Source organism: Acanthochromis polyacanthus, chromosome 7 (genome assembly GCF_021347895.1).
Source record: "Acanthochromis polyacanthus isolate Apoly-LR-REF ecotype Palm Island chromosome 7, KAUST_Apoly_ChrSc, whole genome shotgun sequence".
NCBI classification, from domain to species: Eukaryota; Metazoa; Chordata; class Actinopteri; family Pomacentridae; genus Acanthochromis; species Acanthochromis polyacanthus.
Window position 1 is genome coordinate 4936058 of NC_067119.1, and position 235299 is coordinate 5171356.

Consider the following 235299-nt stretch of genomic DNA (forward strand, 5'->3'; position numbering starts at 1 on the left):
ATCCTAAAGTTTTTGTGTATTAATGCAACAAGTTGTGCTTTCAACAACTGGCACACCATAAAATGTTGCTCAAACAAGACAGCAAAAGTCCTGAATCAACCCAGTCAGACTATACTTTTCCTAGAGAAATCTACTTGAAACAGGAAATAAACACACAAAAGACCTTCAGGTCACCTAACAGTTGATTTATTTCTTCTTCTTGGTCGATTGTTTGAAAATGTGAGCTCCCTTCTGCAGCTTCGCGACAGTATAACAAACCCAACCTGCCTGAAGCCCAAAGAGACGTGATGTGAACCTGAAGCCGAAAGACGTTGAAAAGTGGCATTTTAAAACGTAAACTCACTGATGAAAGAGTGTTTTCTTCTGGTTGGAAATCAGGAGTTAATCAAGATAAAAGCAAAACGAAGAGGCCGCATGAGGACATGTGTTAATCTTGGACTGTCAGGCCTTTGTTTAGTGTGTGAGCGCTGCTGCACCACGCCGAGGGTTCAAGTGTGCGATCGGACCCAGTGAAAGGTCCAAATGAAGACGTATGGCGGCCCGGGGGCGGCCCAGATGCAAGAGGTGGATAATGGATTAGAGAAGATCAGTGCGACTGCTTCCTGTGAGGAAAAACAGAGCAGATTTATCTGGTGTCCTCCGTCCAGCGGCCACCCAGGGACCACTTAAAGGTAAAAGATCTACGTCTGATGTGTAAATATCTTCAGGAGGGATTTTCTCACTGGGAGAAAATGGATGTTCCATCACGAGCAGAACAAAGAGAAGAGGCTTTGTAAACCTTCGACCGGACGATCCGTTTCTGTTGTTTCAGGAGAGGTGAACGAAGATCAAACGACCACAGAAGTTCGTCAAGAAAGTCACTTTTTCATCTGTAAATCTTTGTAGAACTCCTGTTGGACTTGGCTCCATTTTGGAAAAGTGATTCCTCTCAAAATAAATCTTCAAGTTCTGGAAATTGCAGTCCAACTTCAACAAGAGTTAATATGGGAATCTACTGTTGAACCAAAGTCTTGCAAACTTTTACTGCTACTAATCAAAAATAAACAAATGAATGAGTGGATTTACACTGCATTGCCTCCAGGAAGTAGCCACATCCTTACACTTTGACATCCAACAAAGATTTAGCCTTCTTTTTATACAACTAATCTAATTTCTAGACCTAAAAATAGAAGCATAGACAACCTTAAATTGTGTTTTTGTGTTACTTTAAGTAGTAAAACTTCATGTAATCTGCAGCTTTTTGGAAGATAATGAAGTCTAGAGTTTCAATTTCATTTGGAGGTTTCGAAATTGGAGTGGTATGAGTTTAGGTTGTAGGACAGATGTGTTGCTTCCAAAATATGAACTTAAAACAATGTCCTAACAGAGTGTCTGGGTTGGTAATGATCTCCCAACTAACCCTCCCAAAAAAGTTTCAATCAGATCTTTCAAAAACAGTCTGTACAAACATGAGCAAAGACAGTGCAATCTTAACCCATAAGCACCCACGGTGGCACTTTTTTTTTTAAGTTGCACTAAAAAACAGTATATTAAACCTTCATTAACAGACAATTATACTGCTTTTCATTTGAGATTTCAGCACAGTTAAAAAAGAAACATTTTTTCAAAAAATTGCAGTAAAGTTTGGAGAGTAAAATCAGCAGTAATTCTGTAATTTATGACCAGTTTGCCTTTAAATATGACAGTATAAATTGGCTAAATAACTAGCTGACTAGTCACTCTTGGTTAGCTATATCAGTCTGCAAAATTGATGTCAATTACCTACTTTAACAAAAATTGTAGTCAGTGTATGAATACATGTTTAACTTCTATCCTTAAACAATGGAAAAGTGCTTAAAATCGAAGAATGTTGAGTTATTTTTGTGTTTTCTGTGGCAGTTATGTTGGGAAACATCATGTCAGTAACATCCATGTTTGCGTCTTTGGCCGATACTGAATTTCTACAACACTGTGGGCACATTTTCTACTCATTAGACTCAACAGACTATAAGTCTATTCAGATGGGCTGCCACAAAAAAACAAAAAGACACACTTGATGCTAATTTCCGCCTGACACAGATCTTGACTGGTCATATTCGTCCAAAAAGAGTGTCTTTTTAGTGCAAAGAAATCATTAGTTAGCTTTCTGCGGATTGATTTCAAGATATAACCTCAGTTAAAATGCAGAAAATCATTAAATCTAAAGCTAAATGCGACTAAAAATAGAATAAAAGTCGCCTATTCAAAGTTGCAGGTTATTCTAAGATGCCTTAAACTTCTAGGTTTCTCCACTGCTGCACAAAAAAGGTCAAAAAAAGCAATCAGCTGCTCAAAAAGACAAGTTGAGGCACCTTCAGTTCTTCTACTGTCACAAAGCAAGCCTCCACCCAAACCACACAAACACTCCACAGACACAGACTTCAGCTTCATTCCTGTCCGCTGGATGAGTTTCAGCTCAAAGACTGCCATCAGCTGCTCTCAAGTTTTCCACCAGGAGCTGAAAGCGTTCACTAAAATCTCAGCAGGGAACATTTCAGCATCCGGAGTCAAACAGGAAGTGGACTGGAGTTAGCCTAGCCACGCTAGACAACCCACGGCAACGAATTTAATTCTCTGCCAGGGTGGGTCTAGTTACCCTCCGTAAGGCTCGAGGTTGGATGCTCCCAAAACTGGCCGGACCAATCACCATGAAGTGTAGAGTCAGAAGGCGGGTGTAACGAAGTGATGACAGAGGCGCGACGATTCTGACAGAAACAACCGGCGCACAATAAACAGTTATCTTTTGGCTCGGCTTTGGCCACAGCCCTTAAAGATTTGAAGCTAAAATTCAACTTGAAAGATAAACAAAGGACGGCACTGAAGTGTTTCATTGAGAAGAAAGACGTATTTGGACTTATGCCGACGGGATATGGCAAATCCTTAATATACCAGTTGGCTCCACTGGTTGGGAAGCAAATGGGACTTAGCCACAATCCGCCGGCGCTCTAGGAACTACGTCAGCCTATTCGTTGCACTGATTGGTTGTATACCTAGCCAATTGCTGCAGAGTGATTTGAAAGACAACCTTTTAGCCCGCCTCCCTCCCTGTCAAGCGGTCCTAGACCTTGTGCCTTCAGAACATGGGTCTAGCGCGGCTAGGCGAGACTGGAGCTCTACAGGAAGCTAAACCTGGTCGTAGATGGTTTAACTGCTGATGTTTAACTCTTGCAGCTGAACTTTTACTTGTGTTAGTGTACAGGTGGGTGGTACATATGTGGACGAATTGACAGGTTTTTTTTTTTCATCTGTAAGTTTTCCTGTTATATCTCAACCTTTTAACGATTAAACACTTTAACTTGTGGGCATGTTTTGGTACAAACTGCTGTATTTGACACCTCTAGATGCGCTAAAGTAGAATTCCGGTGTATTAAACCTGTATTTTCTAACAATATGGCTATTGTGGCATGTTATCTTCACCAGTATTGTAGAGATTCATGGAATAGAGGAGTCCCTCAAAGCAGTCTGTGAGCGACGATTAGCAAGGAAGTTAGCATTAGCATCCCAAATAAAGATATTTGCACAAATCATTTTACATTTTTTGGTCTGATCAACAGCAAACACCAAGTTCATTTCCAGAAATGATCAGTTTTTGTCTTTATTTACTTTATGGACAAACCCCTATCACCGTCAAATATGTTCCTATACAACTAAAGTGTGTTCCCAACCCCATTTGGATCGAAAAGTAATTTTGTGTTGCAATTAACAAGTTTTCCTACTTGTGGCATCAAAGGAAGACAACCAGTTAGGAGACACTAAGTTTGAGGTAGAAGGGGAAGATGAAGACTTTAGACTAAAACCAGGAACAAGGACACATTAGTCTCAGGCTTAAGTTTAATCTTTTAAGGCTGTTTACTTGTTTGGAAACAAAGTGGTCTAACCTGTCAGTTTTTGAGAAAAATGGGTTCAAAGTTTTGTGTTTTTAACAATGTTCTAACATTCGAAGCGCCACTGTAACGTTATATTGGGTTGTGGGTTAGATCACTCTGCTTCTTACCTACTTGTGAAAGAAGTAAGGCTGAGCTAAACCAGTATGTTAACCAGTCTGGTGCAAACAATTAGGTTTTCCCTTTTCCAAAGGATTACGTTCAAGGACTACACAAACTTTAAGCGAAAACAACAATTCACCAACTGTACCTTGCAAGACAAAATGCTTCTTCATGTCTTTTTAAACCCACGAGGTCATTTAAACTCCAAGTAAATCTGACTTTCCTAATTCTTGAAACTTAAAACCTGTTTGTGTTTTCTCCTGACAGAAGCAGCTCCTTCTACAGATTTCTTTTTATTGTTACCCTTCATGTGATCTCCCGGTAAAGGCTCGTATCCTCTCTAAATAAACTCAGCCACTCAGGGTCGTCCTCCTGCTGACAGGTGGTCTGTCTGTAACAAGCCAACAGGTGTTGCTTTGTGGTTTCACCAGGAGACAAACAAGCAGCAGCAGCGTTTCTGTCCTGCTAATTACCGTCGGAGCGCTTTGTTCATCGTCTTAGTGTGAAGTTCAGAGCTCAGGCTTCAAATGCACTTTTAATCTCCCCCTGCGACTCTCGTTTCTCCTAAACTTTACCTCCTTAGAGCTGCATTTTTGAGCCTTGAACTTCCAAAAAGGGAAGGTTCAGGGAAAGTAACTCAAAAAGGTCATTGGTGGCGAATGTTGGTCACGTCGTCAAGGTTTCCTGGAGACTACCCTGATTGTGGGAAGCGCCAACGGGGCCGAACCGCTGCATGTTTGTGGATTCAGTGGCACTTTTGACGTAGCGCTGCTACGAGTCAATACAATCAGCTGGCAGTGATTTATTTGCACGTCTTCGTTCTTGTGCAAGGCATTCGTATAAACACCGTAAATCATATCTGAACTGGGCTGACGAGTATGAGAGGAACTTGGCCGACCTCTCCAGCAGCACCAGAAGCCGCCGCTGGAAAAAGTCCCGATGAACCGTCTTAAAATATTAAGTGGCTAAAGATTATGTACACACAAACTGAGCGTGCTCAAGGAATTCGAGCACCAAAATAATATACAAGGATCTGAGGCACAGCTCATTAATTCTGACCCGAACGTGCAGGACAAGCAGATGCTGGAACCGGTTGGGTTTGTACATGAATATGAAACTGGGAAAACCTGCATAACTTCACAGAAGACCTTTACAGAGTGAAGGTTTTCTTAAGATGTTGCATGTAGGATTGAAGTAAGAAGGGATGTTGTTCTGCTGCCTGTTTGATGAACTTAAAATTGAAGATTTTAATAAAAAAAAAAGCTCTGAACTCGAGTATTTTAACCAGTTTGTTGTTGGTAGAAGATCCTGAAACATGAAAACCTCAAAAAATGCTGTAAGCTGTGAAGAAAACGTGTATAAGAGCCACTAGATGAAAATATTTAAAAAATAGGTTTATTTATATAGATAGCATGGTTTAAAGTAACCAGAATTGACCAAAGTGCTGCAAATAGTCTAAAATAAAGCAGTGCAGTCATAATTAATACACTTCTGACTCACAGAAACGTCTCTTTAATCTAGAACATGTTTTCCAAAAGTCCAAATACTTGGACTCTTGGGTGTAGGTTTTCTCAAGATGTTGCATTTCAGGCTGATGTTGCTAAGCCTTCTTGTTCTCTACACTTAAAATTGCTGTTTTTCGGCTAAAAAAATGTTCTAAACTCAGTTATTTGTATCAGAATTTTGCTCTTAGAAGATCCTGAAACAAGACAATTCCGAAAAAACGCTGTAATCTCTGTAAAAAATGCCTAGGGGAGCTACAAGAAAAACCTAAAACCATGACAAAATTAGGTTTATTTACATTGGATGTGTTAAAATAATTGGAAATAACCAAATTCCTGCCAATAATCTCGGATAAGCTTAAGCAAAAGCAATGCAACCATCTCTAATACACTTTTAGTTCACTGAAATGTCTCTTTAATTTAGAACGTATTCTGAAAAAGCTAAAAAACAAAATGAAAAGCTTTCCCAATACTTGGATTCTTGGGTGCATTAAGAAGGGATGTTGTTCTGTTGTCTTATTCTGATGACTTAAATCTGCTGATTTTTGTCTCAAAAATGCAACAAACTCAGTTATTTCCACCAGTATGTTGCTCTTTGAAGATTCTGAAACACAACAACCCAGAAAAATGCTGTAATCTGTGTAAAAAAAATACTTTGAAGAGCTACAAGAAACCCTAAAAATCATGACAAAATGTATTTATATTGCACAATTTAAATACCTGGAATTGACCAATTTCCTACAAAGAATCTGGGATAAACCTTCACAAAAGCATGGCAGTCATCATTAATACACTTAACTCTCTTTGATCCAAAACATATTGTCCAAAAGCTAAAAGGAAAAGCTGAAAAGTCCAAACACTTGGACTAAAAAATAGGTTTATTTATATAGATAGCATGGTTTGGGTGCAATTTTTCTCAAAATATTGCATATATGAAAGGAATAAGATGGTGTGTTGTTCATCCGCCTTGTTCTGTACATTTCAATTTGCTAGTTTTTGTCTCAAAAATGTTCTAAACTCAGTTATTTCCACCAGTAAGTTGCTCTTAAAAGATCCTGAAACTCAACAACCCAGAAAAAATGCTGTAATCTGTGTAAAAATACTTCAAAGAGCTACAAGAAAAACCTAAAACCATGAGAAAGTCAAGTTCATTCATACTTTTTTTTTAACACTAAAATTGAATAAGTGCTGTTGATGTTCCATTGAAGATGTGCACAAAAACAATGCAACTCATTGAAACTTCTCTTTAACACATAACATATACTATATAAGACTTGTACTTTTGGGTGCAGCTTTTCTCAGGATGTTGCATTTAGGATTGCAGTTAGAAGTGATGGTGTTCAGCTGCATTCCTTCTGTATTTATTTTGACATTCTATGCACATCAATTTGATGCCTTTTATCTCAAAAATGCTTTTTAAATCCTTTTTTATATGAGAACATGACAACGGACAAAAAATATTGTAAACTATGAAAATAATCTGCATACCTGAGATCTGACTATCAAAGCTTCACAGTTCCACTGCAACCACTTCACTTCATCTGCACTTTGCTCTGTATGCTACTTTCCTAACAGTGTAGCTGTTCCTTAGTTATAATTTATTAGTGTAAAAAGGCAGAATCAACCGGAACCATCATTTTATTATATAGACACTGCTTTGTAATCCGTAGGGTCCCAAAACCACCATTCTGGATTTGAAGTTATTTCGATAACTTCAGGTTTAACTTCAGGTTTGCAGGACTACCTTAAACTATATGGTCTTAACAAAAGATCAACACATGTTGTGAGTAACCTACACGACTGTTCAAAAGTTTGGGGTCACCCAGACTATTTCATGTTTTCCATGAAAACTCACACTTTTATTCATGAGCTAACATAACTGCACAAGGGTTTTCTAATCATCAATGAGCCTTTCAACACCATTAGCTAACACACTGTAGCATTAGAACACAGGAGTGATGGTTGCTGGAAATGTTCCTCTGTACCCCTATGGAGATATTCCATTAGAAATCAGACTTTTCCAGCTAGACTATTCATTTACCACATTACCAACGTCTAGACTGGATTTCTGAATCATTTAATGTTATCTTCACTGAAAAAAAACGGACATTTATAAGTGGCCCCAAACTTTGGAACGATAATATACGTGTCAAAGAAAGGTAGTGTCTACGGATACGGGTCCGTATCCGGCACTTTCCATTTGCCAGACAGATACGGACCCGTACGCGAGTCTCGCAAGTCAAGAAGCTGCTAACCACTGCAAACTGTTGAAAGGTAAGCAAAGGTTAAGGTTAGGGTTAGTGTTAGGGTCAGGCTTAGGGTCCGTACCTGTAGTACTGATGCTACAGGTCCGTACCACTAGCGTCTACCGGGAGTCACGTCACCAGATCTCGCGTATCTGATTGGCAAATGGCAAGGGCCGTATCCGTAGTCCACAGGCTACGGGTACGGGTCCGTACCTCTAGCAACAACCTCAAAGAAAAGTCAGCCGATACGAGGAACAACCAAAACGCTGCTTGAGAACATCCACCCATGGACGGGACTTGACCTTTTTTCTCTTAACTCATCTGCGGGCGATTGAACTTTGTGGAGACAAATATCTCATGTTGATCTGTAACAAGCGGAGAAAGCGGCAAGCAGATGGTGATTTCAGGACAGTGGTTCCTATCACCACGGTAACTCATGCTGAACATCCAACTTGCTCTGGAGCAAGTTAGGCTCAAGACAACAGATCAACACTTAATAAAACATCGCCTATTGAGCAATCCGTTCTCACATTCCTGGACGGTCCTGCAGACAAAAGTGCATCCAAAGTTCTGAGACAAGCATGAATAAAAGTAATGGAAGCATCATTACTACACTTGAAGTTTATGTAAAGCTAATTTTACTCTTGAACTTTCAAGAACAACACCTCGTATAAACGTACAACCTCTACAATGATGTCTGCCACAGTGTTTGAGCATCTCTGGACTTCAGAGGAGCGTAGCCATGTATGACCTGGACCTCGGTCAGTTCAGATGCTCCCAAATGTTGTCCTCGACCCTCAGATTGATCACCGTCTCTGGGCTCAGACGGTCCAGGGCCGCGGCAGAACTTGCTGTCTGCCGTTTGCTTAGACTAAAAAGCTGCTAAAAGCTGGGATCAATCGGGCGGGCGAATCAATCAGGATCATCCGTGTTTACACGACGGCGGAGGATTACCTCACTGTTACTGCGGCGGCCTCACAGGAAAGCTGCCCATTAGAACGGAGCGACTAAACACCGGCCTGCTGTTTACATAGAAGGTACCGCCGGCTCGGCCTCGCAGACAATTAGGCCCCTATGAAGGCTGTAATCCGGAGCTAATCAAACGCAGACACAGAAAACAATGAGGGATGGAATTACAGCGGATGCATGTGGAGATAGAAAATTAATAAGCTTAGCTGCGGACATGTGCTGCAGAGAGTCCGAGGATACAGCCTCACGTAGATGTTTTAAAGATGAAGTTTAGTGCTTTAGTTTGGCCCAGAAGCTAAAGTGTGAAATGGAAGGCTAAAGGTGTTAATTACTTCAGTATGTGTGACTTTTTTTTGGAAAGAATCACCAGAATCTTATGAAATTCTAGTGGCAAATGTCACCAAAAACGAGGAAAAGAAAGTCACACCGCTACCAATCTGACGAAGTTAAGAAGCTATGTAAAGTCTCTTGTCTTGCAGAGAAATAACCAAAACGTGTACTAAAGCACGGGCGTATTTTTCAAGATTGTCTCCAAACAGTCCTAGCATTCATCCTGCACATAAACAGATCTACTGTGGCTCTACTGTAATGGACTTTCTAAAGGAAAAGTGTTTATACCTGTTGTAAAAGTGGGCTTACAGGTGACAAATGATAAACTATACAAAAAGGGGGAAAACGACTTGTTTTTGTACAGTCTTTGCTAAAAAAAAAACTCAATGGTGATACGCTCCGATATATACAGGAAAAGTGACAGAGACTGGTTAATGAAGACTGACAGACACAGTTTCCATTTTGTTTCCCCTCATTCTTGATTTCTGACATTGTATTTTAGGGAAAAGCGACAATCCAACAAGTAATTCGCTTGAACCACATTAAGTCAGCTGCAGCGTAGCAAGAAAACCGTCTGGAGGAACTCAAACTGAGAATTTCACACCAGAAAAAGCTGCCATTGGTAGATGGCTTTTGCATTTTTGTGATTTTATTTCTTGTAACCCAGAATTCTGATTCCTCACCGGCTGAACTTAAAGGCATTCTGTGGATTCCGTTCCTCAACTCTCACTTTCTTGTGCTAAACAAGACGAATGAAGACCGCGTACACATGGAAATGTCTTGTATTCTACTATATTATGGTGTAGTGTTAAAGAAAACAGAACTTGTCTTTTAAAGAGTTAAAAGGCATCCAGAAAATAGAAAGAACTCTGATGCTAAGGCATTGCAGACAACTTTATATGTGGCTTTCAACAGCCGGAAAGTACGAGGTGACGCAAACCTTTACAGGAAAGGCACCATGATTGCCATGGAGGTTTACTATGTTAGCCTATATGGGGAATTTCAGAATCAGCTTCATTGCCAAGTAGGTTTTTACATACAAAAAAATCTGACTTGGTGTCTTGGGGCATCGGACCAACATCGTGGCTCGGTCGCAAACTTTCTCTTTTATTACGAAGACAATTCCGAAAACTATTTCTGAAAACATCTGAGGTAAGAAATAAGCTGCAGAATCAGTACATATTTCAGTTCAACAATGGCAAGTTTGGAGGTTTTCCCAAAGTTTTGAGGCGACTAGACCTCCACTCGATGTACCTCATTAGCATAAAGTAGCCGTAACTTTAAACAAGACGTAATGCTACCAGAATGCAATGTGAGGCCTTTCACATAGACAACGAATGGAAAGGCTTAAACTGATGGATCCTGTGGACTCACACCATTACTGTTACCGTTACTAGGACTTTCAGTGTTGATGGCGATGTTGTTTGAGTTGACTTACTTAACTTTTGTCCCCAAAAACTGCCCCTAAAAGAGGTTATTCAGAGATGGTTCTTGCAATAAGAACTTATATAAAGGTTGAAGACACGAAAACACAAATTCTACGTTCCTGCAGTGTAAAACTGTCTTTTATTGGACTAGAACTGAAGAATGATGTGTCTTAACACACAACTGTTGGTAACTTGACAAAAAAACACGATAAAACTTCCAAAAAGTGGAAATAACTTTTTCCATGATAGTGGTTTGCCTCAGTTTTCATGATATTTTGAATCACAACCAAAAAAAGGGCACAAAAATGCAGTTCAAAGCACTAAAGGTGGGTTTGAACTCTATTACGTCTGTTTGAGTGATCACAATACGATCAGTTTTCACACATTTCAACTCGTCATTGGTTTCCACTGCGATATTCTTTTAGATGACTTCATTTTCACAGACAGTTTGACTGGACGTCGGTATGAAAAGCACAGCTGCTGATAACAACATTAGCAGTGCACAAAACCTCGACCCTGAACCTGAAGCATGAATCATTTTATTATTTACACCTGTGCTTTTCCTTCTGCATTGACACGTCAAGGTTTGAATGGCGGGACTCCGTTTGTTCTGTCGCATTAATTACAGGAATGACAGGAACTACGGGAAGCATGACTGGACATAACTTATGTTTAATCAGTGTTAAAGAAGGCACATCGGAACTGAACTGGTGACCTTTTATAACTGTGTTGCTCCTGAAATAACTCACTGTACCAGGAAAGTTTGAAAGAAAACACTTCATTATAACAGGTTGAAGTAATGCATTTTTTAGATTGTTGCTAAATTTGTGTTTGTTTGACATCATAATGGAACAAAAACTGATAATTCACAGCCAAGATATCACCCGATTACTTCAAACATTTAGCTGTTGCACGACATAAATCAGTGGAAATGATTAAACTGATCTGAATACAGTAACTTCAAATGGCTGCTGAGGCTTTTCTGTGTTGCTGGGACAGCCACTGCAAATTGTGCCATTTTTAAATAGTTGTATGGTTTTAAAATGGATTCAACTCATGGGAAAGCAGGAGGTGAAGTTGTAAACAAAGGTTTCATGGCAGTCTTGAGTTCCCAATGACTGAATTTTGTCTCCGAATGCGTCTTTGTCACCAAAAACAATCATGCATTTTCGTTTCTTCCATGAATTTATTCACGTTTTCAGGAAATATGACAAAAGTGGAACATGCAGAATGTAAAACCTGATAAAATGATAAGAAAATTATGTTTTATTAGCATGCTGTTCATTAAAGAACTTTCATAAATTCTGTTTTTCTTTATTATTCCAGAAGAGTCCCTAAATGAGGACAGATTTTATTTATATTTTAGATGCAAAATGTGTCAGTAAATTAACTGTTTTTGAGGACTTTTGCTGTATTTGTGTTTGTTTGGCATCATAAACGAGCCAAAGTAAAAAGCGTTTTTGCTTGTTTGGGATCGTAATTGAACGATTGATTGAAAGATATAGCTTGATAATGCTGATTATGAAGCTGTTGAATGATTGGACTAATCTGAACACAGTAACTTTAAACTGCAGTTTTCAGTTTAGTTGCTGGGACAATAATTGCACAATCTGAGTTTTGAAAACAGTTTGGAAGGCTATAACTGCTGAGATTGCATGAGGTGCAGCTGCAAATAAAGGTTTCATGGCAGTCTTTACTTTCCCATGACTGAATTTCGTCTCTGAATGCATCTTTGTCTCCAAAAACACTCATGCATTTTGGTTTCCTCCATTACTTCATTAAAGGTTTTCTGGTCATATAACATAAAAGGATCATAAGGAGTGCAAAAACTGCTAAAATGACTCAGAAAAAAGGAAAAACTGTGTGTTTATTTGTGCTTTTTGCGGTTTATTTCTGCAGTAACCCACAGTGTGATAGTGTCTCCTGCTGACAGACGCTGTCCTGGCAGCGTGGGCACGTATCAGATGATAAGGTGGACTAAAGCCTATAAATACGGCCGCAGAGTCTCCGGTGAGCTCAACTCTGCTGCTGCACCACCTGAGGATCTCCGTCCGCCTCAGACCTCCTGCCTCTCTTTATTTCACTCATGCGGGAAGAAGCGCCGCCAAACGACACATTTTTCTTGCTCTCAGGCATGAATTAATCCTCGATCTGTTAGGAGGGGGAAAAAATGTCGCTTCCCTGCGCGTAAAATGCCGCGCTTTGTGCGTCCTGGCGCGGACGACTCCTTGGAAAATGTGCGGTGTCAGTCGCGTTTGCTTCACGCCCCGCTGCTGTGGGTCGGTGCTGAGCAGGAGTGGCATCTCGGCGACAAAATCTGGATGAAAGAGCGTCCTTTAGAGCTCAGGCATGCATCGAGTAGTGAGATCATTAGCGTTATAAATATCCCCGTGCCAGCAGAACCGCTCCAGCTCCTGCAGCCGGGGTAATGCCCAGGAGCGCTGCGCACCGGGACCTCGGGAGCGACACGAAAATGCTCCAAGTGGCCTAGCGGGTGGAAAGAGTGTCCCTTTTTGGAAGAATGAATGTTCCTCTCTGCGTTCTGACCTTCGCTCACTTGATCCTCGCCGCCGCCGGACCAGCAGCAGCAGCACAGCGCGTCTCCTTGGAGCGCCAACTTCTGGAGGAGGGGATCCGCTCCGGACGCAGGACTTGCAGGCTCTACTGTCGGGTTGGCATCGGCTTCCACCTCCAGATCCATCCCGACGGCAGAGTGAACGGCAGCCATGAGCCCAACCAGCTGAGTAAGTGCCTCCTCCGGTGTGCAGCCGAGAACTGTTAAATTATACACGTCTGATGCGCGGATAGATGGATGGATGGATGGATGGATGAACAGTCCCGCTGAGAATGCGCTCTCGCGGGTTTGTATTCCTATATTTGCGCCTAATTTGAGCAGAATGGAGCTTTTCAATGTGCTCCTAAACTTAGGCTGCTGCGGCTCGACCCTCTGAGCAGCTCCACAGCCTTGTTTGCGTCTCTGGTGGATGTCGGCAGGTAGACTATTTGTGGAAGTAACAGGTGCAGTTCCAGGATGTGTTGGATTACAAAACCAGCACCACTGACATCACAACAACAACAAGAAGAGCTCCTGCACACACAGCACTAAATATCCACGTTAAAGCCTGCAGACAGCAGCCTCTGTTCACGGAGCATTAGACGGTTTACTTCCAAAACTTTTACCTGCAAATCCAGACCGGAAACAAAGAAGGAAAGAGCAGTAATAGTCTGATAAGAATGCAGAATGGTGATGCATGTTAATATATTTTCATTTAAGAGAAAAATGACTACACAAATATGAAAAGTTGCTGGACGTCTGGTGTTATTATTTGTTTGCAAAAACCTAAAAGAGACGTCCAGCTGCTTTTCACCGAAGTTTCAAGGACTAATTAAGACTAATATTAATGTCACTAGTTTAAACTAGACGTCCTGTCATAATTAAAAAGAATGACTGCAACTTTTATTTTATTACCAATTTAAGCATTAGCTTTGATCAAAAAAGCAAACATCACTTCAGGCTCTTTAGTGATCAGTTGGTCAAAAGAGTCAATTTCGAGTCTTTTACTGGAGCAGACTATGATTAAAGAAAGAAACACCAATTTGATATAGGAGTGCAGAACTGTGCTGCATGTGAATATATTTTCATTTAAGAGAAAATTGTTTCCACAAAAATGACAAATGGCTTCAGTTAGATGCACGTAAATCACTGAAAAATGAGAAGAGCTGCAAGTTGATTTTCAGTCAAGTCAACATTAAGTCTCCACTTTTTCCAACTAAAGTCTTAGATTTGACCAAATGCTAAAAGCCAAACGTGACTTATGACTACTATATGAGTGCAGAATTGTGCTGTATGTTAACATACTTTCACTTAAGAGAAATCGTTGGTCTGGAGATTCAGTGAAAAGCACTTTGTCTTCAAGAAACTAACAGAAGTCTAGTTTCTCTTCCTTGAAGCTCCAAGGACTAATTAATTAACTAAGGATTAATATAAACGCCCCTGGTTTCACTTAGATATACTTAAATCACTGAAAATTGAGCAGAGATGCAACTTCATTTTCAGTTAAATCAACGTTAAATTTCCAATTTTTCCAACTTAAGCATCAGCTTTGACCAAACGCTAAAAGTCGAACAAGACTTAAGGGTCATTCCTTATTGTTCAACAGGCTACGAAGAAAGAAAGAAAGAGCTATACCAATTTAATATATGAGAGCAGAATTGTGCTATATGCTAATATATTTTCAGCTCATTTAAGAGAAATAAAAAGGAGAACAACTGAATCAACTTAAATTAATAATTTATGAATAAATTCAACATTTAGATGAACCCAAATTAACTTAAGTCATTTCATAACATTGCTATGCCAACTTCTCCTTTACTTTCTAATATGTTAAACATGATTTTGCTCTCAGACTTCCACTCGAAGAAAACAGTGGTTGAGAAGTTGCAGAAGACGAAAATCTTGAAGAAACATGGACACACTATTCTAAAAAAAGAGCAGTAAAACCTAATTTTCACACTTAGAATATCAGTTTAAAGTGGACTAATAAAGAGTAATTTCCAATTGGCAGAATCCCATAACTGACATCAACAAACCAGAAAACCAAATAAGATTCATTAAAACATACTGAACTACAGCTTAGATTCAGTTTTACAGTGTAAAATCTCTGCTGAGTGACTCTAAAGTGCAGATGTTTGATGTAAGAAGCATCAACCTGCATCAGTTTGACGTGAATTATTGATAAAAAGAAGTTTAAGTAAGTAAATATAATCAAATATAAGCTAAACAAGCATTTTTGTAAGAGTCTAGATACAGGAAAAGGTCAGAATATGAATGTTGGCTGTTTATTTAGCCGTCTGTGTGAGTTTCTGTGGAAAACAAACCTCCCTCAGGACTTCGGAACCTCAAATTTGACTTGCTAATAAGAAAGAAAGATTGTTTTGTCTTTTATGTAATCCAAATTCAGCACTATTGGAATTTTTCTTTCAAGCAAAAAAAAAAAAAAATCACTAAAATCAAGATTTCACATGAAGTTTAAACTGAAAATGATGTTTGGACTCCAAAAAACCCAAATGAACATGAAGAAAGTTGTTTGCATCAGGCTTTTTAAGTTACCACAACTTCTTATGAAATTATGTTCAACCAACAAACTATAATGAGTTCAAGGAATTAGCTTGTCCTCTACAATCAAACTTATTTTTAATTAATAGTCTGAAAATTTCTAAATGTGTTAAACTAAAGAAGAATTGAAATCCTGAACTCAAGGTTGAAGAAAAATGCAGTTTTCAAACTAATTTTATTAAGTTATGTAGAAATTTAGCCCAATATTAGGTTGATGCAACATTGTTTTGTCAACCTAACCATTAAAATAACAAGCAACAGCAACTAAATCTGTAAATTTGATTATTTATCCTGCAGCCTTGCACTTTGCATATGATTTGGCTGGAAACAACTGAAAGAAAAACTTAAAAAACAAAGTGAAACGCAGCAGTATTTAAAAAATAAACCGACCTATATGTGAACGCGCCATGGAGGCCATAAATCAGACTTTGGGTTTTTACTGCCCCATCAGATCCCTCGTCTCTCATCGGCTGACGAAACGCTCCGAGTTCGCCGTGAAAGTGCACTTGTGCCTCCATTTCATGCTCGCTTTCAGAAGAGTTGTCAGGTTACATGGACCTCAAGGCGACAGCCATGTGGTTCTGAATCCTGCAGGACGAGGCGGCAGGAGGCTGGACGTCTTAGATTTGTAATACGAAGATTCTTTTACCGTCTGATAGAAGTCACTGTCTGACTGTGACGACAGGAGTAATCTGGGAAGAGTCTGGAGTTTAAGTTACATTTTTATTGTCATCGTATGGGAGGTTACTACTGTAGAGCAGTTTTAGAGATCATTTTCTGTAATAGCAGCTCTTTCTAGGAAAATGTCGGTCAACAAGATTTCTAGATGGAGTTTTACTTCCCATGTAGTACTTTTCTTGAGTTATAGGTCAGTTATGCTGTTACTATGATTTAATTGCGCGTTTATTGCTGCAAGGTTTGTAGAACCATCTCTTTAGACCAGTATGCTGCTCTCCTGCATGAAAAACAGCTTTAAATGATCCAGTTTTAGGTCTCATGATCCGGAAAATGTCCAAAAAAAACAAGCACCTGGACTCAAAATTTGATTAAAATTTGGTGATGTTTAACGTTCACTCCAACCTAAAGGTTCTTAAGCATCTTAGAAATATATGATTTAGGACAAATTTCAGTCCCTTGAGGATTTTGCGAGCGTTTCTCGAGATCGTGGCCTAAAATACCTGAATTTGTGGCAGCTTTTCTAAAAAAATTTGCGATGTAAGACACGATATTTTAAGCGTATCTGTTGCGATGAAATTGTGGGAGACAGTGACAGTTGCTAAAAAGTTTTTTTTCAGCTTTTAGAACATGTTTCAACATCTTAATTGACAATATTTATTCCGAAACTAATTCTTTAACACGCTCCAACTGTTTTGCACGGTCTTTAGCAGTAGCTTTTGTTGGGAAATGCGAGACATTAGTATCGGACATGTCTGTGAATTCGGTGACATACGTGTGTTACATGTGCACTGGGGACTGCTATGATTTGTGGAACTCATGGGAGGCTGGCCAAAATTGCAGAAAAGTTGCAGTGATTGGACAAAATTGCACGGTCGCGCAGAATTCACGGAGATCGCTTGAATTTGCACGAATTGTTTCGATCACAACATTGCGAAGGCAAGGAGGTACTGAAAGTTATCAGAAACCTATTGAGTAAACATCTGTACTGAATGAATCCCCAAAATATGCACCGTTGATGGTTTTCAGTGGTGTTCTCCTCGAGTATCTGATAGAAAATAATCTGGTGAAGAAAGTGGGTTGAGACTGTTGAAGGTAGTAGAAAATAAAACAATATTTTAGACAGAATACAAACAAGAAACTTTGCATGTCTCCTCAAGCAAACAAACTTTTCTCTTTAATATATTGATTTCTTGCATTTGTAGCAAATGTTAGAGTAAAATAAACATAGCCAATGTGGATTATTTGCAAATGTCTAGTAGAATTTGACAAGTTCTGTCCAGTCTGATGCTACTTCTGGCCAAAAAGAAAGGCCACGCTGCAAGAGGAAGTTGATTTTGTCTTCTTCATACCAATATGCCAGACTGTGGTTGAAATCTGGGGCCACAACTGACAAATATTTCCACTGTTGATCGATCTGTTGATTATTTTCTCAAATTAGAATGTCACAAAATGGTAGAAAATGTCAACTGGTGCTTCCCAAAGCCAAAGATGACGTCCTCAAAGGTCTTGTTTTGTCCACAAACCAAATATACTTGGTTTCCCCTTATAAAGGAGGAAAGAAACCAGAGAAAAATGACATTTTAGAAGCTGGAATGAGAAGTTTTTGACCTTTAGAGATTATCAAAACAGTTGCCGCTGAATTTAACAGTTGTAGCTCTAACACAGTTGGCATGTCTTCCAAAGATCCCATAGAAGCATTAGTCTAACAGAAGATACTGAGAGATAAGGATGAGTTACTTGTAGCTGAACTTTCCAACAGAGCCGACATGACAGCAGACTCAATCGTGTCAAGTCTGTTATCAGACTGTGGACGGGCTGCGAGGTTCAGAAAATGACAAGAGGAGTAGAAATACATCAAGCCAGCCGTCAGTCACCAGAACATGTCGTCTGTCCCTTCAGGTGTCCTGGAGCTCTTTGCGGTTTCTCAGGGGGTCATCGGCATCAAAGGGGTCTACAGCAACAGATTCCTGGCCATGAATAAAAGAGGACGGCTCCACGCCACCGTACGTATCCACAAACACTGCCTCAGCTCATACATACTGCTGACTGAAGGGTTGCGCTTTTATTTCGAAGAGACGGAAAACGTGTTGATTGGACGATTCTCAAGTGGCTCCTAACTTGATTAATTAGCTGTAATTGGTTTGGATTTTTGTTCTAAGCTTCCCAAGCTCCCCCAAAATCTATCTGAAGGTTATACACTGGGATATAGTTCAGTCTCCACAACTTTTGTTTTGAAATGATACAAAACAAGACCAATCAAATGACTCGTAACTTGATTAATTAGCAATAATTGCTTTGGAATTTTACTCTAAGCTTCCTAAATTAGTCACACACCTCTGATATATTACCTCTCTAGAAAGTTGTTATTGCTAATAAATTAGCAACCAGCTAACCTTTAAGTTTGATATTTGCTCTCCAGATTTTCTGAAAACTGCTATTTTCCGGTGCTCAAAAATGAGTTGAAATTGAATTGAAGCAGGAAAGTTGTCAGAAGTTACCTGAACTTAATTTTAGTTTTAAGCAAGTCAACAAAGAAATTTGAGTCTAAACTATGCAATATATGAGGTTGATGCAACTACTGATGTTATGTCAACCCAGCCCATTAGTATAACTTAAATAATAGCAACTAAATCAGATTTTTGGTGCAACTATGCATTTATTTAAGTGGTGGAAACAGATTATTTGACTTAAACTGAATTGAAGCAGCAAAGTAGTCATAAAAAGGCACAAGTATTTCCATATTGTTTAGTTTGAACAAAAAATTGTGTTCTGAGACTTCCAAGAAGCCTGTAAATCTTGCCCCAGAAGCTGAATTTGATGCTCCTCTCTGCTGCACCCCAACATTATCTGGACTCCTTAAACGGACATCAAAACCTCGACTCATGCAGCTACATTCGTTTCATTTATTAGCCGGTGCAGCTTTGCATCTGTGCTGTGCAACAAAATCCACAAATCTGACATCGGCGTGTCGTGGCACACAGCTGTAATCTTTAGCCACAGTTTTCTGAGACTTTTCAAATCCCCCCCAAACACACAGCAAAGCCCAAATCTGCCCACAGCAGCTTCAGGGGACCGACCGGCCAGCCGGCAGATCATCTGTGGGAACTTTGGCAGGCGTGTAGATAGAAGCAGCTCCCTATTAGCATGTGCTAATGGGCAGAGCAGATTAAGTCCTGCCTGGGACGTCTGATAATATACAGAGGAGGGAAATCAAGACGTTGAGCAAACAATCAGCTACAATCAGAGTCCGTGAGCTTTATGCGGTTTATGTCCCCTCAGCTCCTGGTTTTATTTCATGAAACCACGTCAGCAGGGAGCGATGAGGCTCGTTAGAAATGTGACTGTCCAGCAGCAGATATTTGCTCGTCATTCCAGCTTATGCAGACGCACGGGACAGTTAGAAACTTTGTCGAGGTCAAAGCACATCCCAAACGAGATTTAAATACGACTCAACGCTGCTCAGGCATTGATGATAAACAGAACAACGTGACGAAGCAAAACTGAGGACGTGATCGCATTTGTTCTGCTGGAAGTTTGTCGTGGATTTTCTTTCTCATCCGCCTCCATCTCCTGTTTCTGACTGCCACAAGGTCACACATCAAAGTCCAGTTTTCCACTTCTGCACCAACTCTAAGGTCGGTCTGTTTGGGTGTTGACTGAAGATGACCTGAGATGTTCATGGTTTACAGCAACAACAGGACAGAAGAAATCCAGGCAGCGTCGTGGACGTAAACCCGATGAACCCGCTGTCTTTAAAATATGTTATAAAGTTAAGAAAACTCATCATAGATCCTCCTTATCACAGAGCAAAGTTGTATCATTTCCGACGGCTGAAATATTGAAAAATTTCGTGGCAGAAATCACAGCAACGTAGAATGTGTCCGTTTAATATAGATGTACCCACAAACAAAACGACCTTGCACTGAACACAAGCATGTGTTATTATGTGTACCGTATGTACGGATTCCTTATCATGTGACCTAAATCAGGTCAATTGACCTGTAACATAACAGGAGGGTTAGAAGTGTCGTCATTGACCTCGAGGACAATCTGCACCCCTTATTCTCAACACTTTTCCTCTCCAGATGCAACTGAATGCAGTATATTTTGATTGTTTTATAGGTTCCACTGAGATGTTCTACAACTAAAACATGTAATTTTGTACTAATTATGCAGAAAATGGAGGCAGTTGCTTGAGTTTCTTTTTTTTTCCAGGAAGAAAGAAAGAAAAGCTCCATTTCAACCCAAACAACTTATTTGCTGCACGTCAGTTAAATGCGATTTGATAGGATGCTAGAAGGTTTTTATGTTTAACCCTCTAGCTTCTAGTAAGGTACGTTTAAAAATGACTTATTTGAAACATAAATTGCATAAAAATCTCTTGTATATTTATCAGAAGAGTTCATTCTTTATGCTGGCTGGCATCTATTCCAAAAAATGCATCTATAAAATTTTGGAAGTCGATTTGCTCACTGGATTTTTGTAGACTGTTCAGCCACATTTTTTTTTTATTCTTGCACATTTTTCAGCCTTTAAAAGCTGATATCAGACATTTAATCTTATCATTTCTACCACCTAGAATGCAGTTGAATTATACGGCACATTTAACAGCGGTATAGTTCTCCTTTGTGCTGGTTTTACCTTCGCTCTGACAGACTTGTCCTCTCCTGGAGCTTATTTCTGCCTCCGGAGCAGCTCTGCCTCTGAGAAATATTTGTACAACTAAAACTCCAATCTGTGGCTGCAGCTGCACTCCGCTATTTAACCGCCGCCATGATTCGGGCTGGATGTAAACGTCGGGGGCCTGGGGCCGGGCTCGGGCCTCGCTGCTGGGTGTCGGGTGACGTCCTGAAGCTTACCCGGCTGCATCGTCTTTCACATTTACTATTCAGACGTTTTCACAGTGGCAGCTTATTTGGCGATAATGGACGAGAGGACAGATGCACATTGCTCTGCATGACGCGCCCAGCCAGCTATTGCAAACATAAACTACTGAAAGGTGAAAGGGTCACCTGCTTTTGTAGAACAAACAGCCAGCGAGGGGCGGTGGGGACAGAAATGCATGATGACATGAACCATGTAGCTGCAGAAAGGATGATTTTATAGGTCGTGCTTTTAATCGCCAGGAAATTTTAGCATCAAATGTTTCATTTGCTGCATCCTGGTGGATTTTTATGCATGAGTTTCTTCCTTTTCTGCATTAGTTTGGTGGAAATGTATTTATTTATGTAAAGAAAACACAAAAAAACTCACAAGAGGTTCGTCTCCCCTGCATCCCCACTGAAATCTACTGCTGGACGCATTTACACTGAGGAGATACAACTATTGGATGAATTGGATTAAAATTTGGCCCGCATATTCATACCTCCCATAGGATGATTTGCAGTAACTTTGGAAACATCCTCACATTTCATCGTGCCACCACCTGTACGAATGTAGGCTATTCATTTTTAGCAATTTGCTGCATTCAAGTGGATTTTTATGCCCGAGTTTCTTCCTTTTCTGCATCAATTTATAGTGAAACTTCTTAATTTATGTAAAGAAAACACACACAAAAAACATAGCATATCCCCTCCATCCCCGCTGAAATCTGTGGATCTACAGTTACAGCTTCTTCTGCAAGGATGTACTCCACAACTTCTGAATAAATTACATTGAAATTTGGCACAGATGCTCATTTAACTCTCTTGTGAAATTGCAAAAACTCTGGTGATCTCCTCATATTTAACAGTGACGCCTCCTGTACGAATGTAGGCTTTTGAATTTTGGCAATTTGCTTCATTCTGGTGAACTTTTCTGCACCAGTATGTTCTTTTTCTGCACCAGTGTATTTCATTTATGCAAAGAAAACAAAAAAAACACAATGGTGCATCCCCCTCATAAAATACAGCTTTGCAGTTGTAGTTTCTTTTGCATCTTTGCTGCATTTATACCAAGAAATTGCAATAAAATTTGCCATAAATGCTCATTTCGCTCTCTGGAAGAACTGCAGAAATTTTAATGCACAAATTTCATTTTTTTGTGCATCAATTTGTTGGAAATTAATTTATTTATGTGAAGAAAACACAAAAATAGTATATCCCGTCCATCCCCACTGAAATCTAAGCATCTACAGTTGCAGTTTATTTGCATCTTTGCTGCATTTATACCAAGGATACGCCCCACAACTATTAAATTAATCGCATTAAAATTTGGCACAAAATTAATTTCCCCTCACTGGGAATTGCAATAACTTTGGTGATTTCCTGGCGTTTAATAGTACCACCTCCTGCACGACTCTTGGTTTTGCTTTTTTCTTGTGTACTTTTGCTTGCTTTGCAAGAGAAGAAGCACAATTTGAATGTTGTTGAACGCGCCTTTCCGTATTTTTTAGTGTTCTTGCTTTGTGCATAACAAGTTAATCCACAGGCTTTAATCACTGCAGGTTTAAGAAGAAAAGTTGGGTGCTGTACATCTCACAAGGTTTAAGGATCAGGCTAATTCCTGAGTAGGTTTTCTGTGCTGCAGACACGGAAGAATCTGGCAATGAAGTCACAATATGAGGGAAAACCTCCTTAAACAGTTTCATTTTAGACAGTTTGGTCAATACTTCTGTCACTGAAACAGGAAGTGCTCTTTTAAGATTTTTACCTTGAATTTCTAGCACAAAATTACTCTTGCAATGTTGAATCCTTGAAATATTTCCTTACAAAGTTTTATTTTCAGTTCTGTTTGAGCTGAAATGTCTGAAGCTGTAAGTGTTTTTCCCGCTACTCGTCTGTACAGCTTCTGTGAATCAGAATAGAGTTTTGTGGAGCTAGAATCAAAAAAAGTACTTCATCTGTCTGTGTGTAGCTGCAGTTGGAATAAAAAGAGAAATCTCTGTGAAGAAATATCACTGCCAAGCTGGAGGATCATGGGAAAGGTCCCTTTAAAAGAGTGTGACCAATCCAGCAGGGCAAGCGCCAGGTTAAACAGCTGTACAAGCATTATGATTTTGACAATAAGATCTTTGGAATCTGGCTGCAGCTATTAAATCCTATGAAGCACAGCGGGGGCCAAGGCTTCTTCCTGGTATGCAAGCTTGTGTGTGCATATATGCATGTGTGTGTGAGTGCATTCTACATGCTTCAGTGGGTTTGTTTCCAAACCCTGACTGGTACCGGAGCTGGTATGTTGCTCAGAAGTAGCGTTCTGTTAAATCATTTCAACCCACCCATAGCAGCGGCTCTGCACCGACTTTTTCCCCTAATCATCTTTAAAAACAACAGCCGAAAGGAACAGTGGGTCACTCTGAATAACTTAAAGCTCGGTACTGTTGTGCGGCGGCCGCAGAGCGCTCTCCTGTGACTGGCATGTTTACCGAACGCTGTAATGGCATCATTTTCTGCTATGCTGCACTCAAAGCGGAACAGTTTGTTTTATTTCAGAATGGCAGGAGGTTATGCAAGGAAGCCGTACTGCGGCGAGAAAGCAGGCATCCCTGGGTACACGTCAAAGTTTCCCACCCGAGGTATTTTTAGGCACGAAACGGGAACATTCGATGAATATCTGCATTTCTCAGATGCGGTGTCGCAGAATCCCAGTGTTCGTTTTTGTATTTTATTTTAACATTTTGATACCATTTTCTGAGGTAATCCGCATTTCAAATACGCTGAAATCAAGCAAATGCCCGATGTACATGCCTGATTACTGATACTTAGCTTGTTAGCAAATGGGCACCATGACAAAGACGTCTGTGCTGCTTAATGACCTCCGGCCAGAGGTGAAGTGCTTGGAAGTGGATCAATCAGGACGGCATCTTTATATCCCACCGGTACAGGAGAAAAAAAAACACCTTTCTATTAGGGATAATTAATTACAGAAAATATAAAAAAAAAAACAGATTTAATTGCATCTTTCTGGAACACTGGTAACACTGATGCACACTCCAGCCCAGTAGGTGGCAGTATTGCACCTAAAGTCTGTTTTCCGGCAGTGAAGAAGATCCACAGGACGCACTGAGTGATGTCAGCAGACAAGAAAGTTTGGTGAAGAGTGAAGGAAGCAGAGACCGCATTGAGCTTGTTGGGCGGACACTTATTCTGTCAGATTACGTTGGTTTGTGACGTACAGATGTCAAATCAACCTGCTTGGTCTGTCACTCCTTTATAGCCAAATCGTTTAGTAGATGGAATGAGATTCATCAAGTTGGTAACCCAGAAGATAGAGGAGAAATATCAAACATGTTGTGTATCTAATGGCAGAAGCTTTAATGAAAAACCAGCCGAACTGAGGTCTCTCTCATCTAAGAGGTTCCTTCAGCGCTAAAAAGAAGATTCTTGGCTGAGAGGTGAAATGTCTTGAGGAATCTAAAAGAAAAGTTCCATTTGCTTTTCTACTTCAAGCTCTTACGATCACTATGACCTCAATGACTGAGAATCCACACCGACCAGACCACCAAACAAACGCTTTTCAACTAAACTGCATTATCAGTTTGAGGAAAAATGTGTTTTCTGCTGTTTGTAATATATCACAAATATGTTTCAGCTGGGACTTCAGCATGTTTATTTTGATTAATTAATTACAGAAAAAAATAACACGTTTGAAAAAAAACCTAGAAAATGTAGAAACTAGGGCTGGGACTTGACCACATTCAATCGAACCTTTCTCAGTTTCCTAATTTCTGGTTACACCGGTAACACGGATGAACACTCCAGCCCAGTAGGTGGCGGTAATGAGCCTAAAGTCTGTTTGCCAGCCATGAAGAAAATACACAGGAATGATGTCAAGAAAGTTTGATGAATCGTACATTAAGACAAGACGGCATTGAGCTTGTTAGGCGTAAAGTTTTCTTTTTAAAATCGTCCCGATGGCAGCTTGGATAATAGTGTGGTTGTGTGCAAGCTGTGCAACAAAGAGTTTTCTGATCACTTTAACGCTAAACATGTTGCTGTTAGCACCAGAGCTAATGTTAGCTACAACAGTCCTGGTACTGGCAAACGGTGTAGCCATCCCATAATAGCCCACTTTTCAGGACACTGAAAGTGCTTGAGTTCACAAATAGCTTTAAAATGTTGAATATAATCGCTATATTTGCGCTTTGAGTTTGCAGTAGTCTATGAATGTAATAGACTAATGAAAAATGCAGATAAATAGAAATGAAAAACATTTTTGTAGTTTAAGTTGACGTATAAGTCGATTAATCGATTCAGTCCTCAACCAACATTTATTTGAACTGACAAAATTAGCTTATTGTGCAACATATTGCTATTTGACAACAATTTGATCAATCTAGATTAATTACAAAGCCTCTAATTTATTAGACTGGGAACACTTTCTAGCCTGAATCACGTGTCTGCTGATTAAAACAAGAAAATCTGTACAGGACCAAGGTCTATTTTGACTAATTTGTGTCACCAATTATTCGATTTCTGATCAAAAGTGCTGCCGATTTCTGATTAAGAAAACCATCTTTGTATCCCTAACATCCTGCAACTAACAGTGTTTTCCCTTTACAGCGCCTGTATAACAGCAGACATAAACAAAGGATCAGAATGAAGTTCAAAATGATATCTGCGCGGCGGCGGAGACAGCCTGAATAGTTGGATCCGTTCGTCTGGTCTCCCGGGTCCACATTTTGCCCTCGTTTAGTCTTTAGTTAAACTGAAGAATTCCCAAACACAGGTCTTCAGCATCTTGTCTTGTGTTTATGCAACGAAGTGAAGGATGACGTCAGAGTCGGCAGCCACCCGGCCATTCGGGTGGTGTTTACAAACACGAATGGAGGAGCCGAAATGAGCCGAACACGGCGGGATAAGTCGAGATGAGCCGAAGGTGCAGGGAAGAGACGAGCTCCGAATATTTTCGTCTGGGGGGAGGAGGGGGTGATCAAATAGACATATGTGTATATGTTATAGACATATGTGTATATGTTTATGTGATCACAGGACGAGATGAGCCGAGGTGGGCCGAAGGCGGCGGGAAGACAGTAACGCGGCATATTCTTTCCGCCCGGTGATGGGGCGCGAATATTCGGATACCAAAATTAATATCCGGATAGTGCCGTAGCGAACGAATATTCGGATATTCGGGATATTCGGGTCCAGCCCTACTTTACTGTAAAAAATGTTACTGTTGTAGTTAGCTAGCTGCGGTGGATCTCATTTGAAATTATTCTGTATAGTACTGCAATGAATGGTTATTTTAATTATGGATTGATTATAAAGATAAATACAACTATTTTTTAAATTATTTGTTTGTTTGGTTTGTAAAAAATAAAAAATAAAAAAAGAGTGAAAAATGCCAGAAAAGTGCTTTAAATGATTGCCAAAAAAATTAATGACTGATTGCGTCCACTGTAAAAACTGTTGGGTAGTTAATGTAAAATAAAAATGAATTCTCTCCTATTTTAACAAACAACATGATGTGAGAAACACCCGTCGGTGTGTCTACACTGAGAAGTTGTCCTCGGATTGATTTAACAAATGGGCTGTAATGAGTTTTTGACCGGTACAAAGGAAACTCTGCTGCTGTCAGTCAAAGCATCTCTGAGATAGGGAAAGTGGTGTAGCTGACTTTGAAACCTGGCACCAATACAAGCGTTTGATGTTTTCCTACTCTTAAATCTGCAGTGATGATTGCGTTACAAAAACGATCCAGCTCTGTCTGATTAGTTTTGTAGCCCTCGTTGATCTGCCATTGTGAGTCAATCGAACTTTCCCTGTTATGTGTCTTTTTAAAAACATTTTACACAATGAAATAAAGGTAAGATATGTGCAGATGAAGCACACTCTCCTGCACTAAGACAGCTTATTTAGAAACTCACACTAATGTTTCTCACAGTAGCTGTCTATCTGTACCAGTATGTTTGTTCGCTCGTGTCAAATCAGCGTTAACAAGGAAATAAAGTTGCATCACTGGATAGTAGGTGGCAGAGGTCAGCTGCCAGATGAAGAATCTGAGCCGTTACTTTTTCTTTCCCCGACTTAAACACAATTATCTCAGCAGCAGCTAACGAGACACCGGCTTCGGTTACATGGTAGAAGTTCCCACAGGTTCAGCCTCTGAGCTTGTTTGTATTTGGACGGATCAAGTGTCATGTAGTCAGAAATGAATGTGCAACAGATTTAAAGGTTTGTCAGTCTGATCTAGATGTAGTTTGCAGGCTTAGCAAATTTAATTTAACTCCTTGGATTTGCCTTGTTTTGCAGGAATGGTTCACAGAAGACTGCAAGTTCAGGGAACGTTTCCAGGAGAACAGCTACAACACTTACGCCTCAGTAATCCACATGAACCACAGGACTGGTCGCGAGTGGTTCGTGGCCCTCAACAAACGAGGAAAAGCCAAAATGGGCTCCAGCCCGCGGGTCAAATCCCAGCACGTCTCCACGCACTTCCTGCCCAGAGTCGGCCTCCACGACAAGAGCGAGCGAGGCTTCACCATCACGGACAAAAGCAAAGAGAGGAGGAAAACCCCACCGCCACCGCCACCAGCAGCCGCCAAATCTGCCCCGGTGAAGGCAAACGTCCACGCAGGAACAGTGCCGAGACGGACGCAAGTCAAGTACTGGCCCAAGTACAGGTTTGGCTAGGCATAGAAGTAAAGGACAACATACTGACAGTGGTCGTTTATCACGTTCAAGTCATTCCAGGTATCTATGAAGAGAGTAAAAAAACCTCAAAGGGCTGCCAGGTACAACTATCGGACTTTTCTTTCCTGAAGCTGTGATGGTAGTTGGGAGTTTCCAGTTGAGTTGTTGAGGCTCCGTTCTGTTTTATGTTTTCACTTGTGCACATGGTTTGTTAAAGCTGAAATCCATAACCACCTGCAGGTTTCTGACAGTAAAGCTGCTACCAATAATGTCCTGATCTGATCTCTTAAAAAACAAACAAAAAATCTGAATAATGATCAACTGACGCTACAGATTGAGTATCAAATTGAGTTTAGTCGATGGACACATGATTAAGACTGTAAAAGATATTCTATTCGATTCTGGCTTGTCTGAAATACATTAGCTCTGGTTGGAGATCATTAAGCATCTCATAAGTGTATATCATGGTACCCATCGCTAGCAAACCCCCCAAAATGGTCACTGTCTTGCTCCCTAGACATAAGATAAGGGGCTAAATTATTATTATTGTCCATTATTATGGACAAGATAAATAAAAAGGGGTTTGTTTTTTGTTCACTTTTTTTGCAAAAAAATATGTTTTTCTTCAGGTTTCTAACAGTAAAGCTCCTCTCTGGTTGCTGATTTAACAAGTAACGCCCTGATACTTAAAATAAGTTGGCTAATGATAATTGTATTAGATAAATCTTACTTTTTTTCACCTTCCAGATGTAAATTTCATTTCTGCTACTCTTTTTCATATTTTTTGAAGCACCAAATTGAAATGAGTTAAGCAATAATGTTTTTCGCACATAAAAGTGCTTTTTGCCATAAACTGATAAAAGCAATCATGCCTTTGTGTCCTAGTTTCCTCAACATAACACAGCCATAGCGAACACTGAACTATGTGTCAGTTCTGAGAAACGCAGAGAGATTTTTTAATAGTTGATGTGGAAGTTCAACGACGTCAGGAGAGGATGACGAGGCAGAGAGATGCACTGGAGACTCAAATGACTTAAGTTGCGAGTAAGCTTGATTGATATCAGGAGAAATGACACAGACAGAGCAGCAGTACTTTGTCACTTCAGAATAAACGATATCTAACTTGGACCAGAGCAGAGAATCCTAGCATATCTTCCTCCGACAACATCTGGCTGTCGGAAGATAATCAAGGATGATGATCGAAACTGAACATTATTTTCTGCAAGGAATGCTTCAGATTACGATGGATGCCAGTCATAAATGACCCTTATTTTGTAAATTGGAAGTTAATTTAAAGTAAAGCCGTGTGCTTATTTAAAGACTTTTTGATGAATTTAATTTCACTGTAGCACGCGTTTTGGAATGGGGCAATTAAACAGTTGATTAATGTTTTAGTTCTCGCCTAAAATTCAGCGGGAGGTACTAATTATAACTGCAAAACTCCATTTTTATTGTCATCCAGAAAGGCATTTCAGATGCAGATTACAAAAACACGATATTAAAGCAAAAAACAGGTTATGGGTTTCAGCTTTAAACACTGAAAAATCATCATTTTTTCACCAATATGTATGCTGCCCCTGTTGGTTAAATCACAACCAGGGTGATAAATTTGACTGTGAGGAACGATTTTTTTAGCCTCGTTCGAGACATGAAAACCTCTCTCCGTCTTGGAAAGTGAATCAAACATGCCTCCTGCCTAAACACACACACCGACCAACTGTCCCTCTCCTAACACCAGATTTGTGATAATCAACAAGAAAACGAGGGCAGCTTCCCCGGAGACTGCCTCCTCCCCCTCCTCCCGGACAGCTGTGAGGGATCAAGGAGAAAACTGTCCGTCAAAACTATCATTTTAGCGACCGGCTGTCCCGAGTCACGACCTCGCGGCATTCCGGCCAGGAGGAGCGCTCACCGCCGTCACCAAGGGGATAAAGATGCCGAGAAAGAGGCTGTAGGTGTATCAGATGGCAAACAGCCGTGGAGTGGAGGCGCAAAGGGACGTCTCAGGGGGAAGAAGAAGACGACGGGGGTTTGGATGTAAAGAACCCAGAATGAGCAGTCTGAGAACCTGGATTATTATTTAAATGCCGTTTTTAATTTAACTGTTTGACCTACTTGAGCTCTGGTGTACATTTTGCAGAAGCATTTCAAAGGAAATCTACGTCCTGACTTTACTTTGGCCACAATCCACTGTCAAAACCTGGATATTAACCTGCTAAAAATGATTCAAGCACACATTTTAAACACATATTTACATCGCAATGGTAAAAAGTGTGACTTACAAGGGTTTTTAGGGTTGCGAATATTGCAGAATTTTCTCACGTATTTTCAAAAATATTGCAGCATATTTTAAAATACAATCTATTTCAGACAAAAATGCATCCAAATTACTAGGATTGGCCCGAATAGTGGTTTCTGGCTTCCGAATATTCGGGCCCTATTCAAGACGAATATCCGAATATTCGTTCTGCCCTGTAACTTCCGGCTTGGGGGGGTGAGGGGGAGTGGAGGAGACGGCCCGAATATTCGGATCCGATCGTCTGGTCTCCCGAGTCCAAATATTTGGGCGGGCGAATATTCGGATACCAAAATTATTATCCGGATACGTAACAAACGAATATTCGGATATTTAGGTCCAGCCCTACAAATTACTTTACAAATGTGTTTCGTTTGGTGCAAGATGATAAAAACAGGCATTATGAAGGAGTTCTATCATCCAAATTACTTCCTTTTCTATTAGAATATTTCCCTTTTTCTACATGTCACTGTGCAAATAATCTGTTTTCACATATTACAAGCAGAATAGCCAATGAGATCCGGAAGCTGCAGCCTAGCTAAGATTTTAATAAAATAATCCCCCCAAAAAAGTTTTTGGTGTCAAATTTGGCAGTACCAGTCAATGTTGGTCAGGTTATGCATTAAAAACAAATTCAGATTTTGGTTTTAAGGGCTGTGCAAACCTTGATTTGAGGCTCATCGATCCATTATAGCTTCAGAATAATCAAAATGAGCTACAGTTATAACAGAAAATAACAGTCTGGTTGTCTGTGCTACAAGCAGAACAGCCATTGAGATCAAGAAAGCCAAGCCAGCTAAGAGTCAGCAATGCATAAAATAATCTTAAAAAAATATAGTTTTTGGTGTCAAGATTGGCCGTACCACTCACTTTTGATCAGGTTATGCCTTAAAAACAAGTCAGATCTTAGTTTTAAGCCTGTTCTGACCTTGATTTGGTGAACATTCATCCATTAAAGCTGCAGAATAATCAAAATGATCCGCAGTTGTAATAGAAAATATTCTGTTTGACTGTGCTAATAACCAATAAACCAGTGAGAACAGTTAGATACAGGCTAGTCAAGAGTCAGTAACGCACAACATCATGTAGGAAGTAGAGCTTGAGGCAATACTACTTATTATTGGTCAGGTTTTGTCCTAATAAAAATGTGTCCAGATCTCAGTTTTTAGCTTAACTTGGTGCACACACACCCTTTAGACCTGCAGAGAATCTAAATTTGCTGTAGTTATAATGAAAAATTGTTAGAAAATCTACTTCTTGAACCACTTTTAACTGCAATTTATCAAATAAACAGGCTGAAAACAAAGGCTTGTTGGTGAGAATTAGAAGATAAAAATCATATTGAAAACATTTGAATTACATGTAAGGTTAATACACAGGTTTAGACAGTGGAAAACCCAGTGTTTCTGCCTTTTTTCAGAAAGAGCATGTAGCAAACTAATGAAATATCCTTCACACTGTATTTTCATTTTGCAGTTGACGCCTCTATAAACTGTAGATTTCTTGATGCCGTTTTACGGTCTTCCGTGTCGCCATCTGTGGTCCTCATACACATCCCAAAGAAAGATTTTTTGTACCAGATTTTGTTTTCTTTTATAGAAGGTATGTATGACAAAAGAGTTTTTATGTAATAAGAATATTACAAAATAAATATATCAGTGGGTATTCTTGTGTTTTACGTTGCAGGTGACACAACAAAGGTAGAGATACATTAAATTAATATTTTAATGGCCTTTTTTTTCCACTCCAAAAGATATAAATACAAATTATAAGCTCAAAAAACCACCAAATCTTACATGGAAAACGGAATTTATATTGCATTTTATTTTGAAATGTCACCTCCTGCCTGGATTTTGTGTTTTCATTAACAGAAATGAAGACATTTTTACCATTAATTGAGGCAGGAAATGCACAAAATTGAGTTTTTGATGCTCAAAATTTCCAGATCTCCTGCTTAAATATGTCACCGTCAAATATCCAAATGAAAAATGCATTCCTGGCAAGAGGAAGCTAAATGTGAGACGCTGTTCTAGTGCAACATGTACAAAGTTAGATGAGTTTTCATCTCATCCCTTTTTTCGGCAAATGTTTAATTGCATTGCAGGACGGTTAAATTAGACGTCTGTGCTGAAATATGTGTGCACGGTACAGTAATTCTCCCTGAAATCCCAAAGACTTCACAGGTCTGCTGCAGACGGAGTCCAGGATCTGAGCTGGACTAATGGAAGACAGGTGTTTGTGTGCTGACAGGCTGATGTTCTCCAAATCCTCTGAGGTCATGACAGCTCTGACTTTAGTCTAAAACAGACCTGAGCGCCGATTACTCACCGAAATTCCCCCTTTTCTTTCAGATACAGTCATGATTGGAATTCCTCCCCTCCCGACACTAATGATTATACATTTGACCTCATTAACATTTAACATTTTTTCCCCTTTTATCTTGCTGGGTCATTCCATTAAAAATCCATCAGTGACTCCCACCTAACCCCCTCAGATTGAGTTTATTTTATTTAAAAATAACTTTAGTACATCTAAAGAAGCAATGCAGAATTTCACCTTCATACTGTGAATAGTTTCAGAGTTACAGACCGTTGAAGTACATAGCAGTGAGATGAAATATCGCACTTTTCGTACGTTATAAGTCGTATAGTTTCCTACGTACAGGGGAAAGACACGTTAAGTTTTAAGGGCTGATTTAGAGAAAAAATAAATTTTACATACATTAACCATCTAAAGAAGTTATTTTGATGAGAGCATTTTTGAGCATAAAAAACACTGATTCTGAGGGGATCTACTGGGAATTCTTTTCCAATCTGGTTGGTTTTGTCTGGATTAACTCCACACTTTTCACAGCATCTTATGTCGATGCTTATCAGTAAATTTAATGCCATTATAGAGCAGAAAAAAGGCGGAATAAAGTGCAATCTGTAACGTTGAATAAAAAGGCACTTAAAGTTTAAATTTAAATTTATGAGGGGGGTAAAAATCCAAAAGTCCAACCATATTTACACGTCCTACAACACTATGTAGATGACAAACAACTTTATATTGAAGCAAAAATTGGTTACAGAGTTCAACTTTAGACAAAAAAAATATTCTAAAATGACATTCTGCCATTTCACAAGTTTGTACATGGTCCCTGTTGGTTAAATCATAAGCGGGGTGATAAATTTGACTTCTCTGAGGTTGGATTTTGAAAATGGTAGCAAGCAGACAGTGAGATCAGGGAAAGAGAAGCTAGCCAAGAGTCAGTAAAAAGTGAAGATTCAGATGTCAAAACTGGCAGTACTGGTCATTACTGGTTAGATTGCGTCTTAAAAACATGTCCAACCTGAGTTCTTACCCTCTGCAAACTGCCATTTCATGCACATCCATCCGTCACAGCTCCAAGATCATCAAAATGTGTTACAATAGAAATACACACGTGGACAAAATTGTTGGTACCCCTCAGTTAAAGAAGGAAAAACCCACAATTCTCACTGAAATCACTTGAAACTCACAAAAGTAACAATAAATAAAAATTTATTGAAAATTAAATAATCAAAAACAGCCATTACTTTTGAATTGTTGATTAACATAATTATTTAAAAAAACAAACTAATGAAACAGGCCTGGACAAAAATGATGGTACCTCTATAAAAGATTGAAAACTATTTGACCAGAGTGACATGATTAACTCAGGTGTGTCATTTAATTGACATCACAGGTGTTTCCAAACTCATAATCAGTCAGTCTGCCTATTTAAAGGGAGACAAGTAGTCACCCTGCTGTTTGGTGAAAAGGTGTGTACCACACTGAACATGGACAACAGAAAGCGAAGGAGAGAATTGTCCCAGGACATCCGAAAAAAAATGATAGACAAACATCTTAAAGGTAAAGGCTATAAGACCATCTCTAAACAGCTTGAAGTTCCTGTGACAACAGTGGCTCATATTATTCAGAAGTTCAAGACCCACGGGACAGTAGCCAACCTCCCTGGACGTGGCCGCAAGAGGAAAATTGATGACAAATTGTATCCAAAGAGCCCAGAGCAACCTCCAAAGAAATTAAAGGTGAACTCCAAGGCCAAGGTACATCAGTGTCAGATCGCACCATTCGTCGTTGTTTGAGCCAAAGTGGACTTCATGGGAGACGACCAAGGAGGACACCACTGCTGAAAAAAACTCATAAAAAAGCCAGACTGGAATTTGCAAAAATGCATGTTGACAAGCCACAAAGCTTCTGGGAGAATGTCCTTTGGACAGATGAGACCAAACTGGAGCTTTTTGGTAAGGCACATCAACTCTATGTTCATAGACTCAAAAACCAAGCATACGAAGAAAAGAACACTGTCCCTACGGTGAAACATGGAGGAGGCTCAGTAATGTTTTGGGGCTGCTTTGCTGCATCTGGCACAGGGTGTCTTGAAAGTGTGCAAGGTACGATGAAATCTGAAGACTATCAAGGCATTCTGGAGAGAAATGTGCTGCCTAGTGTCAGAAAGCTTGGTCTCAGTCGCAGGTCATGGGTCTTCCAACAGGACAACGATCCAAAACACACAGCCAAAAACACCCAAGAATGGCTGAGAGAAAAGCGTTGGACTATTCTAAAGTGGCCTTCTATGAGCCCAGATCTGAATCCCATTGAACATATGTGGAAGGAGCTGAAACATGCCATTTGGAGAAGACACCCATCAAACCTGAGACAACTGGAGCTGTTTGCTCATGAGGAGTGGGCCAAAATACCTGTTGACAGCTGCAGAACGCTCATTGACAAATACAGAAATCGTTTAATTGCAGTGATTGCCTCAAAAGGTTGTGCAACAAAATATTAAGTTATGGGTACCATCATTTTTGTCCAGCCCTATTTCATTAGTTTGTTTTTTTAAATAATTATGTTAATCAACAATTCAAAAGTGATGGCTGATTTTGATTATTTAATTTTCAATAAATTTTTATTTATTGTTACTTTTGTGAGTTTCAAGTGATTTCAGTGAGAATTGTGGGTTTTTCCTTCTTTAACTGAGGGGTACCAACAATTTTGTCCACGTGTGTATCTCTGTGTCTGATTGTGCAAATAATCTGCTTTCATGTTACAAACAGAATAGAATAGCCAGTGAGATCGATCTGTTAAATTCATTTCCAAAAACAAAAAAGGTTGGCAGGCTATGATAACTAAGATTCTTCAGATCTGTCCTGAGCAGAAAAGAACGTCAGAATTCACGTCCAACCTCGAAGACGATCGACTACAACGGCAGATGAACGAGAACAGAAATCTGAGGCTCAGAATTTGTCGTCAGCGTGAATCCATGCACCCGACAGTCTTTTTATCAGGAGTCCAGGCTGCTGCCCTTGCTGAGGAATGAGTTCTTGGCTCACTCTGGACTGTTCAACACTAATCAGACGGGGTTTCAGCATCACTGCTTAACATTTGCATCCCTTTATGTCCTCAATTTACCATCTTCTAATGTCTACTTTACTCATCATGAAGTAAAAGTCCTTCCAGACTGAGTTCAGCAGCCTCCCCAGGTCAATACATCTGAGTCCACCTTTGGGATGTGGTAGAACACAACATGTGAAGCTGACAAATCTACAGAAATGATAAAACATGGAGAAGTTTGTGGGACCCATGACACCAAGAACTTAACCTTCCCCTAGAAAGCACTAGTGTTTGGGGTCACATAGAAATGTCCTCATTTTTGAAAGAAAATAAGTTTTTTTTTCAGTGAAGATGGCATTAAATGAATCAGAAATCCAGTCCACACATTGCTAATGTGGTAAATGACTAATCTAGCTGCAAACAGCTGATTTTTAATGGAATACCTCCATAGGGGTACAGAGGAACATTTCCAGCAACCATCACTCCTGTGTTCTAATGCTACATTGTGTTAGCTAATGCTGTTGAAAGGCTCATTGATGATTAGAAAACCCTTGTGCAGTTATGTTAGCACATGGATAAAAGTGTGAGCTTTCATGGAAAACATGAAATTGTCTGGATGACGTCAAACTTTTGAACGGTCGTGTATATATTTTTGTTTATCAAGCTCAAAAGCTACCAAATCAAATACTGTGTGAACAGAAAAAAGACGAATCACTGTAAAGAAGATTGTTCAACACAGACTTAGAACAACAGAAGTTTCACATCTATTATTCACAGCGGCATTTAATAATTAAATGGGGTTTTATTTCTAGGTAAGAAAACATGGGTGACCTCAGAAATGAGACGAAGCTTGCGTGACAGTTTTTATGTAAAGTTGATCTTGAAGGAGCAGTGGGTTCCCTCGTCACATGTCTACCTCTCTGCCATCTGCCCCCCCTTCTCTTTGTCTGATTCCTGCATATTTGCCATAAGTTACCTCACTTTCCACACACGTCACTGCAGAGCTATTAAAAGTCACACTGGGTGATAAAATTAAACAAAATCATAATAAGAATCGATAATGAGAGCCAAGAGGTACAGTATTTCTGCAAACAGAGTCGAGAATATTCCCACAGAACATCGTATTCTGTCTTTAAAGGTAGTGACGGTTCAAAAATAGAGCAAATGACACATTATTCCAGGTGTGCAGAGTAAACGGAGCTCAGAGAGGTCGTTCAGGTGCAGACGTACAGTATTCCAGGGGACATGTTGTCCTTTTTCCGTCTGTGATTTAGAGATTAAATAATTCAAACGAGTTGAATTCAATGATTTACCGTGTTTGCTTTCTGTAATCCCAGATCAAATTTAAAATGACGGTGCACAGACACAAGATTAAAAACAGACCAATGCTCTGAAATAAACCGGTGAAAATCTGATTTAACCCTCGTTCTGTGGGTCAAAGTGACCCATTTTAAAGTTTGAAAATGTGAAATTAAAAATTTCACAGTGAAATTTCTGATGTCAACATTTTTGGGGAATTTTTAAACATTTTTGGTGGAAAAAAAACAAATGTTAAAAAAAAGGGTTTCTCTAAGAACATTCATAAAACAACAACCAAAATCCAGTGAAATTCGCTGGATTCTGGTTGATTTTTTTGTGAATGTTCTTAAAGAAAATACTGGAAGTTTTACAGATATGTGTGTAATCACTTTAGATATTTTTTAGGACTTTTTGGAAGATTTGTACTCATATTTTGAAAATATTTACAAGAATGTTCATGCCAAATTTGCAGGATTTTGTTTTTTTTGATAAGATTTATAAAGGTAACTTTCAAGGAATTATTGGAATTTTCTTCCTGAAGGTTTTGCAAATTTTCAGCTATTTGGGGAATTTTTTAGCTGAATTTTTGGATTTTTTCAGACAAGGAAACAATATTTTTTGGTGCCCGTAAATGAGGACAACAGGAGGGTTAAACATGACATTCAAAACTAATTTCCTTTAAAAGGGACCCAAATACAATACGACTAAAACAGATACAATAGAAAACAGCTCAACATGCAGCCACAGCTGACTTTCACTGTTATTGCACTCTACAGTTCACACCTCCAGTCTCAACAACATTTTCTCCTGCAGTGGGTGTTAGATTTCCAACCAAGACCTGAGAAACGGAATGAGACTTTTCCCAAACTGGTATAGATTTAGACAAGGAGCCAAAAGAACATGTGAGGAAACTTAGAGTTCTTGTGCAACAACAGTTTTTGCACTAGAGCTCAATTCAGCGAAATTTAGAAAGATGTTGCCTTCTTGGTCCATCAGCTGCACTTCAAGCACAACTATCACAATTAAACCGTCTGATTCATTCATACATCAGCACGTAAATAAATACACACAGGCTTTTACAAACATGCTGTTCTTGCAATATAACATCTTCTAGAAAAAGTGAAGGTCATAACTGCTTTTAGGTCCCTTCTTAAACTTTTACTGGAGATATTTCCTGGATTTTACTTGAGTTTCAATAGGTTTTAAAAGGTCTTTTGAAAATGCTTCAGCTTTTCAAGCATCGTATTGTTTTTTTTTTAGCCACAATTTTTGTTTTTCTATTCAAAATCTGATCACTTGTCTGATTTATGTTGCCGCCTTGTGGGTTTTTGGAAAGTCTTCTATAAATAAAAATTACTATTATTAGCCACAATCGCCCTGTGGTCTGCAGGTAATTTCGTCAGACTGATATACACCTTGAAGGTGGGATTTCATTGTAAATTACACTTTCATTGCAGTTCCTGACAAATTTCACCTTCATTAAGACATTCATGGAGCCCTACAAGATGCAATGGTAGGTAACATGTACATAGAAAGACATTAAACAAATAAAATACTATCATTAACAATGACACTGGATGCCAGTTAAATTAAAAGATCAAATGCAGTTCCATCTTTCTTATGAATACACTTAAAAATGAGACATTTCTTACAGGAATTAGATATTACTCACTTCCATCCAGTCCCAAAAGCAGATCACGTTGCTGCCCCATTTTCCTCAGGCAAATGCATTTTGGCACATAATTAAAGGTCCCTGGAGAGGTCAAACAAATAAATAAATAAAAGGCCAGTTGACATTGCACCACCATAACTGTCCCACTTCTGTCTTCAAAAAAATCAAAAACTCTGAACCCATCAACTTTTAGCTTACCATCTCTGCCAATGGCAACAACTCTGTACAGAAAAAAAGCTAGCAAACATAAGCCAGCTTGGTCTGAAGTAGCTAAGTGTATTGACAATAAATTCACAATTTCATTAATCAATAAAAAAAAAGACAGTAAATACATTTTAACGTTGAAAGTTGAGTGGAAAAGTACTTACGTTTGTAGGCCAGGTAGTCACTTTCCTTGCTCTTCCTTCCACCATTTTTTTTCTGTCTCCCTCTCCTTCTTGTTTTACGGCGGTTGGCATCCAGCTTATTTTTTTTCTGTCGCGCAATGCATGATGGTATATACATCCTAGTTTGCAACGGTCGGCTGTACATTACTTATCAGGGCGGATTAATTTTGTAGTTTTTTGTTGTTACTATTTTCTATTCTATATTACACAGTTTATAATGAGGATTTTACATAATTGTATTTTTTTGCTCTTTTTTTTAAATCGCGTTTACCTCTACTTCCTGTCACGGGTTACCAACCTTTACAAAGCACAGGTAGGCCGGTTGCCATGGCAGAGCTTCACTACACAGACAGCGGGTAGATGGAGAACAGCGGCGCAGTCGGTCGTTTCCACGATTCTCTGTCAAAGTTTAAAGTCTACGAGGATTATCTGGATTCCAAAGTCACTTCAATGGACCTATTTTACCTAAAAGTGAGTCACTTTATTACAAACTATTCACTTTAAGCTGTGTTTACCCGCGTAACCGCGTTCTGTTATACACCAAGTCAGAACCACATTGACTCAGCTGCAACTTTAAGGTTATCTTTCTGTAAATACAGTATTTAACTTGAGCAAAACACAGTTTTTGACGTTTTACAATCACCAACACCTCTTCTTAATTTCAGCTTGTATTAAACCACCCAACACGATCTCATTACCAGTAAAGCATCATTTTTTTCCAGGCCTGTTGCTGGGAAGATGGCAGTAGCAGCTAGCTAACATCTCTCACGGATTTTCTCCGCTTTTTATACAATTGTTCGCCGTATACGAAACTAAATGTGTGCCGAATTAACAATTATGTCAATAGCAATACCAAAATAACTTAATTTGTGTTTTACGAGTCTTGTCTCTCATGGCAGAGAACAAGTAAACACACTTCGCAATATATTGAATGGAGATTGGCCTACGGTCCTCTACTTTTTTATCAACTATTTTACCCAAATATAGTTATTTTAATCACATAAGTGACTTGAATTGTACTTTTTCCTGTTTAATGTTTTTATTAGCATGCATAAACTTATTTTCATTAAAGCACATTTTAGGTTTTGCCAAGTGTAATAAGTTTTGTTGGTGTAGTGTCTTTATCTGGACGCTAGATGGTAGTCACACACAGGTTTGACAAAATGAGGTTTAAACAAAGCAGATGCCACCATCTAATCACTTTATTTAAGACGATAAAGAGCCTAAATACATATTTATAGCGATTACACACAGTTATAAGGTTTAAGAGCACTAAGGACAACGAAAATGTTGTTTATTCTCATCATGGGTCAAAATCAAGTTTGTCTAAAGACCAAAACACATCAAGACTGTGTTGGTATAAGTGATTCTCTTGATGATCAAAGTCTAGTCCTGGTCAATTACCTACAGTTAAGACCAAAATTACTCTTACACGTGTCAAATTTTGACTTAAAGTAAACTTTTATTTGACAAACAACTGACAAAAACGGTAAGATGCTGTGTTTGAGAACAGTAAATTCCAAACATTTTGATTTATTTTATTTCTAACAAGACAATGTTATGAAACATAGAAGCTGAAATGGTTAATGGAAACCAATATAAGCATTTTGGAGTTCAAACCTAAATCCTGTCAACAATCTGTGGATGAACTAAAGACAAGAGTGATGGTAAAGGAAGCTTTTAACCTTTAAGACCTGGAGATTGATGCAAAGGAGGAACAAAATCCCAGTGGAGACCTGCAGAAAGACTGTTAACAGTTATTAGAACTGTTTTATTGATGTGGTTGCAAAAAAGACTTTGACACTCATGACTGAAAAGGGGTATAAATTTGTTTTTGTTGTCTTGTTTTTGGTAAAAATGTTCCAGAAACATGAAAAACTTAAATGGCTTTTGTGACTTTATGTCATTTTTAGCCCAAAAATGACCTATTGGTCATGTAAAAATAAAAATAAAAACTTGAATAATTTTGGGGCTGCACAGTGGACAGTGGTTAGCACTTTCGCCTTGCAGCAACAAGATCCCTGGTTCAAATCCCGGAGTGGGCCTAAGATCTTTCTGCATGGAGTTTGCATGTTCTCCCTGTGCATGCGTGGGTTTTCTCCAGGTACTCCGGCTTCCTCCCACAGTCCAAAATATGCTGAGGTTAACTGGTTACTCTAAATTGTTCATAGGTGTGATTGTTTGTCTGTATATGTAGCCCTGTGACAGACTGGTGACCTGTCCAGGGTGTCCCCTGCCTTCACCGAGTCAGCTGGGATAGACTCCAGCACCCCCCATGACCCTAGTGAGGATAAAGCGGTGTATAGAGAATGATGGATGGGTGAATAATTTTGAGCTTAAATGTATCTATATCCGTCTGAAAGAAAGGCAGCTGTCTGGAGGAAACATTAGGCTATTAGTTTGAAATAAATTATGCATTTTTATGTCAACAAAAGAACTATCTGAGTTACTTTTATACCGAGTTTGAAGACTTTCTTCAGGTCTTTGACTTTCAAGTAATTCATGAACAAATTTACAATCCCACTTGGGTCCTGCAGATGGCACACTTGCTAATGATATATGAAACTGCTGTAGTGGCCACTTTGTTTGCACACCTGTGTCCACACAGAGGAGAACAAGTCATATCTGAGCTGATAATCAGCTGCAGTCAATCACAATCAGACCCAGTCCTCCTCATGTTGTGACACAACGCAATCAATCCAGGTCCTCTAACCTGCGGAGTCGAGCTGATAAAGCCTAGAGCTCCGATAAATCAGCTAATTATAAACTTATTTCTCACAGATTTTGTTATTTAGCTCTTGTCACAACTATCAGAGGAAAAGTGAAGCAGTTAAGGGTCACCGGGAGCTTGGCGTGACTGCAGTATTAGTCCAGGAAGAGGCAGCACATTCAAATAGACTCATTCAATGAGCCTTGAAAAAGAAGACAATGATTTTCAGGCCAATTTTAGGACCGGCAAATGTCTGAGACTCATTTCTGGTGAGCCACATCAAAGTTGAAGGAAAATATAACTTTCCCTCTCGGGTGCGGACGCAGGACCGGCTGCTGGGATTTTGGGTAAGTGGACATGTGGCAGGAACTTTGATCTAACAAGCCGCAGGATTTGACAGCAAGATTTGGTTTTTAGATGAAGACTTTATGGCTTGGCTTTAATGGCGGCCGGCCTGCAAACAGTGATTGGAATAACGTAGCTAACAATCCCTGCAGACACACTAAGCACATGAATGGATCTGCGAACAGGCATGAAATCACACTGAAGCCATAAAACCGAAGCAGAGCAGGTCATCACTTCCGCACTCTTTGGGCAGGGCAGTGAAATAACGTCTTTAATCTACACAACCAGAGTAAGTCCTAAATCATTACTGGCTGACAAGATTTCAAATTTCCCCCGTCGCTGCTCTGCGGTGATCATCAGCCGAGTGGTGACAGCTTATCACGCCAGAGCTCAACATCTGAGGATCTCCAGCTTCTCCCTTCTCCTCGGCTGACTCCTCTCCTTTCCTTGTCTGTTGCAGAGCAGGGAGTTGGCCCGTAAGCTGGTGGAGCACGGCCACAAGGGCACGGTCCTGAGCAGGGAGGAATTTGTGGAGAGGAAAGCAGCTGCACAGGCTGCAGAGGCTGCAAAGACCAACGCTTTCCACAACAAGGGCCGGCCAGCGTGAGTTAACTCCTCACCAAACCCACCACACTGCTGCATGACTAACCAGGGAGGCAAACTGCTCACCAACTGCCACTGAAACACTAGAATACATCAAGAGTTTCTGATGTGTTCTGAAAATTAATTTAATGAGAAAGTTTTAAGGTCCAAAGTTCTCTCAATCCCCTTTTTTTTTTTTTTTTTTTTTGCTGGAAGCTCCATGTTTATCAGTTTCTGCACTTGTTAGGGATAGAACGATTATCAACCTTGTTGATTATCGTGTCAGATATTTGCCATTTTTCCAATTATCGGTGTTTTTATTGACAATTACTGATGCATTAAACACTTCAGGTCTGATGAACAAGAAACACAAACCAGGAAATTAGCTTCTCTCACAATGGCTAATGCTATGCTAACAGCTAGCGACTAAATTTAAAGGCAGCCACAGATTAACCTGAAACAGAATCTGGAAAACAATAATTAATCTGAGATATGGACCTCACTGGGCAATAAGTGACAGAACATTGGCATTTGTCCAATTATCAGTATTTGTGTTGGCCGATTATTGATAAATTAAATGTACTACTTCAGCTTTGCTCACAATGGCTAATGCTATGCTGACAGCTAGCGTCTAAATTAGACCGCAATTACCGATTAACTTGAAACAGAGTCTGGAAAGCAATCATTAATTTAACACCTGGAAAATCCTGATATTTGTATTTTAACTGACCGATTTATTGATGAATTAACCACTTCAGGTCTGATGCTAACAACTAGCAGCAAAGTTAGATGGCAGCCCCAGAGTAACCTGAAAGAGTCTGAAAAACAATAACAAATAAAGCTTTAATGTTTGGACCTTACTTGACAATAAAAGTAGTAGTACAGTGAAATACTAAGAAAATAGAGAACAGCAGAAGACAAACTGATCGATCTCACATAAACAGAGGAGATAACTGAATCACTATCATTTCTATTTTACATATTCAGTTATAGTCAGCCTTATTAATGAAGAAGTCTAGTTAAGAATGACACCACTTTTGATGTATTTTTGTTTCAAATATCTTGATTAAGAACAGAAACTTGTTGGTCAATCGCTAGTATTTGTACGGTTGCTGTGTTTTTGTCAAAGTACCAAACCTTTCCTGTTGCGAGGGTGCATAATGAGAAAGAAAACCCAGTCTCCATCTGCTGGACTTTGATCCCTGGTTGGATTGTTGAGCAAAGACACCGGCCGGCAGCTTCCGTTCTGCTGCTGCAGCTGATCCCAAACCTCGTCTGTCCAAGGCCCTGCCCCGTGAAGTCTGATTACAATTGCTGGTTAATAAAAGGCTGCGGTTAATAGTGCTCACACTGGGCAGTAACAGGCCAAAAATAGTTCTGAGCATGTTTTTCAAAGCGGTGGAGCTGGTGTGCCGATAAACGGGGCCGATTTTAGCCTGCTGTAATCTGGTGGGCTGGTAGAAATAATAGGTGGGCTACGTGGGCGGTAGGTGGTCGGTGGCTAGAGATTAGTGACCACACGGTGCCTTTCTGAGGTCAGATACTGGAATATACTCCTTATAAAGTGGTGTTTTTGTATGAATCTGCAACTGTAATTAGAAATAATGCAATTGGTTTTATTTCATTTGAACACATCGAAAGTTTCAGGTGTTATGATTGCTTATTGTTCAATGTATACAGTGAGGTTTAAGCATCTATGTTGTGGTTGGACTGACTCGAGCCCAGCATTGATATTTATTGGCCACACCTCCTTGCATTTTGCAGCACATCTGACCCAGTGTTTAAACTGCTGTGTTCGTGATTTTACAAATTCATGCCATCTTCCTTGTCTGACAATTTCGATTGTGTCTCATGCGGTAATGCGCCATCAAAAGGATGAAATCTGCAGGGATATTGAACTGAAAAAGTTATATTATGACTCAAAATCACAATATAAATCAAAAGGTACAATTTAAAATACAGATTTGTTCCAGTTCAGACATTCTAGAGCAGAGTATCAGTTTGTGTTTTTTCACAAGCTGTGGGGCCATGTTTGTGCTTTTATTTGGTTTTAATACATAGTGACCTTTGGAAATGAACTTCTGATGCAATCAAAGGTTAGAAATGGCAGCATACTGGTGTTTCTCCATTTACTTACCCCCCCCAAAAAAACCCAATAAAATCAAAATTTTTGATTGGTTGGGTACAATACATGTTCAGGTAGGCTTGTAGATGGTACAAAAACGATAGATGTAGCAACCAGCTCTGAAAAGTGAATGTGTAAGGGCTTTAAAGTGCAATACTACTGAGCACCACTCGGCGCTGGCTCCAAAAAATTCAGGCTCCAATAGACTCCCATTCAAAAATCATCATGAAAACCGAGGTCAATATTTTTTTTTTTCTCCTCAAGTTATGACTTTTTTTTAAAAATTCCCTCCCCTTAATCAGAATTATGGCAGTCCATCTGAAAAATGGTTCTATGCTTGAAAAGAAAAAAAAAAAACCCTCAAAGTGCATGATGTTTGGGGGCAACCTGGAAATAACAAAGTTGAGGCTTCAAAATAACAGTTTACAGAGCAAGGGATGACGTCCTGGTAGCTAAATCCTTCTTTTATATAAAGTTTGTACTACATTAAGCCTACATCTACCCATAGCTCCCCTTTAGTTTAACCGGTAAAGCTATCACTGTCTCAAAAAACAGACTCGGTCTTTTTATGCTTCGTACAATCCTGACGACTTGCAGGATGGAACCTTTAGTTTCATTCTTCCTCTTCAGATTTCCAGTTTGAGCATGTCTGGCTGAATTACGACAATATTACAACTTTTTAGGGTGCAGTGTTGACTAACTTTAGTGTTTGAGCAGAGTTGTAGGTGAGCTGGTGTGCTCAAGCTGCAACAAACATGCACATGAGGACAGAGACTGGAACCACTTGGCTTTGCACACTGTAGAAGAGGTTTTTAGGCCATTTTCAATCAGGAAGGGATCCTTTTCATGGCTTAAATGTCTAAAAATGTAACTTTGATATACAAAGGTGTGTTTTAGCGGGTTAATCAATGATCGGCTAGGGACTAAATGTGAGAATGGACACTTGTTTTAGTCTCAGTATCTCATGGCCGACCATCAGGACTCTTGTAACTTCACAACGCAATGAACTTGTTCAGTGAGAACTGGTAAATCAAATTGTCAGCTAATATTTTTATTATATAGATAAAGCGGTGTATAGAGGATGGATGGATCTTTTCCTTTCTTCCTGTGATCTCCAGACAGGCTTTCTGGCTTCCAGATAGAGCGATCTTGTGGAAAATGTGAAATGCATTTTTGGCTGAAGTCCAGCACTGTTAATCAAAGCGTGACAGGTCATAAAATTAGGATTTTTTTTTTTTTTTACTGTTGTATCCGGTGCAGTGGTGGTTTGAGCAGCTTATATTACTTTTTATGATTTTTTTTACAAAGACGTGATAGATGGGAGCAGTTCATCAACTCCGTATCCAGCGTGAACAAGACTCTTTATCTGAACAAGCCTGCACATCTGTCTAAATTCAGATAAAGAAAATGTTAACATAAACAAGCCGAATGACAAAGCTGCAAACTGCCCCTCCTCAGGAAAATGATCACACAGATATTGTTCTCGTCCCTGATAAAGCCATGGGGTTTGTGGTGTCTTCTTTTGATGACAAGCCAGAGCAGACAAATAAGACCATTCACCACACACACATGGTTTTGCAGTATCCAAACATTTACCTGCTAGGTGTTGAATTTGATTGAACCCTCAGATGCTTATCCAAACGTGCAGATGTCTCACTGTTGTCCCCCCCCCTCCTCCTCCTCCAAGCGTCTGTGAACATCAGTGACACTGGTGAAATGGGAGCCTCCACACCTGCGGTTACAGTGATATTAGGCCACAAAGCCTTTCATCTTGTCCCAACAGGATCCAGGGAAATGTTGTACGGGAACATTGGGATGTTATATACACAGTAGTCTGTTCCGTTTCCAAGATCTACATCAATGTGGCCCGTTTCAAAGGCTGCGATCCTGTTTGTCGGGTCCAAAACAGTGTTTGGAGTACAGAATTCGATACTTCAGGCTGGTTTTAAAGTCTTTTAGGACTCCAGCTGTAGTTCACGACACTTAGAATGGAGTCACAAAAGCAAATAAACACCATCGTAGTGTCCTTAAAATCTTCCCAAATCATCCATGCACCATTATCAGTGTCTCAGCTACTGATTTATGTTGAGTGTTTTTTTTTTTTTTTTTTTTTTTTAAACAATTCACTCTTCTCCAAAAATTTAGCAAAATTTTCTTTGTTCAATAGAGCTCTGAAGGAAGTAGTACATCAGACTGTGGTGTGCAGAAACTATTTCGAAGATATGTCACCTTTTATTGTATTTATTTTTTGTCAGAGAAATGTGGACGTAGCACTGAAATGCTAGCAGCTGGCCTTACATGTCTGGTTGGATGTGTGACATAGTTTATTTTGTCAGTTTGTACTAGTAAAAAAGTATTTTATCTGATAGTATTGTTGCATAATGCTAATATATATGTAAAAGAAAAGAAAAAATGCATGAATTTACACGCTAACTCTTAATAAAACAAGCCAAAATGGCAAAATAACAGAAAAAGGCATGAGTTTAGATATTATTGGTAAAAAAAAAAAAACAGGCCAACACATAGATTTAGAAATGATCCTTTATTAAAAGCAGACTAAACTGTAAAATAACGGAAAAAAGCATGAATTTAGATGTTAACCCTTAAACACAGGCCAAAACTGTAAAATAACAGAAAAAAAACATGAATAAAAAAGCCTAGATTTAAACGTTATCCTCTATTTTTTTTTAAACACTGTTTTGTTGAGGAATACTACTTATTTTAATGTTTTACATTAGACAAATTATTCATGTCTAGGTATTTTTTCTTGCAAACAAGAATTTGGCAGTTTTAGGAACTGCCAAAGAAGTTTTAGCTAGATGACGTTTTTGTCCTGTCCAAATAATTTATTATTTAATGTAAGTTCCAGTCCGATTCTGAGATCATCCTAGGAGCTTTAGTAAAAAGCGCTGGACTTCTTTTAGGTTATTGAACACGTTTTACCTCTTATTTAAGCTGCTCTTTCATTCAGTCCAGGTAAAGTTCTTTATTAAACGGGCACCATGACAAAGTCTTCTGTGATGCTTAATGACCTCTGGCTAGAGCTTAAGTTTTCAATAGAATCAGAATCAAAGCAAACTGTATTTTTACATCCTAGTGACTATATTTGTCACATGAATCATGTATTTTTGGCCTAAAATAGCAATATCAACTCAAAACAAATATCCAATGTACTCTGTTTTCAATACAAATGAATCAGCTACTAACATACAATACTACTTATATGAAGACAGGACTGAGCTTAGGTTTATAGTGATACCAATACGTTTTAGCAAGCGCCAAAGGAAAACCAACAACAAATCAGCAGGTTTTGATAACTGTGGTTTCCTGTAATCAAGCACAATATATATTTTGGTTTTTCAAGTTATTAGGTGACATTAGAGCATAGATGGGTAAAAAAATCATATTTACTGACGTGTGTAGTCACCAAATACCCATTCTGAGCAAAGAAAAACCTTAAAACCAGAAGTTATTTTGCTCAATAGCAAGACATGAAAGCTGTGCTCTGGGATCTACTTTCCAGTGAACATTTATCTTCTGTAGATATGTTTTCAGTGGATTATTCCTTCAGCATCTAAACCGAACGTTGTCTTAACCAGACGCATGTGCTTAATGAGTGTTAGCACCGCAAGTGTGCAGAGTTGTTTCCCTTTTATAGCCTCTTTTGTATTGAATCTGACAGGATCCGTGTCGAGAAACAATCAGAAGAGCTGTTAGGTGCCAGATTTAAAACTCTACCGGTTTCCCATCTGCCGGAGCCATTTGAATGTTTTTTGTTTTTGCAGTACTCGAAATATTAGTCCCAAAATATCCACTCCTGGCTCTAATTTTATGTGCTTGTTGCCAGTATCAATTACCTTGCTTTTCATCAGCGCTGTCCATCGGACAGATAAAACAAAAGCTCCGTTAATAATTGGCCGTTTCTGGGAAAGAATCACCCATAAATTTTCCAGTCTATTTTGAGCTAGTCGAGCTGCGGCAAGTGTGTGTTTTTTTTTTTTTTTTTTAAATCCCCTCCAAGGTAATTAACAACGTCGTATTTTTGCAAAAAGAAAAAAACTTTACATTGGATGCGATCCCGCTCTAAGTAAGTGATAGCTTCCAGCAAATTAATGTTCATTCTTTAGATTAAACTTAATCCTCAAGTAATCATCGGATACATCTGCCATCTTTGAGGTTTTCTCACACTTTGGTCTGTAATTATGTGACCTGAGAGTGAAGTGTGGGTGAAGTATTTTGGTACATTTCACCTGCTGTTTGGATTATTGCTCCGCTGCCAACAAACCTCTAGGCGACTATACGCCAACATATTCTCTTTTTTTCTTCATGTATGCCTTTTGAAATAATTAACAGCTTTCACTGCTTTCCCACACTTGGATATTTGACATCTTGCAAAAGACCTTGACAAGGCAGGAAAAAAACACCCAGCGCAGAATTTACAGACTTTTTCCATCAGAAGCGGCAGGTTTTGAGCGCTGTTGAAATGCAGATTGCTCTTTCCTCTGTGGTTTTCTGATTGGACTTTCACCGCACTGACCTCCTGTCATGGTCGCATTGTGAAAACACGGGCCTCAGGATGCAAAGTACCACCTGCAACGTGGTCGAGCACAATCAATATGACGTCTGAAAAATGAGCCGGGCTGCAAAAACTGGCGGCGGTAGCGCGGTAAACAAACAAAATGTGGCTGTTTTTCGGCTCACGAAGAAGAAAAATCCATCTGCTAAAAGAGGAATAATCCGTGTATGGTTTCAGTTTCAAAATAAAATCTAAAAAAAACAAACCGTGATATTTTTTTTTTCAGTTTTTCAAAATTAAATGTGGAAGTGAAAAATGAAAATTTAACTAGTGAAAAATACACTGTTGGATTTTTGCTCGAGCTTTTTAAATCCGAAATACAAAATACGGCTGTTTTAATTTGTTGCAACACTGGAAGTTGCCGAGGAAGAACAGTTTTGAGCTGGTCTGAACCACGAGCACATATCAAGAATGGCTGGAATAGAGCCCTTATCCAATTTTATTCTTCTTGAGAATCACAAACCCTCGCAGAAATCAGCGACACTTTGCGTCACCATAAAGCTCCACATTGCTCTATAATGAGCATCAGGAGGTTCTGCATGGAGAATAATTTAATTTGAAAAATGTAATTTCTGGTTCCGCTTCCAAATGGTCTGCCGAAGGGAAAACGTTTTTTTTTTTGTTTTGTTTAAACCTTAAAATTGGTAAAAACGCAGTTTTTCTTTCTCTTCCCTTTTAAAACGCCCCCCCAAATTTTTTTTTTTTTCTCATTTCATTTTGAAATGGAAAAACCAAAGAGCTAACCATACACGAATTCAGAGGGGAAGTTTGGTTTAGATTTGCATTTATTTGTGCCTCTTGTTTCCAACATGTGTTCTCCGGTAAAGACTTCTGCACCTGCATGCTAATCCTCCCGTGGCACCGGGTAGCCATGCTGTTTTGGGAATGCCTTTTGCCTTCTCCTGGGCCTTAACCTACGTCTCCCAAGGCATGTCTTTTTTCAGAGCTCTGTCACTGCTCTGTGTTTTCTCCCCCCCTTCCTCCTTCCTTTCTCTTCTTTTCAACCTCCCCGTGCTCTCTTGGAGACCTTTAGTGCCTGCAGGTGTATAAATAGAGCTGTTTTCAATTAAGGAGCTAACCTCGCCTATAGCGTGCATCTGATCAATGAATGCCCCTGCACCTGTGGTAATAAAATACCAAGGGAGTGGAGATGGTGCGGTGAATGCTAATCAGATGTTGCCCCGTCTCGTTTTTTTTTTTTTTTTTAAAAGGACAGCATGCTCCTCCTGACAGCTTGGCCGTGAAAGGCAGCAAGGTGGAGGAGGATCACAAAAAGACCAAACAAAAGACCCGCTGCTCTCATCAGATGCAAGTGAAACTCAATACGTGATTGAAAAAGGAAGCTTGGATGAATGGGATGCTTAGTCACTTGTGCGGTTGTTTGGTTAGCGGGGGAGCTGACGGCCGGTCAGAGTCAACAAATGGTTTCACGAGTGCTGGGTTCTGATAGCTGCTTCCAATTCTGGATCCGGTTTCCACCTGGATTTGTTAAACTGACTCCCGTCCAAGTACTTGATTTCAGCAGAACACCTCTTGTTCTTTGAATGAATCCTCCCACCTTCCCGACCTCCTGCCAGATGTTGAAAGTCAGTCCGGTGCAAACGGAACACATCCATACTGGAGATCTCGGTTGTTTTGCGTGGAGAAACATTTGATATCAAGTGAGAGACAAACAAGAGGGGCAGGGGAGCACTGCTGAGCAGACGTGAGGCCTCCGTTTCCTCTCAGCTCTGGATCCAGCCCAGAAGTCCATGTCAGCATATGTCCTGACCTCGCGTGCTCATGGCAGCCCGGTGAGGTTTCCATCAGGCTCCCCGCGATCTCCCCGCAGTCCAAACCACAGCCACGCTCATTGTCCATTGTGCTGCTACGTTTTTACAGTCCGCCTCAAGAATTCTCCGCTACCTAACGCTCTACTCTATATTAAAAGTGAGCCATCACCGGCGGTGCCAAGCAAAACCAGCGCAACGAACACGCACAGCGAATACATTTTCACTGCGGATCCAGCCTCCAGAATCTTAGCAAAAATAAGATTGTGGATGTGACTGACACGAGAAGCCTCACAAAGCTGATCCCAGGCTCATTTTTAGCGAACCAAACCCCCGCCACTCTCCGCCACTGCTACTCTGGCGAGGGCCCTTGGGCGACGAGGTTTTGCAGTCTCTATTACATGTGCTGTCAAACCAATTGCCTTCCTTGCACTTTGTGATTTTGGACGGGTGTGTAAATTTGGAGCTCTCCCCCTTGCCTGTGCTGTCCAGAGCCACACATCCTGCCAGGCTTCAGCTCACCACGACAGCCCACCGTGCAGCACTCGAATGGAAATATACGACGGTTTGTAACCAGCTGGTGCAACCGATAATAAATAAGAAGCCGTCGTTTGACCTGGATGTTGTAGGAGACCTTGCATATTTCACATTAATAAAACATCTGTCCTTACAACATTTAGCACACCAGCGTACTTTGGCGAAATTATGCTAACTTAGGGTCTCTTGTTAGCATTTATCTGCAGCTTTTAACCACATTACAATCACAATAAGGTTTTGTTTAGTTGTGGTCTGGTGTTTTTCCAATTCAAATAAACTTTGGTTGACAACTGAATCAATGAATAGACATATGTGAACTTAAACCAAAATGTTTCATTTCTATTTATCGGCATTTTTCATCCGTCTACTACATTCACAGATTACTGCAAACTGAACATGCAATCATAGTGATTATATTCAACATTTTAAGACTTTTTGCAAACTCAAGCACTTTCAATGTCTTAAAGTGGTTTGAGGGATGGCTACACCGTTTGCCTGGACCAGGACTGTCGTAGCTAACATTAGCTCTGGTGCTAACAGCAACATGTTTACTATTGAGGTGATCAGAAAACTCTTTGTTGCACAATTTGCACACAACCATGCTTTTATCCAAGCTAACATCAGGAAGATTTTTAGAAGAAAACTTTCTGCCCAACAAGCTCAATGCGTCTCATCTTTCTTCACTGTTCACCAAACTTCCTTGACATCACTTTGCATCTTCTTCGCGGCTGCAAACAGACTTTTAGGTTCATTAGCGCCACCTACTGGGCTGAATGTGCATCAGTGTTACCAGTGTGCCAGAAATTAGGGATCTGAGAAAGGTGCGATTAAATGCATTGTTTTCTTCTGTAGTTAATTAATGACATTAAAGTCCCAGCCCTATTTTAAAGTGATATTAATGTTCTTTTTTTCAGGATAAATTGGTTTACAGGTATAGAAAACAAAGAAAGCAAACATCAGTGAAATAGTGGCATTAAAGCATATGGTCATAATTTTTTCTGAGCTCTGTTTGTTGCTTTAAAACTGACAACTTCTGCAAGCATTACTGGAGTTTTCAACATCTTAGTTGATCCTCTCATTGAGATGAATGAAATTTTAAAAACTCATAACACAGCAGGAACTCCTATTTATTTTAACGCCCTGATCCAGTTTTTGTTTATCCATGGTCTGACTTCCTTATTTTCTAGTTTTTGCCTATACTGAATCTAAACGGATACGTAGATCCTTGTTTCACAGACCGGAGGTTCTTTTCTTGTAAATGATCTTTTGACTCGCAGACACCATTTCGACCACGAAACAGACGAGTTTTATTTTGGCTTGCCGTTACTCATGGAGTTGCCATTTATTAGCCACAGCTGATTTGAGCTGCGGGTATTTGTCATTTCAACCGCTGACGGTCACGGCTAGCCACAGCTAAAATTAAAAACTGATCTTGGCTAACGAGAAATGAAATGTTAGTAAAATGTTTGCACTGTAGTCAAGTAGATGCAGAAGATACAGAAACAGTTTGTGCTAGGAAACAGTGATATTTGTTCATATTTTATAAAAATTATGACAGCTATAATATTTCCAAGTAAAAAGGATCTTCAGGAGGTCCACTATTCCACTTCTTTTATTTTGTGCAGACAACGCTAAAAGAGGCTCAAACAACACTCAGAAATACTCTTACCATATATATATATGAAATGGTGATTCTGACCATGATGCCGTCTTTAGATCCAAATGGTCCTGCTGTAATTTCCTCCTCTTTACATCCAAGGGACTCTCATTTATAATGACCCTCCGCAGCAATGACTTTGAGTTTTTTTTTGTTGTTTTTTTCCTCTCACATCCTGCACCCTCAGACTGGGTCCCTCTGATGTTTGATCATACTCTATCTGATAGAAACCTTCTGTTTTTACCCACACCCAGCGCGCTATAGCTCGGTGCCCCTGATGATGGGGAGGAAGTGGTTTCCACATCATATAGCTCTTCCCATCAGGCTTCCAGGCTTTAAAGCACCACTGTCATCTTCATCTTTGTACTTCTGCTTCGTGCTGCAGGCGGAGGATCATTACGACTGATTGAGCGTCGCGTAAAGCGTTTCCTGAGGCGAGATCTGTAGGACGAGGTCTCCAGTCTGTGGTTTAATTGTTTTATTTTGTTTTGTCCAAAGTTGCGGAGAAGCTTCCAACTCCCGAGTAGCTGCACTGGGATATAAGCAGAATAAGAAATAGGCCTTTAAGAATGCTGTTGCTAAGGAAATTCTTGGCTAATTAGCAGTTGAAATGGGCTGAAAAATACTTTTAAATGATTTCATATGTGTTGCTTTGGATTACAATGTAAGCTAATGAACTGATGAGGAAGAAACCACACTGCTGACATGTGCGAAACAGTCGTTCAGGGATTAGAGCTGCTTCTCACATTGGAGTAGTTTCTCTTTTTACATTACAACTGCCCTTTCTCTCCCTGGACCACGATATCTGTCAACAGCGTACATCTAATTTTAGCTTAATAGAATCTCTGTATGAAAAAGATGACAAAACTCGCACCAACACACAACGTGCAGCCTCCACAACCCCCGAAAGCCAAGGTGACCACAGTACACAAAGAAAACTCAGGTAGAATATCATGTGCAGCACATGTGTAACTGATACATTCGGCTCATTGTAATCAGAGGTGACAGAGGATTTTATAAAAAGCCCAAAATAAAGTAAATTGTCATGCTGTGTGGAATTTCCCTTGACGTCCGCCGGCCCAAAATAATATTTTCCATAAGATTCATTTTCCCAAGCAGTCCGAGGAAAAATATTCTGGTCCAGTATGTGTTGTTTCTTAAGGAATCATTGTATTATTGAAAGTTCCCATCTGCTGCACTGTCGAGAGCTGCAGACTCATGAAAGCTTCAATCTGGTGATCCCTCCCACGAATAAAACAAGAAATCATCTCGAAGTGCAACATCTGTTACCGTCACGAAATTAAAATCTCTCGGAAAAACACCAGTTGCCGGTTATTTATCTGCAAAACGAACGCTACAAATTCTTCAGAGAACTTTTTAATGACATTCCATTAATTAAGCTGGGAGCTATTTGCAAGTTTTCACACACGTGAAAGAGGACACAACTCGGCGCAGATCAAATTTGTTTGCAAAGTGAGATGAAATTGCAGTGAAGCTGGAGCTCGGGGCCATATGCTACTGTGTATTGAATTTCTTTACCGTTCCTCGTCCTCTCAGCTGTCCAAACAGATAACGAAAGTTTTGCAAACAGATGAGTAATTGCTCATGTTCTAGCTCTGTGGCGCTGTCATGTGAATATACTGAATATAAGTACACGAACAACAGCCACTTATGAGCGGGTGAAAAGCAAACAAGACGTAACACGAACGGCAAGTTTTACACATCACGTCTTTGTCAAAATTTCGCATAGTGAAAGCAAACTGTGGTATTTTAATATTGCATTCCTTCACCACAAAAACATCTCGACTGCTGACAAAAAACATGAGGTGGTATCATATGAAAAGCTCAGGTAACAACCACAGATATGTAGAAGAAACAGATGTAGCTTCCAGGTCTGATATGCCAAAGTGCCTTAGAAATGCATTCTTTCTAATGACCAGCAGGGGGCGACTCCTCTGCTTACATGAAGAAGTCTGATTGCATAGAAGTCTATGGGAAAGTGACCCTACTTCTTCCTTGATTTGCTAGATCATTGAGCATTTTTCAGCTGATTTATGGTCTCAAATGCTAATTTCAAGCCTCCTTCAGTACAAAGTGATGTTGACTTTGTAAATTATTGGCTCATATATTGTAAAGTACACAATAATCCTTTGGATTGGGAAGTCACTACCATATAGAAATGCACAATGTCCTTGGTTTCTTGCTCTTCAAAAACCCAAGATTGTGACGACCAAAATGTTAGTAAGAACGGTAGTCCATTGACCAAGGGTTGGCGTCTCTGTGGCTACCTATTTCAAATGATATCCGCCCATTACATAACCAACATTTGACCGGTAGGGATTTCCTCCATAATCTAACAGGTTCTCAACCATGTTATCACCCCATTTAATCATCACATATGCAGAGGGGGAAAAGTGTGGAGTCCAAGATTTTTGAGTTTTCGTCTCAATTTTGACCATTCTTACTGTAACACTTTTTGATTTAAGTCTTGTTTTGATTGTTGCTTTCACTCTGTTTTTCTTTCAGTTTATTTGCACATTTAGTCAGGGTTTGGTTAGGTTTAGGCACCAAAAGTTGACAAATATGTCGTCACACGGCACTATAAGATGGCTTTGTTTACGTTCTCTGGTTGTAGTCACCTTGGATTGTGCTACGTTCACCAACTTTCTGCCCTTCATTAAGGCTCCCAAGCGTAAGTCTGACTCTTCTTACGGCAGTGCTTTGAAGAAAAGGAAATCCATCTCCATGCAAGTGAAATTAGATACAATAAAACGCTGGAAACATGACTTTTCCGAAGAACTGACTAATATCCTGATGCATGTAGTGGTTTTGTTTACATTTTCACCGGAGTTCCGACTTACGGTGAGAATCGCCTTTTGTCGATCTGTAAGAACAGAATTGCGAAATAAGTCGAAGACCCCCTGTATTACAAAACCTAATATATGTACATTTCTAGGATGACGAGATTTTACGTGCACTTTTTCTCTCAACATTATTGAGGTTATTTTCTACTTATCAGTGATTTTAAAAGGTGAAAATGGACGACAAAGCAGCATCCTAAAGAACTGGATGAGAAACTTATTTTGCGTATCGATTCCTGAAGGCAAACTTTGCATCTGCCACTTTATATTTTATGACCATCTTTCCATTTTCAAAAACAATTTTTCACCTGTTGTGTAGTTTTTAAATTTTTATTTTTAGTGTTGAAGAATCAAAAAGCTACATCTTGCAATGGTACTTTTCAGGAAATTTGCTGTAAATTCAAAAGCTTAGTTATTTAGGATGTAGCAATAATGGAGTGAGAATCAAGATATGGCCACTAATCAAGAATTACACGAAGGGGATTTCTTTATGTAAGTGGATCACTGCACAAACCAGGTCTCCTGCAACTATACGGAAGGATGACACTTGTGGGTTTCTTTTCTTTGCACTATTTTGTATCACTTTCATTCAAATCAAATGCTTAATGGGAAAGACATGACACTGCGACCTAGTGACAACTTCATTTAGCAAAAATAAAAGGACATTTGATGGAAAAAATGTTTATACCACTTCATGCATCAAAATGAAGGAACTGTTTAGAACATCTTTTAACTGTTTTAATCCACTTCTTAGTAAGTCATCATACATATGAAGAGTTCATTTTCAGAAACAGATAACTGTTTTGATAAATTTTCAGAAAACTTTTGTTTACTTGAGATAATATCAAACTGAAATTGAGTGGATTTGACTCAGTAGAAAAATACATGACAAAACAGAAAAAAAAAATTATCTCAAGTAAACGATAAAAATGAGTTTTCTGAAAACGGAGTTACCCGTTTTTTCAAATGAACTCTTCATATATAAAATGTCCACGAGTCAGAGAATAAAAAGTTTTCTGAGCACATTGTGACAGGTAATGACTCTGTAAAGTCTCAGTTTCTAGTGCAGCAGAGGCTCAAGAAACAATTTACTCTTTACTACATTATTTTGTTCATTAGAAACCAAGAACTGTCAGATATTTATTTCTATGCATCTAAATATACACAAAACAATAATCTCCTCAAAAAGGTATTAGGAATATGTAAACAGAAAGCCCAGAACATGCCCTATGGTTTGATATTGGTGAGAGTAAATGGTTAAAAACATGAGTTTTGGAGGTTTGTGGTGCAGGAAGAAGGCCTCTGGGTTTTGGTATGTGCTGTAGTGGAGTGTTTATACATGTGTAAACACACTCAAAAGATAGTCGATATGCAGTAACAGCTGTTCACCCCCAACAGAGGTGCACAAAGCATTACGTAAGTCTGTAACTCAGTGACATCCAAGAGGTACATCGAGTCATTTCTGCTTCAGTTTCTGGTCTTTTTTTTTTTTATGTCGTCGTTTTATAATCTGTGACTGGAACCACGGCTGAGGTGAAGGCAGGTGTTTCTGAATGCAACATCTGGAGGGTGTGGTTGTTATGAGATCCTTTTAGTGGCTAGTGTTACAAGGTACTGGCTCTGGGAATGTTTTTCTTACTGCTCCTGCTTTATGCTATGGGGATGCTAGCTGTGTTAACACTTCAGAAATATTTGTCTTACAATTACGTAAGGATTCTTCGCTGCACACCGTTTTATTCTCTCACAATTAATTAGATTTTATACACAAAGAAACAGACGGTTTGAGTTTCATCCAAAATGAAACCATGTGAATTCCCAAACTGGCTCCTCCTGATGGGGAAGTTTCATTTATTTTAAGAGACGATCATGGTTGCATTTAGGAGGAAACCAACATCGTTAATTAGAGACTCGACACAAATTGCAGTTTTTGAAGGCGCACAATTTATATGCCTAATCAAGGGGTGGAACGGCACACAAACTTCACTTTTCAGCTTGACCTTAGGTTTTGGAGTCAGTTTGGTGAATCTTTGGTTTAACGGCAGACAACAAATTTGTTTTTGTAATTTATTCTCAAAAAATAAATGTTTCTTCCAGTTAAGGTATAATAAAATAATCTGAGCTGTGTAGTAGAAACGATGTAAAACAAATCACGACTTTTACTGCTGCATATACACTGTCAACTTTAAATTTCAGCTTGAGAAATTGCACCAAGTCTATCTTTTTGTTCACACTGCAGACGGACAGACAAAAGCGACAATCAACCGATTGTCTGCAGCATCATCTAAGTTTCTACACTATCTCAATTAAATACAAGCAAGCGTACATTATGGTAGCTCACTTTTGCCGTTGTCCTGATGAGATATAAACCACTTTTAGCTGTTTACTGTGCATCTGATAGGACTTTAAGCCTTCGCCTGGACTTCCTGGATCACATTTTATTGTCTCACCGGCACCTTAACCTTCATCACCACCACTGCACCTCCATAGCTTCTTATCATTCTGTATCCCTGTTTTTTGCAACAGTCATCCTACTTTAGCCTTTTCAACTTTTCCATTTACTCGATAGAAAAAAGGCATTCTTGCATCAAAGTGAGATAGTTTAAGGAAGCTTTGCACAAATAACCTCTGGTGTTGTCTTTCTAGTGAGGAAAGTCTTAATCTTGGGTTAGGAAAGCTATCTGAGGGTCCAAAAAGCAGATCTTCTAATGCTGACGAAGCTCCTGAAGTCAGATTTATCATGTTTTGTTGAGTTCCTCCCGTTTTACTGCCACAACAGCTCGTCTGCTTTGTAACAGTAATTTCATATCTGCAGGACAGATGCTCTCAGACAGATGTACTTTCTCAACGAGCCAGATGACGACTGCTCGCCTCCTCCCCCCCCCCCCCCTGCTTTTCTAGTAATTCCACGGCCCACCTGCACGACCACAATCCAAAAACAAAACACTTAAAACACAGGCCTGAATCCCAGTTAGCTTAATACCCGGTCATTAGCCGCTAATAACCATCATTTAATAGTGAAATTCTTGTTATCCCTCCTAAATGAGGCTTGATAAGATATTTGTTAATTGACGGGAAACTCAAACTTGCAGCGGTGCACATGTTTCGCTGAAGTATTATTCACTCTCCGTGACTGTGTGTGTGTTGCTTCAGCTACTGGATGGGGTAACCCCAGTCACTTGCCTCCTCAACACCTGTGTTTACTTTGGGGCCTCGGCCCCCATGACCCAGCAGCAATCCTTCACTCACTCAGAAGATGAAGTGAGCTCCTAGCCTCCAAATATGTGCTGTCCCTGCACTTTTACCACCGTGTGATTCCTCTAAGACTTTCATTATGGGGCACGGGCCAAACGACTAGTATAAATTACCAACCCTTTCCAAATTCTAGTGAATTTAAACATTCAGATCCTGTTCTCTTTTCAGTGTGACGCCAAGCGAGGCTAAGAGCAGAAATTGGCTGTTTGTCCGTGCTTGTTGTGGCCGTTGAGGCTTTTTAAAGTGCTTCTGGGATGGAAAGTGGATTTGAGCAGCCATTAATGTGAAATATAACTGAACCTGTCTGTTCTTTGGACAGTGAAGCAGACAGAACTGGAGTCGACATGAAAGAAGCTGATTTACAACGAGGGGGTTGCTGGTGCAAACTCGCAGGTGTTTGCAGGGAAGTTTGGGATTATTGCTTCCTCTCGCAACGTCTGCAAAGATCTGGGTTTTGAACCTCGCTCCAGCTTTTGCAACAGAGCAAATGTGTCGGCAGCAGTAAATAAAGTTGGGCAAAAAAAAAGCTGATTTATAATCTATCATCATTTCTTTTATACGCTTTTATTTCCTGATTCAAATCATGACTTGTCAGGGTTTTTGTACTGAATTCTGTCTGGTTTAGTTTGATTAAAAATGTCAGTTTTTGTACATGATTATTTTCCTGAATATAAGATGGCAAACTATTAATCTGGTATTTATACTGAGATATAGCTATTGTTTTATTAGATTTGCATGTATTCATGTTCATTAACGCCCATCTCAAGTATATAAGCCAGTTGGTACCACAATCCCCAGACAACTAGTGGTTATGTCATTAATTTATCAGTCTATAATCATTTCAATTAATCCATTAGTTGTTGTGTTTATATAATGTCAGAAAATTGTTAAAAATATTGATCAGTGCTTCTCAAAACCTGGCATGGCGACCTCAAATGACTTGTTTTGTCCACAATTTAAAGATGTTTGGTTTACTGTCAGAGGAGTTCAACTATGGAGTCACAGGAGTGCCACATCAAAATATAAATAAATAAATGTGGAAATAAAAAGAGAAATGAATAAATAAATGTGGAAATATAAAGAGAAATAAATAAAAGTTAAAACAGAAAAGGTAAAGGCAAAGACATTTATTATTTTTATATTTCCATATTTATTTATTTATTTCTCTTTATATTTCCTCATTTATATTTTGATGTGGCACTCCTGTGACTCCATATTTATCCCCCCACCCAAAATTATTGCAATTCTAGATGCAGGAATGAGAGATATTTCACTTTTTTTCTTGTTAAAACTGATTATTAGGGATGTCCAGTGATATTGGCCCACCAGTATCGGCAAAAAATATCTGTCAATATCATTCTAAGCTTTTATTTCTGTCGTGAAAACCAAAAAAAAATAATGCTTCAGAAAGCCTTGTTGCATGTGTCAATGTTTATTAATGCCCATCTCAAGCATATAAGCCAGCTGGTACCACACTACCCAGAGAACTAGTGGTTATTTCATTGTTAATTTTTCTGCCTGTAGTTCTCTGTGAATCCATTGGTTGTTTTGTTTAAATAATGTCAGAAAATTGTGAAAAATGTTAATCAGTGTTTCTCAAAATGTTTTGTCCACAACTTAAAGATATTTGGTTTACTGTCACAGTTTAAACCCCCCCCCCAGAAAATATTATAAATCTAGAGGCAGGAATCGGAGACATTTAATTATTATTTTTTTTATAAAATAGCTAAAACTGATTATTAAGGAAGTCTGACAAAATCTGCCCACCAATTTTAGCATAAAAAAGTAATATTGGTCAATATCGTTATTGTTGTTTTTTTTTTTTTTTTTTTTTTTTGCTTATCATGAAAAACGATAAAATAATGCTTTGGAAAGCCTCGTTGCATTTGAAAATGCATCCAAAGGGGCATTAAACTAAAATTAGGCATGATGTGTTCATTCCATGACAGGAGAAATGTAACGTTACCTAAAATTAAATAGCCCAAATGTATCGGTATCGGTTGATATCGAAATCGGAAATTGACAGTTGGACAATATCGGCATATCAGTTACTGGCAAAAAAGCAGATATCGGACATCCCTATTGATTAGAAATGATCAAAATAGTTGCTGATTAATCTAGTAGCTGTCAGCTGATTAAATAATTGATTAAACATCGCAGATGTAGCCGGTAGGAACAGGGCTTCCATGATGTTGCTTTATTAGATTAAAAAGTGCACAAAGATGAAACTAAATGACTATAAAGTTGAATTTTGTTGAACGTACAATGAAGTTTTTGACATGATTCTGATTTAAATGCTTAGAAATAAGGAAAAACTGCACGTGAATGTTAATTTAAATCGATATCAACCCATGCAGATTATCAGTTCAAGGAGCTGCAGTCAGTAGAAGCACTGCAGCTCTGTTTCACTCCACCGTACTGTAGCTTTAATATAATTGATGGCCTTTCTTCATATTTTTTTCTTTTTCACAGTCTCTTTTCTTCTGCATTCTTAACCACAACTGAGAGGTCACCAATGACCTGTTTACTGCCTCTGCGATGTTAACTCGCCGTGGATCCGATGAATGTTTTACACAGTCCATCCTGGACGTTTGCCAGAGTTCTGTTGCCTGTGTGCCTCAGTGTTAACTGTTCAAATATTAGTGCCAATGTTTTTTCAGGTGCGGATACGTCGGTGTGCGCCAAAAAAAAAGTTTCCATAGCAACGGGCCGGCCTAAGTGTAAAAAGCTGCCCCAGTATCGAATAAAGTCCTTTAACTCTGAGTAACATCACTTTGCATACTGGGGTTAAAAAAAAAAAGGCAGCTATGACATTCTAATTGTACTTTTTAGATGTAAAACACAGATTTATTAACATTTGTATGATATTTGGAGTGTTTTGGTGGCTCGAGTTACCTTTAAAACTGCATTTTTTTTAATTTTTTTGGCATAGGGACAAGGGAATTAAATGTTGTTGTTTTTTTCTGCAGATTATGAAAAACAGCACATTTTTAGTTCAATCTATATATATGTCAGTGATGTTTAGCCCTTTGCTCAGTCGCCTGTAGCTACAGTATGTTAAAGGGTGAAAAGCTTCCATAAAGAACCTTTAAGGCTTCATGTGACTTTTTTTCCCCTCGGGTTAAGAGAAACATTTCAAACCGTTTGAGTGTTGTCTTTTCCAGGACACTGGCAAGTGCAGGAAAAGAACTCAAAGATAACTTCCTGAAAGCCCTGGCAGAGCGAGAGGAGGCCAACCGCAGTGGGAAAATGACTGTGAGTACATTATTACAGCACTCCAATTGCTACGTAATGGGATTCCCCTCAAATATTTCTGCAATTCCATTAGGATGGGAACAAAATCCATACTGTGTCAAGTTGAGTGGAAATGCCCCCCAACCCCAGCCCCGGTCCCTCCCCAAACACCATGAGAGCCAGCTGCCCAGCCCTCTCCCATCCATAAAACCCCGTTTACTAAGACCACCTCGGCCTAGGTGAGCCTTTTTTAAAGATCTTTTTTTTTAAACGGGCCTCACCTGAGGAGCTTGAAGGGGTTTTGCCAAACCTGAGGAACACGTATGACTCATACTTCCTCTGTATAGTTTATTTAACCTTTGCACGACAACACACTCAATTTTCACAACATTGTTATTGCCGTTTAAGTCGGTGAACGCATGAACCGTGCACCTACTTTGGATGTTATCAGCCCATTAAATGGCCGTTATCATCGCTGATCATTCCAATACATGTGAGCAAGTAGGCGCGTTATCGGCACCGTTATCACCTCATTTTGCACTTGCGAAGAGGTAAACAAGCTCACGTTTGAAGGCTGGATGAGGCTTGAGTTTGAGTGTTTGTTTTTTTTCTGCTTTATGCCATGTCCACATGTATCCGGATATTTTTAAAACCGAATATCCGCCCCCCTCCGTTTACGAAAAAAATCTGCGGCCACACGTCTGTTTTCTACAAAAATCTCCGTCTACACGTATCCGGAGCGGCGACGGCGTCTCTCGCGTCGAACATGCCGAGGACGTGGAATGGTTGTCAGGCGCAAAATAGCAGAAGTCACAGCAGTCCTCCTTCTCCGATGCTCTTCGAGGTGAAGCAGTAAATGAGCTTGTAAGATCAACCAAGCAAAAAGCGCCCGTAGTATTGTTGAAACCAGTACACTTTTGAGCGTGTCCATTCTGCTCCGATTGTCCACAAAGGTCGCATGTCTGACGTCTCAGCAGTTTTGTCGCAGGCAGTGATGTCTGCGCTCCTAAAACTCTGGTTATGTCTGTCCACATGCAAACGCATACCCGGGGTTTTTCCCAAATCTCCACTTTGGCCAGAGTTTTCAAAACCTCCGTTTTCAGAACCAAAAACCTCCGGTTACGTGTGGATGACAGGCCGAATCGGAGAAAAATATATGCATTTTCAGAATTATCCCTATACGTGTGGACAGGGTCTCAGTCTTGTTTTTCACTTGTTTACTTGCAATTTCAATTGGTGTTTGGTTAAGCTTTCCCACCAAGAGTACTTAATACTAGCTAATTAACGATGCGTTTCTCAGTGTGAGATTTTCATGTACTTATTTACGTGACGGCAGCATGTTTTCCATTTCTAAAGCGCACAAAGACCCCAATATAAGATCCTTACTAGCCCGTAAGTACATTAAAAAACACGTTTCGACTCAACAAAACATCAATCTTTTTGATTTATGACAACTTCTTATGAGATTATGTTCAACAAACAAACTGCACTGGCTTAAGGGAATTGGCTTTTCCACTACGATTAAAAATATTTTTGATTGCCTGTCTGAAATTGTGAAGAACGTTTAATTCCGTTAAGTCACCTCAACTTTAATCCATTTTAAATCCGCTAGCACAGGAAATTTAGTTTAATTTCCACACAATATTTAGTTGACATCAACATTATTATATCAACCCAATGTATCAGAATAATGGTTTATCTAAATGAAAAATATTTATCTTGTAACTATGCATTTAGTTAAGTGGTGAAATAGGTATCCTGAATTACTTTTAAGAGTGTTTGGAAAATCATTAGCGTCGATAACGGCCATTTAAAGGGCTGATAACGTCCAGAGCCAACAGATCAGCCTTTCCACATGCTGAATATGTTATAAATGGAGCCACTTTAAGACCACATCGTAGCCTTTATACTTGTAGACTGCAGAAGTTGTTGTAGCGGCACTATCAGTTGAGTGTGACAGTGGGATACTTGGCAAATTAGCAGATTTAATAACACTTTATAGGATATTTTAAAAACAGATTTTTCTAAGTCCTTTAGAGACTGGAAAAGACCGAAAAAGAGGATATTTGCCATTAAACATAGGAAGAACCATCAGGCTCAACGGACCACAAAATGAAGAAATGGAATTAAACACGGTGAAATATTTGCAAAATAAATCGATACACCAAAGGTCACAAATGAAAAGGAAAAAAATGACTAAAATGTCATAATCACATTAAAGAAAAAAGTAGATTAGATCAGAAGGAGGATATAAGGCTGCAAACTGGATCATATGAGGCCAACATTTGTTATGAGAGCAATAAAATGTCAAAACTAGTGGTGGAATATGATTTAAAAACAATCTGATTAATTAGAGGCTTTGTAATGAATTATTTGCAATGACACAATAAGCAAGTTAAGTTTTCAATTCGACTGACTCAATAGACGTGTACGTGAAGTTAAACAGCAAAAATGCTAATTTTTTTATTTCTATTCATCTGCATTTTTCATGTCTACTACATTCACAGATTACTGCAAAGTGCAATTATAGTGCTTATATTCAACATCTTGGGACTTTTTGTTAGCTCAAGCACTTTCAATGTCTTAAAGTGGCCTATTATGGGATGGCTGGCTACACCGTTTGCTGGTACCAGGACTGTCGTTAGCTCTGGTGCTAACAGCAACATGTTTAGCATTGAGACGAGAAGAGAAAACTGTTGCGCAGTTATTTGCACACAACCTCGCTTTTATCCAAGCCGCCATCTGGAATTTTTATGAAAGAAAACATTCCGCCCAACAAGCTCGATTCGGTCTCGTCTTCCCGGTTCACCAGACTTTCTTGACATCACTCAGTGCGTCCTGTTCCTCGTCTTCACAGCTGTCAAACAGACTTTAGGTTCATTACCTCCACCTACTGGGCTGGAGTGTTCATCAATGTTACTGAGAAAATTAATGCGTAGAAGTTCCATCCTTGTTAAAATCAGTTCTAAAGATGAACAGGTAGCCGGCAGAGAGAAGCCAGGATCGGAGTGATGCGATGTCGTTTGTGAGAACCAGGAAGGACCAGAACTGCGTCCACGCTCTCTCTCTCTCTCTCTCCTTAAACCGGTGGAACTCCGGCCTCGTCACAGACTCTGTTTGTGATTTCCGTGGACAGAATCTCCAGGTGCAGCTGATGAGCGGAGAGCGTCTGTTTGGCTTCAGCAGACGGTGACCTCCGGCTCACACTGCGGCAGCTTGCTGTTGGAATGAAAGCCCACACTTCCACGTTCAGAAAATACCTCTCTTCTGAAGCTGCAGGCCAAGTTCGATAATTAAATTATCACGAGGATTGGTTTAACAGTGAGAGTAAGATGAAATGTGAGAAGAACAGGCTCATTATTGGTGGTGGAAATGTTGTATTATCTGCCATTTCTGTGCTTTAACCCTCAACCATCGCAGTTAATGAAGCAGACTTAGCTTTGCAACTGTCCTTGAGCAAATCAGTTATGTGACATCTAATTCCAGCAAAGAAATGAGCAAAAATCTAAGCTTAAAATTGTGATATTTCATCTGTTCCTGCTGTGCAAGTTCAGCGAAGTCGAGAGAGGATGAGGAGGCAGACATAGACACTAAGGTTTACTGATATCAGAAGTGACACAGACAGAGCAGCAGTTCAAGCCTGCATCAGGATTCTTTGACCTTTGGGTTTGTATTGTAGTTGGAAGAAGGTCAGATTTAGATTACAGACCAGTCTTATCTTATGTTTCCATATGTCCATCCTTCACGTCAACTGAGAAGTACCAATTCAACTCTTTCTTCTTTCATCAAAGCCATATTTATTCAGTGGAAGCAAAAAAAATATAGTTAAGATTTCCTATGTGTCCAGAAATTACGGACACCTTGTCCAGGAGAAGAGGTGCAGCTGAGGAGAAAGTTCAGCCATGAAGTCCCACAACACAACAAACCAAAAACAATAACTAATCACATCGTAAAATGTGGAGAAATTTTCAGTGTTACAGCGTTAAAGAATCAAATAATAAAATGAATGAGCGTCACTGAAGTATAAACGTAGAGAAGAAGTACTTAATATAGTAATACAGGAAGGTAGTGGTTGCACATGTAGGAAATACCGACAATGCAAAGTTCTATATAACTGGATCAGTCTAATGATGGTTATCTATATACACTGACTGATAATAAAACATAGAGGTGTTTTTTCCTACCTGTAATCATATTTTCTTAATGATCAGAGAGGTATTTTTCTGTAAGTGGTTATGGAAAGCATCTATAAACAAGATGTGATGACACTTTCCTCCATTCTTGTGTTGAGTCATGGTGAAATTCTGTTTTTCTTATTTAAATCTACAAAAAACAAAACCCTAAAATAATTTCGGATGAAGTTTAATTTATTGGCTCCCACATAGCTGTACATCTCCTCTCTTACCGTTTCCTGTTTGCATCAAACCTTCTACTTTTCCACCTCTTTAGAAACCCCAGAGCACATTTACTCTTCCACATTGTTCTGTTTTTCAAACAATCTTTTTTTAGCTGTAGTCATTTTGAGATCGTCATCCAGACTAATCCATCAGTTTACCCCACAAACTGATGAGTATCTGCTCCTCTTGGTGGTACGAGCAAATGGTAATCTTAATTCATAGGAGTTTCTGCTCAAATGTTTGATACAGAAAGGGCCATAATTCATTTTTAGCGAGATGAACTGAGAGGAGCTCATAAATCTGGTGGGACCTTTGCAGTAGAACTGATGCTTCTTTATGCGAGTTGGTTTTGGATTCAGGTTTTTGTTTTTAAACCATCGGCAAAACCTGCATGCCTAATAAAACCTGGACGCACCGGGGAAAGGCTTCTACGTCCGACCGTGAAGCTGACTATTTTCACTGCAAACATGACTTTTAGCACGATCCCGCGTCTTTCCTTGTAGCTGATGACGAATGGAGCGTGCATTGTTCTGCAGGGAGCGTTGGTGTTGATGGACTTCAACTGATTCACTTCCAAGATGCCGGACCACAAAAAAAAGGAGTTTTTGTTTGACCTCCATTCACCTGCCCCTGTGGGCGTTGCAATTATGAGATCACATGAAGGGCACGGAGGGGAGTCAGGAGCAGTAACGGCGAAAAAGTTTTCCCACTGGATGTCCGCTGAGTAAACAAAGTCTTCATTTCAGCCCTTCATACCTTAAGCCACTTGAGAACCGCAGATTTTTTTCTTTAAACGAAACCTTCAGTGAGAAATTAACAAATATCTTTCATAACCGACGGTCAAAAGTTTTAGAACGCCCCAATTTTTTATTGAAATTCAAGTAGATGAAGTCCAATCAATAGCTTGATATGGTACAAGAGTAAGTGGTGAGATGCTAGAGGTTTAAAAAAAGTAAGATTTTTGAGTAATTTCTGTCTTGTAGTGTCACTCTGACATCTTTTAGTGTCATTTGTTCATCTTTTTAGTGTCATTTTTGGATCATTTAGTGTCATTTGTTCATTTTCTACTGTTATTTTTCCATCTTTTAGTTTCATTTTTTTGCATCTTTTAGTGTCATTTGGCAATCTTTTTGTTTAATTTCTGTCTTTCGGCGCCACTTTTTAACGTTTGTCCATCTTTTAGTGTCATTTTTGGATCATTTGGGATAATTTCTGGATCTTTTAGTGTCATTTGTGCATCTTTTTGTGTCGTTTTTGCATCTTTTTGCATAATTTCTGTCTTTTGGTGTCACTTTTGCATCTTTTGGTGGTGTTTGTCCCTCTTTTTGTGTCATCTTTGAACCTTTTACTGTCCATCTTTTAGTGTTGTTTGTAAACCTTTGTGTATTTTCTGTCTTGGTGTCACTTTTGCATGTTTTGTCATTTTTGGATCTTTTGAGATACTTTTTGGATCTTTCAATGTCATTTGAGCATCTTTTTGTAATTTCTGTCTTTTTGTGTAACTTTTGCATCTTTTAAAGTTTTTTGTCCATCTTTTAGTGTCATTTTTGGATCTTTTGGGGTAATTTACATTTTTTACAGTTATTTTTCTATCTTGGTGTCATTTTTGGATCTTTTAGTGTGATTTTTTTTTTTTGATGTTTTATTGTCATTTATGCATCTTTTAATGTGCGACATCAACTGTCAGACATGGAGGAGGAAGTATGATGGTCTGGGGCTGTTTTGCTGGATCCAGGGCCGGTTCCTGTGCAGAGTGAGAAGAACCCTGAACCAAAACATCTACCACAGCATTCTGCAGCTCCATGCAGAACCCTCTGGTGTGTTCCTAGATGGTCAGAGGTTCATCCTGCATAATGACCCAAAACATCAGTCCAAGCTCTGCCAGAACTACCTTAAGAAAGAAGATGGTGAGCTTGAAAACATGAAGTGGCAGCACGGTCTCTAGAGTTAAACCTTGTGAAGATAGTTTGGATGAACTGGACAGAAGAGTGAAAGCAAAGCAACCTACAAGAACCACACATTTATGGGAACTTCTGCAACAGAGATGGAAGAACTTTCTGAAGAATATTTGATTTCCATTGTGGAAAGAATGCAGAGAGTGTGTTGGTACTTTGATGGTGGTACTTTGAGTCAAACCTTTCGAAAAATTTCTTTTTTTAACTTAATTTCTTTATTTGTCCTATGGTTTCATTTCAGAGTACAATGAGACATTAACATGGATAATCTCCAATTCAAAAAGTGGAAAAATTGGTGTGTTCTAAAACTTTTGACCAATTCTTTCTGTATAAAGACAAGAGGGCCACATTTAAAACAAGCCAAACTTCACGTAGTACATCCCTGCCCTCGTTTCGCTGACTTGATATTTTCTCCACCTCGTCTTATTTTTCATCTAAGAGCTCGCTTTGCTGAAAAACTGGATCGGGAGGATGTTTATTTTCCTTTGAGCCCCGTTCTGTTTAAAATTGAACCCACATTTGTGCGCTTAATACTTCTCCTCTTTGAAACAGTTTACGTAACAGGTAATCTTAATACAGTTTGACGAGGCTTGACCTCATCGGCGTATTTACATTACGCAGATGTATTCCAGACAACATTTGCACATGTGCGGACGTACTCTGAAGCATGTGCTGCTCCTTTTGCTCCACGCGTCCTCTCCGTTCATTTTACGTGCAGTTTTTAATATTTTAATTGTAATTTCCTGGCATATGCAGACCCTGGTGGTGCTTTTAGGCTGTTAAATGTGTATTTTTGCACCAACATCTGCAGAATCTAGCAGGAATCAGTCGGCTTTCTTCCCTCTGCTCTCTTACACCTGAAATCCTCCTCATGAAAGTGTCAGATTGCCGTGTTTGTCTTCGATAAGGTTCGACAGTGAGACCACCCGGCGTCGTAAAGTATCTCTCACACCGTTTAACACGAGCTTTCTGAAGGCCTATTGAGTACATGACTTGAGCTCTTCGCTGCCACGCTCCTCAGACCCGAGGATCAGTCCCGCTAACGCATTCCAGCTCCTCGTCCTCGCCATGTTTTTCTCTTTTCTTTTACTGCTCTCTAATGCAAAGCAGCCCTCGTCCCACACTTTTTCCATCATTTTTTTATGTTTGCACATTATTGTTATTTTAGGCATTTCCTTCATAACACCGTGCACGCTTTGACCCCATGAATCCCAGAACCTGCCCGCAGATTTGAAAGGCATGTTACCTTAAAAGAGATCTAGAAACAGTAAAAACAAAGATGTACAACTTTCCGACCGTCCCTGAACGAGTCGGGCATGTGACACTAAGTTCCAATGTGAAGTTTAACCAAATCTAAGCTTAAAATCATTATTTTTGATCACAAATGTTTTATTCTACAAGCACTAGGGTTGATGCAGCATGGCTCAGAAACAGTGAACAGAGGAGCAGGTTGTTGGAGATACATTCAGCATGGAGAAACAGCTTTCTACTGATGATGAACAGAGGCTCAAAATTGGACTCAATATGGACCAAAATGACAAAAAAAATGGCCTCTTCAACAAAATTATCACAAATTTAAATTATTTTAGGACAGTTTTCAAGTTATTTTATGAAATTCTTGGGTCAGTTTGGACGTTTTTTTTGTTACTCTGAAGAAATTTCAAGTGACTTTTTGAGGAATTTTGGTCAACTTTAGACTGAAAGGACAAAGAATTATGTACTGGAGCACTAAAATAAATGCAGCACGGCTCAAACGGTGAACAGAGGAGCAGGTTGTTGGAGATACATTCAGCATGGAGAAACATCTTTCTACTGATGAGCAGAGAGATGCACAGGATTTGTCCAGGTTCTGAAAATATAAGCATAGCAAAAATGTGAAATATGTACAGTAGATTTAGCATTTTATACTGGTATGGTAACATCTGAGGGCAACTGGAAGGCCTTGTTAACTTTTATAAAAGGAAAAATCAGTGTTTTTCTTTTTTTTTTTTGGATAATTTGCGGCATTAGATTTGTGTCATACTGCATAAAATCCATTTTAAATTTCCTTTTACTTACTCGGTGAGATGCAGGACTCTATTGCAATAAAAAAAAATGCTCAAACTGTTTGCAACAACTAGTCTCGAGATTTGTTTTTGTCAGGAAATACAGGTTGGCTGATTGTTTGATTTGAAAGTTTCACCATAATTTGTCGTAAACTGAGCCAGCGTTTTCTGACGGTCAAGTTTCAGCTACTTAATTCATCATAAAGAGTTTAATCTCTGTTGTAAGGGCAGAAAATCATTCGTTTCAGGCTCACAATGGCCGAGGAACAGATAATACTTAAAGCTGACTTCTTGCCTCTCCTTCTAAACGGACGGCATGCTCATTGTCATCTCATTCATCAGAGGAGTCGCTGCTTTGTCCTCCTTTCGTGTCTCGCTCGGTCTTTCAAGTCAGGTTGAAATTAAACCTGTCAGTTAAAGCTCTCGTCACGTTGCTGTTGGAAGGGATAGATGGCAGACGTGGCTCTAGATCAGGAGTGTCGAACTCATTCTGGTTTAGGTTCCACATTCAGCCCAATTTGATCTCCAGTAACCAGTAAAATCACAGCAGAATGACCTATAAATAACAGTTCCAAATTTTTCCCTTTTAATGCAAAAATGTACACATTAAAGGAATTATCTTTTTAAAAAAAATCATGAACAACCTGCAATTAAAGAAAAATAAGTTCAATTTCAACAATATTATTCCTCAGTTTATCATTTCCACATTACAACTTAGAGATCAGAGTGTCTACAAAAGAACAAAACATTTAGTCACAGCTATCTGGAGCTGAATATTTTACTTTATGATCAAATGACAAAAGTCAGACAAAAAGGCAAGACAAAATATCATGAAAATGAGACACAAAATGAGACAAGTTACACCAGGTAAAACAAAAATTGGACAAAAAAATACAAAGTGGCAAAAAAATGAGACAAGACACAAAACGATGCACAAAACGGCGAATAAAGCAAAACACAAAATGACGAAAATAAGAAAACACGTGAGACAAAAATGAAAATATGCCAAAAACAAGACTCATAACGACAAAAACGAGACACAAAACGGCAAAAGCGAGAAACAAAAAATGAGATGACATGGGAAAAAAGACAAAAAAATTTGACGATTACAAATCGACAAAACTGAGAAAAATGACAAACAAGACCAAAAAATGGCAGACAAGACAAAATATTACAAAATAAGACACCAAGTGACAGAAACGAGACGCAATATGGTAATGGCAAGACAAAATGACAAAAGTGAGAAACAAAATGACAAAAAATGAGACGAACGACACGAAACAAAACAAAAAAGATAAAAAAAGACAGTTACAAAGTGACGAAAAAGAGACAAGCAACAAAAACGAGACAAAAAATTACAAATTGAGAAACAAAACAATAAAAAATAGACAACGCTATGCTCATTTCAGATTTGTGAATTATTACAATGAAAAACTAGATACTTTCATTCTATAACTGTCATTTATGTCGCAAATTTAATAAGTAAAGTTGAGGGAAAAAAATGGACAACACAAGCATTTTACAGATTTACAATATGCAGTCAATATCTTCTCTGTATTTTTTACACTTTACAAAATCATCCCCCGGGCCGGATTGGACCCTCTTGAGGGCCGGTTTTGGGCCACGGGCCTCATGTTTGACACCCCTGCTGTAGATGAACTGAACCCATCTTCCTTTTGTGTGCAGCCCCCTCTTCTCTTTAGGACACAAGCACAGCCTATTTTGCATTTTAAATGTTGACTTTGATGCGTTTTTTTTTCCCCCTCTGTGTCCCTCCACTGTCTGGGCCTTCAGACCAGCTTGCAGAGCTTGCACTGCCCTGCCTTCTTATTGTGCTTTTGCTTCCCAGGGCCTGTTGCGAAAGCTGCCTCCCCTGCCAAAAGTCACACACAAACAAAAGCTGCACCTGGGCAGCTTTGGCTTTATTTGCACTGGGTAAGAAGTTAAGTTTTTTATCAAATCCAGGTCACACCTGCGCAGGATGCCTGAGGGTGTCCATTGTTGGGAGGTTCGCGTCTGAAACCGAAGGTGTGCTGCCACCACCCACCCTGTTTGTTTTCAGTCGGGGCTCGGGTGGCGTCGGTGTGAAATTGCAACACATCAAACTGATGTTAGCTAATGAAAGGGTGCAGTTAAAGTCGCTTTTGCATGAAGCAGTGAGGCTGATTTAATGGGCTCCTGCTGGGGTTTATCAGACAGAACGCATTCAGAGATTGTGTTCTAAACTAATAGAGACACAACATAATTAAAAATGACAAGAAAAAAGTGTGAATCCCTTATCCAGAGAATGCAGTCTTCTTTAGGACAGGAAGACAAGTCTACAGTAAACACAATACATTTGATTATTAGAGTGGAAATTGAAGCAAACTGAAGTTGAGCCTCGTCTCCTTTGCATTTTTCTTTTTAAATTCTTTATAAAAACATGCAGTGAGACACGTTTTATATCATCTGCTGTGGCAACTAAAAAAACAAGACGCAAAACAGCAAAAGCAACAAACAAAACACCAAAAAACGAGACTAACGACACTAAACAAAAAAATTAGACAGTTACAAAAATGAGACAAACGACAAAAATGAGACGATGTCAAAAGTGAAAAACAAAACGACAAAAAATAGACAAGACAAAAAGGAAACTTAAAACAAAAACGAGGAGAAACAAACCGACAAAAGTCAGACAAAAAGACAAAGCCAACAAAAACAAGACAAAATGACAAAAATGAGACACAAAATGGCAAAAGCAACAAACAAAACACCAAAAAACGAAACTAACGACACAAAACAAAAAAATTAGACAGTTACAAAAAATGAGACAAACGACAAAAATGAGACGATGTCAAAAGTGAAAAACAAAACGACAAAAAATAGACAAGACAAAAAGGAAACTCAAAACAAACGAGGAGAAACAAACCGACAAAAGTCAGACAAAAAAAGACAAAGCCAACAAAAACAAGACAAAATGACAAAAATGAGACACAAAATGGCAAAAGCAACAAAAAAACACCAAAAAATGAGACTAACGACACAAAACAAAAAATTAGACAGTTACAAAAAATGAGATGTCAAAAGTGAAAAACAAAACGACAAAAAATAGACAACACAAGCAAGATAAAACGCAAAACAACACAAATGAGGAGAAACAAACCGACAGAAATGTGAGACAAACGACAAAAGTCAGACAAAAGGCAAAGCCAACAAAAACAAGACAAAATGACAAAAATGAGACACAAAATGACAAAAGCGAGAAACAAAATAACAAAAAAATTAGATGAGCACGAAACAAAACAAAAAGAGGAAAAAATTACACAAAAACGAGAAACAAGAAACACTGAGTGCAGTACTCTGCCAAAGCTGCAACGTCTGACAGATAAAATCTTTCATAAAAACATGTCCTTGTGCTGAACATTTGCGTGTCGTTCATGTGTACATTTTGTACTCATAGCTTTATACTTCATCCTTGTTGTACAAACCCTTTGCTCTTTCTACACCAGAAAACCATGATCCTTGAGTATTTCCTTCTAACCATATCAGACAAAATCATTTTGCCGTTAACGACTTCATTTTACAAAAAAAGGGGTTAAAACTCGTTACAGGTTTAAATTTGGCTGAAATAAGTCATTTTAATGTCATTCTAGACAACAGGCATCATGTAATAAAACCCCAGAATAAGAACAGATTTTCTTTTCTGTTGTCAAATAAACCTCATTAATTTAACACCTGTCAGGTTTGATTTTGATCTCAAACAGTACGGTGATAACTCATTTAAAAATATTTTAATGACAGTAATGATTCAACGCGCTGCCTGATATTTAGAGTTGCATAATTCTCCTTTATCTGGCATCGCTGAATCACGTTTAATTTGTTGCAAATGATTTCTCGAGTGGCTACATAACATATCGTACCCTGAAAGTAAACATTGCCAGCCCTCGAGAAGACAAATGAATGTTTCTTATATTATCGGTAAAGTCATCATTCACTGGGTAACAACGGGCAGCTCCATTAAAACAAAGCGCCTCATTGTTGAGGCTTAAAGTGTGTTTGTTCTCAGCTCCTTTCCAAGCAGCGGGACAAGTCAGCTTCTTATGTCGGTGGCAGTGAAGAGCAAACGGAGGCCTTTTTACCTGTCAAGTCCAGCGAGCACCAAAAAAAAAAAAAAAACGAGTTTGGTTCTTCAGTTATCCTTTCAAAAAATTAGAAAACTGGAGCGCTAAGCAGGTCACATTCAACTGTTTTAAGCCGCCAACATGTCTGTGGCACCAATAATCATACCAGAGATGTACATTTTCCTCATTTTGGTGTTTAATTTGAACTTCAGCTGCAGCTTTTGAAGGTTTTAATGCTGCCACATGATTCCCTGATTGAATAATTGCACAAATAAGCAGGCGTTGCTGATAAAATACTGAGTGTAAATCTTTAAATGTTCCTTCAGATTAATGGTTCAGCATCAGATAGTGAAATATATCACACATTCTAGGTGAAAAATGCTTTTTTTTTGCAATTTACAGCCTTTGCCAAAGAGAAATTGTTATAAAATTTATTCTTTTTGCTGTAAATTACAAAGATGTGACAGACATGTAATGATTTGCCACATTTCAGTTATTTTAGATTCTTTTTTTGCATAATTTTACCTAATTTTCTCTCCAAATATCCAATATCATCCAATTCAGATTTTATTTGTTGGGCTTTCTTGACATGCTCGTTGTGTTTAAACAGGATTTTGCACGTTTGGTAGTTTCGATTTTCCCAAAATTTAATCATTCGTATTCTTTACAAATTGTAGAACAGTTTTGTGCAACAGAGCTGCATCAATTTTGAATTCGTCAGCAACAGTTTCAATGAAAAATGCTCAAAATTCTCTTATTCCAGCTTCGTAAATGTGAATATTTTCTTGTTTCTTGACGGCAAGCGAAGCATCTTTGCGTCTTGGATATCCTCTTGGGTTTTGGAGAGCAGTAATTGACATTTTTAAAGCAAATCTGACATTTTTAGATAGAAAAACTCATCAATTACACAAGAAAATAATCAACACAGAGTATTTGTTAGCTGTTGCCTTTTGTACAATGCACTGTTCCATATAAATGCGCTATGAAGAAACTAAAGGCCAATTTTTCATCTGTATCTTTTAAATTCTTTCTCTTTTGTTGGACTAATTTGGCTGTTTTTATTTTCGGTCTCCCAGCCTTTTCACTTGTGGAATTCGGCTGGTTGGCCTGTGCAGCGTGTCTCATGCCCAGAGGGGACATCCCGCATAAAGGAAGTGTTTGTCTTTGGTCTGTGGACCCAGCCAGTTCTGTATTGATAAGCTCCTGTCGCTATAGATAATAAGGTGGTCAGTCATGCAGCCCACAGATCAAGTATAGCATTGAAATTAAAGAGGAATTCCCAGCCCTATTGCGTTTCAAGCCGTGTGTGTGTCCCCGCTGCCCGCTCCCTTTGTCCTTGTCATGGGCAGTAAAAACAACAATGGCAAGTTTGATTTCAAAGCAGCAGGACCAAGGTGGACGGCCTTTAGAGAGGAAAGAGTCCTGCAGGGCTATCGGGTGACCTTGACTTGAATGGTGTCACAGAGTTGTGGGGAGAAGGCCTCGGCAGTTTGCAACCATCTATCAAGTGGACAAAAAAGGACTTTTTGTCCGCCGCAGCACCCATTGTGATATCTGAGAATCACCCAATCTGTTTTATTTTTTCTTTTTTAAACCTTTGTGTCGTCCTGCGGGTCAAAATTGACCCGTTTTAAAGTTTGAAAATGTGGAAAGAAAATATATTTTCACAGTGAAACTTCTGATGTTCACATTTTCAGCCTTCATGAGGGAATCTTTGAGCTTTTTTTGGTGGGAAAGAAAATGTTAAAAATGTTTCTTAACCCTCCTGTTGTCCTCATTTACAGGGACCAAAAATATTGTTTCCTTGTCTGGAAAAAAAAAATCCAAAAATTCCCCAAATCTCTGAAAATTTAAAAAACCTTCAAGAAGAAAATTCCAGTAATTCCTTAAAAATTTCCCTTAAAGTTTTGTTTTAAAAAATCCCTCAAATTTGGCAAGAAAACTCTTGGAAATATTTTCATAATATGAGTAAAAATCTTCCATAAAAAATCCTAAAAGTATCTAAAGCGATTACATATGTATCTGTAAAACTTCTCTCTTTAAGAACATTCACATAAAAAATCAGCCAAAATTTAGCGAAATTTGCTGGATTTTGGCTGATTTTTATTTATTTTTTTGTGAATGTTCTTAACCCTCATGTCATCCTGCGGGTCAAATTGACCTGTTTTACAGTTTGAAAATGTCGAGAGAAAAAAAATTTCACAGTGAAACTTCTGATGTCCACATTTTCATCATTTTTGAGACATCTTTGAACATTTTTTTGGTGGAAAAAAAGAAACAATGTTTCTGAAGAACATTCACCAAAAAAAATCCAGCGAATTTCGCTGGATTGACTGATTTATTTTTTTTATGTGAATGCTGTTAAAGAAAATATTAGAAGTTTTACTGATATATATATATATATGAAGTCACTTTAGATATTTTTGTGATTTTTTTTTTTTTTTTTTTGGAAAATTTTTATTAATTTTTTGAAAATATTTACAAGAATTTTCTTGCCAAATTGAGGTATTTAAAAAAAAAAAAACTTAAGGGAAACTTTGAAGGAATTATTGGAATTTTCTTCCTGGAGGTTTTGCAAATTTTCTGAAATTTTTGAATTTTTTTTCAGAGAAGGAAACAATATTTTTTTTGGCGCCCGTAAATGAAGACAACAGGAGGGTTAAATTCCGTGACTCGACTTCACCTGGCCGTCTCTTTGAAAGCCGCCTGTTGTTCCAGCTGTTTGTTTGTTTTGGCTCTTGATTGAGGCTGCGCTTTCTCACAGTCGCAGGTCTGGAGGAAAAACCACAACATTGGACTGTGAAATATTACTCTTGGCTGATTACAAGACATGGATTTCACGGCTAGTGTCTTTGTCTATAAAAAGAAAACGGATAGCCAAAGCATTGAGTGTTATGTTTGTGTGCAAAGCCAACATGGCAGCTGTGCCCCGTCTCAGTGCGTTGTATCTGCCACTGGAGGATATGGGAATGAACGGGGGAAAAAGAAATTAAACCAGGGGTGTCAAACATGCGACCTGCGGACCAAAACCGGCCCTCCAGAGGGTCCAATCCGGCCCACATGACGACTTTGTAAAGTGTAAAAATTACAGAGAAGACATTAACTGCAGATTGTAAATTTATAAAACTATGAATTTAAAATAATTTGTAGACCGTGACAAGTTGTTTTGATCATAAAGTACAATACTGGATTGGTCTCTTGTTATTTTGTCTCATTTTTGTAATATTTTGTCTTGTATTTGTTGTTCTCTTTTCTAAAGTCTGACTTTGTTTCCTTTTTGTCTCATTTTTATCATGTCTTTTGCGTTGTTCATTGTTTTGTCGTTTTTGTCATTTTGTTTCATGCTTTTGTCATTTTTTTGTCTGTCATTTGTCCATTTTTTTGTTGCTTTATAACTTTTTTGTCAAATTTTTTGTCTCTTTTTGTTTCATATCATTTGTCATTTTGTTTCTCGCTTTTGTCATGTCTCTCATTTTTGTAATATTTTGTCTTTTTTGTCTTTGTCTGGCTTTTGTCATTTGTCTCACGTTTTTGTTTGTTTCCCTTTTGTCTTTTTTGTTTCCTATCCTTAGTCATTTTTGTCACTTTGCCTCATTTTTTCATTGTCTTTTTTTAAGTGACTTCGTGTTTCCCTTTGTCTCATTTTTATCATCTTGTCTTTTGCTTTGTTCATTGTTTTGTGTATCATTTTTGTCATTTTGTTTCATGCTTTTGTCATTTTTTGTCTCATTAGTGTCATTTGTCCATTTTTTTTATCGCTTTATAACTTTTTTGTCTTTTGTTTTGTTTCATGTCATTTTTATTTTTTGTCATTTGTTTCTCGCTTTTGTCGTCTCATTTTTGTAATATTTTGTCTTGTTTTTGTTAGGTTTTTTGTTTTTTTTAAAGTTAAATACTATGTCGTTCAGTTCCAGATACCTGTGACTAAATGTTTAGTGTCCTTATAGACGTTCTGCGATCTGTAACTTGTAATGTGTAAATGATAAACTGAGGCATAATGTTGTTGAAATTCAATTTATTTTTCTTAACACATTTCAGTTTGTTCATATTGCTTTGTAAAGAGATAATTCCTTAAATTTTCACAATATACTTGCACTTTTTTTTTTGCGCTAAAACAAAGGAAAAAGTTTTAGTTATTTATAGGTTTTTAGGCTCTGATTTCACTGGTCCGGCCCACTTGAGATCAAATTGGGCTGAATGTGGCCCCTGAACTAAAATGACTTTGACACCCTTGGATTAAACCCTCGTGTTAATCCACTTTTTAAAACAAATAGCAGTCAAACGATAATAGCCTGAATCGTATATGAGGTAACCATTTCCTCCTAGAGATGCAGCTGCCATCAACAGCACAGCTTTGACATGCCATATTTTCTTGAATGAAAGGATAATTGGTTAAGTTACAAAAGCCAAATCCAGTGAGAACATGCCGTGGGCCATTTGGAAGCCGTCTCGGGGCGAATGAATTTGTTTACCCACGAAATCAGGCATCACATAATACATCGGATCCGTCCAAGACAGAAAGTGGCACCGCCGGGCGAGCCCCGCTGTAATGATTTCTTTCTGGGGCCCCTCCCTCCTGTGAACAGCTGCTATTGTCCAGAGACTGTTGCCCCAAAAATGTGGCCCCTGGACCATTTTCAGAGCAAATGAAAATGGATACACTTAATCTAATCTCTCAGGGTGGTTTTTTTTTTTTTATTTTGTCCTTCTAACTCGGTGGATTTTTCAAATACATCGGGAACACATTCGGGGCTGGTTGTCATTAAAACATCCATCAGCTTGATTTGCCACTGGGAAGACGGGGAATCATCTTAAGCTGCCTACTTGGTATCAAAGGAAGTCTTGCATTAAGCAAGAGGCCATCTGGGAACGTGAAGAAATTGCTTTTTGTCGCCAGTTGGAGACGGTGAAAGATTTATTGGAAGGCTGATTATTGAAGGGATTACCTTGTTTTCTTGTGGCTTTATGGTGCTTTTCTGTTTTATCTTGCATTAATATCCAGTAAATCAAAGCAGCAAAGAGAGTAAATATCACAGAACTCTTTGTCTTGGTAGCATTATCAATCAATAGTTGATATATTGATAACACAATGCTGACATTGCTGTTTCAGTTTCAGTCATGAAGGTGGCGCTGATACAAGAGAGTACACCGATCTAGTTGATTCTAACTTGTTTCAAACACATGACCGCTTTCCGGACACCATTAAGCACCTCAGAAGTCTTTGTCATGGTGCCCACTGCTACTTAAACAAAGGCCATCTAGGGGTCTGAAGAAATTGCTTGTTAAAGATTTATTGGGAGGCTGATTATTGAAGGGATTACCTTGTTGTGACTTCAAGGTGCTTTTGTGTTTTGTCTTGCATTAATATCTAGTAAATCAATGCAGAAATAAGAGTAAATACACACACTCACATCCTTGTAATCTGAAGTGTTGTAAAGAGTTGCCGTTCTTTTCCAATCAGGAACTTTCCATAACCTGCATTTTGTAGAACCTTGATTTTTTTTTTTTTTTCCTGTGTACTTCACAAGCACAGAATCCCTGACTTCTGCTAGGTATGTGATTAAAGTTTGTCAAGTGCTGCTGATAGGGACGTCCTGATTCGATCTCAAGCATCTGGATTGGGGCCAATCAAGGCATTTTTTTTTTTAACTAATCGGTATCAGCACAAACCGAAACCCAATCCTTTGTTTACATCTAGTTTCACACAAGTGTTGTAGAGGGAGTGCACTTTGTTTTTTTTCTTAACAGGTAATTAACTGATAACACAACGCTGATATTGCTGTTTTAGTTTCAGTCGTGAAGGTGACACAGATCTAGTCGATCCTACCTTGTCTTAAACTTGTGAATGTTTTCTGGCAACATTAAGCGTCATAGTCTTTGTCTTGGTAGCTCTGTCAGTAAATAATCCATTAGCTGATAACATAACTCTGATATTGCTGTTTTAGTTTCAGTTGTGAAGGTAGCACTGATACAAGAATCGAGTCGACCCAATCTTTTCTTGAACACATTAGCGCTTTCCAGACACCATTAAGCCTCTCAAGTCTTTTTCATGGTGCCTGTTGCTAGCTAAACCCCCACAGTAGTACTTGACATCAAGATTCATGACCACCTATGACATTACGGTGCAGCTTGGATGCAGAAATGCAATTTTTCACTAATGCAGTGCAGAGTTATTCAGTTAAAGCATATACACTGGATGATTTTATTACCTTTAATATTTTTTGAGTGTGTATTATTTGCGACAGGACGCTAGGTATGCAAATTTTAAATGGTTTTCTTAAGAATCTGCAGCATTATCAACCAGTCATTGATTAGATAATGATAAAAATCAAGCAAAGTGAACATTTGTCTTGGGGTTTGGATACCTTTCTTAGCTATTGGACTCATAACTCTGGACTCTTTGAAAACAAAGACCAATTCCTGGACTACCAGTTAATTCAGATTTATCAAATAACAATAAAGGCTAAAGACCTAGCTTATCTTGTTTATACCAGCAGTAGTTAATTCTTACTTTATTTTTTGCTTTTGCTGTCCTTTCTCTACAATATTTGCTAAAACTAGTCAAGACAAAATGTTTGTCTGGATGGAGAACCCTTTTGTTTTAATGCGCCATTCTAATATGAAACCATATTTGTGAAAGTAGTCTAAGGCTGTCATGGTTTTTCCCTTTGTCATCGGTTATGGTTCTTGTGACGCAGAATTTAGGTTGAGAAGTGTCATGATGAGCAATTTTAGAGACAAATTCAGTTGAGCTGAAGTGACCTTTCTTAAAGTAGGCCTTATAATACAGGGTAGTCACTTTAAAAACTTTGATGTAGCACTAAACCTCTAATATGCAGTCCTTTTGTCAAAACATCTTCTTGAGAGTTAAGTCTGGCCACACTGCTGCCTGACTATTTTCCTTTGACTTATCAAGGTCACCAGCTCCTCCCTGCTGTCCACATTTGTTCTAATCTTGCACTTTGTGGTTAAAATCATTGCTGTAATCAATCAGTATTTACAGCCTTATTATCTTTTTCACTCCTTTAATTTGCACGTTAAACGGCTCATGATGAACCATGGCATGTTTTTACTCCAACTCCCATCCATGTATTGGGACGTCTCAGGGTGTTAGGGAGGGTAGAACATCTGTGTTAAATACTACCTAAAGGTTTCTGCCTCGTCCCCAGAGGAATGTGCACCTGCCGTGTTCAGGCAGTGTTTCTTCCACTCCTATAGGCTCAAAATCAACACTTTGTGTTGCACGTCCTGTAATAAACCTGCTCCACTCTGATATATAGTCACTAAAATACCCGTAAATCAACGGTAGCGATAAAGTGCACAGAAACATCCTGCATAAGAAATATTCCCTGAAGTTCATTTACAACCTATAATAATGCAATACGGGGTTTACTGAAGCAGTGATGCGCCATGTGTTGCTGCATTTGTTTACATTTCTTCTGCATCCAGTGTTTCTTACGTAATGCGTTTGGATGTTCCAGCAAAACGGTGATTAGCCCGTTCCAGTTTGTGTCTGGACACATCTTGGTCCTGGCCTCCTGTCGGGGAGCCAAGCCAAGATTTTCTCAGCTTGTGCGACTCATCTGGTTTGTGCAACCACAGGTGCAGTGTGTTTGCCGTTTTCTTCAAATAATTTGTTATTCCTGTGTCCACTTTAGAGAGGAGAATGCATACAGTCAGCTGTTTTAAAAGAGGGACGAGCGGAATTTATCAACTGACCTGTTGTCCTCAGTTGGGTAAATTTGAGTCCAAGTTGTTCAAGTCTCTTTTAGCACAGCGGTTTATGTTGTGAATAAAGTGGAAGTTTATGACTGCTGTCATTTCCCTTGACAGGCGCGTTGGCCGCTGTTCTGCATACAGCCGCATTAAGAGCACATTTCCTCAGCCACATCAAAGCTATCCATCTTTCTGCTTCAAGTCGAAGACATTTCAGTCTGGCTAGCATCACCACATGATTGACACTACTACTAATAAATTCAGTTTCTATTGTGCCTTTCAAACTGAAGCTACAAGCTGCTTTACATAAAGCAACAACAATATAGCAACAAATAAGGCAATAAAACATTAAAAAAGTACATTAAAAAATTACACAATGCCAATCAAACTAACAATGAGGAAAATAAAGCATGGTCCCCCTTGATTAAAAGCCTGGACGATGTTGTGAATTTAAGGATTAATTTCAGTTCAATCACATATTTCTACAGCATTAATATACATGTCATTTCAAGACCGAAAAACCCAACAAATCTGAGGATTCCTTTGAATTCCCCTTTACTAAGCAGCTGGCAGCAGTGGGAGGAAAATAAAAGAAAAACAAACTCTTACCCAGACTGGAGTGATGTGTCTTGCTGTTGTGATTTGAATCAAATATTTAAAAAAAAAACTGTAATTATAGCATCGTTAGACAGGTGAATAATGAGTTGCAGTGATCCAGGTGGGGGAAAATTGCTGTTCTACCGTATTTCTGGAAAGAATCAGTTTGACTTTGGCAATATGTCCGATTTGGAAATTGGAGTCTTAAAGTGCAGATTGAAGTTGACATATTAATCCAAAACAAGTCTTAAGTTTCCAGCTCATTCCTTCATATTGTTGGTGATGGTTCAAGATGGAGAGAGATTCTTGGTGATATGGTCAGAACCGATTACCAGGATTTGACTCTGATCTGTTGCAGGAAATTAGACGCCATCAACCCTTAACAGCAGAAACCCAGATAATCCCGACTGTCATGATTTCCAGGGCAAAGCAAGACATACAGTTGGGAGTCACGGGGGTGAAATGGTGAATACTGTGATCAAAAATCAACAGACCACTCAAAAGTTTGGGGTCACCCAGGCAATGCCACGTTTTCCATGAAAACTACCACTTTTATTCATGTGCTAACATAACTGAACAAAGGTTTTCTAATCATCAATGAGCCTTTCAGCACCATTAGCTAACACAATGTAACATTAGAACACAGGAGTGACGGTTACTGGAAATGTTCCTCTGTACCCCTATGGAGATGTTCCATTAAAAATCTGCTGTTTCCAGCTAGAATAGTCATTCAGCACATAAACAATTTCTCGACTGGAATATCATTTATTCAATGTTAGTTTCAATGGAAAAAAAAGTTTTTCTTTCAAAAATAAGGACATTTCTAAGTGACCCCAAACTTTTCAACAATAGCATATAAACTGAACCAAAGAGGACCAATGACTCAGCCCTGTGGGACACCACATGGCAATAAAGCAGTAACTTTTTCTAAAGCTGTCAGTAAATAAGATTCAAACCAGTTCACAGCAGGTCCACTATGCTATCGGAATTTCTGACCATGTTGAAGACAAATGCACGATTGATTTACTATTCAACTAAACTGCATTCTCTTCCTTTTGAAGGAAACTTAACGTTGTTTTAAAGTAAACTTACTTTTTTGCCTGGTATGTGGTGGGAAAGCAGCCACCAGCCAGTCCACCGTAAGAGACAGGAAGTGGTGGTAAATGCTATTATGTGAATGTATTTATTTATTTATTTATTTTTTGCCAAAAAACACCAGAGTTTGTGTACTGTGACGGACACAGAACCATCTGTATAAAGATTAGATTTTCTTTTCAGTTTATTTTTGGTTTCTACTCGGGCTGGACCCGAATATTCGAATATTTGGTCATGGCGGTGGTTTTCGAATATTTGTTTTGAGATACAAATATTTGGAAAATACATTTAATTCAGAATGCAGTTTAGTTGTGTAAGAAAGAGACTGGGTTGCAGGCCGACATGGAAACCAATTTTTCATGCATTTTCTCAAGAGGACTTTAGAAGAAAACCCTTGGATTAGAAAAAACTCCATTCTGCCAAGAGCACCTTCAATACTATTAACCATCAAGTCATTTCTCTTCACTTCTGAAATAAAGAGAATAGAGACATGAATATTTTAAAGCTGATGACTCCACAAGGTGACGTTCAGTGCAGCCAAGTGTCTGCTGCTGCTGGAAGTAACGTGAGCTTCCAGCCTATAGGAATGTATGAAAGCATCATGAAGCGTATTCTGCAGCTCCACTTATCTGCCTACAGTTTCCCCTTCTCATCCAGTGAGCAGAAGCTGTGTTGTATTCAAACACTGGCAGGGTCATCTAGGTAATCATTTTGACTAATAAGGTAGCCCTGTGAGTGCTGGAGGAATCCATTTATGGTCAAAACATTGATACCCAATCTGGGAATTAAGCTAATGCTCCTCCGCTCTTAGCAACATATGGAGCACATTCTTCAGAATCTTTGTTTTATCACTACACACTGCACTGCTCTGGCTGTGTATTATTCCACCTGAGTAAATACTGGACGGCATCTCTCCTACTTAGCGGCGGCGCACATGTCTTCCAGAGGCGTCCGGTGCAGGGTTCAGCCTCTGGACCTTCTGGCCCGGTCTTTGACCCGGTTACAGCCTCCACCCCTTCCTGCCATCTAAAGAGCAAGTCCAGGAGTTCAGTGTTTTTGACTCATATCCTGAGAGACCAGCTGCTGTTAACAGACGCGTTCTCATCAGGTCAACGTCGGCGCGGCTCGCTCTTTTCCCCGCATACAGTCCCACTGAAATGCCAGAGATTTGAGCTCATGGTTTAACTTTTCAAGCTTCTAAAAATTGAGATGGGCCAAATTCTCTGCATATTTTCGTGTCATTGTAATGCATATTAACACATGTATGAGCTTCTTGCCAGAGGGAAATACAGATGGTTAGAATCTATTAACAAAAACTGAGCTACCTGCTGTTAAACAATGGACTTCTGATGTTAGATCTGGTTAATGTATTTATCTGAGCACAGTATAAGATGTATCTTATTAAAACATCTAAGAAAAACCTGTCAATATACACTACCATTCAAAAGTTTGGGGTCTCTCAGACAATTTCATGTTTTCCATGAAAAGTCTCACTTTTATTCATGTGCTAACATAACTGCACAAGGACTGTATTTCTGATTCATTTAATGTTATCTTCATTGAAAAAAAATAGCTTTTCTCTCAAAAATAAGCAGATTTCTAAGTAAACCCAAACTTTTTTACGGAAGTGTACATGAATTAAAGTTGCTCTAAATGAGTTAAAGTTGCTCTATAGCATTTAAAGTTGCTCCATTTTAGCTATAGCTGCTGTACATTAAAGTTGCTCCATATGAACTAAAGCTGCTCTACATTAAAGTTGCTCTAAATGAGTTAAAGTTGCTCTATAGTATTTAAAGTTGCTCCATATTAGCTAAAGCTGCTCTACATTAAAGTTGCTTCATATTAGCTAAAGCTGCTCTACATTAAAGTTGCTCCATATTAGCTAAATGTCTGTGTAGGTTCTCATTCATCCAGGTCATGGTTATCCAAAGTAGTTTAAATCAATCCACTGGACTTCAAGAAAGAAAATTTCTTAAAGTCCAGTGGATTGATTTAAACTACTTTGGATAACATATTAGCTAAAGCTGCTCTACATTAAAGTTGCTCCATTTTAGCTAAAGCTGCTCTACATTAAAGTTGCTCCATTTTAGCTAAAGCTGCTCTACATTAAAGTTGCTTCATATTCGCTAAAGCTGCTGTACATTAAAGTTGCTCCATATTAGCTAAAGCTGCTCTACATTAAAGTTGCTCCATATTCGCTAAAGCTGCTCTACATTAAAGTTGCTCCATATTCGCTAAAGCTGCTCTACATTAAAGTTGCTCCATATTAGCTAAAGCTGCTCTGCATTAAAGTTGCTCCATATTAGCTAAAGCTGCTCTGCATTAAAGTTGCTCCATATTAGCTAAAGCTGCTCTACATTAAAGTTGCTCCATATTAGCTAAAGCTGCTCTACATTAAAGTTGCTCCATATTAGCTAAAGCTGCTCTACATTAAAGTTGCTCCATATTAGCTAAAGCTGCTCTACATTAAAGTTGCTCCATATTAGCTAAAGCTGCTCTACATTAAAGTTGCTCCATATTAGCTAAAGCTGCTCTACATTAAAGTTGCTTCATATTTGCTAAAGCTGCTCTACATTAAAGTTGCTCCATATTAGCTAAAGCTGCTCTACATTAAAGTTGCTCCATATTAGCTAAAGCTGCTCTACATTAAAGTTGCTCCATATTAGCTAAAGCTGCTCTACATTAAAGTTGCTCCATATTAGCTAAAGCTGCTCTACATTAAAGTTGCTCCATATTAGCTAAAGCTGCTCTACATTAAAGTTGCTCCATATTAGCTAAAGCTGCTCTACATTAAAGTTGCTCCATATTAGCTAAAGCTGCTCTACATTAAAGTTGCTTCATATTTGCTAAAGCTGCTCTACATTAAAGTTGCTCCATATTAGCTAAAGCTGCTCTACATTAAAGTTGCTCCATATTAGCTAAAGCTGCTCTACATTAAAGTTGCTCCATATTTATTTAAGTTGCTCTTAATAAGTACAGTTGCACTCCATTAGCTAAAGTGGATGTTTTGGTGAAAGTTGCTCTTAGTTAAAGTTGCTCTACGTTAGTTAAAGTTGCTCTATATTAAAGTTGCTTCATGTTAGCTGAAGTTGCTCTGTATTAACTAAAGTTGATGTTATTGGTCAAAGTTGCTCTATAAAAGTTTAAGTTACTCTAAAGAAGTTAAACTTGACGTGAGTTAAAGTTGCAATAGTTTATTAAAAGTACCTGTATATTTAAGACTGTATTTCTGATTAACTTAATATTTTCATTTAAAAAAAACTGCTTTTCTTTCAATAAGGACAATTCTAAGTGACCCTAAACTTTTGAAAGGTAGTGTGTGTGTAATACAAAAAACAGAAGAAAGAAAAGGATGCCAGTGGCAGTTTAGTTCTAATAATGTGACGTGTGAATTACCCAGGTCAAAACAAGCAAAAACAAACACTAACCGGCTCATTAAAAATGAATCAAAACCTGTCTGTCACGTTGATAATTTATCTGACACTAAAGGCTGCCATATTTCATATATAGGTGTTGAAACTGATTAAAGTATTTGCTTTAATGAGCTTTGTTGGAAGGCAAACACGAGTGAAAATGCGTACGCCCATATTTGTCCCAAAAGCAATATGTAACCTATTTATCTTACACCAGATAGCGAGCTCCAAGGAATTGTTTGCGACGTGTTTTGACCGCTTCAGGATGGCTGCATGCAACATAATGATCTGTTAGTTTTGTTTTGAGGCAGTTTTTTTTTCTACATGCATTATGGACCTGCTACTTTTCATTTTACCCAGAGTCTAAATCTTCAAATTTGAGATCATGCAACATTTCTGAGGAACAACACTAAATAGTGCATTTTCTGAGCGTTTCATTCAGAGAATGGTTCCTAATTCCCAAACCAATGTCGTTATTCTCTACATTTCCAGTTCTATTGTTTCATGAAGTTGTCAACATGTGGCCAGATGCTTTTACGTTGTTCTAAACACTGTTGGAAAAGTTTTTCTTGGGAGGAATCTGCAAACAACAAATGCTGCGTCTTCTGGCTACAGTTACATTTATCTGGTTGGAATAAACATAAGAACATCTGCATAAAGACACTCACTCACACAAAGCAACAAATTCTGCACTCTTTAATCCAATCCGAGAATCATTAGTGACTTAGCTGTGACCTACTCTCATGTGAAGAAAAAAAATCTGACTTTTTGGCTGAACTGCAGGCAGTGTAGGAAACAATTTAGGGAATTTGAAAGCAAAATATAGCATTTGAGATGTAAAATAAATGTAGCATGGCTCAAAAATGGTATATAAAGAAACGGGTTGTTGGAAGATACATTCAGCATGGTGAAACATGAGTATAGACAGTCCTTAAACTAATCATCTCTCAGAAATCTAAGAAAAATGGACTAAAGCGAAGATTTGTGAAAATTCATCAAATTCTCTTTAACCCTTACCAGGCCATGTTTCTGAAGAAGTACATATGCTAAAACCACCTAATCCATAAAAATATCGACCAAGTCTTGCGAGGTTGTCGTAGACGTTCGCCATGTTGAATTTCAGCTGGTACGGGTGTGTTATTACGGTACACGGCCCCGATAAGAGCTTCGTAATTGCGGCTTCGTTATAACTGCTCATACGGCTTTATCGTTTGAAATAAGCTAATTTGGGGCCAATGTTTATATCTTACCAAACATACGGGTGTGTGCATATTTTATGTTAATTAGCAATTATAAACAAGTCACACGTGTTGAGCCGAGAATGTTCGGTTTCGGCTGTGTGTACGAGTAAGCGTGAACAGAGTATACTCGGTCCCGGCTCTTTAAAGCTCGTGTCTGGAGTTTCCGTTTGTTTTCAATTTATGTATCATTGTTTAACAAAGCTTAAATGTGTTAGTCTAGTTCGATACTATAATGTTAGTATGACGCGATATTAAAATTTATTCCTGAGCTCCGCCTTCCTCTCATAGACCTCCATGTTATTCCAAAAAGCGCCGGTTGCTGCCGACCAATCAAGTTCGAGCTTCAGCTTTGTCATGCTGTCAATCAACGGTTACGCGCACAGCAAGCAAGCCCATGCAGAGGTGGGCGAGCTACGCACTACGCAACCGCGCGCACATTTGTTTTGCTTGTGGAGGAGAGAGCATCAGGGATCAGCAACTTCCAGAAAAGTCACCAATCCCACGGCTTGTCAGGCCAAGAGACTGCAGGATGTTTTTTGGCTCGGGGTGCTCACGTCGCTCCCCGACCACGGCCTCCATAGCCCGCCTGACGGCTTCGTTTAGATGCCCGACCTCTGGAGGAAGATGTTGGGGCGTCTGGGACATACTCTTCGTCAGAGGAGTCATGCAATTCTGAACTCCAGATAGAAATAAATAAACAATGTAACACATATACACGCGTAAATGCACTAAGTTTGATAAACAACGTCATCGAGAGGGATACACGAGTGTAATCACATATTGAAACTTTACTCGTTCGTCCTAGCAGATTCATGTTATTTTGGTATTAGGACAAGTTAGACTCAATACAGCACTCTAACGTAATTCCTTTATTATTTATTAAATGTACTAAATGTAGAAGAGGGGAAAACAGCAAAACAGGCGAGATGCTGCTGCACTCATGTACTGCGCGCGTGCACAAATAAAGGGGTGAAATCAGAGGGTGGGACCAACAGTGTTTTGGGAAACGCTGCGATTCAAACTCCGGACACGAGCTTTAAGGGTTACACACGTGGACAAAATTGTTGGTACCCCTCAGTTAAAGAAGGAAAAACCCACAATTCTCACTGAAATCACTTGAAACTCACAAAAGTAACAATAAATAAAAATTTATTGAAAATTAAATAATCAAAAACAGCCATTACTTTTGAATTGTTGATTAACATAATTATTTAAAAAAACAAACTAATGAAGCAGGCCTGGACAAAAATGATGGTACCTCTATAAAAGATTGAAAACTATTTGACCAGAGTGACATGATTAACTCAGGTGTGTCATTTAATTGACATCACAGGTGTTTCCAAACTCATAATCAGTCAGTCTGCCTATTTAAAGGGAGACAAGTAGTCACCCTGCTGTTTGGTGAAAAGGTGTGTACCACACTGAACATGGACAACAGAAAGCGAAGGAGAGAATTGTCCCAGGACATCCGAAAAAAAATGATAGACAAACATCTTAAAGGTAAAGGCTATAAGACCATCTCTAAACAGCTTGAAGTTCCTGTGACAACAGTGGCTCATATTATTCAGAAGTTCAAGACCCACGGGACAGTAGCCAACCTCCCTGGACGTGGCCGCAAGAGGAAAATTGATGACAAATTGAAGAGACGGATCGTTTGAATTGTATCCAAAGAGCCCAGAGCAACCTCCAAAGAAATTAAAGGTGAACTTCAAGGCCAAGGTACATCGGTGTCAGATCGCACCATTCGTCGTTGTTTGAGCCAAAGTGGACTTCATGGGAGACGACCAAGGAGGACACCACTGCTGAAAAAACTCATAAAAAAGCCAGACTGGAATTTGCAAAAATGCATGTTGACAAGCCACAAAGCTTCTGGGAGACTGTCCTTTGGACAGATGAGACCAAAATGGAGCTTTTTGGTAAGGCACATCAACTCTATGTTCATAGACTCAAAACCAAGCATACGAAGAAAAGAACACTGTCCCTACGGTGAAACATGGAGGAGGCTCAGTAATGTTTTGGGGCTGCTTTGCTGCATCTGGCACAGGGTGTCTTGAAAGTGTGCAAGGTACGATGAAATCTGAAGACTATCGAGGCATTCTGGAGAGAAATGTGCTGCCTAGTGTCAGAAAGCTTGGTCTCAGTCGTAGGTCATGGGTCTTCCAACAGGACAACGATCCAAAACACACAGCCAAAAACACCCAAGAATGGCTGAGAGAAAAGCATTGGACTATTCTAAAGTGGCCTTCTATGAGCCCAGATCTGAATCCCATTGAACATATGTGGAAGGAGCTGAAACATGCCATTTGGAGAAGACACCCATCAAACCTGAGACAACTGGAGCTGTTTGCTCATGAGGAGTGGGCCAAAATACCTGTTGACAGCTGCAGAACGCTCATTGACAAATACAGAAATCGTTTAATTGCAGTGATTGCCTCAAAAGGTTGTGCAACAAAATATTAAGTTATGGGTACCATCATTTTTGTCCAGCCCTATTTCATTAGTTTGTTTTTTTTAATAATTATATTAATCAACAATTCAAAAGTGACGGCTGATTTTGATTATTTAATTTTCAATAAATTTTTATTGTTACTTTTGTGAGTTTCAAGTGATTTCAGTGAGAATTGTGGGTTTTTCCTTTAACTGAGGGGTACCAACAATTTTGTCCACGTGTGTATTTGCCAAAAATACAGTTGTGCACTAACCATTAGTGACTCAGCTGTGACCAACTGTCATGATAAAAATTCTGACTTTTGGCTGAACTGCAGGCAGTGTAGGAAACAAATTAAGGAATTTAAGTGCAAAATAAAACATTTCGGTTGGAAAATACCCGCTGCATGGCTCAAAAATGACAAACAGCGGAAGGAGTTGTTGGAAGATTCATTCAGCATGGTGAAATGTCAGCACAGATCAGGTCCTTTAAACTAATCATTTCACCGAAATCTCAGGAAAAACGGACTAAATCACATATTTAATAAATTAAACTACTGTTCCCTTTTGATTTCTGAGTCCAACACAGAAACCACTATTCTGAGAAATCGCTAAATAATCCTATTTATTACCAGAGCTGACTGCAGCACTTTTTCTGTCTCCACTCCACACTGCACACACAAATCCAAACTATCACTCGACCGCAGTTTCCACAGTGGCTGGAACAGAACTCACCTGCTGCTTTAACTATTTTCTTTAGTCGCCTACCGAAGTGCCCGGTACGGTAGACAAACCTCCAAACCACAGCCAGCTTTTCTCACCGTTTAGCTGAAGGCTGCGACTCACTTCCCGGCCTTTCTCACCGTGTGCCCTCCAGCTCCACTTTATTTATCAGCCACGCATTTCCAGCCTCCATCTGGCCGGGCTGATACCGCGGCCGTGGCCTGCTTCTAATATGGATATCCCCCTCGTTTATCTTATCCCCCATGACAAAAAACAAAACAAAATCTGCTCATCTTGTCGTAGCAGAAAATAGTCCGATATCAGCCGGCGGAGAGCAGGAAAAAGGCGAATAAAGATAAACATGTTTGCGCTGCCAGACGTGTAGCGTTTGCTCTTATTGCTTCGGACAATGTTAGTGTTGTCTTAAGCCACAAGCCTCCCTTTTTTTTTTTTAAGTTATTTCGGAGCCATGGAAAGCGGAGATCAAACGAAATCACGGCCTCTATTATTCTTTTGCTCTTGCGGAGTCGAAGTGCATTTCATGCTTTGAGAAACACAGTAAAAACACTGTGAATTCCTTGTGCTGCGATGTGACAGCCGTCCGATCGCAGGAGTCTCACGGCGAGCCCGAACTGCAGGCCAACTAAAACAGAATCATGTTTGAACACCTATTTCCACTGGGATGGTGGAGGGGGGAGGGGAGGGCCTCCGAGCTTTAATCAGGATCTTAAAACAGGCGAGCCTTTGATAAAGACTTTGCTCCGTACATTTATCTTCTTCCTCTGAAGCCTCTGCTGGCTTATGTCATCCACTTTCATCCTACTTTTGCTGGAGCGCTGTATCGGACATATCTCTGCTGCTGATAACACGCTGGTCAAGAAGAAGCTGTGATGTAGAGAAGAAAAAAAAGAAGAGCCCATAAACCCCGACCCCACTTTCCCTCCTCGCATCCAAAGTGTGTGTGTGGTATGTCGTACCTCCCACGTTTTTTTTTTTTTTTTTTTTTTCCTCTTTATGGAAACGGTGCCATTAATTTTCTGAGCGCTGTCATAAACATCGCCTCCCGGTTAAAGAGGAGCTGTGACAGGGTTGCTGCCCCACAATGTGCGAGGGCAACAATATTTGACTTGGACGCGTTCCTGGTGATGAGGCCAAACCCTGCAGCAGGCCTCTTGGCAGATGTCATGCCTGAGCGCTTTGAAATAATGCTGATAGGAGCTGGGCTGGAGTGTATACCCATGACAAACTCCGCTTTAGCCCTCCTGTTGTCCTCATTCACGGGCACCACAAAATATTGTTTCCTTGTCTGAAAAAAACCCACAAAAATTCAGCAAAAAAATTCCCCAAATGTCCAAGAATGTCCAAAACCTTCGGAAAATTTCCAGTAATTCCTTAAAAGCATGAGCATGACTCCAAAATGGTAAACAGAGGAACATGTTAGAAGATACATGAAGCATGGTGAAATATTAGTACACATGGTCCTTACATTAATCACGTCTCAGAAATCTCAGGAAAAAATGAGTAAAACTAAGCATAAGTTTGTGAAAATTCATCAGAATTGTTTTTTGTTGTTGTTTGCTAAAAATTACCGTTGCGCACTAAACAGATTCTGTAAAAAAGCAAAAAATCCTGCACTCTTTAACGCAACAAGAGAACCATTTGTGATTCAGTTGTGACCAACAGTCGTGTGACAAAATTTCTGTGACTTTTTTTCCTGAGCTGCAGGCAGTGTAGGAAACAAATTAGGGAATTTGAGAGCAAAATAAAGCATTTGAGCTGTACAATAAATGCAGCATGGCTCAAAAATGGTATAGAGGAAGGAGTTGTTGGTTACATTCAGCATGGTGAAATATCAGTACAGACAGCCCTTAAACTGATTATCTCTAACATTCTGGCTGAAAAATTGGCTAAATCTGAGCCTAAACGTGTGACAAATCACTTTTTTTAATTGCTGAGAATTCCCATTGTGCGCCAACTAGATTCTGCAAAAAGAAAAAATTCTGCCCTCTGCGACGCAACCAATGAGCATCAGGTTCCTAACTGTGACCAATAGTCTTGTGACAAAAATTCTGTGACTTTTTGGCTGAACTGCAGGCAGTGTAGGAAACAAATTAGGGGATTTAAGCACAAAATAAAACATTTGAGCTGTAAAATAAATGCAGCATGGCTCAAAAATGATATAAAGAGGAAGGAGTTGTTGGTTACATTCAGTGTTTTTTATTAACAGTTATGTGATAAAAATTTAGACAGTGAACTGTGTTTACACCGAGCATATATGTGAATAGTTAAAACCATTGGTAGGGTCACATTATTTTTCCTCTATTGGTAATAGCTCTTAGCATTTGGAAAAGTATTGTGCACGTTTATTCTAAGTTTGTTCCATCTTTGGATAATAAATAATGAAAGAAATACAACTTTTTTGTTTGTTTTGGTGATTTATTGCATTATGACTTTGAAGACATTTTTTGCATTCTCTCTGCATTCAGTCCTGATTGTTCTGTTTGCATAGAAGTGCAGGATTATATGCAGGAGTGAAAAATGAGCCTACAGTGACTAAAAATGTGTGGCTGAAAACGCTGCTTGGGATTCAGAGGGAAAATGCTGTTAGCACTATGTTTGCAAGATGATCGATCTATAACTAGTCCAATGTTTGAAGTGATCGAGCTCCACAGACAGATTTAAGGATGTAAATCGCCCCAGTTTGTCGTTCTTGAAAAGATTTAAAGCCAAACAATGCGGCCGATGACTTGGAGGAAGTGCAGCCAGGAAGACAGTGGGAATATTGAGAATTCCTCTGCGTCATTAGGGAAGACCAGGATTAGCAGACACTTCCTGTTTGCGACTAGCTCGGGGGGCCAGGCCGGCCTGTGATGTTGGAATTAAAGCGAGACGGTAACCTTTGAAAGGATACCTTAAACAGGCCAGCCGCGGGGGGCATGTTTTCTTTCCCATGACACATCGAGCTGCCACTTAGCCCTCATGGACCAAGTTCAGCTCGCCTGCTTTTTCCTGCAAACCCCCATCCACCCCCTCCTCTTGCCAACCGATGGATCATAAACTGATACTAAAGGCCGAGCTCACAAAGAGAAATTTACGATAATGGTTTGCAAAATAACTTTCAAATTACAAGCAGTGGAGGGGCTCTGTTTTGCGTCAGCGTGTTGTATGTTTTAGGGCCCACAGGTGCGAGCTGTTGGGTGCAGCCCGGTGCCACTTGACCCCATTATCACCGAGCATTAGCCGTGCCGAGCTCAACACGCTTTGTTTATTTACGGCTGCTGCTCGCTGCAATTTGTCCCTCAAATATGGGGGCATTTCATCTGGAATTGCTTGTTAATGTCGTTGCAAGTGCTGTTGGAATATTTATTTAATGATTCAGATTTTCTCAGCAGCCTTAGATAGCTGTGTGAGTCAGAGTCACGGTGTTCTATAGCATTTCAGTGATTCACTAATGATATTTACTAGAAGAATGTGTGCTCTTGTTCCTAGTGCCGTGTTTGTCTAAACAATGTTTGAGAGTTTAATACTGTCATATATTTAGTCATCTGATTTTTGTTTAATGTTTCATTCATTTCTGTTTTATTTATAAAGTGATTTCAGGGAACTTCACATACAAAGGTTGAGACTATAGATGACCCGAGCCGATGTCAAAGGTCGATCATTTTTAAACTCATGCTATCAACGCAAACATGATCCTTTGTTTGTCGGCTGTCACTCAGATGCTGTAAAGGGAGGACACAATGTTTAGCAGGATGTAATTAATACAAAGTTTCTTAGGAATCTGCAGCATAATCAAGCAGTAACTGATTAAATTATGACACAAATGGAGCACAGTGAGCATACACTCCTGATCAAAAATTTGGGGTCACTTAGAATTGTCCTAATTTTTAAAAGAAAAGCATTTTTTTCAGTGATAACATTAAATGAATGATAAATCCAGTCTAGACATTAATGTGGTAAATGAGTATTCTTGCTGTAAACGGAGGATTTTTACTGGAATATCTCCATAGGGGTACAGAGGAACATTTCCAGCAACCATCACTCCTGTGTTCTAATGCTACATTGTGTTAGCTAATGGTGCTGAAAGGCTCATTGATGATTAGAAAACCCTTGTGCAGTTATGTTTGCACATGGACTCATTTGACCACAGAATCCTCTTCCAATTCCTGGCTGTCCAGTTCTTGTGTGCTTGGGCCCAGCGACACCGGGCTAACCTCTGTTTCTCATTGATCAGAGGCTTCTTGACAGCCTTGTAGGACCTTAAGCCGTGATCTAAAAGTCGGCCACGTACGGTGCAGGTGGAACGCTGGACACCAGTTTGGTTTGACCACTGCTGCTGAAGATCTGTGATGTCATTTGGCAGTTTTACCTGTACAGGAGGATCAGGATGTGATCATTCTTGCAGAACAAACCCTTGGACGCGCAGGTCTTTGTCTTCCAAGCTGTTGGTTGGTCTGCATTTCTGCAGAGTGTATCCAACTGCTGAATCTGTATCTTCAGGTGTGTTTCCTCCGTTAGGTTCCTTGTTTTAGCCATTTTTATCTCCGAAGAACTTTCAAGTGGGCTGGCTTTATGTAGACATGAAGCACGGCAACAAAAACGGTATCTTTTAATAAAAACCTTCATTACTGGATCACTGGTACCAAAATGACCCAATACTCAAAATTTCTTATGTATTTTAATGGAACCAATCAATTTTAAGTTTTTAATAGCTATTTTTTTTTAGGATTTGTATAGTAGTATGGCTGTGACTGTACTTAAAGAAGTCACACTAACACCTAACAGTAATTCTTAATGCAATATTTCACAAATGCATGAGGTGTCCAAAAACTTTTTTTTATCTATTGAGATATAAGATCACTGACTGACTGGTCTCAGCTTGTCTCTAATATAAGAGCTGTAGCCGGAGGTCATCAAGCATCACAGAAGACTTTGTCCTGGTGACCTGTTGTTGGCTAAACCCTGCAGTGCTTTCTGGTTGCTACAGTATTGAACAATACATTTGGTCTCGCTAGCGGGCGCTAAAGTTCATCTAGATTACTTGATGTTTGTATTATCTAGGAAAATATTAGCAGCAGGTACTAAATATTGACTGACTCAAATCAAATTGGGGGCACAAATCCTAGATCACTCAAGAGCTAATATTATTTTTATGAAAAGTAACCCAATAAATGCACTTTGGAGGCAGCAGGAAGAAAAAAAACTTCCTTTAAACGGAAAGATATCTCCAGCAGAACCAGGCTTAGGCCCCGTCCACACGAAGACAAACCGAGGTCTAAACGCATAAGTTTCTTGCCGAATCTGCGTATCATCCACACGAAGACGGCGTTTTGGGGGTCTGTAAACGATCATTTTTGAAACCAGGTTCCAGAGTGGAAAGATTTTGAAACACTGTATACGCAGCTCCGTGTTTACTGGCTCTCCGTTACTTTTCAGATAAGCTTGCGTCATAGTTTCGTATCTTCATTGACACGCATGTGCAGTTTCATAACTTCATTGACACGCATGCGGCAACGACAACAATGGCGGCGTACAGTGTAGCAAATGTGCTGATGAAGCTAGTGACCCTACTATCACCGTTGCAGCAAAATCTCCTCCTTCTCAATCACCACCGAGTTAAACAATTATCGAGGACACGTGACGGCACTTTATGAATACACCCTGGAAAAGGACCCACTGTTTTCTTCTTCCGTTTGCGCGTGTTTCCGTCATATCGTTACAGCGCCCCCAGAGGTCTGGCATGTTTTACAGCGTTTCCATGCGTATCGAGTGCATTCATGTAGACGCACACATTTTCTGAGACGCCTTCGTCTTTATGGCGATCGTTTTTGAAACTGTTAAGCGTTTTGTCTTCGTGTGGATGGGGCCTTAGGAAGAGCAGCTGTCCACCTCGACCGGTTGGGGTCGTCCAAATGTCGCTATTAAAGCACTGCTTATCACTTTCTTTTTACAGCATTAGCTATATGTGAAGTCAGTTACTCGTAGGGATGAGTCTGCAGTGAATCATGTCCATGCAGCATCTTCAAGCTGTACAAAAGAAAACACCACATGCATTACCAAACGCCTGTAAAAATTATCGACTGGCTGCTGAACATGGTGCAAAACTTAATGCTGAAATGGCACATACTGTTTTATTCCTTTGCAATGTTGGCAGAGACCAAAACTGAGCTGAAATGAGAGTGAATATTGGACTTAAAATTCCCAGGCAACGGTTTCTATATTTACCGTAACAGCTTTATAAAATCACGTCAGTATTTGTAGCTTGTTTCGCTAAAACCCATTTCTCGCTGCTTTTCAGATTTGTGACTAAGCGTTTGGCATTTCAATGCCACAGTTACTTTTTTGGTTGGCATATAGTCCGGTATGATAAATATGTGCCAAATAAGAAGTTAAAAAGTAGTCATGGAAGGCTGTAGGACATCCAGAGATGCGCTTATATACAATTTCCCCAACATGCGTCAAAGAACGGACCCTTAAAATGAGCTTTTGGTGTTGGTTACAGTGGATGAAGCTGTTTGTTGTAGGAACAAATGTGACCGGTTTGTTTCTGTCTCTGCGTTGTGTTATGAAAGACTCAGGCGTGCATCTCTTTGGAGGCAGTCTCCATTTATTTTGCGGCTCCTGACATGTAAATATTAACAGAAAATCCTCCTGTCAGTGATCGCGACAACACATGCCCCTCTCCCACAGAGATTCATGACAAAAGGGCTAACGTTAAGTTTTTCAAACAGAAAATAACATACCTGACATGTAAATATTAACAGAAAATCCTCCTGTCAGTGATCGCGACAACACATGCCCCTAAACAGATCAGATGATAACAAAGTAAGCATCTTGTGACAAGTTTTAGCTTGCTAGAACAGGAATTTCACCGGACAGCAAAACCGCTTACCTCTCCCACAGAGATTCATGACAAAAGGGGAGAAAATCGGCGTGAAAACGCCACTTATAGAGGGCAGTGTTACATAGAATGTGGCTGTAGTAATACAAACCGAACCAAAGTTCCGCTTACTCACAAGGAGGCTCAACTAGTCAGGCATTAACTGAAACAAAAACAAATCCACAGACACAGAGTTTGTGTAATTATCACAATAACTAAAGTACAATATACTGTATTCCATATACACACACATATATTAATGTATAATCGACCCTGTTACACAAACATCCAAAAGGAACACAGCTACACATTTGTTCCTTCAAATATAGGATTGTATACAACCTTGGATCTATGTATTCTAAAATAATCCCCCTTACAACTACATAAAACTCGACATTAATCTCAAAATAAAAATCTACTTTTGTACCTTTCTTATTTATACCTTTACAGTGAAGATAAATGGTGATTGTGCTTTGAAGCGATTTAAATTAAAACGTATTTCTGAACATTTTGAACCCCGTTTTGAAGCTTCAGCTGTTCGGCATCACACGCCCCCAGTGTTTAGATCCGCGGCCTTCACGTCGCTGTTTACCGCTCACAGGATAAACAGGCCGTACGAATTTCTAAACAGCGACTGGTTTGGGTTCCGACATCTCGACAATGTTGCGGAAATGCGTTTAAGCCCGTGCTAAGAGCGAGTTCATCCATGCGTCTAACGTTTTAACCTGCGCCCAGAGTAAACGCGACTAATAAGAGCTTCTCTGAATAAGCAGATTCCTTGAACACACGAAAAAAGAAGGTGCAGAAGTACTCACCGCTGACCAGAAGATGAGCAGTTTGAAACGCTGTGAAAGGCTGGAAAAGACCCACGATGGGGTTAGCGAATGAGAAATGCCCAAGGGCGCTTTTTAATTAGCATCAAGGTGCTTAACCCAAAGTGCTCCAGAAGAAGAGTGGGAAGCTGTCAGTGTTGGAATGAGTGTAAGTTGGCAGAAAGGATGTAATAATGTGAAGGTTTGTTGTGTGTAACCATCTTTAAAAGCACTCAGAGCACTGGTGTGTTATATTGGTGGCTTCCACATGCACAGAATTTACTTTCGTCTTGGTTACCTTCATGCATTTAAGAGGATTTCCCCACAAATCTTGATTTTTCTAAAGCAAAAGCAGCCATAATTAGTAGAACATAGCAACTGCAGAGGTTTACTGTATTATTGCATCTTATTTTGACTTTGAAAGTGAGAAATAATGAAAAAATGAGGGATAGAAGGTTGAAAATGTGTTTGTGGTTGATTTGGTGGCCATATTAGAAACTCGAAGTCTAGTGCTTTTGTCAAAAAAAAATCAAATATACGTGTAAGAATAGCAAAACAAGTCTGATTTTATGTCTTTCTGTTGCAGTTATTAGAGCAGGTAGAAGTTTCCCAAAAATCTTGATTTATAAAGCAAAAACAGCCATAATTTATAGTAGAACATAACTGCAAAAGCTTCTTGTATCATTACATCTTATTTTGACTTTGAACATAAGAAAAAATGCAAAAATGAAGGTTACAAGGTTAAAAAATAGGTTTTTGTTGATTTGTTGGTAAAATTCTTTGCACTAGAAAATTCAAAATCGTGTGATATAGTCCAAAAAAAATGGCAAATATACATGTAAAAATGGCAAAAACAAGTCTGATTTTCTGTTAAGTCTTGGCAGCAGGTAGAAGGGTTTTCCAAAAAATTGAGTTTATAAAGCGAAAATATCACAGAATGTTTCTCACTACATTTAAGGTTAGAACTTGCATCAACATCGATGGACTTATAATAGTTGGTGAGGCAAAGTATTGCTTTTTTAAAATTTAAAAGTAAAAAATATTACAGACATGGGGGACAAAAGGTCAAAAATAAGGATTGGGCTGATTTGGTTGGTCAAAGTCTTTGCATTAGAAACATATTTCCCCAAAAAATTCAAGTATAAGTTTAAAAATAACAATTTCTGATTTTATGTCTTTGTAATGCAGTTATGCCAGCAGATAGGAGTTCCCCAAAAAATGAATTTAAAAAAGTCATAATTCTTAGTAGAACATGACTGTTTCTCCCTACATCCAAGGTTAGAACTTGCCTTAACATCGTTTAATACTTGGTTAATCATATGCTGCTTTTTCACTTTGAAATGAATAAAAGTGTAGAAACTCAAAATCTAGTGCACACATGTCCACAAATATTACTGTAAAAATAGCAAAAACCATTCAGATTTTACATGTATTTCTGTTGCACACTCTGCCAGTGTGCTTGGCTGATTGTAACTCTATAAAGCGCGAGTTAAGACTCATTGCCTCTGATTGTTCCCCACAGTCCCGTGAACGCTTCACTCATCTCGACCACCAAACAGGAGGCCGCTGCCTCATTGAGATGGTTGGCATTCTTGGTACTTTCTCTGACATGTTTGGTCTGTAACGAACAGGCTTTGAAAGCTTCTGTCAACGGCAGAAATGCCTAATAACGTGGAAAGAGTTTGTCCCGGGTCAAAAGAATTAACCTCCAGTTGTGTGCGCGGCTAAACTTGGATAAGAGTCAGACAAGGAGCATGATAGTCAGGTCTTTCAAGATTTATTTTGGGTCCCTCCCACTCTTAAAAACACACTTCAGTTAATTTTGCGCAGCCTGCTTGGTATGTGTAAGGTTTCCTCCTCTTCCCACCACACTCCCTCATTGTTCCAAACATAAGGACACTCAGCATACTTGCAGATTAGCTGAAACCGAGGCTTTGGGATATTGTCTTCACCGCATGGACACATGTTTGCCTTGTTAGTCTGTTGGTGGCTTAACGTTGCTATTTTAAAGGGCTAGTAAAACACACGTGGGTCATTTTGGAAGCAATAAGTCATGTTTCAGGATGCAATCTGTATCATGTGTGCTTTACTTTTTGTGATTGTTTCAGTTTGGGTTATTGTTCGGAGAAATGCAGCGCTAAAAAGAGTAGTCTTGGAATAATACACAACAAAAATATAAACGCAACACTTTTGTTTTTGCTCCCATTTTTTATGAGATGAACTCAAAGATCTAAAACTTTTTCCACATACACAATATCACCATTTCTCTCAAATATTGTTCACAAATCTGTGATAGTGAGCACTTCTCCTTTGCTGAGATAATCCATCCCACCTCACAGGTGTGCCATATCAGGATGCTGATTAGACACCATGATTAGTGCACAGGTGTGCCTTAGACTGCCCAGAATAAAAGGACACTCTGAAAGGTGCAGTTTTATCACACAGCACAATGCCAGATGTGGCAAGATTTGAGGGAGTGTGCAGTTGGCATGCTGACAGCAGGAATGTCAACCAGAGCTGTTGCTCGTGTTTTGAATGTTCATTTCTCTACCATAAGCCGTCTCCAAAGACGTTTCAGAGAATTGATATGGCACACCTGTGAGGTGGGACGGATTATCTCAGCAAAGGAGAAGTGCTCACTATCTCAGATTTAGACAGATTTGTGAACAATATTTGAGAGAAATGGTGATATTGTGTACGTGGAAAAAGTTTTAGATCTTTGAGTTCATCTCATGAAAAATGGGAGCAAAAACAAAAGTGTTGCGTTTATATTTTTGAGTGTATTTTACCTTAAGTTTCTACACTTAAACAAGAAAACATGTTGCAAGTGAATTCCAGAATGACTAATCCAAAAATGACACATGACTGTTTTGTGATCCGCCACCTGCGCAGTTAAAGTTTAGGCGACTAAAAACCGCTTTGTTAAGTTTAGGAAAAGACTGTGGTTGCGGTTAAAACAACACTGACTGCTGGTTGGGAGACGGGACACAAAATGTGGTCTTCAGAGCAGAAGTCGCACATGTTGGCATTCCCAGCCGAGCACCCCGACTTTCTTTCTGAGCCGGCATGCAAGACATCTGTGGCTGAAGCGACCACAAACCGGGGTGTTCAGCCATCACAGGATCTCTCCTTGAAGTTCAAAAACGGCACATTCTTCGCTAGCTGCGTTGCTGCGACACCAAATAAAAACTCGGACAAGTCTTCTTTTTTTAAAGTTCTTTTTAAGGTCAGTTTATGATGACCGATTCTTGACAACCAGTTTGCATTTCACATGTAATTGTCAGACTTCCACTTCTGCCACCAAAAGAAGTCATTTGTCAAATAAGTTAACACAAATGCAATTTTTAATTGCATAAATGACAAAATAGCACTAAAAACGTTTTCAGGTTCAAAAATAATAGCATTACTTTACATATATCTAACGATGAACTGCATTAAGTATGACTATTGTCTGTCAGGAGCAAAGGAGAAAGTGTGTTATAGCGATAGAACCACAAAACCTTTTAGGGAGGAGCTCGGGGTGGATAGATGGGCCACAGGCGTGAGTTTGACGTAGAAAACTAACCACTGTTTGCATTCCGTCTAATACCAATGTTGGGTCTTTTGACCACGTGAGGGTTTTTCCTCTTTTCTTAATCAAGAAGTTTTTCTTGAAGCCATGACCAACACTGATCCCCAACCAACCAAACCAATCCTTAACCATGACCAAGCATGCGCCTAAAACCAGAACCAGATCCTAGTCATGCAAGCAGCAGTTCAGGAAGGGTTCAGGGAAATGATTTTTTATTTATTTATTTTTTTGGAATATTCATTGGATTTTATCCTAAATGTGGCTAAAACAATGATGATAAATATTACTATTTAGGAGATTTTTGGGATACAGTTGGTGATGTATGATCTGATAATCCTTAAACCCCTAGAGTAGCTCAGGCTCTTATGTTATGGAGGTCAAAGTTATACAACACTCTACCCTGTCCTCTTTAAGGCATATCTCTTCTATTACCACATGCAGATTTCTAAACATAGTTCCCTCTATCCTGCAGCCTATCTCCATCTTCAAAGGCCTAATCATAACCTTCCCTCGCTGTGTTTATTTCTGTCCGCTCAACCTTTAATTACCAAACTGGAAATCAATCTTTTGCAGGTCTTTCATTTGTTAGTGTTTGACCACCCAAATTATTATCTGCATTTAGCCACCAATAAAATCTCACCACATTTTTTTCTTTTTTTTCTTTCTTTTTTCTTTTTTTTTTAAAGGAAAGATGGATGGAGTCTTCTGGACACAGAAAGCGTATTAATATCTGTGGTGTTTTTAGGTCAAACTGTCACCTCATTTAGCGTCTTTAAGTAGACTTAATGACAGGGCACGGCTGCAAATCTGCCCCATTTGAAGTTTGCAAACGCTGCAGCATGTGAAGAAAACTGACCCTCGAGTGTCGCTACACACATAGTTACTTTAATTTTATTTATTTGCCTTCATTTACCCAGGACGTCCCACTGAGATTAGAAAGCTCTTTTAAAAGGGAAACCTGGACACAAAATACACAAACAGTAAAATAATAACAGATTGACAGTGACCTCAAGAAAAACATTGACATTCCTCCTTCACTCTATTCTTTGATACTTTTAAGCTCATTAATGGATATGAATGTTTCTAGTTTAACAGTTTTTTGTTTTTTTTATAAGATTATTCCATTACCGTGGTGCATAATATGAGAACGCAGTTTTGCCATAGTCTGCTAGTCTGGGAAACATTCAAAAGCAACCACTTGGAGGTGTGCAGATGGTAACTAGTGGAACTGAAAGTAGGAAATGTGTTGAAGTATTGTAGGAGTTTTCCCAGCAAAGCTTTTATAAATGAGCATATACTGCACTGTAAAAAATGTTATACATTTTACGGTGAAAAACTGTCCAATAGTGATGGTAAACATCTGTAAACTCTAAAACAGTTTGATGCAGTTTATAGAACACCGAATCACTGTAAATAGATTAATCAGGAGAAAAGCGTGCTTTTTTTAGTTTTTATTTCTTAGAAAATCACTTTCCCAACTCCTGCAGTTTTTAATGAAAAAAAATGCCATCATCTGTATAACAATACCGCTGTTTTTGCATTTAACTCTAGAAAAGCATACAGTTCTTCCCAGTTACATGTACATATTGTTGTGCTGATAATGTACGACAGTCCTGGTACCGGCTAGCGATGTAGCCATCCCATAATAGATCACTTCAGAATACATTGAAAGTGCTTGAGTTTACAAAAAGTTTAAAAATGTTAAATATAATCGCTGTAATTGCACATTGAGTTTGCAGTAATCTGTGAATGTAGGAGACAGATGAAAAATGCAGATAAATAGAAATGAAACAAACATTTTAGTAGTTTAGGTTGTTACTCCGCCAGTAGCTAAAACCACAAAAATGTCTGTCTTTGAACAACTTAATTATAAACTTTTAATTTATGCAAAAACATTGTTTAGAAATAAAAATGTATTCATATAGAATTATCAAAATTACACCGTTTATCAAACTATGAAAACAGAATCTATGGATTTTCAACTTTCTGAAGGTCCTTGAACTACTTATGCTGATGTTATGTCATGCAATTGAAAAACTAACTAGATCCAGGCTTTAAATCATCAGTCACTTTTTTCTATATGTCCCATTTTAAAATTGTATTAATATTATAGATTTTAAATTATAAACAAGTATATGACTATTCATTGATTCAACTATCAACCAAAATTTATTTGAATTGAAAAACTTTATTTCTTGTATCAAATGTTATTTGACAAAAATGTGATTAATTACAAAGTCTGTAATTAATTAGAATTTTTCTTTTTTTGGAATCGCTTCTCACCACTAATAAAATATAAAATAAGACGGGAGCCAAAACGGAGCCTTGGGGCACACCTTTAGTTAACTCAGGAAAGTCTGATTGGACACACTGAGTTCTACCTGTTAAGTAATTTTTAAACCATTTGAGAGCACAACGCTCCGCAGGAATCTGCCTTTAACAAACACTTTTAATACTGATCCGGCGAACAATGCTAATTGAATTTAGCGCAAACATTTCCCCTAAGCTCTGCCCAACCTGCGCCCCAGCAGTCATTTGTCTGCCTTAAGAGCTGATTGTGCTATGTACACTTTCCCTTTTCAAAGCCTTACACCTGCGGCTTTGTCCGCCTGGGAATGTGTCCACAAATATGCGACTCTGATAATGCTGCACCTGTTTTATAAGTTATTTTAAGCAGGGTAAACAGCAATCAGGGAACAACTCATCATTATGCCACGAGCAGGGCTATTAGAGGGGTTATATGTGTGTCAGTTTCAGTAGTTCAGAGCCTCTCGATTCTTTATACAGCTGCAAAAGCTTCACAAAAAAAAGTTTTTATGTAAAGTTGGCAGGTTTTATTATATTAATGAGCGTGGCGGTGAAAAGCCGTCCTGTGGCTTTCAAAACAGACAAAAAATGATTGTGATCCTAAATAAAGAGGGGCAGAGAGCACAGTTCAGACGCTTCGGTCTCAATCAGCCCTCCTTTGGTACATTTTCATGTTAAAATCCACCTGTGTAATCATCTTAAATCATCACAGAGCTCTGACTGTTCGCTTCACAGAGATACAATAGGTTTTCCCTCTGTTTACATCTGCTCTTGAACATATACACTTTGCCCCGTGTGAAAGTAATAAACTGAAATTTACGAGGAGAATAAACAGATCTCAAACATGAACATGAGAGTTCCATCCAGAGAAAGCAAGAGCTAACAATGCGCTATATTTTATTTTTCCTGGCTCTTTAGCATCTGTTGATATAATTATTGCAGATTATTCTGGTTGCTAAGTGTGAGTGCAGCTGTGTGCAGAAGCTCCAAGTACTAAATTCATGTAATTTTTATTCCCAAGCCTGATTCATTCCTGTTCAAACCAGATTTTGGTCAGTTGGTTTCAACCTGTAACTGCCCCACTGACTGATTCCTTTTGAAAAGAGCCCAACCACTCAATTACCTCCAACGTTTAGGATTATTCACCTTAATTCTGTTGTTACCATAGCCTCAAAACTGTCTTGTACATACAGAAATGCACATAGACTTTGGTTTACTGCCGTTTCAATGTAGCTCATCTGTCATGAAACTTTAGACGTCTACTCAAACCAGTGTCCATGTTCTAGAAACTACTGAGCAAACATTACCTGGAGGAATGATTCTGGTACTTAGTATGAATTAGAATAAATCTGCCATTTATATTTTGAGCAATAAAGCTTTTTTTCGCCGGCTTGGCAAAAGAGAATCGAGCCGTAAAGACAACGCTGTCATCCTCAAATCAGCCACAACATTGAAACCACCAGCCCAAGACGTTAGTGGTGGAAGTGGATCTGTTGGATTCTTGTTGGCTAGTTCCAGCACATTACATAAACACTCCATCTGATTGGAAATTTAGAATGCTGAGTCAACACCTTGGGCTCTTGGTCGTGTTCCTCAAGCCACTTCTGATCAGTTTTTGTGGCGTAGCAGCACGCTAGGTCTGCAACAATGTTTAGCTGGGTTATAAGTAACATCTACAGGAATGCCAGGAACCAGTGAGTCCTAGTAAAACATTGCATTGTTTTTTATTTCATCTAATGTTTTGGCTGGTTGTTGTATTTTCACCTTTTAAGTTAACATTGATCCTTGTTGCCTCTCCAACAGATTCAAAACAACATTTAGATGTTTCCGTGTAGGTTCTCATTCATTCAGGTCATGGTTATCCAAAGTAGTTTAAATCAATCCACTGGACTTTAAGAAGGTTCCTTGAAGACGTTTCACCTCTCGTCCAAGAGGCCTCTTCAGTTCTGGTGGTGGTTGGTGTTGCCTCAGCTTTTAATCCTCTGTGAGGTGTGTCCAGGACTATTATTCCAACGACCAATACCAAAACTCGTCTGTCTACTCAATGATGGTCGTATCCGTGAGAGTCGTTGAAATGCACAGATGTCACTGAGCCCTCGTGTGCTAATGGTGGTCATTAGCATGAGTCTGCTGAGTAGTTCTTTTGGGGAGTTTTGAAAAGACCTGATTGTAAATTGGCGAAAGATGATGTCGCAGACCACCACCCCTGTTCAGAGATGGCTTCTCTACTTTGACATGGATGGCTTCTTTCACTCGTCTCTCAAACCATCTGTCCTCCCTGTCCAAAATCTGAACATTGGTGTCCTGAAACGAGTGTCCTTCTTCCTTAAGGTGAAGGAAGACTGCCGAATCCTGTCCTGAGGAACTGGCTCTCCTGTGTTGAGCCATGCGCTTGTTAAGTGGCTGTTTGGTTTCCCCTGTGTAGAGATCTGATGTTTCTGTCCACTCAATAATCAATAAGTTATTCCTCGTTTTGGTATATTTTCCTCTCCACATTCCAGCATGTTTAATAAATACTTAAATTTTCTGCAAATCTTTCCTGGGCAATGTGGATGTTGAGCTATTTCACAGAAAATCTGCTCTGTCTGAAAAACAATTCTGATGAAATCACTAGTCCAGTTTCCGTAGCTTTGTTTCTACACATTTTTAGGTATCTCAACAAAAAAAAGGGTAATGGAAATTCTTTCAAAAAGCATCATTTTTGCAAAAAGAGGGTTTTTTATGCTTTTTCTAGAAAAAGTTAATGTGCTTCATTAGAGATAGAAACAATTTTTTAAAAATTCCATATGAGCTTAAAACTCATGACTGAGCTGATTTTACACTTTTTCCGTTGTCTTCACCTCCAAACATCATAAAATATGTCCGATACCAGCTGACATAAAAGAATAATTACAACTCTTACAATTGAAATATTTCCTGAAGATTTCTCTGCGGTTTTCTGCCATAGATGACCAAAGTTAGTCTGTTTTCTCCTTGGCTTTTTTGACAAACAACTGGCTGTGTTTCCAGATTTTCTACTCCGTTCATTATAGCTATAACTAATGTAGCTAATATAATAGCAATAACCTTTTGGTAACACAAGCCTCCAGTGCAGTTCATAGAAACAAGACTAATTCTGATTATATTTTTAAAAACATTTCTGGAATATTTCAAAAGTTTACTTTGAATTCACCAGACCAGAATTTAAAGGAATCGGTGAAGTTGCAGGATGAAATACCAAAACCACGAGCTGATGCTCGATCCACAGCGCTGAAGGAATCTGCAGATTTGGGGTATAATCCTCTGTAGATTCTTCACTACCAGTGACCCCTTTTACATCGTCATGCAATCCATTACAACCATTACATTACTGAATATAGCAGCTTTGATGTCAAGTCATAAAATTTATAGTTTCAGCCTAAAGCCTGGCTTGACCAAGCAGAATGCACGCAGTAATGTGTTGCAGACAGAGTACAGATAGAACAGAAAATCTAACTCCACTCTCTATTAATTTCACATGACATGAAGAGCAGAATTGTAAAGCTACATAAAGCCTGACGCCAAATCCTGAAGCGGATCATTTGCACATTTGGCGTTCAGCTGACGTTGAGAGGCTGTTCCTGTGAATAAAAGGTTTTGGCCTCAGTTTAATTTGATGGACATATGGGCCACTGCAGGCATCACGCCTGTGACCTTCTAGTTACAAGGTGGTTGCTGTAACCACAAGGCCACCCTGCCGCCTTTAGCTCACTGGTGGTTCCTGGCCTGACTCAGTTATATTCCTAAATGTTAACAGACTTAATACAGTGGAACTCCATCATGTCACATGCAGTGAGTGGTTAGGAAAGCTGCTTCTCATTAGCTCGTGGACTGGAATCAATATCGTGTGTGTGTACACAGTACGTGAATGTGTGCGTTTGTACTCGCGCTGGCATACACAGTGTGCATTCCTGGCTGCATGTGTGCTTGCATGCACATGCATGGGCACATCGCGCTGTGTGTGTGTGTCGGTGTGTATTTGTGGTTGACGTGAGATCAACAGGCAGGGACTTCCCCTCTGTTTGGAGCTAATCCTCGGCTGCACTGCCCAGATTAATGTGCAGTGGGAGCTGGAGCTGACAATTAGAAAAGTGCTTGTTCACTTCAAACCCTCAAAGGGAAGCCTGCTGTGACAGACACACACCACAAATGTTAACATTTCAAATCGGGATCCAGGAGACGTAAAATGTTGAAATGTCTCAGAAGACGACTCCTAATAACGCATGGCATACTTGCTTTGAACAGGAAGGTAATTGTTTCGTGTCTGTAAATCATGTTTTGGTAGACTTGCTAAGATCAGACTAATCTCTAAACATTTTAGGAGGAAATTGTGCCCCACCCAGCGACTTTGAAGTCTGTTTTTTGTCAAAGGTTTGACAGTTTAGTTGGAACACGAAGTAAGCAAAGAATGTGTGTGCTGGAGCAGAGCTGCCTTCATTGCTGGAAAGTCACAGTATTTTGTTGGATCCGTGTGCTCAGTTACTGAAACTATTGCACCTTTGTGTTACTGGTAATGATTGTTTATCCTTTTGGTGATCTGAGAGTCAAACTTAAGTGAAATCTAACATGTAAACTGCTCTGTATTTGCCTGATCTCTTTTCTTGCGCATGAAAGAAATTTAGGAAAGCATCTTCTGTTCTGTTTATAAATAAAATGCTATTGTATGGTTCATTTTAGGGTTTTAGTTTAAACCTTTTACTGTAAAGAGCTGCATCAGTGCAGAGATGTCTCGCATTGAAAAGCTCTTTATTATACTTTACCCAAGTCTGCAAACTTGGATTTTTTTTTTTTTTGACATTATTACATCACTATTTGCATAATGCTGGCCTAGCAGCTAGTTCGAGTTTCATAGAAAGAAAAATTTATTGACAGGTTGTGGTTGGGACTGTTTTTTTTTTTTATTTTTTTTTTATCTTTTATCAGGGAATCTTTAAAGAAATAGAGAGTGGGAAGAGGAGCTGCAGCAATGTCCAAAATGAGGAAAATGGTGTGTTTGAATGACACACATCACATACCTACAAGTGCAATATTTTTGTCAGTGCAATTCATATTATGTGCAATGATCATGTGTAGAGCAAGTCTCTAGCCACAAACCATTTCCATACTGTATATTTGCTCTTATGTTGTATATATTTTTTTAGGATGTGTTATATATTTCATTTTTAATGCTGCTATTTGGAGTACTAAACTGATTTTCATTGTTTTCTGTAACAGTGATAATACAGATCTGTTCTTTTTGATCATTGAAGAAGGTATTTAGTAGACCCGACCAAAAATCAATACATTTAGGAAAGAAGAATCAAACTTGTGAGGATGGTAATGATTAATTGATTGATTTGAGTAATAATTGAACTAAAAATATTAGTATTAACCAATCAGTCAGAAGACAAAAGACATGCATGTCAGAAAAAGTATTGTACATTAGCTGTAGTACCTGGTTGTGCCACAAGGTGGAGTCTCTTACAGTTTAATGAGATGCAAGTACATCAGGTCCTCAGTTTACGACGTCCTCGACCTATGCCGTTTCATGGTTACGTCGCCATCTCCCATAGATTTGTTAAAGTCTTGAACCATCATTCCGGCATACAGTGAATGAATACGTCTGTCGTTACCCGGCACTAAACAAGGAAGACGGGTTTGTTTACGTTCACCGGTTGTACACCACTTACGTCACAGTATGCGAGTTCTGACTTGCAACAATAATCGTGTTGCATCACACTGTAGAACAGAATTCCGACAAAAGTCAGGCACCCCCGTATGCAGTTTGTTTGCTGTGTTTAATTCTGTAGCATGACGAAAAGGTGGTCATTTGGACAATAGTTTATTCATGTCTGCAAGCAGGGAGCATTGTGAGAGTTGAGCTAGCAACAGGCACCATGACAGAGACTGATGTGGTGGTTAATGACTTGTGGTTAGAGCTTACGTATTCAAAATGAAGTTATTTTTTTTATCAGGACAGTGTTCCATGTTCATGGTTTGAGATGGCATATAAAATGTCTACAGTACTACTTTCATTTAAACCATTAACCAATTATTGATGGATAACACTGTCAAGTTTCAGTCAGTTTTCTAGAATGTTCATCCCCAGTTCTTTAATTATTAAAAGTTTAACTGAGCAGGATTGTTCTTATTCAAGAGTTTTTGATGTTCCACTAACAATATGTGGTGTACAAGCGCTATTGAAATGCTCATACATAAATTACAGTCGCATAGCATTCTCCGACTCCTCAAAATCTGCTCCCCAGTGCCCTTTAACATGTGAATATTTAGTTATTTTTCAGTTTTCCCTTTCTTTCCCAGTGTAAAAAAACAACCTCCTCTTCTGTACCACAGTCCTTGTTGTTGGTGCTGCTGGTTCCCATGCGATGTATGTGTGTTTTTTGTTTGAGATGAAAACAAAACTGCAGCCTGACATGTGAACCTGGATTAAAGCTGGGTGTTTGGATTGCGGTAAACAGTATCAAGATGAGCCTTTCTAAGCATTTACTGTGTGGCTTCCTGTATCAGAGGATGCAAGATGTTGAGGAAATGACTTGGAGATTTAGTAATTTTTACAGCTTTTTGTGGTTGGTCATGGTTTGGGGTTATGTGGCCTTTGGAAATCCTGCACCGGCAGCGTTTGGACAAAAGGGCATAAAGTCGGACCGAAAATAACACTGAGCATTGTGTTGATCGTGAAGACGTACCTGTAGTAATGCTTTGTATTTTGTCTTTACTAGAGCCTGACCATTATACCAGCCAGCCTATTTTCTTAGTTTTATACATTGATATGAAAACTCTATTTGAATTTCTAAAGAGCACAATTTGTTGGTCGTATCCTCGCATCCTTGTTGGTCAGTGAATCCATGCATGTCACCAGGTGGCGCTGCGACTGAGTGCATTTCTGTCTATTGCCTTTTTGATGGTGACCTATCAAAACTGTCCACCAGGTGACGCTATCACTGTGAATGTATATCAGTCTTGATATGTCATCAGGGCCAGAGTGTGATCACACATATAAAATCTGAGACAGATTGGAGCACGTACAGGCTAGTTAGACAGCACTTCCTGTTTCATGATGACCCATCCACAAGGTGGCACTCTCTCTGTGACTGTATTTTGGTCTATAGAATTCGCCCTGGCCGGACATTGATCACACTTGTAAAGTTTGAGGCTGATTGGAGCATGTACAGGCTAGTTAGACAGCACTTCCTGTTTCATGAAGACTCAACCACCAGGTGCCACTCTCTCTGTGACTGTATTTCGGTCTATAGAATTCATCAGGGCCGGACTCTGATCACACATGTAAAGTTTGAGGCTGATTGGAGCATGTACAGGTCAGTTAGACAGCACTTCCTGTTTCATGGTGAATTGTTGAAATTCCGCCAGCTGCCATTTCTATGCCTGAAGAACATTTTTAATGACTTTCAATCACACCTGCCTGGTGTACATCCTGGCCAAATTTCACCTCTGTTTTGTTTACACTATTTGAATTTATAGCTTTTGAAAATGTGCAAAAATTGGTCCAAAATGGTTCAAAATATGACGCGTAATTCAAAATGGCCAACTTCCTGTTGTTTTAGGTGTGGTTGTCAATTCCATTTTTGTGCACCGCAACGAGTTGCTTATAATTTCATAGCTGTAGGTGACACGCCCTGATCGTAGAGCCTGTTTGAAATTTTCCAGATGGCGCTATGCACCTATGCAAGTTCCATAAAATATCTAATTTTTCACCAGTCCTGATGTGTGTTCAAAGTTTCACACGTCTGAGTATTTCTAGGCCTTAAAAACTGCAAAACAACAAAAACGGGAGATAATACAAAAAGAAGAAACACATGGGTTTCTTACACATTCTTGGTGCTCGGACCCTAATAAAATGCAAGTTTGTACTTACTGTGGCAGCTGTGGTGGTGTTGTAATCAAGTTTAGTCTTTGTACCTACCGGAAGCAGTGAAGTAGCTGATATATATTGAAGAATGTCTAGCTCAGTGTTGTGTTAGCGTTGTGCTTGAATCGGTACTTCTGCAGCCAAACCCATGTACTTGGATCACAACAGAGTAGGGTAAAAAACGTGGGAATTAAAGACACTAAGCCCCTTAGTCTCATTTCATCTGACACAAGCACAACCGATCTTCATCCAAGACAAAGACGGAAGGAAAATAATTGCGTCTCAGGGGCTTTCTGGCGAGTGTGTTTTCACAGAGGTAATTCAGAGGACAACTCCCTCTAAACATCCTTAGCTTTTCTTGTCTCTTTGCTCTACTGCTTTTTGATTTCCACACCTGAGCCGGAGTGAAAATGTACACATGTGCCGGCCTCCGAGGACATCAAAGTGAAACCTAAGTAGAGATATTTAATGTTTTTCATGTAAAAAGCTCTTTAGCAACCTTGTTTTTCACACCATAATGACGTTTGTGGTGACAGTAAGTGGACGTTACCTCCTGTACTGACGGGATCAGACGAACCTGCTCGGTTTCACTGCAGCACATCAAAGCAACATGCATGTTTGCCTTACATTAGTGAGGTCTTTGCTTTTAATTCCTGAAGCCTGAGTGGACCAAGCAACACTGGACATGTGCAACACTTGCATGGTTCTCAGAAGTGGCACCAAAGTGTGTTTCAACTTGAGTGGATCAATGAAAGTCTTAACTTTGCGGTGAGATGCTGTTGAGTATTTATTTTCTCAACAGCCTTTTGCTCGCATTCAATTCCTCCTCTTATGTTAGACAATTTCAATTTGGATTGTGAAAAATGTAGTGGATGTAAAACTGATTTGGTGGCATTTTTTAAAAGTTTGAGTGTTTTGTTCGACTGTCTTGTTTACATATGACACCCACACAATATTCTACTTTCATACTACAAATATTTTTTAGTTCCACCAAAGTACAAAAGGGTGTGCTGAAAGTTTGATTTTTGATCTCTCATAACATCAAACTCATCTTAGTTCAGGGGCCACATTGAGCCCAGTTTGATCTCCAGTGGGCTGGACCAGTGAAATCACAGTATAATAACCTATAAATGACCACAACTCCAAATTTTTCCTTTGCTTTAGTGCGAAAAATGTTCACATTAAATGAATTATCTTTTTTGCAAAACATTGTGAACAAGCTGAAATTTTTTATGAAAAATAAGTAAAATTTCAGTTTATCATTTACACATTACAACTTACAGATCAAAGAGTGTCTACAAAGGAACAAAACATTTAGTCATGGGTGTCTGGAACTGAACAGTGTAGTATTGTGATGGATCAAAACGAAAAAAGTCAGGCAAAAAAACAATACAAAATATTACAAAAACGAGACGCAAAACGACAAAATTTACGTACAGAATGACAAAAAAATCAGACAAACGAAACAGACAAAAAATTACACAATGTTACCAAGTGATAAATGGACAAATGACAAAAACGAGACAAAAAATTACACAAACATGAGACAAAAATGACAAAAGCGAGAAACAAGACCACAAATTACACAAACGACGCAAGCGAGACAAAAACAAAAAATGATAAAAACGATGCTCAAAACAACAAATGAAGTGAAACACAAAATGACAAAAACAAGACAAAAAAACACATGTAAGACAAAAGGGAAATGCAAAAAGACGAAAGTGAGAAACACTTCCTGTTTCATCATGATGTCTAAGCGAGAAAAGTCAGACCAAAAAAAAGACCAAAAGCAAGAAAAACAAGACAAAATGAGACCAAAATGACAAAAGAACAATCTAGTATTATACTTTATGATCAAAACAACTTGTCATGATCTAGAAATTATTTTTAAATTACAGTTTTACAAATTTCCAATTTGCAGTTAATGTCTTCTGTGTAATTTTTGTACTTTCCAAAGTCGTCCTGCGGGCCGGATTGGACCCTCTGGAGGGCCGGTTTTGGTCCGCAGGCCGCATGTTTGACACCACTGCTGTCAGACGTAAATCCTGAGATGCCAGCCGTCCTCATAGAAAGTCCTGGTTAGTCTTTAAATCGTAGCAAAGTGTCGGAGTGGAGGCTCGGTATGTGTTTACTGCTGCAGCATCGTCGTCATGTGGTCGCTGCTTAAAGTAGTAAGTTTGTGAGCCAGAGCTCTGCCGTATCTGCTGCTGACCAACCTAACATGCATTCGCCTCCGCTCCAAAATCTGTTAAAACATCCGTCTCAAATAACAGGAAGGGAGTGTACTCAAAAATAAAGTTGTTTGTGGCAGCCTTGTTCGTGCCCACTTTAGAACTCGGGGCACTGTGTAATTTCTGCATAGCTGCAGCGGTGGTAACTCTGGACGATAACTGGAGCCGCTTCATAATGATTTGTCTCCAAGGTGACAACGACGAGTGTTCAGACCCACCAAGATGAACGTCCACTGACTTGCAGGATGTTTGGAGTTTAGGATTAGAAGCGTTGAGTCAGTTGTGGACATGCAGCCAAATAGAGATGAGAAATAACTGATTTCATATGCAGCGAATCTTAGCCTGATTTTGAGTATGTTGTATTTATACTGGATTTACTCAGGTTTACATGCTTAAAATATCCACTTGATTCTTGAAGTATGAGCTATTGATGGATATTACTGCCCCTCAGAGCACCGTGGAAAGAAAATGTGAATCTAATCACAGCTGCAAAGATTTAAAATGAGCTGGGATCTTCAAATAATAATAGTATTTATTACTCTGCCAAGGAGGCGGAGTCTCAGCGGAGATATGCGACGATCGATGTTGGTTTGTCTGTCTGACATTACTGAAAAAGAGACTAACGGATTTGGATTCAATTTTCAGTGATGGTCAGAAATGACACAAGGACCCGTTGATTAGATTTTGGCAGTGATGCAGCTTATAGTCTGGATCCACGGATTTGTTAAAGATTTCCGTATCATGGTGAGATAGCGGCATGGCGTTACTGTAACCATGACAACAAGTGAACGCTATGCCAGCTGCCTGCTGACGATCACATGATTGTGATCCTACAAGGCTGCTCAGTCGTATGACTTCCGAAGGCTGAAACATTGAAAAAAACGTTGTGGCAAAAATCACAGCAACATAGAATGTGGCCATTTATTATAGATGTACCCACAAAGCAGAGCACAGTTACACATGTGTAGGCTATGTACGGATCATAGACTGTATATAAAGATGGACGTAGCATCTGGTTCCAAAAATGAGCCCACCTGGAATTGTCAAAACTTGCAACATCACACCGTCCGCTAGGGTTGGCTCCAAAAAGCTTTTTCTCCATAGACCCCAATTCATTTTTGGAGAAACATCAAATTTGATAGACTGATTTTCTACAGCTCAGGATTTTTTTCCCGTTAGTTTTCATGGTCAAAATGAGAGATCCGGTGGCCGATCTTAAAATAAATCAATACTGAATTTTAAATAAATTGTTAGATTTGGCAGAGCCAGGGGGCGTGGCTATACTTGATTGACAGTCTTGTCTGGAATGATTGACAGATTCTTTAGGCTGCTCGCCGGTCCAGTCTGTTTGATGACGCTTTTTACGTCACTGGCTCCAAAAAATCCAAAATGGCGACCAGGAAGTAGCAAAATCCGGGCTTCATTTTCTCGGCGTTGAAACTAACGGGTGACGTCATGGTTAGTTCACACCTGGTACGGATACAGAATCACATGACCTAAATATGTAGCAGGCGGCGGGAATTGATGGGACTCAAACACCCCCACAATTTAATCAACTATTCCTTGTGTCATTTCCAACGGATTAGCCCTGATAATTTCACAGCAGTGGATTTGCAGTAGGATCAAAACCATGTGATCATCACTTGTCATATTTACAGTGATGTGTGCTGCTATCTTGATATACAAAAATCTTTAACAAATCCATGGACTCAGACTATGAGCTGCATCACAGCCAGAATCTAATCACTTGGTCCTTGTGTCATTTCTGACCTTCAAAGAAAATTTCTTCCAAATCTGTTGAGTAATGTTGCTAACAGACAGACGGACAGACAAACTAACGCCGATCATTGCATAACTCTGCCGTTCCTTGGCGAAATAACAGTAGTAGCTAAAATAGGACTAGAATCAAAAAGTAAGAAGTAACACTGGCAGTGATGCTGAGGATTAAGCTGACTAATAACAGCATCCCTTTCAGGATTTCATAATAAAGGGGTTTTGACAGTGAAAACATGATGAAATTGGCTAATTTTAAGATGAAGAAAAGATGGCAAGTATAGTGGAACAATTATAAAGCCATTATTAAAACAAAATACAATATATGAAGGATAAATACGTAAAGGACTCACATTAAAGTCTAATCCTCAGGTCAACCTTGGTTTTTGCAAAATGACATAAATCAGTGTTTGGGGATTATTATTCTTGGCAATCCGGTTTAGTGATCAATGATAGCCTTAACTCTGTTGTGTTAAATCTGTAGCTTATCAGTTCCAACAAAAACAACCTTTTTCCCGCTCAGCGTCGAAGCATCAGTTGTCACACATGATGGGGCTGCAGCCGACCACAGATGGCGGCGTTGTTTGCGTTTGGTGTATGAGAAATGAAATCCCCGGCGCGGCTTCGGTTACCTGGAGGCCTCGCCTTTTGTTCCCCCAAGAAAACACAGCAGCTTATATTCTGAGCAGCTCCCCACTGAAAAACAAAGAGCAGAAAAACCTCAAGACTTTTATGTCGGACAAATTCTCATGGACTCGGATCTCGATAAATGCTTGCTTTACAAATCTCACTGCGAGCTTCACGCACCTGCACAAGCAGACCTCTGGGAGCGAGCTCCCTGGTGTTTACATGTGTTCTTTTGCACTTTTAAAGTCCAGGAAAATGCGTTTTTCATGTACTCCCCATGCAGCTCGACTTGTTCTATCAAGAGAAGCAAAGATGGTGGATTGTAGTAGAGATGTTCTTGGTTTTCTTTGTCATTAGCTAAAGAGTTGTATTGATTTTGTTAAAATCACATAATCATAAGTGTTATTTGAATTGATTTGCTCAGTTTACACTGCCATTGTTGTTGTGTTCTTATTTTTGAAAGAAAAGCAGAAAAAAACATACAAAACTTTGCAAAAAATGTTTTGAAACACCTGAAAATCACCAGAATAGATGCTGACACACTAATGCCAAATAAAGTAGAATAATTGATATAAAATTCAATTTTCACTGCATATTTGAACTTTTATTTGATATTTTAGTCTATAAGTTAGAAACTTTGGCTAATATAGAGCAACATTATCTGATATTACTAATACAGAACAACTTTATATAATGTAGGGCAACTTTAACTCATTGAGAGCAACTTTATCTAATTTTTGAGCAACTTTAATGTGAAGCAACTTTAACCAATAATATCAACTTTTGCTCATATAGAGCAACTTTGAACAGTAATATCAAATTTTGCTAATATAGAGCAATTTTAACTAATGTAGAGCAACTTTAATTAATATAGACCAACTTTCACACATTTAGAGCAACTTTAATATAGAGAAACTTTGACCAATAATATCAACTTTAGCTAACACAGAGCAACTTTAACTAATATAGAGCAGCTTTAACTCAGAGCGACTTTAAACCCTTGTGCAATTATGTTAACAGATGAATCAAAGTGAGTTTTCATGGAAAACAACATTGTGGTGACCCCAAACTTTTGAACCGTTATGTATCTTTAATAAATCATGAAGACAACCTTCAACAGCAGTGAACAGCTTCTTGCAATAGAAACTTGTGTACCAGCCCTTCATATTATTTCTAGAAAACCAACTCTATCTTGCCTCTTCCAGACACAGATTGTGCTGCTGTCGTGCATGACTTCTTAAATCACACCCTCTCTATCTGGAGTGTGTTTGATGTGAACCTCCTGAGTGTTGTGTTAGTTGTGGTGCACCACACTTTGTGCCCTGCAGCCTTTTGTAAAGGTGATAAAAAGTTGTGTTTTATTAAGGGAGGGTTCTCTAAATAAGTCTGTTTTCCCAAAGAAACCCACGGAACAGAAAAGACCTCGGTTTGCAAAATTGGCTTTTGGGTTGTACGGTAGTGGAGGATGTTCTGCACCTGAGAGGGTCTGTGGTAGAAGAGTCAAAGCCGCAGGAGTCCTTCATTGAACCTAAATGGAAAGTACAGCACTCCAACTGCTAACTTAAAACAAGACGGCAACACTAAACAATAACAAAAACAAGGTCAAAATAGTAAAAAAAGATTTTTTTTTTTTCAAGATTTCATCCGTCCGAAATCCTACAACTGAGCAGCCTTGGTTTAGTACTGCGCTCTCTGAGTGCTTATCTTGTTTTGGTTTGTGTTCAATTGGAGCTTTTAAAACCAATGTCAGAAGCTGGACCATGTGGTGAAGAGTTTACCTTCAAACATGCTAACCATCCTAAAATTTCACAGATACAATTTTAAACATCCAGAGTTTATGATTTAAAAAAAAAAACATTTCAAGAAAATCAGGGATTAGTGAGCAGAAGGTCTAGTGACTGGGAAGAACATAGTGTGTCATCAAACCAATTTGTTAGAGAATTCTGCGATGTCAGGTGAGGAAACCGGGAGGCGAACTCAGGAACACTCAGGAGACACAGATGGCTGATGCTGAGATGAATAAGGTTTTACTGAATTCAGAAGAATTGATACAAGTGCATTGCCAGTATCAAACCTGAGGAGTCTCTGTCCTTGGTGCTTGTACAGTCTGAGAGAAAGAGGCAGGATCTAACCTTGTTATTGTTGCAATATCAGCAAAATAGCAAATAGTTGTCTGTCTGAGCATTCTAAGGTCAGTAGCATCAGCTGGTGTGCTTCTGTGCGTCTTCAGAACAACATCAACAAATGGAAATGCAATTGGGTCAAAGGATGACCTTCTGTATGCTGTTTCGGGGTGAAGTGGTACCTACAATTTTTCCTTCACAATTTGGTGACCCTTCATCCCAGAAAAGACCACTCCCATCATCAGTAGTCACTCAGACAAATTTTGTGTTGATTTGCAGTGACCTTTCCCCCTTAAGGGATGAATGAACGCAAATAATGCCAATAAAATACCCCCAGATACCCTCACTGTAGGGGCCTATATGGTACTCTTGGCATTATACACTCATGCACTTGCACACTTGTGAGAATATGGTGCAAGATGACTCATCTCTGTGGTTCTTGCACCACTAAATCCTCAAATGTGCATCCATCTTTGTAATGAAAGGTTTATATACTGAAACCCTACTGTAGCATACATCCTTATGTAACTGCTGACACTGTTCATGCTGATAGTCTCATCTCATCCTGCACCGACATTCACAAGAGTTGCTTTATTTTCGAAGATATCAAACTAATGAGCTGTCTACCGCAGTTTCCGACCCCATTTACTGAGGTCTTCACCACAGATTTAAATGTAGACATCACTTAAGACACTGAAACATGAGTCAGCTCAGCAGCTTTTCTGACTGAAGCTCCTGCCATCTGTGCCACAATAGTGAACCCTCTCTCAAAATCACACGTTATCTGGATTTTTCAGCACTTTTACTTATGAAGCAGAGCATGATTGGATGTACATTTCTTTCTTGTATCATGCAGTGCATCTGTATTAGTTTGTCCACTATTTTTTCAAAGGTTTTCTTTAAATTTGCCACCGGTGCGTACATTATGAGGTGGGAATTCTTCAAAAGAGTAGCCCCTTCCTGTCTTTTATCCTGTAATTTTTTTTCTTTACTAGAAAGTCTACAAGTGGCCAGCTGCTCCAGTGTACCAAGTTTAGCCCTCAGACATCTGCCCCTTAAACAGGGCAGGAAATGCAACAAAAAGGATTAAAGTCACCACAGAGTTGGTGACACCATAATCCTGGTTGAACTTTTCTTTTTTTTTTTCAGATGAGCTTTCGCAAACTGAACTAGTGGACGAACGACTTTGCTGCGCTGCTCTCACATGTATTTTGGGCTAAACTTGTATTCTTCTTCCCACTGGCAATTTGAAAACCAAGCGGAATGTGGAAAATGATTGTAGGAGTGGAGGGGAGGGAGAAGATATGCCTCGCTTGGTCACTTTGGTGTCTGAAATCCGTAGCTGAGATGGCGTTTGACTGATTTGTGTTGTGACCGCATGTGCCAGACCCGCCTGCTATTCTCAACCCGTAATTCCTCCCTGAATTCAGGCATGCGACTAATTTACTGTAGGGGCAGGATTTTTTCTCCTCTTCCAGGGAGCAGAAACTTTACCCCGTTTCTGCTACAGAGCGCCGTAAGTGATGCCACCTGTCAGCCTGACAGCTTATTCTCCATATGGGGACGGCCTTTATCAGCTGCAGAAAATATCTGCCACCTGCCAAGGATTTCAAAATGTTAACTCTTTAACGGGCTGCAGAGTAATTCCAATAGTTTACTGCTGTCTAGTAATTCAGCAGTGACTTTAGCATGCTATGAGATGCTTGTTGCCGGAGTAAAAACAAGAAAAAGTTGCTTCCTGGTGCTTTGCAGATGCAAAAATGGGTCTGCATTTATTGCTTTTATATTTTTTTTCTTCGTCTTTTCTGTCTTCAAGGTTGGAACTGAGGGTTATTTTTTTTTTGCCTTGGCTGAATAAAAAGAGAATTCATTGTGATGAAAATCAACAGTTATTTGAAAACTGGTCCAAATCATGTTTTCTTGTTACAATCTTTAACCTTACGCTGCAGCAGGTTGTCGTTTTGGCATCCCTCGCTTCTCCAACATGTCCACAACTTCCTGATCAGAAAGAATGAGTCAGCTTGTGAGTTTAGCACACTATAAGATGTTTGTTCTGGGAGTAAAAAGCAAGAAAAAGTTGCTTCCTGGTGCATTGCATTGCACTACGGATGCAACAAACTGGTCTGCATTCAATGCTCATGTATTGTTCTTCGTCTTTTCTGTCTTCAAGGTTGGAACTGAGGGTTATATTTTACTTTAGCTGAATAAAAAAAATAGCTAATGGAATTTAGTGGCAAAAATATGCATCTACTTGAAGTGTTGGTTTTCGAAAACTGGTCCAGATCAAGTTTATGCTGCAGCAGCTAGTTGTTTTGGCATTTCTTGCTTCAACGTCTCCACAACTTCCAGATCAGAAAGCATGCCACTGTTTTTTCCCGTGCAACTACAACATTTTCCTGCAGCCGCGTTTTTATTGTCTGGATTCCTTATATGCATTGAATTGTATTGCAGATGCAAGTGCTGCAAAAGAACCCCACTGGTTCTGTCGTCACAGGTCAGCTCGTGAGTTTAGCGGGCTATAAGATGTTTCTTGTGAGAGTAAAAAGCAAGAAAAAGTTGCTTCCTGGTGCATTGAATTGTTCTGCAGATACAAAAACAAGTCTGCATTTAAGACTAGTACATTTTTTTTCTTTGTCTTTTCTGTCTTCAAGGTTGGAACTGTGGTTTATACTTTGCCTTAGCTGAATGAAAAAGAGAACTCCTTGTGGTGAAAATCAGCAGCTGCTTGCTTGTTTTAGAAAACTGTTTCAAATCGTGTTTTCTTGTTCCCATCTTAAATTCACGCTGCAGCTGGTAGTCGCTTTGGTATTTCTCGCTCCTCCAACATTTCCACAGCTTCCTGACCAGAAACAATACTGGCACTTCTTCCTGTGCAAGTACAACATCTTCCTACAGCCATATTTTAGTTTTGTCGTTCCAATGTGTCGTTTTGTGAGGGACAATGCAAATCAGCCAACGTGAACCTATGCATTCGGAGCTGCACCGTGGGCCAAACTAAGGAGGTTTTAATAGAATTTCTAAAACATCAATTGCGAAAAGCAGGATAGCATTTTCTGATTTCGAGTGCCCTGTAATTTGAAGCGTGTGGGCTCAAGCCACTTATTTTGTGGTGACGGCTTTACTGGCGGCTTCTCCAAAAAGACGGAGGCCAACGCAGCCAAAGGGTTGAGCTAGCTGCCTTCGCCTTCCCTGCACTGATTGACTGAGCCGCTTCCCCTTTGGTGTTTGGCCGCAGTTGTTCTGCCCTCATGGCTAACCTCACTGGGCGTAGCTGTCCACCATTGGGTGTTTAGAAAGCTCGACAGGAGGACACCTGCTCCTGGATTTGTTTGCGCAAACACCCGTGCAGACTGTTTGTGGATGCGTTTGGAGAACACATGAGGTAAACACATGCACAAGTCTACCTTTTGGCAGGAATGGAACGACAAAACAAGCAGCCGCCCCCTGCATTCTTGCATCCTTATTCATCTCTTAGAAATCCAGCGATTTAGCCAAACATACTGTACGCTATATATTGCGTTATTACCTCATCCGGGCTCAAACCGCTCCCTGGCATTCCGTCCTATATAGTTGGAGAATTCCCGAAATTTGGGAAATTCCTGAGGGCTTGCAACAACACAACCTTTATTCAATACGTGCAGAACAACACACAAGTGTCTAGGAAGAAGAGAAACATTAAGCGATAGAAAACTCTCATTGTAGTGCATTTGCTAGAGTAAAAACAGGTTTTCTTTGCACCTTTTTTTCATGGCCCGGCCACGCTTTTGTGCCCGGCTGTAAGAGAATACAGATATAACATTAAACCGCAGCGTAGAGCAACAAGTCCTTTTGAACAGTTGTGCATTTTTGTGTCCGGTGCCAAGACATCTGTCTGCTGACACACCCTGTAATTATAAGCGAGAGGAAAAGAAATGTCTTTTGATTATTTCCATCCTTATTGCAGGCGCGCACAATCGGGCCTGTTTTGACAATCGCACCGAGAAGCTGCAGAGAAATCTTTTTCTTCAGACGCACAGATAAACAACAAAAAAAATACCCCACATGGATTGTAAATGCAAATACGTGTCACTATATCTGTCCAGCTTATTTATTCTCGTAGATGCAGGACCGTGATTTTGGAGTTTGAAGCTCTGATGCTTGCCAGGAGAGCGTTCAGGGGAGTCGGGGAGGGAATGCTGCAGCCCATCAGCGGCCCATGTGGAGGCCTGTGATGAGAGGCTAGATTATGGTGACTCACTGCGCTGTACAAACAGCTCACCAAGACTCCTCTGGTGTATGAGAGGCTTCACAAAGAGCTGCAGCGGACATTAGGTGTGTTAGTGCGAAGGGATTTTTATACAGTCTGTTACTTAATGACTGAGACGCTCTGGATGCAGTTCAGAGAAGGAAGTAGGAAGTAGGAGACGTCTGACAACCCAGAGTACATGGAGGATGATGAAAACATCGATTCTGAGGATGATGATGATTCCAAGGATTATCACTACTATTCCGAGGATGACAACAATGATTCTGTCCAAGGGTGATGACGATGGTTCCGAGGATGACGATGATGATTCAGAGGATGATGACAAATCTGAAGATGACGTTGCCGAGGACAATTCCTAGGACGATGATGACGATTCTGAGAAGGATGACGATGAGTCCAAGAATGACGACGATTCCAAGGATGAGGATGGCGATTCCGAGGATGATGATGATTCCAAGGATGATGATGATGGCGATCCCAAGGATGACAACGAAAATTCTGACTACCATGAGAATTCCACAACAGCCAGCATGATTGAAGCAGAGACCATCGCCACAGCGGTAGATGCCCTCGTACCGTCGATGGCACTGAACACCTTGATACCCGTAGAACCCAGACTGGGGAGAAGGATAGATGACATGGTGACGTCTGATCTAGAATACATAGAAAGCATCTCCAGCTGGTTAACCCTCCTGTTTGGTTTGTTTCTCAGGAACAGCAACGACATTCCTGGGGATGTTTAATGATCCAAAAATGGCAGAAACCAAAATATCCCAATAAATATTGTTTATATCTCATTATTACGAACCACTTGGATCAATATTTAGTACAGTGATGTTCTTTACCTCTCACAGATTATGGTTCATTGAGGATAATTCACTCATTTTTCATTAAAAATGCACATTGAAACTTTTTTTTAATGTACATTGAAAAGATATCCATATAGAATACAATGGTTTTACTTTTTTTTATTTTACATTTTTATGTATGTATGATAAGTTAACACGTCTTCTGTTCAGGTCAGGTTTATTCATTTCAGATGTTGATGCATAGAAAACAAGTTTCATATCAAAAAAATTCAAGAACTTCGTCATACACACAGCAGAAACACAGTAAGTAATGAAACTTAATTAAACCAAAAGGAACAGTCTGAATCTAGTCTGCTCAGTGGTCCAGCTTTAGCATTTAGTTTTTAATCAGATTTCTAAGAATATGCTAAGTTCTCAGTGTGATGTTCACATTGAAACAATAATGCTAACCATTAGCGGTGGCTAATGTGGGTTAGTGACAGTGATGACCCCCCTAAGTGAGCCTCGGCTCTGATCACATGTCCTGCAGGATGTGTAACTCGGGTCGATCCCCACGAATGCAGCACATATGGTTTCTACCGTTGCATCCATTGCACAAGCCGGCCATGTGAAGTCACTTCCAAGTCAAACAAGCAGCGACCCCTCCTCATCCCGCTCCCCTCTGGAAAACACTCACGCTCCTCAAGGAAAATCCAGAGAGGAGGATGAGGGGTAAAGCCTCGCAGAAAGAAGGGCTCCCACCTAAAAACATTCCTGTAGTACGGGGCCATGTTTTCCTTACCCCAACAAATTTACACAGTTGTTGGTGATGGCCCGGGATTCCTCCTGAAGCACGGCCCACCAATAATAAACAGCATGGCAGCTGACACCACAAGACACCTGCACGGCTCCCTGACACTGCAGGATTGTTCCCAGGGCCTGGGGGGGCCTGAGGTGGGCTGGAGGACGGGGGGAAGAGGAGGCCACGGGGGCGGGCAGACAGGTTTGTAAGGAGGGCAGTTAGAGTCCAAGCATTTATCTGCTGCCTGTTGTTGTGCTGCATCAGAATCAGCTCATAAAAATAAATGAAGCAGTTTAAAAGTTCACCGTTAACCAGAGAATGAGGTCAGCTGTAAGGAATGAAATCAGCAAATCTCAGCTCAGGCTTCTCACGTCGGTGCATGTTGTGTGGGTTTTTAAAAAAAAAAAATCCATTTATGGGTCATTCTAGAAATGGAGGACGCTTAGGCTTCAAATTTTTTTGAAAAATAAGCCTTCACTTTTACAATTTTCTGCTCCATATTCATCAGTAATGGGTAACAAACTAATAACAGGGCATTAATGGGCATAAAAAGGAGGGAAAAGGTGTAAACGGAAGGGAAAATGTGGAAATGAGCTGTGCAAACTGGACTTTAATGGGCAACTTGGATGTAGAGCAACTTTAGCTAATACCGAGCAACTCTAATATAGAGCAACTTTAACTCATCTCAGAGCAATTTTAACTAATGTAGAGCATTTTTTTTACTCCTTTTTGAGCAACTTTAATTCAATTAGAGCAACTTTAAATAACAGAGAAACTTCCACTAACATGGAGCAATTTTAACTAATGTACAGCAATTTTAACTTACATTTTTGAGCAACTTTGACTCAGTAAAAGCAACTTTAGCTAATATAGAGCAACTTTAACTCCTTTAGAGCAAATTTAACACAGTTAGAGCAACTTTAGCTAATTTCTGAGCAACTTTAGCTCAGTTAGAGCAACTTTAACACAGAGCAACTTTATCTAATGTAGAGCAATTTTAACTCATTTTGAGCAACTTTAGCACAATTAGAGCAACTTTATCCATTACAGAGCAACTTTAACTTCTTTAGAGCAACTTTAATATAGAACAGTTTTAACTCATTAAGAGCAACTTTCACTAATGTGGCGTTTTCATGAAAAACATGAAATTGTCTGGGTGACCGTGAAGTTAGCGTATATGTGGTATTAAACTTCTCAGCCGCTACCCACACACTTCTGTGGCTCAGTAACTGGTCCTGGTTGGTTTTCTGGATCCTCCATCGTCTTTCTGCAGGTCGTCAGGAGCCGCTGCAGCTTTTGTGTCTCCACCTGTAGGCTGTTGTCAAAGCACAAAGGAGGGCCGCAGCCTGCTGTCAGCTCCTGTTTGACTCGAATTTGTAAATCCTCTCTTTGAGCCGCGGGTCTGTGAAAGATTAGCCAGAGGTTCAGTAATTCACGTGTGTGGAGAGTTTTCACAGACTTCAATGATTACAGCTGTCAACAGTGTTCCAGGTTCACTGTTTGTTTCTGTAAAGATCAGATCGAGTTGTTTGTTTTTTTTTTCTTTTTTAAGGGCAGCCGCAGAGATTTAACCTGCTTTGTTGTATTTATTAACTTCCTGGATCACGGATTAGTTTATACAACCTTCATCTGAAGCTGGCATGTAAGAAAAAATCAGATTTTCAAAGAGGAGCTGACTAAACATGGTCAGATCTGTTACCTGGGACCGCTGCAGCGCTCAGCCTCTCATGTTTGCCATAAAGCGGGGCCTCCCTGTCAGGTCACAGCACCTGTTCTTGGTAAACGCTGCCAGCAGGTGACGTCAGGCTTGTTTTCCATGCCGTAAGATGGAGCCTGGAAACTCCTGTCGCCTGTTCGCAGCAAATAAGAGTCTGACTCGTTTGTTCTGCTCCCTGCGAGCAAAATGAACCCTGGCTCACCGGTCAGAGGCAACTTACTGGGAAAAAGGGTCTTTGTGTTAAAACTGCATTAGGGGTTTAAATCTTTCAGCAATTTCTCCAAAGACATAAAACGGCATTTTCAAAAGACCAGATAAGACCAGAAAACACTGTTCTTTTGGCTCATAACAGTTTGGAAAACTCTTCAGAAAATGAAATAATGAAGGCAAATCTTTCTCCTTCAGGCCACAATTAAAAGAAAGTTTGAGTTTTCCATATTTTCGATCAATTTGGCTGTTTTTACTCAAAGCTTTCTAATAACATGAAATAAATTATTTTTATACATTTATTTAGGCATTTGGCTGTTATTTCTCAGAAAACTATTTCATAATGTAAATTAATGAAGGCAAGTCTTTCCCCTTCAGTACAAAATTAAAAATAGTTTGAGTTTTCCACATTTTCTGTATATTTGACTGTTGTTTTTACTACAAGAAAGCACTCTCATAAAGTAAAAAAAAATGAACTGACGGCAAGTCTTTTCCCATAAGGCCAAAATTAAAAGTAAAAAGTAGTTTAAGTTTTCCACATTTTCTGTCCGGGGGGGGCGCAATATTCGGGTCCAGCCCTATTTTCTACACATTTGGCTGTTGGTTTTATGTGGAAAATTCAATTAATTAATCAATTAAAAAGAAGGCAAATTGACAGAAATGAAACAAAAAGCATTAAAAAAAAATCACAAGACAACCTAAAATGGACATAAAATGGCAAAAACAACACAGAACGCCTTAAAATAAGACAAAGCAACACAAATGTGGTACCAACCGAGAAAAAAACAAGACAAAATGACACAATGGGGACCAACACAGGCTGTGCACATTTTTAAATGGGAAACGGGAAGAAGAAATGTGCAGAAAATAACCCAAAAACTTCTCAAAATCACAAAACGATACCTGAAATCACTGAAATTCCAAGTTGCAATAGACTCCTATGATCTCAGGGCCTCTGGGTTTGATGAAATTTGAAATATGTGCAGTGGAATTTTTGCTTTAGCACATGATTAACTCCACAGATGCACCTCTGCAGGTATTACAAATGACTAGAGGTGTCCAGGTAATAGTCTGATGCGATGGATTCATTTATTACCCAACTGTCTGTTACTAACATCACTTTCCAGATCAACTATCAACTATTTTTACTCTAGTTATGGTTGCAAGTGATCTTCTTTTTGTAGTTTTACCTCCAAATAAAGCGGTTGTAAGAATCTAATGTATGTTTTAGCTCATTTAGCTGACTGACTACACTCATTTACACCCCTGAAGATGAATTTAAGTGATGTTTTTATCGTGGTGCTTCCCTTTTCTGGCCTTTCTGGGTCCAGCTGATGATGTGTTTTCAAGGCTGGCCTGCGAGAGGACAGAAGCCAGCAGATAGGGTATATGGCTCAGGCCTGCAGCCAGCTGTGAACCTGATAGCATCTGTTTTAAACGTTTGAGGGACGTAGAGAAAGGAGCCCTCTTTTCTTCCGAGCTCTGGAGTGCTAGTTATCTCATGCCTTTTTAGTAAAGGGATCCACAGATGGCCCGTGTCCTGACAGTTATACAAATGCGATATCGCTCGCCGAGGTATTCCACAAGGATCCTCTTACTGCGTTACTGTAGGCCGACAAGTGGGACTCATTCATGCCCGGAGTAAACAAGACACAAAAAGACTCCTCTTTTCTCAGAAAGGAAGGAAAGAGAAGCTGCTTTTTTTTATCTTTGTGACGGCAGACAAAACAGCCTCTTCACACCTGAGAGCGTCCTCATTGTCGTGTTATCTCAACCATCGAATCGACATGAAAAGATCATTTCATGTTCCGCCGTCGCCCGAGGGGGTTTGGACGACTTTGCTTTGTCTGAATCGGATGACAAAATCATTTGTCATCCGTTTTTTTTCGCAGGTTTTTGCAGGTTTGAACTCACTTCAAAGACCTGATCACTGATGAACTGTCTTTAGAGTTCTGTTTTCTTTGCTTGCAGCCTTTTTTAGTTCTTACTCATTGTGTTTTAATCAGAAATCTTTGGACTATAGACACCCTCACATCCTACAACCACGTCCAAACTACAAACTCAACTATTCTTCAGAGAAACCTCTCTGCTGCCTGATTACATTTGTTCATAAGCTGTTAAAAATAAGTGCAATGCAACATATGTTCACATTTTTAGCTTAGATGTAGCGGAACTTGCCACCTTGGTAACTTAGAAAATGTAAAAGAAGCTTCAAATTTGTTGGAGAAGATCAAATTTGAACCCAAATTGTGCTATTTTTCTAAATCTAGCTATGCAATTTTGATGCAAAAACATGTCTAAGCTCAGTATTGGTTATGGATAGCCGTTATCTACCCATGACATTTTGGAGCCTCAGCCTAAGCAAATAGTGAGTAAAAACTGAAATCAAATGAGCTAAAATGAAACTTAAGTCAAAGAAAAACGTTCTTGTTGCTGACTTATGCCACCAGCCTCCTTAAGTGGACTTTGTTGCTCTCCACACTAGAAGCCTTTCCAACTAAATTAGAGTTTTTATGTCGGGGAGAACATACATTTCTTCCAAACTGAAAGTAGTTTTGTTTTATAGAAAAGTAATTATGGTTGAGGTTATGATCTTGGGCCATGAGTTTGGATAATTTCTTTCGTATTTAAAGCTAAACAGCTACCTACTTTTGTATTTTGCAAATTAAAACTCTATCTTGGCATCCAGCTAGTGGCCAATATCACTGGTTTACTTACTAAGAGCTCAGACTTGACTCAGAAACCCAGTAAGGCCTTCTTATGCTGCCAAAACCAGTTAGACCAGTCAGCTGTATGGATATTGCTCCTTTTGGGGATGTCTCAGACACTGGGATGGGCCAACGCCTTGAGCTCTTTGTCGTGTTCCTTGAGCAGGTTTTGCAGTTTAGCAGTGCGTATTGTAACGTCGTGGCTGATTGGTGAAAGCTACATTAGATCTTGGGGTTACATATCTCATCCTTGAGTGGTTTAAAGAGGAATCTTAATACTCATAGTCATTATTTTATTTCCGAGGAAAGACACTGAGCAGCTGGTTGTTAACCCGTTGCGCTTCAGTGTCCCGCCCACGGTACACTTTGAGATCTGCATAAGCAATTTGCTAAATGTCTGAAACTGCAAACGCAATTATACAAACACTATACGCCAATGGAAAGCTTAGATTCTCATGAATCCGCCGGTATAAACCACTTTCAGATGTGATTACCACAGCGGGTAATATAAACACATTTGTCCGACAAAACGAATATCCATCCATCCGTTCTCTATACACGGCTTCAACGTACACAGCGTGACTCTCATTTGCGGGTTCATTATTACACACAGAAAAAAATATTCCACAAAAAACGGCCATAATCCAACCTTGGACATCCAGACGAAACAAGCCAGTAAACTATTTTGTCCAAAACATGTCTTGAAGTCGGTATATAATCCACGAATAGGTCGTTTTCAAGGAAATGCACCTCGCGATGCGTGTCCAATATTCCCTGTATTTCTCGTCATATTTTTATTTACAAATAGAATATTATCGATTTATTTTTGTACTGAAAATAGCTGGAATTGACTGCAGCTTAAAGGGCTACTTTGTGGTCAAAGACTGGATGTAAAACTTGGATGTAGCCAACATGGAGGTGCCTCACACCTACATTGTTTCTAATGGCCAGCAGGGGGCGACTGCTCTAGTCATATTGTATAGAACTCCATAGGGAAATTATTCTCCTAACTTGATTAACTGACTAAACATTTTCCTGATAGGTTTATGGTCTCAAATGCTAGTCGCAAGCCTTTTTTTGATAAATAACGATGTATATTTGGTAAATTATGGTGCCATTTTGAGGAAAATGGGTAATAAAGCACTATTGTAAATTATTTTAGGATTCAAAAGACCAAGATGGCAAAACTTGAGCAGTCTACAAATGACAACATGGTGGCTACATCCATCTTTTATATAGTCTATATTCATTGTACATCTTGTAGGGTCTTTGAGCCCCTTTTTTGCTTGGATCTCTCAAATTAGTTTCTCTGGTTGACTTCAGATGTAGTCCAAAAACTTTAAACATCAAAAAATCAGTCCGTCATTTTAGCTTAAGTCACTATTTTGCTATCAAGGGTTGAAAATCTGTGCTATATATGACACCCTCTGTTCTTAAACCACAACATGGATGAGGAGAAAGTGGGGAAAAGAAAAACCTTTAGTTGAAGACAAAGGAAAGAAACTTCCCTGTACACGTGCACACATTAAATTTAGCTATCGAACCCTTATAACTTCACATTTCCCCCCTTAGTTTTTGACAAAAAAGACCCTTAACTATTCACACAAGTCTCAGTATTAAGTTTTAACTTAAGACTCCACATTTCATGTCATTTCAAGCTACATTCTTGCCCCGACTGTAGGTGTGTTGGAACGGAACTGAGACTTCAGTTACTGTAAGTCGAAGGATTCAGTCCCACGCACTTATCTGAGCAGGATATTCTGTAGACGGCCCACCTCGGCGAGCTCGGGCCACTGTGGTGCGACACAACTTGGCCCGGTTTCCCATTTGAACCCGACTCAATGTATAACACGAGCCTTTGTGTTTGAAAGTGGGAGGATTTGTAACGGATCCCCGTCTATCTGTCCACTTTCCACAAGTGACACCGGCCCTCGCTGGCTTTTACTCAGGAGAGGCTCGATGGCCGTGATTATTTACACAGAGGGTTTCCTTCTCTTTCTCTCTTTTCTTACAGTCGGTCATTTTCATAAGGGATCATAATACCCTTGGACAGGAAGTATCTGGCTATATAGACTACACCCACAGACTCAAGACCCAAGACTTTGAACCATATTTCAGTGGAAAGAAGAGGCTGATGCCAGGACGCTCGGATTTATGGTGAGTCTCCTTCCACTGTAGCATGTCCACGTTGGTCGGGGAGGCCTCGACTCGAGTGGGATCTGACAAGATGTGAAGAGTAAGGAAATCTTATTATCCGGGATTAGAGATTCAGATTGTCGTGAGACACCAATATAGGCTTGGAAGGGCCAGAGTAGCAGATATGTACAGAAGCAGCTGTTGTGACCTCAGCGTGGATGTGGAATAAACAAACACTATTAAAGTAAAGCCACAGCGCCGAACCTGTTTGGACAAGACGTATGTTACTGAACTCATGATTTAAGCTGGAGACTTCTTTGAACGTTTCAGTAAATATGTTATCACAGCTGGATGTAATGACCTCAAGATTAGAGCCATTGATAGATACGTAGATCTGCTAATTGACTGATTTACTTTTGGAAACACATCAGCATTTCATGTCTCATGTCGTCACACTGTTGTTTGCCAATCGTAGATCCATACTGGTGCGAATTTATTGCATATGTGTGCATTTGTTGCGGGTTTCTGGGTTCTTTAGGGGATTTTCCAAGTATAAAGTTGAAATACGGCTAATGGAAAATTAAAGTCCCTCACCAGTCATTCATTAAACCCAAAAAATTCATGTCTGTGGAATAAAGTTACACATTTACGAGCGTTTTTTGACCTTTAAAATGGCTTTGTTGTAACTGTACACCATTGCATCATTGAGAATTTACAGATCGAGCACACCAGCTCACCTACAATGCTGCTCAGATATTGTGAAACTCCCTTATTCTACACAATTATGCAATTCAGCCGTAAGTATTTGGACCAGAAACCGATTCTGAAGAAGAAAATTGACAGGAAGTCCCACTCTGCAAGCTGGTAGGACTGTTTCTTTGGGTGTACAAAATCCTGGAAGTTTTAAGGTGATGCTGACAGAGTATTTCACTCATTATGTCCACCATATGGACACGTCAACAAGGTAAAGTATGATCAAATTCAAGACCAAATTCTTAAGTGATTTCAGATTTTGGTTGAACAAAACATACAGATTAGAGATGTCCTGAAGGATCCAGATGACCTGTATTGAGGCCAATCCAGGCATTTTTATTGGACTGATTTAAGCAAATCCAAATGAAACTGTTAAACTGCTCTCCTTTATGTCACATCTGTGGTGTGAGCATTCCCATGCAAGTAAAAATTAGTGTTTTTGTGGTTTCTTGCAAATTTTAGCTTGCACTGTGACTTAAAAACGAGACAATAAGCTTGTCTGTTGTTGGATTTGTTTGTGTGTTCAACTAAATTGGAAAATCATCATGGTTTTAAGATTCTTGACCAATTAGACATTGCATTATTGTTTTAGAGGGCGAAGGTTAGCATTTTCTTTAACCCCATAAACTTACCAATGAAGCCCGCAGTCCCTTTTATTTATTCTTTTTTTACTAATTATCTTAGTAAACAGGAACAAATTTAGTATCACAGGGTTCAGAAAGTTGCAGTTTTTGCAAAAATAACATTGTTTTTCCGTTATTTCATGTGTATTTTGCACTAGACCAGCTTAAACACAGACTAAAGTCATGGCGATCACTCTAAGTCTGTCAGAATTTTGATAGCAAAAGTTGTAGAAGTACAAATGATAAAGACCTTTTTCATACTGGAAAATGTTAATTCTACCTTTTTTTTAATGAAGGCTTCTTTTATAATTAACCGAATAAGAAAGTAGAAAAGGTTAGCACACAAGAAAAACCTTAAATGGCAATAAAATATGAATAAAAAGTTTGTTAAATAATAAAAAACCTTTATTTAGAGCATTTAGGTTTTAAAAACAAATGAATTAAGTAAAACAAGAGCAGCTTTAATTAAAATAGGAGGAAATTAACAACCTGAGTTGCCCGATAAAGATAAAAATTAATCAAAATTTTGACCATTTTTGGATGTTATTGAGTAAAAAAGTGAGAAAAACTGGATTTTTCAAGTAACAAAACTTAGCCTCTGCAGAGCAATGCAATAATGAGAATGTGTTTGGTAAAATAAGTAGTGCAAAAACAGTCAGAAAACAGAATAGAAATGCATATATAACTCGGTGTCAATCACAATATACAGAGAGAAATCACCATCCAACCTGACAGTGATTATATTCTAATTGTAATGAGGCAAAAATCATCAACTTCAAATGCCCACTGTTCTGTTTCTGATGCTTTAACAAGAAGCATTTCTTCTTTTTTTCTCTCTCTGGTGAGGTCAAATTCATTCATATAGTAGAAGTTCAGAAGCTGCAGTAATTTTAGTTCAATCACGACATTTTAGCCATTTTTTTTTGCTCTAAAATAAAAGAAGTTAAAGCTTCAGTTTATCTGCACTATCACTAAATGTGAAGCTTTTGCTGAACAGCCACTAAATATCTGACGTTATAGAGAAACATTTGCTGTAAATCCGGCCTGTTTAGCCAGGATACACGGCGTTCTGCACGTTTTGCAGCAGCGGGTCGAGTGCCGGTCGCACAGTTTGTGTCCAAACCGCGGCTGAACTGCTGACCTTACAGGTGTCCGCTAACATCTCGCTGGTGTCGCTTGGTGGGGCAGGACACATCTTTATAACTCCATCAGGCCAATCGGGGGAGCTGTGTACATGGAGAGCTGTCAGCAAATTACCAGAGCCAAAACCATCCCCACATTCCACACGCTGCTGCTTACTAACATGTTACCAGCATTTCAGATACGTGTTAGAAATCCCATGAGGACAAACACCAGCGGACAGGGCTGAGAATGAGAGCGAGTTACAGGGTTTTGTTCAGAGTTCAGCCAAACGGCACGCAGCCTGTATGACCTCGGTGACGGAGGGAAGAGCACGGCCTCCGATATGTACAGATTTTAGGGGAAAATATAGCTTTTTTTCTGCTCATTTCTGCAGTTTCATTTCAGTTATTAGGTTTAACTTTTGCTTACCAGCATTGTGTGAAATCTGACATCATGTTACAACATCAGGAACATTAAATACAGTATCTATCTATTACAGATGTATTAAACAAGCGCTCAAATGTATGATTGGAAATGAGAAATCATACATTCACTGCAGGGGAAAAACCCTTGTGGACATTTGCAGATATATAGACACAGAAAAGTTTAAAGATTCCTGAAGAAATCAAGTTTTTGCCGAACATTTTTCTAACTTTAAACTTTATTTTCACTCTCAAACAGATGGTTTAGGCGTCTTAGCTATACTGCTTATTTGTGTGAAGTGTCACTGGAACAAACAAGAAAATATATAAAGCAAAAACAAAAGGAAACATGTAAAATTTATTGATTGGCTAACCGTGATTCATTCACAAAATGACAAACGAAAAACAAAATGACAAGAGCGAGAAACAAAATGAAAAAGAGGCAAACGACACGAAACAAAACAAAAAAGATGAAAAAGTTACAAAAAAATAGACAACAAAAATGAGACAAATTACATAAATGATAAAAACGAAACAAAAAAAGACACAAGCGAGAAACAAAATGCCAAAAATGGCCAAAAAACACAAAATGACAAAAACAATACAGAAAACGAATAAAGCAAAACACAAAATGAGGAAAAAAATAAGACAAAAAACAACAAAAACAAGACACAAAACAGCAAAAATGAGAAGCAAAATGACAAAGTGAGGAACAACATGACAAAACAAAAAAACAGACAAAGTTACAAAGCGACAAAAAAATTGACAAATGACACAAAATGACAAAAGTGAGGAACAAAACTGCAAAAACATGGACAAATGACACAAGCGAGACAAAATAAGACACAAGATGACAAAAATGAGACATAAAACACAAGCGAGACATAATGGAAACAAAAAAAAACGACAAAAACATGAGACAAACGACAAAAGTCAGATAAAAAAGACAAAATATTACCAAAAAAATGAGACACAAAATGACAAAAGAAAAATCAACTTTTTTATTTTCTGATCAAAACAACTTGTCATGGTCTGGAAATTATTTTAAATTTAAAGTTTTACTAATTTACAATTTGCAGTGAATGTCTTCTCTGTGATTTTTACTCTTTACAAAGTCGTCCTGCTGGCCGGATTGGACCCTCTGGAGGCCCGGTTTTGGCCCGCGGGCCTCACGTTTGACACCCCTGGATTAGCGGATAAAGTGAATTCATTAAGTGTTCAAACCTGCTGGTTAAGACTCTGAGATGCAGTTGAAGAAGCACGACGTTCACGTTAAAATCCAACATGGCGGTTAACAGACAAGAACGACAGTCGGCGTAGTTTTATTTTCGGAGGCGGTTTTTTTCCTCTTCCGTTGAAACCAAAGTGTCAGACATGCCGGGCTTTGTTGTTTTATTTATCCATTTCTCACCATGTGCTCCGACACACAACCCGGCTCGTGGCCTTGAACTCGTCCTCCTCTCGGTCGAAGCCCTAACAAGCTGGAGCTGTGAGTCACTGGGCGAGCACGCCTGGAGGTGCAGCTGACTCCCTAATGATGCTTTTATGAGGCTTCCCCCCTCCACCTCCTCCACCTCCACGGGTCTCCCTGACTTCACACTCCCCTTCATGGCTCGCTTTTCCCCCTAAAACTCCATCAGATTTACACATCTTCCCAGTCTTTGTTTCCGTGTGCTTTGCTACCTCTCTCCCCCCCGCTTCTTCTTTTTTCATTTTTTTTCTTCATCTCTGTCGGGAACAATAACACCCAGTGTGGTTGCCGCTAAGAGGGAGCAGATGCTGGAGCTGCTGCCCACTCAGTGCACTAAACCTCCCACCGCAGGACTCTGAATCCTGTCCCTCCTCCTCCTCCACGGCCACAAAGAACACAGAGCAGGGACACCAGCGCCAGCTCCGGCCTCCACCTCCAGCAACGGAGGGTGGATAGGTTCTCAGTCTGGAGGGCAAAAAAGCAGCAGCGGAGTGTCTTCCTGGAGCAGATATCAATTGTGTGAAACGTAAAAGCATGTTTTTAGCCTCCGAGTTTGTGCAGAAGGTGCCGTTGCCCTTTCCAGAAGCATCAAACTTCACTTTCACTTTAAAGTTTCAGTTTATTCCTTTGTAAAGCTCCAAGTTCTTCACCAGCACAGGATTTTGCATGACTTTAAAGGCCTTCCAACTATTATTTCTCACCTCAACTTTCAATTCCAACCTAAATATACGCGAAGAGTTGCAAAAATCTGAACCACAGCTTGCATTTTCTGGTGTTAATTTGATCTTTGTCTCATTAATTTGCCCTCGCAAACTCCAAAAATTGCACTTTTAAAGCTACATTTTGAATTTTTCTTCCTTCCTTTTCCAGCATATTCTATAGGAGCAGCACGAAGCAAAAAAAAAGTAAAATCAGCTAGTCTTGATTTATTTTAGCAGGCACACCGAGTGGGTGGGACATATAAACATAATTTGTAAAGGCATATGCTGTAAGCCTCTGACCTCCACGGGAAACCTGCTTAAAGTAAATCAAGAGCAGAAAATATGACATCCAGGATGCAGAAAGAGTAGCAGCTACAGCACAAATTGCAGAATAAGGTGCTTTTTGACGACCTCCTGCACAAACCGATGATGCGAAATGAATGTGGAGCTGCTTTAGAACTAAAACCTGACGTTCAAACTGCAGATGTACGGTGAAAATGTGAGTTTTTCCAGCTCTGCAGCCCTGCCCGTCGTCTAATTAAGCCGCAGATCTGCAGCTCTGAGCGCCCAGCTTCCTGCCACTCCAGATGTGCCTACAGCATCTCTGATGTCTATTTAATGTTCACCAGCAAAGTGACCATCTGTTTATGCGCTCCGGCTGCTCCCCTCCAAACTCTTTATCTCTGCCTCTCCTCAGCGCCTGTGTTTGGTCGAAGACTTTCAGGAAAACCAGGCAGCATCTCACGATACGGGAGTCTTAATTGATTCTCTGTTTTTACTTCTACTTTCCTTGAAATTATGGCTAAAGATAAATCCAGAAGTGGTGTTGATTTTCATGTTCAGCGTCTAAATCTCAACCATTTGAACTGCAGATACACAGTGAAAACGAGTGCTTTAAGGGTAAATTTATACCTGATAAACCCTTGAGGATGCTTGCAGTGTGAAGATTCCTTAAGAAATCAAGTTTTTACAGAATTCTTTCTAACTTTAAACTTTATTACTTCCAAATACAAGAGGTGCTCGGTTAATGACATCATCAACCTATGGTGTTTCGTCATTACGTCAGAACTGATTACATGGAACTAGCTGGTGAATGGACAAATACGTCGTCACGTGGCACTATAAGACAGCTTTGTTTACATTTTCCAGTTGTACGCCACCTTGGATTGTGCTACATTTACTCACTTTTTGACTTCATTATGGCTCCTAAGTCAGACTCTTCTGATGCTTCGAATTAAAGGAAAGTCATCTCAATGAAAGTGAAATTACATATAATAAAACGCTCAAGTTGTAAAAACAGTGCAACATATTCTGTTATCTTCTTGTAAAATGACTGGAGAATTGATCGATATCGTGATGCACATAACGACTTTATTTGCATTTTCCCTGGAGTTCGGACTTGGGGCAAAAATCGACTTACGTCAACATAAGTCAAGGACCCCCTGTATGTGTTTTAGATAACTTAAACTGTCTCTTTGTGTAAAGTCTCACTGGAACAAACTACAAAATACATAAAGCAAAAACAGAAGAAAACTGAAGATCTAGAGCGTATCGATTGTCTAGCCTTTAGTGGCTTTAACGTCAGGTTTAACTCTGGATTACACCTTTAGAACTTGACATTTAAGCTGCAGATTTATAGTGAAAATGTGTGTTGTAAGGGTAACTTTATGTCAGCTAAACCCTTGAGGACTCTTGCAACTTGAAGATTCCTTAAAAAATCAACTTTTGCCCAATTCTTTCGAACTCTAAAGTTTCTTGTCAGGCAGCATCTCATGATACAGGAGTCCTAATCAAATCTCCGTCTTTATTCCTACTTTGCTTGAATTACGGCTAAAACTAAACCCAGAAGTGATTCTCATATTCAGCGTCTAAATCTGATTCGGATAACTCTGTGAATCGCTGAATAATGTAAATATCCCCCTCGCTGTGGGCCTACTGTGTGCATTTGGCGACAGGCTGAAACATTGGATTTGAAGGATCAGCTCGGTTTATAGCGCATGCCTCTGGCCGAGCCAAACCCACGCTGCCTCCACGCTCAGCCTCTGCGGTGCACCTGTGTGTCTGGCTTCATTTTCTGCTGTGAAAATATTTGCTCTGCTGTCCCGTTTTATTAACTTCTAATACAAAAGAGAATCTGTTCCAGCTCCGGTGGGCGCTCCGGCCGCCCCGGTCCTGCAGCATTGTGTCCGGGGCTCCCAGCAGCGGGTCGGCGGGACGTTCTTATCCCGGCGGAGTTTGCCAGCTTGATAAATATTTGCTGGTAAGCAGGAACATTCCTCATCATCTCCGCTGCTCACACATGGCGAGCACATATTGGCTGCATCCTCAGGGTTTAATCCAATCAGACTGTTTTGTTTTCTCCGTGCTGATAATGTTTGGAGCGTTTCATCATCGTCATCACAAACCTTTTTCCATTTTATTTTCATGTCTTTGCGAGTAAAGCCCCTCTGGTTCCTGATTAAACCCGTAAAAATTCATCTCTGTGCATCAAAACTATAATTAGAGGCTTTTTTCCCTTTGAAATAAGCGTGTAACGGACTCTACAGTGTTGCATTCTTCCTGTATTTCCACCAACCTCTACACTAGTTGCTGCAGCTCGAGCACACCAGCTCTCCAAACTCCACTTAAACACTGTAAAACAACGGTGTTAAACATGCAGGCATGGGCCAAAAGCAGCCTCCCACAGGTTCCGAGACATTAACTGTAAATTGTAAAATTTAAAGTCATTTCTAGACCATGACACGTTGTTTTGATCATGAAGTAAAATACCAGATTGTTCTTTTCTCATTTCGTGCCTTGTTTTTGTAATATTTTGTCTTGTTTTTGCTGTTGTCTGACTTTTGTTTATCCCATGTTTTATCGTTGTTTCTCAATTGTCGTTTTTGTCTTTTCTTTTTGTCTTGCTTGTGTTTTCTGTCTTATTTTAGTCATTTTGTGTTTCGCGTTATTTGTAGTTTTTTCTCGTTTTTGTCATTTTGCGTCTTTTTCTCGCTTGTCATTTGTCCATTTTTTTTACACTTTGTGTTTTTGTCATTTTGGTAATATTTTGTCATCTTTTTGTTGCATTGTGTATTTTGTGTTCTACATGCATGACACACAGGCGTGTGTTATGCATGTGCACGTTATGTACGGATACCAAATCATGTGATCTAAATATGTCGCGGGCGGCGGGAATTGATGGGACTCAGAAACACCCCCACAATTTAATCAATTGTTCCTTGTATCATTTCTGATGGATAAGTCCTCAGTGGTGGATTTGTAGTAGGATCACAATCATGTGATCATCAGCTGGCAGTTGATGTAGTGTTCACTTGTTGTCATGGTTACAGTGACGCCGTGCTGCTATCTCTCAATGATACAGAAATCTTTAACAAATCAGAGGATCCAGACTATAAGCTGCATCACTGCCAAAATCTAGTCACTTGGTCCTTGTGTCATTTCTGACCTTCCCTGAAAATTTCATCCAAATCTGTTGGTCTGTTTTTGAGTAGTGTTGCTAACAGACAAACAGTTGTCACATAACTCCGCCTTGTTCCTTGGTAGAGTAATTAGATAAAAACCGGAGGATCTTTTAAGACTTAGCATGTGCATTATTATTGAACTGTAAAGAGAAACAAATACTTTGAATATCTCAAAGTCTGTCTCTTTGACAAAAATCTCAAATTTGCAACCATTTTTTAAATGTTGATTGAAGTTTTTGGTCTTGTCGCCTGTATTTTTTTGGTGTTTGACCTCTAAACTCTTTTGGTCAACACTCTCTTAGCCTCTGCAGCTCCAGTCCAGTGGACTATGTTCTAACACCCAGCTGTGTCGCTGCGTTATGTAATGTGTCTGGACACTGTGAGAGTGTGAATGTGCAGCACTTTAAAGGACATGAGGTCAAACTATAAAAACATCATGCATGAGAAGGTGTCACCTCACCTGTGAGTCATGCTGTAATGGGCTCCAAATTAGCAGCTCACAAAAAAGAAATGAAAAACCTGATGTAATGGTCAAGATGCAGCCTAATTTTGGAGTTAAAGGGTTATTCTGTATAATAAGAAATGTCCATAATCTGCTTTCAAAACAGCTTTTTACTTGGGTGTTTATTTCCCAATGTATGTAAAAGTTTATTTGCTATAAGAAAGCAATTATTTTTAGGAATGCAGCCAACAAATAATCTGTCTGCAGCCACTTAAATGCAGGATTTTGCTGCCTTTTCTAAAGAATTGCAAACCAAATACAGTACCAGTGAATTTTTGACTACTGCTCTCTTTTCTGTTGATTTCTAGCAATCAAAACGCATTAAAGCACCTGATTCTGAACCAAAAAGGTACCGATTAGTGCAATTATTAACAGATTTCCAGGTGAATCCAAAACTGTTTGTTTTTTGACTGTTGACTGGACAAACAAAGACACGTTTTGGACTTACCATAGAACAACTTTAGCAAATATTTAGAGCAACTTTAATGAATTTAGAGGAATTTTAACTATTCTAGAGCAACTTTTACTTATGTAGAGCAACTGTAACTCACTTTTGAGCAACTTTAAATAATATAGAGCAACCTGAATATAGGAAAACTGTAACCAAGATTAGCTTGAGCTAATATAGAACAATTTTAACTCCTTTAGAGCAACTTTAACTCCTTTAGAGCAACTTTAATGTAGAGCAACTGTAATTAATATCAATTTTAGCTCATATAGAGCAACTTTAACTAATTTGGAACAACTTCGACTAATGCAGAGTAACTTTAACTAATATAGAGGAACTTTACTATAGAACAACTTTAATATCAACTTAATATAGAGCAACTTTAACTCATTTAGAGCAACTATAACTAATATAGAGGAACTTTAACTAATTTAGACTTTGACATTTCTTTTAGTTTATTACTTTGTGAATCTTGAGTTTCTTCTCTGACTCTTATTTGAGCCAAACAACAACTGATATTTACCTCCCATTACGTCTGTTGTGTTTTATTGTTTAATAGAAACATTACCAGATTCCCAGCTGAGACCCAGAGTGATGATGAAAAGCTCTGAGGAGTGTGTAGGTGGGCGGTTAGATATGGCTTGTTAATGGGCCTGTCATGGCCTCTCTGTGATTTGTCGCTGAATTAGACCCTCAACGCCCCCCCCCCCAAAAGGCTTAACGGTAATTTCAACTCATTGCTTCGAGCCTCTCAACACTGAAGAGGCCTTTGTGATTTACACTGGAAACATTAACTTCAGAAACAGTTGCTGGACTATGTATTCTGTAGCCTTTAAAACAGAAGAAAAAAAAAGAAGCAGCTGAGCGAATACACATGCTAGGTATTTGCTCTTTTGTGATATATATCATCCAGCGCTCGGACTCCAGCTCCTCTGAGCCCTATAATGAGACTGTTGACATTACCCTGGAAAATGACCGCCTGGAGATAACAATAGAGCTAAGCACGGTAACTATGGAAAGTGAAAGGACACAGTGCACGTGTCAAACGGCCGCGGTAAACGCACAGGGGGAACCAGGAACCGGCGCTGGGAGCACCGTCATTGTTTCCACCAAATCCAGGTTCTCACACTTTTACTGGTCCATGTGTCTGGGTGTGGTGCCATCCAGCTGCTGGAGCTCGCTTTGTGACCCAATGTGCGCCGACCGTGCAGTCGAGTTACCGTGGTGACAGTTCATATGGGACGAGCGGAGGGAGGTGGGCCCAATAAACGCGTCCAGGCAGCGTACGAACAAAAAAAACACTACACTTTTCCGTCAGTCTTTTTCATGTGCGGTGCTAAAATATCTCACATCTGTCCCGTTCCTCCGGCAGAGCTGAGCGGTTCGCCATGGAATAAAAGTGGCTGACCAGAAAAATGTTAATTGTTGTATGGCATTTCGGTATAAATAGTCGCTCAAACACTGTCAGATCTAATTTACAAAGAAGAAGGATGCATGTGTCTGAGAAGCACAAGTCTCGCACAATATAATTTTCTTCTGCGTTTTAAAAGGGAAAAACCTCAATTTGTATTTCATAATTGGGACATTGCAGCAATCTATTCTGAACCTGCTTCACTCGGCTCTGCTGGCAGCTTGGATCCAGACTCCTCGTCCTATCATACCTTATAATTTTATGCATCAGTGTATTTCCCCACACAGTTTGGACTTTTTCGGAGGCGTCCGGAGTATGTGTGTCTAAGGCGAGGAAGATTACTGTGATAGCTGGCGGGAGATGGTTGACAGATAACCGAAACATCAGACAGTGTCCGGTGACACATTTTCTGAAAGCCGTTGTAGAACAGCAGCATGAAAATATAGTAAGACGAAAGATAAGTGGACGATAAAGATAAAACCTTATTTTGTGTGCTTCTGTACCACACTAACATCAGATATGGGCAATTCTAAGGTCTTGCCATTTTAGGAAGTCAAGGTTCAAGTCCAAGTCTTTGGTCAAAGCCAATTAAAACAATATTAAGTCAAGTGATAAATCGGTTTAATCAGTTGAGTCCAACACAAGCTCAGAACTTTTTAAGTCAGTTGAGATGAGTTCAAGTCCAGCATCTGCCAAAGCAAGTAGGAAGTGTCTCAAGTCAGGTGAATCAATCAAGTTTTTTTTTAAATTTTAAAGTACTTAAAGTCAGATATTTGAGAAAGTCATGTCCGCATCCTTCAAGACAGGTCCAAATCAAGCATTTCGTCAAACTTAGTCGAGATGACTCTAAATCCAGCATCAGCCAAAGTAAGGAAGTGTCTTGAGTGCTTGGTGAGTCTAAGTCTTGAATGAGGTGAATCAATCAAGTCCTCCTTAAGATTAAAGTACTTTGAGTTGTCTTAAGTCAGATATTTGAGAAAAAAAGTCCATGTCAAATATCCTTTAAGACAGGTCCAAATCATGTCTTTAGTTAAAGTCAGTCAAGATGAGTCCGAGTCCTAAGTCTGTCAGAGCAAGTATGAAGTGTCTCGAGTCCTTGGTGAATCCAAGTCTCAAGTCAGGTGAATCAATCAAGTTTGATGTATCCTAAGTCAGATATCTGAGAAAAAAGTCCATGTCAACATTCTTTAAGTCAAGTTCAAATCAAGCCTTGAGTCAAACTTAATGGATGAGTCCAAGTCTTAAGACTGTCAAAGCAAGTCTGAAGTCTCTTAAGGTTCAAGTGTTTGACGGCAAGTCCTGGACAAGTCACAAGTCTTTACTGGCAAATTACCAGAGACTGAGCACATCTTTCAAGTCTGACATTACAACTGTCTTTTCATCTCATATTTTTTCCTGTCACGTTTGCTTAACTATCTCATTCTATCTACATTTTTAATCTTCAGCCCTTAGTCAACATTTATTGTCTTTAAATGTGGTCAGCAATTTCTGGGTCTCTGTGTCACAATGTTGAGTCTATAGTGGAGATCACATCTCTCCTCTTAGTCTGAAAAGTGTCTTTGGGAATATGACAAGCAACCAGTCCAGGAAAATATGTTGTCAGGATACCAGCAGTAAAGTCAGGGTTGCTCTCACGTTATTGGCTGGAATACCTGACTCTTTTCATAGCTATCTTAAAACCCACCATTCTGCAGAAATATGTATTTACATTTCCCTAAATTGCATAGCGGGGGTCTGTGGGTTCTGGAAAAGGCCACATGGGTGAGTTTCTATACTGCTTTTGCTATATGTTTGCTTGTAATTTGTAGCAAGCACGCTTAATATGTTGCAGGCAGAAAATATTTTTACAGCTCGAATGCAAATGGGTATTTATGAACAGGTTTTATTTGCCACCAGAGATTACCTGCGAAACACTCTGCAGAAAACATCCTGACAGTTTGCCAAACAGCTGAGATATTTCAAAGATCGCAGGGGTGCAACAACGTAAATGAAAACATTTTGAGATGTATTCTACATAATGTGGGTCATTAATAGTTTATATCGGCTGTTAATCATCGATTCGCTCCAGCGAAGCATCGCGGCAAGTGAAATACAACCTGTAGGACGCTGGCTGCACTCCATCATGTTACGGTTCCATATTTACAGCTTCAGCCCCTTTAAGTCCCCAACACAATGCACCTCTTCTCAGATTTACGCCAAGCCTCCTCCCTGAGGTCCCACTTTGTTGTTGGACCACAAAATGCTGCTGGGGAGCAGCCAAGGCCCGCTACAGCAACCCTCATAAGACATGTGGAGTTGTGTTCATGGACAGCTAATGATGAGAATCTCTGAAAATCATCACCGTCGCCTGGAGAATACACTCCGACAAGACACAAGCGTTATTTACTGCTTATCACTGGCTGCAATAACACTCAAACCTGTTTGCTTTGCACGTTAAAATAAACCTTTTTGTCTAAGAACTTTTATTAAATTTAAATTATAAAGGTTTCAAACATGACAGGCTGTAAAAACACTATCTTGTGTAACCCTTTCCAGAACAAGGTATCGTGGTGCTTTACAGTAAAATATCACATTTCAGAACAGCAGGATAACAAAAACACTGGAGGAAAACGTGTTTTGCGACATCAATATGTCCCGAATTGAAAACGGTCTTGTAGCTCAATCTGGCCTCGTTTCATGTCGCGTTCGACAACAAATTTAAGCCAATTTGGTGTCTTTTCATGTCCATGTTTGGCTCTTCTCAGCCGACGGTCTGGGGAACAATGCAGTATTCAATGTAATGAGATGTTTTCGACTCCCAACCGGCCTCGTGTTTCACGTCAACAAAGACAGACGATCTGCCAATTTTACAGCTCAAGAATGTCAAGCTGATACGTTTCTTTTCATCTTTTTTTTTTCAGCAAATACGTTACCTTAAGCGAACTGTTTGAGGCTCCACTTGATCAGTAATCTGGATCTTGAACCTTGAAGTCCAACATTTTTGTCCCCCTGACTGTCACTGAGTTGCACACTGCCAAACAGAAAACCCTGAAAGGAAAGCGGGATCCAGTCGGATGCTGTAAATTAATCAGCCGTTTATTTTGGAATTCAAACCAATCTTTGGTTTCACTTGCTTATTAGTCACAGCTTTACTTACTTGCCTGCCTTGGTGAGCTCCAAAGCAGCGCCCTGAAGATTAAATTGGAACCAGACTTTTAACTTCTCCCTCTCGTTAAAAAAAACACACCACTCTGCAGGTTGCTCCACTTTCCTTTCATAACCAGAATATTGATCCGATAACGATGGCCGTTTAATGGTCTGTGAAGTTTTCTCTCCTGCGTGAAACATGCTAAGCCGTGACCTCGATGTGTTGCTTTAGAGCCTCTTGCACGCTGAGTGAGTCTCTGAAGGAAAATGGTCCAAAAAAGCAGAAAGCCAAAGGGTCGAATAGCACTTCAGTATTTTCTTCCTTATGAAAGTCACGCGAAATCTACAATATGTACTGGAAGGCAATTTTTTTTCTTCACCTTTCCACCAATACACCTGCAATGATTGCTCGGTTAATCGTCAAAGTCAAAGCTATTTCTTTGTCTTGAAATGTGGCTGGGATTGAGAAGGGTACTGCTGCACAAACATTCAGAGCATAAGACCATAAAGACAAGCGCAGAATAAAAGTATACAGACAATATAAACCCACTAAGACAGTAAAAACAAAGTAAAACACCTTCAATGTGCAATAACTCAATGTGCAAAGAGAATTATTAGCTTATAAAAAAAGTCATAAAGTGCAAAGAAGCGACTGCCACCAATCTTTCATGTCAACTGTTAAATTAATCAACTATTTTGTTTAATTGGTCAAGTCATAATTCTTTGATTTCAGCTTCTTAAATATGAATATTTCTGGTTTCTTTACCTCGTTTATGACGGTAAACTGAATATATTTGGGCTGTAAATGGAACAAGCCAGTTACAGGTGTTATTCTGGGCTTTGGAAAACACTAAAAAACAGGTTTCACCGTTTTTGGACATTTTACAGACCAAATAATTTGACAGACTAATGGACAATAAAACTAATCATCCCAATGTACCAATGGTGAGTATGTCTAAAACGGTAACAAAATGCTCGTCTAGTTCGAAAACGTGTTAACATGAATGTGCTATTCATTCATTCATTCAACGTAAAATTGCTGCCAGCACCTGAAAACTACAATCGTGTGCCATTTGTTGATTATTTCGATTTTAAATGAACCCACCAGCTCAGTCTTGAAATAACCCACAGATCATTTGATGCCTTTTGGAAGTCGAGTTAAAATCAGCGACTGTTGAGAGCTTTGGACACGACAGAAGAGGAAAAGCAGAAGGCAACACAAGTGGCCATAAAGCTTTGTTTTCCTGGTTCGCACAGCACTTCATCTAGAGCTGATCCGTTTTCGGCTATTTTTGTTTTACAACAGAAATATCTCCCCGTGTCACGGCACTCCCCCACGCTGCCTGAACGCTACGGGCTGCATCCTTTCATTGAAATACAATGCGTCTCTCTGAAGCAATAAGTGAGTGAGTGTGTGTGTGGGCCCAGAAAAGCAAAAACAACCCAAAACACAAGGCAGCACAGTCGGTGCAACACAAAACTGCCACTCATGCAGTTACCTCGCCATGTTGGGAAACTTTGAAAACAGCAAAAGCGTCGTCTCTCCAAAAAATGTCTCCCCAAACAGCTTCGCTCCCATAAATTGTTATTATCACAAAAGGTTCTTTGAGACGGTGAGCCGCTGCTGCCAGAACCTCCAGAGTTTCCCTTTTAAACGCGATGGCAGCTGTGCCATCGGGGTTTGTGGAGAAAGTAGAGATATCCAGCGAAAAGATGGCGAAATCGGCAATAATTCCACCCTGAAACCCCATCTATCGCCTATTTCTGCACTTTTTCTTGCAGCTATTACAACTGGAAGACACAGGTGTCCACGTCCAACTCGAGCCCCAACTTCGAGGTGATTTACGACGACCCCAACGGCCTTCTCTTCAAGAACAAGAGGGACAAGAAGATTCTGAATGTGGACCCTCTGGTGGGTTTTTCTCTTGTTGTTGCTGTTGTTTTGTTTTTAAGCCCAAATGGTGCCACTAATGAGGTCCAGTCACCTGTTCCATGGCAGTAAAATGGTCTTAGACAAGCAAAAAGACTCTCTTCTGCACGTTTTTTTACAACTAAGCTGCATTCTCAATTATATTTGAGAAACATGTTTTATAGTTATTCCTGCTTCTTAGCATGGATTTTACTGCTTTATTGTTGCTCCTTTTCAGACAACCAATCGTATACTAGATGGGGAGTCACCCTGGTAACCCAGAAAATGGAGGAGAAGCTTCAGACATGTAGCGATAGGTTGGAGATATTTCCTCACACTTGGCAGTAATTCTGGTGTGTTAAAGTGTCTAACAGAAGTCTAAAACTCTAACAAAGTGTGATACTTTCCTCAATCTAAGTACGTAATTTTGATGTCAAAACTTAAACGGAAAGCAAGTGAAAACCAAAATTAAAAACATCACAAAGAAACTTAATCCTGACGCTGAGTTCAAAGGACACAAACTCTGGTTTCCTAAATCAGACCACCTTTTCTGCCACAACGTAGGCCACAAATTATTTCCAAACTAAACTGTTTCTTCAAAAACATTTCTGAGAATGTTGCCTGGAAAATTCCAGACTGACTTTATTTCTGTATTAATATAAATACAAATAAAGGCAGTCTGGCATTGTGATGACAGGAGACGATTTCAAAAAGGAGGGGCTAACGAATGCAGCTTGAACGAGAAAGAACCAATCAGCGTAACACGGATGTGACACACAAACAAATCGACCTTGAAGTCCGTGTAGTCCAAACAACAATGGCATGCAGCCGAGAAAGCGTCGCGGTGAATGATTACTGCCGTTTTTGTCACAGAAATCTGCGAATACATGGGGTACTCGCAAGTACAACACTTATTTTTGAAAAGGCTACGCAACAAAAGACTCCTTCCGAACGATTAGCGGTGTTAGGAATAACTTTAATGTTTTTACGGGCGGTGCGCAGGTGTTTTATGGGTAATCCAGGCGCTGAAGATGACGCAGCATTAACTCCTGCCTCCCGTGCTATGATTGGTCGTACCAAACTTTCCCGGGAGGGAAACGCGATTCAATTCGCCCAATGCCAAACTGATTCTCCTATATCTCCTAACATGGAGATAGATTACATGGAGATTCAGTTTGGATTTTCCAAGCTACTGAGAATGCAGTTTATTTGTATTAAACTGTAGTTTTGTTAGGACAGAGTTGGACCAGGTTAGTCTTGAAGAACTGATTTTGTTGTCCTTGTAACTATGGTGACTTTATTTTCTCCCACTGTCACCAGATTTAACTGCAAAATGGTTGAAACTCTTCTTTTTCACGTCTATGCCAGCCTTCCTAGCTGACATATTATTTTGCAAGAAGTCTTTACATTAAGAGAAGTAGTTTAACTGATAAAGTAATCGATAGAGGTGGAAAAAGCTGAATAAAACGGCCACAGAAAAAGGAACTTAATCCTTAAACTGATGGTTTCTTGTACATCAAGGAACATAAACTTTTATCTTCTACCTCAGACTTTGTAGCTCTTTCAAACTCTCCACCACTGATCTTCTAACTCAAACTTTGTCCCATTTCAAACTGGCCTTTTCTGCCAAGTCACAGTAAAATAAAAATATAAACAAAAGTACAATAAAATTATTGCTTTCTAGTATAATATTGAGGAACAGTAACAGGGTTTCTTAAGCTGCATGTTAGGTCTGAAGCAAACAGGAATCAGTAGGTAACAAGTTCATCTTTATCCTTTTTTTCAGATGTTTAAAGTTTTGGAGGTTTTTGATAATTCAGTTTTCAAAAATTAAAAAGTGAACATCAACATATTTCCAGAAAACTCCTCTGGTTTCTCTAGATAATGCACAAATGACTTTTTATTCAAACTAATATTCTCCAAAGAAAGACATAAGATTGACTTTTAAAGGTGTTTTTTGTGTGGATGAAACAGAATATTTTTCTAAAGGATCCTTTTAGAACTAGAAATCAAATCTCATTGCGTCAAGACACCTTTTTGCCACAATATGCCGTTCGTTTCATGTGGCTAATATCCTTTAAATTTCAAGTCTTTACTTTCTCTCACTGTCACCAAATTTAACTGCAAAATGGTTGAAAGTCTTCTTTTTCACATCTATAACAACTTTACTAGCTGACAAGTTATTTCAGGAGAAGCCTTTACTGTAAAATAAGTAATTTAAGAGATAAAGAAATCAGTGAAAGGTGGAAAAACCTAAATTAAACAGTCACAGAAAACAAAACTTAATCCTTAAACTGATGGTTTCTCCTTCATTACGCAACAAACTCTGGTCTTCTAATTCAGGCTTTATCCCTTTATTTTTTTTGCAAGTTATTGTATTATTCGCTCCCTTAAAAACATATTTTGAGACTGTAGTTGTCAGCTTTAGGAGTATCTTTAAAAAACTGATTCTGTTGTTCTTGTAGCTCCTTTAATAACATGCTGTTCATTTCATGCCTTTGTTTTCCCCCAGTGTCTCCAGATTTTACTGCAAAAATGTCAGAACTGTTCCTTTTCATGTCAACCTTACTAGCTGACATTTAGAACAAGAAGTCTTTCCTACAAGTCTAAGAGGAGTAGTTTAAGAGATAAAGGAAGCAGTGGGAGGTGGGAAGATATTTGTTTTCCACCTGCACAGAGATCAGAGGATCAAGGGGTCGAGACAGGTGCTTCCTCCAGACGGGGGCCCTGAAGAATAAAGACTGACAGCCATGGGTTTTTTTTTCCTCTCCAGTTTCCCTTCTTTGCTGGGGGGTAGGGAAGTAGCTGGTGGGGCTGGAACTATTTTGAAATTGCAGACAGAGCTGTGGGGACTGCGTTTTTGAGGCCAAGCGCTAAAATGGCAGCGCAGCGTTGGAGCTGTGGTCGAGCACCGCCCCGACCAGGCCGTCTATTAAAAACACAAGCCAAGGCAGAGGAAGCCAGACACAGCAAACCGCCCGAGTGCCCAGAAGAACCCAGATTGGCTCGGCACGGAGCGGCACAGGACCCATCCGGCCTTTAACCCACCATGAGCTCACTTTGCTGCTCGGGGCGGCCGCAGATCCGCAGGGGGAATCTTCCAGAGTCAGAGCTCGGATCGACTCGTTTTGGGCAGTTTGTTTGCTTTTCTGCCTTTGTCGTGACTATTTTTTTCAGTTAGCGCCAAAAAGGAGGGTCGAGGTTGTCATATTTCAGTTATGACAATGGCTTGATTGGCTTTAAAAAGTAAAAACAGGAAGTTAGATGATACACTACCAGTCAAAAGTTTCAGAACATCCCAATGTTTCATTTTTTTAAAATTGAAATTCAAGTAATTCAAGTCCAATAAAGAGCTTGAAATGGTGCAAAGGTAAGTGGTGAACAGCCAGAGGTTTAAAAAAGGTAAAGTTACTCAAAACTACAAAAAAATGTACATTTCAGAATTGTATAGAATTGCATTACTTATAGCTTTACATTGTTAACCCATTTCTTAATCCCTTTTTCAGGGAACAAGAAATGGGTGAACAACTTAAAGCTGTTCTGCAGCAATGGAGGTTGATCGAGCCTTGAAAGTTGGTGCTACCAAATCCTACAGTTGTTCCAACGTTTCTTGATTACTTGCATCCTCTTCTGTCTGCATAAAAGTAGTGTTGGAACACACCATGGTACCAAACCCTCCAGAGCATTATTAAAACAGTGTTGTACTGCAGAAAGTGGTACTTTCGCTCTGGATGTGAGAGACGCCTGGTGCTTCCAGCCCAGCACGGCTCGATATCTCTAGCCAGACTCTTCTCCTCTGTTGTTCCCAAATGGTGGAACAAACTACCAAACTCTGTGTGTTCTGCTGAGTCCCTTTCTACTTTTAAGAGATAATTGAAGACTCAATTGTTCAGAGAACACCTAGGCACTTAATCTGACTCCACCTTAGGGGTAGAATAAGTCAGGTGGTCTAAAACCCAGCACTTATTTAGCACTGACAAATTTAAAAAAAAAAGGGGGGGGGGGGGGGTGGCAATTCTTCTGTAACTTGATGGCAACACCTTTGACCAATCACACTTGAAGCACTTTTTGCACTTTCTACAGGTTTTTCCTTATGTCTGAATTCTTGCTTGTGTTGTGCGTCGCTTTGGACAAAAGCATCTGCTAAATGAAATTGTAGATTGTAGTGTGTTGGTATAAAAATGACAAGGAAAGGACAATTATCAGTAGAAGAGAGGCAGACCATGATAACACTTAAAAATGTAGGTCTTTCCTTCAGAGAAAGTCCAGGTGTCAGAGTCCACTTATCTTCACCATCAAAAGGAACTCGGAGACTGGAGGAAACTTTGACAGAAGACCCAAAGCCACAACAGAATCAGAAGACGAGTTTCTGACAGTCAACAGCTTGGAGATAGGAGCTCACAGGACAGCAGCTTCATAGCGATCATAGTAAGAATTCTCAGTTTAACTGTGAAGAGAAGATTTGGAGCTGCAGGTTTGACAGGTGGAGTTGCAGCAACAAAGCCACTGCTAAGACGTCAGAATGAGAAAAAGAGGCCTGCCTGGGAAATGAAACGCCACCAATGGACTGCTGAAGACTGGAAGAAGGTATTATGGACTGAGGAATCAAAATGTGAAATCTTTGGTTCATCGTGCACGAGTTTTGTACACTGGAGTCAGAGAAAGGACGGTTTCTCAGTGTGTGACATCAACTGTCAGACATAGAGGAGGAAGTGTGGTGGTCTGGGGCTGTCTTGCTGGATCCAGTGTCGGTTCTTGTACAGAGTGAGAGGAACCCTGAACCTAAACATCTACCACAGCATTCTGCAGCTCCATGCAGAACCCTCTGGTATGTTCCGAGTCAGTCAGAGGTTCATCCTACAGCAAGATAATGACCTAAAACACAAGTCCAAGCTCTGCCAGAAGTACCTTAAGAAAGAAGAACCAGATGGTGAGTTTGAAAACATGGAGTGGCAGCACAGTCTCCAGACCTAAACCCCATGGAGCTGGTTTGGGATGAACTGGACAGAAGAGTGAAAGCAAAGAACCTACAAGAACCATTATGGGAACTTCTGCAACAGAGATGGAAGAACTTTCTGAAGAATATTTTTTTTTGGGTGTGTTCAGCTGTTAAATCTGCCAAAGGTGGTACTTTAATGAGTCAAAAGTTTAGAATACATTTTGGTTTCTAAATAGATTTTTTTTAAAACTTCTTTTACTTGTTTGTTTTATGCTTTTATTTCAGAGTACAATGAAACATTAGCATGCATAATTTCCAACAGAAAAATCTGGGCGTTCTGAATCTTTTGACCAGTTTCCTCAAAAATCTTCCAGAATCAGAGGTAAAATCAACTCATTTTGGATGGTTTGTTTGCTTTTCTGCCTTTGTCATGACCATTTTTTTTCAATTTGAGCCAAAAAAAAATGGGTCAGGGTTGTCATATTTCAATTCTGACAAGGAGTTGATTGGCTTTAGAATTACAAACAGGAAGTTACTTAGATGATACGTGCTGGTTTCTGCAAAAAAAAATCTTCTAGAATCAGAGCTCAGATTGACTCATTTTGCGTGGTTCGTTTGCTTTTCAGTGTTTGTCATGACCAGTTTTTTTTTTCAATTTCAGCCAGAAAAGTGGGTCGAGGTTGTCATATTTTCGTTATGACAATAGCTTGATTGGCTTTTAAAGTAAAACAGGAAGTTACTTCAATGATCTATGCTGGTTTCTGCAAAAGTCTTCCAGAATCAGATCAACTCATTTTGGGTTGTTTGTTTCTCTTGCTTTGTTGAAACCAATTTTTTTTCAGTTTGACCCAAAAAAGGTAGCCGTTGTTGTCATATTTCAGTTGTGACAATGGCTTGATTGGCTTTAAAACTAAAACAGGAAGTTCGTTAGATGATGCATGTTGGTTTCCGCCAAACATAGACGCTCACCGTTAACCAACGTTTCCCCCTTTTTTCCTCCTTTTTTCCTCCTTAATGCGTCCATGACGTCATTTTTTTATTGCTCTATTTTTTTTTTAGCGCTCCTTTTGAACTCTTGCCTCACTTATTAGGACACCCACAAGTGTGTTTGAGGTAAAAGTGTAAATTGAACGTAATGGCTGGCTGTGGATCCACTCCCACCAGAAGCTTTTGACACACTTAGTCTTGAATAAATGCTCCCAGCTGGCAGCGGCTTCACATCTTAGCGGTGGGGCTGCGTCAGCTTTGACAGTCGCACTAACACAACACATGTTGGAAAATGAACAGTCGCTGTCAAATTACGCTGCCACCTCCCCTTTAATATACCTGCTATTACGGAAAGACGTGTTCTGGATATCTGCGGTTTGGTTTGATTGCTAACATGCTCCCTCTGTGGCAGCTGTCACATTTTAAACCTGCTGCAAAGGCTCGTTTTCTTATAATTAAGATTAAATCTAATAATTCTGTACAACAGGAAAGGTGTTCCAATAAGTCAACTCTGTCTTATTATGCACATTTTGAAGTATTGCATTCGAAAAACATCAAAATTCAAAAGAACTTCCCCAATTTTGCAAAGAAAACACAAATTTTTGCACTCATTTGAGGTGTTTGGAAACACCTTTTCCTTATGAATTATGATTTAGGGAATTATTGTACATGACCGATGTTGTCTTCACCTTTGGATGGCATGAGATCCCAACATGAGAAAATTAGTCTTCACCAACTAAAAACCATTCCTGAAGACATTTCTTCATCTTCTTTGGAGGTTTTTCAGCAAAGAACTGGTTTCATTTCCAGCTTCTTCAATGCATAAATGGTGTCTATTCTACTTCATTTTGACAACACAGCCTGATTTATCCACTCAAAGCAGTGAAGTTTATGTGACTGTTTTGTGTAAATATTGCTAATGTTCTAACAGCCAACAGTAAAAATGTAAGACTGTGACACAGATGCTCATATAAGCTGGGGTTCCATGTGATTGTTGAGAGAATTTGAAGCAAACATCTGAAATCTTGTAAAAGTACAACTCCCCCCCCCCCCCCGCGCTTTCTATGATTAACTTCTTTGTTGTGAATAAACTGGGCTGCATAGTATCATTAGATGGTACTTTTTTTCACGTCACACATGACTGGAAGAAACGACGTAAACGAAAACCCAGGCAGCTGTTTTCTAGAAAACCTTAAAGAAAGAAACAATTCTGTAAATCTTCGTGAGGAAAATGGTGAAAAGTACTGAGTTACAAATATTTTTTTTATACTTGAAACAGTTGAAATTTAATATGTACTTAGATTCAAGTCACAACTGAGATTAAGTTTCACACATTTTATGTAAATATACTTTCAAACCACAATAACTGATACATGAGAAACACTCTAAAGAATTAAAACAGAATACTTTTCTCCATTCAGTTTCAAGTGCTTCAGGTATTTTTTGTTCTTGAAACAGTTGAAACTGAATACACTTTTGGTCTTAAATTGAAGTCACGAATGAGGTCACGTTTCATACATTTTACTTAAAATATTCAGATTGAAGTATTTAAAGTATTGAAAATACTTGAGACACTTCAAACTAAATACTTTTTAAACTACAATTATTGAAACACTGAAAATACTCAGAATTAAACTGAACGCTTTTCTCCATTCAGTTTCAAGTATTATCAATATTTTCAGTTACTGATGGATTAAGAATCAGCTCGAATGAAATTTCATTGTATATGAAAGTGTGCAATGACAAAGTATCTGTGATCTGTGAATACTTGAAATACCAGAAAAACTTGAAACCGAGTACTTTTCTCTATTCAGTTCCAAGTCTTCGGTTTCATGTATTTCAAGTATTTTTAGTAGTTGAAACACTTGAAACTGAATATTTTCAAACTCCAGTAACTGAAACTTTGAAAATACCAGAAAATCATGAAACTGAATACTTTTCTCCATTCAATGTCAAATATTCCATGTATTTAAGGCAATACAAGAAGCAGCTAATCCGTTATAGGAAATAAATATTCACTATGTCAAGACATATTGAATAAAGTTGTTTCCATTTCCTGTCATGTTTTAACTCTTTTTCAGAAAAGACAAAAATAACTTCAAGTGTCTGTTAAAACCTGTTTGCCAAACTGGGGCAGTTTTTTTTTTTTTTTCAAATTTCACTGTTTTTGTCGACTTGTTCAAACGCAATACTTCAAAATGTGCATAAAATAAAGACGGGTTTAGCAGGCCTACTAACTCTAACTGTGTGCTGGTTTCAGTCGGGCCCCGGGGAGGACTCCAGCAGGACATTCCTGCAGTCGGACCTCTATGTCCATGTCGTCATCTACGACCACAACATCAGGACGGCCTGAGCTTCAGAGGCTGCTACATGTGGCTCGTATTGGAGAGCGCTGGAAGCCTCTAATTTGAGCGAGTCGCTGCAGTCGCACCATCATTTCCAAACTGTTCCCCTCATATCATGCATGCCATCTGGGTGGAGGTGCTGCAGCAGAAAGAAATGGCTGTAAACGGAGGATTCCCAGAGGAAGCAGGGGATGAACTCCAGTGGCAAAGTTTCCTTTTCCCAAATAAATTTTTATTCCAGACGCGTTCTGGATATCTGTGGTTTGATTGCTAACACGCTGTGGCAGCTGTCACATTTTGAACCTGCTGTAGAAGCTTTTTTTGTTTTAAATTAGGATTCAGTCTAATGATTTTTCATTCTCTTACAGAGATGCTGTAACTCATCTAACTCTCTGAAAGAAAACGAGTTCACAAGACGACAAACATGCATATTTTGGAAGCTACTGTATATGACAAGTCAGAAGTTGTTGTGGAAAAGTTTTTCCATTTCCCAAAAACTGAATACTTTCTTCAATTTGATAACCATCCATCCATCCATTCTCTGTACACCACTTTATCCTCACTAGGGTCATGGGGGGTGCTGGAGTCTATCCCAGCTGACTCGGGCGAAGGCAGGGGACACCCTGGACAGGTCACCAGTCTGTCACAGGGTCACATATACAGACAAACAATCACACTCACATTCACACCTACGGACAATTTGGAGTAATCAATTAACCTCAGCATGTTTTTGGACTGTGGGAGGAAGCCGGAGTACCCGGAGAAAACCCACGCATGCTCAGGGAGAACATGCAAACTCCATGCAGAAAGATCCCAGGCCGGGATTTGAACCAGCATCTTCTTGCTGCAAGGCGAAAGTGCTAACCACTACCCACTGTGCAGCCTTAATTTGATAACTAAAATATGTAAAATACCAGAAAAACTTGAATCCTTTTCTCCATTCAGTTCCAAGTGTTTCAAGTATTCTCTGTACTTGAAACACTTGAAACTGGAAAAAAATTAAACTGAATCCATTCAGTTTCAAACATTTTCAGTTGTTGGTGGATTGAGAATACTTGAAATACCAGAAAAACAAGAGACTGAATTCTTTTCTCCATTCAGTTTCCTGTATTTTCAGTAGTAAACTGAATGCTTTCAAACTACAGAAACATGAATATTGAAAACACTCAGAAAAAATTTAACCTTTCCTGTCCAGTGGGAAAGGTGTTCCAATGAGAATTAATGTCAACTCTGTCTTATTATGCCTATTTTCAAGCATTGCATCAGAAACAGCTAATAAGAACAGAATTCAAAAGAAATTCCCCAATTTTGCAAAAAATCTTGCACTCAGTTGAGGTGTTTTTTTGTCTTTTTTAAACAAAATTAATGCACTTCCTCATTGATGGAGACACTTTTTCCATCTAAATTGTGACTCTGGGAATCGTTTTACACTTTTTACACCTTTGGACATTATGAAACATGGTTGATAGCAGCAGATATTCGAAAACAATTCTCTAAAAACCATTCCTGAAGACATGTCTTCACTTGTCTCTCATAGATGCCCAAGTTTTGTTCCTTCTTTATCTTTTTTTGAGGTTTTTCAGCAGTTGGCAATGCTTCTTCCACGCATAAAAGGAGTCTATCCTACCCCGTTTTGACAACACTGCACAGCCTAATTTATTTAGTGAAGACTGAGGCCCAGTTTTTTTTTTTGTTTTTTTGGTTTCCCCCAATCCAGCAGTCTCAGTTAGCGGCAAGAACCTGCACAGGGACCCCAGGCTGGTCCCAGCGTTGGGCCTGGCATGTTTTGGGCTGTTTGTCTAAACAAATTAAAGGCGTAAGAGCTTTGAAAGATGATGGGGGTTGCTTTTATGTCCTCCCCCAGGCTGCGGTAGCTCCAATTGGACTGGAAGAGTGGGTAATGGGCTTAAAGCGTTCCGCATGTTCCCAGATGCAAAGCACACTTTGCAGGACATCAAAGTGCTCTATCATTTACATATTAGTCTTCTTTTAATGGAGGACGAATCCATGAATAGTCCTCCGTAGGAGTTATTAAGGAAGCACGGAAGACTTTCAGCGACTTGCTCCCTTTTAATTTCTGGATCAGCCGTTGGTATGGAAACACATGGTAGGAATCAGTCTCACCACAAGCATCATTGTCTCTGTCTATAAGGTAACAAATTACAGGGTCTTCTTTATTTGTTCTTAAGTTTGTTTTCTGTAGGCTCTGCAGACACGTGGTGGGGGGTGCGCTTTTTCCATTTGGTCACAAAGAAACATCCTGCACATTAAACAAGTCTTTGGAGGCATTTTTGTACAGTTCTAACCATCGAGTACAGTATCCGCATAAGCTGCTTTAACAATTAATAGTTGAGTTTGACTCTCTGGAATTAAAATTACAGACCTCAACAACCTCATTTTCATGAATTACACTGTGACTAGTCAGAAGTTTTTACTACAGACATCTAAGACATGATTCCAATGAGTCAAAACGATAACCGTAATCAAGTTTTGACCTTTTAAAAATAATAGCTGCAGATATTCCAGGCGACGTTAAGACCAGTCTGAGTTGTTGTAATATCAGTCCAGCAAAGTATAGAAACGGTGTTGGAGTTTGTGGAGAACCACAGCTTGATTCATGAGACACTTGTGGTCAAAATGTACCTGTGCTTGAAAGTAAATCTTGTCATATTAGGGGTTTTATGGTTTCAGTGCCATAGTATGTTGGAAAAGCAAGCGACTTCAACCTCCGACTTGCCGTAGTTTTTGGTGTAACTACAGATACCTGCAACGTCAAAACTCCAGCTCAAGACGCTTGTAATTACACTCTGACGAAGCAGAGTTCCATTTTAAGACGCCTACAGAGTCATCCTGACTAGTTCAAATTTAAGATATCTGAAAAGGACAATGTAGATACCTTGAACTATGGGATATTCAAAAGTTTGGGATCATCCAGACAATTTCATGTTTTCCATGAAAACTCTCACTTTTATTCATGTGCTAACATAACTGCACAAGGGTTTTCTAATCATCAATGAGCCTTTCAACACCATTAGCTAACACAATGTAGCATTAGAACACAGGAGTGATGGTTGCTGGAAATGTTCCTCTGTACCCCTATGGAGATATTCCATTAAACATTTCCAGCTAGAGTAGTCATTTACCACATTAACTGTCTAGACTGGATTTCTGATTCATTTAATGTTATCTTCGTTGAGAAAAAACTGACTTTTTCAAAAATAAGGACATTTCTAAGTGACCCCAACCTTTTGAATGGTAGTGTAAGTTTATCTTATGAACGATACTTGTTTTCTTTCAGAGAATTAGATGAGTTATGGCCTCTCCTTTGTCTTTAAGATAATGAAAATACAGCCAGAAGCTGGTTAGCATGGCTCAGTGGGTAGAGTGGCCGTCTCGCAACCAGAGGGTTGCGATTTGATCCCCCGGCCCGTCGTGCTCATGTCAAGGTGTCCCTGAGCAAGACACCTACCCCCTAATTGCTCCTGATGGGGTTGTGGTTAGCGCCTTGCATGGCAGCTCCCGTCATCAGTGTGTGAATGTGTGTGTGAATGGGTGAATTCACACACACATTCACGTCAAAAGTGTTTGATATTTATGAGTTAAAATCAGAATGATGCTACCAGTGGACATTGTAGCCCTTAAGGCTAACGTTAGCTACAGATACTAAAGCTAATAGTTAAAATCTCACTAAACAATAGATAAACTTTGGCCAAATGTCCCCAACCATTTTCTCCTCCAGACTAGTTTAACCTTCTGTTTTTCTTTTTCTCACTATTATTAGTAGTTTTATTAGTGTTACAGCACGTTTTTGCACCACAGCCTCTATTTTGTTTGCATCTGCTTCCCCATGAAATCTGCTCCATCTGTGACGTTAATCTTTAATGCTAATACTGTCCTGTAGTATGTGAAGTGTCGGTATTTCGTTTACTTTATCATAGTTATTCAGAAGAATATCTGCGAAACAAGTTTCTCTTTGCGTATGTGACGCAACCTGATTTCAATATCTGTTAGCATTTTAAAACTTTAGCTTAGCATAAAGACTGGGGGGGAAAAAACAGTGAAACAGCTAGCGCCTCTACAGATAATTAGCATCTTAAATCAAAGTTCTAGTTGTGTAAGTATCCATTCAGCATAGGATTGTTCAGGCCGTAGCTTAGCATTTACATATTACACACAAGAGATTAGTTTAAAATTTCTCCTAACTCTCCACAAGAAAGCAAACAAGCACATTTCCCAAAACTGTTGATTTAAGCTGCGATATTTATCATCTCTGTTGTATTTATTTCCCGCTGATTTTTCCCCGAAAGTCACCGGGTTCAAGCTAATTAGTTCTTGCTAACACAAACATCTCGATATCGGAGCGGCTTCCCAACGGCTGCATCTGTTTGTCTGATTTCTCCGGATTGGACCCGGTTGGCCTCATTGGAACAATATGTGTGGTGACATTTGGGGATTTGGGTTCTGGTTCTGTGAAAGCTCTGGTTTCAGACCGTCGTTTGTCAATCTGATGCTTTATCCTTTCTGTTTTGTTTTAGTTTTTGATGATTAAGAAGATGTGAGCCTGTTTTGGGTTGAGTAAGTTGATGAAAAGTGTGGTGCTGTGTTAATTTCTGTCCTTTTTTGTGTGTTTTTGTGGCATGTTTTTAATCATATGTGTATTTTTGCAGCTGTTTCTGTCAAAACTGCTTAGAAAAAGATGTATTTTGTCTTTTATGGGGGTTTTTTCTCAACAAAACTATCCTCGCTGCTGAATTTGAGAAGCGCAAATGGCATATTGACAACTTGATTACCTCAATACCTGCTTTGCTTTGTGTTTCGAATGTGTTGGAGGTAAAAACTCAAACTTAAATGGTGGTAGTTGATCACTTTGCCCACATTTCCAGCTGTTTAGAGGCTGCAGTTCATGTGTCCAGGTAACAGCGATGGAGTCCCAAACACCTGCCGATCAAAACAGAAAAAAGTAGCTTAGAATGCCAGTGGATTGTCAAATAAATGCATTGCTTATTAAATTCTTTTTATAGAAACCTCAAATAAATAAATGAAAGTCAGTGGACGGATCACATGTACGTAAATAGTAATGATTTCACAATAAAGTCCAAGTTAAATGGTAATATCCCCCTTCATTTCATTTCATTTATTGGGCTTTTAAGCTGTTGGGGTTTTCACTGAAGCGTGGTTTTATTAGCTCAAGGCCTGATTTTCCCCTAATATACACAACATGAGGTAAAGAGGTGAATTCAGACTCAACTGGGCAGATTTTCTACCAAACAGGCTCAGTTTTACCTCAATTTGATGTCTTTTTCTGTGCAGTTTCATTCGCATCTTCTCGTGTCTGAGGAGCGGCTTTGAGCCTCAGATGAATGCTAACAAATTAGCCAAAGTTAAAGACGAAAGTGACGACAAATTAGCTTTATTTTTTTGGCGTTTTTACAGTGGAGAGAAGCAGAAAGTGCAGAAAAGCAGGGAAATTACATCTGAGGAAGATCAGAGCAAATGAAACTGACATGTAAAATCTGATGCAAAATCCAAAAATAAATGTAAAAAGGTGCCATTTAAATATTTATTTAGCACGAAAAGTACTATGTGGTTGATTTTTCAACACAGTAGTAAAAATAACAGCAAAACAAACCCAAAACAGGCAGAAAATTGCAGTAGAATGACACAACTTTGCGGTCGCTTTCACAATCGCAGTCTTTTTTTCTTTTTTTGTGTGTAGAAAAGAGCTGCAGTTTAAAGTCTAAATATTACAGCTACTCTGTTGTTTGCAGTTTTTCCTTTTCTGCTTCAGGATTGAAGACACAAAAACAACAAATTTGTGATGAGATGCTGAAGTGGTCTTTTGATTGATGAATTGGTTCTTCCACAGGAAAAGCTGTAGCTGTGATCGTCAGATGTGGAACGTTTCTGCGTCATTAACCTGTTCTGACATTTAGGCAGAGGTCATTTTAACATTGATGTTTCTCCCAGCTTCATTCAGACATGTCTACTGTATGTTTCAAACATTTAAAAGCATTATAATGTAAAAAAAAAATCTACAAAAGAAGAAATTTAAACCAATTCTGACACATGTAAACTGTGACTTTTGCTCTCTGGGATGTTCTTGGATCAATTTTGTGGTGAAATGTGGAAAAGGTGTTCTTCAAATCACTTCACACATCTTATAATGCTACTGTATGTAGTTTAGGCTTATGCCACGCTGGAAATGCTAAAGAAATGCTACTTGATCTAACTGAAGAGACTTTAACTTGCACTTTTGCCAAAACCCCAACCCCTGGCACGCTAACATTCATGAAAACTCCACCTGTCCTGATCAAATAGACCATTTCTCAGCTGATTTTTACGTCTCTGACTTTAATAGTTCTATTAATTGTTCATTTTTGTGACTCTTTTCTGTTCTTGAGGAGCATCAGCAGCATTTTCCACATGTTTACACCTTTAAAAAAATCATATCTCATTATAAACCCACTTTTCTCCGTTAAATAAGGCTTTAATCTATTTTTAACTTTATTTTAAATATTGTAAGTACCATAAGAGTTTGTTTATCGCTTATTTATGTCTAATGGGCTGCAGGTGTGAAGAAAAGTGCCCCGTTTGATGGACTCTCTTCCTTTGGAGCTTCTTTGTTTACGCTGATGTTCTGCTGCTCATCTCCCCCCAGTTTGAAGGGGTTAAATCCGCGCAGCCTGTTCACTGCTGCTACGAGGGGACATGGCATGCTAATATTATTGCCATCAGATGTCCAAGGGCGGGGAAATGCCCTAATCATTTCCTCCCGAGTGCCCCTGAAAGAGAAGCCCAGTGGCGGGGGGCGGGAGGGGGCGCCTGGGTGGGGTGTTTAAACCCCGGCACGATGGGCTGTTTTGAGGGGGGAGAGGCGGGGAACAGTACAGCATCCGGATCGGACCGTGATGGTACAGGATGTGTGTGCTTAACTCCATTGAACTAAACTAAATAGGGAAGAAAGCCTTTAATGCTGACAATAAGCCGCTTCATTCAGCGGCGCGGCCCAGACGCACAGCTCTGCGGAGCAGAAATTACGCACGGAGGGGCTGCTCTGAGGCAGCAGTTTGGGCACTGAAACCGGCTCGAAAAATCAACGGAATGTCCTCCAGATGAAGTATTTTTGTTCGGCTACGTTTTCAGGAATCAACCCGCAGAGCAGCTTCCTCCAGCTCCTGATAACGAGATAATTTGTCCCCAGGCTGAATGTGCGTAAAAGTATTTCGAACAGGAAACTCTCTCTCGCTCTCTCTCGCTCTCTCTCTCTCTCTCTCTCTGTGTGTGTGTGTGTGTGTGTGTAGATGTGTGTGTGTAAGAGGAATACCCAGCTGGTCCCACAAGCCCTATAATACCAAGCACAACATGCTTTACCTTCAATGAAAGCTGAGACGGGGGGACGGTTGACTGCTGCTGGTCCTGAAATCAACTCAGAGCTCCGGAGCGTCGCAGTTTTAGCAGCTCGCCTTTCCTGCATCTGCTTTATTACACCTTCTGCTGCGCGCCGGAACCTTTTTTTCTCCTGTATCATTTACTGACTTTTTGCGCTTTTTACCCAAAGCGGACTTTTGTTGGATAACTTCCCCCCTACTTTCTTACCGTGCCCGCTGTCAGAGGTGATGCTACCATTTAGTCCCATCCTCAGGTGATGGTAGGGGCCCCTTTTGGAGAAGGTTTTCCACAGCTGTTATTTTTCCCCTCGCTACTTTTCCTCCGGCTCCAGCATGGCTCTCTACTCTCGGTTTGTGGTCGTGCTGCTCTACGGATGGAGTTATCTGTGCGTTGGATACTGCGCGATGCTGAAAACGGACAATTTCCCCGAGAGGCGAAAGGTGGATTTTACGCATTCGGTGGATAAAAAGTACGAGGCGAAGGAAGACCAGGACGCGCTTTTACAGGATACAATGACGGAGCACATGCAGATGCTTTACGCGAAGTACAACCGAGCTGGATTTCCCTTCAAGGACGGCAACACTGTTCGCAGCTTCAAGGCGCACTGGGGTACGTATCCAAACTTTTACGCACTGACTTTCAGCAGTTTAGGAAAGGAAATAAGTGCGTCTCTTATTGCGTAAAGCTAGGTAATGTAAGCATGATCTAGTAGCTGTTTTGGTGAGCTTGAATTATCTGCACATTAATAGTGTGTGTGCGCAATTTGGCCAAACTGGAAAAACTGTGTGCTTTAAAAAACATAATCACACGTCTATATTGTTGTTTTTGGTTTAAACAAACAGAAAAACTAAATCGGTGGCATCCATGTGCTGGTTTACGCAGCTGAAACTGAAATCCACCTGTTGATCCAGTCACGGAAACGTGATCAACCTGTTACCGCTTCCTCGTGCCAGGGGGCGAGATTCGCATCAGATCGCTGCGTGCAGCCGAACATGGTTTTTGGCGAAACAATTGTTTTCCCACCGGCAGATTTTGCTGTCAGATAGTCCGGATAGATTTTCCCTCGAGCCAGGATCTGGCAGCTGCCCAGCCTGCCTGAGCTGCTGCACGGCTGGAGACTTTCCACCGCACTGAGCTTCTGCATTTCAGGAGCTTTTTATGAGGAAAGTTTAGACTAACGTGAATCTTCTAAGCCCTGAGCTGCTCACTGGCTGCGGTGTTATCACTTGGACGTGGGCACTATTAAAGACAAGCAGCTTCCACTTGGAGTCAAACTTTGTTGGATTATACTGCCTCCTATCGTCTGCTAGCTGTATGTTAAAGCGTATAAAGGGCAAGTTCACCCAAATTACAAACATACTTCCTCATTTGTTCACACAGATCTTTGGCCATGCAGCTGATTTTAGTTTTGAGATATTTATAGATTTCTACTAATGTATTCTGGTATTCTATTCAATTTGTAATTTTAAAAAATGCTTAAAAATATCATCATCTTGGGGTTTCTTGAGATGTATATAAGATTTGAAGCAATTTGGAAGCAGTAGGTAACAAATTAATCTTCATTCTTCTCTTTTTCAGACATTATTTTAAAGTTTTGGGTTTCTTTTTATTTTGAGTTTTTTTTTTATATTCTCTCTTTATTTGGTGTTTACATGTCCGTTATAAAACAAAAAACATTAAATTTAAGAACAACATTTTTCCAGAAACACTCTTTTGGTTTCTCTAGATAATGTCCAAACATCATGATGACTTTTTTTTCAGACTAATATCCCCCAAAGAAAGACGCAGCATGGACTTTTAAAGGTGTTTTTGTGGATTGTACAGAATAATGCAGATTTTTTAAAATGCATTTTTTCATCCTAAAGACACATTATTCCAAAGCAAATACAACCAAGAGTGTCTGCATGGCTGAGAATCTGTTGGCTCTAGAAGCACATACATGCTAGTTATTATTATTGTTATTATGCAGGTTTATGCAGATCAGTTTTTGAGATGTTGTGTGACTGTGTTGCATTGTGTAAATAATACTACTTATTGTACACACAGGTACGATAAACAAGAAGCAGCTGCAGATCTTCAACCTCACCTCCCTCACTAAATCGGAAGACGTTCTGTCGGCCACCCTTCATTACTACATCGGGGACCTTCAGAACAGCACCAGCGGCTGCTCCAGGTCCAAAACCTGCGTCCAGGTCCGCCACGGCCCCCGCAGGCACAGCCACATCCACATGGTCATCTGGAGCTTCGGCTCGGTGGACAACAAGCTGAGGACTCTGGGACACTTTCGGATCAACGTGTCCACGCTGCACAGGGACTTCATCTCCTGGCAGTGGAAGGACATCACTCGCGTGGTCAACCAGGCCAAACACCACGACGAGCTGCTCATTGGGATCGAGGTGGCTTCGCAAGGGCCCCAGCAGTGGAAGAAGCTCCTGTCTGACCGCTCGCCCTACATCCTGGTCTACGCCAACGACTCGGCCATTTCAGAGCCTGAAAGCGTGGTGGCCACCCTCCAGAGGCACCACTCGGTGGGAGGCGATGGCTCCGTTCCCTTCCACAAACTGGAGCTGCGAGAGCGAAACCACACCGAGCAAGAGCAGCCGCCGGCCAGACACAAGCGCTCGGTGAACGTTCTCCTCCCCCTGCAGAACAACGAGCTCCCCGGACCCGAGTATCCGTACGAGACGACCGGCTGGGATGAGACGAGTCCGTACGAGCCTTTTGAGAACAAACAGGCCCGTCGGCCGCGCAAAAAGACTCGCAAGAACCAGCGGCACAAGATGCCCCTGCTGCAGTTCGACGAGCAGACGATTAAAAAGGCGCGAAAGAAGCAGTGGAACGAGCCCAGGAACTGCGCTCGGAGATACCTGAAAGTGGACTTTGCTGACATCGGATGGAGCGAATGGATTATATCACCCAAATCATTCGATGCCTACTACTGCTCAGGGTCCTGTCAGTTCCCCATGCCCAAGGTGAGACTTGTAAAGCCGACCGAGGTGTTTCCAGACTCCATAAAAGGGTTCGAGACCTGTCTAAGGGGTTTAAAGAGAATAGGAAAGTAGCTAAACCAATAAAACTGCACAAAACCACGCTCATTCCTACAGAGTTTCCACCAATATCAGACCAAGGTGTTTCCAGACCCCAAAAGACGTTTCAAGACAACTATAAGGATGTTAAAGATTATAGAAACTACACAGAAGTATGTTGATTCCTAAAGATTTTCCACCAGTATTAGACCAAAGTGTTTCCAGACCCCTGTAGAGATTTGAAGACATATCTAAGGTGTTTCAGGATTATGGAAAATATATTAAACCAATAATTCCACAGAAAATGACAATTTCTTTGTATTTTACACCAATGTTAGACTGAGGTTTTTCCAAACCCCATAAGATGTTTAAAGACAATTGTAAGGGGCTTGAAGATAGATAAAGGGAAAGTAGTTTAACCATTAAAACTACACAAAACTATGTTAACAAAAATAAACTAAAATAAACTAAAAATAAAATAAACTAATAAACTATTTCGCACCAATAGTAAACAGATGTTTCCAGACCCCATAATAGGGCTCAAGACGTATGTGTGAGGGTTTTAAGATAATGGAAAAGTATCTAAACCAACAAAACTGCACACAACTATGTTGATTTCTATAGAGTGTCCACTAATGTCAGACCAAGTTGTTTCAAGACCTGCCTAAGGGAATTCAAGATAAGTTAAGTAGGTAAACCAATAAAACTACACAAAACTATATTGATTCTAATGGTTTTTCCACCATTATTGGACCAAAGTGCTTCCAGACCCCAGGGGTGATTGAAAGGCAATTCAAAGGGGTTTCAAGATATTAGAAAAGCGGCTAAACCAGTAAGACTACACAAAACTATGTAAATTCCAATAGATTTTCCATCAATTAGATTTAGTGTTTGCAGACCCCATAGGAGGTTTTTAAAGGGGTTTTAAGATAAAATCAAAGTAGCTAAACCAATAAAACTACACAAAACTATGATGATTTCTACAGAGTTTCCCACAATATTGGGCCAAGATGTTTCCAGACAATTTGGATATCACAGAAAAGTAGATAAACCAATAAAACTACACAAAACTGTTTCAGTTCCCATAGATTTGCCACTAATGCGACACCACGGTGTTTCCAGGCCACATAATAGGGTTCAATACGACTGTAAGGGTTTCAAGATAACAGCAAAGTACATAAACCAATAAAACTACATTAAACTGTTGACTTTCTACTAATATTACACTGAGGTGTTTCCATACCTCATGAGAGGTTTCAAGACAATTCTAAGGGGTTTCGAGATAAAAGGAAAGTAGCTCAATCACTAAAACTACACAAAGCTATCTTGATTTCTATAGATTCCCGCCAATATTAGTTGTTTTATTAAAAACTGCTGGATTATTTCACTTTTTCAGACTTCTAATGTGCCATTTGTGACAGTACATTACAAAAAAGAAGATACTGCTTCAATTTTAGGGATCACAAGCCAGTGTTGCACTGCTTGGTTTGAGCCATACACACCTTTTAGCCTGCTTTTGTGTCTTCACTGCTGATGTTGGATGTATTTTTTCATCTCAGCGCCATCTGGTGGTCCAGTGATCCAAAATTTTCCATCATATTTAAATAATATTTGTCTCCATAAAGGATTTGTCAGGCAGTGACAGCTGATATCAACCATCATGGGGCACCAAAACAAGATTCTGCCACCCAATACAGTGCAGAAAACTATACATAAATACAGTCTGTGTGGTTGAACCTGCAAACAGAGTTTTTTTTAATGCAATATGGTGCACATTATGTAAATGGGAGATGCTGCGTTTAGCTATCAGAGCATCTATGAGTCCCATGTTTGATGCGTTGGATTAACTCGAATAGCATTAACGTCAAAAGTTCCTGAAATCTGCCTGTCTCACATTATATCAAACTTTCTGCCATCTGTTTTAATCTTCTTCTCCTGGATAATTTGGTTATGGGAGATCTTTTACCATCTGTCAAGTCTTTAAAGACGTCAATCAGAGCTAAACGTGGGTAATTTAATAATAAATAAAAGTCACTCTGAAGTAGCATCTGATTCCACTAAACGTGCAGTTAAGTGGTCAAACTGCAGAAATGTAATCTAGATGGGTTTGTAGGAAAAATCCAACTTTCTCAGGAGCAGGTGTTTGACCTCGCCATCAAAGACTTGTAAAACCTTTCCGCTCGGATCCAGGCAGCATCGTTTTAACACATCAGACCAATCAGCTCCGCCTCGTAGCTCGTGGCACCGGTGACGAGATAACATCACAGGTATTTTAAACATGGCAGGAATGCTCGGGATCCTTCCACTTAATTCATTACCTCGGAGTCGCCGGTCTTTGTAGTTTGGAGGTAATTAGTCCCAGAAGTGGAGCCCGAGGCCCTGAAAACGACCGCCTCCCTCTCCTGCAGCTTCTCTGCTCAGTCGGTCGGTCAGGCCTGTGATCCTCCTTTGTCAGGACCAAGTTTTAGAAGATGCTAAATGGCTGCTCTTAAAAGGAGTTTCTGCGGGAAAAGTCAGCTGATTCTAACAGCCCAGATTCAGGCTGTCAGATGATGCCGTAATCTGTCAGTTGTGTGTAATGTTTGCTGCCTGGACAAATTAGAACTAAATGCTGGTTTCTGTGTAAGCCAGAACATAAAAAGTCTGTCAAATATGGACATTTCTTACTTTTTTAGTCATTTTTTGTTCCATTTAGTCTTTTTTTTAAAGATTAGACCAACATTTTATGACAAACAGAGCTGCCACAATCTGCAACAACAATTAAATTCATCAGCAGCTATTTCCATCATCGATTCATTGGTTTGATTAGATATTTAAAGGAAAGAAAAGTCTAAAATCTCTAATTCTGGCTTTGTAAATGTGGATATTTCCTGTTTTTTTTTTTTTCCTTCTCTGTGACAGTAAACTGAATATCTTTGGGCTGTAGTTAAAACACGACAGTTGCAGATATTGTCTTGGGCTTTGGGAAATGCTGATTAACTTTTTTCACCGTTTCCGGACATTTTCAACACCAATGTCCAGTAAACGTGATGGTCATGTACAATCTGCACTGTCAGGATGGGTTTTTGGTCTTAACAGTTCTTAAATATCTTTGGGTTGTAGATAAAACGAGACATTTTAGGACATCATCCTGAGCTTCGGTAAACGCTTATCGACATTTTTCACCATTTTTTCCATTTTATAGATCAACGGCTGGTTGATTTTTTTTGAGAATATTATAAATATTGATGCTATTTGACAATAAAAATAGTCATTAGGTGCAGCAAAGTCCATCATGACATGAAATGAGACACAACAGATCATCTACACTACTTTCTTTGAAGGAAAAATCAAACATTAGTGTCCCTGGCATGCCATCAATGATTCTTTGTTTTACCAGAAACTCAAATATGTCCACAACTTTAGCAGATTCAGCACATAACGTATGAACCAAGAAGCCAGACTTTGTGAAATTTCAGGACATTTTAGGTTGTAGTTAAACATCTTGCTTTATTTCTGTAAGTTCGTGCTTGTTGCTCTGTCAGACTTCTTTTTAAATCATCCTGTTTTATCAATTATGTCAATTAAAGCTAGGGTAGGCAGTATTTTTTTTCACGCGTCATTGGACAAAAACTCCATATTAACCTCAATAAACTTTCAGCATAGGGTAACTGAAATGATCGGAGAGGAAATTAGACTTCTGCAGCTTCATTTTCAGGTTTTATGTATTGTTAAAATCTAGCTATTTTAGCCAATCCTGACGCTTTTCACAGATCAGTTGAGCTAGTATAAATAGGAATGAAGTCAGTGGTGAAAGCTGGATTTGGTGGCACAGTGGGTTTGATAGAGGACTTTCATTGTAGGGTGGAATTCTACTTTTATAGCTGCTTTATGTTGGGTTTTACCAAGGGGAATGTTGGACGGAACTTTAAAAATGAGACCAAACCTTTTCTTAAAGTGCATCCAAAAAGAAAGGTATTCACGACAGGTGTAACAATCCCATTCTATAAAGAGATGACTCATTTAATTTCATTCCTGGACGCTGTCAAAGAAGGACGTCTGCCTTTGGATTGATTTTTCTGTTGTTTCTGGTCCCTTTCAGGCCCTGAAGCCGTCTAACCACGCCACCATCCAGAGCATAGTCCGGGCGGTGGGCGTCGTCCCCGGCATCCCCGAGCCGTGCTGCGTCCCCGAGAAGATGTCCTCCCTCAGCATCCTCTTCTTCGACGAGGACAAGAACGTGGTGCTCAAAGTCTACCCCAACATGACTGTGGATTCCTGCGCCTGTAGATAGTTTCCTTTCCCCTCTTTCCATGCCTCGTATCGCGTAGTTTAAAAAACAAAAACAACAACAGCCAGAAAGACTCCAAGTCTCTCCTCCTGCTTCTTCAGTCTTTCTCAAACATCCGTTGAACATCCCTGGTTGCACTGGAGGAGAGTGACTGGCTGCTGTTCCAGGCGAAGAGGAGTTCGGTCTGTTCACAGGAAGAAGATGATGAATGGATGGTGTGAGTTATTATTATTATCATTATCCTTGTGGAAGATTACGGGAACGGAAAAAAGAGTCAGATGTCCACATGCAAACCGGCACCACTGTTTATCTTCGTATTTATCATCGCTGCTCAGTCATCTGTTAGCAGGGCGGATCATAAACTCACTGTCAAGCTGAGGCAGACAAACAACAACAAAAAAAAGAGACAAAAACTGAAGGAAAATATTCACTTTTTCAGGAAAAAAAATAGCTCGAACTGATGCCTTCTTCACAGCTTGAAGTTGTCTTTACCACAAGGTCACCTCTGCTCGCACTTGCATGGTTTTTGTTACTATGTGTAAGTATTTCTGTCCGTACTATCACTGTGTTTATTCGCTATACGAGAACGTTATTGTATAATTATTGGCTTGGCTGCTATAGAGGGTTATGTTAGATTCCAAAGCCAGAATTGTGACTTAGATGGTAGGTGTTTTTTTTTTTTTGCATATTTGTGTTCAGATTGTCGCTCAGAACCCAGATTTTAAGAGCTGAAGAATGTGGTCTTCATTAGCAGTTGGAGACCTGCGCTATCGTTAGCTCAAACCTCAAACATTAATAGTAATATAAAGGGATAAAGTGTATAAAAAGGAGAAACTACTACAATAAACCGAGGCTTTCACTACACAAGTGTAAAACCGCTGGACTCTGGAAGCTAGTCAAGGCTTGTGGAGATATTTAAAACCCTCGTTGGAGCTGATAAGTTTGCAAAAAAACCACAAATACATGGTGGGACTTGGCCATCAGTTACGGTTAGCGGATTCAGAACATGTTGCTATCACATATGTTTTTTTAAAATAATGCATCATATTTACAGCCTGGAGTGACATTCATGAAGAAAGACCATTTATAAATGCTTTCATCAACAAAATCAATATGGAGTCAATATACACTGCTGGTCTGGAATCAGTTTTGCTTCACGTATACTTAAGGCTCATCGTTTTTGGTTGGAAATCTGGATTCCATGTACGAACAGGTGACAAATTAAAGGAAAACCCCAATATAAAATGTCTTAATAAGGTGTTGCTATGTGCTTCCATTCGACTTTGGATTGGTTTCTGGACTCTACTGGAGGGATGGAGCACCAATGTTACAATAGATATTCTCTGATTTGGTGTTTTGATGATGGTGGTAGTGTGTTAGTAGGTTGGGTTGAGATTTGGCGACTTCACAACATTTTTATTCAACCTGTTGGGGTCATTTCAGGTCCTTCTGTGTCCTCCACTGGGATCCTGAGGTGGTCCCAGGCCAGACGAGTTTACCTAGAAAACGTCCATAAAAAGGCGTTCACAAGACAACCGTATCCTAACCATTGGTTTTCTGCTGTCTGTTCGTACTGCTTTTGTGATTTTGACCGTTAAAGCCGCACCATAGGGCAAAAAAATGTAAAAACTGCCTGGAAAACTTCCATAAGACTTCCACAAGACAACCATATCTAAACTCTTCATTTTCTGTGCGTACTCATGCAAATTTTCTGATCTTGACCATTAAGGCTGCAGTAGGCAGCATTATTATGGCAAAAAAATCTATTTTAACCTCACTTATTTTTAAGCATAGTGTAATGAAAGTGGTCCTCTTCCCAGCTCCATTTTCAAGCTTTATGTACCTTTAAAGTTGAGACATTTTAGCCAATCAAGACACTTTTCACAGGTCCAGGTTTGAATTGAAGCAGAAATAGTGAGATTTTTGTCCAGATTTCTGCCTGCAGCAGCTTTAATTTGAGTATTACAGAGAAAAATGATGGACTGAAGTAGAAAAACTGCCTAGAAAACCTCCAACACAAGGCGTCCAGGAGGTAGTGGATGTCATACCATCTAAAAACACAACCATCAGGATAAGAAATGCTTCATTGTAGCATAAAAATGATCAATTAGAACAACTTTGCAGTGCTTTGCAGAGACCAACTGGCCTTTTCATGCATTTTCCTTTAATTTGTCACCCATTTCTATGTTCTTTGACCTCCAAAAGACAAAAAAAAAACCTAACAAAAGCTATTATTTGCAGTAAAGTAGGTGCTTTGGTAGCTGTATTATTTGATCTTCACCATAAAAGTTGCATTTTTTAAATAATAAAGCCAAAAAATGATGAGCAGTGCATAATATACATCAGTGATCAGTTTTCCTGGGTCACACAAGGCTAATATTATTATATATTATTATTATACAGAGTGGATTTTTTACCTAAATCATGAGGTGTGTGTTATTTGATCACTTGTCGTAACTTTGTGCATTATTGTCACAAAATCAAGTATTTATTCAGAGCAAATAGACTTAAATATAGCAGCGAACCTTTGTGTTTCTCTTCCTTGTACATTGTTTTTGTATATAGCTCACTATAACTATGCCTCTTTGAGATAGAAGTGCCTTTTCAGTGGGTGGATTTCTGCTTTAAACCACAGTTTGATTTGATTCTGTCGCCTGAACTGAGCTCAAGTCAGCTGAGAATATTTTTTTATGGTACAAAAATAACAAAGAGTGAACATAGCGCATATTCTTGTGATAAGTGGAATTTATGCTACAGCGTATTGCAGATGATTCACCGTTTTGATATTCCAGAGACCTTTATTTTGTCGATACCTAAAGGCAGGTTGTTTAACTTTCTATATTTTGTACCGACAACATTTTCCAGTTTCCTCATCAGATTTTTAGAGAAACGCATGCCGACGAGTCGCCTCTGGGGCTTTTTTTCTGCATTCTGCGAGTACGGAAAAGTACATTTATACACATTTATCAGCAGTTTATTCCATCTTATCTTGTAAATGTTCCGCTGTAGGTGAAACAAAAAAAGAAACGCTTGTACAATAAGCTTCATAAAATATATTTGTATATGGAAAAGACCTTTAACATGCATCTATTTATTTTCTGTATGTTGCATATCTTGTAGAGGTGTGGTCTGGGATGAAGGGGGGACTCCGACATGTTGATGGTTTTTATATCTGTCACGGACTTTTGTCACTACTGATGTGAACGTTTGGGTTAAAGTCTCCCTCCTCTGAGCTCCGACCCTCCTTCCAAAGCCTTCAAAGACATGAATAAAAGTATGCAAGACTCACACCGACCAAGAACTTCTTAAACCTGAGGGATGGATGGAGAGACGGATGGATGGGTGGATAGATGGATGGATGGATGGATGATGGAGAGACGGATAGATGGATGGATGGATGAATAGGTGATAGATGGATGGATGGAAGGGATGGATGATGGAGAGACGGATGGATGGATGGAGAGACGGATAGAGAGATGATACATGAATGAATAGATGGATGGATGGATGGATGGAGAGATAGATGATACATGAATGAATAGGTGATAGATGGATGGATGGAAGGGTTGGATGGATGGAAGGGTTGGATAGAGAGATGATACATGAATGAATAGATGGATGGAGAGATGGATAGAGATGATACATGAATGAATAGATGGATGGAGAGATGGCTAGAGAGATGATACATGAATGAATAGGTGATAGATGGATGGACGGATGGATGGATGGAGAGATAGATGATACATGAATGAATAGATGATAGATGGATGGATGAAGGGTTGGATGGATGGAGAGATGGATAGAGATGATACATGAATGAATAGATGGATGGAGAGATGGCTAGAGAGATGATACATGAATGAATAGGTGATAGATGGATGGACGGATGGATGGATGGAGAGATAGATGATACATGAATGAATAGATGATAGATGGATGGATGGAAGGGTTGGATGGATGGAGAGATGATACATGAATGAATAGATGGATGGAGAGATGGATGGATGGATAGAGAGATGGTAGATGAATGAATAAATGATGGATGGATGGACAGACTGATAAAAAGATGGATGGATGGATGGAGTCATGGAAAAATGATTAGTGCCTGGTACAACTAAAGGTCCATTTGTTTGGACAGTCATACTGATGGCAAAAAAAATCTAAGTTTAGTTTCAGAGCTGATATCAGACATTTTCTATGGTTTTCTTAATAACCAAAATGACTGAAGTTCTTCCATCAATAGCTATGGCGTTGTTCTGCTAAGAACAGCTTTTAGGATTCCATGTTTTCTTTTCTGTCTGTTTTAGTCACATGATCCACACAGGAGTTAGTCTGATTCATAACCATTGTTTCTGATGACTGCAGCCATGCGTCTCTTCATGCTCTCCACCAGCTTCTGACATTGTTCTGCTTCACAGCAGCCCATTCCTTTTGCACTAATTCTAACTATTCTGCATTGTTTTTGGGCTTGTGGTTCTCCGTTTTGCGTTTGATGATTTTCCACAGGTTTTCAGTTGGATTTAGATCTGGTGATTGAGCAGCCAAGGCATGGTTCCAGTATTCTGGTTCTCCATCCAGGCTTTAACTGAACTTGTCTTGTTGGAAAATCCAGTGATTGGAGACAGGAAAGAGTTTTCCATCTGATGGAAGAAGACTTTTTCTAGAGTAGTCCCAAACATGACCTGGTTCATTTGTCCTGTTCCACTCAGACTGAAACAACCCCAGATGGTCACTGATCCACCCCCATGTCTTACTGTAGGGGCAGACAGTCTGGTTTGTAGCTTCTACAGGCTTCCTCCTAAACAGTAAGTTGGCTGGAGTGGACATCAACTGAAAATTGGATCCATCCCTGAAGAGAACCTTAGCCCAATCATCAACAGTCCAATCCTTGTGATCCCAGCTAAGAGTAACCAGGCTTTCCTCTGACTTTCCTTGATGAAGGGCTTCTTCCTGCCCTGTGTGGCTTCAGACCAGCTTCAACAAGTCAGTTTCAATTCAATTCAATTCAATTCAATTTTATTTATATAGCGTCAATTACAGTCAAATCGTCTCAAGACGCTTTACAGAACCCATATGCCTGACCCCCAGAGCAAGCCCAGAGGCGACAGTGGCAAGGAAAAACACCCTTTTAACAGGGAAGAAACCTCGAGCAGAACCCGGCTCTAAATAGGGGGGACCCATCTGCCTGCTGGCCGGGCGGGTTGAGAAGGACAGAAGAGGGCAAGGGGGAGGGATGGGAGAAGAGGGAGGGGTGAGAAAGCAAGGAAAACACAACACACATTTGAATACATGCATGACAGGATATGTGACACAGACAAAGTATAAGCTAACATTGAAAACTGACTCATAGTTTACTCTTATGATGTACGGCTCTGACATTAAACATACTCCTTATATAGCTAGCAGTAAAATTCAAACAGTATGTAAGTTAGCATAACAGTATATTGAAGGCGATGCAGAGTTGACTCGTGGAAAAAGGGAATTGGAAGCAGAGGGCTGGTGGAAGGTCAGTAGCAGCATCCCACAGTGGACATGGTGGAGACTGGACCAGCTGGTGGAACATCGACCGCAGATCTGAAGCATCCAGCTCTGGGACCAGGGACACTCGGAGAAATAGCACAGGGGGAAACAGAGTGAATGTACTGCAATAACGGTATACATATTAAATGTAAAGGTAGATAGAGAAGGGCTCAGTGCGTCAAGAAAAATCCCCCAGCAGCCTAGGCCTATAGCCTAGGCTGTAGACAGTTTCCAACTGTCCTTGCTGAACAAGTCACATTTCTGGACAGCGCCGACTCATTTTTAAGGTCCCTGGAGGTCTGAGGATGATTCCTGACAGGAACAGATGAGTGTCAGTCATCTCATAGAGGAGAAAGATGTTTCCTGCCACAACCAGCTGGCAGTTTGGTAGAACCATGTTGGGCTTGTTTTTTCTTGGCGTAATGAACGGCTGTCTTGGAGATCTTCAGTTTTTTTCACTCCCTGTCTCTCATTCATGCCAGTTTCCAGCAGTGCCAAGATGGCTGCCTTTGTGCTTCACATAATTCTTTAGTTTTAGGCATTGTGAGAGCTGACGACTTCTGAGTTGTGTTACGGCTTGAATGTCAGCAGGAAACCATTGAAGGCCTTTATATGTGCTGCTTCTGACATGAAATGTCCTCTTATATACCTGAGAATACAATGAAGCTGAAGCATGTCAGATAGGACATAAAGTATGATGGAATCAGCTGCATTTTTTGTCGCATTGTGTTCTTCAGGTAATATACCTTTAGTGGTACGAGACATTGAAATGAACAAGAAATTGAAGAAAACAGTGGTCTATTAACTTTTTCCATGACTGTATGTATGTATTTTTCACAGTTTGTTTTTTACTGTAGATTTTCTGGCACCCTTCTGCCAATCTTCCACTGTTTTATAACGAGATTTTTTTTTTCTTTTCAGTGTTTTGGGCACAAAATAACAAGCAAAGCAAAATACTCCAGATTTATTTACTTCCTCCTCAGTCTGAACAGAATACAAGATCAATATACCAAAACGTAAATCATCATCAGAATAATAATAATAATAATAACTCTGTACAGCAGCGTCTCCTCCATATTTACAGTTTATGTACAGTTTGTGTTTGCTGAGACTGACGGACAGACGGACGGTAGAAACAGGAAATAACTCTGACTTTGGTGTTCTAATAACATCCTGAATGATTGACCCTCCTCTCCACAGAGCTCCAGCTTCACTGTAAAATTTCAACATTTTTCATTTTATTATAGATTTGATAGATTTATATTATTAGGACATGCCCTATTTTGTTGAAATATCAATAACAACCTGGAAAAGAATTCAAAAACCTCGTAATTTACATGTTAACTATTAAAAAACGGGGCAAAACTCTAAAATAATGTCCGCAATTGATTTCTGTCAAGTTTTTATGTACATTTTATGCCAACTTCACTATTTATTCAGCGCTAAACAGATTTTAATGTGTTAGCTTTTATTAATGAAAACATTTTTGACTAATTTTGATCATTTTTAAAGAGCTCTGAACCATTTTTGAGTAATTTTGAAAAATTGTTGAATTATTTTGGATAATTTTTGACAATTTATGACCACTTTTGATTGATTTTGAAACATGTCAGTAATTTTTTTGACAACTTTTCTGTAATTTTAAAACATTTTTGACAAAATTTCTACAATTTTTCTGTAATTTTGAAACATTTTGACTAATTTTGATCATTTTTGAGCAATTTCTGACAATTTTTGAGTAATTTTGTAACATTTTTGTTTAATTTTGAAACATTTCTGAGTAATTTTTGACCATTTGTGACAATTTTTCACATTTTTTTAAAAAATTGACCATTTTGACAATTTGGAGTAAGTTTTAAACATTTTTGACTAAATTTCTACATAATTTTCAACTATCTTTGACCATTTTTGAGTAATTTTGAAACACTTGAGTAATTTTTGAACATTTTTCAAAAAAATTTTTTTTAAATTGACCATTTTGATTGATTTTGAAACATTTAAGTAATTTGTTGACAATTTGAGTAATTTTGAGACATTTTTGACTAAATTTTGACAATTTTTCAATAATGTTGAAACATCTTTGAGTACGTTTTAAACATTTTTGACTAAATTTCTACGTTTTTGAGTAATTCTGGAACATTTCTGAGTAATTTTCAACAATCTTTGACCATTTTTGAGTAATTTTGAAACATTTATTAGTAATTTTCTGTAATTTTTCATCCCTAAGCTCCTAAAGATCCTCATCGTCGTTAAACCCTGAAGCTTTTTCCTCCTCCTCACGTCTCCTGAAGCATGCTGGGAACTCATTCAGCTTCCAGAAGGTAAACATTCCCTCTGTGCTGAAGGTGTCGGAGCTCCTGATGCTGTAAAATCCCTTCTCCGGTTTCTTGCTGCAGATCTTCCTCCTCCACACCTTCATGCCTCTAAACAAACTGCACATAGGAGCTCTAATCCACTCAGCAGCAGGAAGTAAAGAGTTTGCAGCTGCAGCGTCACATCTGGAGCCGTCATGAGCCTGCAGACGATTATTTTATGGGTGTACATTGATTAAGGAATGTAAAAACATAATTCTGAGACAAAGGACGGTCATAGATGAAGCTGGATCAGAGTTTCTGCACCACACGTGATCATTTCTCATCCCTGCAGCCTTACTGAGCAAAAACTGGAGCTGGAATCAGTCATTTCAGAACTCCAGCAAACACAATAAAGCGTCTAATGTTGCTTTTAGAAGCTGCTTCACTCGGTCGTTTCCAGAGTTTGGGTGTTTTTGTTTTACAGTTTTCTCCACATTAAGTCTGAAAAGTCGTCTTTGGGAAGCTGAAATTAGTTTTGTGTGTACAATAATGCAGCTCTGGTTCTGTTTAACCCAGTTTAAAGGTTTGCTAACGGCTGTTTTTACTGGTTTATTCTGCACAGGTGGAACAGTAGCAGCTGTCAGGTGAGTGTTTATCCACTGCAACACTCACATTTCTACACAAAATCAACCAAATATTTTACGAGTTCACACATCAGCCCTGCAGAATCCGCAGATTTTTAAAAAAATCTACAATAACTTCAGTATATTTAGTGAAACAATGTATAGTTTTACCTTCATATTATGAATGTAGAACTTTTGGATGCTTTTTTTTTTAGTTATTTTTAACCATTTTGAAGTCATTTCAGATGACTTACAAGTTACTTTGAACAATATTGAGTAATTTTGCTTAACTTTTTATGTGATTTTGGATGACTTTCGTGTCATTTGGAACAAGTTTTTAAGTAACTGTCAACAACTTCTGAATAATTCAATCTAAAGACAGAAAAACTACAAAAAAAAAAGGTGCATTCTGAGTAAACTTTCAAGGCTCATATCAGCATGTGTGATACGTGGTTGGTCAGAACAAGTTCTAGACAATGAAAGGAGCATTTTACACACAGAAGATGCCAGAAAGTTTCATGTGTTTATCTGCTGGACTGATGAGGTTATGAAGCTCAGAAATGATTGAAAAGTGGCATTTCAACCTCCTAATGTGTACTTTGAGGGCCTGTAAGTCTGAAAATATTCACAGTATGAAGGTAAAACATTCCAGAGCTTCCTTAAATATAATAAAGTTGCTGTAGATGAAGAATCAGCTGATTGGGAGGAGGTCAGATGGGAGATCTTGACTGGTTTTTCATGGAATGACTCGGCAGCAGAATGTAGAGAAATGTTTTCTTCTGGATTTTAGCTTTAATGCTAACGTGCTAACCAGATATCAACCAGCAGTGTCGCTCGGAGGAGAAATATTTAGATTTTAGGTTCATAAATTAATGATTGTGGAGAACCTGAGGACCTGCAGGAGACGTAAGATCACCCTAGAACCCGTTATGCTCTTTACTTTTCTGTCATTATGGGCGAGAAACGGAAGGAAAACGATGAAAACGTGGAGCAGAAGTTCTCAGAAGTCCATGTCCCAACCAGACAGCTCATCAGGAGGACTCTCCTCGTCTGGAGGGTAGCTGTCGAAGTAGCTGTGGTCCGTTGGTCCGGTCAGCTGTTCAGCAAGGAAAGGACGGAAATACAGACTTAGATTTAGAATAAAGTTAGAATAGATCGAGTCACCGTGCTAAACAGTGCGTTTTGTTCAGTTTATTGTTTATTTTTACTCCAAATGTAACAGTTTTTATCTTTATTTTGTAAAGACAGTGCACAATTGTTTGAATTTCGCCGTTATTTACAGTAATCTACAGTGTCTCATACTTACGTCTCTTTTCAGTGGAGACGGTAAACTTCTGGCCTTCAGTCCCTCCCAGTTGAAGCCATTAAACCACCTTCAGACACAGATAATAAACAGAACCGTGAGTAAATCTGTTAGTTTCTGCAGACAAACGCTTAAAATCAAAGTATTTTTCCAAACCAGCTGCGTCCTCACGTGTTAGTGCCACTATTTAGACATTTAGCTTGAATTTAATCTTTATTTCTGAGGTCGAGTTTGGCTGAAAGAAGCCCCGGTATGAAAAACGGTTTCAAGTATCACGCATTTAATCCCTTCCAGCTGTGATTTATGACTCGACTCATAGCTTCCTGCATCTCGGTTATCTTCACAGAGGAAGATAACCCCACATTTAGTCAAATAATGCAATCAGCGCTGACCGTGTTCTGCATCTTGTACATCATGTTCTGTCATTATCTGATAGCAGAGCTCATAAACTCTGACTCATCCATTACGCCCAATCATTTGCTCAGTGAATCTTCTCCCAGAGATAAGGAACTAAACTGTTCGTACCTGTGCTTCTTGATGTCAGTTATTCCGTTTTTGAGGTTGCCGAGTCGCTCCGAAGGATTCCGCCTGAAAAACCAGATCCAAGAGGTTCATGAAATTGCAGTTTTGCTCCAAAGAAACCAGAAATGTTCTTAGTTCAAACCCTGGACGTCAGTGTTTTAGAATGATAGAGTTTTTTCTCAAGTCTAGGTCCGCTACTTTCTTTGATTCTTTTTGCATCAATATTCGGTGTAATGATGATTCAGTTTCGTTCATGTTAGGTGGAAGGAAATGAGGTGCTTTTCTTAAGTTTTCATTACTATTTTCTACATATTTGAACAATACATGCTGGAATCGTAACTTCCTACATAAACGAGATACCTACAACCCGATCAGTTTTACATCCACTCCAGGTGTCACAATCTAAAGCCAAAATCTTGTTTTTGTTTCCACAATGACAGAAAACTGCCAAAAATGACTATAAAATTGTCCAAAATACCTAAAACCTTTGCGAAATTTCCCAAAAATGTCAAAAATGAGTCCAAAAACGTCTGAAAATGACTTGAAAGTTGACTAAAGTGACATAAAATTGTTCAAAATGATTCTAAACCCGTCCTAAACAAGTTAAAAATGAAGCAAAACTACCAAAAAGTGTCAACAATCGCTTGAAAAATTCAGAATTATCAAAAAAGAAGAAGAAAAAAGTCTAGAATGACTCAAAAATTACCCCATTTCTGCTGTGTTTGTTCACAATGAGCCAAAAAAAAAAAAACGACTAAAATATGTCCAAGTTATCCAAATTTTCTCAAAAGCTTCCCACAATGACAAGAAAGCAGACCAAAATACTTAAAATTTTTGTGGAATTTAACCAAAAAATGTCAAAAATTAGTCAAAAATGGTTGAAAATGACTCAAAAGTTGACTAAAATTATGTCAAACTGTCCAAAACGATTCTAAATCTGTCCGAAAATAGTTAGAGTTGAAGCTAAACTACCAAAAAGTGTCCACAATTGTTGAAAAACATTCAAAATTATCAAAAAAGAAGAAAAAAAAGTCCAGAATAACTAACTAAAAAATGACCCATCAATTAATGGTACCATGAAAACAATCTAACTCTACACTATGAATAACCAAACCTCTCAAGACCTTTACTCTAAACTCTAGCATCTGTTATTTTAGCTCCATAACATAATGGAAGGCTTAAAAAGTTGTATTTAAAGGCACTAGGTTGTCTTGATTTCATATTCAAACCTCACCCATTTTTGACAGGATCACACCTCAGATTTCTCAAATGTTGGGTTTGATCGCCTAAGATTTGTCGTCTCTGTCACACAGTCAGTCAGATCTTCAACTATCATCAGGTTCTGTTTTGAGGAACTGACAGATCGACCGTTGCCCCACTAATATTCTACCTGCATAGTTTGCGTATGAGGTCCTCGGGTCTCTTAGTGATCTTCTTGGGGAAGTCCATCTTCTCGATGCCTTTCAAGATGAACGTGTACGTCATCATCTGGTCACTTCCTGAGAACGGAGGACTGTTGGGTAAAGAACATGTTTCATTTCTATCAGTCAGCAGTAATTCCTGATGATCAGCAGAGGGACTGATAGGAAGACGGATGGTTATGAGGAATCCCAGATGTTCTCACCTGCCGGTCAGAAGCTCAAACACCAGGATGCCCAGAGACCAGAAGTCCACGCTGAAGTTGTGCCCTTTGTTGAGGATGATCTCTGGAGCGACGTACTCAGGAGTACCGCAGAACGTCCACGTCTTCTGACCACATCTGATCTTCTTGGCGAAACCAAAGTCGACCTGGAAAAGGCCGAGTTTACCGGTTAATGCTAGACGTTCATCGAGGAACCTTCAGCGATCGTCTACAAAAATATCGTACTAAATTTTAAGATTATCCTAAACTTTAACCCTCTGAACCTCGGGCTGTTTCTGGCCGTTTTTTCCCCGCCCCATAACATTTTTCGCACTGTAGGAACATTTTCTACTGCAATAAAAAAATGGAAAAAGCACAACCATGAAGAAGTAATGAGCTCTCAAACATGTGTTTTGTGCTGTATCACGAAGTCTAACCCCATAAATCACACAAAAAAATTAAAATTGGTTTTCTTTAATTAGTCATTCTACAAAAACAAGCAAAAAGAACTGGAATCCACATGTACAAATTTTTTCCAAGGCTGCTAATATTTGGAAAAATGGTGGCTCTATATATTATAAATATTTTACTTTTTACAGTTTACAGTTACACTTCCTCCTCTGTATACTATCTGTGAGCCATGCTGCATTTATTTGATCGAGCAAATCTAATTTTCCGAGTCACTAATGGCTTCTTGTTTGCGCCAAGGAGAGTAGACGTTCTTTGTTTTAATGTTTTTTTTATAAAGAATGTCGTGCAAGTGGTTCATTTTTTGGTAAATCCTTTAATTAATCCAAAGTAGTTTTGGTGAAAAATGATTATTTTAAGCCTGGGTTTGCTTCATTTTCCTGATTTAACTGGACATCACACATGATTAGTTCAAGGACCGTTAGAAAGTTGAAATGTTGCTGAGTTTTACAGTTTTTGTCTAGACTAAATAGTGTAATTCTGGTAACTTTTAAAACACAACATGTCTTTCAAAGTCGGTGGCATGTTCTGTGGTTCAGAGGGTTAAGGGTTGTTTGGGGTGGTTTTTGGCTTTTGTTAGATATCAAACAGCAAAGAGTTGGCAGTTTTATCTCCGTAAATGTAGCAGAATAAATACTATATTAAAAAAAAGCCCATTATTGAAATACATAAAGACTACAGACTTGTTTAGTTCCACACCAACTGTGACCACCAGAAACCCACATCATCACCACATATTATCAAACTACGTCCAGTGAGAATCCAAAGACTGAAAGTTCCTCCTCACCAGTTTGATGTACCCCTCACTGTCCAGCATTAGATTCTCCGGCTTCAGGTCTCGGTACAGGACTCCTTTACGGTGCAGGTAATCGAAAGCCTCTGTGACGCAACCGACGCAGAATTTGGCCGTCGGCTCATCGAAGCTCCCCCTGAGGACGAGAAAAACGCAATCAGACTCAAATTCTGCAGCGTTCAGGAGGTGTGAAGTGGTTTCATTACACAAAAACACCTGAACCCATTTTCAGGGATCCCCACTGAGTCCTTTATGAAGGCTGGGACTGAGATTACTTATTATGAGTCTCTAAATTACAGCAATAGCGCTAGAACTTGATCCAAAAAGCCGGCAAAAACTGTCAAAATGCTATTATTTTCCAGATTAAATCGTAAATATGGTGAATTGGCCGTAAAAACCCAACATCGTCCTACCTGTCTCTGAGCAGACTCCAGATCTCTCCACCCAGACAGGCCTCCAGCAGCATGTACACGTATTTGTTATCCTTAAAAGTACGATAAAGCCTGAAGAAAAAGAAGCACAGATGGGTTCAAAGTCTGGCCTGAAATCAGCGTTTGATCTGTTGTTATTGTTATATATTTGCACCATAATTAGATTTTTAGGTTTCAGTTAAAGGCACGGGATGTAAGAATGTGAAGCAATTTACATGTATAATTAGTTTGTTGAAGGGATTGAGACATAACTTTAAAACAATGCAGCCTTTCCTGACTTTCTCTATACCAACCTGTCATTTCTATGTAAATTACTGGGCATGAATTCTCCAGAAAATCCAATCAATGCGACGTTTATGCTCATTCCTAAGTGCCTTGATGCTTTTTTCTGCTCCCCTTTTTCAGCAAACAGTGTGCAACCACAAAATATATATAAAAAATGGATGTAACAAATGTGGCATCACCAGTTGGTTTGTGGACTACTGTTTTAAAGTCTAAAGTTTGAAATCTGGCTGTCCATCTTGGTTTTTTTAATCCAGACATAAAAAGTAAAAGGTAGATCTGATTGAGAATGTGAGGGACACTCTAAACAATACTCTGGTTTATCATCTATTTTAGCTTAAATGGGACCATAATCCACAAATTAAGCACCATGCTATATTAAAGTAAACTTAAAACTTGCAATTAAAACCAGAAATTCAGTAGAAAAAATGTTTGAGGTGGCAAATTAAGTGAAAAGTAGGTTAATTTTCTCATAGACTTCTATACAATCTGACTTCTGAGGAGTCACCCCCTGCTGGCTATTTGGAAAAATGCATTTTTAATCCACTTCTCCATTGGTGTCACTTCTCAGACCCAGAGACTACAGTTGTGCTCATAAGTTTACATACTCTGGCAGAATTTGTAAAATGTGCTCCATTCTTTAATGAAAACATGAATGATCAGAGCAGATACAATTGCATGACAATAAATAGCTTTGTCTGAACACCAGCCCTAAATGGAAGAAAAATGTTTCCATTAACAAACATATTTGCTAAAAAATAAAGGACAATATTTCACAAATTTGGCCAGGGTATGTAAACTTATGAGCACAACTGTACATCCATCTTTTACATAATGCACTCTGTATGCAACAGTAGCTAATGTTAGCTTAAAAATGGGGATTGCTAACGCTAATAAACAAGCAGCTCCAAAACAAACATTTTACACTTTGTTTTAGTGCTGTGGCAGCACTGGAGAGTCAAATGTAATCTTTATCCTTTCATATATTTCACAGTCAAACCATATTAATCGTGTAGTTTTGGTTAAATGTCACTGTTTTGGCTAATGCTCATGATGTTAGCGTGATGCTAACAGTATGCCGCCTGCAGTTCTTACTAAAGGTTTTCTGAATGTTACACAGAAAAAATTTAATAACAAAATGTGTGCCGTTTTATCTCTAGTCTCTACTAATTTTATAGTTGTAATTACTTTTCAAAAAAACAATCACATTTAATAATAATTCACATAAATAGCTCACATGGACTTTTGTTGGTGAAATGCAGCATTACTCAGCTCTGATTTGGCAGTAAGCTGATGAATTAAATGTTTAAAATTTAAAAAGACAAACGCATCACAATCAGAAAGTGATGAACACAGCCCCAGCTGTTGTTCATTAATACAGTCTACTGCTGTTGGGAAATATATTTAAAGTTATTACTGCACAAATAAGACCTAAATATGTGGTGTTACATGCTGATATTTCTAGAGCTAATTATAAATAGCAGCCCCGGACCATGCAAAGACCCAAGAGCCCACTCTAAACCACACACTGGATGTCAGTAACTGCAGTCCTGAATCATACATCACCTCTAAACAGCTCTTGAAAACAGATTAGAAATAAAATAAGTACACACAGTGCATGAAGAGGTGGTTAGCGGGACTAGCGTTTCAAAAAAAAAAAAGGTGAAAAATGGCTTTAATATGCGAGTCTGTTCCGCTGCTCGCCATGAAATTAGATCACCGTAATCTCACAAAAGGCAAAGAAAAGCTCCCGTCGCCATATTTCATAAGGAATAACCATGTTTCTACGGCGGACGTCTCAATATCCCCCTGCCACTGTGCCCCGCTGAGAAGATGTAATCTGCTCAAGGCCTCGACGGTGATCTCATCAAAAACTAATAAGACTCGTGCTTTTTTCCCAGAATAATGGAGCCGGGATTCATCATGGAGGATCAGAAATGGAAAATAGATTTGGGAGGACTGACTTGACGACGAACGGCGAGCGAGCCTCAGCGAGGATCTTCCTCTCCGAGTGGATGTGCTCCTCCTGCCTGTTGTCCACCACATGCTTCTTCTTGATCACCTTTAGTGCAAAGGTGACGTCTTCACCTTTCACCTTCACCTGGAGATGGACATAACAGGGTTGTACATCACAAAGGCTACAAAAAACACCTTTTATTTTCGATTTTTGGCCTATAAAATGTCAGAAAAGGGTGAAAAATGTCGATTAGTGCTTCCCAAAAGCCAAAAGGAAGTACTCAAATGTCTTATCCAGAAACCAGAAAAGGAACCAGAAAATAGTCACATTTTTTGAGCTGGAATCATAAATGTTTGACCTTTTTTTCCCCTGAAAAAGTTGCTCCAGCTGATTTTTTTTTTTTTTGTTGCAGCGCTTGACATCTAGAAGATAGAGAACTTTATAACAACATTTTTTTTTTACTTCTTATAGCCGGAAAACCAGAACCATGAGAAATTAAAGGATAGGCTTCACATTTTTCCATCTCAAAACAATAGTTAGGTTCCCAGATAAAACTTAAAACAGGTTCTGGTAGATGTAATCATTGTCCCTTCTTGCCATGAAGGTCTCTTCTTAATAAACTTTCAACTCCTTAACAATCCCTTCTTTTTCAAATAAAGCCTAAAACTTGGAAGCATTTTGTTTGTGGGACTATTACAATCAAAGCAGTGTGTTGCAGCAATTTGGTGCAATTTCTGCATGTGGCGCTTCACTGCTGTTATTTCAAAGGCATAAAATCACACGCATAAAGCTGAAAACAAAGAAACATGCAAAATGTGTCAGAAGTGGTGCACTAATTCTATATGTATACACACGTGGACAAAATTGTTGGTACCCCTCAGTTAAAGAAGGAAAAACCCACAATTCTCACTGAAATCACTTGAAACTCACAAAAGTAACAATAAATAAAAATGTATTGAAAATTAAATAATCAAAATCAGCCATCACTTTTGAATTGTTGACTAACATAATTATTTTAAAAAACAAACTAATGAAATAGGGCTGGACAAAAATGATGGTACCCATAACTTAATATTTTGTTGCACAACCTTTTGAGGCAATCACTGCAATTAAACGATTTCTGTATTTGTCAATGAGCGTTCTGCAGCTGTCAACAGGTATTTTGGCCCACTCCTCATGAGCAAACAGCTCCAGTTGTCTCAGGTTTGATGGGTGTCTTCTCCAAATGGCATGTTTCAGCTCCTTCCACATATGTTCAATGGGATTCAGATCTGGGCTCATAGAAGGCCACTTTAGAATAGTCCAACGCTTTTCTCTCAGCCATTCTTGGGTGTTTTTGGCTGTGTGTTTTGGATCGTTGTCCTGTTGGAAGACCCATGACCTGCGACTGAGACCAAGTTTTCTGACACTAGGCAGCACATTTCTCTCCAGAATGCCTTGATAGTCTTCAGATTTCATCGTACCTTGCACACTTTCAAGACACCCTGTGCCAGATGCAGCAAAGCAGCCCCAAAACATTACTGAGCCTCCTCCATGTTTCACCGTAGGGACAGTGTTCTTTTCTTCGTATGCTTGGTTTTTGAGTCTATGAACATAGAGTTGATGTGCCTTACCAAAAAGCTCCAGTTTGGTCTCATCTGTCCAAAGGACATTCTCCCAGAAGCTTTGTGGCTTGTCAACATGCATTTTTGCAAATTCCAGTCTGGCTTTTTTATGAGTTTTTTTCAGCAGTGGTGTCCTCCTTGGTCGTCTCCCATGAAGTCCACTTTGGCTCAAACAATGACGAATGGTGCGATCTGACACTGATGTACCTTGGCCTTGGAGTTCACCTTTAATTTCTTTGGAGGTTGCTCTGGGCTCTTTGGATACAATTCCAACGATCCGTCTCTTCAATTTGTCATCAATTTTCCTCTTGCGGCCACGTCCAGGGAGGTTGGCTACTGTCCCGTGGGTCTTGAACTTCTGAATAATATGAGCCACTGTTGTCACAGGAACTTCAAGCTGTTTAGAGATGGTCTTATAGCCTTTACCTTTAAGATGTTTGTCTATATTTTTTTTTCGGATGTCCTGGGACAATTCTCTCCTTCGCTTTCTGTTGTCCATGTTCAGTGTGGTACACACCTTTTCACCAAACAGCAGGGTGACTACTTGTCTCCCTTTAAATAGGCAGACTGACTGATTATGAGTTTGGAAACACCTGTGATGTCAATTAAATGACACACCTGAGTTAATCATGTCACTCTGGTCAAATAGTTTTCAATCTTTTATAGAGGTACCATCATTTTTGTCCAGGCCTGTTTCATTAGTTTGTTTTTTTAAATAATTATGTTAATCAACAATTCAAAAGTAATGGCTGTTTTTGATTATTTAATTTTCAATGAATTTTTATTTATTGTTACTTTTGTGAGTTTCAAGTGATTTCAGTGAGAATTGTGGGTTTTTCCTTCTTTAACTGAGGGGTACCAACAATTTTGTCCACGTGTGTATCTGTTCCATGATATCACATAGGATATAGTGATTCATCGGCTGATTTTAGTGGATCTTCCTGTATCATTTTCCATCAATGCAGGGTCTTAAAATCAGGTTTTTTTTATTTCTTCTGGTCATGTTTTTCCATGAGGAGCCATGATGTAGACAAACTCATTGACGCAATCATTGGAAAACTGTCTGTAGAAGCAACAAGGTGAATTAAATTGATTAAATATACTGAAGAAATTGTGAATCTATTCTACTTTTAAAGGCTGCATCCCATTTTGATTCAAAACCTCTACTGTGAAAAGGCCCATATTCAGAGGTGAGACCTTTAACTTTGTGCCAGCGAGGCTAACTTATCTGAGACAAACTAGAATAGCAGTTTTCTGTTTTATTTATATTTTGCATAGCTCATTGTTTTTGAGGTTCTTTATCTTCACATACAGATGGATCGGTTCAAGCCTCACCAGCTCTACGCGTCCGAATCCACCGACCCCGAGAGTCGCAACAACATCCAGGTGATCGAAGGGCCTGGACGGAGGAAACGCCGACACCATTTCTTTCAGGTGGATGACGTCTGCGGACAGCGGCTGACTCTGGTGACGCGACACCGACCTCCTGCATGGAAACGCAATGGAAAGCAAGTCAAATGTGGGACATCTTGTTTCTATTAACTTCCATTAAAAATCAAGAACAACCTCCAAACGTTGCTATCAGTGGCTTGCTCTCTAAAAATTAGCTTTATTATGCGAGCCGCTGGTTTTCAGTTTGTTCTTTTGGCTTATCGTCCTGATCATCCCCCGCTGCACCTACTTGGCGTGCCTCTTCTTGTCGTCCCGATCCAGTGTTGCCACGTATCCTTGGAGGTACTTCTGCAGCTCGTTGAAGGTGCCCACGGTCTGATCAAATGTCCTGGAAAAACAACAACCGCACGTCAGTGAGGGAACCACTGGAATTTTGGCCGATCTCAACTATGTAGTCATCATCCCGCCGAGATAAAGGAGGACTTTTTTTTCCCAGGAAAAACACCAAAACAAACCATTAGTTGTTCGTGTTACAGAATGGTGAAATGGGAGCACATTCCACTTTCAGCTGGCATTTTTCCGCAGCAGGATAATTGAGGCAACAAAACTCGTCCCTTTGAAGATGTGAAAACCAACACCTCAAATGTCAGACTACTCACTCCCTGTCGATGACGAGGCACTCCACCCCGTTCTCATCGGCGATGATGTTGGCCGACCTGACGTCATCGCTGCAACAGAAGCGTACATCAAACGCATCAACACGTTTCTGAGCCCGACAACTGTTTCCATAATGATTCTATGGTGCCACGTGTAGTATTTTAGTAAAGTTAAAAGATCTAGTGTTTTTTTTTTCTGTTTTTAGGGTTTTGACCAGATGGGGAAATAACAAAAATGTCACTATATACTGAATATATTTAACGACTCATATCATTAATTTGATTCCATATTTGTCTCATTTCAACTTCGTGGAAACACTGCCTGCAGTTCAGCCGAAAACAAGTCCCTAAACATCTCAGTTGCGCAGAAATTTTTGTGTTTTTTTTTTTTGTGCAGAATTTGGTGGAAATGGTTTCTTTCTGGTAGATGCTTAAATGAGACGTAAAGAATGATGCTAAGATTAAATATCCCAATTACAAACTTAGATTTGGTGAAGTTTCCCACAGAACCGTACGTCTCAGATGAGCAGTTCAAAGACTGCTCAAATAAAGTAACTTTGTTTCGTAAAGTTAAAAGATCTAATGATTTAAACACAACCTACATTTTTTTTTTATTCCATAGTCGTGTGAACACTGCCTGCAGTTCAATCGAAAAGTCCTGAGAGCAGAATTGTCATTTTTCTCCAGTATATGGTCAGAATGGTTTCTTCTCTGGCGAATATTTAGATGATACATGAAGAATTAAGGGATTTTTGTGAACTATCACCATTTTTAAGCTTGGATTTGGATCGTTTCCCAACAGTCACACAGGATTTAGTTCAAGAGCTGCCAGAAACCCAACATTTCTGTCTGTTTTTACAGTTCCTGGCTCTGATAAATGCTGTAATTTTGGTGATTTTCTAAAAAAAAGACAACAAACCTGCAGCTGGGTTTTGGAGTTCGGAGGGTTTATATTAATATTTGGACTTTATTGTAATAGTTTGGCCATTACTTCTAATCAGTGGAGTGAAATGACAGTTTGTGCTGAGGTGTGGTGTTTTTTTTACCTTATGAGCGCTTTCTCTCCGAAGTAGTCGCCCTTCTGCAGAGTGTTGATGATCTGCGGCAGCTTGTGGCCTTCGGTGGTCTGGGTCACCTTCACCTGCGCAACAGTTCACCGGATGTTTTAAACCACGATTCACGTCTCCGGTTCAGCTTTTACAGGTGCCTTTAATTCCCTCCCAACATTTTCCCCAAACACATTGTAAAAACTTTGAATTCTGAAAAACTAAAATAATTGACATATTCAATTATGGTAATTGGAACACGATGGGCGTTGGTGTAATTAAGTGGCTTCGTGTTTTCCCGCCCTCGCTGTCAAAATAGACACATTAATGGTAAAGAGGGTTTTAATCAGACGCCTCTGTTTGCTCTGCTGCAGCAGCTAGGACTCTCCGGCGTGGGCCTGCTGGGGAAACTTCTCTGTAATTTGCGAGGTTTTAAAAACCAACGGCCCACCCCGGTCGAGGTCAGACATCCCACTCGTGGCACCGTAACGCCGCAGTGACATCACAGCCACAATGGCCGGAGTGTGCTTTAGCCAAGTGTCCCGTTTGACCCCGTCGACCTTCACTTCCCCCTTCGTTTTTCCTGGTGGCAGCCACTCTCCCAGTTTATTCCTACCCTGCTCAAAGAGGGGGGTACAAATAGGGGGAATCCATTTCCTGTATTAGCCCCCCCCCCACCCCCCAGTCCTCCCAAACAACATGTGTCTCTCTCCGGTTCGGTTAGCTCAGCGCTCAGGAGCTGCTGTCTCGCGTCGGCTCGTAATGGCATTTTGAAAGTCCCCAGTGGACGGCCTGGCCCCTCTCCATCTCCCTTCGCTCGCCGGTGTCAGGTTGCTGAATTATCAGACAGACTGGCGGGTGAGTCACTGCTCCAAACACCCCCAGACTCGCATGTTGTCGGCCAAAACCGGTCCATTGTTGCAGGAAAACACATTTAATCTGTTGGTTGTACTAACCTCCACGTCTGACATGGGGGTCTTTAGTTTGGCTTTTTGACTATAACTTACAAAATAAAGACTCTTTCATGTCAAAGTGAAGCAGATTTCAACAAAGGAATGTCAGGTAATTCAAAATATTAACCCCCTTTGAGCCAGTATTAAGTAGATGCACCTTCAAACCAAAGATATGCAGTTAAATAAAACATAGTTGCTTGGCTTTGTTAGCTTATTAATGACATCATTAGGACCTGATTGTTTTCTTTCAACTCACCCTTTCAGCCATAATTTGTTCCCTTTATGAACTGCTTATTCATTTCCGGTTTTTATACTATTTAACCCCTGAAAATAACAAATTTCTTCTGAGCCACAGACCTGTAATGAAACTTACTATGCAGCATTATGTTTTGACGTCAAAAGCAGTGATGAGTATTGTTCACATTTTTACAGTATTCATGTTGCAGCAGTTTAAGCTTGAATTTTGAAATGATTAAGCTGTTCTGTTTTCTCTTTTTTCCCCATTTCTTTAGTCCTTAATCACCACCATGCTTCACGTCATGATGCTGCCATCACCGTGCTTCACATCATGATGCTGCCACCACCGTGCTTCACGTCATGATGCTGCCACCACCGTGCTTCACGTCATGATGCTGCCACCACCATGCTTCACGTCGTGATGCTACCACCACCGTGCTTCACGTCATGATGCTACCACCACCGTGCTTCACGTCATGATGCTACCACCACCGTGCTTCACGTCATGATGCTACCACCACCGTGCTTCACGTCATGATGCTACCACCACCGTGCTTCACGTCATGATGCTACCACCACCGTGCTTCACGTCATGATGCTGCCACCACCGTGCTTCACGTCATGATGCTGCCACCACCGTGCTTCACGTCATGATGCTGCCACCACCGTGCTTCACGTCATGATACTGCCACCACCGTGCTTCACATCATGATGCTGCCACCACCATGCTTCACTTTATGATGCTGCCACCACCTACTTCTCCACTTTTTCTACTGATTTTCCTGTATTATTTTCCATATTTGTGCAGTCCTACATTTTGATTTTTAAATTTCTTCTGGCCATGTTTTCTTCCGTGTTGAGCCATGATGTAGACATACTCATAGACACATCTCATAGGTCTAAAACTGAGAAGGTTTTTAATATTTACGGCTCATTTTCATGCAGTCAGGCTGATTGAAAATCCCAAGTGGGCAATATTCAGTTGAAACTTGTGTAAACCAAACTGAAGGGTCCACAGGAAGAATAACATCAGCGTCCGGCCAAGCTGTGTGGTTCTGGTGGTGTTCCTGCAGCCGTTCAGCACTCAGGATGAGTGATAAGAAAAGCCTTCACTGCAAGGAGTGGAGCAGCATCCTGATCAGCAGAGACGTCAGCCAGTGTTATCTAACAGCAGCACTGGAGGATTTATTGTCTTGTTGTTGGAGGGGAGGATTACGGCTTCTGTCTGCGGCAGTAACGAGTGTCATTGTTGCTGAAGATGTCTCGGAAATCTCTGCAGAGCTGATTGTGAGCGACACATTTTAATAGCTGATAGGAATAACAACAGCAGAAACTATAACTGACTATAACTGACAAGTTAGGCTGACTCACGATATGGTAAAGTTTTGCCCCGTTGCAGAGCTTTTATACATTAAATTACTGAAATATCATTTTTAAAAGCAGCAATATATCAGTTAAAGACACTAGAGGTCATTTGAGAGCTGCTAACCTGAAAAAAAGTAATTTATCTACGTTTCAATGGGAACTTTGAACATCCCACATCATAAAATAAAAGAAAAACACCAATTTTAGCATCAACACAAAGCATTTTTAACAATGATCAATTCTGGAATTGGTAGTTAGTTTCACATTATGTCCAAACTGCAACATAAGTTTTCATCTTTAAGTAAATAAATCCAAAAATTGAACTTGTGTTAAAAGAAATATACGTGCAAACATGATATTTTTAGTGTTTTTGAGAGATAAATAAAGCTTTGAACTTTGCTGGCTAACCATAAATTGCTCAGGATGTCGGTCAGAAAAGCAACTTTGAAGTCTAGCCTCACATTTAGGATTGTAAAATAAGATGAGATAAAACTTTACTGGTCTTGATGGACATTTCTGTTAATTCTATGCTTGATTAAAGTTACAGCTGCTGTTTGACGGCCATAAATCATATGTTGAATTGTTTGTAAATCACCTTACCTTTCCCTGTGCGATGATGTAGAAGGTGCTGCCCTCCTCGCCCTCCCGGATGACGTACTCTCCTTTGTCGTAGTATTCCTGCGGGGGAAGGTTGGGGGTGAGGAGGGGGGAGGACGACAGTCAGAGCAGAAGCATTACATCGATTGAACCATTGACCCGGCCGGTCTGATTCCTGGTAGCCGTGGCCCCGCGGGGAGAGTCAGCCATCGATGATGCTCCGTTATTCAGAGGAGGGACTTTAGGGGCTCGTGGGACGCATGAAGCCCAAAATGTAGGTCAATAGTAAACAGTAATTATCTTGTATTTAATGTGTGTCGCGAGGGCCTTTAGTCAGAATGAGTCTGACGCTGATCGATGTTTGTGTTTGACATCAGGACCAACATGAATTTTTTAATCACTTCACCCCTGAACAATATATTTAGTTGAAACAAGTCAGAAAGTTTCCACAGAAATGGCATCAAATTATTGCTTATTTTAGCTGAACAAAAAAACTCAAACCACTTTTTTTAAAAAGAAACATTTTTGCCATTTTAAAACAGCTTGACTTAAAAAAAAAAACCTGTCAGAAACTATATAAACCAAAATAATTGTCCATTTCTGGCAGGATAATGATCCAAATATAAGCTCAAACATCCAAATATTTCATCAAAATCTATTCCCTTTACGTGTCTTCTTTTAAAAATTCTGCACCCAGTTCTACAAAACAACTCAGAACTTGGTGCTTTTCGATGCTGTCTAACTCAGCTGTGACCAACAGTCTTGCAGCAAAAATTCATGGATTTTCAGCTGAACTGCAGGCAGTGTTTACAGAAATCTACCATTTTTTAATGACATATGCCATTATGATAGCGTCATGCTGCACAACAGACATTTCTGAGTTCTCTCTGCTTCTTGTCGTGGTTGTTTTGTTTCCATAGAGGTGCAGGACGTTAAAAATGAGCCCACAGAGAGTAAAAATGTAACAGGAGGAAAAAATAAAAGCATCCAGAAACTGTTTGGAGTTCAGAGGGTTCAAAGTGTCGTGGATCATTTCAGGTAAATGATTCATCAGCTGCACTAGTCCAGTAAAACAAATCAGAAATGTGTAATCTGTGCAGCAGGCAGCGACCTCTGACCCGTCTCTGTTGATAGCAGCTAATTAAATCACAGAACAGGATGACAAAAGGGCTGTGGGTTTATTCCACATTTATTTATTCCCACAGTCTGTAGTTGAATTTAATAATCTGTGTTTTCATCGTTTTGTTTGCATTTATGACCCATGTTTGGACAATCTTTGAGCAGGTATCATAGTGAAAGAATTCTGTAGTAGTGATACTAAAACCAAAATCATGACTTTCCAACTCATTGTGCTTCAAAGAACAGAAATCAATGTTAACTGAGGTGGAATAGAACCCGTTTCTTTACTCAGACCTGCTAAGAAGTCCAGTCATTTGCCCATTTTGACGCAGTCCAGCCGGTGCAGGAGTAAGCTCTAGTTATTTCAGTGTTTAGTTCACGTTTATGAGCGTCGTAAAAACTGAGCGACACTTTGAAACCGCCTCAAACTAAACACCGAGCTCCGGTTTTCTCCTGCTGCACTTCTTCCTGTCAGTCGCGGCTTCTTCCGAACCCGACCGCGGCGCTAAAACCGGGCTGCTGAGTCAGCCGGGCCGCCGGATCGCCTTCCATCCCGAAGCTTTTAGGTGCAGAGGATGAAGGTGACCAGGAAGAAACGCCGTCTGAGACAACCGATCGTCCGGAAGCGAACGAAACGAATCGGGGCAACCGCGCGTAAACCTTCCCTGGCGTTTACTGTCAGAACTCTTGACACAAGTGGCGTTTTTTTTCTTTTCCTCGAGCTTGTTTACGTCAAGTTTACGCTTCAGGAGAGCCCATCGGTGACAGCGGAGACAACATGCCAAGCTTTTGTTTATGGAGACTGTCTGGATGATGCTGCAGAGCGACAGCGTTTGAAGACGTTTCTCTGGGTTTGTTTTACCAGCCCTCTACCAGAGCTGAATGTTTACCGTTTTCAGAGCGCATTTCCACTAAAAAGAAGCTGCGTCAGTGTGATCCAAACCGTCGGCCTCCTCTGGTTCGGTCTGCTGCTCATATCCAGAGTGCACGTCTCCTCTAAGCCTATTTTTATTGCCTCCATCAGGCCCCCAGGTGCGCTGATTTCCCCACGTAGCTCCCTGAAAGCATCGCGCTGCCTTCAAGGAGCTGCTGAAGAATCGCTTATGACACGAGCACGCATGAGTGATTTTAAGAAGGGCAAAACATGACAATGACAGGAGCAGGTTTTATGGGGCAGAGGGTATAAAAAGTCTTAACAGTTTCAAGAGTTGAATTATGTTAGAATTCATGAATACATCTGTCCAACATGTGATTTATGTTCGATCTGGGGTCGGTGTAGTTGCATTTATTCTTTGTACAAACACATTTTGGTTGTTATATGGATTAAAAAAGTGTTTGGAAGATAAATTTTGTTGCATTTGACAGTTTATCTGTCTGGCTGATATGAGAATGGTACAAATTTTCCCGTCTTAATTTTATTTTAACATCAATTTTGCTATAAAATAATCTATTTTTATGATTTGCAGACAAGTGACCTCTTCCTCTCCTGCAAACAGTGACTGTTATTGATGTCTAGCAATGGCAGAAGAAGCGTGATGTCGTTTTAACTCTGCAAATATATAAATTATAACGGTTGTGCACAGGTTGTTTTTAACTTCACCAACCAAGATACAGGTTGTCTTCCATCTGCAGCTCATCCTCTGAGCCCCTAAACATTACAGCACGTTAATCGTTAATGAAAAATAGCTAAATTACACTATTTGTCAGCCAGAGGTTGGAACAACAGAAAGAATAATTGTATTTTTAACATTCCAGCAGTTTTTAAAAAAGGGACCACAAAATGACTACATCATGTACAATGACTGCATGGACGCACAATGACCACAAAATGACTCGTACCACCTCAAAGACACAGAAAATGACCATGAAAAGACATAAAATGACCATTAAGAGATGCAAAATGACCATGAGAAGACATAAAATGACCATTAAGAGATGCAAAATGACCATGAGAAGACATAAAATGACCATTAAGAGATGCAAAATGACCATGAAAGGACATAAAATGACCATTAAGAGATGCAAAATGACCATGAGAAGACATAAAATGACCATAAAAACATTATTAAGAAGCACAAAAAGACACAAAATGACTAACACTGCCTGCAGTTCAGCTGAAAAGTCCCTGATTTTTGGTGATGTGTCTGTGGGTCGCAGCTGAGTGATGCATGTTTTATTTTTTGGACAGAGAAATGCAAAATTTTTAGTTTTTAACAGAATAGTTTTATAGCAAACCAGCTAATTCTTTCTAAAAAATAAAATATTACAATTTTAAGCTTAAATTCTTCTAAGTGTCTCCACCGATCTGCAGGGGAGTAGTTAAAGGACCATCGGAAAGCTCAAAATCTGATAAAATGGTGCAATTTCATCCAGTGGGTTTCAGAGTTTAGACGGTTAAATAAGCTCAAAATCAATTAAATTGATTTTATTTTGCCTAAACTGACCTCTCCAGCTCAGAGCGGCGGTCCAGCCTGCAGCTCAGATTTATCCGTTTGTGTGGTGACATTACCAAATATGCCAGGATGGCGGGAGGAATCATTCCCATCTTTATTTTATATTTTTACTGTCAATGGAGCGTGTTTTTTCACCATTTAATCTTTCCAATCCGAATTCCAATCTACCAGTTAGGCTGAAAAGCGTCGGAGAAGCCTTAAAAAAAAATGAGGCATAGAGAATTCCTTTTTCCCCGACTGTTCGACAAAACGCTTCAATATCATCTGGCGGATTCTCAGCGAACATCTGCACCGCTATTGGGTTACAGCCGCCCCCCCCCACCGCCCTACTGCCCCACCGAGAGGCAACAGGATCAGCTCCATTAGAAAGGACTGAATAAGTGGATTCTGTCACGTCCTGCGAGACGAGGGGACGTCCTTGAAGTTTTCATTGTGAAAAAGACGCCGAGAAAAGCTGCTTTCTAAGCTTCTTCTTTCATTGGCCGAAACACAACGAGGTAAAGCAGCGGGGTCATTTCATAATTTGAGGACAACTGGGCTTCAAGCTTTTTAAAAATAAACCATCTTTTTTTTATATAATTTTCTGCTCCATATTCATCAATAATAGGTATTAAACTATCAAAGGCTTGACTGAAAAATCCACATAAAAAGTACAAACAATCACTAATTGACACAAAATCACCACATAAAGATTCATAAAAATCTGAGATGCAAAATGACCATTAAGATGCAAAATGATCATAAAAACGCCATTAAAAGGACAAAAACACCTCATTAAAAGGACAGAGACCACAGAAAGACACAAAATTACCATTAAAAAACACAAAAATGATCATAAAAGACCATTAAAAGGACAGAGACCACACAAAGACACAAAATGACTCTAAATTATGTATAAAGATGACAGAGATGCACAATGGCCCCAAAAAGACATAAAATAACCACAAAACGACCACAAACAGACACAAAATGATACAAACTGACCACGAAAATACAAAATAACCACAAAACGACCACGAAAACACAAAATAACCACAAAACGACCACAAGCAGACACAAAATGACGACAAAATGACCACAAAGACACAAAACAACCACAAGCAGACACAAAATAACCACACGACCACAGACACAAAATGATACAAACTGACCACGAAAACACAAAATAACCACACAACGACCACAAAAACGCAAAATAACCACAAAACAACCCCAAGCAGACACAAAATAACACAAAATGACCACAAGCAGACACAAAATGACGACAAAACGACCACAAGCAGACTCAAAATAACACAAAATGACCACAAGCAGACACAAAATAACAACAAAACGACCACAAAAACACAAAATAACCACAAAACAACCCCAAGCAGACTCAAAATAACACAAAATGACCACAAGCAGACACAAAATAACGACAAAATGACCACAAAAACACAAAACAACCACAAACAGAGACACAAAATCTCCCTAAATCTCCCAGTATTTTTCAAAAATTCTGAAGCCTAAATGTCCTCCAGTTGTGGAATGACCCGGACCCTGAGTGGCCTCCTGCGCACACAATCGCACACGATATTCCACTTTTGACTCGCAGCAAGCGCCTGTCACCCGCACATCTTTAAGAAATCACTCGTCCCCTGTTTGAATAAACACTTTCTGGGGCCTTAGTCAAATAATTATGGTAACAATATACAGCACCCGGCGATGACAGGAATAATATCGGCTCTGTTCGTCAACAAGGTAATTTGTGAGGTCTCGCCGACGAATATGCTGACGTGCAGTAATGGTATACGGCCAAATGGTAATGATATTTTGACAGCAGCTATCTGCGGAGCTGCCAGGAGGGTTGAGCAAGACGACGAGAAAAAGTCCAAGTGTCCCTCCAGCAGAAACAGAGACGGTTTGACAGAATAACTTACCACCTCCAGGCAGTCCACTATTTTGCTTAGCTTGTCCTCCGGTAGATTAGCCAAGAGTGAAACACTGACGAGAGAGAGAGAAAGAAAAAAAACACGTTAAACACAACTAAAGAGCTTTTATACACAGATCAGTTTCAGTAACAGCCAACTTTTACTTATTTCTACTTTTACTTACACTTTAACAGCTTTTTCCTGTAAAATTACAATTAAATACTGGGTTATTATAGAATTAATCAAAGTATTCTTCAGTAGAAAATGAAAAATGTTTAATTCTGTAACTGCACTTCCCGACAAAATACTGTTTTTATATAACATTCCCACTGTAATCAACATTGTGCTTATTTTAAAACGTAAAAAACCACGATTCGCAGACATCTACTATGAATAGAATGTGTCTGTGTTGTTTGAAATACGTATTTTCTGTCATAGTACACATATTAACAACACTAACAATTTTTTCCTGTAAAATTACAATTAAATCCTGGGTTATTATAGAATTAATCAAAGTAATCTACAGGAAAATATGAAAAATGTTTAATACTATCACTAGACTTTCCAATATTACACTGTTTTTACATAATTTTTTCACTGTAATCAACATTATACTTCTTGTTGGTTAGTAACACAACCAACAACAACTAGCGGTGTATCAATTCTCTGTAGCTGTGAAGTTGTTGTTCTGACACCTTATGATCCAAAATCGTTCAAAGCTGGATTTAGATTACAGCAGTTTTAAAATCCTGACAGACTTTGAAATGATGTCTGATAAAATCCTACATCAAACATCCACTTAGAGGTTCCAAAAACATCAAAATCCTTCCTTATATCTGTATAAGTTTGGCTTCACTACATAAGGTTGGCTGAAGCAATTAGCGGTTAGCATTAGTATGTAGCACTAGCAAGTTAGGTGAGCTGGCTTGTATAGTATCTGTCAGTGGTAAGTTTGTTGAGGACATGGTCGTACTGTTGCAACTAGCATTAGCAATTAGAGTTAGCACTAGCAGATTTGAGAGTCTATAGCTGTGTCCAAAATGGCATACTAAAGTACGACTCATACTAAGTGTGACGTCAAAATAAGTATGTAGTGCGTTCACATTAGACAGTATGAAAAGACTGAGTACGCAAGAAATACCCGGATGTACACTATTTCCGGAAAATTTTTAAGTATGCGCGGTGACCACACTAGTCATACTCAACCGCCCCATAATGCTTTGCGAGCTACCCACCAAAATGGAAGCCTCCGCGGGATATGTGGCTGGACCGCGGCGATTTTTATTTTATTTTATGTAGTTAAGTAGTCATCCTAATCACCCCACAGATTTGAGAAATAGGCGTTTTCTGACCAACGTTTCAAATTTGTCAGACACCTCACAACGTGCTACTGAATGCTAGCAGCTAGTTGCAGCAGCTCGCTTTGCATACAGAACAAGTAGCAGCTACCTCCAGTAGCCTGCAGCTACAACTGAAACGATTCGCATAATCTGGCTAATAACTGCATGAGGAGTGCCGGCTTGAAATTGCAACATTAATTATGCGACTGTTTGTTAGCGTAAAATCGACCTGAAGCCGGCATTCAGCCGAGATATTTGATAGCCGTACTTCCGGTTTCTGTTGTAGGAGGTTTGAAATGCATTATGGGAAATGTAGTAGTATACTACAGTGTGAACGGTTGGCATTCTAATCATACTTATAGTACGTAGTATACAGTATATACTCATTGAGTATGTAGTATGTAGTACGTTAGTATGCCATTTCGGCCTATATGTATAGTTTCTTATCATTTTTTAGCATTTGGCACTAGGTATTCAGCATGTTGCACTAGCTAACTGGTAGCATCGGTACTGGATTGTGTAGGAGCAGTTGAAGGGAGGTTTCCAGCTGATGACCTCCACAGATGTGTTAGGAATCACTGCTCACTGGTGTGTATAGTGACGAGTCAGGGATCGTAGGTCCTTCATTAAGTGTTCATCTTTCCTGTTTGGAGCAAAGTATTAACATAGACGTGATGCTAGTCCGTTGGCGCTAACCTTCTGAGGAAGTTCCGGTACTGTTCGTGCCTCGTCTCGGCCGTCCTCCTCATGATGTTCTGAAACACCTCCCGGTCCAGAGCCCACGTCCTCACTTTGTTCACCGCTGTAAAGCAACACCACATGAATCAGTGATAAATATAAAAGCTGCAGGTTCTGACCTTTTCACCTTTTAATACCACAGCATCTCAGAAAACTTGGAACAGTGAGGCAATCTTGTCATCTTTCTTCCCATTTTCTAGTTTAATTAGACCCCCACTCATCTCAGAACAGAACATATTGTTTTGTTTCATCAAATGGGCAAAAGAGGCGAGAAATCAGTAATCTGTGCTCTATCTTGATGGCGAGTCACTTTGAATCTGCAGAAACTCTGAGACGAGGCCTCGGTTGGTACGAAGAGGAAGCAGCTGTGAGAGTTTGACGTTTAGCTGGTAGCAGAGAGAGTTTCCTCGTTATCTGCTTCATCTGTGATCATGAGAAACTGTCAAACTGTTTCTCCGGTTCACCCTGAACATCGAGGTCCGCCGGTTTCCCCTCCTCCAAAGACCAGCAGTCAATTTAGTTGGTTAAATATACAAATCGGACAAAGAGCACTCACATGGTAGCTGGTATGTGCTCTCCAAACACCGGGCAGCTAAAAGCCGGTCAGGATGCAAAGCTGTGGACGTCATGTGAAGCCTTTGTCAATACGCTTCACAAAAAAAGCTTGTTTACTTCACTTCAGTCTAATTATTGATGCAGGTTCTCACTATCCGATTCAAGACGTCACTGAGACTCACATGAAGGTTGGAAAAGTGTTCGGTTACATTCAGGAGAGTGTTGAAGATGTTAAAAGCTGATGGAATCAAACTTAAAGTTCTTTCATTGACATTCTACAATTTCATTTAGCAGACGCTTTTGTCCAAAGCAACGCACAACACAAGCAAGAATTCAGGCATAAGGAAAAACCTGTAGTAAGTGCAAAAGTGTGATTGGTCAAAGGTGTTGCCATCAAGATGCAGAAGAATTGCCAACCCCTCCGCCCCCCGCCTTTTTTTTTGGGGGGGGGGTTTCAACTTTGTCAGTGCTAAATAAGTGCTGGGTTTTGGACCACCTGACTTATTCTACCCCTAAGGTGGAGTCAGATTAAGTGCCTAGGTGTTCTCTGAACAACTGAGTCTTCAATTGTCTCTTAAAAGTAGAAAGGGACTCAGCAGAACGCACAGAGTTTGGTAGATTGTTCCACCATTTGGGAACAACAGAGGAGAAGAGTCTGGTTAGAGATGTGGAGCCGTGCTGGGCTGGAAGCACCAGGCGTCTCTCACATGCAGAGCGAAGTGGGCGTGAAGGGGAGTAGACCTGGATCAGGGAATCCAGGTAGGCTGGGGCTGTTCTTGTAAATGTTTTGTAAGCCAGGACGAGAGTTTTGAATTTGATTCTGGCTGCAACTGGAAGGCAGTGAAGGGAGATGAACAGGGGAGTGACATGAGCTCTTTTGGGCTGGTTGAAGACCAGACGTGCTGCTGCATTCTGGATCATCTGTAGAGGTTTGACTGTACATGCAGGAAGACCTGCCAGAAGAGAGTTGCAGTAGTCAATGCGTGACATCACAAGAGCCTGAACCAGAAGTTGTGTGGCCTGTTGGGTCAGGAAGGGTGTGACCTTCTGAACCCTAAAACCCAGCGTCAAGTGTTTTCTTTCGGGAAAAAAAATCATCAAAATTACTCAATTTCTGAGCACAAAAAAGGAATCGTCAAATGTGCAACTGTTGGACAACTCTTCAACATATCATGTGTAGTACAACAGGAAAGAACAACAAAGTAAACTGAAAATTGCAATATTTCATTGGTATTATTCAAAATTTTACTTTTTAACTGTTTGTTTTACTGTTTGCACAAAATCTAAAATCAAAAATTCTCCACTCTTTAGCGTGCAACTAAGATCTTGGCCGACCCCTCTCACCCTGGACAGTGAGAGGGGTCCATCAGGACTAAAACCTCTCGCCACAAGAACAGCTTCTTCCCCTCTGCTGCATCGCTGATGAACACTGCCCGTGCCACTGCAAATCAGCTCTGTAAACTATATTAATCACCTCTGAGTAGTAACTGTATATACCTTGTCTATTTGTTTATTTTATTTTATATTTCTTACATCTCTTTACTTACTATTTTATTTGTACTTGCACCAAGAGCACCAGAGAAAATTCCTGGTAAGTGTAAAAACCTACTTGGCAATAAAACTGATTCTGACATATGTAGTTGTTTCCTGTCCTATAACGTGTACAAAACTCAATAAATCTGTTCTTTAACTTTCTGGAATATCTTCCTCCTATAGCATCAGTTTCTCGGAAGATAGTTTGGGATGATGTCAGCTAACAGCTACAGGGAAATACCTTCGAGATGGGAAAGAGTAGTTTCTCCTTCACAGCCTACATTAACTAAAAGGTGCAAACTTTACTGTTTTTTTTATGTTTTCTGAGGTAATTTCAGTTTCACTTTCACTTTGTACTGTAGTTGAAATTCAGAGTTTCAGTGGATGATCTTGTCCTATCAGATCTGGGGGTTTAGGGGTTGGCGTTGTTTGATTTTAAACTAAAACTCAACATTTTTATTATTTCTCGGCTCTTTGTGGTGATTTTCTGCCTCTGCTGCACTTCTGAAATGGGCCCTTTCATGTGAATGTTCAGTCTGTCGGACAGCAGCGAGGGCAAAGGGTAGAAATAGGTCGCAGAAGTTCGATCTCTGCGTGGTGTGACCCTCCAATCAGCCTCACGGCATCAATCCTGATCCGGTCGCTACCCTACGGATGTAAAAACCCTCCCTCACCTCGTACAGACGCCGTCCGAGTGCAGTTGTAGAGGATGGCTAATTCTCCAAACGTGGTCCACACCGTTATGGAGGCCAGATGTTTGCTGTGCTGAAACACGTCCAGCTTCCCATCTGCAAATACGAAAGGAGGGCGATCAATTATTTTATGATTAAACCCACAGTCAGGACACAGACAAAGACAGAGGTGGCAGACACGTGATGCAATGATAATTGACATTTTAGGGTGATTTAAGGCACAAAGAGAAGCCGCTGTGGACACCAGATGACAAGGTTCTTGTCATTTTTCATGATTGAATCAGTTATTAGATGCAAAAAAAAACATGCTCGTAAAGAAGCAGGTGTAGAAGCACATTTTCAGCTTTAATTTCCAGGTTTTCCCGTAATTTTAGAGCTTTAAGTGCATTTTTTCCAACATTAAATCTGGGATTTGTCACCCGCAATAAACAGCCAAATCAATAAATCCGTGTAATTTTTCAGCATTGTAAGTTTGTTGAACATAATTTTATCATTAGAAATTTGCAAACTATCACTTTAATTTCTTTCGTTGAGCTCTAACAGATATTACATGTGTAGAACAGCAGTTTTGGTTTTTATTTGACTGGTTTTTGTTGAGTTTAGAACCATTTTTGGCTCCAATTTTGTTTTATAAATGTAAAAAAATATATGTATTTTAGAGATTTTGTATTTTTGATACTAAAAGTCTAGATTTGTTTTTCTTGGGCCACATAGACTTAACTTTTTTTGTGTGTGCATTATTTAATCAGTTGCTCAATATGAATAGAACCTGTAAAAATCCCTTTAATTTCTCTTGTTGAACCCAAACATTATCTTTTAGAGCATTTTAAACACTAGTTTTGGTTTTTATTTGTTTTGGTTTTTTGCTTTTTGTTGAGTTTTGAACTGTTTTTTTGGCTCCACTGTTTGCTTTTAATGTAAAAACGTATAAAAAGTTTTATAAATTTTGTATTTTTGATAATAAAAGATTTGTTTGTTTGTTTTCTTGGGTCCAACTCTTTTTCTTTTCTTTTTTTTTAACCATAGAATCATATCTTCAGGTTTAATTTCCAGGTATTTCTTACATTTTTACAGTTCTAAGTACCTTTTTCCTCCGTAGAAATAGACATGTTGCACGTAACAAATGTATATATTTTTATTACATTTTTGTTTGTTTTTTTTCCTGGGGTGGTCTATTTTTTTGCAATGTTTTGCAGGAATTATACAGTTATTAGATATGAATAGAGCCTGAAAAAATACCTGTAAACCAGCAGGTGTATAGAGACTCAGCAGTGACACATCATTAGCTTTAATTTCCAGGTTTTTCCTGTAATTTTACAGTTTTACGTGCCTTTTTGCAGCATTAATTCTAAAAATATCATAAAATGTATATTCAGTGTATATCCTTGGTGCCACCTGTGGTTAAAAAAGGGAAATGATGCATCTAATACATTTCTAAAACCTTTTTCTGAGTCAAACAACAGAAATTCTCCTTCTCCTCCCTGCTACTATCTGTACCCACAAAATATAACAATTTTTTTAAAGCTCTTGATAACCAGTGACCCTAAAATAGAATAAAACACCATTTCCAGCATGATTTATTACTAAAAACTTTATTAATGAGATTATAATCGGAGGTCCCTGACGTGTTTAAGAGCACGATTAGTTAATAATCATCAATCCTGAGCAGTTTTAGTCACTTCAGAACACAAACGAGCTGTTTAGGATTCAGCTGCGGTGGTGAAGAATGTCTCAGATTCACAGCTACGTCATCGTTAACAGTGTGTTTTATCCTTAATAAACCGAGTCATTTCTGACTTTTACTGGTCGTATTTGGGCAGATCGGCTCCGTTCTGCTGCATTTGCATGTCCAGGGTGAGAAATGACTGCAACACCACAGAACAGAACAAATACTAGCACATTTTATCTGTGAATGTCAAATATCAGCTCCAGGCTCACTGGCAGACGAGCAGCTATTGTTCAGAGGCCGTGTGGTCACTAAAACACTGAAAACACTCAGTTGCTTGGTTACCTCGAGAGAACGGCCAGTGAAGTTTGGAAAAGGCCAGAATTTAAACCAGAAAGCAGACAATTACTGAGGTAAATTATTAGAATTAAATAAAAACAACCAAACACTGAGATCATTTATTAGAATCAATTACAAATGGTCAAATACTGAGGAAATTTATTTTGAAAAATGATGAATATATAAACCCAAAAACAACCAAATACTGACAGAATTTATGATGATAAATGATGAATATATAAACCCAAAAACAACCAAATACTGAGAGAATTTATGATGATAAATGATGTATAAACCCAAAAACAACCAAATACTGACAGAATTTATGATAATAAATGATGAATATATAAACCCAAAAACAACCAAATACTGACAGAATTTATGATGATAAATGATGAATATATAAACCCAAAAACAACCAAATACTGACAGAATTTATGATAATAAACGATGAATATATAAACCCAAAAACAACCAAATACTGAGAGAATTTATGATGATAAATGATGAATATATAAACCCAAAAACAACCAAATACTGAGAGAATTTATGATGATAAATGATGAATATATAAACCCAAAAACAACCAAATACTGACAGAATTTATGATGATAAATGATGAATATATAAACCCAAAAACAACCAAATACTGAGAGAATTTATGATGATAAATGATGAATATATAAACCCAAAAACAACCAAATACTGACAGAATTTATGATAATAAACGATGAATATATAAACCCAAAAACAACCAAATACTGAGAGAATTTATGATGATAAATGATGAATATATAAACCCAAAAACAACCAAATACTGAGAGAATTTATGATGATAAATGATGAATATATAAACCCAAAAACAACCAAATACTGACAGAATTTATGATGATAAATGATGAATATATAAACCCAAAAACAACCAAATACTGAGAGAATTTATGATGATAAATGATGAATATATAAACCCAAAAACAACCAAATACTGACAGAATTTATGATAATAAACGATGAATATATAAACCCAAAAACAACCAAATACTGAGAGAATTTATGATGATAAATGATGAATATATAAACCCAAAAACAACCAAATACTGACAGAATTTATGATGATAAATGATGAATATATAAACCCAAAAACAACCAAATACTGACAGAATTTATGATGATAAATGATGAATATATAAACCCAAAAACAACCAAATACTGACAGAATTTATGATGATAAATGATGAATATATAAACCCAAAAACAACCAAATGCTGAGAGAATTTATGATAATAAATGATGAATATATAAACACAAAAACAACCAAATACTGAGAGAATTTATGATGATAAATGATGAATATATAAACCCAAAAACAACCAAATGCTGAGAGAATTTATGATAATAAACGATGAATATATAAACCCAAAAACAACCAAATGCTGAGAGAATTTATGATAATAAACGATGAATATATAAACCCAAAAACAACCAAATGCTGACAGAATTTATGATAATAAACGATGAATATATAAACCCAAAAACAACCAAATGCTGAGAGAATTTATGATAATAAATGATGAATATATAAACCCAAAAACAACCAAATGCTGAGAGAATTTATGATAATAAATGATGAATATATAAACCCAAAAACAAACAAATACTGACAGAATTTATGATAATAAATGATGAATATATAAACCCAAAAACAACCAAATGCTGAGAGAATTTATGATAATAAATGATGAATATATAAACCCAAAAACAACCAAATACTGACAGAATTTATGATAATAAATGATGAATATATAAACCCAAAAACAACCAAATACTGAGAGAATTTATGATAATAAATGATGAATAATATAAACTCAAAAAACGGCTAATACCAAGGTCATTTTTTATGTGAAAAAATAGGAATTCCTGGTGATGTAATATGTACCGTACACCTCTTTGTTTTCTTCCCTTTTTTTCTTTTTTTTGATTTATTTTTTCCTCTATATTTTTCTGCTGTTCTATCCATAAACGTAAAAATGTGAAAATAAAAAATTTTAAAAAAGAAAAAAATAGGAATTCCGAGATCATATAGAAAAAAATAATGTGTAAATATATTTTTTAAAAATTACACGTAGCAGGTTATGGTGCAGTTAATCATTACTGTATGAATACATCTGAGTCTAAATTTTTCTCCTTCTTACTAAGAGCTAGAAAACCAGAGGAATGCCTACAGTTTGTACGGACGGAGATCAAAACCTACAATCATTCTTTTGAAGTTTTAATTACCAAAGGTTTACAGACGCCGTAAATCTGTGTAAAACAAGAGGGAAGCTTCTGATTGGTTCCACGTCCACCTGTGCTGCAGCCAATCACAGCAAAAAGACTGAAAGCTGTCTCTAAAACCAGCAGAGCTCAGCAGGTGATTTCTCTGCCGGTCTGAGAAGCAAACAACAAAACTATAATTTTCCTTCAGCAGAACAAATCCGCTCTCCAGCTGTCCTGTTTCAGTCGTAGCCACGTCTAAAAATAAATACCGAGGCCGAAAAAGCTCCTCACTGTAAACAGCAGAAGGAAAACAAACACACAGAGCCTCAAATCTGCACTGATTTACTGGTGATATTTAAAATTAGTAAATCACGTTTGGCTGCATTCATGACTACTAACGTCTACAAAGGCCAAAATCATGAAATGTGAGTTCTGGATTTCTGCTGTTTTACGACTAAACCGGTCGACACACGGACAGATTCCTCCAGACGGTCAAATCTGCACTCAGCTTCTACACTTGGGTTAAATCAGCTTCAAATTTCAGGAGTTTTGAGATAATTTACTCTAATTTCAGCCCTCCTAAACACCAGATTCAGAGCTCCTCTCAGACTAATTTAGCAAATAAATTAATCATTTTTATAGGCGAGTCTGGAAAAATAACCATTTCTCATCAGTTTTTTTCTGTAAAATAATGTATTTAGCTGATTTAAAATGCAGGAGAAAGTAGTTTAGATTTATTTTTTTTTTACTATTAACATTTAAATTAAGACTTTTTCCCCTCAGTGTAAATATAAATCAGTTCTTCTACTCTGTGCAGTGACATTAAAGGTTAATCTAATCTAAAATAATGCAAGTAAATATTAACTACAGAGTTTGATGTATTATTTAAGAGCCAAAGCTCATAAATCCTAAACTGCAGCCTTTGAGATTTGCTAATTAATGGAGTTATTTCCCAGTCTTGCAGTGTGTGCATGTTTGAAATTAGATTGAAATTCTCTTTATGCAAGTGATGAATTTGTTCAGATTTTAAAACTTCTCTGCTTTACATGTTTCATAACCTATTTTTTTACGTGAAAAGAAAACTATGCTAAAAGAAACCAGATATGATCAAAAATTGGACTAATGTTGGCAAAAGAGACACGGATGAGCGGAGAAAAGCTGCTAAATGTGCTTAAATCCTCTTAAGAGCTTCTTCTTGTGTCTTTTTAAGCGAGATTTGGCTAAAAGTTGGGCAAAGAATCTGCATTTTTTCAGTCCAAACTCCAGCTCCTGATTAACATCTGGCAGGTGGAGTGGAATCACCTGCAGACCGTCAGAACTCGGCTGCTTGCTATTGGCCGTTCGGCGTCACATGACCTCTAACTGAAGCGTTTCTGCCTGCAGACTGATCTAAAAGCAGCTTCACCTCCATCCTGAGGAGATGCAGATGAAGCAGCAGGAACCTACCTGCCAGGACGAACAGATGGTTTCCAGGCTCGCCCTGCTTGATGACGTATTCCCCCTGCTGGTACGTGCGCTCGTACATGCACTCCACCATGTCCTTGATCTGCTGCAGCTCCAGCCTCTTCAGGTATTGGTTCTTGTTCAGGGCGTCTGTCAGCAGCTTCTTCACGCTGTCAACAGCAACATGTGGAGGTTAGGAGGTTAGTTCTGCTGCTGCTGGAGGATCAGGAGGTAAAAAGAGACTTCAGAGGAGTTACAGGATCAAACCAGTGACGGGAAGAATTACAGCAGACGGTTTACAGGCTTTTTTTAAGCAGAGAAACGTGAAAGATTAGCAGAGAAATGAGATTTTTGCAGACCGAGGACAGAGAAAGTAAATTAATTTCTTCAGGCTTCATATTTATTTCATTTAATGTCACTGGTTTAAGTTAAATATACTTAAATAATTTGATTCTGTCAACTGAGCATTTTAAAGAAAACCAACGTGAAGTTTACAATTTCAACTGAAATATTGGCGAAATAAATAAATAAATAAAAATCCTGTGGGGAAAAAATGTGAAAATCCAGCAGAAATAATTGTTTTTAAAAAGCACAACTACTGTAGAAAAAAAATTAAATTTACAATAAATATTAAATTGTGGAAAAATGCAAACATAATGTGAAATAATATCTTTATAATATTTTTAGTAGATTTAAATGCATTAACAGTGTGATTTTATAGTCACACATTATCTAAATTAGCATATGTAAAAACACAGAATTTTGATGTGGATGTTATTTACAGTTAAGGTCTGTTTATTTTATTGTAAATGTTCACAGCATTTTCTACTAGTTTGTATCTGCAATTTAACAAAAATCTCTAAAATAACAACAAAAACTATTTACCATTTTTCAATTCTTCATTTTCAATCTCTGTAAATTATGTATTTATGAAAATACAGATTGTTTACGTTGATATTAGTTAGTTTCCTAAACTATTTTTTATAGTTAACATGGAAATGAATGCTGTTTTTGTGTGATTATTATTTTTTTTTTTTTGCTAGATATTATGTATATTTTAACAATCTGTAAAATAACAGTTTAACAAGCTATTTTCAGTTTTAAAAAGTACATAATTTACTTTCAAGTAATGTCAAACATCTGTAAAATAAAAAATATTTTCAGCTGATTTCAATACACACTAAAAAATTTTTGGTCAAACTTTGTAAAAGAACAAAACTCTTGTTTTATTTATTTTATTTTAGTGAACTTGAAAATTAATATTTTTCTGTGATTTTAAGTCTGTACAATTATAATTAAAAATTCCGCACCTTTTTTTTAATATCTGTAAAAATAACAGTTTAATCTGTCTGATTGTTTTGTTTATTTGTTTAACATTTTGTTTCAATAGATTTCACTAGTTAGTATCTGCAATTTAACACAACAGAGCAAATCTGTAAAATAACAGCAAATTGTTCCAAAAAATAGTTAAAACTGTAAAAGTATTTTTTTTAACAATGTGTAGCATAAGATATGTTAAAACATAATGTTTTTTTAAGCTAAGCTATAAAACATCTCCAGGACTCCCACATCCTCATTACTCAACTCATGATAAATATTTTGTCTCCTGTGAACTGATGTCCGTTTGCAGCTTCAGGGTTCGTCTCCGACCGTAAATCAAGCAATACAAAAAAAAACACAAAACGGTATTGAGCTGTCAGGAATTTACAGATGTGCATTTTAACAGCTGCAGCAGAAAGAAGACATCACTTCCTTCTGGGAGCCGTAAAAACCTGAGAGGTTAAGAGCCTTAAAGCTTGTAGATCATGGGAGCTGGTGGCCGAGACGTGGACGAGGACGAGGCGTGTGCTGGGTGGTCCGTTTGTTCACCTTATCGGGGGCAATAAATTACCACTTTGGGCTTCGTAAAGCGAGAGCAGATGACTGGCGGGACTTTTGTTTTTCAGCCCAAACAGAAAAACCTTCATTTCCGTTAGTTTGGGTTTGATAATCAGCGTCGGGCTCGTTTGCTTTCATGCCGGGGAATCTAACGAGGCTGTTACATGAAGAGCTGTTTGCACAAATCACACATTTTACATCAAAAACAAATGTAAAACAAGACTTTCTTCTATTGTCAACACGATAAATGAGCTCATGTCTCAGCACTCTGTCGTGTTTTCTGTGTTTTTAGGCCGTAAAAGCTGCAAAATCTGAGCCAAGGTCAGCTGAGGAGGCGTCGGGCAGCCAGTAAGGTAGATTTAAATAATGATAATGATGTATTTGCTTCCTGTCTAATCTCCTGCAAACTTTCACGGGCTGCTGATAATCCAATAAGAAGATTTTTGTCTCAGATTTCCGAACCAGTGAACGCCAGCGACAATTAGTCTGGTCTAAAAATAGCGGCATGCTGCACAGAAGCTCTTTTTGGGAGAAAATTGTGATTTTTTTTTTTTTTTTTTTGCATCGATCTTGATGATGTTTTTTGGTCAGAAACCGCTTTTCAGTCACTTAGATGCATTCAAATCTCTGAAAATTCACTTCATGACTAAACACAGCACAATTAATGACACTTAAAGGCTCCTAAAAGCTAATAATCGGAGCCCTTTAGCTTTGTTTGGCTACGTAGATCTGGACTCCAACATCTTCACATGGTTTTCTGTTAAACTTTTCCTCACCACTTTGGCTGCATGTTTCAGATTATTGCCTCGCTGTAGGATCCATTTCTGCCCGAGGCTGAGTTTTTACCTGCAGTTTTCCTCTAGAATTTTAATGCCATCGTCTTTTCTCATGATGCCGTTTACTTTGACAAGTCCTCGGAGCTTCAGGAGAAAGTAACTGAACTCATCTTTCAGGTTCTTCAAGACATTTCACCTCTCATCCAAGAGGCTCCTTCAGTTCTGTTTTGGATGAGAGGCTTCAAGATCCTAAAAGTGGAGTTTTGGCTGCTTTTCACTGAAGGTCCCAGAACTATCAGACCCGGATGGCTGAGAATCTACATCGACTTAGTTTGGCAGGACTTGTCTGGCCCATTGACTGAAAAACATCCCAAAGCATCACATTTCCATGAACAGGCCTGATTGTCAGGATGCTGCTTCTGTCCCTTTGTCCTATAAACTCCAATTTCATCTCATCCAACCACAAAACTGAAGACGAGAAGCTTTTTTCTTGGTCTAGATGAGCCTTTGCTTGTATGTCTGAAACTGAGAAGTCGAGTCCTTCAGTCTTGTTCAGTGTCTGACTGAGATGTTGCGACTAGAATCTCTCAAAGTCAGGATTCTTCTTGGTTTCTACCATTCATTCCAGTGCAGGAATCACTTTTGACCTCCCATTATGTTCTTTGAGCTCTTCCACAGTGTAGAACTACTTGTACTCTCTGATTATTCTTTGGACTGTGGCCACTGGACCTTGAAACCACTTAGATTTTTAGCCTTTAGCACTTTTCTCTCAGTAATGGACCTTAACAGCAGCTATTGCAGAAATAATTGCATCATTTTAGGTAGTAAATACTGAAAAAATCTGCTGTAGGCTCCTTTGACATTCATTTAAAATGGAAAATATGTATTAAATGGCCAAAAATATATGGATATTTGAAGTTTACACCTGCATCTTCTTGGAGGAGTTAAGTTCTTCTTGTTTACTGTCTGATTAACATGCTTCCACAAGAATTTCCCAGATTCATAAGAATGCTCTTGGTGTTGATCTGTGATTGTTCTTGGTTTCTACCATTCTTCCCAGTCCGGGTGTCACTTGTGGCTTTATATTTCACTTTTTGAGATCTTTCACAGTGTAGAACTCCGAGTACTCTTTGATTGTACTTTGCATTATGGCTACTAAACCTTGAAAACACTTGAATATGGCTTTATAGACTTTGCAATCTTGTTCTTACACAATGCAACTTTATTTTGTGTAATGACTTTTTTTTTGTTGTACGTTGCTAAACCAAAGAGCTGTCTTTTTGTTCATTGTCTAACAATGAAAATAAACATCTATTCTACTCATTTCTGTTTTATTTCTCCATCTTCTGAACAGCTACAATGCATAACTTTCTCTCTGTGATGGACCCAAATATTTAGTTGACGAAACTCTTTGTTTTTAGCGGTGATTTGCAACTAACTAGAGAACTCCTGCATGAGCTGCTCTTGGTGTTTACCATCTTAGAACCCTCTAGAACATCGTAAAACTTATGAGAAACATTTAAAAGCTGCATTTTCTCTGAAGTTAGTGACGATTTCAAGAAGCATGAATAACTTTAGACTTGGCGTTTTTAGTAAAAAGTTAAGAGAAAGTTATCGAGATGGTTGAAATTCTTTGTTAGCATCTCTAGCACAGTGTTTTAGCATCTTTTGTGACATATTTATGTAATTTCTAGTCAGAAGAAAGCAACTGGTCAGACAAACAATTGGAATAAATCTAGTTAATTTGGGGCTTAACGGGAAATTTCTTGTGTATTCTAGTCTCATTTTAGTTATTTTGTATCATACTTCTATCTTATTGCTTTTTGCTTCTCAGGCCCTGCATTTCTTGTTATGCCATTTGTTTTTTGTTTCTTTCTGAGTAATATCTGGTACAAGAGTTTCCTTAGTCTTTTCCTAAATATTCTACAAGTCCCGACCAGCTGCTGAAGGATCTCGACCTGAATAATGCTGTTTTTGTTGTAACAGACTTTTTACACGTCATTAACACTACAGTCTTTGCCCACCTTCCACTTCCCGCCCACTGATGCTGCTGCTTTCCTTTTAAATCTCCTCCACCAGGCCTGCAGGGATCATGAACCTTTACCTGCCGTCTTGCCTCTTTTATGGCCTTTTTTTTTTTTTTTTTTTTTATAGTTTCAACCTTTCAAAAAGACAAACCTCTCACCTTCAGGATCGACTTATTTGGGCCGATACCAATTATTGGTAATCAAGAAAGGCCCTTATTTGGAACCAATACATATTAAGGGTGATGTTTTAACAGTGTGTGATAGCAGAGAACCTGTCATTCATAACCACACTTCTTAATTAATAAGGGAGTCTGTGACTGAAGGTGTCAAATAGGAGTGATTAAATTAGGACACTCTCAACTGAGATTTATCAGTTTGTTTCCTGCAGTTGCATCTCTATTTTCTTACTATTTCACTGTTTTATCACTTTTATTGTCCACTCAGATCCAGATCTTCAATTAATTATTGTTTTCCAGACTCTGTTTCAGGTTAATTTGTGGCTGCTGTCTAACCAAGCCATTAGCATAGCCTTAGCCACTGTGAGCAAAGGTGAAGTAGCACATTTAACTAATCAATAACTGGTCAATTAAAGTACAGATAATTGGAAAAATGGCATTGTTCTGTCACATTTGTTGTCCACTAAGATCCAGATCTTACAGGATTAATAATTGTGGCTTTTGAGACTCTTCCAACTGCCTTCTAACTTAGCCGCTAGCGTCAGCACAGCGTTAGCCACTGTGAGAGAAGCTAACTTCCTGATTTGTGTTTCTTGTTCAGTTTTTGTAGTTTGAAAAACATTTCTGAGGCCACAGAACGACTACAGACAGTCAATAAAAACAAAGATAATCGGAAAAATACCACAATAAAACAATCAACCAGTCAGATAATTGGTCTATCCCTGTCTCACCTGGCGTCCTTGGATACTCGAGCCTTCTCGAAGGAGAACTTGGGGAGGCTGCTGGAGTCGTACGTTCTGGATGTTGGTTCTGCCGACACTCCGGCTTTGGCTCCTTTCCTCCTGTTGATGGTTTCCTTGATCCGGACACTGAGGTTGGGGCTGCTCTTCCCGCTGGCTTTGACCGAAGGAGGCCTCGAAGCCAAGCCGGCCGAGGCGCCGCTCTTCACCACGTCCTGCAGCTTGCTGATCTGGACGCACTTGTTCTGCAGCTCGTCGCTCAGCTCGGCCAGGACCCGGCTCTGCTGGCTCAGCTGCTCCTGGAGGCCTCGGATCTGCTGATCTCTGGCGCTGAGCTCCTCGTCCTTCCTCTTGCCTTCTCGCTCCAGCTCCTCCACCCGGGCCCTCAGCAGGTCCAGGTTCTTGAGGCCCTGATCTTTGCAGGGTCGTCCGTTGGAAGCAGCGGGACATCCATCAGCATGTTTGTAGCGCTTTGATTTCATGGAACCGTTTCCCATCTTCACACCTGAGCACAGGAGAGAACCAGAACCTGCTGAAAAGGTCAATCCAGAACATCTAAGCCGAGAAGAGTAAGATCTCCTGCAATCCCCAACAGTTTTACAGTTCAACAAACCCAGTGCTTTGGTTTTTTTAAACAGTTAATATGCAAATTGATACTTTCTCTAACTGTACTAGTTATTATCCAGTTTTTTTTAAATCTGCAAAATGTTAGATTGTTTAAACATTACAGTTAAAAGCTGTGACACATGATTTTTTTAGTGTACACTGTAAAACAAATCTGTTAAGTTCACTGACAATCTGGCAGCAAAGTGGTAAAAATAACAGCAAATATTTGTAAAATTATATTTAGCTGATTTAAATACAGTAATCGATGCAATTTTACAGTCAAAACATGATAAAGAACAAATTACCATTTCTAAAAAAATAGATTTGTGATGTGCTTTTGTTTTTTTTAGTTAACATGCAAACTTACACTTTGTCTAACTTTACTAGTTATTTTCCAATTTAATTCTAAAAGATTTTTAAATCAGTAAAAAATAACATGAAGTTGTTAAAAAAATACAGTTAAGTTGTAAAACATTTACAATGTAAATGTTTGTTTCAAAACTTATGTTAAAATCCCCTCCACTCTCACCCATCTGGTCGAGGCAGATGACTGCCTTCCCTAAATCTGATTCTACTGGAGGTTTTCCTTTGGAGGAATCCAAAGGCAACTTCAGATTGTTGGGTTTTCTGTTCTGTCTATAATCTCTATGGTCTGTAGCTTACAATGTTAAGCACTGTGAGATGACATACACTCACTTATTAGGTACACCACTTCAACTGCTTGTTAACAGCTAATCAGTCAATCACATGGCCGCAACTCAATGCTTTATTCATGTTGACGTGGTCAAGACAACTTGCTGAAGTTCAAAGCATCAGAATGAGGAAGAAAGAGGATTTAAGTGACTTTAATCATGGCATGGTTGTTGGTCTGAGTGTTTCACAAACTGCTGATATTTTCTTGGTACCAACTGATCCTGGTTTAAACTCCACAGCCTCCTGAGTGTTGCTGCTAACCATCTCCATGCCTTTATGACCACAGTGGACCATCTTCTGATGCTACTTCCAGCAGGATAATGCTCCATGTCACAAAGCTCAGATCATCACAAACTGGTTTCTTGAACATGACGATGAGTTCTCTGTACTCCAACGACCTCCACAGTCACCAGATCTCCATCCAGTAGAACCTCTGGGATGTGGTGGAACGGGAGGTTGGCATCATGGATGTTCAGCCGACAAATCTGCAGCAGCTGTGTGATGCCATCATGTCAATGTGGACCAAATCTCTGAGGAATGTTGTTGAAATTCTGAAGACAAAAGCAGATCCAACCTTCTACTAGCAAGGTGTACCTAATAAAGTGGTCAGTGTGGTGAATCTGCGCTACATGAACTGATATGGATTTCAAACAAAAGAGCTGACGCCATGAGGAACCAGAGAAAGAGGGAATCAGTGTGTGATGGTCAGTGTCCTGTGCATTTATTATTCAGAAGGCAGGAAGTATTGGATTTCATGAGGAGTCACTGTGAGGAGCTCAGAGAATCAAAGCAGCTGTAAGAACAAAGTTGAGCTCCGAGTGTGAATCTGGGCAGAAATGTGGCAGAACAATCCTGTAGTTGTTGTTGTCGCCCACTCACACATACTTCATTCATGACATTCCTGCTGGATCCATCCCATCATTCTGCTCACATCAGCCTTCTAACTTCTCATTAAAGAAAAATTAAACACAAATCCACAGTTTTCCTCTGTTCTCATGCTTCTGATTGGAGGTTCTCTGACTAATTGAAAGCTCATTAACATCTCAGAGCTTCGTGCACCTGCAACTTCTGCTGCCTCGTCATTCTCCGCTGTCGACCGACTGACTCGGTCCGGTGCGGATTCTCGGTACTCACCTGTTCGGTTTCCGGTCCAGCAGCTAAAAAAAGGAATAAATGTTGTTTGTGGACATCCGAGCCTCGGCACACGGTCGGTGAACCCGGTATTAACGGCCAGCGCGCATCCTCTCCTCCCCTCCGCGACTCTCTCTCTCGCGCTCTCCCGTCCTGCTCCGGCGCCCGGGCGCGTTCCCGAGCGCGCCGCGGCACCGGGCATGTCAGGTGTGAGTGACGTCAGGCTCAATGTTTTTTGTTTATTTGCCGAACGAGTGGATTTATTTACGGTAAACAACAGAAGTGGAAACATCTCTGTACAAAATCTTCCTAATGTGAAACGATTCAACAGTTTATATTAATTACTTGAAAAATAAAATAAATTCAAACCCAACAGGAGGAACTCTATTCATCACTGAGGTGTTTTTTCTTCCATATTTCACATTATACATTTTTAAAAAATAAAATAGATGAATAAAATAGCAGTGTGTAAAATTAAAATAGATGAATAAAATAGGTGTGTGTGTGTGTGTGTGTGTGTGTGTGTGTGTGTGTGTGTGTGTGTGTGTGTGTGTGTGTGTGTGTGTGTGTGTGTGTGTGTGTGTGTGTGTGTGTGTGTGTGTGTGTGTGTGTGTGTGTGTGTGTGTGTACATATTTCAATTTATCACCACATTTTATTTATCTATTTTAATTTTTTTTAATTTCTGAGTCTTGATAATGTGGTCTCAGTTTGTTCTGATGTATTTTATCAGATCCAGCTGATGTTCTGTTGCTGAGGGTCTGAGTGTTGCTGAGAACAAACCCGAATTAAAGCTGAACTTCTGCTCTGGATCTGTTCCACTGAACACACAGACTAACACACAACACGACAGTGGGCGTGCTTTCATGTTGTGGGATTTGTTGGTGAGACAATAATTAGTTTTCTGACTCGTTATTAACCAGGCAGCTTGTGTTAAGTTGTGACTGTCCCCAGTTGACATGGGTGTTTCCTGAACGATCAGCAGGTGTTTAACTATGAAAGTATTTCAGGTGCAAAATGTTTGAGCACCTGTGACAAAAGAATTTGTAGTTGTGTACATTGAATTTGTATGTGTATCAGCAAATCTGATTTCCCACACTCTATGAGTTGTGTACTTGTAAAATAATTTCTTGTTTGTGTCGATTTGTTTTTCTTCCCACAAATACAACACAAAAACACACATTCACAAAATCGTAATTACAGGTGCACAAATCATATTTACAGGTGCACAAATCCTTCTCTACAAGTCACATATTTCAACACTGACACACTCACATTTTGCACCTATTGTTGCAGCACACTAAGTGCAAAACATACTTGTGCACCTGTATTGTACGAAGTGAAGTTGAGGTGAGAATTTGAATATGTGCAAATCTGAATGTGAACTTGTGCAATAAGTATGTGAAATAATCTACCACGAGAATAGCTGAGTCCTCTAACACACGAACACAAATCGCTGCTTACAACCACTCGAATCCTCCCCACGAGTCACACATTCTCTGTTTTCTACAGGTGCAAATCAGAAATCTTACTTCCGGTCCCGCTGAGATATTTGGTGCAAAACTACAAAACGAAAAAAATAAATAAATAAAAATAAGAAAAAAAATAATAAGAAAAAAAAACTTCAAAACGATCCGGGGCCTCATTTATAAAGCTTGCGTACGCATAAAACAGGGCTAGAAAGTGGCGTACGCCACTTTCTACGCAAAGGTTGTGATTTATAAAAACAAACTTGGCGTGAGAATGTGCGCACCGGTGCACCAACCTTGATTCTTGATGCTTCTTTACGCACAAAACAGGGCGTAAATCACAAACTTTGCGTAGAAAGTGGCGTACGCTGTGTTCGTTGTGATTTCTAAAAAAAAAATTGGCGTGAGAATGTGCGCACCGGTGCGCCAACTTTGATGCTTGCTTAAGCACATTTTGGAGACGGAGGGAACGGCAGTGCCGGAGGATGAAGTGGCGAATTGAAACCAGATTGATCTCAAACCTTTATTGTTATCACATATTAGACTTGTAGAGCCTGATAATCATAAACACTCATTGTTGTAGATGTTCATATAGTGCGCCATTCGGCTGACGACTGTATTTGCAGAACTATGTTCATATATTAACAGGAGCGGATTGAACGTTATTTCATTCGGTCGTTTGACCGAAGGGCCGGTGCGGTGATCTTTATTAAATAATTTTGTTTACTGATCACCCGGCGCCTGTATGGCTCATCCATTTGTAGGGGTGGTCTCTGACGCAGTGGCACGGGTTCGATTCCTGCCTGCGGCAATTTTATGCATGTCTTCCCCCTACTCTTCTCCCCATTTCCTGTCACTCTTCACTGCAACTATCACAGTAAAAAGGCAAAAAAAAAGAGTAAAGAATTTTGTTTATTTATCCATATGCGGCCGAATGGGATGAGCGTCCAACCATTAATCAGCCCTGTACAGGCACGCAGGCACACATGCTTCACACCACAACCCCCGAGTGAAAATGAATTTCTCTATGTGAACCAAAAAAAATGTACATTCAATCAGTTTACAAATTATTTGTACATTGGACATGATCATAACAAATTTAGTGGCAGGGTGGCCTGGGTCAACACATGATTCATTCATCCTGACGCACAGCAGTGAAAAGACTGCAGGCCGGCGCTGCGTGAAATGCTGTGGATCAGCAGCTTATTTATATACAGATACATTCATGAGTTACTTTGCATTGACCATTCATGGTAAAATGTGGGTGTGTTGTGGGCGGAATGTGAGGTGGATCCACCTGTGCAATCTTCCAGCTGGTGTGTGATTTATCAAGAAATTGCATGCAGCTGTGCTTACGCAAAGTTTTATAAATCAGGGGCGAGGGGCATACGCCCATTTCGTATTATCGGCGTACGCAAACTTTAGTATGGATCCTACGCAATGTTTTATAAACGAGGCCCCCGATCTGTGTATAAATTCTATGCTCTGAGATTGACAGACTTTTCGGCCAGTCAGAGAGACGCTTTGCCCGCCCAGCCAATCAGAGGTTTTTATTCCATCCCAGGTCGCTTTACCGACTTCCGGGTGTGGAATTTCACGATGGAGAGAGTGTAGGCAGTTCTTGTTTTGGACGGCTGGTCTGCTCTAATCTCTATAATGCGCATTTCCCAGTGACTCATAACTTATCCATTCCTCTTAGTATATTGAAATCAAATCAAATGTTTTGTATCTTCTGCTTAATTATCAAATTAAATATTTTTTGTGTTTAAATATAATTTAATTGTATTTCATGTTTAATTTTCATTTTAAAAGTTTGATTGTATTAAGTGTTTTTATCCTTTGATTTAATTACTAATAGTTAATGTAGTTTATTTCTTTAATCTTTTTTCTGTCAAGATTTTAACCTCAAGTAAAACAAACCCTTAAGTCACAAAAAAAATACTTCTGTTGTCACAATCATGAGTTAGTCAGTTTATTAGTTCAACTTTGTTTAGCACCTTTCACACAGATGACAAAACTACATAAAGAAAAAACTATGCTAAAACTATGATTAAAACTCAAACATTTAAAAAAAAAAATTAACATGGTAATAAAATATGTTGTGTCCAGGGAATGGAGGGAGTTTATTGAAGTCTTCTTGGACACACACAGTAAATCATTTAAAATAGAAACTTAATATTCAGTCTAAGGAAACTGCAGAATGACAGAAAAACCTATATCTCCCGTTTTCTCCTTTAATGAGTCGACTCTTTTGCTGCTTTCAGACCAAAGAACTACAGACTCTTCACAACCTGCTCAAACTCTTGGTACAGGACCTCACCACACGGGTCAAGAAGGTTTCCTTCTCATTTCTACTCTGAAGCTCACCTTGTCCTGCTCAAACTGCTGACAAATGTTTGTGCTGCTCTAAAGTCTGGTCTCCACAACTTCCTAAAAACTCTCAAAGTCTCTTCTGCGGCAGATTGCTTTGTAGAACTGTTCCAGAAAACCTCACTAAAGCACATGGAGGGGCCTCAAGATAGTCGTCCAAATGAAACCGTACAAAAACCAAACTAGCACAACCCAAACGCTAAAGTCTCCTACAGTCTACCAGAGAAGCTCTTTAAACAGAGAATCAGGACAGGAACTCTTACCTTCTGGACAATAACGTTGGTTCACAAACAAGAATACAGAATGTGTCTGACCAAAAACCTCTAAAGGCTCACTACAGCCAAGATAAAGACAACTCAGCTACACCAAATCCACTAATCACTGCACACATTAGCACCCTGTGCTAACTGTGGCTAAAGAACCACATTTATCAAGACAACTATCCAGTACAAAGCCCTAAAACACACCAAGAAACACATTAAAGAGGATTTTACTGCTGGAAGCTGCAAGCCAACACCTAAAGAACAAACTAAAGCAACAGAGCCAAACCTGGTTCAATGAAGAGAAGCAGAGGAAATGTTTGAGTGCAGACATAAAGCAGGAAGACACTGAGCTGCTCAGGTGTTCCTGATAACACCAAGCAGCCACCTGGACAGCCAATAGGAACACAGCTTACTGGAAGTCCAGAGGGCTGGCTTAGTGAAGGAAATTTCGTTTAAAGTTGAAGCAGAAAGTTAACAAATAAAGTTGAAAACCACCTTCTGATACCTGAAATCTTTTCACACAAAGAACACCTGAACATGTCAAACTGGTTCCATAGTAGAACCTTCACTGTAAAAACGTCATAGTATGGTGTGTTGCTCAAAAAACATTACGACTGGCTGTTTAGGGTTGCCAAGGAGCAACACCAAAACAGGACAAACACTGGTTTCCAGAGGGTTGAAAGAGGAAGTTTACAACAACACAACATGTGAGCAGAAAAATCACAAAGTCTGTCTTTAGTTCAGCTGAAAATATTAGTTTTTGTCTTTTTTATTCACCAAACTTTTCAGGAATTAGATGAAGAATAATTACAGCTCTCATGTAGAAGTCCAACTTCTTTTGGATCCTTGTAGAGTTTAATCTTAGAGTTTGTAAAGCTGTTGAGTTTTTAGAGTCACATGGATTGTTCTGACATTCAATAACCGAGTCCTGAAATAAAATTACAGTTGTGGATTTCTGTCATTTAGTCTGGACTAAACAAATAACAGCAGGATAAATCTCAAACGTCTTTATGAGGAGTCTGGATTGAGGTTTCTCACTTGATAATGATCAAAACATGAAATTTAGGTTGGTTTAAAGGAATATTCCACCTACAAGGTCCTCACACATCCACCTTAAAGGAACATTCCACCTTAAATCCCTGGACATGCACCTAAAATGTTGGTTTAACTGAGTATTCCATCCAAAATCCTCAGAGAGACCTGAGGGGCTGGTTGAAAGGAATATAAACCTCAACTAGGGCAGTATGTGTAGCAGCGGCAGCAGAAAGAGGTCCTCTCTGGGTGGAAGAACCGTGTCTGAGTGGCAGCTCCCTTTCTGCTCTTACCTTACTCGCTAAACTCAAGTGCCATGGAGGACTCCAGTAGTTGACGTTTCCAGCTGCAACCTTCTCTTTTTCAGCTTTCTTCCGCGTCCGATCGCTCCCGATCGCTCGATGTCCACGTCTGGACCATGAACCTGCAACACAAGAACATCTGCGAAACATCTGTGAAAGATTGTTGAGAGCAGCTTCTTGTGATTTCTATGCAGAACACTATGATGTTTACTGAGCTGTGCACTATTAAACGACTTAAGAATATGGAATATTGGTACTGTTTATTATTGTTCTCAGGTTTACTATTAAATGCACAGAGTGCTACTTACTGTATTTTATTGTATTTTAAAATTGACGTTACTGCACAGAACATTTCAGATTATTTTACCACAGATCAAGGGTACAGATTGTTGTTGTTCACTGTGTATTGGGTAGTACTCATTTTGATTTAGACTGATTCGTATACAGAACCCTATGATCTTTACGATTTACAGCTGAGAACTAGTTGCTAAAAGTACAGGATATTATTTCTTAATATAGCCCATTTCATCTCCTCAAAAGCCACACATTATGTTCAAACATGAATTTCTGCAGCGTATCGTCCTCATATTACAAGCATCCTTTTAAATTTAGTGCTTCTTATTGGATTTTTGGTTCCGTTTTCCCTGTTATAGAAAGAGGAGCTGCAGCCAGAAGAAGGAACGTCCAAATCTGGCAGCAAAATTAGACCAAATTTAGCCGTTTTCAGATGGTTGGAGGTGAAAGGAGCAGCAGGCGGGAACAGCTGTTTACCCAGTTTATTTATAGCATCCAGAAAGTGACAAATGAATCCAGGGAACACAAAATATGTTTGGCCAATTGTGTGTTTCTAAAGGCGGGTATAATAATAGTCTGTGAGAGCAGGAGGAGGATCAAATCTGCCTCCATGTTTGCTGGTAGAACAGATGACATGAGTTTAGCAGACAGCAGACATTATCTGAACCTCAGATCAGCTGAATTTGTGTTGAAATTTAGATGAAAAAGTCCATCCATCCATCTATTCTCTATGCACCGCTTTATCCTCACAAGGGTCACGGGGGAAGCTGGAGCCTATCCCAGCTGACTTAGGTGAAGGCAGGGGACACCCTGGACAGGTCACCAGTCTGTCACAGGGCTACATATACAGACAAACAGTCACACTCACATTCACACCTACGGACAATTTAGAATAACTAATTAACCTCAGCATATTTTTTGGACTGGGCTGCATAGTGTAGCAGTGGTAAGCACTTTCGCCTTGCAGCAAGAAGATCCCTGGTTCAAATCCCAGGCTGGGCCTGGAATCTTTCTGCATGGAGTTTGCATGTGTGGGTTTTCTCCAGGCACTCTGGCTTCCTCCCACAGTCCAAAAATATGCTGAGGTTAATGATAACTCTAAATTGTCCGTAGGTGTGAATGTGAGTGTGATTGTACCAGGCGTCAACTAACCGTGACGTCACCCGTTGGTTTCAACGGCGAGAAAATGAAGCCCAGCACACTGGGCTAAATCCGTACCAGATGTTCAATGGAAATACACTTGGACCTTACCACAACGTTTTTTTCTCACAAATAAAGTTAAAGAAATATCATATAGAATATTACATCGATTTTACTTAGTGAAACACTTTTTAGTGAGATTTAAAAAAGACATAGATACCATGTGCGCTTTCTGCAGAGGCTCACCTGAAACTCTGGCTCACCTTTTTTGGTCGTGTCCAGCTACCAAGCGGTTCTGGAATGATGTTAATATCTTGATTACATCAAAAGTCAGTGCCTCATTCTCCCTTTACTTTAAATATATTCTTTTTGGTTTCCAAACTGATAAAATATCCCAGAGGGGGCCCTTTATCATTAATCTCCTCATTCTCCTTGCAAAATTTCATATTCACAAGATGAAATATGCCAACTCTACCCCTAGTTTTGTAGTATTTAAAAAGGAACTTGAACATTATTTGGCCATCATTAAATTATGTAATCATAAGAAGGCTGTGAAAACATTAACCATCTGTAACAGTCTGAAGCTGCTATGAAAAAGGTGGGGAACCCCACGCTTGACCCTGTACTGGCCACTCCCATCCGCTAGCGGCCGGGGTTGGCCAGTTGGGGGTCGAGGTGTTTGGCTCGCTTTACACAGGGTATATGTGTATTGGTGTATACCATGTATATATATGAATGAAGACTGGAATATTGGCTGTCTTTGTGCATAGGTCGTTGCGTTACATCATGTGCTGTCTGTAATTGTTGTAGAGTTAGTGTGTATTGTCTTTTTCTTTTTTCCTTTTTTTTTTTTTTTTTTTTTTCCCTCTCTCTTCTCTCTTTTTTTTCCTTTACTTAACCCCTCGCAATTTTAATCTAGCAATGCTGTATATCTGCTGTCAACTATCAGGCAGAAATTGTCTAGAAACTTTTTAGAAAGTCTTGATGAACCTGCTGTTAAATCATGTTTGAAGCTGTTAAGCATTGTAAATGTCGAACTTAGAAAATTTGTACAAAAATGATGGCAATGTGAAATGTACTTTTAGATCTTGGATTTTGTAAGTTCAATAAAGCTTTAAAAAAAAAAAAAAAAAAAAAAAAAATGAAGCCCAGATTTTGCTACTTCCTGGTCGCCGTTTTGGATTTTTTGGAGCCAGTGACGTAAAAAGCGTCATCAAACAGACTGGACCGGAGAGCAACTATGGGCAGGATTGGCTGAGGACTCTCTTATCCCGCCCACATTTTACCGCAGAGGCTTCTGTTGCTGTCTATCAAGTATAGCCACGCCCCCTGGCTCCGCCAACTTTAACGATTTATTTAAAATTCAGTATTGATTTATTTTAAGATCGGCCACCTGATCTCTCATTTTGACCATGAAAACTAACGGGAAAAAAATCCTGAGCTGTAGAAAATCAGTCTATCAAATTTTATTTTTTTCAAAAATGAATTGGGGTCTATGGAGCAAAAGCTTTTTGGAGCCAACCCTAGCGGACGGCGTGATATTGCAAGTTTTTGACACTTCCGGGTTGGCTTCAATTCTGGAGCCAGATGCGACGTCCACTATATATACAGTCTATGGATTGTACAGGGGAGGCACGCGCCTCGGGGGGCGGCCGGAAGCGGCCAGGGATGACGCCGCGGCCTCTTCCGGGACCGGGCCGGCCTGTAGGAACAGTCAAGGGACGGGGAAGGCCCGCACTGGCGTTCAACTCCTGGGACGACGAGGGACCACGTCCACTTTCTGGTGGACGGGGGGGACGCGGGCTGCTCCGTCGACTCTGTCTCGGGCTTGGAGACGGGGAGAGGCGGTGGACGTGAACCAATGATCCGGAGCTGTGTGCGGTGCAGCGCCAGCCTTTACAGGAGGAGGATGAACAATCTGCTGCTGCTGCTCATCTTCTCATCAGCACTGTGGCATTTTCTATGTTTTCTAAGTCATATTATAGTGGTTTTTCTTCATAAAAGTTCTCTTCTTTTGTTTTTTTTTAAATTAGGGGTCGACAAATGCACCTGTTTTAATATATTAAGAGAGATGAATTTTCTGTTTACCCCCTAAAATCTCTGTCTGTGTGACCTTGATTTAGAGACTCAAATAATAGCGATATAATTAAAGAGATTTGACACAGTTGATCTCATTACAAAGACAGATGTAATATGGTTAAAATGCTAATTTTCCTCTGTCACACTGTGCGTTTTTACTTTTTGGACTAACTGAAGTCCAGACTGGAGGCTGCAGTCCATCACAGCCACAATGATTAATCGGTTTTCCCAGCATGTTTGTCTGTGACGCCGGTCTCAGCGGTCTGGCCTGCAGCAGATTCCATTGACAGCAGCAGAACAATAATGGCGGGTGGCCAAAGCAGATTCATCTGCAGCCCTCGGTCCACAGAAACATAATAATCCGGGTCAGCGACTCCCAACCTGAGCCCAACAGGAACCTGAGAGGCTGGCAGACGATCTGAGCACATTTCTGGAGGCATTTAGTGCTCCTGCTTCGGTGACTTGCTCCAGGGAACTCTGGCAGAACAGTGTCAACTTTTAACCCTCACAGCTGGAAGGTCTGAGGTGTGGACCCGATCTGACCTCCTGGAACCAACGTCCTCAGTGTTTTACATCACTTTAGGAGCATTATGACGTAATCTTGACCCCAAATCGACCCAGTTTGTGTTACTGCATGTTGGATTTTGATGGAAAAGACGGCTTGTGCTTTTCAAACTCCTCTAAATTATTCACAGTGCAGCTTGCTGCTCAGCAGTTTTAAACCTGTCCTCTGAAACCTGATCACGTACAGCGATGCACCTCAGCTCCAGTTTTTATATTTGACAGAAACTTCATAATTAACCCTGTAAAAACCCAAATATAGAAAAAAATTAACAAAAATAATGTAGTAATACATAATATGTATCTATAAAACCCAAATATATAAAATATGAGCAAAATTATATATATATATATATATATATATATATATATATATATATATATATGAAGAGTTTATTTGCAAAAACAGATAACTCTGTTTTGATAATTTTTCAAAAAACATTTTCTTTTATTGTTTACTTCAGATAATATCAATCAAACTGAAGTTGAGTGGATTTGACCCAGTTGACCTAAAGTGACAATAAAGAGGGAAAAAGTGTCCCTGATGCATAAAATGGCCAAAACAAAACATAATCTAACAAAAACAAGACAAAAGTCAAAAAATCTGACAAAACAATAAAAAGAAAGACACAAAATGATGACGACAAGAGAGACTTTGATGAAAATAAAACCTACCGGATCAATAAAATAAATGCAGCCTGGCTCAAAAAACAGTGAACAGAGGAGGAGGTTGTTGGAGATACATTCAGCATGGTGAAACAACTTTTTAGAGTTAATGATGTAACAAGGTTTTAGAATCAAACACATTAAAGATTAGTGTTTTGAAGAACTTTTTGGCTTCTTCCAAAAAGTCATGTGTAGCGCCACCAAATTGTGATGTTTTTTCCCCGCTTAAATTGTCAAATGGCTTCATTTTAATGGCATGCATTTATGTATGCATGTGTGTGTGTGTGTGTGTGTGTGTGTGTGTGTGTGTGTGTGTGTGTCTGTGTCTGTGTCTGTGTCTGTGTCTGTGTGTCTGTGTACAATCTGCTAGAATATTTGTTTTACATTAATAGTTATCTGTTGTATTCAGCTGTTGCTATTATCAGATGCATTAACTGTGTTTGGACACTAGATGGAGCCATATGCATATTTTTATTATCTTCCTCCCTGCAGAAAAATCATCAAATCAAACATCAGCAGAAAGCATAATTACAAAATACGCGTCTTTCTTTACTAATTCTCTCAAATATTGATAACAAACGTGTTTTTTCTCTCCATCATGAAATATTTTATGATGCTGTTGATTCAAATTCAAGAAAGATGCATGAGGATTTTAGGAGAACAGATGCTTTTTGTGGTGACTGTGTTACATAGGTGTTTTTATTTCATATTTGGTTTGATTTTGATGATTAAATAAGATAAATGAACCTTTTAGTGGTTCATCTGGGCTACATATCAGCATTAACTAACAACTTTCAGGCTGCTTTTTAATTCACCTCACAGAATTTTAACACTGACCTCACCAGTTTTCTGTTATTACTCCGCCAAAAAATGGCAGAGTAATGTGACGATCAGCGTCTCTCTGTCTGTCTGTCTGTCTGTCTGTCTGTCTGTGTGAAACATTACTCGAAAAAGGACAAACGGGTTTAAATGAAATTTTCAGGGGAAGTCAGAAATGACACAAGGACCACTTCATGAAATTTTCACAGTGATGTGGTTTATAGTCTGGATCCATGGCTTTGTTCAGGATTTCCCATTGGGAGATATGGCAGCCGGCACGGCGTTACTGTAACTATGACAACAAATGAACACTGTGTCTGCTACCCACTGACGATCACATGATTGTGATCTTACTACAAACTGACTGTGATTTATCAGTTGGAAATTATACGAGGAACAAATGATTAAACTGTGGGGTGTTTCCCATCAATTCCTGCAGCTACATATTTAGGTCACATATGCAACAAACCTCAGTCAGACAGGTGAAGTTCAGCCGTCAGCCTTATTTTGAACACAAATTCACCTTTCTGTCCTTCACTCCTTTCTTCAGGAAACACCGTCAGAGCTAGTCTCCATTCCAGCTGCTTCTAAGTTGAGACACGTCCTTTCCGAGACAGCAGCAGCGTGGAACCGTTTTCTTTCATCTTTATGTGAATTTTTGGATTTTTCAGCAGCATCATGGTCATATCAAAAAACCTCTTCTTAGATTCACTTCCAATGCTGCTGGAATGGTGACAAAATAAATGCCCTTAACATTAAAAAATACACTTTCAAAATGAAAGCATGAAGGGAACGGTTATTTTAACAATGGCAAAATAAAGGCTTGCCAAAAGTGATGAACTGATCAACAGACATTTATAGGAGTAATTTACAAGCAATTCAGTATCCATACATGACTTGCGAATGTATAACACATCCCTGTGATCAGTACAAGGTAATGTTTTATAAAACGTTTCATCTGTCGGAAATGATAGGTCAATTGAGCAGCCTTGGCATAGTACTGCACTCTCTGAGTGCTTTTCTAGTAGTTTTAGTATGTGGTCCAAAATGTGACCAAACGTCATAGTTTAGTATGTGGTCCAAAATGTTACCAAAACGTTATAGTTTAGTATGTCATTCAAAATGTGACCAAAACGTCATAGTTTAGTCTGTGGTCCAAAATGTGACCAAAGGTCATAGTTTAGTATGTGGTCCAAAATGTTACCAAAACGTTATAGTTTAGTATGTCGTCCAAAAAGTGACCAAAACGTCATAGTTTAGTATGTGGTCCAAAATGTGACCAAAACGTCATAGTTTAGTATGTCATCCAAAATGTAACCAAAACGTCATAGTTTAGTATGTCATCCAAAATGTAACCAAAACGTCATAGTTTAGTATGTCATCCAAAATGTAACCAAAACGTCATAGTTTAGTATGTCATCCAAAATGTAACCAAAACGTCATAGTTTAGTATGTGGTCCAAAATGTCACCAAAACGTCATAGTTTAGTATGTGGTCCAAAATGTAACCAAAACGTCATAGTTTAGTATGTCGTCCAAAATGTAACCAAAACGTCATAGTTTAGTATGTCATCCAAAATGTAACCAAAACGTCATAGTTTAGTATGTCATCCAAAAAGTGACCAAAACGTCATAGTTTAGTATGTGGTCCAAAATGTGACCAAAACGTCATAGTTTAGTATGTCATCCAAAATGTAACCAAAACGTTATAGTTTAGTATGTCATTCAAAATGTGACCAAAATGTCATAGTTTAGTATGTGGTCCAAAAAGTTGACCAAAACGTCATAGTTTAGTCTGTGGTCCAAAATGTGACCAAAGGTCATAGTTTAGTATGTGGTCCAAAATGTGACCAAAGGTCATAGTTTAGTATGTGGTCCAAAATGTTACCAAAACGTTATAGTTTAGTATGTCATCCAAAATGTAACCAAAACGTCATAGTTTAGTATGTGGTCCAAAATGTAACCAAAACGTCATAGTTTAGTATGTCGTCCAAAATGTAACCAAAACGTCATAGTTTAGTATGTCATCCAAAATGTAACCAAAACGTCATAGTTTAGTATGTCGTCCAAAATGTGACCAAAACGTCATAGTTTAGTCTGTGGTCCAAAATGTGACCAAAACGTCATAGTTTAGTATGTCGTCCAAAATATGAAAAAAACTTCATAGTTTATTATGTCATAGTTTAGTATGTCGTCCAAAATGTGACCAAAACGTCATAGTTTAGTATGTCGTCCAAAATGTAACCAAAACGTCATAGTTTAGTATGTCATCCAGAATGTAACCAAAACGTCATAGTTTAGTATGTCATCCAAAATGTAACCAAAACGTCATAGTTTAGTATGTCATCCAAAATGTAACCAAAACGTCATAGTTTAGTATGTGGTCCAAAATGTAACCAAAACGTCATAGTTTAGTATGTGGTCCAAAATGTAACCAAAACGTCATAGTTTAGTATGTCATCCAAAATGTAACCAAAACGTCATAGTTTAGTATGTCATCCAAAATGTTACCAAAACGTCATAGTTTAGTATGTCATCCAAAATGTAACCAAAACGTCATAGTTTAGTATGTCGTCCAAAATGTGACCAAAAACGTCATAGTTTAGTATGTCGTTCAACATGTCACCAAAAACGTCATAGTTTAGTATGTCGTCCAAAATGTGACCAAAGGTCATAGTTTAGTATGTGGTCCAAAATGTGACCAAAGGTCATAGTTTAGTATGTGGTCCAAAATGTTACCAAAACGTTATAGTTTAGTATGTCATCCAAAATGTAACCAAAACGTCATAGTTTAGTATGTGGTCCAAAATGTAACCAAAACGTCATAGTTTAGTATGTCGTCCAAAATGTAACCAAAACGTCATAGTTTAGTATGTCATCCAAAATGTAACCAAAACGTCATAGTTTAGTATGTCGTCCAAAATGTGACCAAAACGTCATAGTTTAGTCTGTGGTCCAAAATGTGACCAAAACGTCATAGTTTAGTATGTCGTCCAAAATATGAAAAAAACTTCATAGTTTATTATGTCATAGTTTAGTATGTCGTCCAAAATGTGACCAAAACGTCATAGTTTAGTATGTCGTCCAAAATGTAACCAAAACGTCATAGTTTAGTATGTCATCCAGAATGTAACCAAAACGTCATAGTTTAGTATGTCATCCAAAATGTAACCAAAACGTCATAGTTTAGTATGTCATCCAAAATGTAACCAAAACGTCATAGTTTAGTATGTGGTCCAAAATGTAACCAAAACGTCATAGTTTAGTATGTGGTCCAAAATGTAACCAAAACGTCATAGTTTAGTATGTCATCCAAAATGTAACCAAAACGTCATAGTTTAGTATGTCATCCAAAATGTTACCAAAACGTCATAGTTTAGTATGTCATCCAAAATGTAACCAAAACGTCATAGTTTAGTATGTCATCCAAAATGTAACCAAAACGTCATAGTTTAGTATGTCATCCAAAATGTAACCAAAACGTCATAGTTTAGTATGTCGTCCAAAATGTAACCAAAACGTCATAGTTTAGTATGTCATCCAAAATGTTACCAAAACATCATAGTTTAGTATGTCGTCCAAAATGTAACCAAAACGTCATAGTTTAGTATGTCGTCCAAAATGTAACCAAAACGTCATAGTTTAGTATGTCGTCCAAAATGTAACCAAAACGTCATAGTTTAGTATGTCGTCCAAAATGTAACCAAAACGTCATAGTTTAGTATGTCGTCCAAAATGTGACCAAAACGTCATAGTTTAGTCTGTGGTCCAAAATGTGACCAAAACGTCATACTTTAGTATGTCGTCCAAAATATGAAAAAAAACTTCTCAGTTTATTATGTCATAGTTTAGTATGTCGTCCAAAATGTGACCAAAACGTCATAGTTTAGTATGTCGTCCAAAATGTAACCAAAACGTCATAGTTTAGTCTGTGGTCCAAAATGTGACCAAAACGTCATAGTTTAGTCTGTGGTCCAAAATGTGACCAAAACGTCATAGTTTAGTCTGTGGTCCAAAATGTGACCAAAACGTCATAGTTTAGTCTGTCATCCAAAATGTGACCAAAACGTCATAGTTTAGTCTGTGGTCCAAAACTTGACCAAAACGTCATAGTTTAGTCTGTGGTCCAAAATGTGACCAAAACGTCATAGTTTAGTATGTCGTCCAAAATATGAAAAAAAACTTCATAGTTTATTATGTCATAGTTTAGTATGTCATCCAAAATGTGACCAAAACGTCATAGTTTAGTATGTCGTCCAAAATGTCACCAAAACGTCATAGTTTAGTATGTCGTCCAAAATGTGACCAAAACGTCATAGTTTAGCATGTCGTCCAAAATGTTACAAAAACATCATAGTTTAGTTTGTCGTCCAAAATGTGACCAAAACGTCATAGTTTAGTATGTCATCCAAAATGTGACCAAAACGTCATAGTTTAGTATGTCATCCAAAATGTAACCAAAACGTCATAGTTTAGTATGTCATCCAAAATGTAACCAAAACGTCATAGTTTAGTATGTCGTCCAAAATGTGACCAAAACGTCATAGTTTAGTATGTGGTCCAAAATGTGACCAAAACGTCATAGTTTAGTATGTCGTCCAAAATATGAAAAAAACTTCATAGTTTATTATGTCATAGTTTAGTATGTCGTCCAAAATG

General features: G+C 39.3%; 4 protein-coding genes across 4 annotated transcripts; 3 read left to right on the top strand and 1 right to left on the bottom strand.

The window, feature by feature from the left end:
- Positions 1-12256: 12256 nt before the first annotated feature.
- On the top strand, positions 12257-31785 carry fgf5 (fibroblast growth factor 5). Its single transcript, XM_022208257.2, has 3 exons — positions 12257-13222; positions 18172-18275; positions 27444-31785. The coding sequence occupies exons 1-3, from the start codon at positions 13000-13002 to the stop codon at positions 27822-27824; spliced, it is 708 nt and encodes a 235-aa protein (XP_022063949.2). The 5' UTR covers positions 12257-12999; the 3' UTR covers positions 27825-31785.
- A 7351-nt stretch (positions 31786-39136) lies between these two features.
- Positions 39137-161936, top strand: cfap299 (cilia and flagella associated protein 299). Its single transcript, XM_022208259.2, has 6 exons — positions 39137-39306; positions 42351-42493; positions 62414-62504; positions 132884-133026; positions 148828-148957; positions 157141-161936. The coding sequence occupies exons 1-6, from the start codon at positions 39196-39198 to the stop codon at positions 157231-157233; spliced, it is 711 nt and encodes a 236-aa protein (XP_022063951.2). The 5' UTR covers positions 39137-39195; the 3' UTR covers positions 157234-161936.
- A 2174-nt stretch (positions 161937-164110) lies between these two features.
- On the top strand, positions 164111-175198 carry bmp3 (bone morphogenetic protein 3). The gene is made up of 3 exons (XM_022208260.2): positions 164111-165223; positions 166661-167586; positions 171722-175198. The coding sequence occupies exons 1-3, from the start codon at positions 164947-164949 to the stop codon at positions 171911-171913; spliced, it is 1395 nt and encodes a 464-aa protein (XP_022063952.1). The 5' UTR covers positions 164111-164946; the 3' UTR covers positions 171914-175198.
- A 3180-nt stretch (positions 175199-178378) lies between these two features.
- On the bottom strand, positions 178379-219826 carry prkg2 (protein kinase cGMP-dependent 2). Its single transcript, XM_022208261.2, has 19 exons — positions 219652-219826; positions 217210-217723; positions 211625-211791; positions 205900-206013; positions 203096-203201; positions 201069-201132; positions 195578-195655; positions 192423-192517; positions 191380-191448; positions 191010-191108; positions 190664-190814; positions 187732-187868; positions 185468-185557; positions 185049-185190; positions 183797-183960; positions 183563-183685; positions 182176-182238; positions 181654-181720; positions 178379-181443 (listed from the first exon to the last, which is right to left on the bottom strand). The coding sequence occupies exons 2-19, from the start codon at positions 217713-217715 to the stop codon at positions 181348-181350; spliced, it is 2331 nt and encodes a 776-aa protein (XP_022063953.1). The 5' UTR covers positions 217716-217723; positions 219652-219826; the 3' UTR covers positions 178379-181347.
- Positions 219827-235299: the final 15473 nt, after the last annotated feature.

Coding starts and splice junctions, on each gene's coding strand:
- fgf5 (XM_022208257.2), top strand. CDS start 13,000: ATGAATGTTCCTCTCTGCGTTCTGACCTTCGCTCACTTGATCCTCGCC. Junction 13,223..18,171: donor CCATGAGCCCAACCAGCTGA/GTAAGTGCCTCC, acceptor CTGTCCCTTCAG/GTGTCCTGGAGCTCTTTGCG. Junction 18,276..27,443: donor GAGGACGGCTCCACGCCACC/GTACGTATCCAC, acceptor CTTGTTTTGCAG/GAATGGTTCACAGAAGACTG.
- cfap299 (XM_022208259.2), top strand. CDS start 39,196: ATGGAGAACAGCGGCGCAGTCGGTCGTTTCCACGATTCTCTGTCAAAG. Junction 62,505..132,883: donor ACCGCAGTGGGAAAATGACT/GTGAGTACATTA, acceptor CTTTTCTTACAG/TCGGTCATTTTCATAAGGGA. Junction 133,027..148,827: donor CCAGGACGCTCGGATTTATG/GTGAGTCTCCTT, acceptor TTTTTCTTGCAG/CTATTACAACTGGAAGACAC.
- bmp3 (XM_022208260.2), top strand. CDS start 164,947: ATGGCTCTCTACTCTCGGTTTGTGGTCGTGCTGCTCTACGGATGGAGT. Junction 165,224..166,660: donor CAGCTTCAAGGCGCACTGGG/GTACGTATCCAA, acceptor TTGTACACACAG/GTACGATAAACAAGAAGCAG. Junction 167,587..171,721: donor GTCAGTTCCCCATGCCCAAG/GTGAGACTTGTA, acceptor GGTCCCTTTCAG/GCCCTGAAGCCGTCTAACCA.
- prkg2 (XM_022208261.2), bottom strand. CDS start 217,715: ATGGGAAACGGTTCCATGAAATCAAAGCGCTACAAACATGCTGATGGA. Junction 203,202..205,899: donor TCGGACGGCGTCTGTACGAG/GTGAGGGAGGGT, acceptor GTTGCTTTACAG/CGGTGAACAAAGTGAGGACG. Junction 192,518..195,577: donor ACATCATCGCACAGGGAAAG/GTAAGGTGATTT, acceptor ACTGTTGCGCAG/GTGAAGGTGACCCAGACCAC.